The sequence below is a fragment of the Diadema antillarum genome, unplaced genomic scaffold (genome assembly GCF_040938485.1).
Source record: "Diadema antillarum isolate AM-2024a unplaced genomic scaffold, OU_Dant_1.0 scf00000167, whole genome shotgun sequence".
Classification (NCBI taxonomy): Eukaryota; Metazoa; Echinodermata; class Echinoidea; order Diadematoida; family Diadematidae; genus Diadema; species Diadema antillarum.
In genome coordinates, this window is record NW_027271056.1 from 627381 (window position 1) to 904159 (window position 276779).

The following is a 276779-nucleotide window of genomic DNA, read 5'->3' on the forward strand; positions in this document are numbered from 1 at the left end:
TGTGAAAACACGTTAATTAAAAGGGAAAGAAAGACAATAATAACCAAATGTATATTACTGAAATACTGTTTCGTAGTGATAAAACATGTACTGTATGATAATTTCTTTTCTGACTGAATAAAGTGTTGATTACTATCATTCATACTTCATATTTGCGTCATCATTATGATTTCATTATCATTCGAGTATACCAACAGGCTAATACTTTATCGAGGTACGGTTTGCAATTACCCCATTTTTAGGCAATTTACACAGATTCACGCAATTGACATCCTCAAAGGTAGAACGGAGAACCACAAATCAGGTACTGAAGTTACATTCTAGCTGCAGTCATTTGGACCAACTAAAAAGAAAATTCATTAATGAATTTTACCTGTCCTATTTTTACAATGCTGTCCATCCAAAACAAACGAACAAACAAACGTATTTTTAAACATAATTATAAAACCAAGCTAAACGGAAATGCATCAAACATCATATCTTTACGCGTCAACTTCATTTCAGCAACTGGCAGTTAAGTCATCAAAACACAAAATTAAACGCAACATAAGAAAAACAATCTCGTGCACACTGCGTGCGATGTCTCCAGTTTTGTAGGAATTTATGGCGGTAATGATTAATCAGGGCAGATTAGTCTGTATACGAGTGATCCTTACTGGTTTAGCATACTTCTATGAATCTTTTTGGTTTTTATTGTCTTCCACAAAATAGGTCCATAACAAACGAAAATACGAAGCGGTCTTCTTCTATCAGTCTTCCCCTCCCCGTTATATTTCACTCTTTTTCCTGCAAACTGACAATAGCGATATGCGAGGGGAATTTTTAGGTGAATAAAATACATAATAGGGGAGATACAACTTGCAGCAAATAATCATTATGTGATATAATTTCTGTCACTTTTGCACTGTTCATTATTAGGAGTAAGCCTACCTATGCAATACGCATTAAAGTCCATCAGAGTATTCTCATTACGTGTTTCGTAAATTTTGCAAACGATACGACGTAATATTGCTTGCACGACCGAAACACATTATTGCATTATCATCGAGGGCAAAACATAGTAGGCCTACTCATATATATACCTGCAGAAACTGTTGAATTTTGCTCTTAGAAATGGAGACATATGCATAGGAAAAGTGTGAAATATTGCTGTGATAAAACGATTTCACTTTGGTAATGGCGAAAGTGCGAAAGATTACCCAAGGGGTATACGCCGGATGTATCGCAAGATCAGAGCATGCCAGATCGTGGTTGCTACGTGATTTGAAGTACACTGTAATAATGAGTGGTGGTGAGAAAATCACTTTGACCGTAATCTAATTCTCCACTTCATCTGTTCACAAGCACATTTCTATTGTGACGTCATTATTTCCACTTCTTGCGCGTATGAGCTCTTTGGTATGTCCGTTGCCAACATTACGCCCTTTACTTTTCATTCCTTACGCGCACGCTAAAATGCGCATTCACTCGGGTAACGCTGAGCCACGTGTCTACTGTTTACACTACAGACTGTGTTCTAGCAATCTTCTTTTTTTTTTTCCTAGCAATTTCGTGCACATCAGCGCTTTATAAATACAGCTGAAATTCAGGGAGTCATGAAGTGCTTGGAAAAGATATGTCGGCGATGTGCTCCAGGTAAGTTGTGAGTTACTATAACTAAGCCAACCAACAAAGCTAGGCATTTTTGTTCTCTAAAATGTACAATATGCAAGCATTCAGGAGAAGTCCGTCGCGTGTCGTATGATATCTTGTATAGAAGGAAACAGTTAAAACGCTCCTACTCTACACGGGTGCATATAGGAACAGAAAACTTACGATGTTAATTCTAGTTCGATCTCTGTTGGTGCTGATGGTATAATGATGATGATGTTATGATGATGATGATGATGATGAGGAGGAGGAGGATGATACTGATAATGATGATAATGATGATGGTTATGGCAAGTGTTTGCTGGTCTTCAGTATTACGGATAAAACGAACGTATTAACGAACGGGCGTCAAGAACTTGAATCCAATCATATACGTGCGTCCTTAACAATATTTTACCCAAAATGTTGCTATCGATCCAGGTGTAATGTGGGTAAAAACCATGCACTCTAAACGACTTGGCAACGTTCAGTAAGTTCTACCCCCGCCAAACGAAGTTTGAAGGGGGTATATAGGAATCAGCGGACGGGCGGTCGGTCGGGCGGTCGGGCGGTCGGTCGGGCGGTCGGTCCGTTGCAAATCTTGCGTCGCGAACTACTTCCTCAGTTTTCAACCGATTCCCATAAAACTTGGCACAGATGTGTGCCTTGGGTTGTAGATGTGCAAGACGTATTTTTTGACAGTACCCAAAAGTACGTTGCCATGGTAACGGCATATTATGGGCAAAAATGGGTACAAATCTTGCGTCGCGAACTACTTCCTCAGTTTTCAACCGATTCCCATAAAACTTGGCACAGATGTGTGCCTTGGGTTGTAGATGTGCAAGACGTATTTTTTGACAGTACCCAAAAGTACGTTGCCATGGTAACGGCATATTATGGGCAAAAATGGGTACAAATCTTGCGTCGCGAACTCCTCCCACAGTTTTTGATCAATTTTTATGAAATTAGGTACAGATGTTCATCTGAATATGTTAATGTGCAAGACACATATTTCCGCAGTGGCAAAAAGTGCGTTGCCATGGTAACGGCATGTTATTGGTAAAATATAGGGCAAAATGCTTCATGGCAAAACTGCTTCATCAGTGTTCTTCCAATTCTCATGGAATTCATATTGAATGTTTGTCTTAGGATATAGGTCAGCATGACACATTTCTTGACAGTGACAAAAAGTATGTTGCCATGGTAACAGCTCACATATTATGAGCCAAAATGATGGAAAATTTTGTGTTGCAAACTACTTCCTCAGTTTTTGCCCAATTTCCATGAAACTTGGTACAGATGTGTGCCTTTGGTTGTAGATGTGCAAGACACATTTTTCGACAGTACCCGAAAGTACGTTGCCATGGTAACGGCATATTAATGGCAGAAGATCAAGGAAAGATCTTGCGGATTTAACTACTTCCTCAGTTTTTTGACCAAAGCTTATCAAATGTTGTTTTGACCAAAGCTTATGAAATGTTGTTTGGCGGGGGTATAACCAGTCGCTGTAGTGACATTTCTAGTTATTATTACTGTCATCATTAGCATTATCATCTTTATCAATAGGATGCTCAAGATGCTGAGGTGAGATGCTATATAGGCATGATAGGAACGTACCAAGTGTAATGAATATATGTAAACACAAACTGTATTGGTGTATAGGCCTTTGCGCCTTCCTTCTGTGGGGGCGAAACTTTGTGATATCTGTATAGTAAGTCTAACTACTCATCGACCACCTGTTTTTAGATCGACCACCCTCGTGCAATGGCTTTCTCGCGTATTAACTCAAAAGTACGCGTGGGACGGGGCGCAATACGCTGGAACATTCGAACATGAATACAAATCAAGAGATATTAGGGGGATACAGGTAAATAACCTCAGGAAACAAGAGGAAAAATGAATTGAAGAAAATCCTCATTATAGAAGCTAGTAATACACGTAATTATTTGCCCATTACCTGGATTTACGTGCTTTTCAATGGGAAAACGGGCGGTCGATTAAAATGATGAGCTTGCGCCGGTATACAGTAAAAAATGTCACAAAATATTTATTGTTGTGTTTGTCGCCGCTAATTCCGCGCGTACGGTACAAGTCAACAATCTGAGCCCAGGATATGAATATGCGGTATATTCTGCCTCGAGTGGAATGAAATTAAGGTGAAACTGAGGGATATTTTCCAAGATGCAAGGTATTTAATCAAAAAGTGGTCGATGAGTAGTAGGTCCAACTATATATCACGCCTGATGAGAGGAGAGTAGTCTGCTGTAGCTGCTATGATCGATGATTGTCATGATGACCAGAAGGAGGAGGAGGAGGATGGCGACAACGTCATGACTTTGTTGAAGAGACTTGACGACGAAACTGCGTGATGAAATTGCCTATGATGGTAGAAATGCACATGTTATTGGAATTTAATAGAAAATATTTGTCAAAACTATACACTGACAAAAATGGAAATTGGAACTCAATTATAAACCCACTTCACCCATCATGCTTTCCAGGGCGATTACTCCGCATGTGTTGTCCATGCATCCACCGCTGCCTCTACAGCAAGCATAATGAGTGTATCATATTGAAGTTCCTCTTCGGGACCATCTTTGGCGCGGGACTGGGCGCAGGTAAGATGACCCATCTCTATGGAAACCAGATGAGAATTTTGCATCCAGAAGTAAAACTTGAAAAAAAAATAGAGATGAAGGTTTGTTATCAAGGTGGGTCATTGTCCATGATGTCCGTATTATGCATTGGGGAAAAAAACCAGCCGGACAACAATTTAATGATTATTGCTGGAACAGACTTTGCTATAATACTATCGAACACACACACACACACACACACACACACATGCACACCCTCATACACTATCATGATAAACACATACACATACGCACGCACACACACAGACACATGCACACAAAAGCACAAAATTACGTTTGCGCATTAAAAAATTCTCTTTTTATGCAATTAAATAAAATCTACTGGCCTGTTCGTATAGGGGATGTGTGAAAAATCCAATAACCGTTGACAAACTTATGCAAAGTCATAAATACGGTTCGAGATTGGGGAATTTAATGATTATGCATTACAACTTTCTTGGATCTAATAGATTTTTCACAGCATTCATACTCAAAATAACGCTTTAACTCTGTATGTATCTGCATCACTGCGTTTACGACTCTCCACGAGTGTGTATCTTCTACACGAGTACACTGTATTCGTACTTTGTACATGTACTTGCAACATAGCCCGATGTCCACAAAGGATACATTTGTTTTTGCGAGACTCTGTTGTCAGGATGATAATGTCTCTGATGATGTTCAGTTCAGCTCAATTTATTTGCAGATTTCCATATTTCTCAAAGGAATAACAAATTCTTTGACAAAGATACAACAAATAAGAATACAAATGTATACAATCATGTCTTTTGATGGTACATTAAAAAATCAATAACGTACTGAACACAAATTACCAACTAAAATTATTCCAATTATGAAATCAGTGTTGACAATGAAGGTGGGACATATTTTCTCAGACAGAGAAAGTCAAAATCTTGATTTAACAAGAGTTCAGCGTATTAGATTAGGTCTTGTGAGAAAAGAAATTTCAGATTACTGCTGCTGCACAAAAGACGTCATGAGATCATGTGACCATGTCACCTGGTTTCTGATCTCTTACGTGAGACGCCGTGATAAACAATACTCTTGACATTGTCAGTTAAACAATTCTAATATTGTAGCATTCGACTCCTCTCAACTTTACATTGATGTGTTTCGTTGTACTAGGGTATTTCGTCCCCTTTCAACAGCACGACTTCAGACAGATGCATCATTTTGCACATTAATATATATACAAACAAGAGATTTGCGAGTACGGACACAAAATAGACATAACAGAGAGAAAAATGCAAAGAGATAACAAGAAAAGGGTATCGGAGTATAGATGGTTTGTTGATGCATTGTTTTATCAATCAATATAAGCTAAATCGACTTCAAGGCAGCAACGTTAAGTAAGGGTGTCGAACAAGAAAAATTAATTATCGAAATTCATGATATCGCAGTTTTGTTTGTTTGTTTCTTGTGCTGCGCTTTGCTGTGATAGGGAAAAATTATATTAGAACATGAATCTAGAATTATAGTTTGTTCGATTACATATGATTTCAATTGTCTGCTCAGGTCTTCACTACAGTGTGATCGACAAGCTGCCCTACCCTTGGTTCGAGAGATCATTACTCGGTGGCACCATCACAGTATTCATGGCTCTGGGTTTCGGCGTGTCGGTCCAGATACGATGCATCTTGTGCCTGGTCCTACCGCACTTTTTCGGCAAGAACGGCCGCGGGATATTCAGCTCACTGGCAATTGTCTATCTTATGGCGGGTATAATAATAGTCCTAACACTAACAGTAGTACTGACACTGATTGAGTTTTAAATCAAGGCTGTACAATAATAGGCCTAATAATGGTTACAGGCGTTATAGTTATAATGGTAATTAACATGATTAAAAGGACTGTATTATCGAATATGAATGAGATGGTGGATACCCTCATGATCTTGGTATGAAAAAAGAATGACCTATAATGATACGCTAATGATGGGAACATTTTCAACATGGCTATTACAATGCTGACAATGCTTATAGATATACGACGAATTTAGACGAAAATGGGTGATAGGTGGGAATCGATATACCGTTATCGAATTCAATAAGTTTGATGATGTGTCACATAGAACATAATATAGAAGCTATTGTTACAATGAAACTATTCGCACGTTCATTTCCCTACTACAAAATGTCTTATATTCTGCCCCTTTTCTGACGACGAAGGACATATTTCCATTGACTTAGAAATGCATCACATAGATGTTTTCGTCTTGGTTTGATATTAAATGACTATGAATTCTTGTTTAGTTATTGTATGACCTGATTGGGATCACGATGTAAAGGGGAAAATCACTTCTGTTACTCGTACCGAACATATCGATGATATTAAGGAAAAGAATAAAAAGAATCCTCAATTCACAAATAATTTTGATTTCTTACCTTGTCGGTGGACAATGATGAAATCTGTCACAGAACACACTCTCCAAGCATGAGAGAATTTTGCAAACAAAGAATGAAACATAATCTACTTTCGGATAAATTCTCTATCGTTGATAGTATGCTTATTGTTTGTCACTTTGTTTGTTTGTTTGTTTGTTTGTTTATAGGTCCAGTTGCTAACATCGTTGCCAACGCACAGGAATCGGCTCGCTCTATCGCCTGCACGGCTGCTCTAAGTTTTAATCACAGCAAAGAAATATTCGACCTGCTGCACAAACCCTTTACTAATGCATTCAAAAACCTCGAGGTAAGCCCAGCTTCCACTCCCAGACAATCATACAAAGTTGAGCATCTTGTATGCATTGTTAAATCAACCTGCGTTTTATGTTGCTTCTAGCCAGCCCATTTACTTGCAATTCTTTTTTATTTCGTAGTCAAAGGCAACAACTCAGAATGACTCGATGGACCACTTCACGGCTTACCACAGATGCCTATTTTTATTTTTTTTTTTATAATCTACGGCGATACGAAAAAGAATCATTGCTTTTCCCTTTTACTCCATCTAAAATTCCCTATATTTTTCTCGAAACGAAGATGGACACAGTAAAGGCCCAATTACCATGGTAACAATATTATGAAAACGACCTAGAGAGGGTAATTAACGTTCCTCTATTACTCCTGTATTTAGCACAAATGCTGTAAATTCAAGTAAGACTTTTCAGCCATCCTTTGTTACATTACCCCATGTCTGGAAACGCATGGCTTTGGTTCATCACTTTAAGCGTTTCAGCCCACAAAGTGCTCCGAGGCAAACTCTTTCTTCTTTTAGCTTGGAGCTGACAATAGCGCACAAGTATTGAATGTGCAATGTGGATCGTGGAGTCGGTCGAAATTGGCAAGTGCCTACTTTGCTCGCATGCGTTGTATGCATGGTACGGGTTCCGGGATGTCGGTGAAGCGACGCAGTATGATGCTCTTGACGACTCTCCTGAACACGGGTATGGTACGTGCATAGATGAGAGGGTTGAGGCAACTGTTGAACGTGGTGATGACTGAAGCCCAAGGGATGAATGGGTCGCTGGTATTGATGAACGTTGCCAAGGTGATTGGTAGGAAACAGAGGAAGAAGGTGAGCACAATGAGAGCCATCTTCTTGGTCAGTTTAACATCTTGTTTATTCAACGCAAGCAACTTCCTTTTGGTAGACGATTTTTGTGACTGCGGTGTCTTTTCCTGTGAAGATTTTTCGGTAGGGGATGAGGCTAAGACCACCGCTGTCTCGTTAAGTGACGCTGGTTTGTCTTTCAGTGCACATTTATCGTCTATACTGGACTTTCCCTCCTTTCCCTGATCAGCAACAACAGTAGCATCGGTTCTTGTTGCAGAATCGTTAGGTTCTAAAGTAGTTGTGTCAGGAACATCGGATTCGGGCTGAGCTCTTATAGAAGGTAGTCTATTATCAGGTGTGATGCTCGGGCTCTGGATATCTTTTAATTCGTTACCCTGGTAACGCATTGAATCAAGGGTCATTGTGCTTGTTGCCCTTGAAATAGGATTTGAATGGGATTGTCGATCATCTCCTGAGCTGTGGGCACCAATACTAGCAGCCCCCTTTTTCACTGATTCCATTTTCCTGTTATGTCTTGTAACGAAAATAAAGATACGGATGTAAACAGCAACAATCACGACAGTCAAAGGAGCAGCGACACCGAGACCAGCTATCAGCCCGTTGATTTCGGCGTTGCGTGGGTGCGAAGTGTCCTGTGTGCACGTCTTGTATTTCTCGGAGTAGCCAAGGCGGCCGATTCCGGCGATGCTCGGGATGTTGCTGAGAAGAAACGGATACATCCAGGAAATCGCTACCATGATGATGATGTTCCTCCTTGTGTAAAGCTTCTGGAACTTGGCGGTAGATTGCGACAGCAGAAACCAGCGGTTGTAAGCGATGAGAGCTAGCGTCATCATGCTGGAACCAAGGCATGAAAGGATGATACCACTGACCGCGGCGCAGACCCAGTGTGGAAGGGGCCACCCGTCCCTGCTCAGAAGGGACACCATGTTGAACGGAAGACACAGCGTCGTCACGAAGTCGGCGCAGGCGAGGTTGAGGACAAACCAGTACGTCGGCGATCGCAGTCGGCGGGAAAGCACGACTGCGAGAATGACTAGGGCATTTCCAGGTGCACCAATGAGGACCACGACCCCGGCTATGATGGCGAGAATGATACGCTGGGGGTAATCCTCAAAGACAAAGACGCGAGTCTCTGGAAAAGTCTCGTTAGACCCTTGATCGGTGACAAATAGCGTGGCTGGCGTGTTATCCATGGTCGTCAGAAATTGCGTACGTGCTCTGTAAAGCAAGGTATAGAAGAAGATAGTGTGTGTGTGTGTGTGTGGGAGGGAGGGGAGTCAATTAGTCAATGAAAATTTCTTTAGCGAAAACCGATTCTGCATCAATTTATCTCCAAAGGTAACCAGGACGTTTCACAAAGGAAGAGACCAATGTCCTCCTGCCCCCTCACACCCACACGTATAATTCCCATGTTCTTGTGTGTTTTGTCTCTCGATGCAAAGCGATTCGTGCCACAATAACTGAAAGGCACATGGAAATACCGAATGTCCTTCCACTACTAACTAGTCCTATGCGACGTAGACCAGTCAACTGATGTAAAAGCAAAGGATGATCTAGCCCTCGTAATCTTCATATTCTATAATCGCAGACGAACCCCTGACCTTAATTCTCCAATGTCTCGAATTCAGTAATGCACTCTCGGTTCGACACAACGTGTAAGCCATACAATCACCAAGTATCACTATATAGACAAGAGATATTTTGCTAAAATTTCGCAGTACATTGTATTCTGTGAAAATCGAGGTCATGTTAACACATATATACACTGCCGAGACCTTTCGCACCGCATATACAAAAGTAATGCAAAGAGTTAATTATTATCTGTGTGCAATAATTCAATACTCACCACCCGAGTCAGAAGATGAATGTAAGAATGACATTGGTAATTATAGCTTCATGACAGCTTTCAATTTCACATGTAACGAAATATTCCACAGTGGGGGTATTCTACAACTAAGCTTTTGCCCACTATGCAAAGAATGGCTTTTGCGCTTTATTTTGCTTTCACAGTTCGCTGCGGCATGCAAACATAGCGCTCCTCTATTCAAGGCCGCCTGTCAGAGAGCTGATTCATCTACCTAGATCTTTTCACACTCAAGCTAAATATCAATCTTTACTTCCTCTTTCATCACGTTGATATGATTTGATCTAAACACACACATGCAAATCGCCTGAATCATTTTTTTTTCTTTATACTGGCAAATATCATATTGTATAATGATGAATGCATTCATGTGTTCGTATCTATACGTTTGTGCTGGAAGTGTGTAATTTGTCTACTTTCTATAGTCAATTGTTCAGACCTTCATATAAATTTTAAACTATGCATCCTTGCAATGTCCGCACTTACTAAAAAGCTGGTGACGACATGATTGTCTTTCTTTATCTTTGGGTGGGAGCAAAATTCTTCTGGATCTATCCTACGCTTGGTTAAGATACGTTTCCTAATGTTCCCCACCAGCCAGTGATATACTTCGCGTACGGAACGAGTTCTTCCAGAATGTCGCTGAACCGTTATTATATATATACATATATATATATATATATATATATATATATATATATATATATATATATATTTCTGTTTGTCTGTTAGCTTGAAAACCAGTTAACTCGTCTTTCCCTCTGAACTAAGAGTCAGCTACAGTGGATATCATTGTTTGTGCCAATGGAATGTTGAGAAGCCGTAGTTATCCCAGGAAGTATATTACTGTTACTCGCTATACATGAAACAAAACAAACAGAAAAGTTCTATGACGTAGACAGACACTGAGATCAATTCCATGCTGCAAAGAAGGAAAAAAAAGGAATAGAAAGAGAAAGAACGGATAACTCATGTTCTGTTCCATACTGATTCAGTTTAAAACATTGTGTGTCAGGGAGAATGGCTGGCTTTGAGCTTGTGTGAAACCGAATCATGCTTTGTATGGCTGCATCAATGCGGTTTATGAAGCATATAGTGAGAGCGTCCATGGCTGTGGTAACATACTTTGGCGCACGTATAATTTTATTCGTGAATGACACATGAAGACGACACGAAAGTGTGTTTGAATACTTCTCTGGAGGTATCAGGGGACCGTTTCATGAAACTTTTTGTCAGTGATTTACACTGACAACTGTTAAAAGCTACTGAAATCCTTGCGTCTGATTGGCTGATAGCAAATTTGTCGGTGAAAACCTCCGACGAACTCGTTGATGAAACGCCCCCAGGTCCTACTTCCGATTGGGCGAATCGCTTTTCCTGTGAGCAAAATACGTCATAATGATATTGTCACTCAACTCTGCCAAAGTTTTAGTCGGGGCGGATCACTCACAGACCTAAGATTACACACCCTACGCTGTACATTGAGCAACTGCAATGTGTAGTATGTATTTTGGCTTCCAGCCGTCATACCGAGGGATATTTGTTCCTTTTTAACATAGATATATGCTCCTTGGTCCACAGGAGCCAGTACGAAAAATAGTTATTGCAATGAGTCAGTAATTTCGCTAAACTTTGCTGATGTAGTTCAATGCTATAAACTGAAAGAGAAGGTTTCAATTTGGAACATTCCCTTCCTGCCACCTTCATTTATCAATGGTCCTTACACCTTAATCGACATGTCATGTATGCATCATTTCAGGCCGTCACTTTCGACACCAAATATTGCATATGTCTTGCTTTACCTTTGACGACTCCTACATAATGATTATACCAAAACAAATAGACGAGCAACAAGAAGATTGCAACGATATTGATAATAGGAATCATAACGACGATGATGATGATGATAATGATAATGATAATAATGATGTATGATAATGATAAAATGATAACAGATTATTAAACGGCATAGTGCAATAAAAGAATATATGCTTTCACGTCTCTACGCAGCTGGAATGGCATATTTTGACTTTGCTGAAATCATGCGTGATTTCTTTTTTGGTCCATTTTCTGTCTCGCAGACAAACAATGGTGAGATAGAGCTCATCTCGAAGAGAGTAGAGCAACAATTCAACGGATTCCAGGCGGAACTCGAAAGCAACGTCCAAGGCTTGAGCGGCAAGCAAGACTCGGACGACAAAGACAAGTATTCCAAGAAGATGGAATTCAAGTGCGAAAGTAAGCCACTTGCGGAAATATCCATGACAAGAATGAGAGTGTGAGGTTCATATGGATAAGTAGTTCATTTTGCTCTCCACCCCCGCCCCCATTCCGATATAATAATACTCGCTGCTCTTCGAAGCTGGAAATGTGATATTTCATTTTGTTCTTTTTTTTCTCTGTCAGTTGCTATATGTTAGTAATCGTGTATATATACGTCAGTTTGTTTGCTTGTTTATTTGCTGTTTGTTGTATTTTACTATTTGGGGTGTCATTGTTATTCTATCTAGATTTTTTTTTTTTTTTATTGCAGAAAGCCCATCTGGCTGATATAAGGCATAAATACTCTTGTCATGAATTAAAGCACTACAGGTGCTGCGTAAACCTCAAGCGTAGAGGACGCTGATTCATTGTCGAAAATATATTTTTTTAATCGTCCTTAAGTGATATTCACCAAGGCTGTGGACAAGTGTAAGGATGTCTTCCGTAAGACCGAGCAGGACTGCTACAGAGCAATCAAGGTACCAGGGATAAAGCACGTCCTCTGTCTGCCACTAAAACTGACCATACTCTGCCACATCACACAAGGTGAGTCTAAACTTTCGTTGCTATGGTATCCTGGTGTTCTTATAAGAAAAACGATGGTGAAGAAGATGATGATAATGATGATGATGATGATGATGATGATGATGATGATGATGATGATGATTATGATTATGACAATGACGACAATGATGATTATACTGTTTGGCTGGGAAGAAGCAGGGAAATTAATATATCAATACTGACATCGTATCGTTGGAGATGAAAAAGATAATAAAATCTGTACAGTGATTAACGGTACCTAAATCATTAACGGTCTCGACTCAACTGAATAAAAGACTTGAGAGAGCATTGATTCAATCAATCGCAACTTCTCTTATTCGGCAAGATCTGCCAATAAGGCTAGTTGGCTGCTGCACTGGTAGATACTGTTATTGTGATTGGCTGCTAGTTGCACCATGGAAAATCATTATATTGAGATATGGGTAAAGATGTTGACACGAGTACGTCAATGACCAAATACTTGATCTTCGTTGTTTTTGTTTTTGTTTTTTAAAGCTGATGCAAATGTCCTCGTCTGCAACATCAAATCCATGATGTTGTTTTGTGTGTAATAAAGATTCATATGGGTGATTGACTTTCTTTGATTATGTTTTGGTTGCAGCACTTGACTTTCTCTGCGACTCGTCCCCAGTCAAAACTGACGGCTTGATGGCGACATACTACGAGACAAAGGATGCGCTGAGGTCGTTCTCGAAGAACTTCAAAGCGGACCTAAAATGGCAGGTAGAAAAAGCTTTAGCATCATGGACTTTGTAAATCTTAGAGATTCCATGTGATGCGTTTCATACGATTACAAATAAAAGGTTTTTGGTATCATCTCTTAGTTCATTTTAGGTCCATTCTACTGAATGTAGATTTCTTTTGAATTATACTTTACTTGTGAACCATTATGTTGCAATCAGTATGTGAAAGATATGTTTTCAAGAAGGGTTGTTAAAGGGATAGGGGAATAAACTAAACCCACCCATTACTATATCCATTCGCTAATATTGTTCTGAAAAATGCGTAGATCTATTGCGATGTGATGTCTTTGGGTATGGTAAACGAGAGCACCAGAAATGCATATTACACGTACGGGTGCAGTCATGTCATATCAGCTCTTAAGTACCCAAGTACAAGGGAACATTTTGTAGAGTAAACCCCGTTATGGTGGCAACGTTGTCCATCAATCTACCGAGAGACATTTTGAATTCGATGATGACTTTTATTTGCCTTGATATGTCGCTCTGATTTCATTGTTGAGTCTCAGTGACCAATGAACGGAACATTATGGCACTAATTTCTTTCTCCGCAACGCGGCTTTCCTAAAAAGTATTACAGGTGATGCGTTGGCTACAAACTGCCATAATGACGAAGCATCTTCGATGATCTCATGCTGACTGATTGTCGGTTGACCTTTTCCTCCAGGTGAAGCAGATGTTGTCGTTGGTCGAACGAGTATCCGTGCAGGAACTCCAGGCGGCAGTCAACCACGAGATCGAGCGGAAGAAGCTCTGGTTCGACCTCATCCTGGGGGTAACCAGAATGGTCTTATCTGTTACCTTCATCTTCGTCTTCAGGAGGTAACCATGACAACCACCAAATTTCTTGCCACGAGTGCAATGGAGACAGTTTCTATGCTGTTGAATAGAAAAGCAAGTGAACAGGCCTCTGCTTTTGCTATCCCCCCTTCTCTCTTTCTTCTGTTGTACACGTTTCTCTCAGTCATTTTACTGCTGATCCTCCTTTCCTTCATGCATTCATCCGTCCACTGAACTGTTCAGGCTCCGCCAAATTGTTCCATTGTAGTGTGTGCACATTTTCCCTTCATTTCACGCTATATCCATTCCTCTTTCATTCTATTACTATTATCTTTTTTCCTCAACTGTCCATTCTTTATTTCTCCTTCTTTCCAGTATTTTTCTTTAACCCTCGTTTGAGGAACTTTGTTTTTATTTCATATTTTGACATTCCAGTGTATATCGCCATTGTGTCTCTTATTCCCATTTATTCTACCACTCACTTTTCTTTCCCTATTCTACATTTATTAAGATGTTCTCTTTAATATGAGTATACAGAAGATTCTCTCTGAGTAGAAATTTAATCAGCTGAACTCACATAAGGTTATTAAAACAGCCTTTTTGTGTAAATTACATCACATCCAAACCTTGGCCTAACAGGCTGTAATCAAATTCATTTGTGAAAATAGATTTTTCATGAAGAATGTCAAGAAAATGTGTAGTGAACAATAGTTGTTAATCCCCTCATTTGTTTTTTTTTTCTTCTTTTCTTTTTCTTACGGACAGTGCGTTCGTCTACAACAATAGGTACCTACGAGAAATCAGATTCGACAATGTGTATATGACGTCATACTTCATGAAAATAGAGCGCAGACGAAAGAGACATGTGAGTTCCACCACAAGGCAAATGGTGCACTGTTCGTAACGACACTATTTCAAATAAGCCGCCATACAACTACAGTATGAACTATGATGTAACTATTACTGATACGTAAAGTGAAATCATCTCTCATGTCCTTGTCCATTAGAATGTGTTTTGAACATTAATTAGTGTCGTTATGTCACGAGCAAATGCACGCAATTAGAGTGCACAACGGGATGAAAGAGAGTTCCATGAATGTCACCACACTTCTTCTTCATTGTTGATTGTTACTCTGCTATGTGTGTGTTTATTTGTTTGTTTGTTTGTGTGTGTGTGTGTGTGTGTGTGTGTGCAGCGCGCGTGCGTATAAGTATGTATGTGTGTGTATGAAAGTTGAGTTATTTTGTCATGAATTAATTTGTATATTGTTTATATGAAAAAAAAAGAAAAATAAAAGATTGACCAAAAAAAAAAGTGTGTGCTAGAAACGATGCAGTCGTTTCCCCCGTAGCCGAAATCCTTAAAAGAATGATTGGCTACCCAAATCTGTTCTTTTTCCCGGTATCACAGGGTCGGAGAACTCTACTGCCGCTGAGGAAATCTGAAGAAATGGAGCTCGTTGAACCCTTCGACTGTTCGCTTCAGAAGAGCGAGAAAAGGAAACTTGTAAGAACTTTCTTTTTCAACTCTTTTGAAGTCAAATCTTTGAAGCAAAGTCAATTAAAAAATAATATCCAGAAACAAACCCAATTCACCTCATACAGAAACTGAACATCGTAAACGTTCTGGTGTCATATAATTATAGAACGTAATTTGATTCTTCTGTATTGCCATTAGACAAGATAATAGAATTCCCATCGATCTTGTTCGGATATTTTTTTTTCCGCTGGAGAAGTATAACAGCATGGCACCAAGAACCATAGTTTTATTCGTGAAATATAATTAAGAGGAGAAAATGTTGATATGTTACATTTTCATTATTTGAAAAATATTGAATACGTTGACCTTAAAATTAAGAAAATCTGCGGTAGACGATTTGGGTAATTATATTTGCAAATGAACAATAAAGACTTGGTATGATAGATGCTGCTTGGGACTTCTGAGTAATGTACATTTTGTTACTATCTTTGTCTTGTGCCTTCGCCCAGTCTGCTTTTTTCTTTTTCTTTTAAAGATTGGTTTTTAGATTCACATATTTTGTTCTTATAGTGACAACGATTTACACTCCTCCTGGACTAACCAATTTTCTTGTTTTCGCTGCTTTTTATTTTTCACCAAACAAGATGAAGAGTACACTTCGTCTGATGCCGCAGATTCTCGTCACCCTGTTCCTCATCACTTTCGATCACCTCTTCTACACTGCCCTCGATCTCATCCAACGACACAGTCGAGTAGATTTTAAATTTTCTGGTACGTGTTTATGGCATTTTGGGATGGGGAAAGGAAATTGGAAATTGAAAGGGACTGTCTCAAAGGTCACTTGCCTTGGACTTGAGATTTGATATCTAAATACTCTTTAGCTTTTACCAGCTTGAATGCTACCAAGACCAATTTATAGCTCAGCGACACTAGTATCTCTTTGATATAAAGCTTCTTCTCCAATGTAATAAGATTAATTGTTTACATGAATACAGTAGTAAAATACATCATATAATCTACGTATCATCATGGTGATTTTCATATCATGTATCATATCATGTCATATCATATCATAATTATAATAGCACATGACTGAATACCTGTCTCTTGTCATCTTTTTGATTTCCCGAAAAAGAGCCCTCTGCTCGAGTAATCTCATGTGTTTATTTTGGATGTACTCTTATTGGTAAATTTTCAGGGCATCACGTGATACGTTTCGCCATACACGGAGAAGGCGCCGTGGCGCAGGTGTTCCGAAAGGTCTTCCTGACTTTCAGCAGCGAACATCAGGTGGCGCGGGTCTCATCTAACAAACGTGAGTAAATCTAATACAGACGATCCTCTTTGGCATCCATGATAAATAAAGTCTGCTATGAAGGGAAAAAGTGTTGCTGCCCCTCATGAACTCTCTACACATAGTATTGTGATAACATATGCAGGAAAAGTATGCATTTAAATTCCTGTTCGACAACAGTAAAATGAAATAGAAACATATCAGACGAAGCAATTGATTTGTTGAATGACTTATCAATGCATTCATTACTCGTAATGTCAGCATCTTTCCTTGGCAAGTCAGGACAGTCGATGAATGACGTAATGTGTCTCATATTTAAGAACTTTTTACGCAGACATGAAGTATCATGATCATATGACTGTGTAGTTGTCTCTAAAATTTTCATTTCAAAACAAACACAGGCCTCGTTATGTCTTGTCTCATTCTTCCCGTTCCCATTGAGCTCAAGAACTTACCGTGTCTTTTCCTTCTTTCTCTTGTTGTTCTTTTTCTCTTTTTTTTCTGCTTCTTCTTTCAACATCGCTTCATCAAAAAAAAAAAGTAAATTGCGTAATGGTTTGATGTTTACAGCATTATTCTGACTGGAAATATGCGTAATGTGAAACAAAGAGTAGCCATATCTTTGCTGCTGAAAGTATCGCTTTATTTCTGTTATTTTACAGATTGTTTGCCACGACCAAACAAAGTAAAGACAGCCACAAACATGCTTATCATTGGTCTTTGGCTGACGGTGTGGGCGCTATTATATTTTCAAGCCTATGGCCTGAGGATACGAAGGGTCATCTGTTCCTTTTTCTATCCAAAGGTTTGTCTTTCTCTATTCATTCTGCGCATACCCTGTACTTCTAATAACTTTGGTGCGGTTTTGGTACAGTGGTTCTCAAAAGGGTGCTTATTACCTTCAACACGATGGCTACTTTTGAACTCCTGCCGTAAAAAAATAAAAAAATTCCTTCCACCAGACGTCTCTTTATACCACCATGGCCATGTGATTATTTTCTTTGGCTTTCTGCATAGGCAAAAGGTACACGTATTACACGAGAGACGTGATAGTCACGTGACCAAAACGGCTTCTATGAATTATAGATACCCTTGAAACATTAACTGAAATAACTCTGACGTTCGAACGGTCACAACTTTCTCAGTGGTCGAACCCATCGATCTGCTTACTTGTATGATTATTATGGATCTTATGAGTGGCATTCCTTTTTTCTAGTCAGAAAATTTCTTGCCAGGGACTTCTTGTCTCATAAACCGAATGAAGTTTTATATACACTGTATTCGTGTCTAGCTTTAATAGGACTGCCATATGTTGCCAATTCAGCCACCATCATTATAGCAATACAAGGGAAAATGCTTGGACTTTCTCTACACTCTTAAACTCAATTCGTAGTCTTGTTGCAGTACTCAAGTCTATTGATGCAAGTCCAATCACATAGTCTTGTTTCCATCCATCAGAGAGAAAAGAAGAGGATCCTCTTCCTCTACAACGAGCACCTGAAACGAAGGACGGGTTTTCTCAAGCAGGCTCGACGGAAGGCTCGTCGTGCAGTGAAAGAGGGAAACCTTCTGGTAAGTTGCTGCAATTAGCTTTAAAAAAAAACAGACAAGAATGGACATGTTGAAGCTTTAGTAAATGACTATTCTCTACATTGAAAGTTCAGTGGGGACGTTTCATCACGGCTATCAACCAAGACATCGATCATAAGCTTGGTGAATAATGTTTTTGCTTGACGGAGCCTATATCCGTTGGTCTCCTGCAATTCGCAGAAATCTTTCACCCTTTACTCAAGATTTCCGTGCAGAGAACTAAACAAACGGCGATTGCAATTCCTTACTGCCGTGTCTTTCATGGCAGCAGGGTTACGTTAAAGAGCAAAGGAAGAAGAATTTGTTTTTTCAAATTTAATTTCACTGCCCATCATTATTTCTCTTTATGTCATTTGTTGCTGTTCTTCTCTCTTCTTCTCGTTTTTAACCGGGACCTACGCTCAACAAGCTCGCTTTTAAGTAGGTTCCTTCATATTTCTTTAGCATTCATTCACAGATTCCAAACTTAACAGATCGACCACTATTATGTTTTACATATTTGCAATATTCTATGTATGTCATGTATTTCATTTAATTTTGTTATATTTGATGTAATTTTTCATCGAGAAATATGAAAATAAATTGAAATTGAAATTGAAATTTGTCGTTATTGTTGTTGGGGTTAAACGACATACGATGAAGCACCGCTATAGGTATAAACAAGAAAGGCTACACAATGGGCTGCTTGTAAAAATCACATCAGCGATCACAGTTGAAATGACTATTTTCAGTCATTCTGCATACACGTCCAAAGATAATGATTCCAGAACTTGGAGAACGCTCAACCAAGATGTATACATTGTTGTGTGTTGATTCATCATTAGCGAGAGTAATGCCAACCTATACTGACTCTTCTCATATCTACGTATAAGATAAATGTGCAGCGTAATGCCGTCACTAGTTTCTGATTAAATGTGGTACATTTCGAGAATTATTCCATGGCTTCACCGTCAATTGTGAATTTTATGGATGTTTTGCTCTGAACCAAGTAGGCTACTCAACTTCACTTTACCACTTCTTTCCACACTAGACCCTATCGTATACGTAGGCCTGAACTTGAGCTTTGGACCATCATGGTCAAACATCTATGTTCGTGACGCGGTCCGCCAACCTTAGTCTCTATGTCAGAATTTATGATGTATAAGAGCCTGTCATTTCCATTGCTCAGCTCTCAGCAGATACGAATTCTTGCTAAGTCAGGAGACCCCCCCCCCCGCCTCCCCCCCCCCCCCCCCACACACACACACACAGATGTCAGGTATGTTCTCTAGTCACGCTTTTTGTAAATTGGTCTGTTGTGATTGAAATAGTCCTCATTTGCATGTCAAAAGACTTGATCCCGGCGTATAAGATTTGACTGCTGACGCATCAACCGTAACATCAGTGTTTTTGGAAATAATAAGTGTCTTCATCTCGATTCAGCAGTCATCCGTGGATTTCCTGCAACACGTATAAATCTTTCGCCTTTTACTAAAGATTTCCGTGCAGGAGATCAAACGAACGGAATCATCTATTTCTTTCAGGCCTGCCATTAGGTAGGCTTACTTGAACCATGTAAAGAAAGACTCTGAAAGTTTCGAGATTCAAGTAATGCTCTTTCGAGGAGAACAAGTTACAATTCACTTGTGATTTGATGATCGCGTATCTTCTTCGCGATTAAGGTGTCGTTTACCTGTGGACGTCCTTAGACGATTAATAACCATAGGCTATCGAGACTGACACCATTTACACGTATAGTTTCTAGCTATTCTCTTGATACTCGAGATGATGATCTCGAAACCTAGACCACGCCTCGATCAAAGCGTATCATTGTCACCTGAAAAAAAAAAAAATCGTTCAAAACTGTAATATGAATTGGATTAATGGCGGAATGACTCCTCATAGGCCTACCTACCAAGAGTTGTGCTGCACTGTAGCTACTACTTTGCAAGTGAGCGAGGGCTATCCATTGTGATCGACTTATGAAACTGGAGAGGTTTTTTTTTCAGTTTAACGTCGATCTTTTGATCTTTAGCCAAGCATTCCGTGGCATGTGATGTTTAAAATGCAGACAAACATCATTACGCATTGGTACACGATACAATATCAGTGTGATTCAAATGGTCACAAATTAACTACCCTATACCGTTGCATTCAAATTTATGGATGTCTCTGCCTCTGACGCATATAGTTATAAGCCATTCATATCACCTGCTTCTGTTTTTCTTGCTGAATGTTAAACATGTTGTTGCTAGTTTGGACGATCCACGGGCACAAATTAAGGGCACAAAATTAACCTGACAAGCTTTGTGGTTTCCACTGTTCGTCTTGAAGAAGGAAACATGCATGAAATAAACCAGCTAGTGGCATAAATTAACATTTTATGAATGTCTTTCTGACAATGGTTCTTCTTGACATTATTGAAAGCTTGCCCAAGGTTTGTCTACCACAGCAACAACGAATGCATGCCAAACTGAATTCCAAGTATTGTAAAGTGTTTTTTGAGGTACAGGTTAATGAAATAGCTCGTTACTACATGCACATCAGGACGGAAAAAAAAATCCATAAATTTGAATATGATAGTAAACCCGTGTATTGTAGTCTCTTTGTAAACCGTTTTCCCTTCTAGATCGTCCTTATTTGAATGTCAAAAGACTTTGTTCTCGTCGTGTGTTTTGACTGTTTGATGCATCAACCGCAACTTTACTGTTCTTGAAAAATAATAAGTATCTTCAACTCGTTCAAACTATTATCCGCGGATTTCCTGCAACACGCATAAATCTTTCGCCTTTTACTAAAGATTTCCGTGCAGGAGATAAAAAAAACGGAATCCTCAATTTCTTACAGCCCTGGCTATGATGCCAGGGCCCACATGAACCATGTAAAGAAAGACTTTGAAAATGTCACAAGAAGATCATCGTAGTTAACATTACATGTCTCTTTCTTTCACAAAAAGTGTTATCTTCTACTCTTCTTCATTCTCATTCCGGTATTAAACTCTCTCAAGTTTCCTTGCCTATCCATCTATCTTTTTTTTTTATTGGGGGGGGGGGATTGTATTCTTAAGTTTCTGTGCTTACATTTAGTTGTTGCTAGGTCGGGCAAACTACTGGCACAGGCGAGACAAACCTCAAAGTTAATACGGACAGTTTTGGTAAGGGAAGTGTGAATAGAGAATGCCATGACTTTTCGTGCAGAGAACTAAACAACCAAACAAACGGCAGTTACAATTCCTTACTGTCCTGTCTTTCATGGCAGCAGGGTTACGTTGAAGAGGAAAGGAAGAACATAAAAAATTCTTTGTTCAGATTCCACTGCCAACTATTATTCCTCTTATGTCATTTGTTGTTGTTGTTCTTTTTGTTGTTGGGGTTGAACAACATACGATGAAGCACCGCTATAGGTATAAACGAGAAAGGCTACACAATGGGCTACTTGTAAAAATCACATCAGCGATCACAGTTGAAATGACTATTTTCAGTCACTCTGCATACACGTCAAAAGATAATGATTCCAGAACTTACAGAACGCTTAACCAAGATGTATGGTTGTATAGCTTTTTCATTAGCGAGAGTAATGCCAACCTATACTGACTCTTCTCATATCTACGTGAGATAAATGTGCAGCGTAATGCCGTCACTAGTTTTTGATTAAATGTGGTACATTTCGAGAATTATTCCATGGCTTCACCGTCAATTGTGAATTTTATGGATGTTTTGCTCTGAACCAAGTAGGCTACTCAACTTCACTTTACCACTTCTTTCGACGATAGACCATATCGTACACTTAAGCCTAAATGTGAGCTTTGGTCCATCATGTTTAAACATCTATGTTCGTGACGCGGTCCGCCAATCTTAGTTTCTATGTCATAATCATGATGTATAAGAGACTGTTACTTTCATTGCTCAGCTCTCAGCAGATACGATTCTTGCTAAAAGTCAGGAGACCCCCCCCCCCCCCCCCCCCCACACACACACACACACACACAGGTCAGGCATGATCTCTAGTCACGCCTTTTGTAAGTTGGTCTGTTGTGATTGAAATAGTCCTCATTTGCATGTCAAAAGACTTGATCCCGGCGTAAGCTTTGACTGCTGACGCATCAACCGTAACATCAGTGTTTTGGGAAATAATAAATGTCTTCATCTCGATCCAGTAGTCATCCGTGGATTTCCTGCAACACGTATAAATCTTTCGCCTTTTACTAAAGATTTCCGTGTAGGAGATCAAACGAACGGTCTGAACAATTTCTTACAGCCCTGTCATTTGGCAGGGTTACTTGAACGATGCAAAGAAAGACTTTGGAAAGATTCAAGATTCAATCAATGCTCATTCGGGGAGTGAAAGTGTAAAGGGAGAAACGTAAGTTACAATCCATTTGTGTTTTAATTCTTCATCGCAAGAAGGTGTCGTTTACCGATGGATGTTCTTGATAGGACGTGCTTCATGTATTAATAACCTACGTGCAATCAAAACTGACACCCTTTACATGTAGGCTCTAGCAATGCCTTGTACTCGAGATGATGATCTCAAAACCTAGACCACACCTTAATCAAAACGAGCTGAAAAAAAAGTTAACTGTACTATGAATTGGTTCAATGGCAGAAGAACTCCTCATAGGCCTGCCTATTCAAGGTTGTGCTACATTGTACTACCATTTTCCAAGTGATTGTCTGGAGTGCGGTTTTTTTTCCAGTTTTACGTCGATCCTTTGATCTTTTGCCAAGCATCCAGTGGAATATGATGTTTAATGGGGCAATAACGGAATGACTCCTCATAGGTCTACATACGAAGAGTTGAATATTACATTCAAATTTATGGATGTTTCTGCCTCTGACACTTATAGTTACAAGTCATTTATTTCACCTGCTTCTGTAAACATGACACGTAAGCTTGCTGGAGGCTTGTGCTACCTAGCAACAACTGAGTAAATTCCTACCTATGGAACTTAATTGGAGGGAGCAGGTGAATGAAATGCTTCGTTACTATGCGGCATATAAGAAACGAAACATTCATAAATTGTAATACATTACAGAAATGGTCTATCAGACAAGCTTTGTGGTTTCTACTGATCGTCTTGATAAATGAAACATGCCTAAAATACACCGGCTAGTAACATATTTGTAATTGGAATTGTATGCGTCGAAGACTCTCTGACAATGGTTCTTCTTGACAACCTGAAAGCTTGTCCGAGGTTCGCCCGATCCACATAGCAACAACTAACGTATGCCAACTGAATTCCAAGTATTGGAAAGTGCTTTTGTGGTACGGATTAATGAAATAGCTCGTTACTACGTCAGGACGGAAGAAACATCCCTAAATTTGAATATTGTAGTCTGTTTGTAAACCGTTTTCCCTTTTAGATCGTCCTTATTTGAATGTCAAAAGATTTTGTTCTCGTCGTATGTTTTGACTGTTTGATGCATCAACCGTAACTTCAGTGTTCTTAAAAATGATAAGTATCCTCAACTCGTTCAAGCAATCATCCGCGGATTTCCTGCAACACGCATAAATCTTTCGCCTTTTACTAAAGATTTCCGTGCAGGAGATCAAACAAACGGAATCATCAATTTCTTACAGCCCTGGCTTTGATGCCAGGGCCCACATGACCCATGTAAAGAAAGACTTTGAAAATGGAATTAGAAGATCATAGTAGATTTAACGTTACATGTCTCTTTCTTTCACTTAACAATTTAGTTATCTTCTCCTCTTCTTCATCCTCATTCCGGTATTTAATTTTCTCAAGTTTCCTTGCCTATCCATCTTTCTTTTCTTTTTTTTATGGGGGGGGGGGGTTGTATTCTTTTTAATTCCTTAAAGTTTCTGTGCTTACATTTAGTTGTTGCTAGGTCGGGCAAACTACTGGCACAGGCGAGACAAACCTCAAAGTTAATACGGACAGTCTTGGTAAGGGAAGTGTGAATAGAGAATGCCATGACTTTTCAAACCGGTCTATTGTTCTAGTCGTAGATTGATTGGGAGACACGTTAAGATAGTAACCAGCAAAACGCGTTGCTTCGTTCCCATAAGGAATTAATGTATGATATAATGTAAAGAATGACGTATATTAATGAAATTTTCAAGAATAGATTTCACTATATTGTTCATCATCACCATACATCTACGGAAGATCAATGTTGCATATAGATAGTTAATTTCCAAGTAAGTGGTGAGTAATCGCATGTATCACGAAAGTTATCGAAAGTTTTATAAATGTCACACAAGCATGCAATACGTCCACTACTTTTCCACCGACATTTCGACACAAGTAAAATGCAGCATCAGCGTACACATCTTTTCAGTTTGCATGTGGTCCATGCGTAATTACTCAATTCAATACTAACTATACTGGATTCAAATTTAGGGATGGTTCTGCCCAGGAAACCTATGTAGTAGTAAGCCATTCATTTCACCTGCTTCATTTATTTGTATTTTTATTGCTGGAACTCGTTTGCATACATTGGTTCTTCTTATGACGGGCGAACCTCGGGTACAAGTCAGGAAACCCTCTGTGAAACCCTCCTTTTTTTCTTGGTGAAGGAGACTTGCATGAAGAGTATAGTGTGCATGCCTTTGGTAAACCGGTCTTTTCTTTCGTCCTCATTTGAATGTCAAAAGATTTGTCCGTATCGTAAGTTGCGACTGTTTGACGCATAAACCACGACATCATTATTATTAGAAAAATGTAAAAGTCTTCGATCTCGATGCACATGCCATCCGTGGATTTCCTGCAACACGCAAAAATCTTTCGCCTTTTACTAAAGATTTCCGTGCAGGAGATCAAACGAACGGTCTGAAGAATTTCTCACACCCCTGCCTTTTGGCAGGGTCACATGAACCATGTAAAGAAAGGCTTTGAAAACTGTCGCTAGTAGATCATTGTACATATTACGCGAACACATCTCTATTCTTAAAGTTGTCTTCTTTCTCCTCCTCCTCCACCTAGTTCTTCTTTTTCGTCTCCCTTTTCAATCTTCTCTCATTTCACTGCCTACCATCGCGGTGAAATTGGAGATGAGAAGATATTTCAGAAAATAGAGTAAAGCAGTTACTAAAAATACTCAAATATGCATTTTTTCTCTTGCTTTCAACTCGTGCTCTTTCCTCTAAAAGGAGGAACAATAAAAGGCATAATGATTCCAAGCTACGCACATCTTTTTCTTCGTCATATCAAATAATTTATATGAATTTGTGAATATCGAAGTTTTATTCGATCTGTGTCCAGATGTGGATTCCCTAAAATACACACCTATAGATCTGTAGCCTTTTGCTAAATATTTCTGTGCAGGGGACCATGTAGCCGAACGGTCTGAATAATCTATCACAACTCTACCTTATGCAGGGTGAAATGAGCCATGTAAAGAAAGGCTGTAAAATGACGTAAAGACATTATAATACATTAATATCATAACAGACCTAAACGCGTATCTGATTTCAGCGGTTGTCGTTACCACAGATCTCTGATTAATTGATCTCTGATTAATCGTCTTTTCCTTCCTCCTTTCCTTCTCATCACCTCCAACATCCTTTTCCGTGATATATTTTCTCAAGTTTCCGTGTTGTTGTTGTCGTTGTTTGTTTGTTTGTTTGTTTGTTGTTGTTGTTGTTGTTGTTGTTGTTGTTGTTGTTGTTGGTTTTTTTTTTTTTTTTTTTTGGGGGGGGGGGGGGTCGAGAATCTTAAACCAGGAATGATGACAACTATTCAAGAGCGTGTATCCGTCGCCTGTAATGTACCGTTTGCATTAAGACCTTTCATCCACCCTTAATTATGATTGCAATTTTGCATGATGCCGTCTATGTAGCAATTCTGCATATTGATGCAAAAACATAATGGCTCATGGCTCACCGCTCTACCAAAACGTATTGCTGTGTGGTGGATCATTAGAGTACGAATTAAAGTTGGCACGACTCATCCGATAACATCGCCAGACCTATGATGCATTTTAGCGCTAATTTTCAGAATGCATTGTCTCCTCTAGTTAAGCATGTAGGACCCTATACTAACTGCTAAATTGTTGCGATGTCGGGCGAACACTAATATGCACAGGTCTGGCAAGCTTCGCGGTTTTCATGGGTGTCTTTTCTCAACGATCGAAACACGCATAAAATTTTAACACCAGTGCAAACGGTCTTTTGCTATTGTCTCCTCCTCATTTGAATATCAAAAGACGAGTTCTCGTGGTAAGTTGGGACTGATCGTTGCATCAACCGTGACATCAGGTCTCCTAGAAAATGTTAAGTTTCTTCGACTCGAGTAAACAGTTATCCGTGAGTTCCTTGCAACACGCATAAATCTTTCGTCTTTTACTAAAGATTTCCGTGCGGGGAACTAAACGAACGGTATCTATAATTTCTCAACGCCCTGTCATTTAACAGACAGGGTTACTTAGAAAATGCATATATACAGACAAGACCTCTTACTTCCCATCCCACATTTCCTTCCTCAAGTTCACTGTTTCTAAAAATGTCCTCCCGTTTTTCTTCCACACTATCGTTTGCTATCATCCTCTTTCCTTTTTCCTTTCCTGCATCTTCTATATAGGCCTACTTTTTCCTTCTCTTCATTCTCTTTCGTCTCTTCATTCGTCTCTCCATCAGCTCCTTCTTCTTTCTATCCGCCTCTTCTTTCTCCTCTCCATCTTCAATCCTTCCCTATGACACGCTCTCCTCTCAAAAGATTCTGGATGTCACACCAGGTGAACAATTAGCATTACGACAAGACAAAAATCGCACAAACTCAATTCAGAAGCTGTATTCTATTCATTGTTGTTCCCCATCGACACATTATCTAACAGAAAGAGATCGGCATCTTGGCAGAGCTACGCCACAGCTTCCCGCGGATGTGCGGCTGGTTGTATCGACTGGGCCTGGGGAAGAAGCGATGTCTAATCTGCGGGGAGTTGGAGAAGAGAGGAGCGAAGCACTGTCGGAACAGACGGTGTAAATTCATGTACTGTGCCGAGTGCTGGAAAGACGTTAAGGTCTGTACTCTCCACTCATGAAAATGTATGAACCATCCATGATTGCTTGTCTTCTAATGTAATGCAGACAACCATCCCCCCTTCCTCTCCAAGATGCAATCATGCACTATGTTTCATTTACGTCACAATATTGGGCCTACAAACCGAGAAGGGAGGAAAGAAGGGCGGGGACTTTGCCCTGATGATCAAAGCTTGGAATCTACCCATCAAAAGCGATGATTTAACATCTTAAAGGGATGGTATAGTATTGGTGGAAATGAGGATTGGGCTTTTAACTTCATGTAAGATATACCAGGAAACCCCTTAATAATACAGAGCATACCATTCTCTGAGGACTTCCAAGCTTACATGATGAAATTTGGTGTTGGAATGGCTGAGATATCCAAAAACAAAGTGATCCTAATAAAAGGTGGGTCCCACCTTTTATTAGGATTGCTCTGTTTTGGATATCTCAGCCATTTCAAAACCTATTTTCACGAAATAAACATTGAGTCCCTCTTGAAATTACATGCTCTGTCATATTTCATAAGAGGTTTCTCATTATCTCACCAGAAAATGTTAGAAACATGAAGTTAGGTCTCAACCAAAACTATACCATCCCTTTAAGGATCAATTTCTTTATTCTTTGGCTTTGAACGTTGCCAATTGCCAATAATGGTGATATAGACGCAATGAGAAAAATCGTTATGGGTATTGTTTTAACGCGTATTTGTTATAGATGCAAGTTATGGACCCTTTCATATGTCGATACCATGACAACGTAGCATTTGCACGTCAACAGTGAGATACAATTATTTGACTTCAAGAAAATGATTAAAAGATTTCGTGTTCGGAATGATACATCAGCTTCTAAATACGAATGATTATGAATTGTAGTACAATGTACAAGATTAAAGTTTATAGAAGTTATGGTCAACGCAGTGATTTTGATAAATGTAATGAGATGTAATACACTTTGTTGTCTTTCTTGTAGAGTGTCCACCCCGAGCACTGACGCGAAATAGCGGCTGACGGCGATATTTTGTTTTGTCCTCTGATTTACAGGGAAAATGCTACGCGTGTTCGTCCTTGTCTGACGTATCATCGGACGAATCGTCGTCCGAGTGGGACACCTGATCATCATGGGTTTCTGGTCAGGCGATGCTTTAGCCTTACGCTCCGAGACAGCATGACCACGGATCCGACCGCATTGCTGAAGCATCGGATGACTCACGCACGTGCCTCTTTACCTCTCATTTCCCTGAAAAGTGGAGGAGGAGGAGGAGGAGGTGAAGGAGGAGGAGGAGAAGGAGAAGAAGAAGAAGAAGAAGAAGAAGAAGAAGAAGAAGAAGAAGAAGAAGAAGAAGAAGAAGTAGAAGAAGAAGAAGAAGAAGAAGAAGAAGAAGAAGAAGAAGAAGAAGAAGAGGAAGAAGTAGAAGAAGAAGACGGAGGAGTTGAAGGAGGAAGAAGAGGAAGTAGAAAATAGAAAAAAGGAAAAACTACAAACTATCTCATCGGAGTGGGCTACGTGAACACAAACATGAGAATTCGCACGAATTACACCAAGCAGGCCACGTAAAAAGCAGGGAGGCACCAGCCATTATATGGTATAATTGCCACACACCCTAAATATCACTGACTGCTGTGAAGAGCATCCGATTAACTCTTTCGTCACCACGGGCACACTGCTGAAAAAGATGTCTCTACGCAGTGGTCCTGGGAGGGGTACATTCTATGGCATGTGTAATATGGGATGTGCAATATGAAATAAGACTAACGAGTTCGTATCCATCGTATGTGTGCAAGCAGAAACCGGTCATGTAGACGAACGCATGTGGCGCCATGATAATGTTTGTGTTCATCACAACCGCTTTTACAAGAGTGTGTACATTATTTATTTAGTGGGACCCATGAATTATTATAAGCTATTCCTGATGAACCGCAAAAGGAGTTTTATGCACAACATTCTAAAGTGTGATCACGCTGCAATTCGTAAGAGATTGGGTTACATGTGTACCTAGTAATAAATACTGTATAAGTTTGGTATCGAAAATGAGTTGATGAATCACGATATTGTATAATTTCTGATATCACTCGTTCTTCTTTGTTTCCCCTTCTACATTCCTATCTTATCCCGTTCTCTCTCGCTTTCTTTGTCCCCCTCCCTTCCCCCTCCCCCTTTCCCCCCCCCCCTCACATATTTTGTGTTGCTATTCTCTCTACTATCTTTTGTTATGAGAATACATGTAATTACAAGTAAACACACGGTACGCATACATAATTTGGACGTAACTTTTCTGCCCCCTTGGAATACTGGATGTGTATGTACACGGTATTATGAATTAAATATTCCACAAAAAAGAAAAAAAATCATACTGGAAATACGACCATGACTTTGTATTACTTACAATATATCTTTTTCTTGTTATGCTATGTTTTAATCTTCCCTATTATCTAATTCCCCCCCCCCCCCTCTCTCTCTCTCTGTCTTCCCCTCCGGTGTTTCCCCTGTATCTCTGCTCACCTCGCCAAACACTGATATCACAGTTTGCTCGTTTTCCGTCTTGTGGACTGAGGGACTGCAGCATTATCAGTAGCACACATCGGTGAAAGTTTGAGGAAAATCGGATAATCCATTCAAAAATTATGAATTTTTAAAGTATCTGTTCAGACACTGCTGGATGGGAACACTACTGCAATTTGTGATGTCAAATGCGTAGAACGATATAAAGAAAATACAAGAGACCCGCGGGTCTAGCGCTCACCTGAGTATCGCAAGTTCACCTTTCACGCAGTCACTAATCTAAATTAAAATTTGACCAGGCATTCTCAAGTAGAAGATGAAAATGTACAATAAGGGCCCAATTTTTTAAAGATTCCTTAATTTGGGGGGATTGGGGCCCCCTGGGGCCCTCTGGGTGGGGCATGGTGCCCATTTTGATAAATTGAGATCCTGACCCCCTAGGGATGCTACCTGCCAAGTTTGACAAAAATCCATCATGAGGTTTTCAGGAAGAAGATGAAAATGTACAATTCAGGCCCCCATTTGGACCCTTCCAACCACCCCCCCCCCCCTACCCAAGAGGGGCACCCCTGGATCTCCTATGAACAAACTTCAAACTACAGTCATTAATGTACTCACTCATAATATTATCTCAGCTCTATAACTTCTGATTCTAGAGAAGATTTATAAAGATTCCTTCATTTGGGGGGTTTGGGACCCCTGGGGGCCCCCTGGGTTGGGCATGGTGCCCATTTTAACAAATTGAGATCCTAACCCCCTAGGGATGCTACCTGCCAAGTTTGGTGAAAATGGGTCATGGGGTTTTCAAGAATAAGATAAAAATGTACAATTTAGGCCCCATTAGGACCCCTCCTCACCCCCTCCCCTGGGTCCCAAGGGGGGCACCCCTGATTCTGCCATGAACAAACTTGAAACTACAGTCATCAATGTACTTACTCATAGTATTAACTTAGCTCTATCACTTCTGGTTCTAGAGAAGAAGATTTTTGCGGATTCCTTAATTTTGGGGGGTTTGGGCCCCCTGGGGGCCCCCTAGGTGGGGCATGGTGCCCATTTTAACAAATTGAGTTCCTAACCCCCTAGGGATGCTACCTGCCAAGTTTGGTGAAAATGGGTCATGGGGTTCTCAAGAAGAAGATGAAAATGTACAATTTAGGCCCCATTAGAACCCTTCCCCACCCCCCTCCCCTGGGTCCCAAGGGGGGCACCCCTGATTCTGCCATGAACAAACTTGAAACTACAGTCATCAATGTACTAACTCATAGTATTAACTTAGCTCTATCACTTCTGGTTCTAGAGAAGAAGATTTTTACAGATTCCTTAATTTTGGGGGGTTTGGGCCCCCCTGGGGGCCCCCTGGGTGGGGCATGGTGCCCATTTTAACAAATTGAGTTCCTAACCCCCTAGGGATGCTACCTGCCAAGTTTGATGAAAATCGGTCTTGGGGTTTTCAAGAAGAAGATGAAAATGTAAAAAGTTTACGCACGACGCACGACGGACGACGCACGACGCACGACGCACGATGCACGACGGACGCCGGACGAAGGGCGATCGCAATAGCTCACTTGAGCCTTTGGCTCAGGTGAGCTAATAAAGAGAATTCCACAAAATATGATTTTTAGGGGGAAAAAAAACCCATACACATTCCCGCAATTTTTTGCTAATGTACGTTAAGTGTAATAATATTTCCCCAGCCTTCTGAAAGAGGCAAGTCCAAAGCTCTTTTATTGTGCAAGAAAAGTGAAAATACACTGTACATTGTATGTTGAATATTTTTTTAAAATATTTTGTGCACATCGGTGTATGCATGTGAGATCACAAGCTGTAGAAGTCTACTCATCTAGTGATGGCAGCACTGAAACGTCAAATATTCATAACTTTTCAAAACAGATCGTTTAATTTTCCTCAAACTTTCACTGATGTTTCCTACTAATGTTGCTTCATTCACTCAATTCACATGTATATCAAGGTGAACTTGTTCTTTACATCATACTTTGCCTTTTCTCTCTCCCTCTCTCTCTCTCTCTCTCTCTGATCACAACATAACAGAAGAGAATCTGATTCAAGCACTTCATTTGAATGGTTACAGAATACATGTATCCTGGAATAAATATAGTTTTATTCTCTCTCTTAAATAATATATTTCAATCTGATGTGAACATAAAATGTCTAAATAAAAATACTAGATGATAAATGTCAGGTATAGATACAATACAATATGATAGCTTTATCTTACATGGGGTGGCATTTTGTGTTAATCTTGTACATGCACACGACAGTCAAGTCAACTGATCTGTCTCTTCTTTCCACTTTCTCGAGTGTGGTAAGGTCAACCAAATTTCAGAATTTGAAAACTGTTTATTGGAGGTTGTTTTCTTATAAAATATATATCATTTAAAACACAAAAATACCTTTGCCTACACTCTGAACATGTTATCTTTGTTAGGTAGCTGTTTCTCACACACATTTAACAAAATACCGCTCGTCTATTACAGGAAAAATTACAAAGCCATGCTTGTTGATAAATCTTTATATTATATTACAGATGGAAAATCAAATTAACCTATCTAACAAGAACTAATAGTTCTTTTACTGACCACTCAATTATTGCATTAATATTTATTAGCTATAATATTCTAATTGACAACCATGATAAAATGAGATGGTCTGATAGGCACAACTTAATACATAGAATGAAATAAAGAAAACATCTTTTCAGACATGAATTACAGAAACGGAGCTAGCTTCAACCGCACAATCATTTTAGAATTCTCTATATTTACTACATTATTGTCATATCACTTCAAGTCATTTCTTTACTGACATGTGCCAATAATGCCCAGGATATTTTGTGCGCTCTTCCAACGGACTCCAGTATTAACCTTGCATACAGCCAAACAGCAGGAGAATCTGTCATCACAAATATAATTTGAAAGCAATGTTCTGGGACTTTTCGCACAAATGAACTGTTCATGGCCCAAACTTGAATGCCTGTATACAGTCATTACTGCAATGATAGGAAAAAAAGACAGAAAAGAAAAGAAAACCCCCTCGTACAGTATTGTGAACCTTTAACTGGTCATACAACAGACTTTGTATATGTAATTCATGCATTCAGAAACATTCTACAGCTCTACCGCTCTTGTAATGATCCATGTGCAGGGGCGGATCCAGGAATTCCGTAAAGAGGGGGCGCGTTTACAAAATTAAAGGGGGGGGGCACACGCACCCCTCCCCCCATTTTTTTATTTTTATATCTTTTGTTTCAACAAAAAATAAAGGGGGGCATGCGCCGGTTGTGGTCCTCCCTGGATCCGCCACTGATGTGGCTTTCTTAGTTAAGTAAAATTCTAGTGCACATTTTACTTTCTAAATAATGAAATGCATTTCTATAAAACATTTTTAACCTACTAAAACATTTGTCTTTGGACTCATAACTCACTGAGATATTGATTTTAATGGCAGTGGTAGGATCATGAAGAAGAGCTTCTAATCAGCTTTGCCCATGTTATTACTATTTGGGTCAGAACATCTCTGCAGACGTTTTGTTCACATGCACGCCATAAATAATGAGCAGGTGGGTGATTGTTATGATTTTGGTTAGAATTAGAAATCACAGCACTTATTTCATAGCATGCAAAGAGCATGCTTTACAACAAAATGCACTCAGTGGAAAGCTTTTGCAACACTAACAGATTGAGATCACTCACACAAAGGAATGAGAAAACAGGCACAGTGAATGAAAATAATCTTAAATGGTAGAGGTTCCAGCTAGCAAGGATTTGGTACATGTGCACAGTCATGCTGAACATTGATGACACTTCACACTTTTGACACTCCTCTGTCATATCATACCTGAATGATAAACGTGAGCAATTGTACATATGTACAGAGCTTTACCATCTTCAAAGCGCTATATCACAGCATTCCAGACATCTTAAATTTCCATACTCTGTATTTACAGTTCTTGAAACCTTTATCTGCTATCACTAATCAACCTGGATCATAAGAAGAACTCATTTCTGAAACCTATCCACAGACGACCTCCCATGCTTTTCTTCAACTTTGCATCAACGATGTTATGTTACCTGATCCCTCAACAGAATTCATGAATAAGATCAATCACAAACATGGCAAGGAGCATCAAGCCTTGACTGACTTAACATGACCTTTTCTTTGTAACTGGTCAGGTCATCACTAAATCTGTAGACTCCTGCTCCAAAGTGTTATGGGTTCGCAGACATTAGTTCAAGAACATTTTCAAGAACAATCCCTGTCCAACACATGCCTTTTATCAGCTGTAACCCATCCTACCTTGTATGATTGCATTATATTCAATGGTCTTCATAAATGCCGATCGGTGATTGGTCATACTGCAATCACATGACTAATGCAGCATGGATCAAAATTTTTATATTGTGAGCAGTGACATCACGTCGGGTAATAATAATTCTGGAATATGACTGGCTGCTCATGGGGCTAGAATGAAATGTGTATTTATGTAGAACATTAACAAAACAAACACTGCCTTGCCTATTGTTGTAATATAACACCTGGTTGTCCCTTGGGATCCAATTTTTTTTCCTCTTGAGACACTATTCATTTATTTGTTTTATAAAATGGGTCAAAAATGAATGACACTTTTTAATGTATCTCTATTGGTGAACACAAGTCAGCTACATGTAGTGACTGAGAGCCTGCGGCATGCATGTAACAACTGATTGAGTGTGCACTGCTGAAGTATGCATTGTGATGTCAGTGAGCTTTTTTCGATAATGTGCCAAAGGAAAACATGCTGTGCTGTTATGCTTCTTAGTTGCACCCTTTTTGCGCGGCTGTGCAGGTCAGTGAGAAAATAAAGGCCGCACACGTGACTAATTTCAGCGCTGCTGATTGGCTACCTTCTTGGCTACATATTTCATAAACTTGTTCAGCTTGCCTGAACTGCAAACTGCACAGTGGGAGCGGTTTAGTGGATAAAATTGATACAGCAGGTAGAACGATGAAACAAAATTTAATGTAGTGCCCATTATTTGCAAAGTGACATGGAAAAATATGGAGCTTCTTTACCTTCTTATGATTCACATCATGAACACATCAAAATATTCAATTCAGGTCTTAGTGTAATGAAAAACATAAGCCATTGCTGATCATCAAATCATGCACTATAGATAAAGTGAAAGAAAAATTCATTCAATAGCTTATGTTTTATTATTGCCATATAAATTTGACTCACATTTCAATGATGCAACTTCAAATTCTAATGTAAAGAAAAAGATGTGAAAACTGGGAAAGCTTGCAGAAGAAGACTCCTACCCACACAATTGGCAAACAATATTCTTGAAAGCCACATTAGTAATAAAGCTGTGATATCACCTCCCTACATTATAAATTTTGCAGGAGATAAATATGCACTTTTGGCTTGCAGTGTCTATTTTTGTTTTTAAAAGAGGCACAGCATTACCAAACTAACTATCATTGATTCAAAACCACGTGCACAAACTTAAAAAGAAGAAAATAAGCAAAAAAAAAAAAAAAAAAGACTAGGTGTCCATGTTGTGGAGAATGATGATAAGGGTAGCATCACAACACAAGGCAAGCCTTTGCCAATAGCACCGAGTGAGATACAGAATGATGTCAGATTATTTTATCTCCCTGGTGGAAAATCTTGTAAATGATAGGATTGCTGAAAAGCATCTAGGAAATGTATACAGGATGGGCAATTCAACCCTTCCCTAAAATGATTTGGGCCTTGTTGAGAGCAGCAATGTATGGATTTTACTTCTTGATGCAGTGTTTTCTAAGCATTCCATGAACCGACAAGTTGAAATCTGCCTATCAGTCATCAGCTGAGGCCTAGGAGTGCATAAACTCCACAGACTTTAAACTCGTCCGCCTCCCTGCTGTGTTTATTCTCCTATCTAGTTTGCAGCTCACAGACAATGATTACCAAGAAAGTCAAATATTTGTGGCAATTTGCTCCCTTACCTTGCACCATTGCCCAGGTCTTCCACAAAGTGTTATGTCATTAATATCTTTACTTCATCACCCAAGAGGATTAGCCATCTTACAATAATCCCTCCATTTTAAGTGGAGCTGGTGTGCAACAAGGGTAATGAAATGTACCATGTTCTGTTCACACAGAAATATCCTCCAAGGTTCTGCAGATTTTTAAATTCTTTCATGAATCAGTGAATCTGCGTGCTCTCCTACACTACAGACACATACTGACATAATTTGCTCTCTGTAAAAAAAAGAATGAATAAAAAAAAAAAGCCCCACACAATTAAGTTACGTTTAACCCATTAACAAATTAGCTGGACATATGCCGTGTCCAAACAAAAAATGATGTCTTCCAATTCTATACCCTAGAATGATTTGAGGGGTAATTGACAAGAGTACCGGTACTTTACAACCATTTAACAATATTTCATAGTCAAGGGGTCATGATTTCATCATGAATCCATAAGTCAGCAAAACTGCCTCAACCTTGAAAAAATAGTCTTGAGTTTGCACTTCACTAATAAAGAAAGCCCAAAACCTACGAGTCCTATAATCTATATTGAAATCTCTGCATTACTTGAACATGCCGGTGCAAGTAACTGTTGCACACTTTTATCTTTCTTGCAGTTTCAGAATGTCCATCAAAAAAAAAAAAAAATCATAGCAGGTGACTCTAGCAAAAATATCACTTATATGAATGTGGCTTCTGCTTAAGTTGGGTGAAAGGCATAATAGTCAATAGGCAAAGAAGGGGAGTGGATGTGATGATGCAGTAGGAAGGTAGGATCCTTCATTAATTCACAGAGGCAGTAAATGGGTGTTAAATCATCTTGTTACCCAAACAAGCAAGGAATTGCTCTCATCCTTGGATCACTTTAACTCATCATCTGCCCCCAGTATCAAATCTCAGTTGCGTTACTGCAGCAACTTAATCGAAGAGAGCACCATGATGTCTAGCCTGGATGTGGTTGGGGAAAAATACTTGCTTGAACTTTTCCAAAATGACAATGGCAATACACCAAAAACATAATGCCTGCTGAGGTCTACATAAACTGCAAAAGTGGAAATTTTCGGAGTGTTGAAATTTTCACGCATTTTGCGCAACGAGAAATTAGCATGAAAATGAAAGCATGCAAATGTTTTTCTTGCCATAGGTTCTAGCAGGTGATGGCTTGATTCTGCAGAATTAAAAACACGCGAAATTCTTCTTACCCGGCCGAGCGCGAAAAATTGGTCACACGAAAATATCCACTTTTACAGTAACAGCACATGGGGAGCTTGTTACAGCTCAGAGGAGAAACATGGATCCAAATTACGATAAACACTGCACAGCGATTTCTGATGTTCTCACAGGTGTATTTGTGCAACTTTGAGTTTAAGCATCACCATTTTTTGCAGCATATTGACAGTGACCTGTGACCTTTTGTGTTGTGGTGAGTATATTCATCATGCTATCAATTCACTAGTTGTAGCAGACCTTCGCCGGTCTTCAAGACTTTCACTAGCAAGTCTCTGATGAAGCACATATCTTGTTTGCTTTGTTTAACCTGCTTACACAATTTCCTCAAATTTTTGGATGAGTTGCATACTAACTGAAGAGAGTTAGCAACACACAAGCAAACCAAACACTACAAGAAGCACCGTTCGGGCTTTGGGTCAATTCTTTGGTGAAAATCTTGGATTGGTAGGGACTTCTGTGAAGGAGCGGAGTTCAAAGGTACCAAAGCTTGACTCCAGATCTGGGGTGTGGCGGGCAAAGATCATCCGGATGTCCGTATGGAGGTAGACCTTACCCGACTTAGTTGTCTGGAATCTGGAGATATGTGGAGAAGATGAAGGTACAACTGTATACACAACCACTCTATCATTCATGATGACATGACAACTGTTCTTCTCTAAATGACTGTAAAATCAATTATTCAGCTCTTTTGTGCATTCTAAATAATGTTGTTACGACATAACATGTTATTTTGGGTTTATTCCCCCCCCCCCCACCCTCAAAACACCTATTCATCCTATTTTTAGTGGCCTGCTACTCTAATAAAACAATGTTATCTTGAGGGTTTATTTATTTTCCAATGTCTGGTGCATTGTGTGCATCCGCTGCTACACCTTCCTACTGCTTTGCGTTTTCTAACACAATCAATCCAAAAAATTTTAACAATTAAACAATGGCTGCAGGCAAATAAGACGTAACATGTGAGGCTAAAAAGAGCCTGAGACAGACGACTCCAGTCACAAAATTATTACAACATGAATCAAGATGAGAAATCTCCAATGACTGAATGGTGGAAGGTAGCAATATTAATGCTCCGCCCCAAAACACCAACCTGAGGTGAATGAGGTAGCGCAGTTCCTTGTCGCACTCGTCGTGGACGTCGACGTCGCTGGGCATGTAGAAGATCCGCTGGCGGGCGAACGTCTGGCAGTTGGGCGGCATGTCGCTGAGGTCGTAGCGTACAACAAACATCTTGACCACGGTAGTGTTGGGGTTAAACAGAGTCTAGTGGAGATAAGAAAGAATAAAGCAGGAAAGTGGAGAGGAGTGCAGATCAGCGGAGTGTCGGAGTCTACCATGCATGTGTTACATCACACACTGGCAATGATTGACAGGGGTTTCCCATTGTCAATTGCCTCTCCCCAGCAGCCATTACATAACAATACAATGCATGTCCTGACTAAACAAATACATTGCATAAAACAACTCTAGCATGATTGAATTGTGAAGAGGCTGACAGTGAGCAGAGAGAACACTGTATTATCCATGTAAAAAGCCAACTTTCTGTATTTGTACTATAAAGAGATATATTAACTGGGAAACATTGTGTTTCAAGTCAGAAGACATTACAGAGAGTCTAAAAACATATGGGAAAAAGATGTCTTAAAGTAACATCTAATATGCTTTATCCATCCCTTGTCATTTCTGCAACAAGCTGATTACTATCAAATTGATGGTGTTCCCTCAATTTCTCTTACTTTTGACATGAATTGTATAGTTCTCTTCTACAAAAATTACTTTGATTTTAAAGAGTGCCTGCATTTTTCTATCATATCAAAGAGGTACTGCAACAAGCTGTATAGTATGTAAGATCAGAGTAAACTTGTCAAAATAAAGGGTGCATGAAGATATTTTCTCATTTTCTGAAGGAGATTTCAAGGAGAAATAGAATTTAGCAGCAATGCTAAGAGCTGTTTACTTACAACTTGAATGGTCCCAAACTTTGGCACATGGTATCCTCGTCTTCCTAGGCCTTCTAGGTTGATGTATCCCTGCAAGTATCAGCAGAAATGGGCCCAGAATTTTATAGTGACACATGGGCACAAAGATGTTTTGTCCTGACACGCACATACATAAACAACATAATTTGTACAACCACTTCTTGGCAATGGTAGAACACACAAGAAAAAATGGTACATACTCGAAATATTTAAACTCACATGGATGCATGTATTCTTTCTGATGACAGTTTCCATGGATTTACATCTAATTATACTCTGTGTGCTTTATATGGGCAATGCTGTATTCTTATGTCAAAGGTTGACATCATAAATCAAATATGATGGTCATTACTTGAATACATAGAAATCTCATTAAAAGCTTGAGGTTGACCATATGATTTCTATATATTTCCCAATTCAAAACAGGGAAAATTTTCAATAAGCTGATGTCAGAGAATGTTTCACTTAACATTGGAGTGACATTAAAGTCCATATACTAAATCTAAACAATGGGCGTGTGTATTTAAATAATCTTCAGGAATGTGGGCCAAGATGTTTCAAACATTGACTTACAAAGTAAGAGGAAGGCGCATCATCATCACACACACTATAGAAGAACGTTGTCACTGGCAGGCAGATATGTTTGGGACAGAAGGAGCCACTAGCACCAATTTCAGCCGTGAAACCATCAATTGTACCCAGAGGTTCCAGTCTTCCATTGAGGACAGACTCCTGGGGAAGCAAAGTAAAGGTGACAATATCAATAATAATGATAATGATAATAATCATGATGATGATGATGATGATAATAATAATAGTAATAGTAATAGTAATAGTAGTAGTAGTAGTAGTAGTAGTAATAATAATAATAATAAAAATAATAACAATAATAATAATAATAATAATAATAATAATAATAATAATAATAACAATAATAATGATAACAATAATAATAATAACAATTATAATAATAATAACAACCAAAACACCACTAGCTAATTTTTATATAGCACATTTCACACTTGTTAAAATTTCAATGCGCTTTACAGAGAATGTGGATGCAGAAAAAGATATCTCAGACTTAGGAAGTCACGTTGGAATATGAATTAATCCACACACAGATTTGTAAGTAGAGGTCTTTGATAAAGAGAATGATTGTAAAGTAAACTCTTATACTTTGGCAAAAGGTTTTTCTTTTTTTCTAAATAAAGGTGACCTGGAAAACATGTAGATATGAACACTGCTCCTTAATATTGCAATGAAATGTATAGTCATGATTTAACTGATTCTTGCATATGTCCATGTACCCATTCATCCATCCACTAATCAATCCACTTGTTACTCAATTCATCCAACAAAGTAAGTTGGAAGGGCTTTTGGGTCTGTGGTCTATCTGCTCACCTCAAAGTTTCCCAAGAGGCAGCTTGTAGCAGGGGCACTGGTGCTGAGCATGCGGATTGGATGCCCCAAGAGGAGAGAGCTCGGCTTCTCCAGGTTATTGCACGACGGAGAACTGCAAGCCAGCATGACAAAACAAGATGTGTTACAAATGCCACTAATTAGTAATGACTTGGTAAATAACTCCCTGAAATATCTGCATGGTAGAGGGTTGTCGCCTAGTTATAAAAAAAGTATATTTTCCAACATAGCATCGGAGCTTAGAAGCTGTGGAGCAAACCTGAGTTTTGTAAGAGAAATTCATGCAAGAACCACGTAAGAACATGTACAAGGTTATGATTGTGGTAAACTGATGATGGGAACCACCTCCCCCATCAATACTGAGCATGAAATATATATGTGAATGCACTTCACTGAAGCTGATCATGGCATCCAAGAATAGGTTTTATAAGACATGGCAAAGGACATTCAATATCCTCCTGAAAATAAAGAGAGTTCATAAAGCTGTGCTTATATCTACCTTCATTTGTAAGAAATTTAGACCATACTATCGGCACGCAATGTAGTACTTAATGCTAAGAACATTTGCAAAAGGGCAACGTATTATACAAGTCAAAATCTAAGCATGAGACCTTATATGAAGACCTTTATTTCATTGTTAATTAATTTATTCCCTTCAAATCCCCATTTCCCACAGACACGAGCTAATCTAATATTCTGTTTTCGTCTACAGCATTTCTGATTCAAAAATCTCAGTGGATACTTCCAATATATGAGTCATTCAAAGCCGCAGTTTGAAAATATGTCATCAAATATTATTCTAACATATGAGACAGAACATGCTCCATTGAGACTTCACAATAACAGACATTATGGCAAGTAATCTTCCTATGCACATGCATGATGGTATTAAACGTGTTCAAAGAGGCGACAACTCGTTACATGTTGTTACGGTTGTCTGCAAGTAACCTTATCAGACATAATGAATTCCCACAGTACCTACGTTCATTACTTCAGTTTAAACAAAAAAAGCAACAAAGCACATGTTGAAATGGAGTAGGTGCTGCTGGCATAGCTCTGCTTCAGCATAGCTAATGCTTCAATTATCTATGTAAGTGGCAAGAATACGGCCATTAGCTTCTGAAGAGCTCTGCGGGGACAGCGGCCATTAGAATGTTGCTACAGTATGACGAATCTCACATGTATCGCGTTCAATTATGCATCGACCACATAACACTCTGGCCCCAGAGTGATGAGTGTTGACAGTCTCAAAACATGGATGAATAATGAAATGATATCGCATTGGTATTCTTTCACTGTCAGTCACGCAATACAGAGCTTCCTCTCAAGGGAAACTCAGGGTCGTATTGACTGAGAATTTTTGCATCCCACCGAGATATCAAACCAGGGCCATGGTGAACACTAAGAAGATACCTCGCTTACCTTGTCAGACCGATGGGTTTAAGAAGAGATGGACAATCATTGGTGGTTTTGGCCTTCCGTAGCGGAGCCTGTCAAGAACAGGAGACAAATAAGTCATGAAGCTTTGCTTGCAACAAGTGAGCGTAATTTTCTCCAGAAGAGAGGGAGATAAAAAAGAAGAGAGGGAGATAAAAAAGAAGAAGAGTGAGATGGGTGGGGGGGGGGGGGGGGGAGTGAGCAGGAGAGTGAATGCTTCTGTGTTATAATTGCTGCTAAGTTGATCAGGAGAAACCTCACTAAACTTTGGTTTCATGTCATTTGGGACATTAATGCTTGATTGCATTTTTTTTTTCCAGTAGACCACGAGAGTAAACTGTACTTCAAATGAGATTCCCTACTACATGCAATGCATCCCTATTATGAGGCAATGAGCTATGACGCTACAAACATGCAGTGCATATCATAAATAACAGGCATGTTGCAAGTTCTTCATTTTTTCTTTCAATTCACTCTAATCATCAGCAAATCTGGTTACCATTACCTCTGCCAGAGGGCTATTTTTTACAATTTGTTTTTCCAGCAAATTTGTTTGCTAAGATATCTCATGAGCAGCAAAAGGTGGATCTTTGTGCTATAAAAGTAGCCATTATTATTATTATGATGATGACAAGGATGCCAGTTTTCAGGCAAAAGCCTGAATTCAGGCCCTGGCATTTTCAAAGTTCAGGCTTTTTCGTGTACAAAGGAGCTTCATGTAGATGTATTTCAGGCCTTCTCTTTCATTCTAACTGGCATCCCTGTGATGATGATGATTATTATTATTGTTGTTATCATTATTAATATCATTATTATTATTATTATTATTATTATTATTATTATTATTATTATTATTATTATTATTATTACTATTATTATTATTGTTATTATTAATATTATTATTATTGATATTATTATTATTATTATCATTATTATTATTGTTCTTAACTCTACCAAAATATGTTGATAACTCTTCAAGAAATATTACAGACAAACAAATAAATATCTTAGCAAACAAATTTGCTGGAAAAACAAATTGTAAAAAATAGCCCTCTGGCAGAGGTAATGGTAACCAGATTTGCTGATGATTAGAGTGAATTGAAAGAAAAAATGAAGAACTTGCAACATACCTGTTATTTATGATATGCACTGCATGTTTGTAATATTTCTTGAAGAGTTATCAACATATTTTGGTAGAGTTAAGAACAATAATAATAATGATAATAATAATAATGATATCAATAATAATAATATTAATAATAACAATAATAATAATAGTAATAATAATAATAATAATAATAATAATAATAATAATAATAATAATAATAATAATAATAATAATAATGATATTAATAATGATAACAACAATAATAATAATCATCATCATCACAGGGATGCCAGTTAGAATGAAAGAGAAGGCCTGAAATACATCTACATGAAGCTCCTTTGTACACGAAAAAGCCTGAACTTTGAAAATGCCAGGGCCTGAATTCAGGCTTTTGCCTGAAAACTGGCATCCTTGTCATCATCATAATAATAATAATGGCTACTTTTATAGCACAAAGATCCACCTTTTGCTGCTCATGAGCTCTCTGAGTGCTTCTTGTTTTTTAAGTTAAACTGCCATTCAAAAAAGAAATGAACGAATATGCTCGTTTAAAAACTGAATCACTTACTGGACTTGAGTTGATGGGTAAACCCGTCCTGGGATGGAAAATGTAGGAATTGGACCCGTCCAACGAGCGTCTCATGCTGCATTTGGAGACAGGCTCTTTAGGTATCGCTCGGCCCATCTCGGTAGTAGCCTGCAATATGAAACAGATATGTTCCATGCTAGTTATTTTCATGGTTACTATACCATACATGGTAACCATGATAGAAATATAGCAAGAGCACGAAGCCCCTCCCCTCTTGCCATGGAATGTCTTAGTCAAACATGACAAACTTACAATATGACTAAACTAGATATCAACTACATGTTTGAGTGACACAAACTATAACATCTGGGCATTTTTTTTTTCGGTATTTCTCTATCATTCAATATTGTCCTTTCAAAATTTCTACAACTGCATCTCAAAAAAACCAAGAAAATTAAGTCATAAAGTTGGATTCTTCGGTTTCATTTTCTTTCATCATGGTGTCCTTCATTACCGTTTCTGACTTAGAAAAAGGTCACTACAATATCCAAGTTGAAGACAACGAGATGGACTGTGAAGATGATTCTACAAATCACTATTAAATGCACATATGCACTGTGTAGATTTCTCATGGTTTGATCTGAGCAAATGGATATGTACATTTTGCCCAAAGGGCACTGTTGAGTTGAAAAGTGTTGTTCTTTTTTTTTTCTAACCTAAAGCAAACATGTTGTGATGAAGTTATTTTGAGATACTGCATGTATTGCCTTCTTTGAAGTAACTCTCAATTGAGCAAGTATACCATGAGGCTTTCATACTGACAAGAAGCAGTTCTGTTTTTTATCCACTGGAAAGAATTAATACATCTTCATTTTGCTATTTTTGTGTTTATTGGTAAATGAATGTTTAAGTGCTAAATATATCATATTTGCATTTAGAAAACTCAAGCAGAAAACGAATTTCACATGCCTATACAAGATGTAATGTAAAATTTTGAAGTACACTGTCACACAAAATCTTTACTCATGACTTTGCAGACCCTCAGAGTGGTCAAGCTTGGGAATCTTCCCTTCTGATACATCAGCAAGGGAATGAGAAGAACTCACCTCTTCAATCTGATGGGACTTGCTGAGCACGTTTCTGAGGAGGGACTTTCCCTTGGTGGGGGGTGGGAACTGGAAGGCGCTGTCAGAGTTTTCCTTCTCTTCCTTGAGGTGGGGCTGCACACCACTGTTGCCGAAAGGAGCCGGGATGTTGGCGGTGAAGTCATCCCAGACGCCTCCACACACACCTCGGGCTTTGGCCGTCCGCCTCGGGGAAGCCATAGGGGAAGCGGAGGGGGAGGACTTGACGGAGTTGGCCTCCTTGTTCTTGAAGACAGCAGCATTGAAGCACTGGCTCTCCCCAGCACTCTGGGACGGGAGTATTGCACTTTGGTTGGTCAGCGTTTCACAGCTGTTGCTCTTGCTTGAATCGAGGCCGTCCTGCGAGTTGCCGCTGACGTGTCGACGTCTGGCGGCGCACTCCTCGGCCGACACCCGGGCACCGCTGCTAGGGATGTAACACAGGTCCGCCGTCGGCTGGTGGCACAATTCATGATCATGATCGAGACTATGGAGGGAATTTGATGAGCCAAAAGTTTGTGAGTAAGTATCCAGACTCTTTTCTGACGGAGTGCAGCATAAAGGAGAATCCACTGTGGTTGGACATGTGGTCTTCAGCTCGCTACAGTACAGCTGAAAATTGCCAAAGGGGTCTCGTAGATGAAACCCTTTTTTCGGAAAACCCCCGCACTCAAAGGAGCAACCATCATCAATTGTTAAGTCATCTCCTTCTTGAATGACTTCATCATCCTTATCCTCATCCCATTCCGATCCAAGAGAATCGTTCCTCCCTGCTGTGAACATGATTCCCTGATCACTGTCTGTTGATCCTAGAGAGGTACTCCTGGAAGACTCTACCCGTTCCCTTTCTGGCATCTGATAAGCTGTGCACGGTGTGGCAGGTATGTGATGGAGCTTTAGCGAAGAAAACCCCTCCTCAAGCTCTACCAGTTTCTCCTGATATTTTGTGTCCTCCACCTTCCTCACATTGTCACATACTACATTATGTATCCTGTCAAGTGTATTCACTCTCTCCACATCCACGGGAGATGTAAAAGTATTAAACAGGTCTTCCACACTGTCCGTTCTCCCATCTGGACCAAACTGAGGTATAAAATCCCTGTCACTAAAGTGAGAGCTGTATTCATTCTTGTGGCTACCCGGGAAGTTTCTCATCAACTTTGGACTGTCCCGCAACTTGTTGCTGTTGCGCATTTGTGCCTTCTTCTGATGTATTGCTTCAAGACTCCATTCATGCTCAAGCGAACCCCTTCGCGTCTCACTGTCATATACAACACCATGAAGTTGTCGGCACACAGCGGATTCCTCGGCATGTTTCCAGTAATGTTTGTGCTTATCAAAGAGTTCGCTCTTTTCTCTTGCGCTGTGTGCATCATCATGTCTGCTCTGGTCATAATAACCATGCGATGTGGCATATCTTGGACCGTGTTTTCCAGAGTCCTCCTCCTTGCCACACCAACTGAGATGCTCTGTGTCCGTGACGGTTTTAGTTCTAACTTTCCCAGAGCTCCCTCGGCTGTGCAGCGGACTAAAACAGGCAGGCGCTGGGATGCAATGTTGCCTTGGCAATGATGCGACGGTGACTTGTATACTACTCGACTTGGAGATGTTGAGGAAGGGAAATGTGTGGAGCTCTGGTTGTGCTTTCGTATTGTCTGCAAATGATTCTCCATGGGCACAGACCCTGCAATTTGGGTGAAAACAAAGTGTGTACACATAAGCATTTGAGTCAGTTTTGCAGTCAAAATTATTTTTCCGTTAGATTGTCTTTCGATATCTTATAAAATGGAAATTAATGGAAATTTATCGGTACTTTACAATACAATGCATTCATAATCATATTGTGTAATAAAAGCAACACCATCAGGTAAATCATCTTTGTCACTTACAACATCTAGTCACTTTTCATGATGTACAATCTTGTCAGCTCTTCCTAATCCTACAAAACAAAAGCATCGGGCAAACAGCAAGTGTTACAAAAAAGACATTGCTGATAACATTTTTACTCTTGTATTTTTTTATAAATTCAAGTCAGTAAACTAAGCAAATCTGCTATGAAGCTTTCCCTGTTTCCCTTGAATCCATGCTTTCCACAGAAGACTACCATGTCCATCTCTACCACAATATAAGATTAGAGAACTAGAAAAGCACTTGGAGAGCGCAGACCGGCGCCAAGCAGCTCATTTCCACTATTCTATACACGCATGCTGAAAAATCACCCAATATCCCAATGATAAAGGACCCATGTTTACCTCATCAGCTTCCTGCTGCGCAGCGCCTTGAGCAAAGCATGCGCGTTAGTGCTTGCTGCAAACCTCAAATGCGCGCAGCTTGAACTCCCAAGTTCATTGATCCTATTTGCCAAAAGATAAAAGATCCTTCGAAAATTCATAAAAATTCACAGATATGTGTCATCATATACTTTTTCCTATAAATTTCCTCCAAATCCATTCAAAACTTTTTGAGTTATTTTGCAAACGGACAAACAAACAAACAAACCAATGTCGACAAAAACATAACCTCCTTGGCAGAGATAAAAACATCAAACTTCATGAGGAAGCATGATGTGACGAGAACTTTTCATGCAGTTGGCAGTGGTATAGGCACAGTGTTATCTTCCTATTTTCTACACATGATCTGAAAGGTCAAAGGTCAGCCGCGTGCATCCCATGCATATGGGCCTCTAACGATCATACAGTCTGAATTGTGTCAGCCATTCATCACCCTGATTGTCTCTGACTGGCAGATCTTTATTTATGAAGCTCATGAGCCAGAGAGAGAGAGAGTGCTGGATGTATTTACTACTGGTCATCACACAATTCAACAACAACAACAACAACAACAACAACAACAACAACAACAACAACAACAACAACAACAACAACAACAAAATTACATGCTTGTGACACAGAGATGATGTATCATATTAATGGAAGACTTTCACTCAGCACAGTATACAGTAGATGCATATGTTAATAAGTTTTTACTAACTATTGTCTTACTCGTATATACGGACTTCTAACACAGGATGGAGCAAAACCTCAACTTTACTTGTAGAAATAAGTACTGCTACTCCATGACAGTGAGTATTGCACAATATTTGATGATACCTTTTGTATGATATTTTATCTTTTTTTTAAAGCTTGCATTAGAAAAACAAACTGTCTTTCAGTTGTAAGTGAAGAGAAATTTGCACAGGGTGACAGAAGATAAACAACCCAGGTAACACAATGGATTAGTGTGGCAGAGAGTAAACAATGGATCTGTCATTCATCAATATCTCAAGGTCTTTACATCTCCAAGTAGGAAACGTATCAAATTTCTATTTCACACCGATTGGCACCCATCAAAGTGAGATCTCCTAGCTACTAGTATACCCAATGTCACACTTTTGCAGATTGGATCAAGCACAGTGTGACCTCAGTGAGGTAAGACAGAGGAAACTTCTAAAAATATTCCTCCCTGTATAATTCAGTCTGTTTCAGAATGTACAAAACACTTCCCTCACAATGGTGCACTGCCACATTCCAAGCAAATTTTCTAGAAGTAGAACTGACAGTTTACTAATATGAGATGCAGTTAGAACTTATACCCAAACCACATCAAGAGCCATTTGGTTTCATCACTGGTGTCCAATGAAACAACAAGAAGATAATGGAATCATGATTTGCACCACATTATGCTGCATTTGTTTACAAGAAATAGATGCAGTGAAAAAGCCATTTGTCACCTACAAAGAGGAATCACCATTTTGCTCCTGAATTAAAACCAGTTTTTATTATAGGGAAATTTCAGACAATAGCTGTGATTTTTCATTGCAATTCTGCTTAAAAAGCCATACTGTGATGCACATTCATGAAGGCAGGTAGGGTTGGAGACTGACTTCACAGCTAGTATTGCTGCTAAGTGTCCATTTAAAATATCAGTGGCAGCTAGATTAATGTGGTAGTCCAGAGGGGTTAAAGCAGTTTAGGGAGCTGTATCAGGACTAATCTACACTCTATACTATTTTATATGTTACTCGACAACATGGACATGCATGTATTCAGTCCAAATTCTCTTCAAATAGACTACAAGCCCAAAGAAACCGCACACGATACATTTGACATGTCACGCTGGAATATCAGGAGCATCAAACACTTTAAAACAGCGTAGCCTCAAGCAAGCATCTCAACAGCTTTTGCCAGGAGAGCCACTGGAGATAACATGACAAAAGTTCTTCGAGCATGAAACAGATACTCTCTGGATAATAATATTGGCAACAATGTGACAAGGCTTGTTGCTTCATACAGCCTTCATGTGATCTCCATGATGCCATCGCCATTCCACTCAAACCCCTTACTGTCACACAGTCGTGGGGAGAAAGACTAAGCCGAGGAATATCAGGTTATCTTGCTACAGCTTCAATAAATTTGGGAAAAAAATTAATAGTCACACTTGCACCTCTTAAACACTGGCCTACTTGCACTTTTGTTCGATAATAATAAATAAATGACAAAATTAACCCTTCAATATGCAAAAGCATTGACTCAAGCAAAGTTTCTTTTCGTCACAATCATATTGCCTTTAGCTTCTAATTTGCCCATTGAGCACGACTAATTCAGCAGACCATTCACTAGAATGTAGAGGTACATTCACAAAGGAACTTCTAGGAAACAGAGTTTTCTCGCCACTTCTCTCATTACAGAAGCAATGACATTTCACTGAATGAAGCTACGGTGGTTGCTGTACATACAAATTTATATTTCCAGCTAAACATGAGGATGCTATCACACAGAACACTTCACTTGGCAGGTCAATGCTCTCTGATACACTACAAGTACAACATGTACATAATATTTCATCTCTCCCTTGATACAGAAAGCTTGTCACAAACTTAGTCTTAAGGTCTGAATGGATGTTGAATTCATTTTCTTGTTTCAAAAGAAACTTAGTGCAGATATGGAAGCAGGCCAATGAAAGGCTTGTGATTGACATCATCACTTTATGTGATTGTGATCACTACCACTTTTATACACCTGTAAACATAATCTAATCTAGTCTAATCTAATCTAATCTGAATGTAATGTGTTTTACTGTTCTATTTGCTTGTCTATCTTGTTCTCCTCTACTCAAAAAAGTCATCAAGAAAATGGAGCAGACTGCCTCTTTTATAGTCTTGTCAGATCCCAATACCTGAAGTAAATCAAGCAATCCCACTCCCCCCCCCCCCCAAAAAAAAAGGGGGATAAAAGCACTACAGCTTGAGATCAATGACACACATGTTCACTTGTCGTGGAAATTTCCTCTTCAGAGGAGGCATGCTCTTGATACTCAGCCAAAATGTCACACGACAATTGGCTGCATGCATGCAGTGCCGATGTCTCCTATCGGCTTATGCATCCCATCATGCAATAAGGCTTGAGTTTTCCCCAGCTAGCTGCAGAGCAGAAAGCAGGACCAAGTTAGAAACAAGACTGTAGCTGACTTTTCAGCTAAATCTCTTTTTTTCCCTTGTCCCACATACTGGCTGGCATGATCTCCTTAGCAATGATTCTAAAAATGCACACAAATATTTTCAGCTGCTTTGTACCAGTTAATTATCTATCATCAGCCATTTTACGTTATTTAATAATTCAAATTTATGGATCTTTTTATCATCTAACAACTATGAGACAAAGCTTTGGCGTCCATCCTTCCATACTCGACAAATTAAAAAAAAAATGGAATGCATTAACAACCAAAAGGCTTGTAGACGGTTTACCCTACCTAGCAACAACTAATAACTGCTGCATGAATTCCTGCCTGTAAAATTAATTGGATGAAGCAGGTGCACAAAATGATATGTTAGTAGGCTCTAGAAAAATTACACATCTGTGGATTTTAATACACTACAGAATTGGTCTACCGAATTAGAGTTTACCATAACAATAAAGATCAAGCCATTTGTTTGCCTGGCAAAAACAGACAAACAAACAATTTATTCACTGATCTCAGGTAGTCTTGGTCCTATTTTGTTTTGGTTTTTTTTGTTTGTTTGTTTTTTAAAGGGCTTCCTTCAAATGTTAGAGTCTCCTTGTACAAGGATAAATCACAAAAATACAGACTTGAAGCAAAATCATAGTACACACATATGCACAGTAGTATACAGAGTTATACCACATTATTCCAAGTACCCGTGCACTGAAATGATGTCTACCACTTCAACATAATGATTCTAAAATGGCTCCACCGTAAGTGCCATTAGTCTGTAATGGTTCTTATGTGACGGCGGAATGCTATATTGAGTAACAAATAACATGCCACAGGCAAAGTGAATCTTGGGTGGTACCATCTACATTGTACATTGTACATTTGCAGGGTAAGTGACCCAGTGCACGCGATTCCCTGTCGAATGCTTGTCAGCTCTCAAAGGGGCACCTAACCACTCATCAATTAGGACCCTGATATTCACTGAAGTCTTCATAGAACTAAACATCCCTGACACTGTCATACTCTGAATGAGCAGTGTTCGGCATCACATACCTATCACATGAATGTCAATTTTTGACAATATATGGGGCTATTTTGTTGGTTTGCTTTGTACGGTTCCCGGTTGTTGTTATTGTTGTGGTATTGACAGATATGACAACCTTTTACACAGCACTGCAGTATACTGTGGGTTGAAAAGGCATATTTTTGGTGGGAAAACACCAAAGCAGCAATAAGATTTGGGAAAAACAGTCTTTTTGCACAAAACCTTCTGTACTTTTAGCAAAAACAAACCCAACCCCCTAAACATCACACACACACACACACAAACATCCAAATATTGTAAAAAGGAAAAGTTGACATCTCTGTATTAGTAACATATTTCCTTTAGCTAAAAATACCTGGGGGCAGAAAAAAGGAATAAATGTAACTGCAGGAATGTGCATCCATATTGCATGAACTTGGATTGGAGCAGAGCTCTCTCTAAGTTTGACACGCATTTTACCAAGAGTACACTTGTATACATAGAGCTAGCTTTGCCATTTCACATATCATGCTGTCAGGCACATGTATCGTACTAGTGCAAAATGTTCTATAAAGGCAGAAATGCAGCATTGTAATAATAATCAATTTATAAAGTGCAAAACCTATAGACATATATTCTTCTGTGCTGCAAAAGCTTCTGATGTACTTGATGATAATAAACAGTAGGTGTGAAATGATTTAGCATGTATTCACACTTAAAAAAAAAATATTTTGCTACTGACAAGACAGGGACATTATTCCCTTTTGAAGCAACAAGGCACTGCACCAACAGGACAAAAAACACCTCACTGTTGTTTTGCTTTCATTCCACAACATACACTGTTCTACTGTTCAAATTTATCACCTTCAAAGGTTCTACTTCTCATTGTATATCATATACTTTGTACAATGATGATATTTGAAGAGTGCTGGCATATATGACAACTGAAACTGTAACAGGGACTTTAAAAGGGAGAAGAGAAAATAGAGTTGAGTAACACTTTCCAGTATTAGCAACGCAATTAGGTGCAGATGAATGTTTTATTTAGAGCACATTTTTGGGAAATGGCGTAATTTGAGTTACATATAGAAAGCCATGAACATGAAAAAGTATCATATTTTTAAGCACACAGTGAAGTGAGACGAGGAATGTAGTGACACGAGATCTTGGTATCTTATAACATCCTGCTGAAAAACTGTCACAGCAGCCAAGGGTGCCAGGGGGGCCCGAAGAGGGATTTTGGGAGATTAAAGCTAGGGCTTAGGATCAGATCACGCCAACTTGGGATGGGAGGGATAAATTACGCATCAGTGACAGGCCGACTAAATTCCCGGCCGTGTGCTCAATCAGCGGCTGGCGATGAAGATGTGATATTCCTAATGTTCGGCTCCCCGTGTGCCCAACACATGGATATATCCACAGTTCAACACGGGGTCATCCCCAACACACAAGATATATCAAGGAGAGTCATAGTGTACATTAGTCATCACAATTTATGCAGGCACCGCTGTGAAACTGTCTTAGCCTCTCACTGTGTACCAACAATTCCATGGTGCATTAGCTACATGATGCATTCTGAATAGAATATTCAAAGTCACCAAGAAACAGCAACCCCAACCGAGTCACTCAGACTCTTGTCATAAGTACTTTATCCTCAATCCTGTTTGTGTGTACAAGCACTGGTATTTTTAAATTTTATCTAACAAGGGAAGGAAGATCAAACATGAAAATGGGCCATTATAAAATACTACATACCAGGTATTCCTGTAATAGTTGTGTCTAAAGATTAAAAAAAAAAAATCAGTTTTGTTTTCTTTGCAGAACCATTTTTTTTTTTGTCTTACTCAGATTGAAAGGAGCTTTTCTTTTGACAGACATCATTGCAATTGAGTGTGCAGGTCTTTTAATCATAATGCTCAATATCCGCTGTCCAAAAGAATTTGGTAAACAGTGAACAATTAATCACCTGAGCACATGCAACACATTCTTGTCATCAAACACTAGAGTAAAAAAACTGTATACAAAAAAAAAAAGAGAGCATGATTTAATTCATGATAAAATCGGAAGTACATGCTCGCATATCTTTACCAGTGCTCATGGTGTCACCTCCCTGGTGTCACACAAGTGAACCGTCTATGGACCATTGCTTCCAAATACCATTCTCATTATATACTGCACTACATGTACATATGGCCACCAGAATGATTGAGTTAAAGCATGAAAACCATCACAAATAACTTGCGATGAACACTCTATTTTCAGCTGCAAGTACTGGTACCTGAGATTAGCAAAAACTGTGTTACTTCTCACCATCACTAATGTAAAATAGCACTCAATGTATCTTATGATTCTGTTTTCATTGCAAGGTGAACATTAAGTAGATGGTGATTTTTCACAGTCGAGGCTTGACGAGCTGTAAGCACATCATAAAAGTTATTATTATTGCTAGGTTTGAATTCTCTGCATTGTATCTGGCATTCAAGTTAAAAGGACAATAATCAGGATCCAATTCCTTGACATAAATATCAAAGCAGTTTTCAAAGAACATTCAGGATAGCTCTCACTGGAATTTCCTCATACATCAGAGCATTACACAAAGATGCAATAATGGCTTGAAGACAACAGAATGTTCCTATCAATGGAACTCTGACAATACTGGCACATTTCAGCTTAAATGGCATCTCTTTTGTCCTTTTAATAGATACAATCCACTTTACGCTTTTGTGACTGGTGTGAAACTAGAACAGTCATAACAACTGAACTTCCTTCACTGTCAACCCCACCCCATACGGTATAAATGAGACACAGCTGAGGGCTCTGAAGTACGACTTAATAGATCAAAGTAAGATCATAATAATATAAGAATTATAAGGGCACACGGGAAGGTCACACCAAGGCCTGTATTTCTCATTCCTTTCCTTCTTCTTTTCCTCCCCCTCCTTTTCAATCTCCTCTTCTGCTGCCTCTATCACCATCCATTGGTCTCTTACTTGCCACTATTGATGCCATGAAGAGATTACTACAGCATGTATAGCTGGTCTGCCCATTGTAATAATGATAACATACTTGAGTTTAACTACCTGGAGTGAATGTATTACCACATCATCCCTGAACTCAGCCTAGCCCTGCTGGCATGCTGTGGTATGTTGCACCAGTGACTGCCCCGCCTTGCACACACACAGAAAGATACACATAGCTGAGCACAGCATGAACATTGGTGCTGTATAATGTCCCCACCGAGTGTTTGATATGGTATAGGCCTACATATTTCTGCCACATTCCGCTAACATTACAATCCCTTTCTCAGAGTGGGAGTTTGTTTATTTCCAGTCTTTCAAACATGATCTCATTAAATCCAAGGATGACATCAAATAACACGAGATACAGATGAATGAAACTGCAACCAAAACTATATTTGGTGGTGCAGTTACAAAAAGATTATCACAGCTTTTCCTTTCGATGTCCTATAGACATGCTGTGTTTTTCTATTACCCTAAAGCCCTAGAGGTTGTATCGTGGCCTCTGTTAAAAGAAAAGAAAAGAAAAGAAAAACTACAGGCGCCCTATATTATATTGATAGTCTGTTGTTTGCTTTTTCTATGTACTGACTGGCTGAGTATTATCATTCATGTTTCAAAACTGTGTTGCCTTGAAAAATGATGTTTTACAATATTGTACTTCACGCCCTTAGAACTTCTAACACAAATATGTATGTGTGGGACCAAGCATCAGAATGACATTGACAAGCGTTTGGTTCACAAAATATGTAATCATGTCCATTTCCCCTCTTGCGAGTATTTTCCACTGCCTGGCAGGCATTTCCCTAGAAGGCCAAAACGCTGTGAAACACTGCAAGATGGCAAACACCCATGGGCCATATGAACTACGGTATCAATGCGCCTAATCAGTCCATTTTTACTATCACTACCCTACAAGCATAGCTCTCCAATGCAACAGTACAAGGATTCTGTCCAAGTGTCATCAATCAAAAACGTCACACCTCTGGGAGAATATAATATCATGTGATAATATGCTACCCCTTAACCCGTTGTTAACAGGCTGATTTTGCGACAACATGCATTTCCCATAGACGCCTGTATACTCCGAACTCATCCTCAACGGGTTACAGGAAATTTGAAGCTTGTAGCCCTCTACTGTGGCTAAAATCAAAGGAGAAGGTGGATTTATAGACAGATATCAACAAGTGCACTAAATGCCACTCAAATTATTTCTGTGATAAGCACCTGAGCTATAAATGGTTATCTTGCCCTATACTTAAACAGGAATCTGCGTAAGTTGATTTAGCTGCTGATGAGGCTTAAAGGTCCAGTTTACCTTTGGGAGCAGTGATTTTAAAAATGTTCAAGATATCACACTTGATGCATATGTGTGGGTCTGTTGTATCACAAAACATCCTACCATATACAATTTTTGCAATAAAGCCTAAAATGTGAGGAGATATCAGCATTTTTCTCAATAAACCATAACTGTATACGGTTTAGTCTGGAAGCATTCTTATTATAACTATTGTTCACATTTTGTGTATTTAACAATACTTAACATTGATTACACGGATTCAAATTTTTACAGTGGTTGTTTCTATCCCTAACTCACATTTTAGAACTATTTTAAAGCACTAATGTTGGGTTTTTGTTTCATCTGCAAATGGTAAATTATGCCTTTAATTCGGCTGAAACAGACTGTCCAGCTTAGTCACTAATTAAGCAACACTTTCCAGCCAATCAAATTTTGTACTTAATGAGCTCCTAAAAATTACTGCTAGTTGAGCGCTTTCAGCCATTGCAGTTCATACTTTTCTTACCCCATATGGTGCTATATATATATTTGTACACATCAGAGGAACATTTGCATTCATGATTACCAATACCAAGCGTGGCGATAACCTCGATGCTGAAAATAGATATATGTGCTACTGTGATATAAAATGCGTGCATGAATACATTAATGTCAACATGTGGTATTTCAGGGCACTCGTAAACAGGGAGAGCAGCTATGCAGCTGACGAAGCATGGTATTACGGTTGTAGAAATCCAAAGTCTGTTGAAGCATGGAGCTACCTTGGAAGCTCCATGGTTAAAGTGGCCGAGCAGGGAAAAGCTGCACGACTGAGCCTTGGATTGATGACCTGGGAAATATGCAGGCACCATCCAATGCCTGCAGCTTAGTGAGAAAATGGGCCAAGGCAAATACTAATGGTACCAATCACCTGCCTTCCCTTGGGAATTAAATTTGTCATCCCTATACCAACTGAGGAAATCACTTTAAATGTCCTATTCTAAATCAATGGCACAAAATATATGGCACAGCCTCTAAAGCTCTTGAATAACACAGAAAAAAAAGCATTTTGCACAATCTGTTCGCTTACCTGACAAAATTTTGAATTACTTTAATAGCAGTAGTGTTAATTTGCAACCTTTTCTCCTGTGTGGACTACAGTGTATGATTGTCAGGATGAACGTTGCTGTTTTTTTTTTTTGGTTTTTTTGTTCTTGTTTGTTTGTTTGTTTGTTTTGTATGGCTATGAAATTCTCACAGACATGGACTCTAGACTCATACAACAGTGTAACTGATTCTGCTTGACATCATTTACTTGCTAAATCAGGTAAACAAAACCAATGAAAATTTTCAGAAATAGTAGCACAGTCTATGTATCTAAAGTAGCCTTGGTCTCTGGGAAGGCACCATCATTATTATCCATCCATTGTGGCAAGTGAACCATTCATATACCTGGGTCAAGATGTATATATTTGTATGTCAAGCACATTGTCCAAAGACATGTACAAGCCAGGTGGGACTTGAACCCAAGATCTTCTCCTCAAGAAGGTCAGAGTCTTATCTACTATGACACAATGCTTCTAATGCATAGAAATATGATTGTAATATATCTCAAATACCCTTGTGGGATCCACTCTGCAGTAATGCTGGCTGTCCATCTCCAAGCCTCTATATTCAGTTTTCCTAGAATCAATATGAAAGACAGTGTAGGCCTAGACACTGTGGTTCCCCTGCAATGATATCAGGCGCCACACTTCAATTTTTGCAGACATGTTCCAGTGATTCAGAGGGTACGATTACATGGTCTTCTGAGGCAATCTTGACTGTGATCTCACTCAATAGCTGGTAAATTGCCATAAACCAGATACATGTATTGGCAAGACTTCTGCTACTCATTCCTCCCCCCCCCCCCAAAAAAAAAAAACAAACACCACAATCAAACAACAACCTACCATCTGAATTCTTGATTTAATGTCTCAAAATTGAAATGAAAATGAAATTCTCCTCATTTGAAGTGAAATGTGTATGGCCCGTGCATATGGATGAGTGCATATGTAGATCTATACATTAAAACAAACTGCATGGATGTGTATATTTGGTATTTATATAACGCCTAAAGAGATCCTTGTCATTTGATTGGTTGTTTGACACTGATCATTCAGCCCATTTCACTATGACGTCATCATCCGTGCAATTGTGGCTCCATTTACAGTGCAATTTTGGATCCATACGATTTGCTCCATTGCACGCTCGCTGAGAGCCCGGCACACTACGCGTGTAAAACGCTTGCGTTTGCAGTGTGTGTATATGCGAAAGCGCGCTAGTGTAAAGCGCCCAGTAAGCACTCTCGCGATCTCAGATTCTCTCTTGTTTCTAAATCAATAAAACATCAAATGACATGGATCTATTTTAGGCATTATATAAAACAAATAATAAATGTTTTTCATTCGTGCAATGGACAGAATATTTCATCCGGTGAAAGATGAAATGTTTGATCCATTCAACTCGGCTGCGCCTCGTTGAATGGATCATTTCATCTTTCACCTCATGAAATATTCTGTCCATTGCACTCATAAACATTCTTTATTTGTATACTGTACATTCGTTCATTCAGTTTGTATTCATAGACACATAAACACATGCACATGTGCAAGACAGTCATGTGTATTTCTGTCTGTCTGACTGTTATGTTAGAAAAAAATCACTGTGATGATCGACAAATATTAAAAGGCCACATAGATGTCCACTTACAGATTTCCTAAAAACACTAAAAATACGGGAAAGTGAAGAGATGGCTGACAGATTGTTGAAGATATATCAAATGATGGAAAGAGATAAAATCTAGATGAAAAGTAACAGATGTACTGAGAGAGAAAATGTAGCAGATAAGACACATTAAAAAGGAGAGTAACAGTCAGTGAATTGGTGCATGTGTGCATTCTATTATGTGTCTATTTATAAGCAAGTACGTATACAGATATCGTTGTGTTATCATGTTCAAATTCTTTCAACTGTACATCATGCTTCCACCACTATGAAACCCTCCAGTTACACATCACCACCATCCTGACAAGCATCTGCTACAGTCAGTTGACGAGGAGCAGTATAAAGGGATGGAGGTTTCCCCCGACGCATAGCACACAGACTCTATTACAGCCGAGATGGGGTATGCCAGCCTAAGCTCAAATTGAGCTCGGCTCACTCAGATGAAATCAAGCTTGGCACATCTTGAGACCGTGGGATTGAGATTTGAGTGGATGCTTTACTTCATCTCATTGGGAAGCATCCAAGAATATTTCCCTTGAGGAGAACACACACTGTAATCTTCTCGCAGGCAGCATTTCTCTTCTCAGAGGCAGTCCAACTGTTCCCTTAACTTCCATCACTTTCTCTGACTACGGCTTGGGATCACCAAGGAACATATTGATGTATTTTCCACATCTTCAATGCAATGAATACATACATACCTTATTAGGTATGCATTTTTTACTTGGGTATCATTTCATGCTCTTTGAAAGTGCACATCCAGTCATGACTTGTAGTCTTCAAAAGAAGTGATAAAGTTGGCACTTAAACGTTTCTTTTTCTTTCTTTTTTTTCGGGGGGGGGGGGGGGTATATTCACACTAATGTGGCTAGAACTGTACTCAATATACTACATTCACAGGACCACTGCCCAGTGTTTGAATGTGAGGCTTCTATAAAAGTACATTTACTTAAGAGAAACTCATTTTACATGTAACCAAAGGAACAACTGCCATTGCTATTTTGAGCAGAATCAAACAAATACTGATAATTTCCTGAATGAATGCCAATATGTCAGTGAACCTTTGGTCATCTCAAAACATTCACCAAGGCCATGTTAACTATTATATTACTGTGGAAATAAATCATCCCACATTCGCTCCAAAAACATCACTGGATTCACAAAACAAACAAAAAACACAGGACCTTGGTTGAGATATATCTGGGTTAATGTTTCCTAAAAAATCTGCCATAACAGAAGAGGTCACAATTTACTGTTAACTCAGAGAGAAGTACTGAAGTCACTTAAGACACACAGCAAAAAAGGGATGCTGCTCTTAAGTATCGGTGCCAATATGGAATATGCAATATGTGGAATATTCACAAAATTGTAAATTCAACAATTCATGACTGAAATACACATACAAAGTCACAAACAAATTGGAAATGGATGAGACATTCAAATTTGGAAAAAGGGGATATTTTTCTCTTTTCTCCCCTTCAAAATTCAAGAGTAGAATGGGTAGTTTTGGTTTCAACAGTCCAGAATTTCTCTAAATGTAGCAAGCATTAAATGAGGAACTTGCCCCCAAATAATAATGGATAGGAAACCATGAGCAGACAAGGAAATGAGGGACAACCTGGCACGATGAATGTGGCAACAGGTTGATGACAATCAAATCGAGAGGGGCAACCAACAGTCAACACTATCACATTCCCATCCTTGAAATTAAAAAAGGTGAGACAACGGAAGTCTTTAAGTCTGATAGTTTTCTAGCTCTTGTGGTGATGCAGCCATGGTGTTGTATGTGGGTAACAGCAGTGAAAGGAAGGCAAGAAGCTCCAAGACTTTTAGTGAACACAACTGTAATTCATCAAACAAACAGAACAGCTGATAGGTCATCTTTCAGTATTTTACATCCCCATTAAAATGAAATTAATGAAAAAAATCATCCAAATCTTCTACCATATGAACATTTTGAAGGGAACAAGCGAAACATTCGGCAATAACATTAAGTTAGGCACAGTAAAGGCTTTCAATAATTGTTTTTTGTTTTTTTAAATAGGATCTTTCTGATGACTGGTAGATGGCTCTTTAAAGGTATTAGCCCACATTTGCAAACCCACGAAAATCAAAACTGCATAAAACAGGTCCAATATGACTTCAAGTACAAGTTATAACAGTAACATACCTCACCTGTTGCTCTTTGTCTATACCATTCGATAAAAGAGAGAAAATCATCGTTTTAAAATCAATTTTCAAACCGGGTCAACCCGACCCAAAATCGAATTACGAGCGCGGGCTAGCTACGTACATGTAACTTACACATGTATCGCATGCATGTAGTACGTACGTGGACCGGAGCTAGCGAGCGTTATACGCATGCATACGGTGCATTTTCATTTATTTTTATGAAAGTAATGGACGAATTGGAACGAAATTTTGCACAGGTGTTACTGCAATCATACCCAAACTCCATGCTAACTATGAGACCAATTGCTGCAGGTTTACAAATGCGGGCTAATACCTTTAAGACTGACATAACCAGTGCCAAACATTAATAAACATGTACAGTGTAGGGATCAGCTGGCATGACTACACCCTCCTCTCCCAGGCTAATTTCATGTCATTTGCGGTCAAGAGCGTTAGTAACCATGAATCATAGATACCTCACATGAACTGGAGATGGAAGGGCACACTTCCTTCTTTTTGCCATCCCTTGTGCATTTTCCTTCCAAGATAACAAATCCCATGAGGATATAATTTGTATTGTGTAGATTAACACCCCTTGCTTTGTTCTACAAAATCAGCTTAAAAACAATATCTTGGTACTTTTATTGTTACTTTGTGGGGGTGGGGGCTTAGCAGTCATTTCCTACACAGTCATGATTGCATGTTCATGCAGAATTACTTCCCTTTTCCTAAACGTCATAATGTGTCACAGTGCAGCGCTTACAGAATAGTATGACAATGCTTCAGTGCAGCGAAAGGGATTCTTTGTGACAGCCACATCATTAAATGCAGAGGGTCAAGTTAAATGTTTATTTTCTCTCTCTGCTTTTTTATTTGGGTACGAATTTTTTTAAATATAACACAGAGAGTCATGAGGTTTTGTAGTCACAATTAAAACATTTTACAGGCTTCTCATGAAAATGAAACATGCTTACTGTTCATCTTTTTGTTTAAATGAGACTCTTGGTATGGCACAATGGCAAACCTAGTACATCCCATTTTATTGCTTGGTCAGATACAGAATGTATTGGGTAATTTGACTCACTGTCATGAAATATCTTCTGGGGGAGGGATGTGGATGGAAGAAGTTGAACACAAGAGGTTTGCTCACTATGACATGAGTAAGGATGACAATCACTTGTATTATCAAAACAACTGCACCGCCCATTGAAGTGGTTCAAGTTGCACAGCTCGAGATCTGTACAATCAATGTCATTCTACACTACACATCAACACCATGACACCATACTTTCCACAGTAAGCTAAATAGTATCAATAGTACTGGGGGAGGTGGATATCAAAGAATCAAATAACAGATTCATGACATTCAGAGCAATGATGATATAGTGGGCGGAACACTACATCCTTACCCTTACATACTCTATGGGTAGTGACCACTTGGCCATAGGAGTTGCAGAAAATGGATAAGGATTTGTTGAGCAGGAGATATTACTCTTTGAACATTCATAGACCAGTTTCTGTTTGTCAAATGAAGTTGCACTACTTCAGCAGTAATAAGTGGCCAAAATGTCCTTTGAGTCATTGGCGTATCAGGACAATCACAAGCATGTAACCCAAATTCAACTTTCGCTCACTTCCTTGTGGTCAGCGGTCAGACTTCTGTCAACTCTTCACAACCTCTCACAGTCCTGAGTCACTCCACACAAATCTATTCTGACTTCTTTTTGTTGGGGTGGTCGGGCTCTAGTCATGCATTTCTTTTCTCCTTTGTTTTCTTGTCTTCTTTGTGTAAAGCACATGATAACCTTTGTCTGGTGAGCTGTTTTCAATCTTGAAAGTGCTGTGAAATGTTGTTGTTTTTCACCACGAGGGTAGTTGGCTTAAAAGAAGAATACCAGAGGTAAACAAAACCATAGCCGCTACTGACCACCAGTTTGTGGTCAGTGGTCTGCTAGCTCTGAGCACATTCTCACAATCCCTTTGCAAATACTGGGCTTTTATTGTCAATGACCTCCTATTCAAATCAAATACACTTTCTACTTTCTACACTTATGCTACTACTCATGCACAATGGAGGAATATTTATGAGGGCTATATTTGTCCATGTTTTCAGTCCTCGTCACTGTATATATGCATACAGTCTTAAAGCATGGGGTTTCAGCGGATTACTACTTTCAGTCCTTTATAATAGTTAATAAAATCAGGGAATATCTACATGTATTTATGACATTCATAGGTTTGTTTTCTTGTTCTGGTTCTCCATGGGTGTGTATGTTTGTGAGGTATTTATGGTTTTGCTGTTTTGGTCTGGTTGTAGGGGGAGAGGTCAGTGGGGGCTCTTTTAAGACTCCATTGAACTTGATCTTGATTTTTTTTATTTACAGAGACAAGCTTTTGAAAAATAAGCTTTTGTGAACAGCTTAGCAAATCTGCACAGTACCATATTCAGAGAGATGACAGCTGTTTACCACATTTCTTATGTTCACATCACAACAGGAAATCTACAAAATTGCTAATTGCCTATTTCAGCATGATGGTACCACATTCAACACCAGGCATTTACATTTAGTCTATTGTGGACAACAGAGAGTGTACAAATTTGTTATGTAGTCAGAAATTACTGTCATCATTCACTGCATGTTTAACATATGTGGGGGGGGGGGGCATGGGTGAATAGATAACAGCATGACTGAGAGAGCATATCCTGACAGGAGCTCAAGATTTTGACTTTTCGAGATTTGTGTTTAGGTCAAACTGATTGATTTGATGTGGTCATTAAATAGAAACCTCTCAGTGAACTGAAGGAGGCACCACAAGATCTAACCCCTAATGATAATCTATTCTGAGTAGCAAGTTGCTTTAAATGGCAATCATTGTAAAGACAGAGCAGATCAAAAGAATATTTGTGTGATATTGGACATGTATTGTAAAAATATACATATAGCATACACTAGTCATATGATTTTCAAAATGAGTTGATCTAAAATCAGTTAAAAGAATAAAACCTTGGTCATAATGACTGTCACTTCTATTTTCCAAATGAACACAAAAAGTAACCCCAAAATATAATCCTTTCTTTACATTTGTGAGTCAATGCTGTCATGCCTCTCAAAAGACATGAAGGACATACATGCCCTGCACAGACATGTGGCCTGAGTCATGGTTAAAAATGACCCTAGTATGACAATAAAGTGTACCTAAAAGTGTGCCTAAAAGTTTACGACAACTAGGTAAGACCAGACAAATATCACAATCATGTGACCACTGCAGCTACTCACAGTCACCTGATCAGACACAGTGTTTGTTGAGTTTTATGCAGATAATCACACAGTCATAAAACGTTTTGTCTCGTTTCCTCTAATCATTAGTGATCTGTATCATGGTTCTGCAGAGCCATTGGCACAAATAACCATATCATGGGGTCACTTCTCCTTTGCACCCACTAAAATCTTCCTGGCTATAGTGTCTTCACACGCTATAAGGCAATACCAGAATGAGAAAAGAAACAGCCATGTACTACAAACGTTTTCATCTTGACACACAAAATTAGCTTCAAATTAGCTTTAATTTCCTATTGAATTATGCTATCACTTTAGAAATGATAGATACAATTGTATGAATAAGAATGAAAATATTACCAAATTATATATCTTGGGGGAAAATACTGCACATTGTGAAATATATCAAGAATCATGAAATTTAGAAAATGTTATTGTTAATACTATTGAACAAATAATTGGAACTTTAAACGAAATCAAGCCAATTTGAAGAAAATGTATATCCTTCTTCCATTAGGCAAATCTTTCAGACTTCTGAAGTCACCAAGAAGGCAGCCCTATAATAGAAAAAGGGTCAGTGGTCACCCACCTATACACTATGTTGGCTGGTGAGGCGCCGCAGGTTTTGCTAAGCCAGGCACTGAGCTGAGAGAAATGGAGGAAAGACCTGACGGCTTGCATCAGCATGTGAAAGTGACTGTATCCATCCGAGAACCTGCAGGAGAGTCAGTTGGAACCAAAACCAAAATTAATACTTAAGATATAATGAATTAATACACAATCACAGAGACCAGCGATCACTTCTTGGGCAGAGAATGAAGTGGAGAACAAGAGCAAACAAAATCCATTCCTGAACATATTTGTGCAGAACACAATGACTAAGCAAAAGATACTCCACAATCTACTTCAAAAAAAGGTCAAAGCAAAATTTTCATCAAAGAAGCCAGGACAGTAAATTTGGCATTACAAGCCAAGTGATGATGTCATACACCAGAGATTATTAATTTAAAAAAGCTGGCTCTATTGAAAAAAAAAATGAATGGCATAACATTCCAGAAGCATATTAGAATCTGAAAAAAAGTAAGTATGTCTATGCACCTGTTCTTGTTACAGATTTGTTTTTTAAACTTTTAGCTAAAGGAGCATTTAGATTGCTCTTAGTTTTCGTGCTTTGTTGACAGAGACGATCAATTCTCACATGAAAACCTGCTCAAATTACTCTATAGTATCTTTAAATGCCTTTGATTGTTAAGATTTGTACTTAATAAGTATGAATATTCCAGGCTATCTTGGACTGATGTCTAATTCAAAATCATGAATCATGGACACATCCCTCTGGTGAATAATGCCATTCTTTGGATGATATGCAAAGTTCAGAAAGCCTGATGAGGTAGGATACAAACAAATCTGTCATTCAATGACTGAAAGGATGCTTTGAAAAGCAAACTGTCTGGAATGATTATTTTTGTCATGTATTCTTACTGCACAGGCATCTGTTACAAGTTCTCAATACACATGACAGTAATACTTGCTGCATTGACTCTTTATAGTGTCTTCAGCCCAGACCCCCTACATCAAGTAATGGATGACCACATAATTGGTGGTATCAGTTCTCCTTACCTCTTTGGTAGGACCTGGATGATCCACTGCTCCAGAACAACATACTCCTGCAGTCCCAGCACCTGTTCCTTGCCTCCTTCGGCCGACGCCCCAACCTCAATCCGGCTCTGGTTGTCATGGCAACAGTCCGGGTAGAGAAGGACCTCCACGGAGACGGGAATATCATTGCGGCACAGGAAATTGATGTAGGCGTTCACAGACTCAATTTGAGAACACTGTAATTAGAGAAAACCGGTTTGATAACATGACGGCATGATGCAAGCAAAATACCAACACGCGCACACATCCCGAGCAGGATTCATGATAGTCTTAAGACGAGCTCTATGGTCATTAAGATCACTCATATTGCCATCATCATCATTAAGGTATGGAGATGTTAAAAGATTCATTGAGCAAATGACACACACCTCGGGTGTCAATCATCTTTCCCTCAAGCACTTGCAATCATCCCAAAGCAATTATACAAAGGGCATGTCATTACTGCAACTGTTCAGCGTTTCAGTTGACATGATTAATTGCTATGTGGTTATAAGATAGATGTAGTATCTTGAATGAGGAAAGCCTGTAAAGATATCTAACTGACAATCGATTGAAAGAAGGTGATATCAACATTAGCATCACAGATTATATGTCATAGTGCTATCAAATATTTTGACCAAGTTTAAGCCAGGCTCTCAAAATTCCACTAGGTTTGATCTATCTCATCTTTTGAATTGCTCTGCAAGCAGTCAAAACAATTACTCTGTTTTGTTAACTGACTCTATTTTCCAATCAGTAACAGCTCTGTTACATATTACCTTTAACCCAGGCCAATATCTTTTTTTACCTCAATGCTTATCAAAAGTCCTATCAAAGAATATGTTACAGTTACAATATCACGCCTGCTTTGAACTCCTTGACTCAAACCATTAATATCAATTATAAGTACTCCTAAATCCTATTAATATTACTTGAATGAATTGGTCTGTACTAGTTCATGCCTATATACACAAATGTTGAAATTTCTTTACCTTTCACCTTGCTGAGACATGTACACATACCTCACAGAGCAAACAAATGCATAATTTCTTTATCACTGTACATGTATACCACTGGTATTCCTTCATCAGTATTGATTGAATGTTCTGATATTTTTACAGTTTTCTCATACTATAAATGGTAACACCTGAAACTACATTGTATTACCTTGTCACATCATTAAGATTTCATGATCTTAATTTCATTCAGATTATAATTATGGTACACTACTGCCATACATAGTCATTAACCTGAAGTAAGAAACCTAAAGTTCATGTCAAGTTGACCAGGAGAAAAAAACCCTTTAATCTTCACTCTCAACGCAGATAAAATTCTGTGCGAGACTTGATCCTCAAACTACATTTGTATGTGATGAACATGTGAGTTAAGTACGGTAGAAGTCCTATTAGGATATGCCATGACGAGTGCAGGAGGTAGACGGATGGACAAACACAGAGAATGCTTAATGCTTCAGACATCCTTCCTGCTAAAGGCATTTCAAATGTGATTAAAGCACCCTTATCTACATGCATTTGTCGTATACAGGAACACATGCGATCATTCAGGCTGGAATGAATCTTGGTTTCATTATTTCCGTTGGGAAGCGCAATAACATCTTGAGAAGCGAAAAAGATACTTCATGAGCTCCACATGAACTTTTCTCATCTTCACAAAAGCTTTCTCTGAAAAACGAACAACTTGGATGGCTGGCATCCAGACAAAATCTATGGAGAAAGGCCCAGAGTATGCGAGTTATCCACCAGAGTAGATACGGCATGAGAGGGAAGATAGAGGAAGTGAGGAAATGAAAAAAAAATGCATAGAGACTCCATGAAACGTGAGAGAGAGAGAGAGAGAGCAAACTATATAATATGTTAAATACTGTAGCCTTGAGTCTCTAGCTACATTCATTTTGAAGTGCAGTCATAGCAGAGTTGATGGGCTGGCAAAAGAACGAGCCAGCGATCAATCATTGCAGGGAAGGAACCTTTCACTCTTTTTAAGACGGAAAATCCCAGCCTGAAGGAAAGACAGGCTATGAGGGCCTTTGTAGAACAAGATGATGGGCAGGCTATGGCTCCACAGGCCATTCCTGATGAATGGGAGACACAGTCTGAGAGGATGACAAATCTCAAATAGACATTTTCAATCATCTCTGCATGCAGGTACCAGTACGTGTATCCCCCCATTTTTAAGCTCTATACTAGTACTTTAGCCAAAAGGGAGGAAAAAAAGAAGGCAGATACCCATCGCTGACACAGCAAGAGATTCACCCACACACACAGTCAGATGTACACATACTACAAACGATACAATCGTCTTTTCAAAAGGTACAGAGTGGTCCACACAGATCTTAGCATGTCACAGCGCTTGCTAAAATTTTTATGCAAAATCTTTATGAAAAATATGCAAGACATTTTTGGCACAATGCCAAGAAATGACTGCATGCCAGATGAACAATAATGTCTCTTCAAATATCTGTTTAGTTTGCCAATGGAATATCCACATGAGCTGCAAAGACCTCTTGCTTGTTTAAAGACGAACACACCAATAACTTGCACCCAGAGTATTTGGGACAAATGTGAGGAAAAAATGGAAGAAAGCACAAGGTCAGGGTGAAGTGCTTGGGATGATAGTGATAAGGGTTTAGAGAATATTGCCGTGTACTACTAGTAATCTGTGACAGACACTTGAAACTCAACCAAATCCTCTTGTCCAGGGGAATCTATCTCCATGATTGTGAATCACAACAACATTACTATCACTGCCATAGCTGACTTTTTAAATATTCTCTACAGCATATGTAGCGATACTGATCAAACATAACAGCTTGAAGTAGATTTAACTCTCTCACAACTGGTTCTTTTTTATACCATTCTCAATATATGTACTGCACAATTGCCACCAGTATTGACTGAGTTAAACAGTGAGCAACAGACACCCTTGTCTTTGTGCATTGCCTCCCAGTATAGTATCTCCTCTGCTAAAAGAGAGAGAGTAGTCTATGATGTCTATCTTTGATCCAAAAAAAAAAAAATGTGTCTCAATCCAGTGGGGACGACTGTTCTGAAGTTTCCTGGCAATCAGAGCGTAATGCGTTTCATGATTGGGAAGCTGGAGATAATTGCTGCCAGCGACCGAGTGTAATTCACTCATAATCGTGTCATATGATAACAATTTCTTCTATTTCATTCATTCGAAGCAAGTCAAAATTACCTAGTAATCAAGGCTTCCCCATCTACAGAAATAATTCATGCTTCCCTTGCTGGAGAATCATCTTGTCTGTCTCAGTGATTGCCTGCAGTATTCAATTTGCAGACAATTTCAGGCCTTTAATGTAGAATGTTGGTGAAAAGGTTTTCTACTAAAATGAGTGCTTCACGGCACTGTCGAAGACCAGATTACAGAGATGAAAGTGGTGGTTAACAAAAATATTCTCAAACTACGCACCCAGAACCAGATACTGCAAATGTAAATATTTTTTGTCTTCCTCACTCTCCCTGGTTTGCAGAGCTTAAGTTTTAGTAAGCAGTTTTTTCTTCTTTATTATTATTATTATCATTATTATTCACAATAAACTTTGGAGTATGTGCATTTATGTTTGCATGATAGCATTTTAAAATTAAAAGCATTGAATTACCCAGGGCACCTGATCTGCAACTGCCTCATTCTCATCCATGTACTCAGGTATGCGAACATGAAAAGATTATATTCTGCAACTGTACAGTCATGAGATAAATGTTGCATTAAGGGCTAACAGATGAGATTGTGATGTAATAAACTCTTCCATCTATTCAATGGGCAAGCACTTTCAAATGTTACGGATGTATATAGAGCCCACTCTGAATAGGTCTACGTGTATGGCTGTGCATGATGTGACTACCCCTTTACACGCAGCAAATATGGGAGAGAACGAAAAAAGCCCGCCGCATCAGTCAATGTTAAACATCTACCAGTACTTATCCATTAAGCATGCAAGCTTGGCATTTTTTATTTTTTTTTTTTATTCAAAGGAGTTCATAAATGATGTAATCCCCTCTCATTTCCTGATGAAATGTTTTTTACACTCCATTGATATCTTATGTAACTCGTGCAAAAGTAGAAATTTGTACAAATTTCATGCAACCAGAAGCTAGCAAGAAGCATGCGAATATTTTTGCATGCCATATGTTCTAGTAATTAATGTCCTGATTCCGCCGAATTATAAACACATGATTTTTATCCTACCCAGCTGAGCGCGAAAAATTACTCGCACAGAAATATCTACTTTTTCAGTAATGTGGTTGCAAACTACAGTGATGTTCTCTGTGACATCAAATTTTAATCTACATGTTTTTATTTCTTTCATCCAGTGTTCACATGAAGTCTTTATTCTTCTAGTTTGGAAATTGATATAGAGCACTTATCTGAAGTCCACTGAGTAAGAGTTTATAACGATCTCATGTAAGGATTAGCACAGCAAGAAAAAAAAAATCAGAAGAAAAGCATTGATCCAATACTAACTCTACATCTACATGTGACAGCTGAGTGTACAGAGGTTTAGGAATGCTACATGTAAACATACCGGTGACAGATAATGGCATGATAATATGAATCGAAGGGGAACAGAGTACCTAAAATGCTGCTGCAGTGAATTGAAGGCAGCCATACATCTCCTCCCATGAGTCCCAATTGATATTTTCACCACTGAATCTTTCACATGCCTTCTCATCCTCAATTCAATTACTGATGATGACATCATATTATCTTGGTTTGATGTGGAACATCTGTGAATGTTATTCACACCATGCATTCAAGATATATCCTCGATATGTTACACCATATTTATACATGCCCGCAACAATATTATTCATCCTTTTCAACTGGATAAATGAGTCTGAAATTTAAGAGTGGTTCATTCTACTTGTATGTTTTCTAACTAGAAAAAAAAGAATTGACAAAAGTGTCTGATGAAAGTGATGAGAATAGATAAAAAAGGATGACTCTTTTATTGTATTTTTTTTTTCAAGAGTACACACATTAAATTATGCTTTATTTATATCAAATTCTGTGAGACGGTACACAATACTTTATTGTACCATAATACAATTGTCTAAAGAAAGGAAGGAGTGTGAGAAGGACATTTCAGGCTCCAAAGTGAATGGACAGTGTCTTTTATAATGGCTGGCAACGCATTTGGTTTCCATGACAACAGTGTACGTAATGGTCTGGCACAGGCAGTGAACAAGCGGTGACTGGTCTCAAAATTCAATTTAAAATTACACACTAGACAAGTTCATTGCAGCTGTATAACTATGGAGTAAGATTTTAGATAGGGTTCATTGAAAGTGTTTTACTCTATTTTTGACTACGTATTTTGAAATTACTTTGTCTTTCACAACCAAAATTTATTCACTTTAATGATTCAGTATACAGATTTAACTTCATGGGATGTGAAGTTACTCAGTAGACCCTATCATCAAAATCTATCTCCATATCAAAGTGCAACAAGTAAGAATTCCTTAAGTTGCTTTTGGAAGATGTAACAGTATTTTTATGTGAATCTTATTAATTTGTAGGCTTTTTCTAATATCGTGTTAACTTTTATTGAGATAATAGGAGCATGTGACAATCAATTGGGTAATATGGCATGCACACATACAGTGTACCACCAGTACTTGCTTCAATATGGGTTGGATCTAACATGGCCTCATGCTGACCCAAGATAAACTTCAAAAGGAAGGGAGCTGATCATCCCGCCCATCCCAATTCAGCAGGATCGACTTATTTCGTATCTTCTTTTCTTTCCTTTTGAGGTAAATATCAGTCAAATGATGCCACCGATTAAAAGACTTGCAACATCCATCCCAGGATATTGAACATCTCTGAAGCTTTTAATTCAATGTATGATGCAGAAAATTACGGGACAACAAATGGCTTTGCAGCATATAAAAGAGCATTACAGGTCAATCTTCAGAGACATTTTATAATGGCATGGCATCGACTCGCAAGATTGCGGGACGCATTAAATGCATGACTTGCCAATCTGTACACCCAACCCGCTTATCCACGCGAGCCCTGCTGTTTGACGTGACACCGAATCTATTCCTGGACAGCTGGAGGAAACGTACTTGTAATTCTGTCAAGAGCGATAATCCCCACTATGATTCCCCAGGAGCCAAAGCCGTGTATACTCCCCCAACATATGTCAGGTAATTAGAGTCAGGATAGCAAATGAATTTGATACAATTGCTATGCATAGCTGGCTGACAGCCTACTATTAAAGTCGTGACCCTTGCCATTAACCTAATTCAGAAAGAGTAACTTGAAGCAAACTCTGTCTCTTTAAAACTACATATACTGTACATTTGCTAATGACCAGGTGGTAACGCACAATAAACGATATGCCGGGAAAATACCATGTCGCGAGTTCTCCTTTGAAAAATTGTTCTATCAGTTTAATACAGCATGGCCCTGAATACACCTGTTTTATGAAAAAACAACAACAACAACAACCTAGATTTGCATTAACTGAAACTTAGTAGTAATACAAAAATTTTCTGATCTAGAAAGTGACCAACAACTCTAGCTGTCACTGTAAATCTAATTTCTGTTAAATTATTTATTTCAGAGAATCTATGTTTGATGGAAAGTTGAATCTCATACAAAATTTATAATGTCAGAGCAAAAAAAAGTTTTGCCTTCTCAGGTGCAGACATGGAAAGTTTTGCCTTTCCTATGTCATCACCATAAAATGTGGCATTCTGTTGAAACCAGCAAAGTATGTTACATGTTGAGGATTCCTAATTTTTTTCTGTGTTGTGCATTGCACAAAAGACTAAAATACAACTTAAGTATGATTTCTGTGAAATTGGTAAAGAAACTAACTAATAATATTGTACAAGCTGTTATTTTCACGAGGGTTTAATTATTGCAAATTTTGCGAATCACCGTTGGACAGCAAATTTATAAACATGTAAAAATATCACCATCACCTAATCTTGATTGCATTTGCAAATTTGCAGCACTAAAATATCAACATGCTCATTTCTGAGGTGGGGCAAAACCATGGCCATGGTTGCTGAGTATGTCACATGTTACATGCATCCCTCTTCAATCAATAAAACCTTAAGTACAAGATCTTGGTTGCTGAGATTGCATGCTATGTGTATAAATGTGTGTGTACTACCACACCAGTAGTTTCTATGAATGTACATTACATGTACACTGTAATGGCTCTATAGTGGGAAAATACATGAACATGACGTAGACCTCATTACTTGGTAAACTCACACCACACTTAAAATATACCTCAGTGTCAAAGCGTGTAAACAACATCTCGCAAAAATGTCTGTGACCTCCTCATTAGCAAAAATATCTGTACATGAAAATACAATAAGCCCAAGTGGTCTTGGGAAATAAGTTCAAAGCATTTGACAATATTGCATTGAGATTCGTAGCAGATAACATCATATAGAAATTGACTACCTTTTTCTTGGAGGATACGTGCATAAAAGTAAGATCATAACATTTGCTGGTATTACACCTCTGGCAGCACAATAAAAAAGAGAAAACATATTATCGGTGACATTTCACACATGAACCAAACAACGTCACGGTGATGTCACAGTAACGTCATGAACGTGGCTATTTCAAGGCGCTGATTGAATAGTACAGCTGTCTGCTGAATGACAGGAATAACTTTCCTCATATTTGCCTGGAATTAATCAAACATTTTGCTTTTCCAGCATTTCATTGCATTAATGATAAACTACCCACTCAGTGGGGCACCCCCTCCCCTCCCCTCCCCCCCCCCCCCCACCCTTGGTTTACGGTTACATCTAACGTCAGCCTTGTGCGACAGGAGGCCTAGTTCTGTGAATACACATTGTGACACCGTCTGCCTTGGATGTGGAGTCATTGCAGATATAACAGGGCATCCCATTGATGTATGCAACATCATGCAGTATGCCTTCCCTTCCCCCACAAATGTGGCTCCAGTTGAATGGGGAGAGAAAATGGCTCACCTCTCAAACTCTCACCTCAAGCTACAATGCCCCTATTCAAAGTTGATGGTAAAGCAGCAGCATCAATACCACAAATATATCCTCTAAAAAGACTATGAATCCCCTCTATATTGTCAATAAAATTTCCACGTACAAGTACGTGCAACTGAAGCAGCAAAGGTACGAAGGACAGAATTAGCTGTATGTAGGGCATGAAGGTTAGGGCCATTTACCCATCTGCAGTTGCATGACCAACACGTCAGAAGGTTTTGTGTGTCCACATCGTTACAGTTATACATGTAGTTTGTTGTTCCACAGGTTTGTTATTCTGAAGGTCCTTAATTCCGAAAATAGAATAAGGTTCTTTATTCTGACGGTTTGTTAATCCCAAACTGTAAATAGGTTAATTATTCCAAAGGTTCACTAATCCAAAAATATAAAAGGTTCGTAATTCTGAAGGTTTGTTAGTATACACCTTTTGATTATTTTTGCAATATAATTAACAGACCTTATTTCATTTTCAGTATAACAAAACTAATTTCATTTTTGGATCGACTATTTGGGATTACAAACATCACCCATCGTCACATGGTTCACAGATGATGTAATACATGAGAATGTTTGAAATACTGTATCCATGCCTGTGAACGCTCAATATAGGGTAATGGTCCATCCATAAACTTTCTTCTTTTTTGGCCCATTTCTCCAAATTAACTACAAACTTCTAATGATTATGATTATCAATACCTTCCACTGGGACATTGTTCATGACATCACAATGTAGTCTAACATTGTTGTGTCAATGGCATTTTGATGACAAAACCCTCTACACTCTCCTATCTCATATCCATACCATTGTATCTCACTAATATATTCAAAGTCATGTTCCGAGTTCTCAGTTATCATTGCTACATTGTCATACTGAATTGAGATGTGTGAATGCTGCAAGCAAAGCACTTTTTACACAATGAAAACAGCAATTGATCAACACACCAACCTACGGCTGAAATTCATGTTCTTATCATTGTTCCATATGCCTATAAAAAAAATTGTGAACTCACAGAATTCTGAAGAACTCTTCTTTGGTCTCTTTAATTCTGTCACTTTTTGTTTTTTGTAATCTGATCATTATACTTTCAGTCTCCATGGGCAATGTTTTTTTTTCTTCTCATGTATCTTTTATGCACAGTGTCATCTTTTACATGGTTGCAAGGTATGAGTAGAACCCTGCAACACTTTCATTTTTATTTCACACTTCGTTTTAGGGAAGCACACGTGTCCTCTGTCTCAAGCTCCCCTAATTCAATTGTTCACACATGACAACTGCTATATGTACCTAATAAGCACAAATAATTGCAATGCACTCCAATTCAACTGACTTCTGCTGTTGTTACATGTATCATGAGTTAAGTAAATATGACCTTTAAATGTTGTGCCTAATTCACCAGTTACTTTCACAAAGTTTTTTTTTTTTTTGCCCTTTTTATTCAAGGAAGCATCTTTCAGTGGCATTATTGCATTAAGTTGACTTTTTTTTTTGTCCTACTAATGAAAAAGTCACAATTATATCAATGCTTATCACATTGTACAGGTAGATAGTTTCCATCATGTTCCATTTCTATTCAAGTTGCCCTTCCTGAAATGTTACAGAATTCCTAGCTAGTCTTTATTATCTCCCTCCTCTCCCCCACCCCCCCCCCAAAAAAAAAAGAAGTGGGATGATTTACATACATACAAAAGTTTTCATGTCAGCTTGATAACCTACAGTGTATGTCATTGTTTTAAAGCATTCAGTGTGACCTTCTGATGTTAATGCTTCCTACATAAAATGCTTAGCAGAATCATTGTTACCTCCGCCAAGGGAGGAGGTTATGTTTTCGTTACCGTTGGTTTGTTCATTAGTTCGTTAGTTCGTTAGTTCGTTAGTTCGTTAGTTCGTTTATCCGTGTGCAAAATAACTCAAAAAGTAGAGGACGGATTGGGATGAAACTTGCAGGAAAGGTTGAGAATGACACAAGTAACAAACGATTAACTTTTGGTAGTGATCCGAGAATTTTGGGGGAATTTATGAAGGATTTTTGATATTTTGGCAAGTAGGATCAATGAACTTGGAAGTTCAATCTGCGCGTATTTGAGGTTTGCATGCGCGCACTAAAGTGCGTGCTCTAGTTTCTGCTAGGGCGAGTCGCGCCGTGCAGCTGAGGGTTTGTGACGTAACAAAGGCTTCTGTATTAGGAAATCGGGCGGTACGTATCTATATGGGTGGAAATCACTGATATCTCTCTGGAAGAACAAGATCAGTGGTGAAAATGAGCTGCATGCTTGGCGGAGGTCTGCGCTCTCAGAGTGCTTTTCTAGTTTAAACATGTATTCCTTTTGTTAACACTGGTTACAAGCTTTTGGTGCACTGCAGTCTACCAAATTCAGAATTGCACATCTGTCTCGAGTTCACATAATTTGCAGAGATAAAAGAAGTGGGGTGTCCTTACCGATTCTTTCTCGGGACAGCACTGGTGCTTGGACGTGCCCCTGGCCGGCGGGCAGTGCTCACCCTCGGTGCGACCCTTGACTGACTGTTCCGGCTTCCTCCCCTCCAGGATGAGCAGGGCGAGCTCGGCACAGAGCTGGGCGGGGAGCCATTCCCAGTCTGTGCTCTCTTCATCCAGCGGTACCTCCCCCCTCCCGGCCTTGTTCATGAAATCTGCAGAAAAGAAAAAAGTGAATGAAAAAGAGGAGCAAAAATCAGAGTGATTATCTCACACCTGCAGACACCACACATAATGACAAGAATAAGCAAGAGGAAGAATTTACAGTGCATAAAGCAGCATATACAACACTGTATGCTCAAAAAACAATAATACACAGCTCAGGGAATCCCATACAACTGATGTCTCCTGTGCTGTTTTTCTTGCTCTACATCATTTGTTCAAGGTAAACCCTTAGCTTCCTCTAACTTTCTCATGAGATGGAATTCTGGGTTACATTCAACTATTTGGCTTTAAAAACACAAGAGAAGCTTGTACTTGTAGCCCCTTCAAAGAGTTCTTTTCTTTACATTTTATTGTGTAACATCGCAATAGAGTCAGCTATGCTACTGGAAGTTAGGTATAGAAATGGAAATTTGACTATACCTTTGCATGATTTAATCAACAAGGCCTTATTTAGCATTAAAGCACTAACATAATCAATAATTTTGTCAGGTGAAGTTCCCCCTCCCCTTTCCACATGAGAGGGGAAGAGAAATGAGGAAGGGAGGTTTACACCTTAGTCTTGAGGACAAGACAGGAGTCCATGAGGCAGAGTTCCAAATTATAATATTTGCTAGAATTGTGATATTCACTGGAACTTCATGTTCATCTGTGTAGAGGAAGAACTCGTACTTAATATTGTGACCTCATAGGAAATAATCCAGGAATTATAGCTGACTTGTAAAATCACTGCCTACAAATAGACAATCAGATGGTGAAGTTCTGGTTGATGAGTTTGGTGTTATGTTAAATACAAGATACAAAAACACATCAAACTGTGTAATATCAGCCCTGCCAAACAGTCATGGAATAAGGAATGATTGTAATTTAGCATCTATCCCTTCTTTATGATATCATATCCTGTGAAAGTGGTTAGGTTTGCGTGAGTAATTTTTCGTGCTCGGCTGGGTAAGATGAATTCTGCATGTGTTTAATTACGCAGAATCAAAATATTTATTCGTGGAACATATGAAATGTAAGAATATTTGCATTTTTTATTTTCATGCTGGTTTCTGGTCACACGTAATGCACAAAAACTTCCACATTGGCAATTGCAAAAATTTCCACTTTTACAGTACTCACTGTAATATACACAGTTTGTATCAATGTTTTTGGACATGTTATGCAGAGCATTTGACACGTCAGGACGAGCATCAATCTCTACAGCTGTCACATCAACTCGCTGTAAAGACGAAAATAAGCACATGGCTTGAATAGTAGACTAAGGGAGACAAAGAAGGAAATTCATCCATTTCCATTTGACCTCACACTGGAGTTCTATCATTTTATGCTTGAAATGCATCATTCCCACAGTAGGAGAGAGCTGCTTTATCTCACCTTAATTGCAAGTTAATGTCGAGAGAGATTTTACCCAGGCACTTCTATCAGGAAGCTCAGCCTCATAGCAAAGAGTCCAATGGGAAATTCTAGTGGTATTGTTGCTGATTCTTCATTAATGTTAGTCTAGCTCAGAGACACAGGTTTTTCACAGTTTATCAAGAGGTACCGGTAGCACAAATAAATCACTGACATAAATATGATAGATTGCCTGAGAGTGATCAAAGCCTTGTATGATAGCACACTGATTTTGTGCTTATGAGCAGGATGAGGTCCATCGAAGTGTTTTGTACTCCACTGAGGCTGCCTCATACTGTATCAGTAAGGGCACAAGTCTGGAGTCAAGGCTACCTGAGTTATAAAGTGACAGCCTTCGCTCATGCTCAGAGAAGATGAAGGATCTTGGCTATATACATAATACCAACGACTAAAACTTCACTTTACAGTCATCAGGCTAACAGGAAGACACCTAGATTATTCCATGATATCATGAAAGAGAGTTCAAGAATAGTTATTTCCCACTGCTTGACTTTACAGGTACCTTGATACATGTAGTACTTTGACTATTGAGGTAAACTTTGACTACTATAATATAACCAAATCCGACATCATGATGATATTTTTTTTATGACAATGTAGAGGCTTGTCAGAAGTGACTACATGTATAAGATTTAATACGGAATTGCACTTTAAAATCCACCACAAGCTGGTGTAAATAGCAGTAAGCTATATTTAGTGACCACATGACCAGGTCTACTGTCATGCACTTTCACCATTGCCCAATATCTACTTACTTGAATATATGTAAGAGTCACATAAATTCTACAAGAATTAACCTCAAACTTCCTTTTGTGTCTATCTGTAGATGACCCCCCCCCCCCCCCCCCCCGAAAAACAACAACTTTCAAGATTTTGTCAAAGATACAGTGTATCTCACCCTATGGAAAATTACACAAGCTGTATGTTTTTAATTTAAAAAAAAATCAAGCAAAATATGAATGAATTATAACAACAAGTTTAATGTCAGACTTATGACGTTTTAACTTAGTTTAAGTTGAGGGAGGAAGCTTTATAGAACATGTTATATGACTTTGTCTATAATCACTGCTTGTCAAATGGTGCATGATTTATAGGCCTGCAATAAACAGAAATCTGGAGAATGACCAGACTGTCAACAGCACTATAACTCTCTGAACACATGTCATCAAGACAAAATACCTTGTGCAATGGCTGCATTTCACTTTCACTATTTTTCTCTAACAGACATCACTTTCAGCTACTCCACAAAAAAGTTTGAACAAAAGAATAGACACCTGACAAAGAACACAGAAAAAATTCATTCACCAATATATTCCCCACTTATCTGAGGCCTACACAATGTGTGGTCAAACCTAAACTTTCCTCTGGTCTGGCTGCAAAAATCATATTCTGTGACAGGAAAAATGCCCAAAGGATGAAAATGTCAGTGATTTGACTACCTGTAGGCCTATATCACATGCTCTCAACATGCACCATATCTCTGTGATTCTGAGAGCCTGGATTTGGATCTGTCAGCATTAAACTCTGCATGGTAGAGTCACTGCTCTGGCAAAAACACAGCAGGTTGTTTGCACACTGTGGAGGAAGTGTGACTTCACTGACAAGAATGTGCAGGAAATACTGCATTGTGATGTGTGGGAGGAAGACGTCTTTAATGGCAGGACATAGCACTTCATTACCAAGCACACATGGGCTATTCACACATCTCCCTTTAAAAAAAAGAAAAAGAAAAAAAACGGTCATATCCTTATCTACCTTATTGTAAGTACCTGGATATCTTTAATGATCAAACCCTTTAGTATTTTCCTTGTGCCCTGAGTTCATGTCAAGCCTTTAACTGATGATGAAGCATGTCTACAATTAATGTCTAACTGCTGGCTCTGTACCTGCATCGAATAGATTTCCAGGCTGCAGGTAGCACCTGGCAGATATGCAAATGGAAATTTGCAACATAGGAAAATGGCACCATCGTACACTATAAAGCATAAAGCTGTGCATTACATCAAAACTCCAGCTTCATTCAGCACCATACAGTGTATTTCACTGACACACAGAGATGTTATGATGTGCCCACAATTTGTTGATCAACGCGTTCGAGCCAGCAAACTGAATGCCTGTTATGTTCATAAGTGGGAGGTCATTGTGGCAAGCTTTAATCTACGCAGGCTAAGGTCATCAATCCAACAACTGAACATAATGGACGAGGCTTCTACAGGGCTGCGTGCACCTCTCTTACATACATGCACAATGTATTATGCTGCTGCACAGCAAGATGACCCAGGGGATACTACACCTTTCCACATACATTTGCTTGTTTTCATGCCGAACAGCTCGTGGGCAGAGACTACTACGAAACCAAAGTCTACGGCTGACTGAACATCCACAGCCTGACAAATACAATTAATATTTACAGTACTTGCTTTTTTTGCTTTGAACAATGCAATCAGTTCACTTTACGAAAAAAGACAAAACATACCACATGCCATACATCTCCACACTACTGTACATTAATATTTCATGTCCTTCACACAGCAGACAAAAAAAAAATCCTTCCTAAACAAAAATAGTTACAGTAGCAATATAAATGGGAGTAGCTACGTAGGCAATCGCCATGTCAAAATGATGGTGTGTATTCATGAGCTACGGCCTACGCTCACATGACAGAGCGCATGATTTCCATTGCACTGGAAGGATTAAAGACAAAATAGTAAGATAACCGTTTTCAATGCAGCAGATTTGTGTGTTTGTTTTCCCCATTGATTCTGTGTGTAACATAGTTCATTTGAAACCTACAAGCGTACTTCACACAGCAAATGCACAGTTAGTATTCATTCTTATTGTATCTAAAGACTATCAAGAAAATTCTCTGGGTTTCATTTCGTGCTCCTGCCAATGACATATTGAATGTCTCATGGCAGTTAGTGTGAAATGAAAGAATGATTTGGAGTCAAAAGGTGAATGTACATATGTATAATGGCTCAGGGAAAGGGGGACAAAAGACCATGAGTTCCCAAGGACAGAGAGACAAACACCACAGGAGTCCTCAAGAACGGAGTCGCAAAATAAAAAGAAAACCAGTAGTCCTATAACAGCGGTAAGATTACAATGACAATGGTTTCGGGGTCTTGCTGGAGTCAATAGTTTCTTGGAGCTGCAGCTGCCAATGTCCATGAAGACAGCTGATCTCTCTGCCTCTGAATGGATGACAAGGCAATCTCAAAGGTCGAAGGCCAGACAAGAACAGTGCGTTTCAGCAAAATATTTGAGGGAGGATCTAGCATCAAGACAGTTCCAGCCAGCAGTATAATGATATGTTGCATGCACTGTGAATGCACACCAATCATGCCTTACTTTTACTATCACTGCTGGGTTACATTTGATCGTCCAGGCCAGCTACACTGTACATGTAGCTTGGACAAGCCTGGTCTCTAAAGCATAGGAGGGGAAAAAGAAAACGAAATGCAGCTTGAGGGAAAGAAGGTCGCGTGCAATCAATTAACCTTCTCCACTGAATTTGTGATTGACATCGTTACAGACAACACGTTCACCCTCTCAACCATGCACGCACTCAAATGATGCTAAGTGGGAATTATTGTGTATAGGGCCTATTATTGTACATGTAACTGGAGGAGAAGCTGTGACGAGTATTGCAGTGAATGCTCTACAGTAGATGTTGCATGACTGTGCACTTTGTGTTGATATGTTTTTCTTCTGAACATGAAGGCAGGCAGAAAACCTGTAATCATCAACTATGATCAAGGCAAGTTACATGGATATTGGTACAGTATGGTAGCAGGCATACCACAGGTACCTGCAGTACCAGTACATCAATAAAGCAATCTAAAATAATCTCTAACATTATTAACGCAATGACCTGCAGTGACAGAACTACTGTAGATGGCAAGAAATTCTTTCTTTTTTAAATAATTTTTCTTTCATTTTATATAAGTTCCAGTTGTAATCTAGACAAATAAGATTAACTCATCAGTTAAGGCCTATAATGCCCCTATAAACAACTCACTCAGGAGGATGACATTGTGTGACTGGTACATATACCTATCTAGAAAAGAAGGCCATTTATAGCTGCTAAGCCAAAGCGCTATTGACAATTTATGGTTTAGAGTCAAAACAGCCATCTCTAGGCACTTGATCATTTGGTGAGGACATCTAAAACATGCACTAGACTCAAGGCAATTTTGGTCACGTATACCTAATTAGAGAAAATCTGTTTAACATTAGCTCCACCTGGCTGATCATGCATAGTACATAATTTCATGTGAACTTGCTGATGCATGCAATTGCAGAAGGAAAAAAGAAACTGAATGCCAATATGCGGGGGAAAAAAAAAACTGAAACCAGATGTAAGAGTATGTCCGGACACATTACCATTATTAAAAGTTCCTGTTCATATACTGTAATTATCTCACATGCAATCATACCAAACATATAGGCCTCATCCTTTCAATACCATAACCTCAAAATAGCACTGACATTGTATTCAAACAGGTTGCCAATTCGATATAATATGCTAAAAGAGGAGTTAAATGCTCTCAATGTTCAGTTTTGGTTGCATGCCTATTTTAAAGCATCTGTCTTTATTTGCTTGGTAACACAAAAAGGTCAAAGTTATGTTCTTTTCTTTCATTTTGCAAGAGCATTGCCTTTCTCAGTCGACAAGGAAATGTTAATACATGTACTGGTATGTTACAGATTACATTAATGTACTGATGTTTCATTTCTCCTAAAATGTGCTAGCCCTATGCATATTCTGACCATAATAATAATATTAATGATACAAATATCATCAGCAGCAGCAGCAGCAGCAACAACAACACTTTTGAGGCCTATATAGTGCATAACATATGGTGAACATGTCCCTACGCACTCAATGAGCTGTGACCATTGTCAGATTTTTGTAGGGTGTTTTTTTTTTTTTTTTTTTAATAGGAAAATGTAAAGCATTGGCTATAAGACCACAACATTATGCAAGTCTACTTTCACTCCATTGGAGAAAGCAAGCATGTTCACTACCAGACCTGAAGTTTTCAGGCAATATAAAGCCCTAATGAGATTCATTACATGCCTACACACATGGAACAGGCCCAGGCCTACATGAGCAACATATGTTTTGGTATGCCTATGATTACAGGGAAACCCCTCCGTGATCACACTTAATGAATATCTCACATAGGCCTACAATATGGTACAATACATAAAGTATGATTTGCAAGCATTACAGTGAAGTCAAACATGCTACATGTACATTTAGGACCCATGAGTATATCATACTGATATGATAACCTATTGACTAAAATGTGCACATTACCAAGAATCACATGTATTGATTCTATTTGCATACACCACATGTCAATATACAGCTTTTAACACCAACAAGTTTCCAAACCCACTGTACCATACAGGCCCTAAGGCATTCAGGTAATGACATAGGCCTACACAATGCAGTGCAACGGGTATACAATGTATGTCGACTGTACCATACAATGCTCAAATGTGTAAACAACAGTTTGCAGGTACCCCCTACATGTATCTACAGTCTGTTCATGCGACTATTATCAGATGTCGCAAACAAATTGTATTAGTGGCAAAACGAACTATGATCACTTCATTTGGATAAAAATCCTCATGCAGTACAAAAACACAACACAATGTTATTATTTAACAACTTGATAGATCATCAATATCTTTTTTTTTTTGTTTCATTGAATGAAACTGGACAGACACTTACATTGATAGAGACTGCATGATGCCATCTTTCAAAAATGCTCTGGCATCAACTTGCAAAAATACCTTCTGATGTAGCAACGGAGTCAGTGTTTTCACATCCTCAGAGAGTTGGGGAGTTACTTCCTCTGAACATTTTGGAAGGAAAACAGTCAAATATGGCTATACCAGCCTGTTATCTTACTTCTCGCCAGGCACCAGGCTATTTTTCAAGTTGTCTGAGCCAGTGCCAAGGTTTGATCATGAATATTCATCATACTTCCCAGCACTGCCCATTTGAGGGCTTGACAACATGGGCCCTGTGCGAGAACTGCACCCTGATTGGACAAAGGTTCTCCCACTTTGCATATAACCCTGTGAACCTTACAATCAGCTGTCTTAACACATGCTGAAATGCGTGGCCGCTCTCTGTGCATGTGTGTGTACATGCTCTGTGTGTTTTCACAACACAGGCTGGCTGTTAGGTATAGGAAGGTGGTGTTTACATTCCCAACGCACCTAGCAATATAAGAATAGAAGTGCTGAATACACACTATGTGCACTGCCACATAGGCAAGGCCAAAATAATGGTAGGCATATGGCTAAGTGCACACTATCCATTTGTACTATCAATTACTTATTTCAAATCTATGCTGTGGAGAATCTCTATTCTCAAATTAAGTGGAAAACATGAAATATCATTTTATATATCTGGCATTTCATCTACTGTAATAGTTCAATTCAGCTACCATGTGTCATTTTCTATTGCTAGCCTCAGCATGGGCTGTAAGCCACGTCAAACTTCACATGTAAGTTTCCTATTGGCATATTGCAAATAAGTTTTAACATGCAAATATCTTCTTCTTATTAAAGACTAATCAATATATATATATATATATATAAGTTAGTACAAATGTATGCTCACAAAGTACAGGCTGTTAACAATAACATGAAGGGTCAATAGATATACCTCAAAATGTCCATCTCTAATAACACTGTGAGTTCTGATTTTACCCTCTTTTTTTTAACATACAAGATCGAGTCCAATCTGTTAACTCTTTGATACAGTTTTCTTTTCTTTCTTTTCATACTAATGGATATGAAAATTTTGCCATAATCAATTGCATTTCTTAACATCATGCACTTGGTGCAGTGGATGGAAGCAATTATTTTTGCAATATCATCCAAAAACCAAAAGTTAAAGGGATGGTACAGTATTGGTGGAGATGAGAATTGGGCTTTAAACTTTTTGCAAGATACCAAAAAAAACTCAAGATATAGTACAGAGCATACCATTTTAAGAGGAATTCAAAGTTAAATTTGATGAAAATCGGGTTTTGAATGACTGAAACATCCAAAAAACAAAGTAAAATAAAGCGATCGTAATAAAGTGTGGGTCCCACACTTTATTAGAATTGGTCTTTTTGGATATTTCAGCCATTTTAAAACCAATTTTCATCAAACAAACGTTGAATTCCTCATAGAATGACATGCTCTTTCATATTTCACAAGAGGTTTCTCATTATCTCACCCAAAAATGTTAGAAACCTGAAATTAGGTCTCAACCAAGACTATATGATCCCACAGAAGAGCAGCAACAGTCAGCATTATCTCGCCTGTCAGTGGCGAAGTGTGGTGTCTTCAAAGTAAACTGCCTCTCCATGCTGTGTAGTTGACTTTGATAAAGAAAGTAAAATCAGACCGACAAAGTAGTAGCCTATATAAATATGTTTCCTAAAGTCAGACATAAAATTAACAAGTTGAGGAAATTTCAAGGTTTGTAATATGTTTTGATATAGAGCAGTCACACAGGTCAGAATCATGGATAAGAATGGGTATTATATCAGTGTCTCTCTCACGTTACGAGCTGACCTGGACACAAAGTTTTAGTCACATTCTACTTCAATCTGAATGATAAAGATAGGCCTATATATATAATATGTCAGATCAAGTTATGGAAAAATAGTATTTGTGACTTGAATATTATCATATTTCAGGGGAGAGGCTTATGCTACTACATGATTAATCAAACTCATTATTTCTGTGTGGATACAGTCTAATACACATTGACATGGTCATTTCTTGCATGTTGTACAACTGTAATACTGTTACCCTGGGAATTCTTTCCTTGAAAGAAAGAGGATCTCTATGCCCTTGGCTTTATTTGACAGACAGTACTTTCCAAATCATATTTATATGACTTTGTACGGTATAAAGTGTTATTTTTGCATACAGATATTTTTCCAAATTAGGAGGTCACAGACATTTTGGGGTGATGTTGTTTTTGCAAACTGACACTGTCGCTATCGAAGATGCATTGTTACCCTAATGCACGGCAACATTCTTGTGATCCAACTATGATTCACAAAATTTGTGAAAATTAAACCCTTGAGAAAATACCAGCCTATAGAGTACACAACAATAACACAACTTGTGCCAAAGTTTCCATGAGTTAAACCTGGTCAAATCTTTTGCTCATGCTGGGTTTTGTTCTTTATAATGGTAGGATTCCACATTTCAGTAAAAACCCACTTTATTTCCAAACATTCCTCTGCACAGAGTCTCTAGCGGTATAAAAAGAATAGCCTTGTTTACATCTGATTGGATAACAGAGCCTTGGCAAAAGCTGGGATGGGCAAGCCACAGAATACCTATAATACATGAAGGTCACCTACCCATGGGCTTTCAGGCACAGGAAAAGTACACCGCACAATTATTGATCCTCCATAGTATACTCTATGAATATTCATTAGTCTCTTGTCAGCTAGGTCACATGCCTGCTCCTGTATGGTGTTTGTATAGGCTTTTGTGTTGATATGCTTATTAGGGGACAAGGTGAGAGAACAGGCCCTGCCAAAGCTGTAGATATGGAGTGTGAGGAAAGGCCAAGAGGGTCTTCGTCTTATCCAGGGTAGAGCACGGCAAGTCTATACAGCAGTATACTACCATACCAAGGAGCGTGATATTACTAGGCCCATTGCATGATGGTGCCAACTAAATTCATGCATGAATACAACCTGGAATCATTTGCACAGCTGTAAAATCAAACTCCAGGAAATGAAAGGCCAGATGATTTAAAGGCAGAAAATGTCACCTGAATTAGGTCATTTCCAGAGCAGGGCTGGAACCCCCCACCCCCCCCCCCCCCCTCCCCCTCCCATCCAATGAACTGGCATTTCTGGTGGTTGCTCTTGGTAATGAACTTCCCACAAACGGTACTGTCCTGGTACTCTGTACACTCAGTTTTTACAATCACTGGCACTACTGTCCTCTTGATGAAAACATCAGATGCTGCCTTCAGCCAAGTATCAGTATTATCTATTTGCATTCATAACAAAGTATTGAAATACCAACTAATGAATCTGATAGAGCACTTTTCAGTATACTTTTTGAACAGTCCGGAGTCTTAGGAATAGGATGGGGATCTCCAAAAAAAAAAGATGGTATAAACTGCAGCTCTTGTTAACTGCTTGTTACGTGGTAACACAAGATCATACATGTATCTTGTTAACTCGGTCGACAACTATAAACCAGAAGTTCAAAATCTACTTAACCTACAGGATATTATCAAGTACCTAAATGCAAATTGATTGATTTCGGATGGCAATTAATTATGTCCGTGCAATCTTTCCCTGTTTCATGTACCAGGTACTTAAGAGTTGCCTAATCGCCTGCTCAAGCTAGCAAAAGCATATTTGTGTCATACTTTGAACACATTCCAAAGATCTGGTTTACTCAACTAGCACTTTGGCAATTAGGCTCATCGTTGGGCATACTGTCATTCTTTTCTATCAATGAACAATGACAAGAAATATTATCAGATTAATCAGAATACCCACAGACCAAATTAATGCTAATGTTCTCAAACAGAAAGGCAAACTTTGATGCCGTCAGAAGAGAGTTTGCAATTGATACAAAGGGAAAACAGAACCTTTTTTAACGACATTAGAAAAAGAAAACACTGCTTGGGCAAAACATACTCACTTCCTACTTTCCTTTTATCATTTCCTTGAAGTATACAAGTAAGACTACTTTGCGTTTTAATCCTTCGAAAACAACGAAAGCACACTGAGTTATTTCAGCTAGTGTACAAAAAAGGGTGTGGCTTAAAATAAATCACTTGAGGAGAAGCCCACTTGGTACTGTTGCTGCTGAAGGCTTTCTCATTTGCAGAAGAACATGTTTGTTACAAATCTGAAAGATGTTTCTCCACATGCTGTTAAGGTATTCAGACGAAGATAAGTCTTCTCACAGACCACACTAACTGCAAACATTCTATATGATTGTGTCATCACGAGCATTGTTGTCTTTCAAGCACACGGTTTACACTTCCATGCAAGAAAATCGTGTATATTGTATAAACACACAGAACTGGCAGTCATTCCAAGTTCAGGCTTGGCTACACTGCATTTCCTCACAAGATTGACCACTAAAACCTCATGTGTTTATCAGAGGTCAATCTGTTTCGATCAAAAATGCAAACACATTTAATTTATTAGAAAAAATCACAAAATCCAACTGTAGAACACCTCCTGACCGTAACTGGCCAAGCGCAATTGAAGAAATTTGTTTGGAGAAATGCAATTCAAGTCTACAATCATGACTTGCAAAAAATTAATTACTTGATTAGCATGAGATTTGTTTCAAAAGATGTTTACTCCAGTTCTTCAAAAGTGTGAAAGTCATCATATGGTCATACGATTTATCAACAGACTTCACCCAATGCACCAGATCCCCTTCAGTGAACCACATCACTCTAAAGCTATTACAGATGAAAAGGTGTGTTCTGGTTCTGTGACCCCATTATAAATGTCCTCTTACAAACCTTTAATACAGGAAATTACTTTTCTACAATAAACCCACAGAAGCTCTCAAATACCACAAAGTTAACTCAGCATATGGTATGAATTAAAATTGCTAATTGATGAATATGGGACGGGAAGTTTTTGGTCAAATTATCTCTGGCTTGATGAAGTCAAGAAATGAATCACCCCTGAAATTTCACTATTTCCCTCGTCATGAGAGTTGTATCTGTGGACAAATATTAGTTCTTGGATGTACTTGTAATACCCTTTGCTATGAACACTGTATTTACAGAATATGATTCTATACAAAGAAATATACATTATGTGCTGATTTCTCACAAAAATTATTGAGGTAGCAGATTCATTTGGTTACAAGCCAATCACACTACGCTCATATCTAACATACAACATATTCAACGCGAAGATGAGATTGTGCATGTCATGAATTACACACTAACGATTTATTGATTAAGTCAAGGGATGTGCGTTCAGCTCCTGTCATTACAATATATGGTTTCTTTAAATATCAACATTTTCTTTCAGTTGCATTGAAATATAGTATGCATCTCCAAAGTAAATGTTGCACCACAGATATGCTCAGAAGAGATTAGGCCTATATCTTATGGATAAATGTAGGCCCAATTCACGCGTGCACAATATACATATGTCTAGATGTCAAAAGGGAAAAATGCATGACCTCAATCGGCATTCTTTGCATATGATGGGTGTCACCTTCTGTATGATGGTGGTTATCATCACCACTATGCTGTGTAAAATCTAGCCATAAGCTATAACTCGCATAAACAACCACAAGCTCTGCAAACATGTGAATATCTCATCTGTTGATACATTTTAAAGTAACTTAAAGGGATCATATAGTTTTGGTTGAGACCTAATTTCAGGTTTCTCACATTTTTTGGTGAGATAATGGGAAACCTCTTGTGAAATATGAAAGAGCATGTAATTCCACGAGGAAATCAACATTTGATGAAAATTGGTTTTGAAATGGCTGAGATATCCAAAACAGAGCAATTCTAATAAAGTGTGGGACCAACCTTTTATTACGATTGCTTTGTTTTACTTTGTTTTTGGATGTTTCAGTCATTCCAAACCCAATCTTCATCAAATAAACTTTGAATTCCTCCCTTAAAATGGTATGCTCTGTACTATTTCATAAGTGTTTTCTTGGTATCTCGCAAAAAGTTGAAAGCCCAATTCTCATCTCTACCAATACTGTACCATCCCTTTAAATACACTAGTACAAGTGTAGATCTACCATTACTGCTGTAATAACAAACTCCCCATCCACCTATCAGACACACAGGATATGACCTATTCATATACTTTTAAAAATATCATATAAACAAGAAGTTGGCTTATCTGTGTCAACTCTATCCCCCCTCCCCAAGGTGAGCTGATAGGAAATATTTGTTCAATGGGTGTTTCTAGTTTCATAAACATGCCTGGAAAATCATTTTACATTTGAAGGACATGCTACCAAAAGAGTAGGTCTGCTCAATGATCCAGTACTCTCTACAATGTAGTTTCAGTCCAGCGTGCTATGGATTGTATATACATGCAGGTGAGGAATGAGTCACTTAACCATAGGAGTGTACAACAAATCTCCCGTGAGTCACGGGGTGAAATTCCTTCATGTGCCTGCAAAATTGACAAGGGCAGATCTAGATGTCACAATTAGCATGTCCTGACATTTCTCATTCTTTCAATAAAATGCATTTCTGATAGACTCTTTACTAAATGAGATCACATACAATATGCACTTTGGCTTGGGAATAGGAACGTCATTATACCTTGAACATAATACAAGGCACATGAAAAGCTCAAGAAAATTGTTCAAAGCACATAGAATTCATGCACATTATGCATTTACAACCTGAATTTCACATGAAACACAAGGAGTTTACAAGGTCCTTGAAGGTGTCATGGAATGGTGTGTCCAGTGCATTACATTACATACATTCTAAGGCACTCCTGGTTGAAGGCGTGGCATGAAGACAATACCCAGACCTTCCAAGGCTTATATTAAACCAGATTAGTCCCCTGTAAACAATGAACTTGGCCAATGGCTGGGCTGTGGCTTCCAAACCCCTTTGTTGAAAACCACAACACCGTTACTGCCAGTACTTGATGACATAACTTGGTTAGAGCTTGCTCATTATCCAGAGGTCTTAGCTCCTCTGGATGTGTGCCTGATGCAGACAAAACAGGCAAATTGAAGATTATGTAATTCAAATGAATAAAAAAAAGAAAAAAAAAAGGAAAAAAAAAAAGCTGAGTTCAAGTAGGAACTGTGTTACACATACATGACATCCATGGCAAGTTGTTTGCGGCCAACACAGGCCACCTTCATGTTACACACAAATCAAACATGTACACCTACAGTGTAGGCCTACATGTATGGCACTGAAATATCAATTTACAAAAGTAGGTTCAAGTTCTTTTAACATCTATTGATTATCACAGCAAACAAAACAATAGCACTATTAGCAGCATTTAATCAAAATATGGCGTAAGATAATAAGACAAAGTTCTACAGAATTTCAAGTGCACTTTTACAGCAGTACATCACATTCGCAATGGATTTACTGAAATATCTTGGTGAAACTTACAAGTTTCATCGCTATCTATTTCATAATCACAAAAGCATAATAAAAGTGCAATGACATAGAAACACAATACTTTATACCCAACAACTTAATGTTGATGATGCTCTTTGATTACACAAACACAAGTCCGCTATGAATATCAACAATCTGTAAATTCAATAATGCAGGAAGCATACTATGCATTATGTCATATAATATCTGCTTGCCAGTGATCACAAGACCATACAAATGATCACATGACAACTCACAGAGAAAGGTGAAAGACTGGCCTTGGTATAGTTCTGATCATAAATAGCCATGGTGAACTATATTTGTAGTGGCCAACTTACAAACCACCCTCAGAGGTGGATGGAAACCTACAGAGCCTTGAGACTGACTACAGTTTTGACAGACTGCTTGTGCTGCCTAAAATATAAGAAACAATCATGCAAGGAAATTAAATATATTATGCGAGCATTCAACCAGATGTTGTCATGCAGTTGATGTTTGACACAAAATCCAGTATTATGTTACACATGGCACAAAACCTACAATTGCTGTATCCATTTTGCTCATTACCACGATATCTGCAGTCTTGTGCTGCCTGAAATAGGAACCAATGATAGCCTCTAGGCCAAATCTCATTTGAAAATATTGTAACTTAAAAAAAATTTTGACACAAGACCTATAAAAATTGCTAAGTTAAAAAAAATAACAAATTTTTCGACACCATCGAAATGGACATGTGCGACTGCCTCAGAAATTTGAAACTGCGTACAACTATGACCCCATTTACACATACAACTGACGCCAGCGTGAGGCCGGCCTCACGCCGCCTCGAACGTAAGTGGAAACACACAAGCGGACTGACGGCGGCTTGAGGCCGCCCAAGTTTCGGTCCACCTCTTGAGGTGGTTTGAGGTCGGCTTCAAGGCGGCCTCACGCCGCCTTCACATATATGTGTAAACACAAAGTGGACTGACGCCAGTTTTCGAGAGTCGATAGTCATGTGGGCTTGTGCAATAGTGCGCAGATACGTTATCATTCGTAATTTAATTACCTCGCACGCGTCAGAAATCTGAACTTTGAATGACCAACTTTTTGTACAAATAATCAAATAAGTGCTTTTGTTTTGTGATTAATTTTGCTTCACTGGAGTCCTGCCGTCCTGGACTGCGTAGATGAGTTTTCTACTTATTCAGTCGCTCTGTATCCTTTTTTTTTTTTTTTGCGTTTGTGTAACTGTACTTGTAAGGTTTATATACATATAATCTTTTTTTTTTTTTTAACCTGGTATAATCCCACCTCGTCAGACTCATGAAAAAGTCTCATCATGCAGACCGGCCAAGCCACCGTATATGTAAACGGGGGGTAGTCTAGCCGACTTCAAGGGGGCGTCCGGCGGACTTTTCTGCTATGTGTAAACACACTTTCAAAATTTTTGGGAGGCGGCTTGACGCCGGCGTGAGGCTGGCGTGAGGCTGACTCGATAAAGCCGGCCCATGTGTAAATGGGGTCTATGACTATAATGTAACAATGGCCTGGGTGGCTGGTTGCGCAATTCATATGTGGCAGCAGGGAGACATCAAAACATCCAACAGATGTAATGAGATTAACATTTTGATTTTCTGCAGTAAAGTATATCTATCACTAGTGTCACAGCAAGCTTTACATGATGTTTGAAATATCACACTGAAGTCTGCAATATTTCTGCTGATGTTTGGGTGGCTCTTGGCACAGTTGCCTAGCAACTTTCACTGAGTTTCCACGAGCACTTCCTACTACTGCATGTAGTGCAATCTTTAAGAGGAGAGATTTGATCTTGTATGAAATAATTCAAAAAACTTAAGCTACATGCATTTATCTGTAGCATGCAGTTAACTGGGATGCATGTCAGCTTCTCATATAACCACTAGGTCTATATTACATACAGTGTAAGTATTGTTCTTCATTTACAATGTACATCAAGATGAAGTTCATTAATCTTCACCTTTGAACTTTCAACTTCCCTTGGACAAATGACTAGACTGAATCCAAATTCCTTCAAATGACATGACTGCAAAATGACAAAAACAACTTTTTTGGCACAATTCAGCAATTTCTCACTTCATTTTATATACCAGGATGTAATCTGTAAAACCCTGCCTTTTTACCACATGAAGAGGGGATAGATTGTACTACAATGTACCCCCCCCCCCCCAGTTCATTTACTATTCTTGACATCCTGTTCTAGACCTACATGTACTAGAAAAAGTTCTCAAAGTCAACATCATCTCCTGAAGGATTTTATTTGTTTGAACTATCAAACGGCAGTTCTACAAAATGCTGGCCTTTATGCACAATGAAGTGGCATCTTTCTCCTTGGGCAGGGTTTACATCTTCATCTCAAAACCTTGACATTTCATCATGAGTTACTAAACAAGGCAGGCAGCAAACCTACTATACAAAAGTACCTGCATTTTTTTTATTCATTCCTTGATACAGTGAGAGTATAGAACAAGAAGGAAAAACAAAAGTGATGGTAGACTGCATGAGCATGACAAAGGAAGAAGAAAATAAAAAACCCAAACATACTGGTAATCTCACATGTTTATCTTCACAGTCAATACAAATGTAACAAATTCATAGTATACCAATGAATACCGGTAACTGCTGAGTCACCAAAATGTGGTGGTGCCATCACAGAACTGCCATATATTTGTTACGAAAGAGTGTGAGTACTGCATACGTCATATATTTAGTGAGTCTAATTTTCTCAAATAGGGACTTTGTAACAATTTCAAGAATGGTTAAATTTATGCCATGAAGAGAGTTAATATTTCTGCATGTTTTTTACAAGTGTCATATCATTGATGTGTTTAAAATGTTTGGTATTCTGGAATGCTTTTATCTTTCATTTTGCTGTTTATTTCAAATCATCACGAGAATATATCACTTTATATTGTGAGCAAGAACTTTTCAGTTTTGAAAAAAATGTAAAGCAGTGTTTCAGCTCAAAAAGAAGATACAAATCTTACGACAAGGGAAGTGATAAAGTCAGCAATTTTCACTAAATACATGTATCTGCGCCTACATTGAAGTGGAATGTCCACCGTTTCACATCAAGGCAAACATCACTAGAAGTTACCAGCAAATAGATAGGAATGAAGTGATTTAGCAATCCACTGACATGAGTAAATGAGTAATCTCGTCATACTTGTATGCAAAGCAATTCCCATAAATTACGTTGACATGATCCCCCCTAAAATGTCACCGTAGCCTATACCTGTAACATGCTTGCTTACCATGGGACAGAATACACGAACTGTTGTTTAGCCGTGCATAATATCATGAAGAGATCCTTACTAAATCTTTCATCTCTTTCAACTTTATCAATATTTTGTTTGTAGTGGGGAATTTATCCAGTTGCTTTTCAAAGAAAACATTAAGGCAAGGAAGTAATGGGTGTTGTCATGCAGTTGATGTCAGACACATAATCCAGTATTATTGATACTACTTGTGGCACAGAACCAACAAATAGTTGAATCCGTTTTGTTCGTTACCACGATATCTGCAGTCTGACATGATCCACCTTTGACAAGCGAGGGCCACCGAGAGCTCAACTACCATACAATCCCCGTAGGCCTTTATCACACCCCAGCAACTGTGCCATACTGTCATACTCCTGCTCCACTAATGCAGACAACAGAACACTGATATGCATAGGCCTACCTACAGAAAGGACATTTCACCGATTGTCACACCTGATAACACATCAGGCTCATCACAGCATGCCAAACAGCTGATCATTCCCAGAGCCTGTCACCAAGGACAAAATTGCATGTAGAACAAATGTCTGTTTCCCTCAGATAAAATGGCCAAGGTGCTACAAACCCACACATCATAGGGATAGGCAACCCAAACTGACTGTTGCACAAGTTACAAATTGTATTGTGGTAAGTTATAAGAAGGCACTCATAAAAGAGAAATTGGCCAGCTTCACAGGGCAGGCAGACAAATACTTTTAGTTGTATCCTGAAGTGCATCAAATTTCTAACAATTCATCTCCTTATCATGGCTAGAGCTTTCTTCTGTGACATACAAAAATAACAACAACAAAATATTATATTTTTACATACACATTGTACAGCGTACACAAAATGTGTGTACCAGGTACATAAAATGTACAACATTGTGCACGTCGCTCATTTCTCGGCAATCAGTCGTATCAAGTCATTTCACAAGTCATTCATACTTGAGTAAATCCAGCAGATGTGCTACATGACTTTAAAAAAAGTGTAAAATAACAAATGAACAAATGCTAGTACACTTTTTTTGAGCCAACATGAACCATATCCCTGGATATGAAGCAAATTTGTTCACTGCTGCACTTTATACACTGTAAATGTGTGTAGATTCCATGTCTATACTAAGCTTTTGGGATTCATCTACAAATTCATGCTACAAAGCAAAAGCAAGTCTTTGTGCTTCCATCCTTAAAAGTTATAAAGAGTGTATGTAAAGTAATCCCAGTAATGACATGCTTCAGAGCATTTATAAGGCACTGCCATTCCACACCAAACATTTGGTATGTCTGCTGTCTTCTCAAGCTAATTTACCAAACAAACTGTATAATCTTGTTGGCATGATTCTACTCAATATCTTACATTTAATACTCTGTAACAAATTCCCAATAACTTAAATAACCAAATCTCTTTTCATTATTGATCCCTAACGATCACATAGGGCTTAAATGACACGTCTCGACTCACAGGTTGTAAATTGTGACAATTGTTGGAAACATGTGACACTGAAACCAAAATTTATGGGCCTAAGTATAATAAAAAAATCAAGAGCAGAGTGGAGTCATCTATCCTCAAGCTGTGCATGACACAAATTTGTACTCGAATGCCATACAGTGCATATATATCAAGCAATTCTTTAACAGAACTTCTTCCAGAGTTGATTAAATTTTGACACAACCACTATTAAATCCTATGGGCTACTTTACATAATGCAAGTCGTAATCTGCATTTCTAACTGAATAAAATGTGTTTGAAGTGCATACTGTGAAAGTGGATATTTACGTGTAACTAATTTTTCGCGCTTGGCCGGGTAAGACGAGTTTTACGTGTTTATAATTCTGCGGAATCAAGACATCAACTACTGGAACATATGGCATGCAAAAATATTTGTGTGCTTTTATTTTCGCGCTAGCTTCTGGTTGCGCAAAACGCGCGAAAATTTCCATACCGCAAAAATTTCCACTTTTACAGTTAGTTAAATGTATCTAAAAACTGGATATCACAGATAATGGCATACAGCTGCGAAGGCATGATTGTCAAGGCAGGTTTTGGTGTGGGGGCCAGGACATGAAGTTGAGTAGGTTCTACAGGTTCTAATCTGATACAATGTACAGTATGCATACAGTTGTACAGCATGTATATTGTACATGTACAGTGTACAATGTAATCTACCTCCCTGATGTAATTTATGTAGTCCGCCTACACGGACAAGTAATACAATCCAATTTCGTGATATTTTGTGGATTTAGTGGAACATTGCTTTTGCTATTGTTTCGGGGAATCATTTTCTGGGTCATAGAATATTGCCAACCCCAAAACAGCATCGTAATTAGTAAAATGTCTTTGAGGCAACTACACTGTGCACATACATGTATGTAAACCAATAATGTGTGTGATATGTGCATGTTGCAATTTGTTGGTGGAGGAGGAAACAGGTCAAATTTTATTACTGGACAACTGATAGGTCCATGCAAGAGACAAATATAAAGCAAGAGAAAATGTGGGATGTAACAAACAAGATACATCAAACAAGGCTGAAACAGACTCCATATGACAATCTTTTTCTTTAATTTAGAAACATCTTTCACTCAACTATTCAGAACCTGACTAAAATGGTGAATTGATACAATCTGTTTCTAACCTTTTAGCAAGAGCGAGAATCTGTTCAAAATTTCATGACCAATAATGTGTATGTATTCAAGGAGAAGAAGTCCTGAGAAGAAGTAGACCCTCTAGTAGTATAATTACAAATGTAGGTCATTGCAATTGCCAACCATAACATAACACTGTAATATCGTAAACAGACTGTACTTTATAGTCCTCTACGTCATCCATGTCATGATGTATATGATACAGTCTCCACATCATGAAAACTTGATTTGAAATTTGAATGCTCTGTGAAATGTGAAAATGTCAGTCCTTTCTGCAGGTGCATTTATATAGATCTTAAAATTTTCCGAGGCAGAATCACGATCCTTAACACGTTTGAGGCATTTTGGGGGGAAGATAAATGCAACCATGTATTCACACGTGCTTAGAAACACCGATTTGAAATGCCATTCAAAGGGCATTTTAAAATGCGTTTGAGACCACGATCACCACGCTTTTCTGTGAGTAGATAAATGCAATGCCATTTTGAGTTTTTGACATGTCAAGGTCAACTCCCAGCTGTTTCCAGTTGTGGTTTCTACCCATTATTTGTGTGTGAATGATGAGGTATGTTTGGTGGTAAGCAGTTGACCTTTAATACTTCCGGGGTCGAATGGCGCAAAGCAGCTGCACAGTGATAACACTTGAATCGCAATTGTATGATGGTTAGATAAAATGCTGCATCCCAAAAATCATGTTTCAAACCACATTTGCAAATACCATTCCAAACACGTTTTGAAACATGATTCTCGGCCAAATCGTGATATTGGTCCCCTCTCGTTCTGCATATGCGTCTCCACTATGTGCAAAGTCTATGGAGGTTGAAAGAAGTCCCCAGCTATGACGAAATGAATAGCGGTGAATGGAGTGGGGACCTATTTCGCGATAATGCCTGATATTCTCTCTGAAGTTAGATGAATGCAGCCTACTAGTACTACTACATTGTAGATTTAGTTCTACATTGATACTTGACAGGATCCACCACTGCATCATAACACTAGCTCTAGCATCAGGCCATCAGTGACAGTATCACATCACTCTCATCACATCAGTCAGGATTTTGTGTCAAGGAGGACAATATTCAAGGCACATCCACTGTAAAAGTGTGAAAATAAGTTATGATAGCATGACATATGATAAGATACAGGCAAAACCCTCCGCCAAGATAACATCAACGTGATCAACCTTGGCTGATGCAATACTGTACACGGGAGCACCATAAACCACTAGCACTACGTTGTTCACGACTGAAGTCAATCACGGATTCACGATCGGGCGCGGTGTGTGTAGTAGAGCATGTACACAGTACATGCAGGCACAGCACAGCAGACGCCTGCCCGCCTTGCTAAGTGCACAAACGATCGGGCGATCTGCCGGGTCCGGATTGTTGTAAACAGACAGATCAATGAATGAAAACACACAATCGCAACCAAACAAGCTCTCTCGCGCCAACTTACCAACCGCCGATTTCATGATATTTCTGCCTGCGCAACCTCAACAGCACAACGTCAATTTAGATCTACCTTCACTTTAAACAAACGCTTGCTTCTGAATATTAGGTGATGATATAACGAGCGAATTCTGCCCATTTCTGACAAAGTGTCCCACTAATATTCGTCAACTGCTGTCTCCTCTCACCGACGAACAGCGAAGTTCTGTTGTGATACACACGGATGATCTGATCATGTGACTACCAGCTGGCTAGCGAAAGGTCGTTATGAATATTCATTACTCGATAGGTGGGAAGTTCGTTTTCAACGGTTGCTTGGCATGCTCGAACCAGGGAGGTACCTCCCTGCTCGAACGCTTGGTTCCTATTGACTTGTTGGTCTAAGCAGGGAGGTGAGACACCTCCCTGTTTTAACCAACTTAGACCAGGGAGGTGGAAGAAAGAGAACTTTCTTCCACCTCCCTGGTTAAAAAGTAAGTGAATGAATAAATCGATGTGTTACCTGGCATGGTTGTTTTGGTTTTTGAAAACATAAACTTCGAGATCAGGCAATTTATATGATGTGATGGTGGGAAAAGTGAGTAATAAATTTCCATGACATTGATAGTGCTGCATTACTACTATTACTATCAGTGATGTGTAATAAAATAACGTTCCTATATATTCCGAAGGTTCGTCAAATTCGAAAATGGAAAAAAAGTTTCGTTATTCCGAAGGGCCGTAGGCCGTGATTCCGAAAATAAACAAATAAAAGAGGTTCTCTATTCCGTAGGTTCTGAAATATGAAAACAAAATATTACAAGGGCTGAAATTCCGAAGGTTTGTCATATAGCGGGCCGTATTTGCATTTCCGAATCAATGAACGTTCCTTCTGAATGTAGTGTGAGCAGAAGACTCAGTCCTACCCTAAGGTAATGTTTGTTATTCCGAAGGTTCGTTAATTCTAAAATATTATTGACAACAGAGTCGGCGGAACCGCTCCCCCCTCCCCCCCCCCCCCCCCCCCCCCCCACACACACACACTTTTTTTTTTCTTTTTTATCCCGGAAGTGGCACCCGAAGTTGTACCAGAGCGATGCCGATGTAATCTTGAAGTGGGAGCGCGGGTAAGACCTTCTTTCTTTCTTTCTCTTGCTTGTCAGCGGAAGAAACCCGGAAGTGGGATCGGAATGCCAGAAAGTTGCGCTGAAGACTTTTTTTTTTTAACTTGTTAGCCGATGAAACACGGAAGTGGCTCCAGGGCCCCATTTCATAAAAAGTTGGAATGGCAATTGTCATGGTAACGAAAAGAATCCGGCTTCCTGATTGGCTGTTGCTATATGAAGTTGCCTTTCCAGGAAGAGTTGCCATCCTACATCTTTTATGAAACGGGGCTCAGAGAAGTTGCGCTGAAGCCCCCCCCCCCCCCTCCTCTCTCTCTCTCTCTCTCTCTCTCTCTCTCTGTATGTGTGTGTGTGTGTGTGTTCTGTTTTTGTTGTTTTAGCTGATGAAACCCGGACGTGGCAATCGTACTTATATGAATCTTCGGAATTACAAACCTCATTTCGTTTCACGAGTAACGAACCTTTGGAATAACAAACTTTTCTTCTCCTCTTATATTCCTCCTCCTATTCCTCCTTCTTCTTCTTTTATTTCGGATTAACGACCATTCAGGACATCGATCTTTGTTCACTTTCGGATTAAACGCGAATCTTCGAAATAACGAACCTTCGGAACACGAACTGTAACCCTCAGTAGGCCTACTACGAGTCCACACTTGTAAATTTTTGCTTAGCCCCGGACCAACGGTGGGGCTAAGGGGGGGGGGCCTTAGCCCCACCGTTGGTACGGGACTATCCTTAGCCCACTTTCTGTTTACACTCGTTTTGCCAAAGTGGGCTAGCCCCACCGATAGTACGGTACTATCTGGCCCTGCAAAATAGCAGGGGGTAGCACCGCAATTGCGGTGCCAAGCAAGTGAGTGTAAACAGAACGAAAACATAATCCTGGGCTAAGCGACGGAGACGAAGTCCGACCCTCACTGACCAATCAGAAACGAGGTAATCAAGTGCTGCCGGTGCGTGCGTGTACGTGTACAGTACACAGCGTAATTATGAATATTCATGTGGTTTGGAAAGTCCGGGGCTAAGAAATACGAGTGTAAAAAGGTCAGTTTTCTCCTTAGCCCCGGACAAGAGATAGTACGGGACTAATTGGCGAGTGTAAAAAGCTGAAAAAAATTGGTACGGGACTAACGATAGTCCTGGGTCTGAGAAAGTCCGGGGTTAAGAAACACAAGTGTAAAAAGCCCTTTAGTGTATTACAGCAGGAAAAGCAACCTCAAACACATTATCATCATTAAATACACACGCTCAAATCCACATAGGCCCTAACTGACATTATAGAAATTTCGTTGATCTATAGACCTTATCTGACATAATAATACCAGTGCAAGCGCTTTCTGAATCTGAATAAACTTCATAATGTTGATAACATTTAGATACAAATATTTATTTTGCTCTCTTCATGCAAAACTTGGTGATTATAATTATTGCTTACGTATAATCGTGTTTTCACCTGTCTTGACTATGGAGTGGCGCTAAGCAGGCGTGACCTCTATACCTTTATACCTCTCTTCTGTTTTCTTTGCTCCTTCTTTTTTCTCCTAACACCTGAGAAGTTTGAATGCAAAACAACAACAACAGATTAAAGCCAAGTTTCAATCTTAAATGTCTCAAGTTGATGAAAAGTTTAGATATATCGGTCTTTGCATATGAAACTCTTCAGTTGTTTTATTGCTGTTTCTTATAAAGTAATTTTTCTCTTTCTGGTATTATTGTCGCGTCTAGGGCGCGTGTGCACGTTTGTTTTTTGTTTTTTGTTTGTTTTTTGCCTGTTTATGCAAACATTTGCCTGTTTTACGCTTTTGCTGGATGAAAATAAACAATAATTGAATTGAATTAAGAAACGGAACCGTCATCACCCCAACTAAATTTAAATCAGATCGGGTGATGACGATTTTTGTTTTTGTCTCTGACCGATATCATTATTTCGTGGAGACGTGTGATATTAATTTTATTTATTCGTATATATTTTTCTTCTCTTAATTCAAATAATGTCTATGATATTCGCTGTCCTGTTGATTCTATTCTTACCAGTATCACCAAAGGCTGCTCGACTGTATGCAGTAGTTTATTTGTCCATCATTACTAATGTAAAAGGGTGTAATTGCGACTTTTTACCATGTGCATTCAATGTGGTATGAATCAGCAAGAAAGTCAGAGCTAGCGCCTGTGATGACCCGAGCAATACCAGGCTGGTAATTCTTTTCGTTTTCTTTTTCTTTTGTTCTTCTTTTTCTTCTTCTTCTTCTTCTTCTTTTTCTTCTTCTTCTTCTTCTTCTCTTCAGCATGTTCAAGAATCGTGTATAAAAATGGTTACACAACGCTTTAAAAAACTATAGTACATCAGAGTACTGGGAAGTTTAGGACCGAAAGGCTGGTGGAAATTTATTTTACTAGACAATCTTTGCAACAACAACAACAACAACAACAACAACAACAACAACAACAACAACAGCAACAACAAAACAACAACAACAACAACAACAACAACAACGAGCTTCCTGTGCCGTTCCTGCTGCTGCTGTTCTTAGACTAATTACAACACTTATTGTTTTTATAAATGTATCATGTAGGTCTTGTATATATGCGATTACAACTGCGTTTTATTGCAAGAAAATAACTGATACAATACTAAAGCAAAGTATATGATACAATCCGTCATTACAGGCCTACCAGAAATGACGCAACTCACAGCTGTTTAAAGTTACATCTCCATGATAATGAATGAATATAGCGATGTGCTTGATGCATATTCAAAGGCTTGAAAATGACAATATGCACATCAGATAAATTCCAAGCTAAGTCCAGACAAAACACTGATACTCAACATGACGTCTCTGATCCATCGATGAGATGTATAGAGGCGAAATAATGCTAACGATATAATCTATCTAACCACTGCATAGTGAAAAACTAATATTAGGCCAATCATAATAAATCTGCTTAGCTGTCAGCTATTCATGTATTGAAGTTTAAGAAAATGTGGATCTGGGCAAAAAAAAAAAATAAATAAATAAAAATAAAAAGTAATCCCATTGTCTTCACTTCAGCTAAATCCGGAGTTAGATCATAATATTTATCATAGATTTATGTGTCGAATTCCAGCCGAAGAGTTAATCATTCCTAAATGACTTGTCTTCTATTCTATAGGACCATAAAGGTAACCTATAATTTATATACAGACATACCGCTAAAATCGAAGCACGTATATCGAGAGTTTAAACACAAATTCACGTCGCCTTATTTAACTTGATACACCCTGAATACCCTATACAGTACGCGTTTATGTCATTCATGGTTTTTTTTGTTTGTTTTTTTTTTAGATCTTGATTTCTCATTTTTTTTTAAAATACAGGTGATAAGGTATAATCTTTTTTGTGTGTGTGTTCTTTGTTGAGCTGTATAGGGCCTACTATCTTTTAGATTGAGTAATAAACACCCCTCCTCATCTTTCTCCGATGTAGGATTAGAATGTTCAGCTATCCAGATAAATGAATGGCACTTAAACCACATAAAGGGTTGAGCTGCATATTTCATGTGGATAGAGCGAATGCATCAAAATAACTATAATGATATGCGAGTAAATGACTTTCTTTTCTTGTAAATTCCTCTTTTCCATGTAGCCTAGAGTTATAAGTTAAGATTGTATTGTTTACCTGTATATTTATCGAAACCAGAGTTGATATCATTTACTATATTATTTTGCATTCATTTTTTTTTAACTTACGTGATTCAAAGTTCCTTTAAATATTACGTACTAATGTAAGTGTTATGTTTATTAATTTGTATTACTTTATATGGAAATAAAATCATTTTGAATTGAATTGAATTGAAAAGACATCAATGAAGTTTGAAGAAAAATCTGACATTCCGTTCAATCCTTTCAGGGGCGGCCATCGCTGGATGAGAAGAATATCACTTCGAGACTTCGCTGCATGACAAAGATACGAGAATGTATGAAGAGAACCATTTTCATTTTTTGTTATCATAATGAAAACACCGTTTGAATTAATTCTTTCACAAAACAGGGGGATATTTCAATGAAAATACATGTATGTCTGCATGAAACAAGTGGAAATGCGTCTTTTCAAAGAAAATTTAAATTTGATTTTTGTGGAATTCTTCGTCTGTACATTGTTGTCCCGCAGTGACGACAAGAACTGTCTTCTCATCCAGCGATGGTGACAACGAAACTTAAAAAAGTTATAGTTTCTGAACGGATTCTTTAAACTTCACTGCTGTGTTCTACGGACATACTGTACATTTTCCACATTCACTCAATCCATCATTACTAAAGCGTAGTACACTTGAAGCAATGTCCAGGAAAATGTATCGAGTTGCAACTTCCCTAAATGGTGTAGCGCCATCTATGGGCATTTCATAGTACACGTATTGCTTGTTATGCAAAGGTCAGCTGCTTCCGATTGCATGACACGTGTGTAGAATATGGATCACAGCTTGATACAGGACAGGGGGGCGTGTCAGTTTCGGTACTGCGAGACATGATGGTTTAATCTGCAGGCGAATGTATCACATTTTGTAGGCTTAGTAATGCAATTGCAAAGGACTCCGATTTTGCAAAAGTATAACAAGTAATTGATATCATATCAGAGACGTGGACTTTTTTTCCCTCTCTCCTGGAAATATGAATAAACACAGCTCAAATTCTGAGGTGACATCACAATGGCATTCGTTCTACTAATTCCATCAAGCAGCAATATTATGCTGACTTTGCTGAGCAGGGCTATGCAGCCGTTTCTCATGATTGTTATGTATTATATGCTATATGATTTTTTTTTTCAATTAAATTTCTTGAAGGAAAATGAAATATAATCCACATTACACAGAATAGAAAAAAATACATGTAGTACATGTGTATTTACAGGGGTTCTGGAAATTAGTACACATGCATCACACAGCTATTTGAAAAAAAAGAAAAGAAGTTATTATGTATACCAGTTTATTTAGATTGCTAGAGATAAACAAGAAGTATTTGTTGCACACATGTACTCTACATATCAGATATGCAAGTAAACCTAAGTAGAATTTGTATGATGATGCAATCTCTCCCCCTTCCTTACGGAAAAGGGACAAAGGTGTTTCTGAGATGTTTTGTGCTTAAGAGAGATATTACAGTCAACATGTTTAATTTCTAACCAAACTTGAGCATGGTGAGGAATGGCACTTTAAGGAAGGCATAGGAAAGGCCGCATCAAGTTCAGACGGTGAACTTCAGTGATTATACCAGAATTTCCTGCTGCCCCACAACTGACGGATGAATCATCAGTCACATGGGTATCTGTGTCACAATCCAGCTAAATGTGGACGTCTTCTCTTTCACCCCCTCCAGTTCAAAGAGGATTCCAGCAATATTCCTCACTTCCTCACAAGTTTCTCACTGTGCATAAACCTGCCACACACATCACCTTACAAAGTAAAATAACATTGTGTGACTGACCTGATTTTGTGATTTCACATTGTCTCATTGAATTCAAAAGCCAAAACATCAACATCATGCCGGTATTGTCTCTCAACTCACCTGCCATAAACAGTATACATAATCCTGGAACCCACAACATGCCCATAATCACACATCAAATCTTTTTCAACTGGTTCATGAACACGACCTTTGCATGTACATGTACAATGTATGTGCATACTTAACTATTAACAAGCACATACAAAACACTCTCAAGCACACGCACACACACACACACACACACACACACACACTCGTGAATGCAAAAAAACAATTGTACCTATCCATTGAAACTAGAGCCAACCTTAGGTATCAAAATGCAAATTCTGTTTTGTGAAAAGGACAGGGTTGTTCAGTTTGAGCATGTAACAATTATTGTAACACAAGAGTATTCAGAGTACATTGTATTCATCCTAAGAGTTCTCTTAGCTACCACCATTTGTTTGTTTGTTTGTTCATGTGGAAGTGGAATACCTCTGTTGTATGTTGTAATTTTATGTATAGATGTACCAGTACATGTTGTTTATGTAGCAATATACATGTATGAACTTCTAGAAATGATGTATATCTGTACATGGAAACACTGTAAATCATCTTACAAGGAGGACCTAAAAATGGCAATTAGCTGTTATCATAAACCAGATTATGTAACATGTTTCTTGTTATATAAGGGTATAAAGACAAAGAAATACAATTGAGAGTCAAGACCTGAAAAATAACATTGCTACAAGAAAAAAAAAATGTTATACATAATTGATTTGACCTCTGTGTGATAAGGTCCCACTATACAGGACAGCTGGCAAATGGGTAAATACTGGTACAACTTACACTGCAGTCCTACTACATATGAGGCAGAAAAAAATATTGCGACAAATTCAGGATACAATTCCAGTGTATTTTATTTGCCACTCAGCAAGCTCATTCACATGTACAGTGTGTTCTTCATGCTACATTCTGGCAGGGCTACTTTTTCTTTGGTAGCAACAACCTTGGTCCAGCCGATGCTGAAGAACCATTCATCAAAACTCAGTGTGCTCATGGGAGCTTTCAGTAAGGCATTCAAGTACAATATCTATAGCCTCCCTTCCTGTATTCACATTCTACACAATGACATGATGGGATTAAAGCTTGTCTTTCAAGAAACACAAAAACAAAAACAAGATTACTCAGTTTATCCCTTTAAGTCTTGAAATCAAGAGGCTGCATGATAGCCAAGCAGTAGACTAAAGGAAACATAGAAAATGAGCAAAAAATATTGAACTGCTTCAAGGAGTCATTAAATGGGATGATAACTAAGTAGCACACTTCAGTTGATCAATTCCCTTTAACTTTATCTGACATCAATCAGGAAAATTAATAGTTTTGATTTTTTTTTCTTGTTTAAGGAGAGACAGAAAAGAAAAATATCACAATTACATGAACAAACATAACAAAAAAATCATGATGCATACAACAATTTGAAACCTATTATCGGACTGAGACCCGAGGTCATGTGCTATCATGACGTCAGATATTCACTTTCTCTTGAAATAATTGCAAAATCTTCTGACACAGATAAATCTGTCATCCCTTTTACCATGAGGACAGGAAGACTAAGTTTTAATCTATGAGTGCAATGCACTTTGGTGGGGCATGGTGATCTCTGACCCACATTTTTGCTGTTGTGCTGCTTTGTTACACATTCTGTGTAATATCATTGGCTACAGCAGGAATACACCATATTACACCATCAATGAGGACTTCATGTTGCAATTGTACAACATGATACATGCACCACATTTGTATCCCCTGCATGTTAGCATATACACCTGTATCCACAGGTCACTCTCTTTCAGCCAAGAGGCAAACAGTAATGACGTACACATAAAGTTACAGGATCTTTGTTATTGCTTTTGAATTCAAAAGCAAGGACTGGTTGTAATATCCCTTTATAACCTCGTAACTGTTTTCCAAGTGTCAAATTTCAGAGCATTGCACACTTTTCATATACCCATGACAATTTGTCTGAGAAGATTGGAGTGCAAAGTCTTGCTCAACATCTTTCTTTTTCTTTTTTTTTTCTTTTTCTTTTTTTAGTTTTGGGCAGCATCCTCTGAAAAAAAAAGAAACACACCTACCCAGCTCTTCATTGTGAAGAAATTGCTCACAAATATTTAGCTCTTATACGGCACAATCATAAAGAAATCATACAGCAATACAGTATATGACAAGTCACAGCAAGGTATCTAAACTATGAATCTACAAATTTTGCAAAGAGAGCCCTTATCTTTATCAACAAAATGAAATAAAACCTGTGAAATCAGGGAACAGAAAGGCAAAAAAAAAAAAGTGGTCCAATGTGGATGCAAGATCAAACCTGAAATGGTTAACGTTTAAGATTTTTTGACATCTCTTTGGCTGGACATACATAACACAATCATAAAGCTCATTTTGACATTACACATTCATGACTGCCCAAGAATTGCTGCTTTCTGGGTAGGTAAGCAGCAGTACAGCTGTGAGCTCCAATTTAAATTGTCTTTTCAGTAGATTTCTTTTCTGTGATACTGCTGCTCACTTCCTTTTTCCTAATCCAAATACCAAAGTACATGTCTGAAAGGATAGATTCTAATGGCTCTTTATTCCAATTCAGCCAGATCAGAATGTGGAATGATGATGACATGCCAACTTGAAACTGACATGTGACAATGACCATATCAATGACACATTATACATCAAAATTACTTATTTCTGGCATTGCTCAATTTGGAAACATGCATGTCACTCTCAACTTTTGAGAGTTATTATTTCAAATGGACAAATACCATGTTTCAGAAAGTCAAGGGTAAATTCTTATCTTCTATAAATAGCTAGGTGCTATATCTATGCATGTGACCTTTTGACAACAAAATGGTTTTCTGCATACATTGCATTTCATTGGAAACTAGAAATTACACAATGTTCTAATCACAACTGGTGACTGAAACATGATGCTGTCTTGGTTGGATGCAACACACAAACATGAAGGAAATTACAGTACAATCTGATATGCATATGGTGTAAACACATCAAATAAAACTGCTCAGTTATATTTACTCTCCTCTGAAACAACACCAGTTTCTCGTCTTCACAGAGGATGATGACATGATGGCAGATAACGTGGCTTACATCTCTTACCACACTAAGTTTTTCCAGTATCACACAGCTCAAATCACAGCTGATACATCAAAAGGGTAACCATGACCATCAATGTGAGCCTACAAGAATAAATTCATCTTTGAATTTTCCAACATGATTCATTCATTCAAAATCTTGCTTCAGTATACAGCACCAAGTGTCGCTTGCATCTTAAAGCGAATTGGTTCACCTTCAGTAAATAGTATTTAGAAGTTTGAAGATGCAGGAGACAACTTTTTTTCCCTCTGAATTTGCTTTAAAAAAAATGTTGCAGTATTCATGTCTGCATCAAAATTTTTTATCCATGGTCAATATTGCTATTGTTGGTATAGGAGCATACACTGAGGTAAGATCTGACATAAATATAACCACATTGAAACTTGCTCTATGCATGCAACGTCACACTCATGAGTGTACAGTCTTGAGCCTGCCCAGAAGGGCATCACATGTCTTCTTGGCATCACCAAGCAACATTGAGGAATTCTCCTTGAAGAAGATTGGGTTGTCAACTGCTGCATACCCTACTCCAAGTGACCTCTTCATGACAACGACCTGTTTGGACTGCCACACTCGAAGGACTGGCATACCAGCGATGATGGAGTTGGGGTCCTCTTCCGCAGCCGAGTTGACAGTATCATTTGCTCCAATGACGAGAACAAGATCTGTTTCAGGGAAATCATCATTGATCTCATCCATCTCCAGCACAACATCATATGGCACACCTGCTTCTGCAAGCAGCACATTCAGCTGACCTGGCATGCGCCCGGCTACTGGGTGGATACCGAAGCGAACTTTCTTGCCCATCTTCCTGAGCATGTCGACCATTTCAGCGATGGGATATTGAGCCTTGGCAACGCAGAGACCATACCCTGGGACAATGATGATGTTCTGTGAATCATCAATCATATCTACTGTGCTCTCGACATTCACCTCTGTATGTGTGCCAGTGATCTCCATGGGCTTGCCTCCAGCAGTCGTCAGAGTACCATAACCACCAAAGATGACATTGGTGAGGGAGCGATTCATGGCCTTGCACATGATGTATGAAAGAATGGCTCCAGACGACCCAATCATAGCCCCTACAATGGTCATAAGGTTGTTGTTCAGCATGAACCCTTCAGCACAGAGGGCCCAGCCACTGTAGCTGTTGAGGACAGTAATGACCACCGGCATATCAGCACCACCAATGGCAGCTGTCAAGGTGATTCCCATCACAGAGGAGAGGACACTGGTAGCTGTCAGACAGCTCATGTCAGCAGCATAACCAGGATTGGTCATGTAGTACGCCATCGCACCAACATTTGCGGCCATCAATCCCATATTGAGAGCATTGCGCCCAGGCAAGAGGAGAGGTTCAGATTTCAGTAGCCCTTGCAGTTTGCCATAAGCTATGAGAGAGCCAGTGAATGTTACACCACCAATATATGTTCCCAAGAACAGGAAGGCTTTGGTCATTGCCGCTGCAGATGGGTCTAGGGCAAAGTGGGCTGCTTCAGTCATGTAGGTAGAGACACATGTGAGCACAGCAGCCAGACCTACAAAGCTATGGAAGGCAGCAACAAGCTGTGGGAGATCAGTGATTGCCATACGCTTGGCAATGATTGAACCAATCAGCCCACCAACACCAATGGCAGCTCCCATTTGAGTGTACAATTCAGGGGTAGCCTTGACACCTACCAGGGTAGCAATCATTCCAGTTGATACACCGATCATGCCGAGGGCATTTCCAACTCTGCAGGACTCTTGTGATGACAGTCCACTCAATGCACCCACACAACACAGGGAACCAGCAAGGTAAGCAATGTCTTGCATAGAATATCCTGTCATCTCAGCTCCCAAGTACGAGCCAATGCCAATGGCACCAGGAAGAAGATACAAGTAGTTGTACTCTGGAGGGTCATCTGGGCGGCGGAACATGTCCAACATTCTCTGTGTCACCAAGAAACCACCAAAGATGTTGATGGATGATATGAATGCTGCCAAAGCTGCCAGAGCTGCTGGGGTTGACTCAGGATAGTATCCCCCACTCATGCACACCAACCCTCCTACTGCAGTAATGCCAGATATGGCATTAGTGACAGACATCAAAGGTGAATGAAGAGCTGGGGTGACTCCCCAAACCGTGTGATAGCCAACAATGCCTGCAAGGGAAAATGTTGTCAGCATTGTGTTGAAGGCAGCTCCTGGAGACAAAACACCAAAACCATACAACGATCCCAGACCAAGTGTGTACAACACTGAGCTGCGAAGGGTCTCCTGGAAAGGATTCTTTGGTGGTGCCTCAATAGCAACTGGCTTTGGAGGGGGCGCAGGTGGAGCTGGGACTTCCTTTGGTGGTGGAGGTGGCCAGAGAAGCTTTCCTTCATTTAAGATGATGGAGCCACGTGTAACTTCATCTTCCAAGTCAATGTCAAAGTAGCCCTTTTGTCCTAGAGAGAGTAAGAACTTTGAAATGTTGTTGCCATAAAGAGTGCTGGACTGCGTTGGCAAACGACTTGGCAGATCAGTGTACCCGATGTGAGTGACACCCTTGTAGGAGTACAGCTCTTGAGGCTTTGTTGTTGCAATGTTACCACCAGCTTCTGCTGCCAAGTCAACTACCACCGATCCTTCTTTCATGGACTCGATCATTTCCTTGGATATCAGCTTTGGTGCAGGTTTACCAGGGATCAGCGCAGTGGTGATGACAATGTCAACTTCCTTGCACTGCTTGGCAAAGAGATCCATCTCAGCCTTGATGAATTCCGGTGACATCTCCTTCGCATATCCTCCAGCTCCTTCTCCTGACTCTTTAAAGTCCAATTCCAAGAACTCTGCCCCTAGTGACTGCACTTGCTCCTTCACCGCTGCTCGTGTGTCAAATCCCCTCACTATTGCTCCCATATTCTTTGCTGTGCCCATAGCAGCTAGACCAGCGACACCTCCTCCAATCACAAGAGCTTTGGCAGGTGGAATTTTTCCAGCAGCAGTGATCTGACCAGTGAAGAATCTACCAAAGTTATTTGCTGCCTCTAAAACAGCTTTGTATCCAGCGATATTGGCCATTGAACTCAAGGCATCAAATACCTGGGCTCTGCTGATCCTTGGTACACAATCCATGGCCAGCACTGTTGCCTTTCTTTCTGCAAGTTTGTCAATGATCTCCTTGTTCTGAGCAGGATACAAGAAACTGATGAGATTGCTCTTTTCCTTGAGTAGACTGACTTCCTCAATGCTGGGAGCACGGACTTTCAAGACGACATCTGACTGGAAAGCATCGTCCCTCTTTACAATCTTGGCACCTGCTTCTTCATAATCTGAATTTCTGAAGTTGGCAAGGGCTCCAGCTCCATCCTCCACAACGACTTGGTAGCCTTCCTTCACGAGAAGCTTGACTGCAACAGGAGCAACTGCTACCCTGCGTTCATTAGGGAAGGTTTCTTTTGGAATGCCTACTCGAAGATTGGCATATGGGATACCTTTGGGAGGAGCCTCTGCCTCTGCTCTGCTGATGCGACTGGTCTTCAGACCTCTGAATCGAAGCTTTGAGAGGGTGAAGGTCTTGTTCAGTGCCACTCTGTCCACATGACAGGCTGCTTGCATTAAGCGAAACATGATGTCTGCATGAAGGAAGAAAAAACAAACAAACTGCAAGTTGTGAAATGCAAGATGTATGAAATTTCCATGACATTGACATAACATTAGTCCAAAAATGTCAAAGATTTTGTCGTGGACTTGTCAGTTGTATCACAAAAATCCTAACATATAAAAATTTTGCAATAAAGCCTAAAATATGAGATATCACTATTTTTCTCAATAAACCCTGACATTGAATGGTTTATTCCAGAAACAATTTTATAACTATTCTTCAGTTAGATTGAATAACTTAAGAATCATCCCACACCGAACATGCATCAGAGACAGAGTGCACAGCTATACTAAATGTGGTAGATCACCAACATTTACACTAAATATTCATATCATTGGATAGTCTTTGTGGTTCACATACATTGCATTTGAAGGCATATATCTCCAACATGTGCAATCCACAGGTTAAGGTGCCACACACAGTTTAAATTTAGATTAATATTTTGGGTTACAGGATTATATTTTCACATGTTTCAGCTTCTCTACAATGTCATTTTGATGCAAATTTGGCCATGATATCAAATAAGGAAATTATTGCAATAAACATTGCCAAGTGCATGCGGAAATATCGAATACCAGTTCGAGATTTGTTCGCTACTCATCATAAGTGATACGTTTCAATTTGTACGTACATACATCTTGTATGCCTGTCAGAGGCACTTACTCTGCTGAAATTAGCCCAAAAATGTGATGAATTGTCATTGTCAGGGTATGCTGGCCTGTGTAACCCTTTCTGTGGGCTGGGTGCAGCCCCATTGCTACGAAATTTGAAATGCAATGGAACTTCATATCAAATGTAACTTTTGCCTGAAACTTTGCATTGGTTAGTTGCATTTGATTCATGAAAGATGTGTTTGATATTTGCATACAAAATCCAACGCCCTTCCTGCAACGGACTTGCGTTTAAATGCAAAATTGGGTACAATTTAGGGGATTTGTGTTTGATTACTTTTCAAGTTTCTTGCAATTGGGCTTAGAATAGGAGCATTACTTAAAATAGATGACAGCTTTCAATCTGAGTGGCTGGCTAACTTAAGCAAATGAAGTGCATATGCCGGGCTGGACGTACTGTAACACATTCGTATCGAAAACCAGCGAGTGAGTAGCGAACTGGTAACATATTCTGTAGGCATGTCAGACAATATTTATGGCTAACATTAGCATAGCCCATGGCAATAATTGTATTGATTGTTGAATGTGGTTTGAATAGCATTGTGGGGTACGCTGAAACATGTCAGAATAACATTTGCATTTCATTTCTCGGTGTGATTGCAGCTACTGCCATGATGGTGCAGAGCTGCTCATAAAGTAAAGTGATCTGTCAGGCCTGTAATGTTCTTACTTTGTATTTTGTGTACAGCAACAGGGCTGTGTATAGTTATGCCTTAGAATGAGATGTCAAACGCACCTCGCCTCGTTTTCTTCTATCAATTCTAGGCACTAGTGCACTTTCACACCCGTTTGTCAAATGATCGCCAAACATGCACAAACTTACTCTGTTATTCAGTAACCTAAAATACTTGCATCTGAGTCTCCAAAGTCGAATAGACATTTAAGTTTTAACACTTTTAGTATCTAAAAGTGTCGGAAAATCGTTGGAAAATCTCATTCCCTTGAAATGCTGCCCTGTACACAAGCACAGTACGAATATGTTCAGTGCATGCTTAGAGTCGATCATTTGGTCTGAATGTAGCAACACAGTGGCTTTTTCTATGGTGTCGTTGAAAAGCTGAAATTTGTTTCTCTCTTTTCGTTGGCTAAGTCTTGCGTTAGCAGTAGTAATTTCAAAGCGCTTGAGGGCGTGCGCGAGTGTGTGTTGCCACTTATATCTTTCTCTTTCTTTTTTATCTTTTCTTCTTTCATTATCAGGTAGAATCCATCCTCTCCAAAATATCTTTTTCTTATGTGTTGTTTTAAGAATCCTTTTCTTCATTTCCTTTTCAACCTGTATAATTCTTTCTTTCCTTCCTAATCATATTTGCTTTCATCCAGTTTTGATTTGTCTCTCATTCTATAATTTCTGTTTTTAACCTATATTTTTCTGTTTCCTCTTCTTTTAAAACATATATCCATCTTTCCTTTACTTTCCTTTATAAGGCAAGTTTCTCTTCTTTCATTCTTTCCTTCCATTATCTTTTGGTGAATTCTCTATTTTGTAAACTTTTTATTTAATTTTTACAGGTTTTTTTTTCTCAATTCCTCTTACCCCTTTTCCTAGCCTTTTTTTAAAGGCTTTTTATATTCTTTCACCCTTTCATATAACCACATTTTTCACAATCTTCTTTCAAGCACACACACACACACCCCTCACACATATGCACATACACACACACACACACACAACACGAATAACCCCCATCCTCAATCAATTGCTAGGTCCGCAACTCGGTGCAAGCTGAAAGGCAGAAAAAATATTATTTTTTAAAGATCTATACACCATAGGTCCATAGAAGAACTTGCTCTGATTGCTGTGAGATAGCCACATTCAGATAAGTAGTGGCACTCACTGCTGTGAACGTGTTTTGTACACCAAGCTGCACTGTCTGCTCCTGTGAAATGCAATTATCGCAGAGCAAACTAGCTGAGATCGACATATTCTGACAAGTATAAAAGTGTCAAAATGGTGAAAAATTCCTTTTCTGCTGGACTTGCATCTCACTCAGATGCAAATATTCGAGGCTGTTGGATATTCAGAGCGAGTATGTGGACGTTTGGACATGGAGATCATTTGACAAACAGGTTTGACAAGTACAGGTATGGTATTACCGGACAGCATGGTAATTCTGGATGTGCACATTTCTGCATAGTGGTCTATGACATTCAATACGCGAGGGACTTTTTTATGTAGACTAGCCTCACAGAGGGTTGTATGGACTGAAATTGAAAAAAAAAAAGGGCACATTAATATAAAAATGCTAAGAAATTCACATTTCACCTTAGATTTAGAAGAAGATGTCATTTTATCACAAGATTTCATCGTGTGAACTGTACGAATGTTGAAGTGAATAGACATTTTACCTTAATCTGTTAATATTAAATAAGATACAAAATTTGAGCCTAATTTGCCCATTTTTTTTTTTGTCGTCTGTTTGGTAAAAATGTAATGTGTAACTGTTAGAGTCTACGGTGAATTGCGGGTATGAATTGCGATTCTGGTGAAAGGATAAGGTGCAAAACTTAAAGGCATCGTTTAGGCTCCTAATCCATTGCGAAAATCGTGTCCGGATAAGACGGGAGTCAAAGTCAGGTGGTCTGCCAATTTTACACCATGCTAAAAGACAACTTTTGGGAAAGAGGAACCGGTATATTTGAAGTCTATTCTCCAAAAATCATAGTGAATAATTTTCATAATTCTGCTGAATTCATAATTTTCAGGAGTTTCTGAGAATATCTGATGTTATATTTTGGATCAAAAATTTGTCTTCCATTGATTGGTTAAAAGAGCTTCACGGGATTATAGGTATTTTGAATTATTTTAGAGTGTTGGTGTGTTTGACACTCCATGAAGTACTATTTGCAAAATGACGTCACTTTTATGACGACATTTTGCAAATAGTTACTATTTGCAAAATGATGTCACAATCACCCTTCTTTACAATCAAGTGTACCCGTCCGCGTCCGGTCCCAAATTCTAGTGTTCAGGTTTGCAGCGGCCATACGAGCGCTAGGATACATGCGACGGGCAACTCTGGCGGTGCCACGGCTACTATGTTTTTCAATTTCCGATCTCTCACACTGTTGCGTATGGCAGGCGCTGCGCTGCCGCCGCAGCGCGGCTAAGCCTATAAATGTATAATGATTTTCACTTTTTATTCAAATTTTTGATCCAAAATATAAAACAAATATACTTTGCCTAGTTTCGAGTTTCTTGTTAAAACTATGGGCAGAGGTGACTCCAAACTTGTTCTAGTACTATTCACTGAGGGGCGCAGAGTGAATAGTACTCCCCTCAGTGAATAGTACTAGTTTGGAGTCACCTCTGCCCATGACTGCGCCCCTCAGTGAATAGTACTAGTTTGGAGTCACCTCTGCCCATAGTTTTAACAAGAAACTCTCAAGGCCAAGTATATTTGTATACTAACATTTTCGGCTCTGACCTTACACAGCACACACGACATCCGACCCGAGTGTGGCCACGAAAAAAAAAAAAAAGCGTCCGGTGATACGATGCACTCTCCTAACACTAATACACTAGCGCCAAATGAATGAACTGGTAGGTAAAGCTGAATTTGAGAGCGTCGTGAATTGCAATCGAGTTGAGATCTAGGGTCTCATCCTGCATCTGAACGCAACCGACACAGTCTGTAGGCTGCATGCATGCATTCGACAAGGGGAAAGAACCGGTAGTAAAAATCATGAGAGCTCTGCGTGTATGTACAATACGTGACACCGTACCGAGGGCCGGTATACTGCATGTATGCATGATGTGTATTTGTTCAGGCGGGCAGGAGCGGTATGCTCCTGACACTTCTTCTACGGTGAAATAACAGATTTCTGGACATAAGGAAAGAAAAAAGGATGCACCATATCATAATTACCTGATTGACAGTTTCGCAACCGAGCACCAAACTCACTCGGAGAGGATTTCAGCTGTCAGTCTCTTCAGAAGAAGCTGGATGTTGCCGGCTACACATGAAGTGTTTCCAAGGCCTCCCTCATAAACGTACACTCAGAGAAAATTGACGTACCTGTACGTACGTACGTACAAGTATAATGTGCGCGCGTACGCGTACGTTGGTCCTCCATCACTTGTAACTTGAGTCACAGGTACAGGTCAAGCTGCTAAACGGTACTTTAGAAAACCTATTTCGGCGGCGAAAAAAAAAAAAAAAAAAAAAAAGACCGTGGTACACGTGTGTAGCTAGTAAATATGGGTCCATATGGATGCGGAGTCAATCACGAGTAACCCAACAGCTAATGTTTATCAGTAACCTCTGTCAATACTGGTATGTCAGAAGACTTTGCATGATTGTAATCATGTTTAAGCCTGTATTTGCCGCCGTGGAGCCAAAATGTGCTTTTAGTGTAACTTCTAAATGTGGTGTTTGGGGAGATGTTATTTATAGTAGTACACGTCAGTGTTGCCAGATGGTGATTTCGGGAACCAAAAAGGGTGAAATTTGGTGATTTTTGAAGTTGTTTGGTGACAAAATTTTAGCCTGGTAACCAAATCAAAATTTGGTGATTTTTGGTGACTTTTTGGTGATTTTTAGACCGATGAAAAATAATCACACTGATTGAAAAGGAAAATGCATTTTGCCCAAAGTTTTCCCCTTATTTCCTGCAGAAACATAACATGTGCCCCTTTTTTGTCACAGCGACACACACAAACACTCATAGCCATATGTCCATACACATCGTACACATTTTGCACTTAGTGTGTGTGACTACGGCGCGCCGAAAATTGCACCGAGACTCGCGCAGTGTTTGATAAAGGTTTATTGATACAATTTTGTCTTGAAATTAAAGCCTTACCTACGCTCTTCCAAATTTGGTGATTTTTGATGGCTTTTGGTGATTTTTTGCAAGCCTTTTGGTGATTTTACTCTGTTGGGACCTGGCAACGCTGGTACACGTACTACACTACAACCATTCAGTAGGCCCTATCTGTCAGTATACCGAATTTCGAACAAGAGTTGAAGAAACAACATTTCAATTTGGCGGGATTACGAATAGTATACTAGTAGTTTCTCGTAGCACGACTAAGATATGCTTTTGGTGATCGATAGAATAAAGGAAACACACTTTATTCTGATTCACATCAGTCAACGTGTGCAGATGGAGCCTAGATGGTGTTTTCATCTCTCAAAACCACTTCAATTTTCTTCTGTCAAGCATTAAAAAAAATAGTTCATTGCACTGTAACATTGTTTGAAACGAATATTGAACAAAACCTACGAATTGTTGCAGAATATGTTATGTTTGTTGGACTTGAATTTGTCGACAGCTATCCAAACGTTGGACTGATTTGAAATTCCGGCGACAATTCATTCTTTCAATTCAATGCCTGGCAAATACGGTACTTATCATAGGGCCTACTCGTGTGTGTAGGCCCTATGATAATGCATATAGTTTTATCAAAACGGTATTTTTCTTGATCATTCGTCCTTGCCTCGTATACACGAAAATGTTCCACACAACTTAATGTACTAGTTAGTGACAGAACAGGCCAGATTTACTCTGTACTGATGAGATAACTCAAAAGCTAGAACTCAAGCAGACATACACCTGTATCCCTACTGTACGTTGATATTTTGAATAGGCCACCGTACAGCTGGTGGAGGTGAGGATTAGGCCTATAATGTGTGTGTGTGTGTGTGTGTGTGTGTGTGTGTGTGTGTGTGATACCAAGAAACCACTGGAATAGTACAGAACATGCCATTCTAAGACGAATTCAAAGTTGATTTGATGAAAATCGGTTTTGGAATGGGTGACACATCCAGAAACAAAATAAAATACAGCGATCATAAAAGATGGGTACCCCCTTTTATTAGGATTGCTCTATTTTGCGTATATCGATCTCGACCGTGAGTTCAAAACCAATTTTCATCAAATAAACATTGAACTCCTCTTTAAGAATTACATGCTCTTTCATATTTCATAAGAGGTTTCTCATTATCTCACCCCCCCCCCCCCAAAAAAAAGATTAGAAACTTGAAGTTAGGTCTCAATCATAACTATGCCATCCCTTTAAAATGACGAAATTATGGATTTTTTTTGTGCGGGTTTTGGCAAACTTTATTTAGTGTTGCTCAAGTCTTGTTTTTTCTCCTAAAAGTTTCGCTTGAATGGATGTTTGATGTCATACAGTGGGCGTAAGTGTCTAAAAGGGGGCAAGGAGGTATCGAGTCTTTCCAATACTCAGTACCTCCTAGGCCTTTCCGATCCCCTGCAAGTTCCTGGGGTGAGTTCTGCTCCATATCTTATAATTTCTGAGCACAGCTTTGTGTGTGTGTGTGTGTGTGTGAGTGTGTGCCATCCAGTTACGTAGTATTGTGAGTTTTTACAAGTCATCAGTTTAGTTGTTTTTTGTTTGTTTGTTTGTTTGACATTCGCTTGGTAATGATTATCTACTTTGATTTAGGTTTTAATAATTGTCTTTTGAAAGTCAAGTTCTGCAATATAATTCCTTTTCACGAGCCAGGACATAAACATTGCTCTTGATCTTGAAAATCATTCGGGAAAAATGTCTTCCAGATTACGGCGATTTAGAATGAAACAAAAACTGATCGGAACAATTCCAGAGAACAATTGAAATTCCATTAATATATTTCGAAAAAAAAAATGTATGACATGTTTTCGAAAATACTTAGTAAGAGCAGGGTAAATCGATACCGTATGTGTACGTGCGTAAGGCGTAAGACCACTCGCACCCGCGAACCCCTTCCAACATCGTGGGTATGGAAATGACGTGTCGGTAATGAAGAAAGGGTAAAGCGGCAATATCGATTTGCAAGAAACGCGTAGTGCATCCAAACGGCGGCGAGTACAATACGACAGCGCGTCACCCGGCACCCGGCACCCGGCGTCCTTGTACACGTGATTGACCTGTGCGCATTGAAAAAGTACGGTGGGTTTCTGCACGTGTTACGTGATACTATACTGTACAGTGAACGACTGTATGTAGCTGGCGTACGTGTGGTGGTGCTGAGCTCTTCTACTAGCTGTCAACATCCTACAAACGAAGAAATATCCATCTGAAAATGGCGGGATCTCTGGCAAAGCTTGGTCGTGTTTTCGTTGCAGCTACACGCGCAGAATCGCAGAAATGTGTTCAGTCGAGTGCACTTGCTTCCACACATCAAAGGAATTGTAAGTTTTCTACGATTACTAAATAATCACGCATCCATGATCTCCTTCGGTCATTGATCCAAAGTGGCGAAGAGTTCGTACGTGCGTGATCATTTGTGTTTCATGATGTACCAGACTGTATGAGTGTATTGCCATATTGCCAAGTTATTTATACCAAGTGTTGAGTTATCCATCGTGTAAAATCTTGTGGTCATTTGATCAAATGCCTGATTGAGCATTCGAATAATCGTCATTTGTAGGCTTACTCTGCTTTATTACATAAGACTGCACTGAAGAAGCTACGTAGATGTGAAGTAAAACGTCAATTTCCTGTGACAGTAGAATAGCTCTATCTACATTGTAACGTTAGTTTATATCTATCATCATTAATCAATTCTTTTGCAGCAACATTTGTTTGTTACTGGCTGTTTTTGGGGGCATGTGATGACTGATGTGTGTATTGGTGGTTTTGTCTGTGCTGTGTTTGTGTTGAACCATTTCTAACGTTAGAGAAGGCAGGAAAACAATTCAATGACAACAGACTACAGTTTTGCAGTTTCTATCTTTTGCTTTTAATCATACCACTACCAGAAGAGTCTACTAAAGTATAATTAGGCCTACTTAAGCTTGTGGGCACCAGTGCAGTTTCACAGCGCAGCGGGTACCAAAATTCCAGTTTTATGGCATAAATTCAATCTTTTTTAGCACAAAGCAATAGGCCCTATGTGAAAACCTTCCCCCAGGCCCCATCTCTCTCTCTCTCTCTCTCTCTCTGGGCTAGTAAATAAAAAACCTCAAAATTATGAGTTTTTATGTCAAAATTTATATGGTAGTATTGGTACACGTTCTCACTCACGACAGCATGTTGATATGCAGTTGATCGTTTAATCTGAATGTACAGCTGTGTACAATGACAGTGTATTACTGGCAATCCCATATCGTCGCTGGGACGACAAGACCTCGTGATCTACAAAATGTCAAATGTTCAGGAGAGCCAAAAAACATGGCGGCCAAAGCACTGTAGCGAATGGGATAGCCTTTCCTTTGACACGTGGTGGCTTCATTTTTGGAGTAAGACAGTTAGGATTTGGTCAGGACATCACTTAACCCATTATTTGACCATTAATAAAAAAAACCCATTTTCACCAAAATTGCACATACAAGGTCTTGTCACCCAAGCGACGATATATCGATAGATACTTGTGTCTTTTCAAAGGTACCATACAACCCGTGTTGTAGAAAGACTTGATGTGATAGAGTGTAATGAGGGTATAGAAGCCAATGCAGTGTGTGCGCTTCTATACCTTTTTGCTTGTCACTGTGTTAACATGTAATATTAATAAGCATACAGTCAACAAGCTGGCAACTTTTTTTCCCGTAATAATTCCACCAAAATCTTTGATGTTCGAGATGTCTAAACTGTATTTTATGAAAGATAATGGATAGCTACGTAGCATGCATGTGCAGAGTCTCCTGTGCATGTTCATGTGCAGAGTCTCAGCTAACCACCACCACCACCACCAGCAGTACGTTATGTGTATGGTAGGTAAAGTGAGCATTCTAGTTAAAATAACAAGAAAAGAGAAAAACAACAGAAAGCCCGCAGGGAAGTTGTTGATATTGTGTGTTGGCTGTGTCCAGAATGAAAAGAAATATTAATGAAGGGCCACTGTCAGCAACAGATTTGTATGTTTTAAAGACTGTCATTTCTGTGTGTGTAAATGTTTACATGTGTGTACAGCAACTGGATCCAAGCTATTACAGGGTTAGCCACATACCATGTTTGTAAGTATGTCAGATATAGTACCTCATCATATCCTTAGTGGTTTGCAGCACTGGTGGCTACCAAGTACCACCATGTCTCAAGATGTCACCTCCTTATGTCAGGACAAATGGCATCTACACTGTATATACAGCTATAAAAGTTTATGGCAAAGTATTAAGTGTCAAAACATGGAGGTATAGTAGAAAACAATTGCGAAGTAGTTTTGGCAGTTCACCAAGTAAAGTCACTTGTTCAGCTATGTATCATTTTTGTTTTGTTGTTGTTTTTGTTTTTGTTTGTTTGTTTGTTTGTTTGTTTTTTGGGGGGATAATAATCTAAGCATAGAAACTTTAAACTACTATGCACCTGAACAACATGGAACCAAGGAGCAAAACATGATAGTATGCAGTCATGTGTTTTGAAGCAGTATCTTTCAGTTCAGTAGAAAGGACAGTCTGGTGACTGAATTAGTAGGAAAGTTACTTAACTGGTTACAATTGTTGCCTGTACATGTACAGTACATTTACATTTTGCACATATCACTATATTTCAAACTAGCTTCCTCTTTGAGGTAAATTTGAAATCAATGCCTTGTGTAGTGGACCTGCTAGATCTCATTCATTGTAATCATTTTATTCATAGATGTATGTATTGATTGTTATTGCTAGCCTTATAGGGCTCTTTTGAAAAAAAATATACCCAGTATTACTATCGTTATTTTAAAAAGATCTGCAAAGCGTAGTCCCATCTACGGTTTTGCTGCTGCCATATTTCCGTGAAGTACAATTTGCAAAGATATTGCTGAGTTGTACATGTATTTCTGTAATTATATTTTATTGAAACAGGAATCAAAAGTTGTAAAATCCATTGGTTGCCAACATTCTTATCCAAATTGTAGTGGGTTCATCAGATTTGTTTGTGAGTAGACATTCTGGTTGTATTGTACATGTTTACTGTGATGTTTGTTTTTGATAGGAGAGCTTATTTAAATTGTTTTGTACTGGTAATCAAACATTTATCCTGCATTTTATCAGCAGTGAGTAGCATGCTGCAAGTGTAGCAGCAGGTTCCAAAATCATGCATGTTGGGATTAACCATGCTGTGAGCCCAGACATTGGTGCAGTGTAGATTCAGATCATTGTGGAGCTGATTTTCTTGTGCTTGCTTTGAAAGAGAGAGCATTTGGGAATAACCTCTGCTTCCTGTCTTGTAGTCAGCTCATATCCTTCCTCCTTTAAAGATGATAATCAAGTCCATCCCATGGTAATTATCAGGTGACCAAGCATCCATAGTTGCCACCGAGGCCAAGGGTAAAGCCTCATTTTGCAAACTTATGCAGTTGCACAGATTTATGGTGTTTGACATTGAAGTAGTATAAGACTGTCAAAGAGTTTGTAAACTGTATAGCTCCTTCCTCAAAGGAAAGATTCGATGACTATCTAGACTGCACACAACTGTGCAAAGAGAACTCATTAATTGGTCATTGTACCAATGGCTTGAAGCATTATGTCCTGCCAGTTATCAGCATGGCAAGTTTTAGGCAGCAATTTACCAATCAGGGGCTGGCAGGTTGCTAAATTACAATTGTCGATTTATCATTTGAAAGAGCCAGGAGGGATAGGTCTGTGTAGTGTTACAATGTCCTTTCTGCTCTAAGCTAATGCATTTTTTGGTAGCAATGTGGACAAACTTGACACAAAACTTGACCTTCTTTTCCTTCTTATTGGAATCATCACATAATGGCTGTTTTTGATCAACTGGTTTTCCCTTTTTGTACAGGATTGTAAAGTTGATATTCTGGGGCTATGTTTTTGTAGTAAAAGACGGAGTCATTGAAAGTCAAGAAAACAGGAAGCTATTTGAAGTCTCTCATATACTCTAGAGGTGCATGGCAATGTGGCAGTGTCTTTGAAGCTGTGGTATTTTTTTGTCTGTTTGTAATGAAGAAGCCATGAGCAAAGTATTTTTCTGTTAGAAGCTTGTATGAAACTTTCATGTAGATGAAATTGAGATCTACTTAGCAAAAATATTTTCTGGTCACATGCAACTAATGACTCGCAAATTGGAGCTAAACACCTGAGTCCAAATGCACACAAACACTCATTAGCATCAGCACCAAGGAAGCATGACTCATTTTGGTACTAATTTGAGAAGTTGTAAGGCTGACCCCAGTGATCATCAGAGGTAGACAAGTGTGAATCAAAGGAGGTAGAAGAGAAAAGAGCTGGAAGCTACACTGCCATGGTTTTTCACAATAGCTCTGGTAGCTTGCAATTAACCTTTCCAAAGAGAAGCCTGCTCTATTGTTGCCACTTCAACTTGAGTTACATTGACATGGATTATATCCTCTGAAAGCTGTTCATCTTTTGTAGAAGGAGTAGGCTTCCCAATTCATTAAGCACTGTGCCCATGGTGGTGGCTTTGAACAATGGTTTTGATTTGATTAGGTTCAAACTTCTACCAGGATTAAAATGTCCTGCAGAGAGAATGAACTATCTTTGCTCCAGACAGTGTATTGTGTGTCCATCCAATCTATCCTTTGATAATGCATGGCCAATTTGCTTCGATAAAATGATTAGGATGAGCTCAAGTGAAGGGCAGAGACATTGCCGATTTCAAGGATTAATTTCCTTCGTGATTAGGTACAATGTAAGCAGACCACAGGGGTCCTGTAGTGAAGGATCAGAGAAATAGTAAACAAGCATAAGAAAGTCATCCTGCATTGTCTTTTGTCATCAAGGAAAGGCCAGACACTTGATTCAAACCACACCTAACATTGGTATCTTTGTCAATAGAATTGCAGTTCTAAAGAAGAATCTGACAAAGAAGGGGAGAAATTAAAGTCTTCATTCAAGCATGCGATGCAAGATTTATACTACCTGTACCTTTCTTTTGTATAGGCGTAAATGGTGAATCCAAACACAAACAGCGACTTTATACATTTAACTTTTTTTTTTAGAGAAAGAGAGATAGAGGGAGAGCTATCATGGTGAATGGGTAAGAACTTTCATTTGGAAAAGAGTTGTATTTGTATGAGGGTACTTTGATTAGGGTTCCTGCTATATTATGTCACCAGTAGTTTGTAATCCAGGTCTCTTTTACAATTGTAGGTGGGCAGCTAAAATACTGATTGCTATGCTTCTACGTACGTGTAAATCAAACTTTCTCCCAACATTATATTGTTGGAATACAAGTTTGTAGAAATCATGAAGAAAAACTGTTCCAAAATCCATCTCAACCTGACTTGTATCTCTGATATGTATACGGTGTACGTGCTCGTAACCAACGTGAGTATGATATGATGTGACTTGCAGTGACTAGGATGAGGTCACCAGAAGTTCATGAACCTGTGTTCCCACACAGCAGGATGACTTCTGTACCCTAGGGAATGGAGACAGGAGCATCTGAAAAACTCATATTCATTGCCCCAACCCCCTGTCAGCCCCAACAGGTGGCTGAAGCAAAGTTTTCCTCCACACACTCTTTCCTTTCTCGTCTTTCAGAATATGTGACTTGTGAATCATGTCAGGGAAGACAAATGTTGCAGATTTGTCAATGAATGTTCACTCTAAACGTTCTTGTGAATAAGCCAGTTTGGAGATAGCTCATGTTCACATGGGTACAAATGACCTTTCATTTTTCTCAGTTGGTTAGGCACTTCACTCATTTCAAAGCAACATAATGCAGCAGCTTGCCCAACATAGCAATTTAATTATTTATGGAACTCGTATTTTCACAAAGAATGAACCTGTGTAGATGAAGTGACCAGAATGTTTCGTCAATCAACACTTTGGGAAGCATCTATTTCATTGTGCTGTTTTGAATACATTAACAAACTTTTTCTGTTAACATTGCCATATACTAGGCTTGCTGTCAGGTGGATATACTGGCAGGCACCATTTATAAGGATCCATGAATAATCATAGCATTACAGATGGTTATCTCAGTGAAATTAAAAACCAACTTGTCTCTCGGTACAAATGACCTTTTTCTGCTCATGCTCAAACTGGAACCCCGAACTGGCTTATTGAGATATGGTTACCAGGTACACTGTACTTGCGCACATGCATAGTCAATATCCCTGTGTAACTAAATATGTATTCCTTGAGAGCCTCTGAAATCAGGCACAGTAGACCATTCTTGATGATAATTACAAAAATTAGATATTCACATGACGATATACACTGCCACTGATGATTCCACAAGGGTGGTGCATAAGGGATTCTAGTGTGTAGCAGTGATGTGCTTGAACTTTGATGGGACAATGATAGGTGCATGCCCCCCTCCCCCCCCCCAAAAAAAAAAAAAAAAAAATGATGACATGCTGATGATGAGAAACTTGCAAATGAGACATATGTGTCCCCAAACTTACCACAGTTTATAAGTCTTGCTAAAAAAAGATTGTTATCTTTGGATTACATTTTGTTCACTGGGGTAAAATGTTTGAAAATAATGCTTAAAAGACAGCATAGGAAAGCATTCAGAACGCCAAAGGCATAGGACCCAGCCACTGAAGACTCTCAGCTTGTGGGCTTTAAGTGTGTGGTTTTTATTAATTTTGTAATGCACACACACACACACACACACACACACACACACACACACACTTACAAAAGCATGATTATTTTTTTTTTCAAGCAACATAACAAGCTTTGCAACCACCCTAGACTCGTACGTCCAGGGTGCTTTTCTATGATTGCAACCACAAAACACGCTGGAAATTGTTCCCTGCAAAGCCTAATTCTCTCAATTTCTGTCACAGAGGAATAAAATTTTTGTGTCCCTTCTCACTGTTCTCATTTCAAGACTCAGACAGGAAGCGTGTGGAGGTGGCCAAGCCCGTTGTGGAGCTCGATGGAGACGAGATGACCAGGGTGATCTGGGAGAAGATCAAGGAAACGGTGAGAAAGGAAGGAAGGAAGGAATGAGCAAAAGAAGTGTGCTTACTTGGACTGCAGTCTTCACCTTTCTAACATTCCATTCTCACATTGAAGACATTGCATACATACCATATCCCTATTTTTACACCTTTGGCATACACAAATAAAAGATTTTACTTCCTCTCTATTACCTTGGTGAGCTCCACCACTGGCAAAGATGCTTTGATGCATAATAATACTTTATGCGTTTTAGCACATAAGTATGTTTAATAGAAACATTTGATCTTCCGTGTTCATGTGGCTGTAATTCAGAATGAAGAGGGTAGAATCTTCACCAAATGTATGTCATTGTGTGAGTGGAAATGGTAATTCCAGTCATGTTTGCAACATAATGGCCAGTTTTCCATATTTTTGTTGGAAATTAGACCAACATGCAGATAGGATCCGTGTTGATACAATGTTATGGGCTACCAAGTATGAGGACTTAATGATCATATGGTCAAGTGCACTATTAGCACTTGGCAGGACGGGGTACTTCCTAGAGGCTCTTTTGCGTCGGGAGTGTCGGCATACCTCACATATCATGGGCTGTGTAAGCCATCAGATGGATGTAGGTCATTCACGAACACTGTCGTGGCTGATAAGGGCACCCCAGATTGATTTCTCAGGAGTGACCTATCTCCGAGATGTATCGTAGACTGATATTACTGGTACGTGTGTAAAGCTAGGTGTGATGGCATGATTGATGATACAATAAATGCCAGTACCAATTATATTTGAAGGACTTAATTAGACTTTAAGTTGTTTACACAATGATGGCTGTTGTTATGTCTGTGTACCTTCCTAAGGCTCGACATTAGCGATGGCTCGGTAGCCCAGGGCAACCAAAAATAATGTCGGGCCACCAAATTTCCAAAAGGGTCATCTTTTGTTGCCCAACCAGGCAACTATGATTCAGTGTGGATTGTTATGTTTCCTTCTATTTCAGGCCACCACATTTCTTTTGTGGGCCACCAAAATTTCACATTTAAAGATTTTAGTGGCCCACTTGATAAAAAGTTAGTGATGAGTCTTCTCCATATTTATGCACATCTCATTAAACATCATACCTGTGTGCAGGATTTACATGAATATAAATTAACTCGTTGTCTACGTACGGGAACTGGGTGCTCCCTGTTTTGAAGCAATGGGAAATCGAATAATCTCGGAAGCAACGGGTTAATGTCCCCTCATAATAAGAGACTTTGTCTAATATGAAATAGGTTCCTTTGCAGAACACAGTCATAGGCAAAGACTGAAGAGAAATCTTTGGAATTGAGTACCATATATACGGTACACAGTTTGAAGGTATTGTAATAGATTCTTGTCTGCAATAGCTTTGGAACCACGGATTCACAAGCTTGGTGCATAATATATGAAGAGACTGCTGAGTATCATTCAGTGCTCTTGGCCAGTAATAGACAACTTCATACATACCGGGTATTATTGTATCCATGTGTATGACATAGAGTGGACATAAATGCTCATTCATAGTGAGTGCAGTGACCATGATCAAAGCATGACCGTGATCAAAGGTGGGAGTACCAGGCATAGTAGAGATATATGTGCAGTGATAGCTTTGTGAAAACTGACATTCCCATTTACATTGTTTGATGATCCATGTCCTTTGCATTTGACGTCAGAAATTCTTAATAGGTCTTGTGTGCCATGCACGAGCTGTCCTCTCTCTGTACTCAAGCTGAGCACGTGACCCATGGATTGTGAACTGTGGACTCATTTTCCTCTGTGACAAATGTATAGAACTCCTGTTCCACATCTTTGCACATAAATACAACTCATATCTTCAGTGATGAGTGAAGAAAAGATCTTATGAAATTCTGTATTCGTTAATATTCCTTGCTAAACAGTGAATAGATACCCTTTTGAGCTGTATGATTGAAACATGGACCTACTACACATGGACTAGAAACGAAGGTCTTTCTTTGATCCCATCATCACCGCCGCCACCAGATTGTGTGCATCTAAATGAGTACATTCAGGTGCTTGGATAATAACAATTGTGCAATCGTGCAAAGTCACTGACAAAAGAAACATTTCCCTCGTTGCGGTCTTATTTTGCTGAGGTGCCTTTTCAGACTCAACTACCTTTGAATAAACACCGATGAAAGGGAGCAGCAAACCCGAAAACATGACAGTTTTCCTATCACAAAATTAAAAATCAATGAAGTGGACACTCGTGGACAAGCATGTAACATGGCTTAATGATAGGACATACATGTCATCTACGGTTATTGTCCATGTTTACTCTGGAACAATGTGCGAAAAATGGAGAAAATTATATTACAAATCACAAACAACCTGTCAAAATAATGATTTCTCTTGTAAAGTACGCGCATTTTGCAAATGAAATTACATGAGCGATGATTTCCCAATGTACATTACAACTGCACATGCATTTTTCTTGATTTAAGAGAATTACTATCTTCTGCGCATGTGGTTTTTAGATTTCTCAAAGCGTCGTGCTGTTTTTATCCAGGCTGGTTGTCGGCGGTGATGATAAGATCAAAGCAGGAAAGCACGCTTGAAATGCTTTTGTCACGCTTTTGACAGAAACAGGTGCATGAATTAATTGACGAGCGATGAATGTCCATGTGTAGTAGGTCCATGATTGAAAAAAAAACAAAAACAGCATCAACAACTGATTATTAATTCCATTATATAGTGCACCTAAGAATCAGCCAGATGAAGAAAATCATGGCCACAGCAGGATGTAATTAACATGAGTTTAGAGTACAGTAAATTACCAATTATATGCGATAGAATAGTCATATCAATGAAGCAGGTCAGGCCAATGACACATGGTAGCCTGATTGGGTGGTGTAGGCATGTGCCCTTTGTGACTTCAGTCCTAGACCCCGTTTACAGTGCGGGGCCGGGCTCGGCCGCGGCCGAGCCCGGCCTCAATTGCGCGGCCGAGCCTTGCAATTTTGTCCGTTTACACTGCTGGGCTCGGCCACGCTTTTAATTCAAACCTTTCAATATTTTGTCGTAGTGGCGCTCTGCTTGTAAACAAACGCAATTTGGTATTGTCTGGTTTTCAGACCCTTTGCCAACTGAATTCCGTGGCGACAAAGTCGCCGTACCGGCGAAGTCCTTTGCCAAAGGAAAAAATCCTTTGCAGAACAAAGCCACCTGAAACTATACTAGTTTTCAACGTTGAGGAGGTTAATATCCTGAACAGCGAAAGATACAGGCAGAGGGTTTGGAAGCCAGACTAATATTGGCCGCGCATTTGGCCCAGTTTGCGTTTACACTGAGAAAAGGCCGGGCTTGCCGCGGCCGAGACCATCTCCAGATCGAGGCAAAATGCGAGGCCAATTTTGGCCTCGCATTTGGCCTTTTGAGCGTTCACACTGAAATGAGGGTAGACTCTGCCGCGGCCGAGCCTTGCACTGTAAACGGGGTCTTAGTCACATTTGCCATGAGTGTTAAAGGTTCAAACATTCTAATCGTGCTGTACTTTGGAACATACCGTCAGTAATGTCTGCTATCTTGGGAACAAAGACCACCACTATTCATAGTAAAGTGGTTTTTGGACTGGACGAAATGAAAATGAACTGTGCCATGTGAATACCTGTAGACTTGTTTATCACCAGGTATCTCTACTTGATCAAATACTAGTCTCTCCATATATGTACGCCCCTTTACCCAATGAACTTTTTTTTTTTCAATCTCTTTGGAAGATAGTGGGTCAAATCAAATATACAGTAACATGTAGCTATTTACAGATGGAGACAATACTTTTGTATCAAAAGCCTTGAACTTCTTTGTATAGAGTGGTAAATTAGAAGGGAAGAGTGACTGATAGTGATGGAATAGAGGGAAGTTGCCCCCCCCCCCAACATTAAAGTCATTGCCACAGTCTGACTGCATGCTGATGCTGCCGTAGCTTGACTGACTGAATAGCAAAGGGTGTTTAGCCCATATTTGTCAGTTCTGATAAGTGTTGATAAGGTATGAGAAGATAACATTTGGCAGGGGTTTGAACAAACTGAACTCTGCTTGTAGTAGTAAAATTAAAGCTTTAACCTCTCATGTTCAATATATTAGTCTTGTGCTTTGCCTTGGATTTAATTTCTCATTCAACCTATCATTTTGTTTTGAGTGCATTTCTGTACAAAAAGATATTTTTACACATATTTTCCAAATTTGTTAGCAATGTTTTGCCATGGACCATTTTCAGTAGTTTTTTTTTTTTTTTTTTTTTTGTGCTCAGTCTACAGTAGGTGCTAACCTATAGCCTACAGCCCCCACATGTAAATGTATTATTAACAATTTATGCGCAAGCATTATTTCTAAAATTTATACCAGTAATACAGAAACAAGATTACAGTTATTATGACTTTGTACTATTAACAATTTATGTGCAAGCATTATTTCTAAAATTTATACCAGAAATTATACAGAAACAAGAAGATTACAGTATGACTTTGTCATACATGACTTTGCATGTAGATGCACCTGCTCTGCCATAATTTTTTTTTTTTGCACAATCAATGCCCACTGACGCATGAAAAAGTTCAGGAAAATTAAATAATAGTGTAATATTATGGATTGTTTGCATGACATGGCATGACATGTATCCGCCCATGTCCCAGACCAACAAAATTGAGCAAATATGTGTGGTATGCTGGAGAACACATTCATTATTAAAAGCAAATTGCCCCAACAGGAGGTTGCATTTGATTAATGAAAACCACAGACAATAGTTTGCATGTATGAAAAGAATGAAAACAAAGCAAAAAACAGCCTTGATATTGTAGTCAATGCCATATGTAGGAGACAATAATGGAAGTTCACAGTGTTCTCTGAACATGCATTGCAGTATGCGCAAAGGTTAACTGCTCTTACACCCAGCACTCAATATACATAGCCATTCAGCCGAGTCTCTTGGGTCACGTCTGGCAGGAATGGATGGGTATTTTTAGAAACGGGGATTGGGGGATCGTCTTCATGCTTAGGTGAAAGAAAGGCACAGTGAAAGGCCATGCCAGACTGGGGGAAAATTTACCCTATGTAAACTTGCACTTCGTGGCCTGTGCTCTGGGTAGCGATTGTTCAGTAAGACTGGAGATGCACCAGCAGGGCACTAGAAATGCACACTGCTGTATTCACTTTCACTGGCATAGTGTCCTGTACATGGAAAACCTCACAAGATAAATGAAAACGTCTTGTGGACAAGGAAATCTTATCAAATTAATTCTAATCCATGTAAAAAACCTTTTCCTGTCACAATTGAGACTCACAAAACACCCTAAACATGTTGAGATCAGACACAGTATTGCTCTGAAAGAATGTCTTTCATATTTGCAGAGTAAGGAACAGTTGGATATGATTTTAGATGAGACACTGCCATATTTTGATGTTTTTTTTCTTAGATTTCACCAAACATTTTAATTAGTTAAATGATACGTATCAGATATTGCAGTTGCAGTGGGCTGTCTGCCCCCCTTTTTTTTTGAACAGTGATACAGTCCTGTGCATAATTGGATGGTGTCAAGCAGAGCATTCATTGTATCTTTACCAATGAATTAAAGAATATATGATGCGCAAAGTTGCACACAATAACATATTCATAACACAAACTTGTGTACCTTTCTATCACATTAGCCTGTGGACATGCCCAAGTTTTTGTTTGTTGGTTGATTTTTTTACAATGCTTGTGTGTGTACATGCATGTGTTTTCTTGCTGTCTAACACAGGCAGACTGACATATAAGGCTGAAGAGATAACCATACAATGTATATTTCATCTTCTTCATATTTACAAACTGTACTAGTTATTCCTCAAATATTATGGCATTGAGATTACCAGGTACTTCTTACAGTCTACAAATGTACATTCTACATTCACTAGGAAGAAGCTGTTGGGGTTGGCTTGTCCTAGGTTGGGTATTTACATAATCTGAGTTTGGGACTGCACACATATTTGTGTACTGTGTCATAAGACAGAATATCCAATGCACATTTAGTAAAAATAATTAATTCTTTGTGGTGCTAAAAGCAAAGAAGTTGTATACCTATATGTTATTTTGGTGTCCAAACTAAAGAAAAAAAATAACAAGAAGAATAAATTGAATAATAATCAAACAGCAAATTAAGTGGGAATGCATATTATGTACATGTATCTGAAGTATTGATCAGGGGCCCGTTTCATAAAACTTGTCATCAGTGACAAGTTGTTGTAGATGTGACAAGCTACTGAAATCCTTGCATCTGATTGGCTGAGAGAAAATTTGTCATAGAAATGTGGCAGTTGTCACTGATGACAAGTTTTATGAAACGGGCCCCAGATGTGCACATATTTACCCCATGGTATGTATTGTCAGCATGATTTGTGAATTGTAAGATGATAAGAAACAATGAGTTTGTCTGATTTCATGATATTGTCTTTCTCAGCTGATCTTCCCCTACGTCAATGTCGAGTGCCTGTATTATGATCTTGGTCTGCCGTACCGTGACCAGACCAACGACCAGGTCACCATCGACAGCGCCCTCGCCATCAAGGAGCACAGCGTCGGAATCAAGTGTGCCACCATTACTCCCGATGAAGAGCGAGTAGTTGGTTCGTAATTATCTCACTTCGAATTCAAAGGAAGAAATTCATACATTGATATACTTTGTATTTTACACAGATTTTTTTTTCCAACTTATGAAATTGTATTAAAGTTAGCTGAGAAAATCAACCTGCCATTCTAAACTTCATGAAGCATTGCCAAAATGCATTTTACAGGGTTTGTTGTGGGAGAGAACTACTTTTCAAACCACGATGATGAACTATCTTCCTCCAAGAATCATCAACTGCATCAAGGAGATGTAATTTGTGTGAAGGCTTTTAAAGTTTTCTAGAGAGTTAAGAGCCATTATGACACAGAAAGAAGTAAAATGTAAATAACAGGAGGATGTTGAGTGCAGCTCCCTCCTTTTTTAGGATGGTCTGTACAAAATTTTTGTGTCATTTCTATGCCACCAAAGTATTTCATCAGCTTTCAGTGTCCAGTCATTACAATTTTTAACGGTTGATTGCAAAATGTGCACATTTATCACTTTTTTGTAATATGAGGATGAGGAAGCTGTGTAAACCATAAATTTGTGCTGTTTGCTAATTAGCGAATTATTTCTTTGTTGGTCTTCCCACCAGAGTTCAATCTGAAGCAGATGTGGCGCTCCCCAAATGGAACCATCAGGAACATCCTGGGTGGTACAGTGTTCCGTGAGCCCATCATTTGCGAGAAGATCCCTCGCCTGGTACCGGGATGGACCAAGCCCATCACCATCGGCCGTCATGCCTTTGGTGATCAGGTGAGTAAGAAGTCTAGATGTTGCATTGCCCCTGTCCTCTTGCAATAGGAATCGTCTTCACGGAGAGGTGTCATGAAAATGATGATTGGGCAAGTGCATGATGCATGAGAGGGACATCAAAACATAATGATTCCACTGTGCTCCTTCTTTCTGCCACACAATGTCACCGTCTACTATGGGTCATGGAACTTTCAAAAGCTAGGAGAAAAGATATGGTGGGGGCTTTTTGGCAGCCTCATCTAGTCGAGTTATAAAAATTTAAGATTTGTAAAAAATGTTTTGTATTAGTTTTGATGTCCATGCCAAAGAATCTTGTTGCAGAGGTGATTGTGTCATAGTTTATAGTGGATATGTGACAGCTAGAGGTAGGGTTAGATTTTTGAATATTGAAAAACCTTCTGAGACAGGAAGAATTATTTTAGTCTTAATTTGTCCACCTGAAAAAGACTCGGCTAAGGTTTTTTTTATTGTTCTGCAGGTGTGCAGATTCCTTGTGGAACATGATGGTTAAGGAACTAAATGTATATAATGAATAATGCATTTAAAATCTGCTATGTAAAACACAATAATGTCAGGTGGTCACCATGAACTCAGATCTAATCTGTATCAATTCTCTTCACCTACCCAGTACCGTGCTACAGATACAGTCATTAAGGAACCAGGCAAGCTCGAGCTTGTCTTCACCCCAGCCAGTGGGGGAGAACCCCAGAGGATGGAGGTCTTTGATTTTCCAGGGGGCGGCTGTGCCATGGGCATGTACAACACAGACGAGGTACGTGATGATGATGAACACAACTATGTGCTTTGGTAATTTAGTCTTACTCCCAGACTGTAATCATGTTTTGCCCTTACAAATAGATAACTAATTAATGATTGCAAATGTCCAAATTAGTCATTTTCTTGTAGATGTAGCTCATTTCCAAGATACTGAAAAGGAAAGGAATATGAGTCAAAATTCAATACTAGTCAAATGCTATCTGTACTATATTTTTATTTCTCTAGTGGGAAAGCAACTAACAAAATGGAAACTGGGCTTTTGATAAAACTAATTTGTATTTGTACTCTTTACTTACGTTGAAAACAGCTATAGAGCAGCTTAAAGTAGATAGTTTACTTTAGAGGGTAAATGTAGTGCTCTCTGACTGTCTGTGCCAATTATCAAGTATTCTTATACATTTAAGCCCCTTTTTTATTGATTGTTTCAGGTAAATGTGCGTACCACCGATTGCCATAACTGCCAACTCATTGTCAAAATGCATAACTTGTCCAGTACATTTCTGCTTTATGTAAGTGCTGCACTATTTAGCTTTGTAGTAAGTTTCCAGATGTTTTAAAGTTCTGTGATTATTGTTGAACATTTTTTTTTTAAATATTTCATTTATTCCCATCACAGTCAATCACTGGCTTTGCCCACAGCTGCTTCCAGTACGCCCTCAACAAGAAGTGGCCTCTCTACATGAGCACCAAGAACACAATCCTCAAGCGATATGATGGAAGGTTCAAGGACATCTTTGAAGAAATCTACCAGGCGTAAGTTGGAGGAGATAAAGTTGACACTATAACAGATACCAACTCCCAAATAAGCTGGTGTAGCCTTACTGGTGTATGGGATGCATTCAGTATGCATATGTCTCCATTCCCAGATACATCTCAATATGAAACCAGCTAACTTTAGTCAAGAGAAGTTTAACCCTAACTAGGCCGGGCTATTTAGGTAGTTGATAGAGCCGGGGGGTTGATAGAGGGGGGGGCCTCCCAGGCCCCCCCTCCAGATCTCGGCCGTCGACCGCGCGATCGCGACGAAAATTGGCACGCACATTGCCTATGATGTAATCTAAAATACCATGAAGTTAATTTTTAAAAAAATTATCATTTATGCTGAATTATGCTAATTTATGCATAATGATGCATGAAATCAGACTATTTGGTATAAATCGCAAAATAAAGCTCAAAACTGGCACATTTTTTGTGTAAATATTCTTTTTAGTGTCCTTAGGAAATGTTGTAAAAAAAATTGTGATATCAGAAAAAATTCTTAAGTATTTTATTGTTTTTTTTGAATTTCTTATGTATTTCTTTGTTTTTTCGACTTTATGTTTGTCATTGTTTTTTCGATGAAATTTGTCCGCGACATCGCTCCGAACAAGAAAATATGTTATTCATTGATTTTAATCAATAAAACACCAAAATCATCATGCTTTTAAGAAATTTGCCTGTAAGCACAGTTTGCATTGCAATTGTACACGAATTCACGTTTTTGAGCAATTTTTGGTCTGACATGCATGTACATATTTATGCGTAACTTCGGAATCGCGCGCCCGGGCGTTGCAAATTTGGTGTCAAAAGATGCGGGAGACTCGAAAGAAAAAAGTCACGAAACGTCGCGGCGATAGCTTTTTGCGATTGCGATACATCGCGTGGAACGTCGAGGGGGGGGCCTCGCAGGCCCCCCCTCGGCCTAGTTAGGGTTAAACTCTAAAAACATATCAAGAAAAGAAAATCATAGGTTGGCTCTGAGAACATGGCAGTTAAAAGTGTATATGACAGATTTTAAGTCTGTAACATGAAGTATCACAGATTTAACATGTGTCAATGTAGTTTTGGAGTATTCTGGGTCCCGCGTATAACACAGCAAGATATATCCCAAACTATCTTTAAATAGAATGTAATATGGATCATGTGCCTGCCTTTCCTAATTAAATGCCACTGTATGGTACTAATGACTTTTCTGCTCTCTGTAAATCTCCCCAGGAATTACAAGAAGGACTATGATGATGCTGGCATCTGGTACGAGCATCGTCTCATTGATGACATGGTGGCTCAAGCCCTCAAGTCCAGCGGAGAGTTTGTATGGGCCTGCAAGAACTACGACGGTGACGTCCAGTCTGATGTTGTGGCTCAAGGTAAATTGCTCTGAAACATATGAATCTCTTGAAACACAGACAGCTGCATCCTCCAATTTATGTGCACCCATATTCCAATTTTTCAGCTGCCCAGCCAAAGAACAATTTGAAGGAGAATGAACCAAATTACTATGCTGCCAAGTCAAATGAGCCTTACCAATAAATAAGCTTTAAGCAATTACTGTGCCATGCTTGATATTTCTGTGGTATGACGTAGTATTAACAGTGGAAAATTGTTGACTACATGTGTTTTTACATGTGTTGCATCATATTCTTAATATATCCTGTGGATACATTCTTCAGTCACTCCATTTGGATATATTTATAACATTACTCCAATCTCTCTTTTCTGAATTCCTTGCAGTCCTCTGAATCTTAAACAGAGTGCGATATGCCATCTGCATAAGTGATGTGACATTTTTACCACTGATGGACTGAATGTGTCCTTTCTCTGTTGCTAGGTTACGGATCTCTTGGTCTGATGACTAGTGTCCTTGTCTGCCCAGATGGAAAGACAATAGAAGCGGAAGCTGCTCACGGAACTGTCACAAGGCACTACAGAGAACATCAAAAGGTATCAGCTCATGCTGGCAGTAGTTGCTCACCTTCTTAGAATAAGGCCGTGGGTTCAAGCCCCCAACTGGAATGGGCAAATGAAAGACAATATGTTTTGGCTTGACCTTTGACCCAGGACATCAACCCTTAGACAAGGAGCAAACTAGAAATTTTAGTGAATCTTGATTGCAGTGGGTGACCAATGTAGTGCATTCCTGTTATAACGGAGTCCTTGGGACCGACGGTTTTCTTTTGTTATATCAAAATTTGTGTTCTCGGCGAACAGTAGAGGACATTAAGATATGTTGATGATAATTTTGGGACCCGAGTGCTTACTTAGTTGTAATGACAATTGCCTTACATCCGTTTTAGTTATAATGGGAGTGCACTGTAATAAATGACGAGCAAATAGTAGCAGTTGACAGCCCAAATTGTGAAATGTTTTAGTTTGCTTGCCCGAGTTACAAACCAAAATCTAGAGCAGAGGACCTAGTTCAAACTATATAAAGGAAAAATGTCATTACAAATGTTCCCTGATGTGGAGGTCAATTCTTTGTCCAACCTTATATTTTATTATCATTATTATTATTATTGTTTGTTGTTGGTTTTTTTCGGAAATTGCATGTTGCATAAAAGGCTTGGCCTTAAATATATCAAGAGGGGTCTTAGCTGCAATGTACTCATTGTACTGTGAGCAGAACCAGCGAGTCTTGATATGCATCAACTGCAACACTGACCTGTGTAAATGTTGTTGAATCTGTCCATGGCAGGGCAACCCCACCAGCACCAACCCCATCGCAAGTATCTTCGCCTGGACACGAGGCCTGGAGCACCGCGCCAAACTGGACGGCAACGATGACCTCAAGAAGTTCTGCACCACTCTGGAGAAGGTGTGTGTGGACACCGTGGATGCTGGCATGATGACCAAGGACTTGGCTGGATGCATCTATGGAATCAAGAAGTGAGTGTGCCACACATAGTCAACAATGTTCTCACCTCATTTTTTTGTCCCCGCCGAACGAGTTCGAGCAGGGGACTATGAAACGGGCTCCGTACGTGTGTGTGTCCGTGTGTCCGTCCGTCCGTCCGTCCGTGTGTCCGTAACTCCGTCCGTGTGTCCGTGTGTGCGTCCGTGTGTGATCAAAATCTTCAATTTGCTACTTCTCTGTCATTTATGAGCCAATTTTGATTCTGTTTGCTTTATATGATAGCACTACATGGGAGCTTTGAAATTTCTACACAGAATTTCAAGCGTGACCTTTGACCTTGACCTTTGACCTATATTGTACATTTTGCTACAAAATGCTACTCCTTCGCCATTTCTAACCCGATTTCGATTCCGTTTGCTTTATATGATGGCACTAGGTGAGGGCTTCAAAACTTCTACACAGAATTTTGACCTTTGACTTCTTTGACCTTTGACCTTGATTTTTGACCTATATTGTACATTTTGCTACAAAATGCTACTCCTTCACCATTTCTAACCCGATTTCGATTCCGTTTGCTTTATGTGATGGCACTAGGTGAGGGCTTCAAAACTTCAACACAGAATTTTGACCTTTGCCTTCTTTGACCTTTGACCTTGATTTTTGACCTATATTGTTCATTTTGCTACAAAATGCTACTCCTTCGCCATTTCTAACCCAATTTCGATTCCGTTTGCTTTATGTGATGGCACTAGGTGAGGGCTTCAAAACTTCTACACAGAATTTTGACCTTTGACCTTGATTTTTGACCTATATTGTACATTTTGCTACAAAATGCTACTCCTTCGCCATTTCTAACCCGATTTCGATTCCGTTTGCTTTATGTGATGGCACTAGGTAAGGGCTTCAAAACTTGTACACAGAATTTTGACCTTTGCCTTCTTTGACCTTTGACCTTGATTTTTGACCTGTATTGTACATTGGCTACAAAATGCTACTCCTTCGCCATTTCTAACCCGATTTCGATTCCGTTTGCTTTATGTGATGGCACTAGGTGAGGGCTTCAAAACTTTACACAGAATTTTGACCTTTGCCTTCTTTGACCTTTGACCTTGATTGTTGACCTGCATTGTACATTGGCTATAAAATGCTACTCCTTCGCCATTTCTAACCCGATTTCGATTCCGTTTGCTTTATGTGATGGCACTAGGTGAGGGCTTCAAACCTTCAACACAGAATTTTGACCTTTGACTTCTTTGACCTTTGACCTTGATTTTTTACCTATATTGCACATTTTGCTACAAAATGCTACTTCCGGCGGGGACATATATTACGCACCGCGTAATTTCTACTTTTCCTTGTTTTCTCTATGTAAATGGGAATGAAACCCAACTACAGGACCTGCATAACGATTGAGTGAATGCAGCAATATTAGTGTAACACGACAATGCAGTTTGAGGAAAATCAGGGAATCTATTGAACAGTTATGAATTGTTCAAGTTGTGGTGCAGCCATCTTTGGATGAGAAGACCACTGCAGTTTGTGATGTCGTATATGGAAAAACGATATAAAAATTATAAAGAGAATATCCTAAATGTTTCAATTTTTATGAGAATCTTTTTACTGACATATGCTAAAGATTATTCCGACTGCATTTTGAAAGAAGTAAGTCAAGTGCTCTTTCATTATGCTAGAAAAGTGAAAATGTGTTACATTTTCTGTATATTTTCTTTATCATTTTCTGTACTTGACATCACAAAGTGTTGTAATCTTCTCATCCAGCGATGGCTGTGCCAAAACTTAGAATATCAGAACTTTTCAACAGGTTGCCTGATTTTCCGTAACGTTCATCGTTGTGTTACACTAATATTGCTGCATTCACTCAATCAATATGTTTATTTGGGTTTCATTCCCCTTTAGAAAAATCAAATTGACCAATGCTGATTGGATTGATATGACTTTTGACATGTACAAGGCTTTCACAGATTGAGACCAGCTGTAAAATAAATATTAACCATGTTTGCTGCATTTTTCCGAGAAAATTCCTTTCAACTTATTGCTGCTATGTTTGTTCTTCTTCCTGCATTTTTCGCTCTTCAGTGTCAAACCGGAACATTACCTCAACACCATGGACTTCTTGAACGCTCTCTCCGACAACCTTGACAAGGCTCTGAAGTAGACCGGTTTCACGCCTTTGTCACATGGGACATCGTCCCTGCTGTGTCACCACCACTCAGAGAGTCTTTGACCAGAGTCTTTGACCTACCCATGAATGTCAGCTGTGGCAGAGTTGTTTTGCTCCCTTCCTATTTATCCGCACTGAAAAAAACAGATACCTCCCAAACCTATGAAGAAATAAGAAAGAAAAACACCCTTGAATATGGGCTAGCCACTCATATGTCATACCAAGGGTGTCCTCCTCAGCACTTTCACATTATTTATGTTTCCTTGAAAGGTAGCTCCAGTGGAGTTTTACGCTTAAGCACCTGTTCACTTGATAAAGGTTTTATGTAAAATAGAAGAAGCCATTATCAAGTGAGCTTGATGCACTGTGCTCTTGTTTTGAGAAACTCGGCAGGAATTTTAAAATGTCAATAGAATGCATCGGTGAGAGCTGCTGGCATCTCGAATCTGCTGAGAACTGCTCATGTGGGAACAAACTTCACTGCATAGTCCTACCACCTTTTTTTTTTTTCTTTTTTTTTTTTTGAAGACATGATTCCATTCTTACATGTAATGGCCATTTTATTCTTTGTTTGAAAGCATTTGTGAGTTTGTAAGTTATGCTTTTGTGATTGCAGTGCTACGTTTGAGATTGCTATACAATTGAAGCAATATATTAGTGACACCTTTACTAGCAAAGTCTGATTCAGGAAAACTTCTTTTTTTTTTTCTTTAAACTTGATGAGTATAATTTTTTTCTGCTTCTCACTGAGAAATTACATGGCATTATGTAAGCCTGTGAAAGGCTATGTCAAAGAAGGAGAGAAACATGGATATGGTCACAATGATAGCAATATATTTTATAGTATTCAGGGATTGAAATAGCCAGAATCAGGTGTATAATGAATTACTATGGATATCAGTTTACTTTTAATGAAGTGCATTTACATCATCCTTAGTAAGATAAATGCAACCAAAGAGGTAGGGTGTCTTACATTGAGTTGTTACAACTTTTAGCAACTTTTTTTCACTTCTTCATCCCTATTAGATGCTGCATGTTGTCAAGATAGTGATTGTTACAATGAATATGATCTCTAAAGTGGTAGTAATACAACAGAATTACATGGCACATTGCTTTGTGTCTGAAAAGTAATTAAGATCATGCATTGAAATTTTTAATGACTGTGTAAAGTAAATGTAATCTAACAAATATAAGGTCACAAGTATGCATGACTATGATCTGTACCTCAGTGAATAGTCAATCTCTTCAGTTTTGAAGTTTTACAAGATTGTCAGTGTTTTTTCTGCCACCTTTGAATTAATGAAAATATTCCAGTTTGAACCAAAGGGTATTGTGTTGCTGTGGTCCTGAAATCCCGTCTATAACAGGAGAGGCATTGTGCAGTGAGAATGATAATTTGCACATGAAATAGATACCACACTGGGTGTTATCTTATGATGCTTGGAGTGCACATCAATAAATACCACATGACAACCTGAAAAAAAAAAAAAGAAGTTATGTCTGTGCTCACTTTTATCAATTACAGTATTTATTGGGACTAGCCCTCCACAGTTGCCTGGCTGTAATGGTTATTGTAAAACCAGAAATATTTGAGTGCGTGAAACTTTCATGAATTTTGCGAGGAGCCAAGATTTGCAAAGTGAAATGCACGCAAGAGTTTTTGTCTACACGAAACATTGAATTCTAGTATGCCTACCATGCCGCACACTGTACAAATAAGTTGACTTGTACCACTGATTGCGTAACACTTGGACTTCGTGCGATCAAATATGATAGCAACTGCGCTTCCAAATTTACTGCTGCTGTGTTTAACAGACATCAAGACAAATACTTGTGATATTTCATTTAATAAAATCCCCCAAATAGTGAGTACTAGATAAATGTTTTTTATTTAGATCTAGAGGTAAAAGAAATACTAGTACGTGTAACTCTCTTGTAGTAATTTGCAAAAGTTTCATGCCACGAGAAAGGCCATCAGTGCCCAATTTGCGAAAGTTTCATGGCGTGAATGATTCTGGTTTTACAGTTTGGCAAGAGAGTCTCTAGTCTATGTGACTTTGTATTTACTACGCAGAATTTCAAGGGCTTTTTGACGAAAAGGATATGCATGTGAGTTTGTGTGTGTATGTCTGTGTCATCTGTATGAGTGCTTGTTTCTTGTGTATATATACATTGCAATGATTACTTATTTTTTGGGAACCTGTAACATTCAGACCCTTGAAAAACTTGTCAATTGTGCCGTGTATGTTCATATCAAATTGATGATTTAAACTAAACATTTTGGTGTAGGACATAGCAATGTGATGGGTTTGTGTGCATTTGTATGTACATGTGCGTGTGATTGTATTAGAGTTAGAGACAGACAGACAGAGACAGGAAAAAAACAAATACAGTCAAACCTGCCTTAGCGGCCACCTGTCTATAGTGGCCACTGAAAAATCCTCCCGAGAGAAAAGCCCTGTTAAAAACCCTGTGTATAACGGCCAACTGTCTAACACGGCCAGCGGCCACAAATTTTGTTTCCCGCAGTAGATTTTAACCTGTCTATAGCGGCCAAAAACCCAATGGAGCCGTAGCCAAGCCGATAATTCAGCGTGTTTTTCTGCTTTGCAGTCCTGCGGGCAACGTTCACTGATCGCCACTGCTGCATTCATCCCTCATTCAATCATAATAATGCACTAGTGTTGAGCTTTCTTCACGATAATACACATACTACTGTGCAACAATTCCATATACACCAACATGGTTAAATGCATGAAACACACGGTGTGTGCATACATACACACATACATGTACACGTAAGGATACAACGATGATACATGTACATGTAAGCAATGCACACAAAATTTGATTACCTGTCAATAGCGGCCACCTGTCTATAACGGCCACTTTTTCTGTCTCCCTTGGGTGGCCACTATAGACTGGTTTGACTGTAATTGAATGTGTATTTATGAATGCCTTCAAATGGGGACCAAGACATGAGAATTCAACAGTTTACAGTGGATCATGCTTGGTTTTAAGGACACCAAAGCCCAAATACAAAGTGGATTGAGTAAACACAGCAATTTTTGTAAAATCAGAGAGGTGAGCTCCATGATACAAATAGAACACATCAGTGAATGTTTGAGGAAAATCAGACAATCCATTCAAAAGTTATTAATTTCGAGAGTTTCAATGCCATCATGGCTGGATAAGAAGACTACTACGCTCAATGACGCTATGGAGAACGGTGTAAAGAAAATATAAGGAAAATCCCACGAAAATTAATTTTTAATGAAAAGTACACATTCCATCAACTTGTTACTAACATATTATTCCCCCTGCTTTCCGAAAGAGGTTAGTCATGTGCTCTTTCAATGTGGTAGAAGGTGAAAATGTGTTGAAATTCCTTAATATTGTTGCCTATAGTGCTGTCATGAAGCATAGTACAGCTGTAGTCTCCTTATCCAGCAATGACAGCACTAAAACTGTAAAAATTCATAACTTTTTAATTGATTGTCCAATTTTCCTCAAACTTTCACTGATGTGTTCAACTAATATTTCCGTTTTTACCCAGTCCACAGTTATATAATTGTTTTTTTTTTTTCCCTGTACCGGTAATACTTTTGTGCTAGCTGAGCAGGTACTAGAAGCAGCAAATAGGGATGTGTGTGATCTGAAGAGTACAATCATGGTTGTACATGAAGAAGAAGTTCAACATACATTACTTTGCTTTTCAAATTGCAGTGGAAGAAATCTCGGGTTACAAAGTGAACATGCAATATATCTTAAGTAACATACCAGGGGCGGATCCAGGGAGGACTGCAACCGGCGCACGCCCCCCCCTTTATTTTTTGTTGAAACAAAAGAAATAAAAAGAAAAAAATGGGGGGAGGGGTGCGTGCGCCCCCCTTTAATTTTGTAAACACGCCCCCTCTTTACAGAATTCCTGGATCCGCCCCTGCATACAGCATAATTACATTCTTTCATTCAGGTACTTCCTTCTCTATTTTGTTTCAAGAGGAACAAAAGTCAACATAATATACAAATAGTAGAAATATTATATTTAGTATTCTTGTGTTCTGTCTTTCAAACATGAGACAGCAGTGTACTTGATTCATGAGATAGTGTAAAAGTACAATTCTGATGTGGAGGTGACTGGGATGGATACTTTGTGTGATGGCTGGGCTATAATATCAATAATTACTTTTCTATTCTTTTTAACCTTTTGAGTAATATGTATATGAAGAGTTTGTTCGCAAAAACCGATAAGTCCATTTTTGAAGATTTTGAAGTACGCAGTCTCTGTCATGAAGTACAAAATAATACCTTTTAAACGATATATTGGTCACTACATATAAAGGTACATTGTTGAAGTTATGGTCAAACGAAGCAAAAACATTCTTATTATTCTCTTTATTTTTCTTGACCTTTAATCGCAAATATCTCCATTTGGCAAATATGGACTTATCGGTTTTTGCGAACAAAGTCTTCATATATATGTATATATATATATATATATATATATATATATAGAATATGTGTATATATATATATATATATATATATATATATATATATATATATATAGTATATGTATGTATACATTTTTTTGGGGGGGGGAGAGGCTTTGTCCTTTTTAGTTTTGTTTTGCTTTGTTTTGTTTTTTTAAGCAAATCCATGCTCGCTTCTTCCATCATTGTGGTGTTATCAACCTCGCAAACTATCTCGGGTTCAATAGAAAATCCATGTCAATTTTACAAATTATGTTTTACCACAAATAGAACTGGGGCGCAAAAGTCATGAATTAATGTCACAGTGTTTTATTCATAGCATTGTTTCTAAACAAGTAAGCCTTGCATGAGTCTACTTGCAGGGGGTTTGAACATAGCACCTGCACAAATTTTCATAAAGGGCAATGACCTTAGAAACTCCATATTGCTTAAACTTGAGTCTCCATGACGATGAATCGTAGTGACATCGCACTTAGGTGCTCCATGTGTGTCTGAAATGGATTAGGCCCCTATCTCCCCCCCCCCCCCCCCCCCCCCCCCCCCGGGTTTGTAAATTGAGACGATGGATCTACTACACATGAATGTTCATTGTTCGTTAATTTATTAATTAATGCACCTGTTTCCGCCACAGGAAAGCATGTTTTAAGACATGCTTTCCTGTTTTCATCTCATTATTCCACCGCCGACAGGACGCCCGGATATAAAAACAAGACGGCGTTTTGAGAAAGAAAAGATAACATTTCTCTTAAATCAAGAAAAATTCACCTGCAGTTAAAATGTTATATATAACGAGGAAATCATCGCTCAAGCAATTTCATTTGCGAAATTCACGTTGGCCTACTTTACCAGAGAAAGCAAATATTTTGGCAGGTTGATTGTGACTTGTTAAACTTACATAATTTTCCCCGTTTTTCGCCCTTTGTTTCAGAGTAAACATGGACTGTAACCGTAAATGAAGTCTAGCCATATCCACCCCAGTAATCACCAATTCTGTGACACAAAATCTGTCATGTTTTCAGGTTTGCTGTTCCCATCATTGGTGTTTATCAAAGGTATCGCCTGATACCATAGATACCATATTAGCTTCATTATTTTTTTTGTCGGAAATAATCGGAAAAGTGATAAAACTAGCTTTCCATGAGGGTAAAATTTCAAACACTTTAGCAACAGAGAACATACAGCTCAGATTTATACTTTTGCACATAATTTGGGACGGGATTAATGCTTTATCATTAGGTGAAATTTAATTACATTATTTTGATATACGTAAACTATAATCGAGCAGCACACACCCGATATTATGTTCGCGTTAAAAATGAATCTTCAGATTGCTCAGGAAGATGGCGGCTTTAAGCATCGAACATCAAAGGCACAAATGCACCTGTGGAATTCTTTTGTCCATCCATAGAAGCTAACAGCTTATTGAATAGTTTATTATAACCAGTTGGAACTCCATCTCTTGAACTTAGTTTTAGTGCAATTTTTAACTGACTTTTGTTCGTATGTCCCATTCTCTGCACACTGCTACCGTAAAAATAAAATGAATACTGAAAGGGACAGCGTAGGCCTACAGCTGCTCGCTTGGTTTGTTGTGGATGGAGAGACGCATAGGCCTACTTCAACAAAAGTGCTGTCTTTTTTATTTTATCAAAGCAATTATTTATCAACACAAGCTGCGGAAGAGCGCATTAACTTTTTCGCTCACCCACAGAGCATATCTGTTAGTGGGTACCGTTGAAAAGGAGAGATGCTCTGATGTGTAGTGTCTAGTCTTCTTCTGTAACGTCTCCCCAGTGTTCCTTTTCCTACAGCCTTCTAACGAACCATATTATGCCATCATTCCTCTGCGCCTTCTGATAAGTTTCGAGTTGAAGGCAGGTATTCACCTAGTTGTTGCTATACGATAGGATAGGCCTATGGCAAGCTTTAATGGCAACTTTTGTTTTCACGAAATTCAGGACATCTGATTGATTGATTGACAGATTGATTGATTGATTGATTGATTGATTGATTGATTGATTGATTGATTTGAATTTTTCCACTTTGTGTTCACAAGAACAAAAAACAAACATGATTGAGTTACAATTATGATTATACAATAACGATTTGTCTTTTTGACGTAGACCGGTACAAATAAATAATCCAAACACATTTTTTATAACATAAATTTGCAACAAATGATAAATAAATAGTATTCATAATAACCAAAGTAGGGAAGCTTAAATCCAAAGCACAGCTTGTATTATTTAGGATGAATCACATCATAATAAACCGTTAACTAAACACATAATAAGTTCAACAAAGTATCAGAATGAAATATTGAAAAAAAAAAAAAACCCAAACTATTGAAACTGAAGCTCCGCATGATTACATCTCTGGTCCGTCGGAGCGATCCCAATGATAGTACTGGTACGTACATGTACTTCCAGTGCCAGTAGTTGTTTTATTATGCAACTATGACATCTACCTGGCATTATCAATGTATATCATATTAATCTAGCATCCTTGCAGTCAGGAGTTGCAGTAAATATGTACATGATATGATATCATTCAAAAGTAGTCATCTAGCATGAGATTTTTGCTCGCAAACTCGGCAGAAAATGTACATCATGGTCCCGTTGCATAAAACTTTTTTAGCAACCTTAAAAAATTCAGGTTGGAATTTGCCCAGCCTGAATTTTTTAAGGTTGCTAACCTAAGAACGTAAAATCCATTGCATAAAAACTCTGGTTGGGAGCTTCCAACCGGAATTTTGTGATTTCAACCGGAAAAAAAAAAAAATCCGGTTGGAGTTTTACTTTTATGCAACGGGCCCATGGTAGTTTGCTTGTCAAGATTTTAGCAACTTGCAGGAAGGACGCCCTCATGTGCGCAGTTTCGCAATGTGGCATTGGCAGCCAATATCAATGCACAAATGGATGTCTCGAGACAGTCCTGCTGTGCCGCGTGCGGTGGTGCCAAGCCGCCGCCACAGTATCGGCGGGGCACGGCTCCCGCGTACCGGCGGCGACGTGAGCTAGCCATTTACCGGCGGGCATGGCTGGATGGCCCTCTTATGATAGCCAGCAACAACGCGCGCGACGAGCGAGGTAATCTTTAGCCCGATGAGCATGGACACCAGCACCGACAGTTCCGAGGGGTTGAAAACTCCCCAAGTTTTATCTCGGTGGTTTGTCGAAAAATCGCAAACCTGCTTAAAGCAACAGAATGATCGATTTGCATGCAAGGCATTCCTCCTGACTGCTAAGTCGATTTATCCACAGAATTTTGAGATTCAGGTGCGTTCTTCAGACAGCGTTGCTGTAATCACGTCAATCCACATGAATCATAACATGTGGGACCATTGTAATCATGGTATATTTAATACTAACGCTAATACTGGAAGTGGACATCGGCATCTTTCCCACACTACATTAGCGAATTATAATATTAATTTATTTAATGTGCTTGTAACCAAGTGTTTGCCATAACTATGACATCCATTTACTTCACTCTCTCCAGTAAAACTGGAAGTGGAACTCACTTTCTCAATTCATTAAAAGAATAGCGATTCTGTTGTATTTTGATTAGAATAAATCTCAAAGTTGCTTTTATTTGTTTAATTAAATTTATTTGGCTTGTAAAATTTGTTGTAACATTAATAATTGAATTTTGTTATTTTCATTGATCTAGACCTAGTATGTCCTGTATCATTTCACTTTGTCTTTGTATTAATTTTCTTTCGATGAGGCAAATCTCTCGTTTGAAGAAGCTACACCCCTGTAGACAATGCCAGTGTATATCTTGGCAATCAAGGACTTAAAAACCAAAGATATAAAACACCTGTTTCTTGACCCTGGCCTAATCTAACACTGCCACAGGGGGGGGGGGGGGAGGGGGGGGGGGCACCCACGAGAGGAGGAGATTGTTTTGGTTTTGGCATGGGCTATGTAGCTCCATGGTGCGTGTGTGTGTCGACAAACTTCTACAATGCTCTCCTTATTCCTGTATTTTCGTTATTTATGGGTCAAATTTTTTCGTTCGAAATTCAAAACGGATGACTATAGAATTTCTCAATAGAATATAAAATCTAAAACTTTAGAAAGAATAGAGAAAATTGAGTGCACTTTGAATGGTCTGCCACAGGCAAATATCCTTATCATGCTCTTACGTAAGGCCAAGTAAAAAAAGAAAGTAGTTTCTCGTCCGGGTTTTTTGAGCAAGGCGATGAGGGAGGTCCTTACTATTTGATATCTTACTATTTTTTCAAGGATCGTCAAAATGAAAGTAATATGTGTTTCTCGTCCGGTAATTCTGAGAAAGGTAACGAGAGAGGGCTTTACGATTTCCTATATTCAATTTATGAAATGAAACATCACTCTGGTAGCTGTGTTATGAGACCAGGTCCCAAGTGTACGTCTTGCCTGCACTCTGTGCATTTTCAAACAAATAGATATATGTGCCATACTTGAAATGAAACTTCATGCATGCAGAAATACATTTGCTTTTTCTTTCCACTACAGATGTCAAGGGAAAATGACCATCTTAATACTGGTATTTAGTGTTGTAATGGCTTTTCTGATACCAGTGTACTTGCAATTCTGATGTATTGTGCTATTAATTGAAACAGGTATAAAACATGTCTTTCAACAAATGTACGACTGAAATAAATTCCATGATATTCAAAACACTAGCTTTATTTATTGGCGTTTGTGACTTTTTGTGTCCACACAGCTGGTATGTATATCTGCAGTTCTTCACAGTACAATTGTAGCACATTCAACTGGAAACTGGCTTGTACAATTGCAGATGGATGTCAAAATGATACTGATATGGCATTCTAGCATTAAACGTTTAAAGATGTTTCTTCATGTTCTAAAAAGACATTTGATAATCACTCATTATTTGGATGATGAATGATTGTATAACAGTACACACTACAGATGATACCACTCACGGCTGTGTCCGTGAATTTACATCGTGAAGAAAAGTATCCCGCAGAAATACGAGACAAACCAGAATCCGTGGAAAAGTTATTTATTTTGTAGATACACCCATTTAATAATTCTACATTTGCTGGAAAAGCGCATTCATTTTCTCTGCAAAATAGAATGTATCGATCGCCGTGACAGACCAGGGGATGGGGACCCTGGACAGCTACAAAACACGCACACTTTGCCGATATGTGGTGCGGCACGGCCACTGCACTGGCACCAGGGAGGTGTGGACCTCCCTGCTGGCACCGTACCTTCCGACACTGCACACACATGCACATAGTCACAATGACATGAAAATGTATACAAAGTCGATACCGTACAATCCTCACAAGCATTTGTACAGTACAATTCATCCGCTTAAAATATCAGAAACGGGGAAAAATACGAACAACGCGCGAAATATGCGTGGAATAACAGCGATTGTTCGCAAAAATGTTGCCGCTATCGCGTTCACGACGTACCGAGTGCGCTGTACATCACAGTCCAGTAGGCCGGCCCGCCGCGCCGCCCATCCAACTACAGTGCAGTTCGACTGCTTTGTGGGTCATTCCTTCTTGCCGATCGGCCGAGCTCGCAGTGTGAAATGCATGCGTTATTACATACGCACTACACACAGAAGCTACAGCTGTACTACAGTCTACAGCTAAGTAGAGGAAGCAAGGCGTAAAAATTAGAAATGAGACGTCACGATTGCAGAGACTCCAACTCTCCCGTTTTCGACGGGAGATCTCCCGCCGAAAACCCATTTTTGCAAAATCTCCCGTTCTCCCGTTTGAGATTTAATTTCTCCCGCCCTGGCTCAATGTCTCCAGTTGGAAAGGATTTCTTACTTATTGCTATCATATGTTGCAAAAATAAGCCTTAGATAGCACCAGAGAGCATCTATAACCCTAGGAACTTCACGCTTCGCACACATAAACTTGGGTCTCCCGTTTGCTGGGGGTTTCAGGCGGGAGAATCTCCAGATCAGAAGGTGCTTGGGGTTGGAGTCTCTGCGATTGGTAGGTGAATTGTCGATCTTTTTTTTTTTCGGCGGCCGAAAAAATAGTAAATATCAAAAAAGTCGATGCGGCAACTGAAAATCGATGCGGGCGGGGAGCGGGCTGGGACGAGAATTATGAATTTCTTGGTATTTTCAGCGCCATTTTGAAAATAGTAAATAGTAAAAAAATCGATGCGGCGGCCAAAATCGATGCGCGCGAGGACGAGAAACTGGTTTCTTTTTTTACTTGGCCTAATATGACAGCTGTTGCGGTCATTAAACCCTGGCTTGGCCTCCAGGTTTGCCACGCCCGAGTAGAAAGTTATTTTGCAGTGGGCAAGTACTTCGACTCCCAACTCTCAAACGACAAATCGTTAGGGGGGGTATAGCACCCCATAAGCTTCGTTTGGCGATGGGGTCTCGCCTCAAACGGGGGTTTGATGGCATGCTCTTTGTAGAGGTCTAACGTTATGGATACTTTTTTGTAAATATATCTTGTGCATGGTTGTGCCTAGGCCTAGAAGAGCATTTAATTATTAGATTAACATTACCCAGTAGTAGACTACCATGGTATCGCTAAATTTGATGCCATTCCATCTGGCCATGATCTAGCCAATGTATCGAAAACCGCACCAAGGTTTGATCTCCCATGCCAAGATTTGACCAAATGTAAAAAGCATGAAGTTTCTACATGTAGCAGGCAGTTGAATTTTGGACCGTGTTATCATTGAATTATGGGCGGCTTGCATTAAAGCATCAACTAGAGCCTGTGTTCAGAATCATCCATAGGTATCCATAGGTGGGTAGGTAGGTTACAAAACCAGAGGACAATGATATCAGTTGAATATTACCTGTACAGGTAGCAGTGTGTAGTGATTATGAACTTGGCCTTGTTAGGTTTTATTACTTAATAGATCTAACACTAAAGTAAGTTAAATCACATTTTGCTACCGATTTGTGTTTTTCTTTTTGTCATATATTATAAATCTTTTTTAAACCCTTACCTTAGCAGTGTCTAGAGCAGATGTTTAGGTGAGAATATTGTCTATAATGTGCAGGAGTAGTAAATAAGGGGGAAAATGTATTCATTCTTTTTCTTCTAATGCTTTACAGTACCAAGCTTACTGCTATGAGAAATCAGCTCAAGATGTCAAGCAGGCTGCATCTATTCTGCTTGAAATGTGAGTATGTCGGGAATCTGAATCAGAGTGAATGCTTCCTTTGCATTTTCTTTTTCTTATGCTTCTGCCATATGCCATAAAAAAAATGGAAATACATTGTAATGTGAACTACATTTGGCATTCTAGCTGTCGATAGTGAGTAGTACCAGCTGTGTTTTTGAAAGAAGTTTGATTTTGTGTATTTAGTATGTAGACTGATGAAACATCAATTCTGCAGCTTTCTCAAGAAAAGAAGAAGATGAAGAAGAAGAAGGCAATTAGTTGGTTGTATGCCTAGAATGATTTTTTTTTTTAATGCAATCTGTGATCAATAAAAGGCCTTGGGGCATTTCATGAAGCATTTTATCAGATATTTTTTCTTACAAACTGTTATAAGCTACCAAAATCCTTGACCTAAAGATTGGTCTGTATCTGGTTGTCTGGGATTTTTGCGGAGACTATGTCTGGCTTCATGGAATCCCCTTAGCCGTAAATGTCAAAAAATGATTAAGAAACTCCTCTGGACAGACAGATTTTTCTGTCTACTGAAATCCTTGCATCTGATTGGCTGAGAGCAAATATGTAAAAAAAAAAAAAAAAATCTGACAAAATGCTTCATGAAATGCCTACCTGGTCTATCCATTTAAAATGTATTTCCTCTCATTTATTTTTGATATGGTTGAAATCGGTCAAAGGTTCCACAAATTCCAGCAAGAACCGCAGTTGCTGGAAGAACTACAGGCCATCTCAAAAGCTCTGCAAGGGGATTCCAAAGACACTCAAACTTCTTTCCTCAAAGGTAAGCTGTTCAATATTGTAGAGAAAATGTATGAATTTGTGAAATGTATTGATCTTGAAAGTCTAATCATTGTGCAAATAGGAAACAGTCATGCTTTACAGTGTCCAGGTTTATGTAAGAGTTGTGAAAGTGAAAATGAGAAAGGTTCAATTGAAAATCTTTGGAATGCTGTAAATGGAATTCACAATGCAGAGGTTCTGTTTAAAAAAAGAAAAAGTGATAATGAATAACCCCATTGTCCCCAGGTACTCAACATTTCTTGCACTCATGATTCCTGACATTCTTGGCACTTATATGACTCCTCAACCTTACTTTTTGATTAACATATCACTATGAATATGATAATGAAATATTCACCATTTAAGACTGGAAACATTCAAGAGGATTTGGTACAAAATTGCATTTTCAGCTGATTTATTGCTTTTTTAGGTTAGTCTTGAACTTTCCTGTAAAACATTTGATTTCTGTATGCAATGAGAAGAGAGTTCCCAAATGCCACCAAGTGGTAGCTGGATACACAAGTACAGCACAATGTAAATTAACCACTCACAGACATTACTTGTTGCCAGTTATTGGCTCAGACGTGATCCAGTTTGATTCTTCGTGCAACAGACTGTTTTTTTACTTGCCAATTGAGATGTGAATGGTAGTGTGACATTATTTTGTAGTTGGCTGAAGAAGATAAAAAATAGATAAATTATGCATTGCAGTCTATGATAAGAAATTGCTTTTTATGCATACAACATTATTGGCCTGTTTGGTTTTGAAAAATAGTAACAAGTATGTCAGCCATAACAAGGGGCTTCCAAAATAAGACAAAAATGAGTCAAGTGCCTTGCTACATGTCAGTACATAATCAACTGTTGTTAGAAATTCTGAAGCCACCCCACCCTCCCCCAGTTATGGCTAAAATATACTACAGTATAGTTAATATAATATAGGACAAGGGCGTACCGAGGGGGGGGGGGGGTGTTTTGGGTGTTCAAACACCCCCCTTTGCCAAAAGGGGGTGTTTGAGGTGTTCAAACACCTCCCTTGGGCAAAAGGGAGGTGTTTGAGCTATTCAACACCCCTCTTCAGCAATGTTTAGATGTTGACAAATGAAACAAAAGCTGTCTTTACCGCTTTTATTTCCGTTTTGAATTCCGCCTTTCCTTTCTTTTGCGTTCATTTTCTCTCTCTGTCTCTCTCTTCCTTGTTTTAATGTTTGTGTGGATGATGATACATTATGGAGTTACATAATATTATACGCACTAAAGAACTCGTGTACAGTACGTGTTAATACTACGTTACTGCACCGCGCGCGAAGCTGACGCGCAAACAGTAGACATTCCCGATCCCTGCTTTGCTTTCTGACCGAATCGCGAAGATACATTGCGCATAATGTTCACCGTTTACCGGTATTATACCGTACGCGGTACCGTAAATTGTGTATGATGCATAATATTATGTGTGTACAATGCATGCTGCGCTGCAGCCTATGCTAGGCACATTGCATGCTAAGTTAGTAGTATCAACTACCAACAGTGGCGTATCGGGGGGGCAAGGGGGGCACGTGAAAAAAAAAACGAGAAAAAAAAGAAGAAGACGAAAAAAAAAAAACCCTCGCCCGGACGGGGGGAAGGAGAATGGGGGGGGGGGGAGGGGGCAGAAAACCAAATCAAACAAGATAAAAACAAAACATGAATTCCATGTTTTGTAACGCTGAAATATAAAAATTTTCGGCTCGCTCGCTGCGCCCGCTCATCAAAATTTATCCAAAAAAAAAAATAAGAAGAACAAAACGTAATGATGACTTGGAAATATAAAAATTTCGGCTCACTCACTAGTAGTAATTTAGAGTATTTTTCCAAGTCCTTAGTTTGTTGGCATAAATCGTTATCTATGAAGCCGTCACTATATCTTGATTAGAATTGTAAGATTTGATAACCCAAAAATGACAAGAATTCCATGTTTTGTAAGGTGAAATACAAAAATTGTCGGCTCGCTCGCTGCGCTTGCTCGCCAAAATTTATCAAAATTTATCAGATTTTATATCACCCTCAAAAAAACCCTTTTAAGTGCTCGAAAAAGCATATCAAGTGGACTTTTTTAAAGTCCCTACCGGGATGGGATTGGGGTTGAACACTGTTGGTATAAATCGTTATCTATAAGACCGTCACTATATCTTGATTAGAATTGTCATTCGAAGATTTAATAACCAAAAATGACAAGAATTCCATGTTTTGTAAGCTGAAATACAAAAATTTTCGGCTCGCTCGCTGCACTCGCTCGCCAAAATTCTTCAAGATCTATTACATTTAAATCACCCTCAAAAGACTCCTTCTAAGTGCTTGAAAAAGCATATCATGTGGCCTTTTTTTAAGTCCCTACCGGGATGGGGTTGGACACTGTTGGTATAAATCGTTATCTACAAGGCCGTCACTATGATTAGAATTGTAATTCGAAGATTTAATAACCAAAAATGACAAGAATTCCATGCTATGTATAAAGCTGAAATATAAAAATTTTCGGCTCGCTTGCTGCGCTCGCTCGCCAAAATATATCGAAATTTAGGGTTGCCTATTACATTTAAATCACCCTCAAAAGACCCCTCTTAAGTGCTTCAAAAAGCATATCATGAGGACTTTTTTCAAGTCCCTACCGGGATGGGGTTGGGGTTGAACACTTTTTCAGAAATTAGGGGCGCAATTTTCGCGCTTGCCACGGGCGCCGTTTTCCCTAGATACGCCACTGACTACCAAGTACAGTCAGTATAGTAGCCTACTGGAAGCAGCAAGCTCTGGAAGCTCTGGGAGTAGCAAGTTACTTGCTACTCAATGTAATTAGTAATAGCACATGGACTTGGTAATCTTTAGTAATAGTAGATATGAATTTTTTCAATGACTGAAAGTTAAAACTGAAAGATAACTGAGTGTGAGTCTACAAATTGTGGTTGGATGACTTTATTGCGCCTAAAATTCACTAGATATCTAGGTCTAGGAACAGTGGCGTAACTACGGGGGCATGGGGGGGGGGGGGGCACGTGCCCCCCCCCCAATCCGCTGGTTAAAAAAAAAGAACAAAAAAGAACAAAAAAGAACAAAAGAACAAAAAAAGCCTACGAAAATGGTAATTCAAGGGTTAGTAAACTGCTTTTGAAATCGACATGAAAGGATGGTCAAGAAAAAAAGATATTTTTCTAAGATTTCTTTTAACCACATAATTAAAGAGGTATAACATTGTTCAAAAAGCCCGGAGACGACAAAAGATTGTGATTCAGCGTGATTCCTGGTTGGCATTTTGAATACAAGCAGGATGTGCGCAGTGTACTCAGAATATCGGAATGGCAAAAAGAGTCGCTGCAATGTTGCGCAATGTTTGATAGGTTGTACACATTTGCTATCAAAGCTTGATCATTGATTTTGCAGTGTTGCTTTACATACTAGTCTATATTAAAATGCCTTGCATTGCCAATAATAAGACTTTACCTTGGCTATATATTTCCTAACTTTTCCATCTACATGAAACACACACACTCACAAACACAAACAAATTAGGGGATACTCTATATAAAGTGCAGATTTTGGACATCCTTCTCCCGCTTGGTCACTTCGACGCCCCCTCACTGGTCATACCTCCCCCAATCATGAACATAAACCGACACCCTTGACTTCCAGTGGCGGATCCAGTGGGCGCACCGGGCGCCCCCTCCCTCCAATGCGAAAAAAAATATACATGTAGCTACAAACAACAGTTTTTGGACGGTAAAATGTCAAAATTTTCAAGCTCGCTCGCTTCGCTCGCTCGCTCGCATTTAACCGTTATATGCCATTCTCCTGATGTTACTGCCAGTAATTGCCAGCAGTTGCGCCCAGTGCGCCCCCCCCCCCCCCCGAATTTCCAAAGCGAAAAAATATAGCTACAGACGGCAGTTTTGGGACTGTAAAATGTCAAAATTTTCAAGCTCGCTCGCATTTAATCGTTATGCAATTCTCCTGATTTTGCTGTCAGTAATTGCCAGCAGTTGCGCCCGGTGCGCCCCCTCCCCTTAATTTCCAAAGCGAAAAAATATATAACTACAAACGGCAGTTTTGAGACTTAAAATTTCAAAATTTTCAAGCTCGCTCGCTTCGCTCGTTCGCATTTAATCGTTACGCCATTCTCCTGATGTTACTGCCAGCAACTGCCAGCAGTTGCACCCGGTGCAACCCCCTTAATTTCCAAAGCAAATATATATATAATACATAATATATATATATATATGGGCCGTGACGCGAGAAAAGGGCCCCTAGGGCATTAAATACCGAAAATGAGGTTTCACCTCCACATTGTAGAAGAAACTCTGACGCATTTAGATATGCAAACCTTTTTCTGAAATTCCAATCCTAAATGACCCCATTACGACATTCAAAGAAGCATGTTTTGCCCAAATCCTGTCACTTTTTGATACGTCTATGCGTGTGCGCGTAGTTATAGCCAGTTGATCTTTTTTGCGCGTATTTCTTTGTCAAACTTCCGCGCAGTTTTCTGGCGTTTGCGCGCAGCGGTGCTAAGGGCCCTTTTCTCGCGTCATGGCCCATATATATATATATATATATACATAATAGCTACAAACGGCAGTTTGGGGACTGTAAAATGTCAAAATTTTCAAGCTCGCTCGCTCCGCTCGCTCGCATTTAATTGTACAGTTATGCAATTCTGATGTTGCTTCCATGAGGTGCGCCCACCGAACTAAAACATAGTGGAATGCGTGTCCCTATTCCCAACATACACGAGACTGTGCAGCCAAATTACCGTGTTGCGTCGCCATCTTGTTCGGTCAAATTTTCCTTTGGTGGCTGCATATTTCCTGGGAGAACACGCATTCCACCATGTTTTAGTTCGGTGGGTGCGCCCCCCCCCCCCCCCCAATGTACGTCTTGACCCACGGTACGCCACTGAACACCCCCCCTTTAAAAAATCCTGGGTACGCCTATGATATAGGATATTATAGTTCTGGTGGAGATGGGGATTTAGATGTTAACTTTTTGTGAGATAATTAGAAACCACTTTATTTTAATATTAAAGAGCATTCAATTCTAACAGGAATGAAAAATTTATATGATAAAAATCGGTTTTGAATTGGCTGATATATCCAAAAACAAAACAAAATAAAATAAAGTGGCCCTAATTAAAGGTGGGACACACCTTCTATTATAACCTCTTTGTTTTATGATATCTCGGCCATTTCAAAACCAATTTTTATTAAATAAACTTTTACTTCCAGTTAGAATCATATATGCTCCTTAATCTTTCATATAAGTGGGTTCTAATTATCTCACCAAAAAGTTAAAACCTGAATCCCCATGTCAACCAAAACTATACCATCCCCTTAACATTACAAATAGCACCCACACTGAATGGGTTTAAATAGCTGAAAGGCTTTCACTCAAGGTTTGTGATGTACTCTTTGTGTGTGTAACAGATGTGTATGAACACCTACCAACTACTGCCCAGAAGGAGATCCTCGTATTGTGCATAGGTGAGTAAAAAATCTTCGGATGGGATTGGTTTTATGTACGACCAGTTCATATTCAGGAAAGCAATACCTTGACTTCATAATCATAGCTGTTTGTTGTTTGTTGGATTTTATAGCTTGAGCAAAATAGTCATGCAAGCACCTTCACAAAATACTTGCATTATTTTAACATTTATTACTTAGAATATGCCTAGCAATGAGTAGCATAATATCTATTGAAATACAGTATATCTTTTTTAGCTCCATTTATTTCTGTTCTTATATACCTACTTATCAAATAAACAGAGCAGGTATTTGTACTAAATAATGTGCACTAGAATGTAATCATTTTGTTTACATTGAATATTTATGAGATGTGATGCTTTTTGAATTACCATTTACCTTTTGATAGGAGAACTAAGAATGTATTTAGAACTATATCAGATGCATTTTATTTATCAATGAGCAATATCATAAATACATACATCTATATCCACTTATCTCATGATATGTCTTCTATATACAGAAGAAAAGTTATGAGAGAAGGAATGCAAGTAGTTTTAGTAATGTAACAAACGCAAACAGAAGAAGACTGACCAGAATGAATATAATTCATTAGTGGAATCCAGTAATAGTTTTAGTAATGTGACATTGTTCTGTATGTTTTTTGTTTTTGTTATCCTTTTCGCATTTAGACCAGTGCCAGAATATTCTTGAAAAGTCATGCCTTCAAATGCTGTTACTCAGGAGATTTAACAAGAATGGATACGAGGAAGCGGTAAGTTAGGGAAAAAAAGAACCCACCTTTTTTCAACCATTTTGTATTTTTATATATACCATTTTATTACCTTAATGGACAAATGAAAAGCTTGTTATAGAATGTTAAATATGTGACCCGCCACAACAAAAGGATCTTAAAGTCGCTGATGGCTGAGCCGAGAAAATCAAGTTTGAAGTCAGATCATCGAAATCGGTCAAAACGATCAAATTTCTGTTTTTGACATAATTTTGTAGTCTAATGTATCGTCTATCATCTGCCAAAATTTTGAAGCTAAATGATACAAAGAAAAGGCAAGAAATTAGCGTTTTTCTGGGTCATGATTTTCTGACTTTCAACGGAACAAAAACGTGCCCGAAGTTTAGGATTTTTAGCGCCGCAGTTAGACTCTGCCCCTAGCAATGAGAGAGTGATCTTATTGGTCAATGTGTGGCGTCCTGGTTACTGATTGGTTACGCGCAGACTGCTGGCGCTAAGCTTGAATGAACATCGCAGCGGTTGCTAGGACCATACCTTCTATCGTCAAGAGGTGAAAACTGTCTTGCCTCCCCTTGATCATGATAGCGTCGGAAGGAAAACTTTGAAGGCGGTTTTCTCGAAATGCTGATTTCGTAAACCACTCGACATGCGCTAATAAAATCATTGATATCTACGCAACCGAGTTTTGTTATGAGTCATGTTATATATGAAATTAAAGTGGAAGAGTAAGGGAATAATGTGATGTCTTTTTCAGAAAATAGTCCTCTCCCAACTTTCGGATCCTTTTGTTGCAGCGGGTCACATATGTTTACCCTTGTTATGAAAGGATGTCTCAATCAGGTCCTCTTTCAATACATGTGCTGTGTACCAGGATCATAGCATTTTATATTTCATGAGTTTGTTTGTTTGTTAGAATTATCAAATGAATGGATGAATTAATAAATATTTCTTTGTGACAACTCCACTGGACATGTGCAACTCAGTTCTGACTGGTTTGAGCCAAAGTCAACTGCACACACTTCAGAGACCCCAAAAACTATGGCTGCACGGTTAGTGACTCTGTAAATGAAGGGGATTCCCATTAGCCCCATTTTGCACGATCTTCATTGGCTTCTTATCAACAAGAGGATTACCTTCAAACTTGGAGTTCTTGTAATTAAAGCACTTAGTGGCAAATCTCCATCCTATATCTCAGAGCTCCTAATGAGGCATCAACTAGCTTGTAGCCTGAGATCAGCAAACCAAGTTCAAATGAAGAAATTTCTCAGCCGCACAGCTCGGGGAGACAGAGCCTTCTACATCTCTGGACCCAAGCTTTGAAATGCCCTCCCTCCATGGATTAGAAATGCAGATTTTTTTTTATCATGCTTCATGACTTACCTGAAGACTGACCTCTTCCAAGCTATGCTTTCCCTATAATAGCACCAAATCCTTGACTCGGGATAATGGAAGCTAAATATCCCAACATCATACTTTGACTGAACAGTTGAAGTTGAGACATTCTAGATCAAACACCATGAGCGCCCTTCAGAGGCAGATACAGGTGCTATACTGTACAAGAAGCCGCCATCATCATCATCATCATCATCATCAATCAATCAATCATCCAAACATAACCCAAGATCGCATTTCCTGTAGTGAGAGATTGGTGACTGTGTTTCATTGCTGTGTGGTAAATTTATTGTCACAAGAAAAGCATGCACAACAATTTGATCTGCCTCATCAGTTAAGAGATGAGGTAATGAACTGAGCCTAGCATCAATTAAAAACGTTGAGGGGAAGAATAATTAAGGAGAAAGACCCCCAGGTGAATTTAAGACCATAATTTTAGATTGAAATAAAGCATAGAAATTGGATGAATTCAAAGTCCATACTGCTTTTCACTGATTTTCCTCTGTGATGATACAGCATTATACATTAAAGGCAGTCTAGAGTTTGTTTGTATGCATGTGTTTGTGTGCATGTTGTCATGTGTTCCAACGCAGGCCAATCTATGAATAGGGCTGCGCAAGTGTTCCAACGCAGGCCAATCTGTGAATAGGGCTACACATGTTAATAAGGAGATTGAAAGCACGCACATGACTCATTTCAGTGCTATGGATTGGCTTCATTCTTGAACCCATTTTATAATGCTTTGCAATTCAGAACCTGTTACATCTCATTGTGTTCTTGATTGGTCTTTTTAGGTTTCTCTTGTTGAAACTCTCCTGAATACTGAGAAGTCAGAAGGTGTGAAACATGTCATCAACCCTTACAGGAAACTCATGGGTGAGCTTCACTCATTCTTTTTGAGCTTAACAAATTATTCTGTACTCTGCAGAAATCAAGTAATAGACAAGTTTGCCGGCCAATCCCAAATTTAATGTAAGAAAAGGTAAAAATTTACTCTGTAAAGTGTTGTGTGCTTCAATTTTAGACTGACAGGATAATGGCCCATATCCTATGCATTTATAAAAGTAAAATCAAGCAAAGGATGCTTACTTGTTAGCAAATGTTCATATTTCCCAATGTTTTGTCTGAGCAATGCCATGCATATGCTGTGATATATTTCAGGCAGTCATACTAGCCAGAGAATGACTTTTCACTTGTAAATATTCCCCAGTCTATAAGATCCTGCCAGTCATTCTCTCCGTGGACAAGCTCAGCCAACACTGCTCCACCAGGCAGTATTCCAAGTGGCTGCAGAAGACCATCGAGTTCTTCGTCACCGTGGCAGTGCAGCCCCACCAGAAGCATGTTGGTGGTGGGGAGCACCTTCCCCATGGGATGGGAGGAGGAGGGGGCGGAATGGCCGGAGGGGAGGGGACGGAGCTCCCCGAGGGATCGGTGTGGGACAACCTGCAGCACATTCTCAAATTGCTGGCCAAGAGTGTGCACTGGGAAACTGGGTTCATTGCTCCTGCAGAGAGGTGAGAACGATTCTTGGAGCCCTTAGCTGACTAATGCAATGTTTCGTTCAATTCTTGTTGAGCACTGTTAATATACGGTGATCAAGTAAAGTAAGTAGTGTACATGTGGTCAGCAGACAAAGTAGTAGTAGTGGTAGTAGTAGTAGTAGTACTGTAAAAGTGGAAATTTTTGTGGTGTTGAAATTTTCGCGCATTTCGCACAACCCGAAACTAGCGCGAAAATAAAAGCATGCGAATATTTTTGCTTGCCATATGTTCCAGTAGTTGATGTCTTGATTCCGCGGAATTAGAAACACGCGAAACTCTTCTTACCCTGTCGAGCGCGAAAAATTAGTCGCGCGAAAATAACCACTTTTACAGTAGTAGTAGCTGCTAGTGTTATATATGCTGTAAAACCAGAATTGTTCGCGTGCATTTTAATTTCACGAATTGTGTGAGAGCCAAGATTCACAAAATTAAATGCACGCAAAAGTTCTTGTTTACACTGTATGCATTGAATGCCAGTGGCAATTCATGAAAATGTCATGCTGTGAAAGTATCTTGCTTTACAGCAGCGAATTTCAGACTTGTTACGAATTTCAGCAAGCTTTGCAGACTATTTCTAGGTCACTTGATATATTATGCTATGCTTCAGTATTACAATGTTTCCTATACTGGTGCTCACTTTTTCTTTTTTATGCCTCCGCAACGAAGTGGCCGGAGGCATTATGTTTTCGGGTCGTCCGTCCGTCCGTCCGTCCGTCCGTCCGTCCGTCCGTCCGTCCGTCCGTCCGTACGTCCGTACGTCCGTCCGTCCCGTTTTGTTTTTGTCGATATCTCAAGAACCGTGTGATGGTTTTACATCAAACTTGGTATGAGGGTATATCCTTGGGGGATAATACTTTGTGTGGATTTTAGGGTCACAGGGTCAAAGGTCAAAGGTCACAGGTTATTTTGTGAAAAAAAATTGAAATTTCATGTTTTTCTCCATATCTCGCAAATGGTTCAAGGTATCTTCATGGAACTTAGTATATATGCTTGTACCGATGGGCAGTGATTATCTAGGGAAGTTGGGGGTCATGGGTCAAAGGTCGGGTCAAAGGTCAAGGTCAACTCCTCAAAATATCACTTCTTTCCTTATATTTATGCAATGAATAAAGGTTTTTTTTTTAAAACTTGATGTATACATGTATTACCCAATGTATATTCTGTGGGAAGTTTCTTGCCAAAAGGTCAAAGGTCAAAGGTCAAGTGAAAGTGCTGAATTGCACTTTTTCCTCCATATCTCAAAAGTAACTCAAGGTATCATCATGAAACTTACATATTTATGCATGTTCAACCTAACAGTGATTCTCTTTGGAACTGTGAGGTCAAAGGTCAAAGGCCAGGTTTAGATAATGCTAATTTCCCATTTGATACTGAAATTATACTTTTTCTCAATACCTTGAAAAATTACTCAATGCATAAACTTATAAAAGGGTCAGAAGTCAAGTAAAAATCATCAGTTCCCCAAATACCTGCACTCTGACATTTTAATCATTCATCCAATTGAACCTAGTTCTAGGAAAGTGAACATTCAGCACATTTGTGTCAAACCTGTCATTTTAATATTTTGCCAATTGTTTGAAACTGTCATCACACATTGTCAAGACATTGTACTATAGACCTATTAGGAGAACCATGCATTATGGCGGAGGCATATCAGTAGCCGTAGCGATATATCTAGTTCTTTTTTGACATGGCAGCCACTAATTGTAGAATGATAATGGGGAATACTACTTTAAAATAGAATTGGCACAATTGAAGAACAAAAATAACAGAAGAAGTAATGAGTGAATAACAGGGTAATCTAAAAGTGGCATTTGCACACTGCTGATTACTGCTTCTTAAAGTGCTTTATTGGAATTACATGCTAAAATTTCCTCCCCTGTGGAGTTGGAGAGCCTGTAAGCCAATGTGCATGTAAGTGACAGTGCTATTTCCTCTCAATTCATGTCACTTGTCAGTGGACTGGGCGAAAGTTGGTCTGTCATCCAGAAGCATTTGAAAAAGTCTGGCAGCAGCAGCAGTGGTAAAGATGGAGACTCGGAGGAGGCAGTTCCGCCTAAACCCGCCTTCTATGCCAGCCTTGTGCTGCTCCTGAGAGCCTCCCACCGCTATGCCGCCCTGATGAACTCTCAGCATCATGCAGGTCAGTTGGCAGGAGTTATATTCTCTCTCTTTCTCTTCTTCTTCCTCCAATCTCCCTTACCAAGCAGCACAACAATTTTGTTTTGTGAAAGGGATGGTATAGAATTGGTGGAGATGAGGATTGGGCTTTTAACTTTTTGCGAGATACCAAGAAACCACTTATGAAATGATACAGAGCATACCATTCTAAGAGGAATTCGGAGTTTATTAGATGAAAATCGGTTTTGGAATGGCTGAAATATCCAAACACAAAATAAAACAAAGTGATCCTAGTAAAAGGTGGGTCCCGCTTTTTATTAGGCTTTATTTATTTGAGATATCTCAACCAATTCAAAACCAATTTTCATCAAATGAACATTGAACCCCTCTTGGAATTACATGCTCTTTCATATTTCATAAGAAATTTCTCTTTATCTCTCCAAAAAATGTTAGAAACCTGCAGTTAGGTCTCACCCAAAACTAAGGACCTGCAGCCTGATCTTCTATGCAACTGTAGAACAGGTGTCTATAAAAACAAACAGAAAACAAACAAAGAAAAAAGCAAAACAACAAAAATAACTTGTATCATAACTCTTACTCTCTCTACTAATCTGTCACATCACTGTCATACCACTCTACACCAGTTCTACAGTGAGACCTATGCTTGTGTATCTGATTTTCTTCTCCCAGGGGCCACCAGTCACCACCACCACTCACAGGTGCTCCTAGAGGACTTGGAGCCAAAGAAGCGATCCAAGAAACACAAGCATGCCCACAAGAAGCGCAAGCTGGAGGCAGACAAAGACAGCCACATTGTGAGTTGCTCGGCAACCATATGATAGTCTGTTGGATTTGATGTCATGCACAGAAAACAGTCATTTTGGAACTTGATATAAATTTTGAAGTGCTCCTTGATGCCATAGTATGTGTGTTGACAAAAATAATTCCCTTTCATATGTTTGTCTGTGTCATTCTATCTCTTGATTCTTTCTTGGTTATTGATGATACAAACTTTTTTTTTCCCTCTAGAATAAACTCATGTGTATCCATCTGTTTTATTGTCTGTCTATCTTTATGTCTTTTTATCTTTTCAAAGTTGCTTTCTTTTTATTTATTTCTCAATAAGGCTGTATTGCTGATGTAATATCTATTTTTTCCAGTGAGTCTGTTTAATCACTATTGTATGTCAAAAACATTCTTTACTAGAATGGGAATTTATATGGACAAAAAGTGTTTTCAGTTGGTCAATAAGTTCTAAGAAGGCCTTGTATAATCAGCAGTTGGAACACATCTGAAAGGAAGTAAACTAGTATAGGTACTTGAAGCTGATGCCAGGGATGAATAACATATACTAAACTGTCGAGTAAATGCTATTCTGTTGTTATCTTCTTTGATTGGTGGGAAGGATTCCGACGAGTCTGATGATGTCTGTGATGTCATCCAGCCTTCTGAAATGACGGCCCTCTCATCTGAGATCACCGAGGCCTTCCATACTGCCATGAACTGTTGGCAACTCCTCAACTCCAATGAGCTCTTTCAGAAAGGTATGTTTTCCATGTCTTGGTATCTGATTCATGTCTTTTGCAGGAATTACCATGAGGAATCTCTTTCATCATATCTCTTTATCGTAGTTCCACAGCTGAAAAAAGGGAAAGGGGTTCAAGGAGTATTGATGTGATACAGTCTTGAGTTAAGCATCTGGCCAAATGGTAAACTTGCAAGTGTACTGTGATGTCCAGTTTTCCATTTCTGACTCCATTTCTTGGAGAATATCCTTTTTCTGCCTTCCATAGAAGGCTAGGTCGAAATCACTCTTCACAAGGTTTCTACAGGCTGACACACACCATTTTATACATCTTGGGAAATGAGAAGTATTGTTGGTGAATGTCTTGTTCGGAATAAAAGGCCTGAGGAGCTGGGGATAGCCTACTACTAATGGAGAGTCAAAACTTCTAGATGGGAGACTCCCCTACCTCTCTCTATTCTATGGCCAGTAAATACAACCTTAATGTACACACAGATTCATGTAGCAGTGTGTTTAAAATACTCGGACATGCACTTCGATGATAGACTACCTGGTATGTAATACCTTTAGAGATATTGGGAGGATGCAATACCATGAACAGAGCTTGAATTTGGCCTTAGCAAAAGAAAGAAAGAAGGAAACAAAACAAACAAACAAGCAAACAAACAAACAAACAATCAATACACTTTTCACCATCTCTTCCTGGATACTCCTAGACTTTAACTGGTTGTTGCGCCGGTGGAGAGCTGAGACGTGGTTGTGGTTCAACAGTTTCCAGGCTGATAGACTACTGTACCTGGTGAGTAAATAATACCAGAACACTGATCATGTACACTTGCAGACTGATTTTCTCTTCTAAATATGGTAAACTGCAGAAGTTATAATGTTTAGCAATTTGCTTTTATTCAATAAACTACCGGTACTGCAAATGTTTTTATTGTCCCCGCCGAACGAGTTCGAGCAGGGGACTATGAAACGGGCTCCGTACATGTGTGTGTCCGTGTGTCCGTCTGTCCGTCTGTCCGTCTGTCCGTCTGTCCGTCCGTCTGTGCGTCCGTGTGTGATCAAAATGTTCAAAATGCTACTCCTTCGCCATTTCTAACCCGATTTTGATTCTGTTTGCTTTATATGATAGCACTACATGGGAGCTTTGAAACTTCTATACAGAATTTCAGTTGTGACCTTTGACCGTGACCTTTGACCTATATTGTACATTTTGCTTCAAAATGCTACTCCTTCGCCATTTCTAACCCGATTTTGATTCCGTTTGCTTTATATGATGGCACTAGGTGAGGGCTTCAAAACTTCTACACAGAATTTTGACCTTTGACTTCTTTGACCTTTGACCTTGATTTTTGACCTATATTGTACATTGCCTACAAAATGCTACTTCTTCGCCATTTCTAACCCGATTTTGATTCCGTTTGCTTTATGTGATGGCACTAGGTGAGGGCTTCAAAACTTCTACACAGAATTTTGACCTTGGACTTCTTTGACCTCTGACCTTGATTTTTGACCTGTATTGTACATTTTACTACCAAATGCTACTCCTTCGCCATTTCTAACCCGATTTCGATTCCGTTTGCTTTATGTGATGGCACTAGGTGAGGGCTTCAAAACTTCTACACAGAATTTTGACCTTTGACTTCTTTGACCTTTGACCTTGATTTTTGACCTATATTGTACATTGCCTACAAAATGCTACTCCTTCGCCATTTCTAACCCGATTTCGATTCCGTTTGCTTTATGTGATGGCACTAGGTGAGGGCTTCAAAACTTCTACATAGAATTTTGACCTTTGACTTCTTTGACCTTTGACCTTGATCTTTTTACCTATATTGTACATTTTGCTACTAAATGCTACTTCCGGCGGGGACATATATTACGCACCGCGTAATTTCTACTTTTCCTTGTTGATGTTGTATTGCTAAATTGCACCTAACATTCTGCTGTTTGGGCAATCAATCATTACATCAGATGTTGGTGTAACAGAGAGAGATTGATTTTTCTTTAAAACTTCTTCTAGGACATGGAGCTCTTGAAATCGAAGGATTTGCACCAGTCAAAATGTCATTACTGTGTTATTCTTTGTTGACTAAAATGGAGCTCTCTACAAGTCACCAAGGATGAATTCAATGTGCAGAAATCATCTCTAAACAAGTAACAAAGTTGATATTCTGAGTGTAATCCTACTTTCCTTTCAGTAGTGATGAAATATTTATCTAATACAAAATAAATATGTAAATCAACTGCATTTGTAAAAACCTTGTCCTGTAAAGTGTTGTGTAGGTACTTCAAGGCTAACCACTTAAGTGTTTTAACTGGTCCCCAACATAACTTTGAATAGCAGCCTATTCATTCTGCACAGGTCACTAGCTGACTCTTTTTCCGTGTTTCCAGGGTGAAAATGTGCAGGCAGTTGCCATGTTGCAGACGAGATTGAAGGCAGAGCATGATGACACGCCCCTTGACAACCAGGAGCGCATTAAGACTCTGGTGCAGCTAGCAAGCATTTACCACTCCATGAGCAGACTCTCTGTGAGTTTGGGATGCCATGTGCTCTAGAAAGGAACTTGAAGTGATTCAAAACATACTGTAGCAAAATCGTAATGCACCTAGGTCAAATTGATTTTGTGTTTCTTATAGTCTTCCACATTTTATGTTCATCTTTGATTTATTTGTGGCAAGGGATTTCTGTGTTCATATACAATGCAATTATAATGTGCATTGATTGAAGATTAAATTGATGTTATTATGACAACTCCGTGTTCTCTCTGCATGTTCTGTGTTGTATGATATATGTTCTCTGTCCATAAATGAAATGTTTTTATGGGCTTATCTGCATACTTAACCCTAAAAAGACTGGGCTAAAGGGCCCCCCCTTAAGATCTCGGCCATGGATCGCGCGATCGCCGCGGAAATTTGCACAATGGTAGTGTGCAACGTAATCTACAAAAGCGTATATTCAAATTTTTCGAACTAGTCTTCTTTTATATTATTTTGATTAATTATGCTAATATATGCGAGAAATCAGTCTCTTTGATCTAAATCAGAAAATTAAGCTCCAGAAGTGCTCATTTTTGGTCTAATTATTCTTTGTGGCATTCTTAGCAAATGTACGTGAAAAAAAATTTGGTATCAAAATTAATTTCTTATTTATTTTATTGTTTCATGAATTTCTTATGTATTTCTTTGTTTTTTCAACCTTTTGTTTTTGTTGTTTTTTTTTAACAAAATTTGTGGCAGACACTTTTTGAAGCATAATACTCCTAAAACAAATTAATTTTAGCCATTGAAAGTAAAAATAAGCATATTTATATGAACCATGTGAAAAAACTCAATTTGCATTGACTTTGTACACAAAATCAAATTTTTGAGCCGTTTTCTGCCCCACGTGCATGTACAAAAAGTTATGTAACTTCAGAACCGTACCCCCGGACGTCACAAATTTGGTGTCAAAATGTGCGGGAAACTCGAAAGAAAAAAGTCATAGAGCATCGCGGCGAGGGCATTGCGTGTTGCAGATTAATCGCGCGAAATGTCGAGGGGGGGGGCCTTTTAGGCCCCCCCCCCCCCCAGTCTTTTTAGGGTTAAGGCAATGGTAGTAATAGTTCCTTATGTCTTTGAGAGAAGGGAATGCTAGTTGATTTACATGTGCAATTTGCACATGTTGAAGATACTTACAACTTTTCGTTCTCATCTTGAACTTTCAAATAGGTTTTTTTATTATCAGGGGCTCACTTCAGAAATATGTTTGTTAAACAATAAATGTATGGCCCAATAATTGCCATTTCCATGGCAATGACATGGATACTTTTAACTTAGCAGTTGGTAAATAGCTGTGGCCATAATAGCAGCAATTATTGCATCATACAATAATCAGAGACCTTGTCACAAAGTGGACTCCTAGTACCTTATGAGGAAGCAGAAATCACAACAACACCTCATTAATCCCTCTTTGCTTTCTTAGGTATTTCTTTCCTTCTTTTTCCTTGTAGGATTTAATATTTCATTTCTTTGTATTCTGCCACTCTGACTGAAGGGTGGAGAAGTTGAAAAATTCAGTTTTTCTTCGATATGAAAAAACCAAACATCTCCTAACGGTATCAACAGCAGCTGGGGATGTTGTATATGTAGGAGATGGCTCATGGGTCACAAATACATTACTATGGGAAGTGATGATCCAAACTTAATTTCTGTTCATTTTGTTCGTCAGGATGCCTGTGACTCCATCCTTGAAGCCATTAGCATCCTTAGAGAAAACTACGTCGAGGGGAACCCAAACCGAGGCATCGTGAGCGAGGGCTCCTTTGCTGCAGGAGGCAGGTCAGGCAGGGTGCTCCACATCATACCTGCCACACCCACTACACTTCTGCCGTATTGCATCCAGCTGGTGCTCTTGGCTTTCAAGGTTCGTTCTCTCATTCATCATTGCTCTCCACTGTAGAGTCTTCTGTTTGTTTGGTTTTTTTGTTCTTTTTATCAGCCTCGTGGAAGGGATATGCAAATGATGCAAAGGCTTTTGTTTTTATTGTTTTTTCTGTGTTGATTCATTTCAGAAGGGCATGAATTAGATTTATGCTAATATTCATTCTGTTGACCAAACAGATTGTCAGTCTTAAATTTCAGTATCTTTAAAGAGAATTGGAAATACTTTATTTCAGTTGAACAGCTATCGTGTACTTGAAATCATGGCATGTAAAAGAAAAAAGCAACCTTATAAAAGATGTCAGTGATCAAGCAGAATGATTGCATGAGATCAATGACTTGTTCAAATGTATTTCATATAGTTTGTTGAAGCAACTGCTGGGAAATAAAGTTCTTATGCTGCTCTGGCTCACTGTTGCAATATTTCAAATTTCAGAAGCGTGTCCTGCATCGCGCCGACTCCAATGACACAGGCCTTGGTCACCTGATCGTTCTGATGCAGTACTACTGGCCGCGAGATGAGCTCCTCTTTAATGAGGCCATCCGAAGGATCCGCAAGAGGGGCCACTTCTCCTACCACTCTTTTCTCAGTTACATCATCAGTATCCTTTTATTAAATCTCTGTCACTAAAGAAGGAAATACGGGAGCTATGATACTTGCAAAATAATATGGTGTGGTAGCTGAATGGGTAAACTTATGTCTTCTTGTCCTTAACAAGGTCATATTTAGGTATTACATGACTAGAGTATCATTTTACAGTAATGAGGGGAACACACGAGCTGTTTGTTTCTTTGAACTAATCTTAAGCAAAACCTGGAAAAAATAATTATGGGGCATAATGTTCTTCACTAATCCCTGGTCAATTGATGGATGATGGAGCTTTAAGTCTTTTTTTTTTTTTTCAAAACTGCATAGCCAAACTTTCTAAGTACAGTGTACATGGCAGGTATCTTTACCAGTGTAATGGAATATGCAAATGGTCACCATGCCCCCAGCTCTCAAAATTGCCCACCGCCCTCCAAGCTTGAAATGTTCTGAGGCAAGAGTCGAAGGTGAATTTGCGATACTCAGGTGAGCGCGAGACACTCCTGGTCTCTTGGTAATTTTTTTTTTGTTTGCTGCCCTTAAAGGAGGTTATTTTATGGATCGTAACACCTCTAAACTTCCTTGCTTCGAGAAGTATTTTTAGGGTGTGCTGTGAAAGTCAGTTTCTTACATCAGCTTAATTCAGACATTGACATCCTTGAAGAGTTTGCCTACCTCAAGACAGAAGATGGAGGGAAAGTTAACCTGGATCTCCTACCATCTTCATCAAGTGTTCAGAGGTATTGACAACTTTAAGAGATGTCAAGTATATAATTCAACCCATACTGATGATGGCACTGGAATTTTTGCGTGAAGATATAATGTACTTTGCATCACAGCGCACAAAGCCTGGTGTTTCTTTACATGGCATACTGTGCAATGCACAATCAAGGAGTGTTTGCTCTTCTGCTGTTTTTGTTTGTCTCATAGAAAAGCAGATACCCAGCAACTTTGTACTGCTTCAGTAAGGTTATGAGATACTGTTGCTCAAAAACTGGACTGGTAAAAATCACTGTCGGGCCAGTAACTTTTCAGGAATTGCCAAATTTACTTGTCTGACATGACCACTAAAAAAAAGTTAACATTGTTGGGGTCAGTCAAAAAAACAGAACAGTACCAGTAGATTTTAGGTCCAGACCAGTAAAAAATGAAAAAGAACTGGATATTTACTGGTCTGACAGGGACAGGTCGGACCAGTAGGAAAAATGGGTTAGTGTGCAGTCCTGTGAAAGGCCAAGATATTTTTGTTTGTTGTAATCCTCCAGCTAGACTGGTGCTGGAGGCATTGACTGGTGCTGGAGGCATTATTTCTGTCCTTGAGGTCATAAGTGTAATAATGGTCAAATCTGTCTGGGGCATTGTGTGGGTTCCCATGCAGTGATATTGATCATCTCTTCTTCCTTCCATGGTGATATGAATCCAGGCAGCGGACGGTGACTCGTGGGGTAACCAGGGGAGGCAAGGAGGACTTCCGGGCTGCCATGGAGCGACAGGTGATGCGATGCAACGACAATGTGGAGGGCGTCATCCTCAAGTTCTTGTCGGAAGAGCGAGATTCCATCAAGCTTACTTTGGCAGACAGCTAGGCGCCGTCGTTGCATCATGTGACACAGTGTTTATAATATGACACAGCGCCATCACTGTTGGACTGCAACATGGAGGACAAAGATGGGGCTGTTATTCTTGCCGTCCTGTCTTCATGACATTACCTCTGCTGAAACTTAATGGGATCAATGTTTACACAATTTGAGACATTTTATTGACACCTCCATCCATACGTGCACACAGCCCTATTCTGATTTCTGAAGGATAATGCAGTGTTATTCCCCCCCCCCCCCTCGTGCATCTTATACTGTAAAACATGATATATTCGCGGCATGAATTTTTCTCGAATTGCAACCGACGGCCTTTTTTGTGGCATGAAATTTTCGTGAACTGCCTCTGGCATTCAATGCATATAGTGTAGACAAGAACTTTCGCGTGCATTTTAGATTTGCGAATCTTGGCGCTCACAAAATTCGCAAAATTAAAATGCACGCAAACATTGCTTGTTTTACAGTACATGCTAATTCACTAACAGCTCATTCAATGGAGATGCAACTCACAGTGCTCACTCTGGCGTCCACCAACTATCGTCAACTGTTGCGCCACCACCCATCTGCCAACAATCCTTTCTAGTACAAAAAATGAATTGGGTTCTAGCATGTTTTTTGTTTGTTTGTTTTTCTCCCCAGCTGGTTCCATTCTGTTCCTCCTCAATCTCAATATTTATGGATTCTTAATAGTCTGTTTGACAAAATATCATGTGTAAGAGTTTTGAATCTGTGTTATCACTGGTTTTGCAAATCATTGTCACACATCTTTGGTGAGAAAAAAAAAATAGAACCATAAAGAATATGCAGCACCTGTAATTTTAAATCTTGAGAACTCTACTTTTTTGTGAATTTTTTTAATTGCTTTTCTTTTTATGAGTCTTCAGAATGATGTTATCATGTTACCATGCAACATATATATGTATGTCATATTCAGGTTTTTTTTGTGTTTTTTTTTTTCATTTTCACAAATTGTGTGAGTCAACTGATTTACAAATAAACAATATGCAAACACATTGCTCCCCCTGACAAAAATGTGCTGTACGCCATCTCACAGGCTGAGATTTGTATACAACACTTGTACTAACTAACTCTGTGAATAGGGATAACAACTTAGTTGTCCATTCCCATTGCTGCAGATTTCGATGCGTATTCAACCACTTTGAGAAATTGTTGATTCTTGAAATATGTGATGAATACAATAATTAATCAGCTCTTACTTTTGTCACATTGAATCATTTTTGAGACATATAAGATTTCCATATTTTTAATTGATGTACTAGTAATTTAATTGATATTGAGATATATTAAGAGGTTCATAGGTCCTTTTCAGTTCTATTATTTTCAGTTCAGAACATAATGGCTGGTGATATAGTGAATTAAACAAATAGCTGATTTTTGTCGATCCCACCGGAGGTGAGGGGAGACTAAGGGATCGCCTGCGGCGTCTGTCCGTCCGTCTGTCGTCCGTCCGTAACGCTACAAAAACACTCTACTGAGGACTTCAATTTCACTCAAACTTGGAGGGAAGAGTGGTTATGCAAAGTTACACATTTTACCAAACATAAAGGCCATCTCAAGGTCAAAAGTCACAGGTAGGGGTCAGTGAACTTTGAGGCTCAATGTTAAGTTTTTATGGCGCATTTCGATTATGGCTCATAACTTTTGATGTATATGTCCGTTTGTGACCAAACTTTGATGGTAGATGTCCCTTAAGGAGCTGAAGGTCAACACAAGGTCAAAGGTCACAGACAGATGTCAACGAACTTTTAGGGCCCAATGTTAAGTTTTTACGGCACGTTTCGATTATGGCTCATAACTTTTGATCCCTATGTCCGTTTGTGACCAGACTTGGATGGTAAATTCCTTGGGGAATTGAAGGTCACCACAAGGTCAAAGGTCATAGGCGGGGTCAATGAACTTCCGGGAGTTAGAAAAACAATTTCTTCTACACGAATGAGTGAGACACATTTTGGCACTTGCCTTGTTGATAAACAGAACAAGTGTTCTGATTGGACATGAACTAGACTCTGCAAAGGATGTAAAAAGTGTTCAAGAAGGATGCAAGTATAAATTTAAGCTTTTGTTGCATACTACCCCATACTGCTTAGTGACAAATGTTGACAGATTGATTTATAAAGCCAATTGTAGTAGAGCTGTAGTGTTGTCTTTCATACAGCATTCAGAGATAAATAAGGTGTACCTTGAATGCCACATATCACTAGCTATAAAGGCTGATGAAACTATTACCCATACTTACACTGATGTACAAGCAAATGTAATGGTGCTGTTATTGAGTTGGGATTTACTTTTGGAAGTTCAAATAAGAACAGATAGGAACAAACCTGTCAAAGAAGAGTATAGTGTTGCATTTATAACCTAAATCAAGTGAAGTGTTGTTTAGTGTTTCCTTTGTGCAACTTGTGAGTTGTATTTCCAAATAAGTTAGTAGAGATTTTTTTTTTCACCATTAACTTAGAGTGTTGAGAAAACTGAAAGGATACGAGAGGGAGGTGTAATATCCAGCATGAGAGAATTGTCAATTCAAGTCTTCACTAGCAGAAAGTGAGTAGTCTGTGAAAGGTATTGTTGCATGTTTATAAAAAAAAAAGAAGCTAAGCAGAGGTGACTTGTTTGTTATGTAATAGCACCATAAGCATCATTTTTGACAGACCTCAGCGCATTATTAAGAGGCCACTATTGTTATTATTATTATTACTTGTTATCTTCTTTTTTTTTCATAGAAGAGGCCTTTGTACCAATATGCCAGTACATTTCCATGTTTGTGAAAGAAAACCATGCGGGGAGATAATAATGATGTACATATTTTGTTATGAAATGCTGATGCAATAAATGAGAAACTTTGCATACAAGTGTGAATAGCCATTATGAACTGAGTTGTTCATCAGAAGTGACAGTCCATTTGGTCATTGTATGTGTGAAATGAAAGTTCAGTACTTTGTATGTATTAGAATGTATGTGATAATTGTAAGCTATTCCACTTTTTCTGTACTTTAAATTGGGGATTGGGAGAAGGGGAGGGGGTGGTAAGAAGTACATGTAGGATGGTCAGTTTTCAAGATTTTTTGGAAATGCCAAAGATAATTTTCTCCCCTATCAGTTTCTGGTCCTCAGAAATGGCAATAGTGCACCATCATTTTTAGAGATTTGCTTTTGGCACAAGCCTGTGTAAAATATAGCATTACTGTATTGTGTGTATTTACATTGTATATGAGTGCATTTACATTTTGAGTAGTAATACATGATGCACCATGCCATACCCCAGGGTACCATCATATCCTGGGTTACAGTGTTGTGTAATGTCATCTTGTTTTCATAAGATGTACAATTTCTGCACAGCTATCATGGCAACCAAATTTTAGCAATTGGCAATAATGATCCCTATGCCAGTTCAGCCATGTTATTCCTTTTTTTTTAAACTGTGTAAATCAAATATAAGTGATAATACTTTTTTATAATTTTTTTTTTGAAGCGTGTCATTACAATTTTGAACCGAAATTCAGAATGAGACCATTCCAGACCAAGACCTTGTCCCATTATTACAATACTTTTGTTACGTCTTCTGTGGACGGGTAATGCATAGTGTGGTGCTGGTGTCTGTGTGTGACACTAAGGTCATCTGTGTAGTGTGTGACGAGTGTTCATGTTATAATACTTTTGCAAGAAAGTTTTTTTTTTTCCACAAAGCACTAACAATTACTGTCACCCATTTCTTGGTAACCATGCATATGGTGCTAAAAAAAATCTACAAAATGGCATATTTCTCTTGAAAGAAGAAAATTAATAGGGACCATTTTTCAAACACTGTAATGGGTAGACACTAATTTAGTTGCATCAAGGAGGTTTTAGAGAATGGAGTCACAACTGTCTCATTTCCTTTGTGAGATATTCGATGCTGCCAGTCAAAAATATTTGAAGCATGTACCAAACTGGATCTGCCACACAGATAGGAAGACAATTGACTCGTGTCTCACTGCATAATCACCAGCCACTTTCAATGGAAGATATGTCTTAGTGATGCAGGGATGCCAAGTTAAACAAAAATTTATGAGTGAGATTTTCATGACTCGGCATCTCGGCGAGCGAATGTGCGCGCAAGCGAGGGTGTGGGAGGGGTCCCGGCCGTCCCGGCCCCCCTCCCCCCTGTGGCGCCTCCCACGGTAGGGAGCTTTTTCAATTTTTAGCTCTTAATGGTGCGATCAGGTGCATACTTAAGTGACTATTTTTTACTTATTTTGAAAGACAAAAGGAAAATATACCTTCAATTTTAGCTATGCTCCTTATTATGGGCCCAAATTGCAGACTTTGCCCAATGCGTGAGAAAAATGGGTGCCATGCGTGAGATCGTGAGACGACCCCTAAATGCTTGAGTCTCACTCAGAATGCGTGAGACTTGGTAGCTCTGGTGATGGTAATTACTTTTCGCCATCCCTACTTATAAAAGATAGGTGATATATGGTGGTAAAAGACACGGGGATGTGCGAATAGAAATTGGGCAGAAAATGGTCAAATAAAAATGAAAATAACTCAACTGGGCGTGTCTGGGCACTAATCTTGTATATCTATCAATAAAGAATTTTGCTTGAAGATTATTCCATATCAATTTTATTTGGGGGAGTTAAATGGAAAAGTGATAAAATTGGCTTTCCAGTATGATACAGTTTTCAACACTTTCACGTGATACAGCTCTGATTTACACTTTTGCACAAATTTCTGGACTGGATTAACTTTTGCCTTACATGCATTATCATGAAGTGAAATGTCATTTCGTTTAATAAATAAACACGCAAAATATAGTCGACATTATGTTTACATTAGAAATGGATCTTCAGATTGCTCAACAATTAGACGGCGGCATCGAACATATGTTGATCATCAAAGGCACAAATACGCATCTGTGGAATTCTTTTGTACATCAATAGAAAACTGACAACTGTTTGAATAATTACAGCCAGTTGGAACTGCAGCTATCAAACCTCCTTGGTTGCATAGAGTTTGCCGTGGGAAGAAACCTTTCTTATTCTTGTGTCGTATGTATGTACTGGAATATGTGTATATGTCAGTCCTTTCAGTGCCTATCTTTCAGAGAGACCAAAACAGAGACAGAGAATGGGGGGGGGGGGGTACTGTCTCATGAAGTAACCCAGTTTTTACCATGTGAAAGAGGAAGAAATAGTTGGCGCTTTGAATATATTCTTCACCTTTGTAGACAAAGAAGAGAGAGAGAGGGAGGGATCAGGGAGAGAGAGAGAGGGGGAGAGAGAGAAATCTATTCTAGTCTTCAGTATTATTTTTGTTAACTATGCCAAAGAGCACTTCCATATTTGAGCAATTGGCTCTGCATTTGTTGGCCGAGACCCATAGAAATACTGTGTTAAAACAAAATTAGGCTTCGGTGTGGAAGATATGCATTTACAAGTACGCTTTCCATTTCACTACACATAATATGTACGATGCAAGTGCATCATTCTCCTTTGTAATTAATGAAAATTGTCCAACCGAACCATTGTGATCTTTGCATTTCTACATTTTCGGAAGAAACCAGGAATTACAGATTTCGGGCGGTACAAAAATTCACAACTTTAAGATATCAATAGGTCTAGAGATATTAATGACAGAGCTTAGGGCGCTTTCTCAAGGAGTAACCATCGACAGTTGAATGGCGAACACGTGCATAATGTTTACAACCGAAAACAAGACGGAGGAGTTTCCTTTGCACGCGCGTGCAGTAGTATGGCCCATGGCCTAGTACTGCATAGGGGACGGGAGGCAGCGTATTGTGTACGTGCACGCACGCGCGTACAGTGTCCTAGCAACACAACGCGAACTCGTACGTATGCGGTGAACAGCTGTCTCGTGTGTTTTTGGAAAAGTATCATCAGACGCTCAAGAAACATGGCCACCACTCGGATTTCGACACAGTTACCACCGAATATAGATGTAACTAAGGCCCCACTCGCATATGGAGACAGAGCTCTTCCCAAATTGGTAAGTATAAGCGGGCAAACAAAGAACATTTTAATGGACACCTGGTAGTTGCAGCCAACGCAAACACATATCTCTATGTATGGGACTGCATTGTCCGGCCCATCCCGCCACTTGTAATTCATAACCTAAGTTGCTTAACCTGTGAGTGTGAAGTCAGTATTTTCCCAACACTTTGCACGAAATGTAGAATATCCCGCTACAGATTTCCTGCCGGAAGTTTCCTTAAAGACAACTACTGAAATATACTATCGATAATATGACGATATCGTAAACCACCAACATATATGTCATTCTTGTTCTACTTTACGTTTATCTAGCTATCTAGCCTAACAAAATAATTCCTTGCAGGATCAGGAGTGCACGTGCACTGGCCACTGCTGCTGCTGCTACTGAGTCAAGTAGGGCCTACTGTACTAGAAAAAAATATCTAGTCTAGCCTAAGAACAGTTGGATCTAATTCTAACACAAAATGTTTGTAGGCCTACATTTGCTACGACTCACTGCACCTAGTAGAACCTACTAACTATTCTACGAAGCTGGCCGCCTTATTGAGTAACTGTCGACCACAGTAGACACCTCATAAAATACTCGTAATCGTGTTAGCTGCTTATTCTGTGCTTCCTTGATGGTCGATGCAACTCAATTCAATTTGTGCCATCATTGTCAGTGCCAAAATATAGCCTCTAAATAGAATTTCACAAAATCTTATTTTTTGAAAAAGGTGCAATTTCCTCGACTTGTTACTAAACACGTACAAAGTGTATTAAGGGTAAAAGTATTCCCCCTGCCTTCTTAAAGAGGCAAGTGAAGTGTTCTTTTTTTTTAATACTTATGCGAGAAAAGTAAAAATGTGTTGAATTTTCTTTTAATCTTTTGTTCTACACATGTGAAATCACAAGCTGTAGTACTAGTAGTCTTCTCATCCAGCGATTGCACAGATACTTTACAAATTTATAACTTTTGAATGGATTGTCCAATTTTTCGCAAACTTTCACTGATGTGTTCTGGATCTACTGTTATTGCTGCATTCACTCAATCCACATGTAGAAATTATGTGGACTTGTCTTTGAAGTCTTGCTGATATCTTGAAGTCTGGAAATCAAAATTGTGGTTATACCAAAATGACAGTTTTGTATTTACAATGTTGTAATTACAAAATTACAAACTTTAATTGTACCAAAATTTCAGTTGTACGCTAATTTTTAGTTTCAGATTGTGTAGGCAGCATAAGCAGCAATCTCTTGCAAAGAGCAAGTTTTGAGTGATGACATGGAAGTTGATATAGACACCTTCTGACAACCAATTTGATTCGAATTCATGTGAGTAATTGTAAATAAGCTATCAAGTATATTCTGTGATTTTGGTGCTGTTTGGTTCAATAGAATTTGACATTTCTGTGTGGATACGAAAGTACGTGTACATTAGCCCTGATGTTACTGCATGTGGGTAACTATTTTTACGTAGTATCCTGGTATATCCCTAACACTAAAACAGTAACACAATGTTAGTAAGAGGTAAACTGATGTAGATGAGAACTTGAAGTAGAGCTGTCTGAATAAACTTTAGATATGATTTGTACAATCAAAAAGTAAAAACTGTGTAAGTTCACCTTTTTTTTTGTATACACCGTATGATTTATTTCATATCCATGCAAGTCAGACAGTAACCTTTGTCATTTCATATGGAATTTACCCTTCAGAAATGATGTGAGACTGTGAAGTAAATATGTTAATATAAAGCAAATCTGAGTAAAAGATAATGCACTTCAATTCACTGAATTCTTGTTTTGGTGCCAGGACTAGTACCTCATCAGCCATATAGCAAATACTGTCACGTCACCTCTCACGTGCATATACATATGTTGTATTCATGTTACTTATTGTTTTTGCCTTTTTGGTTTTGTTAATGCTTCAGAATCGTGAGCTAAAGGACCCAGAACTCATTACACGGCAGAGGGCTCTCCGAACTCTGTGTGATTATCTCCATGATCCTGAACACATTGCAGAAGCTCTTCATGTTGGTGAGGACTTAGGAGAATGAACTTTGTTTTTGTATTTAGATGTTGGCATTTGTATCATTGGCCAATTTCATGTTAAATTGATAATTATGACAAACAGAGAGGCTTTCAGAGAACCATGGCTATACAAATGATTGGCTCTTTTCTTCAAGGTTACATCATGTGTTTAGATAGCAGCAAATTCTGAATATTACTGTTATGTATAAGATATGCTGTTTATGGCATTGTTTCAGGAAATACAATTGTAGCTAAGGAATAGTGTGGTAAGTAGTACATGAATAGAAAATTTGAAATTTGTGTCACTGCTTGCTTTCAGTGTTGTAGGAAATCATGGCACATTTGTAGCTTTTTTTATGTAAAGTACCAGTAATTACCAGAAAGTAAACAAGGATTGAGAAATAGTAATGTGCCTATCTTTAGCCTTTACTTTTCATGATAATGATTTTTGAACATGTATGGTAAAAAAAAAAAGGAATTATAGAATGAAAAGAAGACATGTAAACCTGAGATCGTAATGTATTTCCAACTACATTTTTTTTTTTGCTATATGATACGATCAAGTGAGTACAAAAAAATATTGTTCACAGACTTAAGGGTCAATTCTTCAATATATACAAAACTTTTACTTTGTTTTATCAATGCTAGAAACATTCTAATTTCTTTTGTAACTTTTTGATGTCAAAATGATAACAACAAAGCAAATTTCTTTACTCTAATACTAACATTTGTGTAGGACAGAGAAAATGTGTGATGTGTATACGTTTCTTCTCTTATGAAATATGTAGGAGTGGCAGAAAGTTTAAAGGATTTGCTAACAGATGCTGATGGGACGGTCCGTCACAAAACAACAGAAGCCCTGTACATCATTGCAGGTAGGAAACTTATGATAATGAAATGTTTTCACAACTCTCAGGTGATTTGTTCGAGGGGACCTCACTTCACACAACTTGCAGATAAGTAGCATTTTATTTTAGGCTGATGACATCTGTATGACAATTGATTGCAAAAAAAAAGAAAAAAGAAAAAAACTGCTCTGAAAATTTTATGCAAAGTAGTATCATGACAATCTTGTGGAGAGAATCTAAACAAACTCATTGCTTCATTCACACATAAAATAGGTGTTTGTAAAACTTGGATGAAAGATTAAGCATAATGATGATTCACAGATGATTTTTATGAAATGTGCAGTACGAGAAGTGAAAATTAATTTAAAGTAGCAAATTTTACCGCTTATGCTTTGACTGAAGAATCACACTATAAAATGTCAGCAAATTAGTTCATGGATGTTGTCGTACTAGTAATCTAGATTTTTAGGAGAGAAACATTTTGTGAAGAGTAAAAGTATAAATTCCAGGATTGAATTGTTCAACTTTCACACCGTTTCCTCAATTAGTCATGTAGTGTTGAAAGTAGTTTCCTGTATAAATATGAATATATAAAACATAGGATTATTTCAACATTATGCTTTTTGACCAAATTCAACACAATCAGGATCAAAGGTTAATGTCAATAACTGACATTTCTCTGGTGTTGCAAAGGTCTCACTTTGATTCAGAATTTCCCTGCAATGATGTAAATGCTTATAATTTCAACAGGTAAAGCAGAGCTTGGACAAAATGTGTTAAAGACAAAAGCTGAAGACTGTCTATCTTCCTTTTTGATAGCAAGATGAGTTATGATTTCAAAAGTTGGTACACTACATTACATGTAGCAGAACAGTATTACACAGCAGTAGACCAATTGGATATTGACTTTTGTGGGCTATTTGCCTTTCCAATATATTGCATACTTCTAACCCCATACAACCAATATTGCAGGTCACAACATTGGTCGAGATGCATTCATCGAGTTCAGCATCATCTTCCCCCTCTCAAAGCTCTTTGATGATGAGCTGGATATTGTGCGGCGGAACACCCACATGGCCATGGAGATGCTGACTGAATTCTACCCCGGTGCAGAGGGTGTGGTGGAGACTCACCTCATACCCATTCTGGTGGATAAACTCAAGATCGAAGTTGATGAGATCAAGGTATGTGTGCTTGCACAAATGTGCATTGCCCTTTTGCTGTGCTGGTAGTAATGAAATGAAAAGTAGCATTAGAAATTAGAAGACAAGTCTGACTTTCTGTTTGACTTAGATAGGCCAAACATTGAGATGTGTGTCTGCTTATCATTCTAGTTTGCTATCGTTTTGTTGAAGGATATTTTGTATAGAGTATTTGTGTGTGTTGTTTGTTTTCATGTTTGTCTGTTTGTTTGTTTGTTTGTTTTTGTGGGGGGTTTTTTTGCCCTTGGTTTGAAGATTATAGAAGGAATATTGTATGCTTCATTCATCTATTCCATTTTCTTGGAAAATCAGCTCTGTTGGTTGGCGACTGGTATGTAATATATCTTTGCAACGTATAAAAAGTAAATGGTCTGAGATTTCTGATGATCTCAAATACTATGTGTCCTTCACTATTTTAATGGCATTAGATGCTCGCAACACCTGCACAAGCTCATGGCTCTGAAATCCCCATGAAACAAATGTTTAAATGTTGTACTGTTTGCTGTGTACACAGGAGTACATCCTGGACACTCTCCATTTCTGCATGAGACTTGACCAAGTCCAGGCCCTAATAGCTGGTGCAATGGAGGTCTTCACAGAACTTCTGGTCCACAAGTCACCTGTCATCAGGGCCAAAGCAGCAAGGGACATTATGGACCTCAGGTAAGCATGTTTTCCATTTTGTAGTACAGTTGAACCTCTCTTATCCGGCCTTCCTTTATCCGGATCTCTCTATTATACGGACGCAATCTCGCCGTGATTTTTTTTTTATTTTTTAATAATTATGGAAGGAAAGGGGGATTCCCAACTCAATTTAACAATGGCAACCTACAGTCGACTTTGCCGAGCCGTGATGATCGAATTTTGAAGCGTCGTTTCGTCGACTCGTGCTGTTTATTTTCAAGATCTATTTGATACATTTCTTAATAATTATTTAGGTAAATCATCCCAAGAATTTATAAAAGAAAATGATTTCATTCTTGCAAACACGAACCTCTATTTTGGGGTCTGTTACTGAGTGTAACAATGAAAAGGTTGCAGTGTACACATTACTACATGTGGTACTACAATGGGCTACATCAGTACATGTGTATGTATATGTACATGTATAAAGCATTGAGTCTCCCGTATCCGGCCAAATCCCTTATTCCGATGAGCCGCGGTCCCGACTTGTCCGGATACGAGAGGTTCAACTGTATTAATGAATGGTTGGTCTCTGCTCATTTTACCGTACAGTAAATAGAATATACAGGTGTAGCTGTGAAAGTATAAAATTGTTTTTATATCACCAGTGCGTGTCTTCTATATGCATTTGCTCATGAGTAACACTCATTATTTTTGTGTGTGTGTGTGTGTGTGTGTGTGTGGTTAAGTGTGCATCGTTTTGTGTACTCTAGCTAGCCTCATAAGTCTTCTCAGTTTTTCATTATTAAATTTCTTGATATCATGGAAAATGGGAACGTAAACAGGTGTACAGTGTATATCTGCAAGCATGTTTCAAGTTCAGCTCTCATATATGACTTAAATTTGATAAAGATTAAAGTAAGAGACTGGGTAGGGATACATATCTGTTGACAGCCAATGGACATGTCTTGTTTGGGGAAAACAAAACAAAACAAAAACGAGACATTCACTTAGTACACTGTCCAAGAAACATTGACATAACAAGTGTGCATTGTTTTCTGCCTTGTTTCTTCTTGCAGTGTTCCCCTCGATGGCAAGCGCAAGGCTTGTGAGTGTGAAAGCCTGCCAGCTCTGGTCACTCTCCTGTCAGATGAGGATCCAGATGTCAGATGCAAGTCTGCTGGTGCCATCATGACGTAAGTCTGCTTCCAAAGTTGAGTGCACCTTGCATGTAGGTGAGAAATGACAAGATAAATGTTGAGTACTCCATCATCTACAAAGTTAGAGATACAGTTCATTTCAGTTCAGCCTATGCTCATTTTCACACCAAATGCATGTAAGCAGTGAAAATAATACAGCTTACTTTATTGTATTAAAAGCATGCAGTGCATTTGAAAAGTCAGAGTCCAGCAGTACCTTTTAGATAGTAATAGTTTATACAAAAACACAAATTGGCAGCAGTCCCCAAAAGCCTACAAGAGCACAAGAATGAATATAAGAACATACTGAATTATCAATTTGAATACTCTGGATTAATGTGTCCCTGCTTCCCCTTCATATCTCTTGTGTGTATAGCATCACCATCACCACCCAGGGCAAATACACAGCACTAAAGGCAGGAGCCATCCCCGAGCTGGTCAAGTTGGTTGATGATGAAAACAGCGAGGTCCGCCTCAATGCCATCAAGGCCATCACAACTCTGTCAGAGGCACCGGAGGGGCGTAATGAACTTCTGGAGAATGTTGAAAAAGTAAATCATTTTCCAGAATGTCTTTAAAATACAGAATTACAATTTCAATACAGAATTATAGTTATAAAAGAATGGTGATTAGAATTTAAGCTATATAGTTGATATATAGTGCCGCATTCATGGACAAAGCCAACATTTTCAATATGAAGTGATGATTCATGGAAGACTTGATGAAAATTCATTATTTTGTTTTCTAAATATGCAAGGGTAAGATGTGTTATGAAGCATTTCAAGTTTTGTATTGAAATAAAAGCTGGTGGTGAAATTATATTCTTTATACATATATATTTTGGAGGTCAACTTTCCTTTTTATGCTTATGTCATATTTGAAATATAATCCAAGTTAGCTTTTAGGCACAACAGGAAGATCTCATTTCAGCTACAGTCACAGTTTTCACAAAATGAAATTGACATCTCTATTTGAGATCTCTATTTCTCATAACAGAGATTAATGAGATGCCTTTCTTTGTTTTGTTTTGTTTTGTTTTTATACAGATATGTCTTGATTTTTTTTTATGCCTCTGCCCCAAAGTATTGCTGAAGGCCTTATGTTTTTAAGCATACAAAAATGTAATGGTGGCACAGATAACACTGAACTTGGACAAAATGCATTTCAACTCTGAATTGAATTCATGACAAATATATATGTATATATATATATGCATGATATGTGCACCTATCTTAATTCACTTGTGTGTATGGCACTTTGATCAGTGAATTTGGTAGGAATTATTTCAGTGTGATACTGTGTACATCAAATCATGTCTGCCTTTTTCACATGTCTCACTTTCAGATCAAGAAGAGGACAGAAGATGAATCAGAGGCCGTTGTAAAAGCAGCAGAAATTGCCGTCAGAGTCATCACATGGAAACCATAAAAAGCTGGTGGCCGCATTTGGTGATTCAAGACTGTCATGAAAGGAATACACTTTACATCTACCATAAAAACATTGTCCTTCTTTTTCAACCCTGGCCTGAAACCAATAAGCCCTGAATGGACCAGGCAGTTATTGTTGTCAATAAAAAGTACGAGCACCATGCACTTACTGTATTCCTCAGCAATTCAGGATGGTATACTTCCCACTTCTGTAACATTCGGTGTTATGTTGCAGCTACCGTACATTCAAACACAGCTGGCATCATTGCTGAAATACCTTTGATATTCATGGACTAGATTGGTATTAAAGTCAGATTAATGGATTACTAGATATGAAGAATGAGGATAATTCTATGTGAACCACAGAGCTCCATTCTTCACATGTTCTATGTTCAGAATAACTTAAGTACACGTAATGTTGACATGCTTGTTTTGTGTATGTGTGTGTGTGTGTGTGTGTGTGTGTGTGTGTGTGTGTGTGTGTGTGTGTGCATGTGCAACGGGTAACTTTGTCAGGAAAGTCCAACATGTCAAGCCATGAACAATAAGGGAGTTCATGGTTGTGATTTGCACACATGCAAAACAAAGGTCAAATGAGAATGTCTGTGTATTTGCCACTGACTTTAAAACGAAAAGAATCCTCGGGCAACCATGATAATCTGAATTATGTCAGTACAATGTATGTGTTTCACAATTAATTAAAATGTACAGGTGTACACCATTCATCTACACTGTTTAGCAAAATCTCTCCATGCCTTTTATTAACATTGATCTAATACAAGATGCCATGCTTCAACAAGGAATTCTTGATCACAACACATGTCCATGTTATTTGAAATTCTGTGGTGTAGGGGTGGAATGAGACATGTGCTAACCATGAACTCCCTTATAAACATTCAAATCATTTCAAGAAAATTAGTTTAATTTTGTATTTAAAATCTGCTGTATGGAGTACATGTACTAGTAAGCTTATTTTTACGTTTGGCTGATTTGCCTGCCCCTGTGTCTTTTACACATTACATGTACCTGTACTATTAATTTCACCAACACAAAAAGCAAATTCAACTTGTCTTTAAAATAGCTTGGCGAATCTGCCTTGTAAAAGCCCACATGGAAGCCACCTTAAGTTAGCAGTGACATTGGTAGCATTAGGAACATGCGATTGTCTGTGTGAGGTACGTAATTCAGCATAGGCTAGTCTGAAACATGCAAGATATAGGTGGATGTGGTTCGGATAATCCCGAGATGGGATTAATATACCCTGGCTAATGATGTACATCATGTGTCATTTTGGTGTCAGTGTGAAAACTGAAACATATGTCACTGCATGATTGACAATGCATGTTTCACAAGTGTTCTGTGCATAAATTTATGTGGTTCATAAAGTGTAGGCCTACTAGTCTATGATAACCTTTTGGTATGAAAACAACAAACTACAAAAACACTGGCCACTTCCCAAATTTACTGATGACAGCATGAACACTTGCTCTTATTATATTCGCTCTCAGTCAACTACTATATGACCAGGATCTGCATTACAATCTTGTGATGAGAGATGTTGTAATTCTCTCTGAAGTACGTACCGTCGTAGCCTCAAAAAACAATAACAACATGTGTCACTCCCACACACACATACACTCAAATTATCATTTAGCTGCACATGCACTGTGTTCTGCTTCAAATTACTGAATCAGAAAGATCGTTATATATCTATTTCTTGATTGCATGATCCAGTTATATCTCGTCCTTGTATTTTTAAAAGACACCAAAACACTTTGTTGAAGAGGTGGTTGTGTTATCTTTAGCTTTTGTTTTCAGCAATTGCTCCTCTTGTATAACATTTCAACTGAGGTTATACACAATTTTTCAAGTCATTTTTCTTTCACATCCTCCACATGATGTACATATGTATATAAATCTTGTAATATGAAGTATATATTTGTGAATATATGCCATTATGGTTATAAATATACTAGAACTAAAGAATACAAACATTATTGTATCAACAGATGTTTATGAAACTTTGAATTATAATTGAGATGTCCTCTAAAAGCGTAAGTTCAAGCAAGAGATTTTGTACAAATATTAAATGCACATCAGAGTGCAATTAATTATGTAAGTGATGCTGGTACAGTTACATAAAACAATTTGAGAATAAAACTTGGTGGACAGATGTATTTTTGTCTGTAATTTTGTTTCAGTTGTGTTTTGTGTTGTCTTGTTGGGTCAGAATAGTGATTGAGCAATGTGCTCTTCAGTTAATCATGTACACTTCTGTTGCTTAAAATCAGATATTAGTCAATGGTATAGACAATGCACTCTTGTTGTAACAAACATGGTTATAACAAAATTCAGGTTAAAACGAAGCAAAAATTTAGGCCCCAACATTATCAGCTCTGAATCTTTAATTGTCCCCGCCGAACGAGTTCGAGCAGGGGACTATGAAACGGGCTCCGTACGTGTGTGTGTCCGTGTGTCTGTCTGTCCGTCCGTCCGTCTGTCTGTGCGTCCGTGTGTGATCAAAATGTTCAATTTGCTACTTCTCTGTCATTTATGAGCCAATTTTAATTCTGTTTGCTTTATATGATAGCACTACATGGGAGCTTTGAAACTTCTACACAGAATTTCAGTTGTGACCTTTGACCTTGACCTTTGACCTATATTGTACATTTTGCTTCAAAATGCTACTCCTTCGCCATTTCTAACCCGATTTCGATTCCGTTTGCTTTATGTGATGGCACTAGGTGAGGGCTTCAAAACTTCTACACAGAATTTTGACCTTTGACTTCTTTGACCTTTGACCTTGATTTTTGACCTATATTGTACATTGGCTACAAAATGCTACTCCTTCGCCATTTCTAACCCGATTTCGATTCCGTTTGCTTTATGTGATGGCACTAGGTGAGGGCTTCAAAACTTCTACACAGAATTTTGACCTTTGACTTCTTTGACCTTTGACCTTGATTTTTGACCTATATTGTACATTGGCTACAAAATGCTACTCCTTCGCCATTTCTAACCCGATTTCGATTCCGTTTGCTTTATGTGATGGCACTAGGTGAGGGCTTCAAAACTTCTACACAGAATTTTGACCTTTGACCTTTGACCTTGATTTTTGACCTATATTGTACATTGGCTACAAAATGCTACTCCTTCGCCATTTCTAACCCGATTTCAATTCCGTTTGCTTTTTGTGATGGCACTAGGTGAGGGCTTCAAAACTTCTACACAGAATTTTGACCTTTGACTTCTTTGACCTTTGACCTTGATTTTTTACCGATATTGTACATTTTGCTACTAAATGCTACTTCCGGCGGGGACATATTTTACGCACCGCGTAATTTCTACTTTTCCTTGTTGTTTATTTGTTCGGTTGATTAGAACAAAATTTCAAGATAATAAAAGAAAACTGCCAGTCTCGACTTTGTTAGGATGGGAGTCAACTGTAGTAGGAAGGTAGAAAGGTAAAAAGATAATCTGTAAAATTAACAGCCACATATTTTGTATCTTTCTCAGCATTGTCTACTAAGCACGTGTTGTGCAGTTAATACAGAAGAATGGAATGAAACAAAAGTTGATCATTTTCTACAAACAACATACCCGGTACCAGTAACCAAAAGTGACATAGTATTGAGCAATTCATTGTAATAATACAAAATTTACAGAAGACCTAAGGTTTCCAATGTACACAAAGTTATATGCTGTGTAATGATATGAAGTAATTGATGCAAACATTTGAATGTTGAAATTTAAAACTCTGTAAACATAATATGTACAAGAACAAGAGAATCATCAAAACATGTTTTTAAAAAAAGAAGAAGTGCAGGTTACTTGTAATTTTGATGTCATCAAAAGAACTACTCCTACGCAATAGATGTTTGTGTGTCTGTTATGTGTTTGTGTGTGTGTGCGTGTTAGATTCGTGTGACCCTGCTGTTCACATGATATCTACAATTACTAATGTTTTTTTTTTTTTTTTTTTACTTCAGACCCAGATATATGCCATTACTCACACATACAACGTATCTAAACCCTCACAAAGAGGGTGAGATAAAATCTCCCCTTAACGCACCCCAATACTGATAACAAAGAAGTCGGAAAGCTTATAGGGCCTACCCAAGTTTGATGCAACATTTTGCATTTTTATACCAACATTAAAATACTCAGTAAACAATAGGAATTAGAGGAAATTAGCTACTAGTATACTCGCAACTCCATGTAGAGGGCGCTAATGCCAGTAGTAATACACACGAGCCAGACTGCCAGCTACATAGTGCTCGTGTACTAAATACGTGTATAGCTAGCCTATCGTATCGTATGGTTCGTATGGGCCTAGCGCCTTGTGAGTGTGTACCATTGCATTGGTTGCACTGTAATGTTGTGCTATGCTGTGACTATCTCCAATGTGTAAACATGTGCGGAGGCAGATAATCCAACTTTCTAACATTTGTTATTGGAAACATGGGATTTTTGCAACGGGAGAATGTAGTATGTGGAGGGTTATTGTTCATATGAACATGTAATCTGTATTCTCGTACGCTCGGGATAATATTAACGAAGAATATTCACTGCGGTACATTTCTGTTTGCGGTCAAAGACAGCGGGGCGGCAGGTGTGTGTATATTTTATGCTTGTGAGTGTGAACGTGTGGAACGTACGAACGCGAGGCCGTGGAACTCCGTGACGTTATTTCCATATCGGGAATTTCATAATGGCGGATACAACCACCGAAAATGCTAAACAACGTGAGCGGGAACGGCACAGTTCAGAATCCAGTAGTAAGTAATCACTTCTATATATATCAGTGTGTGTAAAATGGTTGTATTTGTTGCTACTTTTGACTTCAAAGAGACCTTGTAAGACATCGAGTATGTCTCCTGAATACAAGTCAGTAGTGTTACATACCGTACGAAGGTATGGTAGTGTTGCTGTCAATGCTGTGTACCCGGGCGCGGGCCCGGTAGCTAGCAATACAGAGTAGACGTCCTACCCCATCTGTAGCTGTGGGTAAAGCTGTGCCTGTCTGTGCTGTGCGCTGACATGGATCGGACCGGGCGTTCACCGTTTTGATGCGGTCGGGCGATACACATAGGCGGCTCATACTCATAGCATAGCCTGAAGTGTCCAGCAAAGCAATCAGGGTTGTTACAATACATACAATTGAACAGGTTACATGGTACACTCATATTAAAGGACAAGTTCACCTTCATAAACATAAGGATTGAGAGAATGAAGCAATATTAGTAGAACATATCATTGAAAGTTTGAGGAAAATCAGACAATCCGTTCAAAAGTTATGAATTTTTGAAGTTTTTGTGCAGTACCCGCTGGATGAGAAGACTACTGCAGTGTATGAATAGATGTCACATGCGTACAACAATATAAGGAAAATATAAAGAGAATTTCACAAAATTCCATCTTTTGAAAAAAGTACACATTCCCCTGACTCCTTACCGACAAATGTTATGGGTAATATTATTCCCCCTGCCTTTAGAAAGAGGCAAGTCAAGTGCTCTTTTATTATGCGAAAAAAGTGAAAATATGTTGAATTTTCTTTTACATTTTCTTTATACTGTTGTACGCATATGACTCACAAGCTGTAGTAGTCTCCTCATCCAGCGGTTCCAACACAAAAATTAAAAAAATTCATAACTTTTGCATCGATTGTCCAATTTTCCTCAAACTTTCACTGATGTGTTCTACTAATATTGTTGCATTTTCTCAATCCTTATGTTTATGAAGGTGAACTTGTCCTTTAACTGACGACAAGAGAGATAAATCTGATTAACTGGATTTCAGGGGCAGAAGGCATTTATGACCCTGCCTAGTTAAAGCGCCACGATACATTTTATAGTTAGCAGGTTAGTGACCTGCACCTCATCATACTCATAGTTAATGACACGTTTATGCATTTTCAAATCATATTGCGTCACTGAAATTCTATGAAATCCCACTCGCATACAGGAAAAATGCTGAAAATTCCAATGGAACGACTAGTTCAGTCATTGAACCCGGAAATTTGCAGCTATCGACGGGAATGATGCGGAATATTTGTGCGCTAGAGAAGGGGCCCGCACCTCAGCACCCCAAGCTCCCATAAACAAAGCTACGTAAAAGATGTGAGCGGATAACCTTGATGATGGACATAACATGTATACGGTAGATTTTCAAGAAAAACTTCGGTTTTCACCTCAGTTTGCTTGGTTGTGGTAACCCTGCAAAGTTTCAAGCGTACTGAACACAGTCCTGGGCGTACATTTTTGTTCAATCTGCTTGTAGTCCGGTAGCAATTTTACGCAGGGTGATGATAAGGCCCCTGACGAGGTGCGGGCACCTCGCTGTACTACAGACAGTCTGTGGTTATGAAAGATTTAGACCTACATATGTACACTGTAGGCCTATGACGTAACAGTATTCTAGAATCTTACAATGTATTACATGTTTAAGCTTCTCATTGCCATCATTACATTTCAATTAGAGCAGTCAAAAATGAATTTATAGCCATGAATATTGCTGGATGCATTAAAAAAACAGTGTATAAAGAATCTATTATTACCAAGACTCTCTCGTTGATCGCTAATAGCGTCATCAGCATGCACGCAATAGCCTGATACTCTCTGCTGAAGTTAGTGAGCCACCACCACCACCGAAGAGTGCATATTCTCTGAATAGCGCTTGTATTGTGTACATACAAGTGTATACTACTAGCTACAAGTATTGTATAGGGTACAGGGTACACAAGGTAGCGCTGTCATCCAGCTGCTGCTGACTGCTGCCCTGGTGCGGCTGGCTGGCTGCTGATGTCGATCTGGGTCATGGAATAGGAATGCACCAAACCCGAGGCTTTTGGTTTAGAAATAAGATCTTCGAGAGAAAACCTGCATCTGTTTGTCATGAGACCCAAAAAAAAAGAAAAGAAAAGAAAAAAAGCAAGGAGAAAAGGTATACATGTAAGAATGAACTGGAAAATATAGTTGGTCTAGAATGTAAGGAAAAATAGGTTATTTTCATCGTATTCATGGTGCATACGAAAAATGTACATTGCATTGCGTGTACAATTGTAGATGCGTGGCTAGCTAATTCATATACAGTTGGCACATACAGTTTACAAGTAGACTCCCTACTATTAGTAAGTTATCCCTCATGCAATTCTATGTCACCTGGGCCTGCAGCCTTGATGAAATAAAATGGCACTCAGGAAATGTAATTTAGTACTGGTACAATTTGTACATGTATTTGTCATTCTATAATCCAGTATGTTGCATGATAGAGCATGCACTACATTGTATTCATCCCAGCTCAATGAAATGTTTCTGCTCCAGCAGCGGTCAACAAGGAAGAACTCGCTGTGGTACATGTATAATTTTGTATTTAATAAAACTCATCAAATCATTGTCATGTTGTTGTGTGGTAGCTACAACTATACAGTAATTTTGAAAACAAATTTCTCAGTGATGTAATATACAGGTACAGCAGGGCTGTGTACAGTAAGAGCAAGCTTCTATACATTGTACAATGTAGGCATAATTATATGTGTAGTGCAACTACATGTACAATGTAATAGACAGACATTATTCATCAATGGACTGGGTTGGTAGTTTTCCATTGTACCCTGAAAATTTGTTCCTACAATGTAACAACCATATTCCTACTGAAATGTGTCCGACATACATGTACTCTAAAACCAGAAATGTTTGTGTGCATTTTTTTGTGTGTGAATTTCGCGAGAGCCAAGATTCGTGAAATTAAAGTGCATGCGAAAGTTTTTGTCTACACTATTGCATTGGATATCAGTGGTGATTCGCGTTAATTTCATTCCGCGATAAAGGTCATTGACTCCAATTTGTGGAAATTTCATGCTGCAAATATTTTGTGTTTTACAGTACAGTGTGTACAGTATACAGGGTACAAAAGTGTACATTTTGTATGTACAATATAGCAACAATTGACAGGATAAGTCCAAGTGAAAGGATGTCCATTGATTTTCATGCATTTGTATATTATGTACATTAGCCTACTGTATTATGCCCAGGTTTTTATTTTTTGGGAATTTTGCAAGTCGGATGCTGTTCGCGAAAGTAAAGACACAAACATATTGACTCTGATCCCTATATTAATGTGACGTACACACGTGTATACATTTCTGTGTTCAGTTCAGTACTCCACTATCTCAAATTTAACCACTCGAGAAATTGTTGGGAAGTCCCGATTTGCGAAAAATTAGACTCTCTAAATTTATGGCCTACAAATTGTATACAGTATCTATTTAAGTCTAAGCAGTGTTATTTGTATTTAGCAGTAAAAAAAAAAACCCAGACGTTCTGTGTGTGTACATGTATTTGCATTGTTAAATACATTATTGACCCCTTTTGTGAAATGCAATTGTACAAATGTAATGTACGAAGTGCATGTGAATTTCTCAAAGTAATCCTTGATTACTTATGGCTTGGTAGATGGCAGTTTGTTTAATTGAGAAGAAACAAATGAACTAGAGAATACAGACAAAATATGAACAAAGAGATTCTGTGATTTACAGCAATTGAAATAAAGTTTCACCTAGCTTTAATGAGCTTTTGCCAAAATCCTTTGGCAAAAGGAAATTGTACCTAAAAACTCCCTTCAATATATAATGGTACTAAATTTACAACAGCAGCTGTGCAAAATATCTTTGGTTTGGTTGTTCATGCTCATATGAAAATATGGAATGCATTTCATCGCAAAATTTAGAACACATTTTGGCACCACATTTTCTGTTTTCTTTTTTTACAAGGATTGCAAACTAATGATATGTTTCCTTGTGAGGCAACGGAAATGCCGCATGAATTTCAGAAGTTTTGATTGCTCAGTATTTTTCTTTCTTATTTTTTGCCTCTGCCTCTTGGCAGTCGTCTTTAGTATTGTGAATACATTTGTAATTGTACCATATTAGTAGGTCCAAATGAATAACAGCTCTTTCATTTTGGATGATCTCCAATGTGATGTATACACAGATGTATGGGCAGGCGATGACAAACAATTCATGGCACAATGGTAACGCACATGTACAACTGTCTGTGCATTCAAATGATGTACAATTGCATGCTTCTCAAAAGAAATCCCCAATAATAATCAAATCACAGAACATTGCCTTAAATTTGTCTAGACGTAGTGACAAAACTGTATGTCACTCAGTGTAGCAACAACCACAGAATGCACTTGAACTGTTTTTGTACTTAAAACAAAAATGAAAACAAAAACAATGATAGGATATGAATATATTGCCACAAGGCATTGATATCGAAGGATTCATGAATTTGAATTATTTCTCTTTATTCCAATTGTATACTACATGTACAGTGTATTTCATCATGCTGGTGTCATAGAGTCCGATAAAGTTTGTATTGGGTGTGTGCAAATTAACCTGTTGTATTGTATCACAGACATACAAGGCTGTAGTGTACACTTACATAATGTACACGTAAGTTACGTTTTAAGAATCTCAAAGTCAACATGTAGACTACATGTACCTTGTAGAACATGTAACATCAGAACTTGTCCTTTTTATTTTCATGTTTGAACCTCTTTTTTTGGTTATTTTTTAATCTGTACTGGTAAGAAGAAAACCTACAGTATGTCATGGTCATTTTCTTTGTCATTTTATCAATTTATGTCTCTCTAACTTCGGGAAGAATGTTTGATACGGTATGTCTTATTATGAGTGACAGAGGGAAGGTAATATCAAAGGAAAGCATCAAATGAAAAGGTAGCGCAGACACATATTTTAGCTGTCACACAGTTGCTGTGATGAATGTACACATCTCAGTATTCATGCATGCAGCAGCTCTCACTGAGAGGTCGCTGTATTAGCCGTGGATGACTAGTGTGGAGTGTGTCCAGGGATGCCAGATTTGTTGCCACAAAATTTCATCTTGTTTTTCTGAAGTCTGTGGTTCCTGAGTAAGAGCTCAGGTGGAGCTAAGCTGGTCACCGCAGATGTGACAGGTTTTTGGTCTCGTGTTTGACTCTCTGTGCATGCACGGTGCTTTACAGGGTTTACATGCAAGGTAGAAAAGGTCAAACAGCACTACACACCCATAACACAAGGGCAATCCGATAAATCTCAATACTCCTTGTCCTAAGTCTCTCAACATCAATGAAATGTTCTCTGCCAAAGTGCCAAGGCCGTGTGGGATCAGCCATGTACTTATCTTGAACTCTCACTCCTTTTTGCCAAACTTGTTGCAATTAATGAGTCAATATTTGTTGTAGTGACAGGTTGTAAATTGTGACACTGTATGCTGCATTTTCATTTACATACAACATGTACATGTACAATTGTAACAGGACTTGTGTTGATCAATATGCTTCTCAATAGTTCACGTTTCCTCCAGAATGAAAAAGAAGACAACATTGTTTGTATTACTTACAATGTGTACCTGATAATTTTACATTGTACCGTATTTCTACGATCCTGATTTTGCTCGTTACCATTGGTGCAATGTACACTGTACATGTAGGTATGAGATACAAAATATGGTGTAAATATACTGGTCTGGTTGGATTTGTATGCAAAGGAACTGCACCTACTACAGGTGTGGAGAATGTGCTTCATGGGATATACACTTGTACACATGTTGTACAAGGGTACCCCTTAACAATTAAAATTTTAGCCTACATTTGTACAGTGTAGATTATCAATGGTTCATTCAGTTTAATAGCATTGTGGTGGTTCAATTCTGTGCAAATTGTTGCACTCTGCTGAATGAACTATAAAATTTTGGTCATATTGATGATGATGTACAACTATTGTACATTATGCATGAGCGCACAAGTTTTGAAAGTTATGTTTAAAAAGCATCTGCATCATCAGCTGTACAGTACATGTACACTGTGAACAAATACAGTATCTCATACATGTACAAATTGTACTAGGGAACTGTTTCTGTAATTGTTTATTCTAACATCATTGTCCTTCGTCTTTGGGAAATGTTTAGGATGGTGCCTGCCCCTCAGAGTTTTTAAAAATGTTCATATTGATAATGCAATGTATGATCATAAATGGTACCCATGATACTCGTGCAGTATTTTCATAGCTTATTTTTTGCACAATATTGGAGAAATATGTGGGACCTTGTATACACAGTAGCTCAGAGTTTGAGACTGGAAACAATGCTTTGAATATGTAAAACACATCGTACACATTCATAATATGAAATATTTGAAATGTTTCTGTATTTCACAGCAAAAAATGCATCAATCAAATTACCGTCAAGAACAAGACCTCTGGATGTAAGTATAAACCTTATTCTTAACAGTCTTAAATTGTATATATCATGAGCATTTACATATGTGTGCATACATGCACTGTGTGCACACATGTGGTAAATTTTCTTTTAAATTATGTATCCCCGTAAGACCAGGCGTCCACTAGGGCGCGGACAAGACGCGGACAAGCCCCGGAATGCAAATTTGGTATTCCGCACTCCTTCGGGAACCTGTCCGCACGTTCCTGAACGTTTCCGCTCACTGTCCTAATCATGTCCGGGCGTTTCCGCACCTTCGGGAGAGAGAAAAATTTCCGCGTCCAAATTTTGATCGAGACCAAAATTTGGACGCGGAAATGAACTTCCTGACACCTTCGGCGACTTGTCCTGACGATGTCCTGAGGATGTCCCGCTTGTCCGGAACCCTTCCGCTCCTTCCGCATACGCTCCGGAAAGAATCCCGCGGTGTGGGGAAGCTTCCCGAATGAAAGCGGAAGACACCAGGAATGTTTTAGGACAGCGCGGAGCCGATGCGGATCTATATATGCAAGTGTCCGGAACCGACGCGGAAATTTTGTGATCCAGACACGAAAATGTCGACACTTTCCGCGAGCGTTATGCTAATGAAACGCAAAATGAGTAAGAAGGGAGGCGAGGCCCCCATGCAAATATCCCCATCAAAGGCACACCTTTCGTCTAGTGATGAAGAACAGGTAAATCTAAGGAATTTCCGGTCCCAGAAGGCAAAGAAGAAGATAGTAGAGACTGTGCCAAAAGCAACCAGAAAGAAGTGAAATCAGAACCCTAACTTCCTAGTAAGTTTGTTTTGATTTGATCTTTTCAGAAATTATTTTTCATCTGAGTGACTTTCCTGGTTCCTATTACTTACTATAGTACATTTTCCTTTATGTTGTTTTCGTACTTTATTTGCAAACAAACTAGGTTGTCCTATGTGACAGCCCAGCTGAAAAATCACAAAAGTAGGTGGAAGTACACTCAGAAAAAAAAAGCATAACATTTTTGGCTAAATGTTAATGTATTATATAAACATGAACAAGTTGTTATTCATACGTAAATGCTTTCTAATGATACAACATATTAGAACAAAAGACAAATTCATCACACTAAAAAGCATGAATTCAATTGCAAAGATATACCTGTGGTCTCATTACAATGTAATATCTTTGAAGCCCAAAATAACAATGAAAGCTAAAGATGATGGAGGAAAATGAAGAATTCAAAATTCAAGTGAAATGAGAGAAAAAGCAATTAATCATGAACTCGAAAAAGTGTTAAATTTCTGTCTTTCTTTTGTTTTGGTTTTTGCTGAGTGTATATATTTAAGTACACATTAAGCATCACAAATCGTTTCAGAAATATTCTTTACCTGAATGATTTTCGTAGTTGTTATTACCTTATATTTTCTTCTCTTTTTGTTTTAATTACAAATAAACTCGATTGTCCAATTTGACAGCCCAGCTGAACCCCCCCCCAAAAAAAAACCAAACAAGTAAATTAAAGTAGGTTAAAAATATTTCACCACTTTTACACTTCATTGACAATAGGCTAGTAAGCTCTAAGCATGAAAAAAAAAAATTCTCGGACTTGAAAATGTTAAAAAGTGATCAAAATAAGAGAGGGTTAGAGATGCACAAGGGTAAAAATCAGAAAAAGAAAAACAAATTTAATGATTAGGATCATTTTGGCATGCTCTACAGAAGTATCAGACAAAAATTTATATACTTCACGATGGATAAAGCACAGGTCTAAAAAAAAAGGAATAAAGAATATATATACATATATATAATCATATATATATATATATATATATATATATATATATATATATGTATATATATATATTCGATAAGTAACAAAACTGCAACAAAGTTCATGCTGTATTCACCAACGGTTTATTTCTTGTGAAGAAATAAATCGTTGGTGAATACAGCATGAACTTTGTTGCAGTTTTGTTACTTATCTTTTTATCTTGCCCACACGTGGACTACCTTATCAACATGATTATAATAATATATATATATATATATATATATATATATATATATATATATATGTATATACATTTACATTTTTATGTATACTATAAAATATATTTATAATATATATGGTACAAAAAGTTTGCGAATATCATCCATGTGACTGTAGGCAGAGAAAAAATTGTTCTCCCAGATGAGACAAATAATAAAAAAAAATGAGTCGTCAGTCGACATGCAGACAATCCTATTCTTTGACTTTTGGTGGTCACATTTATCAAATAATATTGACCAATCATATTAACAAAATATCAGCCGCTACTGAGGAAGCACAACAAGGAGCATCAATGACGGCTAGCAGTCAAATGAGGAAAAGTCAAAGTCAAAGTCAGCGCCAAATTTATACCTTTCCATTTTCCTGGTATTGTTCGCAGTTTGTCCGCATGCCTAACTTGTGTTGTCCGGAAGGCATCCTGATTGTCCGCGTTCATTCCTAGTGTAATCCTAGATGTTTCCGCGCTGCCCGGCTACGATTAGCATATTCCGAGGTATTTCGCGCTCTTCCGGAGTGATTCCTAGGAATGTCCGCAGTCAGTCCGCGGACAGTCCGCGGACAGTCCGCGGACAGTCCTAGGAATGTCCTCAGACAAGCCGATTCACAAAGTTATTCCGCGTCTGTCGCGGACAGGATGCCGAAATAACAAAATTTGCTTCCGCAACCCTTCCGGGGCTTGTCCGCGCCCAAGTGGACGTCCGCCCTAAGTGTAAAGAAATATAATGTGGATGACATAGCCTTTGATTTTGTGGCCCTGATAGACTCAGTGCTTCTATTCTTTCTCATTTAAAGAATTAGGTCTTTGGGAATAACTTGGTTATAGTTGTGTTATTGTTTTGAGCATGTGGGTTTAAAGCACTTGTGTGATTAACTCTAGCGAGTAAGGATTCTATTTGATTTGGAAAATAAATACATGAGAAAAAAAAATGCCACAAACCTCATATTGATGATCTGAAATGGCTCAGTTTGATGAAGAAATATGACAAGTTACCTACTAAAGAAAATAACCCCACAAATAGAATGAACATGAGTTTTTTTTTCTTTTCTTTCACATGATATAACTCAGGAGCTCCTGACATTGCATGTTATATTCTTGTCAAAATATCATCTAAATGTGCAGTTTTGCTTAAAAGTGGTGTGAATTCCAAAACATGCTTACTTAAAAGGGGATGAGCCCTGAGACGGTATTAAAGCCAGGCAAGAATCACTATTATTCCCAGCCCAAATTATGTGAAAAATCCTTCGTTTGAATCTTTTGCTATTAAGTGACAGCTAATGCCCAGTCAGCCATGTACCGGTACACACCAAGGAGGTACTGGGCAAGTACCTCCTTGTACACACCAATCAATGCAACTGCAAATGTTCTGAGTCATGAAACGTGGTATGTGGTATTATGTGTGTACATTGTAATGCATGTGTATGTGTTCATCACTGCTGTGCATCATAGGAGTACCGACCAGCGTGTCTGAATGCAGTGCATTTTTGCAGCATTCTGGCCTCTTGAAGCGTGAGGTCAGGCTGGCTGCACATTGGTAACCCTAAAGGGGTGGGGAGAGTGGGCTTTAGGGGTGGAGCTTTGTCAGGACTGCATCTAGTTTTTCCAATTTATGTAACTCTCCTGGCAGCTTAGAATGCCTTGTTTGAACAAATACAATGATGTTCTACTAATATGCCTCTGGGTCACATATAAATTATATTGATGAACAAAGTGAACAGTGAGATTAGAATTCCAATGTTGACTTTTTTGCCTTTAAAAAAAGCATAAAACAAGATACACTGTATATTTACAACAATGTAGGCTGTTGAAGTGACAAGACTTGAAGTAGAAGACAGTATTAAAATCATGTTGTGAGATGAAAACATTGAGTTATCGAATGTGATATTGATATTGACTGTGCCATTTAAACTTCCAGAATCTTTACTATGATGACAAGTTATTATGCTACTCTGCATGTTAGGGACACTTTCACATATCCCATCACTTGTATAACATCTCTTACAGTGTAGTTGTTTTGATAACATCGTCATTTATCTGTTTGTCTTCTTTTTCATTTTTTTAAACATTTTTTGAGTATCATTAAAATATGTTCTGCATGATGACTCAAAATGGTTTGCCAGAATGTTGTTGGCTTCTCTCTCCATTGTGTGTGGCACAATGGTGAATAGATAAACCCTCTGAAATTACTCCCTATTTCCTCATCTATTTGGACACGTTACATGTTTGTCACCTTATTGATTACAGCAAAGTATGACTGGACAGGAGTATGAGCTGACGAGAGGTGGGACTGTAGCAAGACAGAAAAAGATTGGACATCGGAGAGTGGATACATATGGCGAGACAACATATAAAAAGGTATGTCTTGGCTATCAGACAGAGCCTACAGTATGACTTAAAAAGAGAAGGGAAAATGCAAATAATGCACTTTGACCTTAAAAATGTAGTATCGAAGACAAGAGTTGCATATTGATATTCACTGTCATCAGTCTCGGCATATCCTCAAAAGGTCGCATTTCTCTCCTCGTGTTGATCTTCAGCTGACAGTGGGCATGGAAGTATCATAACAAATGTCAACGTAACTGGTTTTCTGAAAGGATTTTTTAAAAATTAGAATACACACAATTTCAGTGTTTTGCTAAAGGATACCATTAACACACAGAATAAATGCAGTGCTTTAATAGAGAACAATTTCAAATGTCTGTGGCACTGTAAAAGTGTATAACAAATACACCATTGTAAATTGGCTGAGACTCCAACTCTCCCGTTTTCGACGGGAGATCTCCCGCCGAAAGCCCATATTTGCAAATCTCCCGTTCTCCCGCTTGAGAGTCGATTTCTCCCACCCTGGTTCTGTGTCTCTCGGTGGAAAGGATTTCTTACTTATTGCCATCGTATGTTGAAAAAATAAGCCTTAGATAGCACCAGAGAACATCTAGAACCATAGGAACTTTGCGCTTCGCACACATCAAGCTGGAGTCTCCCGTTTGCTAGGGGTTTCGGGCAGGAGAATCTCCAGATCAGAAGGTGCTTTGGGTTGGTGTCTCTGAATTGGTATCAGACATAGTACTTGAAATGATTGCAAGCTAAACACTATCGGAAAGCATCTACCATGTAGTCAGTATCAAAATGGGAAAGTGTATGGGTATTTGGTGTCATGACACTCCTACTTAAGTTATCCACCCCATTTTTGTGACCTGTATTTTAGCCTGAAAAGGTTTTGCCTTTACTCTGAGATTTATTTTTGATCAGGGAGGGACATTCTTTGGCCAGCATTTAAAAAACAAAAAACAATTCAATTACTTTGTACAAGAAAATATACAGCCACATTTTCCACTTCGCTTCATTATCAGTCATATGTATCAGTGTAGGATGACATGATACAAATGCAAGAAAAAACTCCTCTATCAGTCTGGGCATCTCGATGGTCTCAATCCAGCAGAGGGGTTGCCTGCGTAGAGGTCATCTGTGATGCAGAGCACTGCCGGGACATCAGACACTTTCCATATCCATAGAAAAGTGATTTAATCTGTACCATCAGCCTCGGAACGTCAGGGGGAAAACAGAGATGGCATCAGTGCTCTTTTTTTATTTTGTGCCTTGAAGATAATAATGCATGATGTACACAGTGCAATATTCAAACAAGGTTACAGGCATACTGTGATTGCACAGATTTGCACTGGTACCATGCTCTTGCTTTGTTTGCATACATTCTCTTGAAACAAATTGGAAATAGATGCATGCAAGCCCTACTATCACCCATGTTGAGGGTATCCTACACTACATTTTTGATGGTTGATTGACTTTGTTACACTTTGAAGCAGCCAGACTATTTGCTTAGGGGAAAAAAGAAAGCAGAACATGAAAGTTCATGCTGTACTGTTAGATGAGAGTCCAAGTGCTGTTCATACAACAGTGACCTTGTTGATTAAATCGCCAAGTGACAATGGTGTTCTCTTTCGCCAGACCTCATCGTCCACCCTTATGGCCGCCATCCAGCTTGGCATTGGTCACTCTGTCGGGGGACTGTCGGCCAAGAAGGACCAAAGGGAGCGCGATGTCCTCCTGCAGGACTTTACTGTCGTGGAAAGTGTCTTTTTCCCAAGGTAAGAATTAGCATCTGTAACAGACCAGATATGTTACGATACTTCTCTTTATACAAGTCGTAGACTAAATGTATACTGGTGTAAATGTATGTATGACCAAATTTTTAGTGAAATCTTGAAAGTCTCTATGTCCCAACACTGTGATTCACCATTTATGCTGTACTTGTGATGAGCATGCAAAAACGAAAGCGATGGTTGTGATTGTATTAGTGCAGTGCAGCATGTGTGTTACCCCGTACTTTGTGCTTGAATTTGGTAGTGAAATGTAGGTATAGAAATTAATTTGTGACAGTAATCAGATTTTTTCATGCTGGCTCACCTGTGAGTTCATCAGGTAACAAATGGAGAAAGTCAGGGTGAAATGGGTATCAGGGTGTGATTGATTGTTTTGGAGAAAGTTCAAATGATTTTATATGCCCCCCCCTCCCCTCAAGCACCAGAGCAAAAGCTCCCCCCCAAGCACCAGAGCAAAAGCTGTTTTGTTTGTTATGAAATTCCCTTTTGCAAGTCTAGGTAGTGTGGCTTTCACGTATCACAGTTGTAGCTCTCCAGAGAGAATTATTAACCCCAGGGTAATGCCTGTTCCCTGAATACAGAAAACTAAATCAACAGATCAGCAAGTCATTCAAAATTACTGTTCTTCTCCTTTACTGTAATATCTCTTTTTAATAACTTGTTTTTTCTTTGCAGAAAAAGTACAACACACTCACTTTTTGTTTTCTTAAGAATTTTGTCAAGGGGTATCAATGCACCACCAGATTGAAAGATGTTTACAATGGTACAGTTCTTTTTTATTTTATCTAAATTTAGAACTAAGAAATATTTCATATGAGGAAAACTAAAAAAAGTGTAATTTTCATCAGCTTAGCACTTTGGAATACCATTCAAATTATGCTCTTCAGGAGGTCATTGTACTTGATATACTGAAGTTCAAATGGTCATCACTTCTGAAATACTTGAAGTGACTTGTCTTTTTGCAAAAATGTCTGAAAGTCTTTTCTTGAAACTTTTGGGTGTGTGTGTGTGTAAAGAGGTTAACATCTCCGTAAAAGAGAATAGCATGAAAAATCTTGTAATGTAATTTTGCATGAACACTAGTTTTAACAGTTTGGCATTTCCTGTGTAGAATATTAGTTTTTAGCTACCATGAACCTGTCTTTGTGAAGACCACTCAGTAAAGTTCTTTTTTCTTTTTTTAAGCATTAGGAACATGAACTATTGTAAATTAGAAAATACACGTCAGCTGAGCTAGGGGAGGTGGTAAAAACAGAATATTTGTCTGTGAACCCAAGTCACTGCATGAATTCAGTCTTTATAAAAAAATGGATGGCATGATTGAGGCACGCAGGGTAATACAAAAAAAAAAAAAAAAGAGAAGAAATTCTCCCATTTGTTTGTATGAGCATTTGCACAAGGGCCCCATATTTTTCATTACTGCCAAGATTCCACTTGCCCATCTACCGGCGGGTGAGTAGGTTTTGTCGTGCCCCAGCAAGCCGGTCATTTTCAGAGCTTGCCTGTGAGCCGAGTTCCATGGGATACGACCCTGTTGCTGCAGAATTAGTAACACCTGATGGGTCACGCCATGTCTTGTGATCATGACACTGGAAAGGGTTACATGGGATGTGGTCATGTGACTCCATGGTTGAAGAGCCGGCCCGAAACGAAGCCTAGTCAGTTGGTTCTTGTAGAATTGCCGACGTGCAACGGAACAAAGTTTTGTTTGGCGTAGATTTTCTTTTAAACGCAATTTGTATGCTGGAGATGCATTGATCAAGCATACACATTGTACAAATTGTAATGTGGTGAAATGACTCTGTGATTGGTACCATCAAACATGCAGAATGATGAACAAGTGTGACATAGACCTAAGCTCATGGAAAGTGTTAATTGGGTGTATTAGCTTCACGCAGGCCTTTGCATCGCCTGGAATAAGGAAGAGACTATCAAGGAAAACTGTACAGGGTCAATGAAAGAGTACTGCAGAGTACAGTGTGATCAGTGTGGATGAAAACTGGTACCAGTATGTCTGATTGTGTGCATGTATTTGTGCTTGTATCAGACATTGTGTATGATAAATTGTACATGTAAGTATTTGCCAATAATACAAAGCTGTACTCATAATTTTGTCTGCGGCATCAAACCATGATAAATACACAAAAGAGTGTTGTATTTCTGTGTATTACAATTTACATGCATATGAATCCAGTCAGTGGATATACAACAAGATATCAGGCTTTTACTTAAAAAAGAAAGAAAGAAGAATGAAGAAACAAAAACAGTTGTACAGTAACTCTTTGGCAGAAAGACTGCAGTTATTAAATTTGTTTTTGTTTTTGGTAAGGCATATGTCATACAAATACAGTGTGAATATTAAGTATTCACTCAGAGAAATATGTACATAGAATGATACCATGAGTATACTACATGTACATGTATGTTTCACTTTGATATGAGAGTTGAAGAAGAAAAACTCTACTATACTGCAGCTGTAGAGATATATATGTACATGTTTCCATTTATCTTTAGAATCAAAGAACAAATCACTGACAGTGTGCACACGATTTACTGTTCAAAATGACATCTTTACACAAGGAGTAAATTCTTACTGAGCAGTTCATCTAATTCATCTCTCATACAACTTTGGAATGTGTTACTGTTGATGTACCCGGTATGCAATTTAGATTTCCCTCTTGCATTCCAGCCAAGGAAGTGACTGTAGTACAATGCAAGATTTGTACTATATTTTGTGTGATGCCTTTGCAGCAGTAGTTAAAATTTACAGCATTGCAAATAGCAGTGGGAAATAACACTGTGAATTGATCTAGCCATACGTTACATGTAATCACTAAGATATTTGTGTGATATTCAGTGAACCTTGCCCAGTTTTGTTATTTTTATTTTGTCTCGCCAAAAGGCCAGTATACAATATACAATGGCACTGCAATGCAAACTACAGTAGTGCAATAGGACATACGCCAGTACAATGTACAGAGTATGATGAGTAAACCAGAGTTTAACATAAATCTGGATGATTTTGAAGCAAGTGGTTTAATAGCAATATGTAACCCCCTACATGTGTTATAATTAATGGGATTTACGAGTGTATGTACACCCTCATTTCTGAGTGAGATAGAAGCTGGACCTGACTTGTCATGATTTTAAAAATAAGGAATCACACAATTCATTAGAAAGTTTTAATTTGTAGAGTATCAGAGTTCTTGTCGTTGGTCAGATGATTTAATGTAGATCATGTGGTTTACCACTTGTTCTAGACTGCTGACACTTTCTTTCTTGCAGTATAAAGCACATTCAAAGGTTGGGCAAGTTGAGATGTAAATTGCTTCTGAATGCTGCAGAATTTGAAATCATAATCTGTTTCAGCATGAAGGTGTGTTTGGTGAACGCTGGATATTGATATTACAGGTCGTGTTTGTAAAATTGGTTGGGAAGAAATTTATCAAATGATGCCAAAGTTGTTTTATGTCAAGATTATTCATTTTACCAACACTATAGTTTGACAGTGAAATTTCTAATATAACTGACTTTTATATTTAAGAGTTGTGATTTCCTATATCTAATACTCATACTTGTGTATGTTTTACTTGGGACAACATTGTCTTCCTTTAAAAAAAAAAAATCCTTTTAATGTCATAGCACGTGCTTCCTCCTCCAAATAGTTTTGGTTCCTTTTTACCTGCAGTTGCCATGGCAACCCATGGGGTAAACAGCAATGAACCTGGTTTGAGTAACACCAAAGATAAAAGTTGGTAACAGCTGCATGTATCAGGTTCGCTTTTGATGCTGTAAAAAAAACCCAGATATTGTTATTCATATCATGTTGATATATATAATATAATATTCACTTTCCCCTTGCACTGAATCTAATGTACACATGTACAGCAACGTATCATCTGCAGATGTATGACTGATCAAATTCAACACATTTTCATTAATATGCGAAGACTCGTATCATTTTATCTCCGCATACATGTACCTTGAGGTGTAGTGTTAGGTAAAAAAGAATGGAAAAAAAGTTAGATGCTTGTTTAATGACAGCAAGCAATGAGAGGGACATTGTAGTACTGTATAAATTGTATGTGGTACAGTGTACATTTTCCTTGCTTTGATTAGATTGGACACTCCTATTGTAGACTACTGTACATCATGATATATTCGTGGCACGAAATTTTCGCGAATTGGAGGCGACGGCCTTTTTCGTGGCATGAAATTTTCGCTAATTGCCACTTGCGTTCAATACATGTAGCATAAACAAGAAATTTCGCGAATCTTGACGCTCGTGAAATTCGCAAACATTCCTCGTTTTACAGTATACAATATATAATGCCTACTTCTCTCATGTTTGCATGGAACTACTATTTTCATTAATGTTAATGTGTTATTTGAAGCAATTTTGGTCAGATCTTAGTATTTAGTATGATATTATATTTTCATAGAATAATGCATTGCTTTAGTTTCTCTGTCAAAGGGGTTTGAATATACATGTGGGAAATTGCATTCACTAAATTACTGTATTTTTATGGGTTAAGTCTTACATAAGCATAAGCACACCTGTATGTTTGTGTTTTCTGTTTAAGATCAAAGAAATACATTGTAAAGGGCATTACTAACATTTCATTTCAGTAAGCTATAATGTCAAGTGATAAAGGAAGGGTAAAATATGGACTTCATCAAATACACAAACAGTACCTCAGGACATGTCAAGTATACATGTGCTTGTAAATTCACAATATACATTGTACATAATAGGGTGTTACTCTTCACTGGAAGAAGAAAGGATGGGATGGGAGTGTCTGCTATTGCAAAGTTACGTGGATACAAATTTTGTATATATGGGCAAGTAAATATGAAAATTGATTGTGATTGGGTAACTCACCTACTCTAAATGAGCAAACGACCTCCAGAATCAGATACATTCTTTTTTATTGATTTTTTATGGAGAAAATAGGAATTTACACAGTTCTTGCTTTTTTATGGAGAAAATAGGAATTTACACAGTTCTTGCTTGTGAACCTCCTATGAATAAAGTAAGTGCAGTAAAAATTTAAATACTGAAATGCAGACTGTGCATACAGATATTAGATGCCACGATTGCCAGTTTGAATAAAATCCAGACACAGCTATGCATAATTTTGATAAAGACTGTTTGCTAATCACTATAAAGCTCCAACTGTAATCCCAGTTGCATTGCACAAAAATGTGAATTGACCAAAACAAAATAAGCATGCCAGTCTGTGACTCACTCATTGCAGTGTATTGGGCCAGCTTATCTGGCGCAAAACAGGGGTGTGTCTGGCTTTGCACACGGATCTGTGGGTCCATGACAGAGTGCCATGTACCATATGTACAATGTAGGCCAGTGTAAATATGGCATAGATTTCGAATGAGATTTGCAGGTACATTGTATGGTGTTCTTGTGCAATACATGTACATGAGAAAGTCTTCTAGCCCTTGTGTGTGTGTTTGATTTACTTTGTATATGTACTGTCTGTGCATACATGTAAGCCTATCAGCTGAATGTGATTTATTATTTTTTATTAATCTATATTTGAAGAGTTTGTTCGCAAAAACCGATAAGTCCATTTTTGAAGATTTTGAAGGACGGTCTTTGTCATAAAGTACAAAATAATACCTTGTAAATGATATATTGGTCACTACATATAAAGGTACATTTTTTAAGTTATGGTCAAAAGAAGCAAAAATTTTCTTATTATTCTCTTTATTTTTCTTGACCTTTAATCGCAAATATCACCATTTGGCAAATATGGACTTATCGGTTTTTGCAAACAAACTCTTCATTTCATCATTAGAATTTGATTCAGATATATTGATTTATGTTAATACAACGTATGTGAAATATTTATGTTTCTATTTTATATACATTATGCTTTCCCCCTTAATATTTGATCCAAGAAACAACAAAAAAAGGAAATAATTCACATCAAGAAGAGAATGACGGGCAAGACTTTTAACATTTTGTCGAAAAGAGAAATAAAAACTTGACAAGCTTGTCCCATGGAGCTACTACAAAACCATCCTTGTCCTAATTATATGACATGTGAATGCAGCATTGAGCTTTTATTTTAAAAAGAAAGCTACAATGTACCCCCAACGAGACCGATCACAAATTACAAGTCCATGTACATGTGAATGAGTTTCCCCCTGATGTTGCAGATTCAAGTACAGTGTCAAACATTTGATACCACTAGTGTTTTTGTGTGCATAACTGGAAAATAGTTGAAGAATGAAGTACAGATTAAATAAATATCAGTTATACTGATTTCATGACAGAAATGTGGATACGTGTACTATTGCACTTTGCCTGTAGAGAAATTGGCTGGACAGAGTTTGAATAATGAGGGTTACACTTCCATTGATTCCATTATCTGGAATGGCTTGTTTATACCACGACCGGTAATCGTGCTGATCAATGGTCCAGAACTGACTCCTGTGGTCCAAATATAGTATTTCAGTCATGCCCAGTTGCTGACCGCTTTGTTGCTAACACCGTGAAGGGTCAAGATGTCCTGTTGGGTTCATCAAGTGTTAACAAGCAGTGTTGTAGTGTACAACTTTTAGCTATGAATCTTTTAGAGTTTATTGCTGTACAGTGCTGTACAAGCTATAAGATAATTATATGCATTTAATGAAAGTGTAAATTTCTATTTAAAAGCTCTTGTAGTAATGACAACACTCACATTCATGTACCATACATACAGTGTTTGTATGTGTACATGTGTGTCTAATTATCAGCATCTGTACAACATATGTGTGTATAAAGAAACAGTATATAGAGAGAGACATTAATAGAATGAATGAAGAGCTCAAGTTTTGATCTGGATGATTTCATCAGAGAACAAGCTTCAGCTTTAATCCTGGGCAGTCTTTTGCATCTAGAGTCCATTTCTTGGAGTAAGTTCACATTATCAGTGGAATCATTAAATCTGTACAATGAATGTAATTACATGTATATCTACAAAATAATCATGTTATTACCATATCATTGAAAAAGAAATGTTTCATATTTGAAGCATGCACATACCAAATGTACTGTATACGCCAAATATTTAGTGAGGTTCTTATTTTTGCGAATTTTACCAATAGGATGCTATTTGCAAATTTAAAAATGCACGAAAATATTAATTCTGAGCCGAACATGAATGTGACGTGCATGCATACACTTCTCTATTCAGTACTGTACTCCACAATTGCAAATTTTACCACTCGCGAAATTGTCAAGAAGTCCCGAATCGCGAAAAATTTGCGACCTGTACTGAATGCCGAGTGCATAGTTTTTGCATGCCATTTGCAGAATGAACATTGGCTTTGGACAGTTTGTGATAGAATTTTATGCCTGGATAGGCTGCAATTGTTGTTTAGCCGTGGGAAATTACTCTGATAGGTGTAGGTATATCACTTATTGTAGCTGTGAATGCAAGTGGTTGTTTGAATTACTCTGTACTGTGAACACTGTATTGGTCTAGTATTTATCAGGCAGACCTGTATTCAGGCTTCATTAAACTTTGATGTTTTTGTAAGGAATGTAGGACTACAGGCATCCTTGCAGGTACACGTATGCTCAATAACTTGCATGCTGTTTGTGAAATGGTGATGAGTGTAATATGGTATCACTGTTGCAGCAGTACAGACTTTATCTTGCAATACTGATACTGCTGTTTCTAGCTGATGTACCGTTGATGTCTTGATGCATGTTAAAGGCACTCAATCGTGGCGAGTGGTTTGTGCGGCACGGAGACGGACGCAACACGCTGCCTCCCCCATTCTGTATCAAATGTAGTGATCCCCGAACGAGAATAGCGCTGGCTCAGTGGGTCAGCGAACAAAACGCTAGGCTACAAGAGAGCTCCCTGTGCTAATCTCCTAACCCAAAATGGCTGTCCCAGCGAGCCGCGAGAGCTTCCGAATGGACGCACACTCTCAGTGCACATGCGCATGAAGAGAGGCCAAAAGAGCCACGCGTCTTCTGGCCTCTCTCCTCCAATCACCGGAGCTCGCGGTGACAATATTTGTGTATGATGCGTACACATACACGCACACACACACACACACACACACACACACACACGCGTCTTCTGGCTTCTCTCCTCCAATCACCGCAGCTCGCGGTGACAATGTTTGTGTATGATGCGTACACACACACGCACACACACACACTTTTCTCAGTGGTAGCATTGTCCCACACGTTTATGGATATAGCACCGAGTCTGGCATTGCGCAATTGCATGCACAAACTTCGGTCGTTGGGAGTTTACGTACCATTAGGGATGGCGAATGGCTGTCTTTAATGGCATGTTGGTGTTTTTATTTCCAAATCATTTGTGTTTGGCCAAGAAATTTGAACCATAAATTTTGGAGTATGAGCTACATGTTGTAGCTACATGTACACAGGGTGTTTCAGACTAATGATTGGCTTAATTGGTTGATAGGCATTAGATTTGTATGAATTTGTTTTTTATTTGAGTATAAACAATGCCAGAAATGATGCAAATTGATGACATTTTATATTGAAAAGACTTGGGGTAGGTCATAGTGCCTTTGCCAGATATGCAATATCTTTACAATCAATATTAAAGGCAACACAACTTCAGGTAATATACATTCAACTATAAATGCAGTTTATAGTGAGCGAGCGTTAGATGGAAACATTAAAAATCATACAGTCATTAATTCGCATCATTTAAAAAAACAGCGCTATATACATGTACCTTTTTAAAATTTCCAGCACATGTTGTGAATTTTATGCTATTCTCTTTTGTTCGCTTTCTCGCCCTCTGTGAATAGTGAAGGGAGCAACATCACACCGGCCCACTCCTACCCAGAATTCCGATTCAAGACATACGCTCCAATTGCATTTAGGTACTTCAGGCAGCTCTTCGGCATTCAACCAGATGATTTCTTGGTAAGTGTCATCACTCAGTGGGTTTTCTCCCCTTCCCCTCGCTATCTCTCACCTTCAGTGTCCTAAGCCAAAGTATAGTAAGAATTGATCATGAAATGGAACGCATTCTCATCCCACTAGCTACCTTTTCATTTAACATAATTACACTCACAGCTCTGTCTATTGTCTTTAAAGTATGTTTTACCTCCACCAAATGCCTCGCATGTAACTGCCTTGTGAATCAAACCACCAACTATTGAAGTAAACCTCTCCCATAAATCCTGTGGAATATTGAGGAAATAAGTATTTCTACATGGCAAGAGCGGTATATTTAAAGCATAATAGCAGAGACAGTGTGGATTTTAAAGATTATCTTTGGCCTGGAAATAAAGTATGAGAATGAAAAGACTACAATCAAATGAGCCTGCAACTGTTTCCTCAAATTTCTCAATGATATTCATGAAATTGATATAATTGGAATTTGGAAGCAGATGTCACAAATATTTATGTGGACACTACTTGTGTATTCATGGAATGATGGCGATGTAATTGCATGTGTTATGTGTGCAAAGATTGAACACATACTCATGTAAATTTCAAAATCATCCGTACATTCAAAGTACATGGCCTGTACATTTAATTTGTTGTAGTTCCTGGATTAAGTTTTTCCAATTTTGTGTGTACATTACATTCAGCATTAAATGAGAATATTATGGCGCTGTTGGTTTCATTATGAGTCATAGATGTTTTTGTTGACATGTTTTAGACATAGTATGTTAATGATTCTTTTTGAATGGTTTTGTTCAAGCGGGTGGTATCATAGGGGCACCCATGGTGTACAAACTGTAAATATTACAGGAAATACTGGTGCGCAAAGACACGTTTATTATGGTTCCAAACTTTCCAGGTATTCTTGGAAATCCTCCACAGATTTACGATGACATTTACAGCTCTGCATGTATCTACTAGTGTGCCAGTGATGACATGAGGTTATTGATGGGACTTAATCGTAAATAATCATAATTCTTAAATTTCAAAAGCCTTTGTCGATTACACGATACCTACAATGTAGTTCCCTTACTGCTGAGATCTGCCCCCCTAGGAAAGGTTTTATGAGCACATTTCCACCCACTGCTAGAGTAAAAATGACATTCGCATGAAAAGAAGTATAGAAAAAACAAAAAAAACAAAGACCTTTGCCGGGCTCAACCACTGAATCAAGTAATAAAACCCTACCGTGAGTATGTGTGTGAGTGTGTGTGTGTGTGTGTGTGTCTGTCTGTCTGTCTGTGTGGACATTGCAACTTACAGCTACCTAGAGCCTTTTTTCCATTTTCACGAATGTTGTGATGTGTGCCCTTTGTACATGATTAATGCGAAAACCGAAATGTGATTTTGATCCACGCATAAAACTTGAACAGACTAGAACTGGTGACATTTCGAAGTGAACTGTGGATAGCATGGCCCCCCTTCATTTCATCAATCATGGAAGTTTAGAGAATGTCACAATAAAGTCAAAAGTCATCACTCACGGGGTGACTAATTATCTGGTATGCATCATTCTGAGCACCTGAGAGGCAATAAAAAAAAGGCAGGTGAAACAAATTAACATTAATTTTTTCTGGTCTCTCTTCTACCTGGTGTGACACTGTCTGCTAGAAGCCAGTAGTGAGAGTCTCAGCTATAAGTCTTATTGATTAAGATGGTGAATTGTTTTTCATAACACCTTTGTAAAGGTCAGTGAACATTAGTTGATTTACAGTCATTATATGAAACATGATTATTGCGGGAGAGACCAGACTGTAATTGATTTTGGAAGGAGGACGAGAAGAAAAAAAGGGCTGAGGGAAAGCAAAACAATATAATTCATGGTATTTTTAACTGATTCTAAGAAATGGGGAGTACATTGTATATCAGTGAGGTCTGTGTCATTATAATCCAGAAAACATTTACAGATTGCTGATAATCCATTAATGACCATTAATATTATCACTAACACAATTGTTACTAACGTACACAATTTACCTGTACAGTGTCGATACATCAAACAGAAATACTCCCGTGCTGTAACTATCTGATTATTTTTCAGTCCAGTGTTGGAATGTCCCACTGTGTAAAATTTCACCATGTCATAGATATTCAGAAGAGTGTTAGTGAGGTCAGAGAATTAGACCTTCAAATTATCAAAGCTGTTGAACATTCTTGTCTTGTAAATTTTAGCTTGCTGAAAACACCAAAGGCGGATACTATTCCTTTTGTGTATATACTACATTCCTTTGTGTATTTGTATGTCTCTCACAAAGAAGATGGATGAATTAGAAGAGGAATGTTTGAATACTCTGTCTTCACAAAGGTACACCACAGGGATAAGCAGTGCATAGGATTTAGATGTATCTAGACCTAAATGTACTTTTTTTTAGCTTTTTGAGTACCGTACTGAAAGAAATTAATTTACAGATTGAAGTGTGTGAACGTTTACTGATATGTTTACATTGTATCTGAAGATGCAGTTTATATGGTATACTACACATAGTGCTGAGTCAGACAAAATGCAAGTGCCATTATATTTCTCTGTTTCCCCATCAGAAGAATTGACCTATTAGCACAATTTCAGTCCTACATTTGTAGCAGAATTCATTCCTTTGTGTAGACTTTGCAGCAAAATTGGGGGGAGGGGGAGGGGGAAGAGGAAGAGGGAAGAGGGGCAAATAATGAATTGAAAAATTGCTTGAATCTCTCACAAATAAATGTAGACCAGTTGTGGTATGCCATGTTTGGTGTTGTGAGTAAAGAGCTCAAATGCTTCTCAGTGTACAAAATATCAACATTATGGTCTGAAAGTTTGTTTGAACTGTATGTGGTAGACAAAGCTAGTGATTGGAGTAAGCTGTATGTATGAATGGAACAAAAACACAAGAATCATCTGTACACCATGTATCCAGCAAAATCATGATTGCAGACAAGACTCTGCTGTAAGATTTTTGTTATGCAAAAGATAAATTTTGTAAGGCATCCTAATTTCCAAAGATGCCATTTGGTATTCTGTCTTCTTTCTTCCACACTACATACAAGAGAAACTTTAAATGCTGGTACATGTGTGTTTGTGTGTTTGTGTGTGCACAGTATGTTTATGCAAGTATGAAGTATATGAGGTTTCTGGAAACAAATAGTCTCTAAATGGCAGTTGCGTGAAAGCAAAGATGGGTGTAACCCATGCCATCTGCTATTGATCTTCTACATGGTGTAATCTGCAGCATTATTAATGCATTTTTATGGGGGGGGGGGGGGGGGAGGGGGAGCATTCATCAGCAGCCTGGTGAGACGACATGCACGCAGCTCAAACTACAGATGTACACTTACTGTAGGGAGCAATGTCAGGTTATTTGTTATCCAGTAGAATACAATGTGTACTGTAAAACGAGGAATTTTCGGGTGCATTCTAATTTCGCGAATTTCGCGAGCGCCAAAATTCACGAAATTAAAATGCACGCAAAAGTTTTGGTCTACACTACATGCATTGAACGCCAGTGGCAATTCGCGAAAATTTCATGCCATGAAAAGGGCTGTCGGCTCCAATTCGCGAAAATTTCATGCCGCGAATTTATCATGTTTTAACTTTTACAGTATTCTTTCTTTTTTTCTGATACTTCCTGCACTCTTTTTCTAACGCAGACATGCAGAAATATGACATTATATTCTCTAGATCAGTTAGAACGTGTGTATAGAGTTTTCCTGAAAATCATAATTAAATTGTGCATCGTACATATTTTGACTGCCATAACCAATATGCAGCACTCTTGGCATGTAACATTAGGCAATCAGCATGCTTAGAGGGCCTAGTATTGTACAAATGCAAGTCAAATTGATGTGAATCTTCATGCTATTGTAGCACTTACCCATTTGAAAAACCCAGAAATGTCCATCATTACTGTCAGACACCTGCATCATTGTTTATTAAGTGAGTATATATTATGACATTTCAGCATGCTTTCAATGAAACGCAATATTAATGCGCATTGGGTTGAAGACAAAAACCGTAGCTGTCTTTAATAGCCACAGTCAAAGACACATCCACACACAGACAAAGCAACAGACACACACCATACTGTTTTTGATACACACAATGCGTATTCCGCACATTTTTCCTGCTCCTTGAGACTAGGGCAGTGCCGCCACATGAATGATGCCTGAGGATCCGTGGTGGAGATGAGAAGGAGTGTAGGGGTCAGATGTTCACAGAGAGCTCTGTGTGCTAAGCATGTTGCAAATCTTGTCGGTATTCGTCCCCGTGTTTGAATTCTCTTTGTCTCATAGGCATGCCGGTTTACGAACCTCGAAAGATTGATAGAGCATGTGGAGGTTTCATTCATGATGAATGTTGTGTTTGTAGAGAGAGGGCTTTCCAATTCACTTGTATCTGCAAAGACATGACAGGCCAGGGACTGGGCTTCATCAGGCATGTTTATGGTCTGCTTCTCTTCATTGAGGGAGATTTTGCGCCATATTGCCATATATGATAATGCCAACAATTCAGGGCCCTGTAGAGGCTGAAACCCAAACATTGGTTGTAAGCACTTTGATGTATTCCCACATCCTCAGTATGGAAAAAAAAAATATCAGACTTTCTGAGCAGTCACTGCACTCCTGCTGCCAAATCGGGCAAATAATTGTTAATCTTTTGTTTTATTTGTTTAATTTCTCTGATGGGTTTCTAAAAGGTATGGATGTACATGTACATGTTCATATAAGGGCTTTTTACACTTGTGTTTCTTAACCCCGGACTTCTCTGACCCAGGACTATCGTTAGTCCCGTACCAATTTTTTCAGCCTTTTACACTCGCCAATTAGTCCCGTACTATCTCTTGTCCGGGCTAAGGAGAAAACTGACCTTTTTACACTCGTACAGTTCAGCCCCGGACTTTCCAAACCCCATGAATATTCATAATTACGCTGTGTACTGTACATGTACACGCACGCACCAGCAGCACTTGATTACCTCGTTTCTGATTAATCAGTGAGGGTCGGACTTCGTCTCCGTCGCTTAGCCCAGGATTATTTTTTCGTTCTGTTACACTCACTTGCTTGGCACCGCAATTGCGGTGCTAGCAAGTGCTTGGCACCGCAATTGCGGTGCTAACCCCTGCTATTGTGCAGGGCCAGATAGTACCGTACTATCGGTGGGGCTAGCCCACTTTGGCAAAAACGAGTGTAAACAGAAAGTGGGCTAAGGATAGTCCCGTACCAACGGTGGAGCTAAGGCCCCCCCCCCCCCCCCCCCCCCCTAGCCCCACCGTTGGTCCGGGGCTAAGCAAAAATTTACAAGTGTAAAAAGCCCTCAAATGATGCTGAAAATCATATCACACCTTGATATCCCTGGGTACAGGGTAGGCTTATATTTTGTCCATGTCTGTTGGTTTGTTGGTATTCAGTATATTAGGTATCATCATATAAATTGAAATACAAATTGATTTAAAAGAACACTTTTCATGTACTATGTAATTTATCAATAAATATTTTATACAAATACACAAAACAAAACAACAGAAAGGGCATATCATACAAAATGTACATAGCCTCATTTCAGCTGTGTCCTATATGGATACTGCTGGTCTTCAATAGGGGTCCATTGTGAATTTTCATTGTGTGAAGAGAAGCAATGGAGCATGAAGGTGAGAAACGATATCTACCGGTACAATGTATGTACGGACTGTGTCTGTTGCGTCAAAGGTAATGGACCACAAAATCAATTGTTGTTGCAAACTGAGTATAATGGTACAGTTGTACAAGTGATAAATAGATGCACATAGACGGACACTGCCTGTGTAAAAGTGTCTCCTCAATTTTGAGCTGTGCTGCAGGCAACACTGTGTGTCTGTGTGATATGTTGTCTGCGTGATGTGTACTAAGTATTTGTGTTCATAATGACCCCCCTGAGTGTCATTAATGTGCAGGCACGTGTTGTTGTGCACATCATAACATACTGCAGCATATATCTTTTAGGTGTGTGACTCGATATACAGAGTGTACATGTAAAATTCTGCTGGGCCTCAGGTGGGGCAAACGTGAGTGGAGAATTATATCATATCTGTGCCACAAGCTGTAAAGACTCGGTAGCATGGGGATACCATGCATTGGGTATGCTGGCCCAAATTGGATCTATTTGGGAATCCCGGTACAAAATAATTGTCTTCATAGCTTCGTCACTGATCTGTATGATACGTGCAATGTAGGTACGTGCACACACAGCTGAAGAATCTTGACTTGGAGTCGAATGATATTGATGACCGTGTGCTTTCAATGCACATACAGTATTCGCTGATGGGCAATTCCAGAGACTCCAACTCTCCCGTTTTCGACGGGAGATCTCCCGCCGAAAACCCATTTTTGCAGAATCTCCCGGTCTCCCAATTAATATTTAATTTCTCCCGCCCTGGCTCTGTGTCTCCCGTTGGAAAGGATTTCTTACTTATTGCTATTGTATGCTGAACAAATAAGCCTTAGATAGCACCAGAGAGCATCTAGAACCCTAGGAAGTTCGCGCTTCGCACACATCAATTTGGAGTCTCCCGTTTGCTAGGGGTCTCAGGCGGGAGAATCTCCAGATCAGAAGGTGCTTTAGGTTGGAGTCTCTGCAATTCTATTCTAGCAGGTCTGCACTATTCATGGTTTTCGAATGTACCCAGGTGGGCAGCGAATGGAGATTCATTCAATGTGGCCAACCTTCTTTCCCTACGCTACTGGATCTTTTATGTCTACACCTCCTGCAACATAGGGATTAAATATGTGGTAATTACCTTGTATTCTAGGAAGCCCCCTACATAAGCTTATCCAGCAGACCAGTACATTAATGATATTAACATTTCATACATACCTCCATAACAAACATCGATCCTCATAATAATTGGGGGGGGGGGGGGAATAGAGCCAGAGGCTTGCTTGACATTGCAACAATTAATCGGTGTAAACTGGATTTCACGTATTGAAGTGAATTCCACAGGGACAAAATGATTATTACCAAGTCTAGGTTGATAATACAGCTCCGGGGGTTCATAGATTTATAAAATATAGTAGTTGAATAGTCTATTCAACAGTTTGAGGAGTCTATACATTTATTGTATGTCACATAACGTGATGCGATATGACCATCCTATATTCTAATTACTGTATTCTGTGCAGAGAGGAAATATCAGCTCAGAATTGATGTCTGTGCATCAGGAAGTAGATAGAAAGGTCACATGTATAGTATTTAATTTCCCTTTCTTTCCATAAAATGCTCAGGGTATTATGTACACTCTTTGCTATTTGATTTCCGCTTTACCAATTTGCCACACAGTGCATTGAAGGTTTTTATATGATAATGGGAACAGGAGTTATCACAGACCAAGCTGTAGTGAGCTCAGCTGTGTTGCTGATATCGCTCCCTTCACAATGTTATGTACATTTGTAAATGAGGCTAAGACAGTGAAAACACGAGAGACAGAAGGCAGGTGCTCCTGGGGGTCAATGAAAGATGACGGCTGGTGTGACTGTGGTGATATCAGTTAAAAAATACTAGAGTTCTTGCAGGGTGTGTTCATATCATCAAGAAGTAGTAGCAGTAGTAGTAGTAGTAGTACAAATTGTAGTAGTAGTAGTAGTAGTAGTAGTAGTAGTAGTAGTAGTAGTAGTAGTAGTAGTAGTAGTAGTAGTAGTACAAATTGTAGTAGTACCAAGTAGTAGTAGTAGTAATGGTAGTAGTACACATGTACAGTTCTAGTAGTCGTAGGATACACATAGGGATGCTGAAAATCGTATCACACCTTTTATACTCATATCCTTGGGTACATGGTAGGCTTATATTGTGTCAATGTCTGTTGATTTTGTTGGTATTCAGTGTAATAGATATCATCATATGAATTGATTTAAAAGAACACTTTTCACGTACTATGTAATTTATCAATACATATTTTAACAAATGCACAAAACAAAACAACAGAATGGGCATATATTATACAAAATGTACATAGCCTCATTTCAGCTGTGTCCTAGATATGGATACTGCTGATCTTTAGGGTGGTAAACTACTGATAGTAGTAGCAAGGAGTTTCAAACATTTTGAAGCTCCTTGGTAGTAGTAAATTGAATATATGGAGGAATAGGGAACCACTCAAAACATGTAGTTGGCTTCCTTCAATCCTATTAGAGCCCTGATACACAAGCCTGTTTAATGCCAGGAGAAAAGTGTGATCTAACTTTTTGAGTTAGTACAGATGATAGTATGCACAATTTTTTAATGTGCTGGCAAGGTGTTCATGTCGTCTGGCACAATTAATTATACAAAGTCAGTGGACCACAGTTGTTGTCGGGTTTTTTTTTCTTGAAAGAGCAGATGTTATTAGGGAAGATGCTGTAGGAATGAGGTGATGATCTATCTTCCTTGATTTTGTTTTTGTTCTCATACACTTAATCTGCTGCTTTATATCTTCTGCAAAAGTTTACTTTCAACCTTCCTTTCTCTTACCCTGTACAAACCATTTTACAATGTGGGTATTTGTGGATATCTTTTTGTCTGTATTGATTTGTTTTAATGTCTTAATTTTTTTTTATCTTCTTTTTTTTTGGGGGGGGGGGGAATGAATTTCCTCAATGGATGAGGTCATTTTAAAGTCTGGAGTTTCAAAGAACAGAGCCATGGTAATGATAGGTAGTAATAGTAGGTAGGTAGTAGGATGTGATAGGAAAGTGACAGTTTGACATTATTACATTGAACAGTAAATTATAATGATGCCACATGTTTGTGATACATGTTACAGAAGGAGATAAGGAAGTTTTGAAATGAAGTGTGCAACATGTCTTTTATTAATTGTCTCTCATCATTGTAAGTGCTATATACCATGATTACCAGAAGAATTTTGAAAATTGATAGCATAATTTACAGTATGAACAAGATGTCTGTGTGGTCAGAGTACATCTTTCTGCTGATTGTCAAAAAGACACCAGGTACATTGTACACTCATGCAATTTTGAGTGGAGCTGACATACATGTACCACTAGGTATACAGCATCCATATCATAGCCAAACACAAGACTACTACCAAGAGAAATTTGTAATGTTATTAAAGAATCACTGATACCTTGAGGTTGTGAGGAACAAATTTGTTGATATCTCCCATGTCTGCAATGCTACAGCTGTAGACAGCACTAATACTGAAAAAAAAAAAGATTGGCCATATGCCCTGTAAATTCAATCTATTCTATAGGGATCACTAAATATTTGTGAACATTTGTCAGTGTCTAAATATTTATGCATCCGATCAATTGCCATTATGTATGTCTTCACTTCACTAAATTACTTGCTGGAGGGGTAAACTATATTCAATATGTGTTTAATGGATTTTTCTGCTCCAGAGTGTGATATTCAAGGGGAAACAGAATGTTGCAAGCATAAATATTTGAAGTGTACCTGCCGAGATGATGTGCAAATAGGCAATAATCTGAAGGATAACTGAGGTGTTGCCTGGCAAGCAATGGTGCTATCCGTGGCCACGGCAGGATAATATTGACGACAAGCTGCATACATTGTGTACCTGCACACACATTATGCATTTGTGAGATGCAACTTGCGACATGAGATTCCCGCCGAGTAAACTGCTGCATAGCCAGCAATGTGGACGTAAACGTATGTGCTACATACAACTCTTAGTCTTGTTTCATGTGAAATAGCTACAGCAAGGCCCCTTTTCTTCAGCTTTTACAGCATTATGCACCATTTGTCCATCATGTCATTCAGTTAGCATTTCCATAAAGAAGCTTAGGTTCAGGTACTTGCGTACACTGCATAGCAAAGTCACCACTTGGCATGTAGATTGGCGGTTTGCAAATGTTGCAGAAACTGGTGGAACTGATGTAAACGATATTTGATTTATGTAAGATGCCCAAGGGGGCAGTGATTAGATTAAAAAAGTGGTAGACTGCCAAATAGCAGCCAGAGATAAGAAGACAAATTTAATTTGGGGAAATTTCAGGTAGAGTAATCATCTTGGGAATGCGAGGAAGGGAAAAGAAAAAATAATTATTTTCTATGACGAAGCCGCTCGACACGCAGATTGAAAAGCACTCTGCTTCTAAAAATGAAACCTCTTTGTTACTGAATTAATTCTTATGAGTCGTAACAAACCTTTCTTCTTCATTTCTTTTTATTTTGTTCTTGCTGGAGGACCCTGTGAAAAATATTACCATGGAAACAAATATTCACTGTTAATACTGTATGTGATGCTTTGCTGAATTCGTGCTGGTAAATTGCCAAAAGTTTTCTCAGGAAAGATTATTTCATGTGGCCTGTTTCCTGTGACATCAGGAAGAATAAACATACAGTTTGGTTTGATTTCCTGAATACATATAATCATTGTGCATGGATGATAACATTATAAACTACAGCAGCAGTGATTTCTCACCTGCACCATCTGCATGGTAAATCCTTTACTGTTAAATACCATTATATTTGGACCCCATTGGTCAAGTTTGCAAGCTTAGAATTGGTTGTATCCTTTATTTGTGGTCCCTTTCAGTACTAAAAGTTTTCCCCCAGACTTCTTGCACTCGCTACTTGATGTTTCTAGGCTTATCATTTAGTAGAGAACTGCACAATGAATACCTCAAACATCCAAGTGTTCTTTTTTAAATTAGTTAAATTAGTTACTATTGAGATTGATCCCTTCTCCCCCCCCCCCCAACCACGAGAGAATATTCTGAGATGTTTCTACTGTCTGTTATGAGCAGTTTATAGGAGTCATGATTCTTCAAAATGTCAAAGTATTTCAGACAATATTGGATTTTATGTTCATCTGCCAACTACTTTCCTTTCGCCATGCAGGTATCACTGGTAGACCGAATGTTAACCGAGCTCTCAAACCCCGGTGCGAGCGGCAGTGTATTCTATCTGACACAGGATGACGAGTTCATCATCAAGACGACACAGCACAAAGAGGCCGACTTCTTACAGAAACTACTGCCAGGTTATTACATGGTGAGTGCAGGGAGAAAGCCCTCATTAAAGTAGACTGCCTCAAGGGGACAATTTTTCTTTTCTTTTTTTTTTCATTGAGACTATTCTGCAACCCCTTGTATGGTTTATCTCAAGTCTATTATGATTTTGACATCAATTTTTGTTTTACCTCCCCCAGAAACTACTGATATTGATTTCAATGATTTTCTTTTGTTTCCCTTTTTCCCAAGCTTTATATCTTAAGATTGTTTCTGTTCGAGTTGTTTCTGTTGTTAAGGGCAGTTATGCCACTCTCGTTACAAACACTAATAAAGTGAGTAATACCAATGCAATGTTGGTAGTAACTCAAACCCCAGGTGAAGTCTTCAAGAAAATATTAAGCATCTGCATATTCCATGTATTTCCAAGATGAGAGCAGCATACCAAGCTCTCGTGGTTCCAGTCAAGAAATTATTGCTAGGCGCAATTTCTGGTGCTATATTCAGCTTCGTTCATTGATTAATAAATAGCAGAGGTAGTGAAAAGACAAAACAAAAAACAAAACCCAGAGGCTTACATCACACATGCACACAATAAATACTAGTTCATATTTGAATACATGGATCAGTGAAAGTTTGAGGAAAATCAGACAATCCATTTAAAAGTTATGAATTTTTCTAAAGTAAGTTTCAATGCTGTCATCGCTGGATGAGAAGACAACAGTTTGTGACATCACTGCAGGACAACAATATAATACTGTATTAAATGAGAAACATTCACGAAATGGAGCCGACAGCCTTTTTCATGGTGTGAAACTGTCGTGAATTGGTCATAAAACACCAAAGTCACACATGTACTAGTTTCTGGTTGCTGTTCGTGTGGTTGGTTAGTGAAGTCAGACGTCATAGTGGTTTTCCTGTGCGTGTAACTGAGAGAAATTTAAAAAAAAAAACCTGTGCATTTTATTCCCACAAATGAGAAGAGCTGTGTCTGCTAAATAAATCAGAACTCCATAAAACCATGTGATATGTGCATGCAGGCTCTGCTGGGTCGGGACTTCAATCTGAACTTTGTGATATGTTGCATGCCAGCACGATATGGCCCAGACTTCATTATGTATGGATGAAAGCGCAAAAGGAAGGAACGTTTAGCCCACAGACAAAAGTTGTGGTATGATGTAAACCAATGTAGACGACAGTCACTGACAGATTGCATCGCATGCATGTATACCACTGTAACTAATGCACAATCTGCAAGGCTGTGCTTATTCAACATTTTTATCAATCACATGGATGCATATAAATGAGAACCATGGGAAAGATTTTATAGGCACATGTTTCTTACATGTATGCAGCTGCAAGTGCATATACAGTCAAACCTGCCTTAGCGGCCACCTCTATATAGTGGCCACCTGTCTATAGCGGCCACTGAAAAATCCCCCCGAGAGAAAAGCCCTGTTAAAGACCCTGTGTATAGCGGCCACCTGTCTAATGCAGCCAGCGGCCACAAATTTTGTTTCCCGCGGTAGCTTTTAACCTCTCTATAGCGGCCAAAGAGCTGATAATTCAGCGCGTTTTTCTGCTTTTAGTAGCCGTGCCAGTCATTCATGGGCAGCGTTCAATCATCGCCATCGCTGCATTCATCACGCATTTAGTATCAAGCTTCCTTCACGACTGTACACATGCTACTGTGCAATAATAATTATTTCAAGAACACCGGCATTGTTCAATGCATGAAACCCACATGTGTACACGTACACACATACATGTATATGCACATGTACGTACCCGGTATTTATAGATATCAGCGATGATAGGACCTACATTTACATTTGTAGGCAAAATACGCAAAGTTGGATAACCTGTCTATAGCGGCCACCTGTCTATAACGGCCACGTTTTCCGTTTCCCTTGGGTGACCACTATAGACAGGTTTGACTGTATATAATGAGAGTTTATCGGTGAAAATGACATTTCTTCCTATTTTTAGATTTTCAAGCTGAATTGGAATCTGATGACTGCTAGATATAATGCATTCATTAAATACATAAAGGAAGCATTCAAGTGCACATATATAACCTTGATACATTGTACATTATAAAAGTAACAATTATGTGTATTTTTATGTCTGTGTACAAACAAGTGCTGTGGACTTTGAACCGTGCTAAATAGCACAGTGCATCATTATTGAGTTCAGATGTTTTAATGTTGTTTTTGATGCTTTTATTGCATTCCAGTCAACTTAGACATTTCAAACAGCAATCTTAATTGTCAAGAGAGTCATAATCTGCTAGTGTATATGTGATTTTTTAATGTACAGTGAAGAGTCACATTAACTGATTCTCCATGATTGCTATAAATCTGCAAGACAATACTTGGATCATGTACAATATACCTGTGGCCTCAGAAATATAATATCATATTTTCCCCTGCTGCTCTGAGTTGCCTTCCAAAAGGAAGGGGAGTTGCGCATTTATTGTGTTTTGGTTTTGTCTGGAAGGATGATGATTATGATGCGTATTTTAAGGGGAAAGTTTGATGCATGAGATGTCATTGAAGACATTAATCATTGGTCAGGATTCAAGCGGTGAAGGTATGGGAGTTGGTTCGGTATGTTTGCCCAGCTTGAGGAGCACAGCAAGTTCATGTGTGCTGCTAATGCATCCCCACCTCAGTTTTGATTTATCATTTGAGATTGATGCAGGCAGGATGTACATTAGCTACCCTGGACCACACACAAGAAATCAGACTCAGAGGACACTATCTGTTCCCTGAAAATCTGAAAATCAGTCGAGAACTGGGAGTAATTTTGCAGTCATTTCTTCAAATATTTGATTATCACTTAATTAGTTAATTCATTCATTGTTTGTTTGTTTACATATTTATTTACTTACAGTGATGGTATACATATTTATTTATCTATTTGTTTATTAATTAATTAATTAGTTTATTTATTTATTATTGTATTCATTTATTTATATATTTGTATAATTGTTTGTTTATTAAAACATATTTATTCACGATAGCTTGATCAGCATTTAAGCTGTTTTTCATCAAGGTCCTGAGATAGAACACAGGTATATTAAAAAGTAAAGTAACACCCAATCATAACATAAATTATCAGCAGTGCAAATCCAGATCAGCTTGAATTATGTGGAAGTATGTCATGAACTCATTCATTTCATTTATTGTTTCCATTTCCAGCAGAATGATAAATGAATTCCTACAAGTAAATTTGTACATGTCATAATGCCAATTTCTCCTGTAAGTAATGTCTAATCGACAGGAGGAGAACAATTGTACACATGGCTTCATGGCTCTATCTGATAGTCATGAGGCTTGTATGAATAGATGTAATGAGACAAGTGTCTGGGCTCATTCCTTCCATTTGTAGGACTGTGCTTTCGTCTGTAGCTTCTTTGAAAGACTGAATCCTTTGCTGTTGTGTACCTTTATAACCACAAGTGTCTGATGTGGAATGGATGTCGCTTTTACTTGTTCTTTTCTTTTCTGTGCCATTTCACAATATGCAGAACCTCGTCCAGAATCCGAGGACGCTACTACCCAAATTTTACGGTCTGTACACGTACCAGAGTGGAGGCAAAAACATCCGGTTTGTCGTCATGAACAACCTCCTTCCGACGACACTCAAGATGCATGAAAAGTTTGACCTGAAGGTGAGTACATTACGGCTCTAGGAGGTGCGACTCATTGCTCTCCTTCATTAAATGTCAAAACCATGTATCACTGCTGCATGTGGAGCTAAGCAGTGCAGTCCTGAAGTTGGTATTCTCCATATTCCCATTTTCCAATTCTTCCATGTACAATTGTGAATAGGGCATAACCTTGATCAGTTTGTTGAGGGATGTGAGAGCCAATCCTTTTTGTGTTGCCATGGGAACATTGTAAGTCCATGCTAACAGCCGGAATGTGATGATGCAGTATAGGCTGTGCACATATACAAAGGTGTGGTTTTGAAAGTCATGTGAGATGCCTCAAAATAGATCATGAAATGAAAGAGAAGAAGAAACATGTTACATTCTAAAAGAGTATTGATGAGGTGAATGAAATTTGGTGGCATGTTTAGCGTGAATTGGAAACAGTCCAGAACTGATGTCATGATCGTATGACTCAAATAGCAATGGCAAAAGGCCTTTGTGATGCCTGGCAACTTGACTCTTAGCTATCATGGAGACAGTCGTATTGTTTACGTCGATGTTGGGCAATTTGTCCATTAGTTGCAATGAAAACATCTCGACAGAAGAATTTCATGACTTTGAATATACTGGGTTAGTGGTTCAGAATCCTTGCATCTTCAGTGAGACACTGAAAACTGTTCTATGTGAGTTTGTTGCCCCTTTTCTTGTTGTTATTGCTGTTTTATAAGCTCTTCCTATTTAATCTGCTGGCAGCATTGAATTAGGAGCCAGAAATTAATCTGTTCTGCTGATCCTGCAGCTCTTCAAGCATTCACGAAAGTTCCTTCAATATCTGCTGATATATGCAGGGTTCAAAATTGGCGATGGTCTGCTTGTCCCAAATCATGTCGGACTAGCTAAAAATCGTCAAATTCTAAGTTACTAGTCCGTGTGGCTGGCCAAAATATTGCTTTAGTGTCGTACAGAGTATTTGGATATGCATATTTTAAAGCATCTTTCATATGAGTCAAGATGAAAAACTAGTTCTGTTATGACTGTACACTAAAGGGGAGAAAGAATGAAATGTTATGTCTATTGTGTGAGTTGTCATATCAAGCAGCAGTAAAAATCTACTTTTGTAGAGAGACCCCGCCCCCACAGCTGAGTTGTAACCTCTGGGTGGCATATTTTGACCATGAATCAAACATTCCGACACAACTTCATGTTGACTGTTTGTTTCAAGTTTGCATGAGTAAATAGCAGTTCAATGCCACATGATCCTCTGCAAATATATATTTTTTCTGTGTCACAACTGTGTTCTAATTGTCGTGCGAGGGGAAAATGTGGGGACTCTGTAATGTAGCGTATAACACAATCAATGTGAGAAGACAAACTGTACGGTGTGAAGCCATGAGAGAGAGAGAGAAGAAAAAAAAAAAAAGGTCAGTATGCCAGAGGGTGTGTGAGGTGTAATGCTACCTCCATGCTATTGGAGTAAGGAATAATTCTATCCTGAGAGTGCAGCATCACTGCTCAATTAACTGTGAAGTTTGTAGAGATCTCAGTTCTGGCAGATTTTTAATAAAGAAAATGTCAAAGCCAGGGCCTGCTGGACCAAGGTGCATGCAAGCGAAAAGTAGACATGTGAGGCATGTACAGGCTGTAGTTGAAAAAAATGGGGGGGGGGGGGAGAAGGGAGGTAGAGGGCACGGTGGTAGGGACGGACAAGGCAAAATAAACAGATGGAATGAGATGATTAGTTGCTCATTTAATTTTCAAAATTAGATTTGGTCCGTTCTGTTTACTCTGCTACTTGTACGTGATACAAGGGAGTGCCTTTTATTGTTGACTGGCTTGTGGTAGGAACTAATTTGCGTTCATACCGGTACCAAGTATATTCCTTTCGCATGTATGTGGAGTTTAATTTCAGCGTAGTCATGCCCATGGTATTCATGTAATTTCTTCAGTGCTCAATTACGATGAGTGGCAGGCTGATGGCTTTAACAATGAACTCCTGATAACTTTATAAACTCTTTCATTGACAGTATCTATTTGGTAGTTAGATGACTAAGAGTGACAAAAGTAATTCAAAATGTGTTCTGAAATCTTTACATGCTCATATGCCAGGTTTATGCATTTATGGAAAGAGTTTTATAGTTACGCCCTTTTATCATCCAGTAAAGATATTTCTCTTTGCTGTTGTTGTAATGATTCTCATGTGACACACTACATAGGAATTACGACACTTATTTGTATACTGTGAGCGTAGATATTATATGCCAAACTTAATAAGCTACATTTTTCCATCATAGGCATACGTGTTCATGACAAGCTAGTAGAAATTTAATGCTATCACTTGCGCATGCTTAGCCTCATGTCTGGTGAGGTAAATGAAAGAAGACATGTTAGATAATTTGCCAAAGCTGTAAATATTGCAATCTACTTTTTCTTCAACTTTACAATAATTTGTCGTATGTAGATACAGAGATCATAATTTGATTACTTGAGAGTAGAAGTCAGAATGCCTTGTTTCACCCTTATTACTACATTCAAATGCGAGTGTCACTGGGTCTGGTAACCCTGGGGATGGGTTTCAGTAGAGCAGGCCCGGTGTTTATTTGAACATATCTTATTGCCATCCGTTTGTCATAGGGGTCGACGTACAAGAGGAAAGCATCGCGCAATGAGAAGCAGAAGAAATCACCAACGTTGAAAGATCTGGATTTCATGGAAGAACATCCAGATGGGCTACATCTAGACGCACTCACGTACAACGCTTTGCTCAAGACAATACAAAGGGATTGCAGGGTAAGTGCATTCTGGGAATATTTCACTCCGAGTAGTCGAAGATTGTCTTCTGTGGAAATGGTCTCGCATTTCTCAGTGTACAGCAATCTCATTGTGCTTATATTTATCTGTCATGCTGAGATACCTTCATGTACACATTCGCTCTCTTTCTCTTCACACAGGGAATGATCTGTCTGTTTGTTTCGATGATACTCCATCCCCCTGCCCACCTCATTGCTATAATATTCATCTGTACATCTAATAGTACCTTGATCTCTTGGATTTCATGCGCATAAAAGCGTATGTTTTCTTTGATGCCCATGAAAGAAATTTTAACAAGAGTCATTCATTATCTGTCTGTAGACATACATGTATGTTTAATATATCAATGATGCTTTATAAAAATAGGGTCAATGCCCAATCGATTGATATTATTGCTGACCATTTGAGCCAAAAGAGCAGTATAAATTATACGTTGCTAATCTGCAGCTTTCGCTTTTAGATCATTTCTCTTGGACTGTGGCAACAGCATTTCTCCTTAGTTGTGATATGTTTGTATTGCTGTGTGTTGATTACCTTAAATGTTTGATGTAATTCAAATACAGTTCATGATGAGGACTTGTAGTATTTTGTACATGTTACTATAGAAAACCATATAAAAACTGTAAATAACCCATAATCCGTTTCTTTATATCTGGTTTGACAATAAATGCAGGTATAGCTCATTTAAGCACAATTAATTCAGAATGGGGTGTAGCTAGCCATCAATTATTGCTAGACCAAATGCTTCAACAATGTTATGCAAGTAACAAAAGTTTTCAGGCACTAGATTAAAAAAGACAGAACATTGAAATGTATTCAGGAGTTTTGTTTTGTGTACTCTACCAAAATTTCATGTGCTAAAGCTTGCCCTTACTTACCTTTCTGTTTTTCTTCTGTGTCGTTACATCTCAAAGGTACTGGAAAGTTTCAAGATCATGGATTACAGCTTGCTTCTTGGTATTCACAATGTCGATCAACAAGCACGAGATTTCGTAAGTAGAGACTCATATGAAGAGATGTACCTGGCTGCAAAATGTATGAAAATAGAAACATGTATGGGATGTAGTGGCTATGTTGCTCACACCCTCCCAACCTATACTCATCTGGAAAAGAATCAAACTGCAAAATGCAGTAAAAATCACAAGCCAGTATCATACCTAAAAAATACACTCCCAGGTTTTAATGCTTCATTAAAGTGTCTCCCACCCTCACATGTTGTTTACAGTGTAGGCAATGTTTTTTAACCTTACATAACAAGCAGAGTTTTGCAACTTACTAGCTTGAATAAAAGTGCATTGTGTTTAGATCAGGATGGGGAAAATTCATGATTTTATTTTAAATAGCGTCTTGCATTCATAAAGGTATACGTACATATGGGCATAATACAGCACTATGACTGCTGAGAGCTGGAAGATGTTTGCTTTTTCTTTGTATATTTATGACATTTCCTAAGTCCATCTATTCTTGTTTCTTCATTCATGCGTGCCTGTTGGCATGGTAACAGGCAAAGGAGGCGAGAGCGAACCCCAGCACCCCAACAGGCTTGGAGGACCTACCTCCGGACTACTCCTTTGACCCATCCAGTGCACCGGAGACCCCTCGCACACCCACTGAGGGAGATGACTTTAATTCGTCAGGTTTGTCTCCATCTCTGTCTCTTCTCTTGTCTGTTTGTCTGTCTGTCTGTCTTTCCATCTGTCCGTCTGTCCGTCTGTCCGTCTGTCTTCAGCACACACTCACACTCATTCAAGTCAGGTGTCTTGCTCTCACCCTCTCTCTCACACAGGCATACTCTTACTGACATGCTCATGAACACTGACCTTTTTTGTAGATGTGTATTACGATTTCATTTGATAATTCATGAAACATGTTTGTGTTTACATTTCATATTCCTTTTTATTTAATGATAGCTTTCCTTGTGATAATTTTTTTTTTTTTAAAGAAATGACTGATGTGAGATTTTATTCAGACAAAGTGTAAGACAAAGAAAATTAATGAATGATTAAATTGAATGTCCAGTTCTAAAGTCCAAGAAGCAGAAATTAAAAGAAGTGAGTGTTATTTGTGCTACATCTTGTCATGTCTACCGTGTAAATTTGCAGGTCTGCCCCCGAGGTTAGAACGGTCACGGTCGTACAACAAGCAGAGGGTGGCAGCATTCTCAACAACACGTGAAGCCATCCAGGGTCAATCAGAAACATATGTCATGGGCGGGGATGACGAACAGTGAGTATGATTGCGGGAAATACTTCTCATTCTGCTAGTAATGGCTGCGGACGTGATAACTTCAAAGTTACAATCTCATGGTGTGACTGAAGATCAGTATATTTCACCATATACTTGATTCTTCCTCGTGAATATGTAGATATGTGTTCCAACTTGTTTTTAGGGATTCATACACTCATTTTGTTGTCCCCGCCGAACGAGTTCGAGCAGGGGATTATGAAACGGGCTCCGTACGTGTGTGTGTCCGTGTGTCCGTGTGTCTGTGTGTCCGTGTGTCCGTGTGTCCGTGTGTCCGTGTGTCCGTCTGTCCGTCCGTGCGTCCGTGTGTGATCAAAATGTTAAAAATGCTACTCCTTCGCCATTTCTAACCCCATTTTGATTCTGTTTGCTTTATATGATAGCACTACATGGGAGCTTTGAAACTTGTATACAGAATTTCAGTTGTGACCTTTGACCTTGACCTTTGACCTATATTGTACATTTTGCTTCAAAATGCTACTCCTTCGCCATTTCTAACCCGATTTTGATTCCGTTTGCTTTCTATGATGGCACTAGGTGAGGGCTTCAAAACTTCTACACAGAATTTTGACCTTTGACTTCTTTGACCTTTGACCTTGATTTTTGACCTATATTGTACATTGCCTACAAAATGCTACTCCTTCGCCATTTCTAACCCGATTTCGATTCCGTTTGCTTTATGTGATGGCACAAGGTGAGGGCTTCAAAACTTCTACACAGAATTTTGACCTTTGACTTCTTTGACCTTTGACCTTGATTTTTGACCTATATTGTACATTTTGCTACAAAATGCTACTCCTTCGCCATTTGTAACCCGATTTCAATTCCGTTTGCTTTAAGTGATGGCACTATGTGAGGGCTTCAAAACTTCTACACAGAATTTTGACCTTTGACTTCTTTGACCTCTGACCTTGATTTTTGACCTGTATTGTACATTTTGCTACCAAATGCTACTCCTTCGCCATTTGTAACCCGATTTCGATTCCGTTTGCTTTATGTGATGGCACTAGGTGAGGGCTTCAAAACTTCTACACAGAATTTTGACCTTTGACTTCTTTGACCTTTGACCTTGATTTTTTACCTATATTGTACATTGGCTACAAAATGCTACTCCTTCGCCATTTCTAACCCGATTTCAATTCCGTTTGCTTTATGTGATGGCACTAGGTGAGGGCTTCAAAACTTCTACATAGAATTTTGACCTTTGACTTCTTTGACCTTTGACCTTGATCTTTTTACCTATATTGTACATTTTGCTACTAAATGCTACTTCCGGCGGGGACATATATTACGCACCGCGTAATTTCTACTTTTCCTTGTTTATTTTGATATTACATTTTACTGAAGTTTTACATCCCTTAGTATATGAAGTTGAACGTACAAATGAGAAATTATGACCTTTACCATCTGGCTGTATGAATTTAGGCTGTTGTAGTACAGTATTGGTCCTAAAAAAATGCCCTGTTAGTTGTCAGTGGTTCGATGGCAGTGTATGTATTCCTTGTATCATGACACACACAGTTAGAGGGAAATTGATGTGATATGGCACTCTTTGTGGTGGACTAATGCTTGGTGCACAAACAGGATGACTGGACCACCTGATCGTCCAGTAGTGCAGACCTCTGTTGCAAAGCCCTCTCCTTGAACTTTGGAGAGCACACGCACACACACACACACACACACACGCACGAGTATTAAGGAAGTATGTAGGGCAGATTTAGGCCAGTACCAAGTCTGTCCTGGTGGTATGCCAGTCTCACTTTTTGTTTGCACAGTATTACAGCATCCTTCCTCTCTCTGGTTTGGGATTTCAGTACTTCACAAGATGTCAGACATCCCCTTCTAGGAAATACAGTCAAAACTGCCCTAGTGGCCACCTGCTGTATGCGGCCACTGAGAAATCGCCCTGATTAGAAAAGCCATGTTCAGACCCTCTGTGTAGTGATCATCTGTCTAACGCAGCCAGCGGCCACCATTTTTGTCTCCCACGGTAGATTTTAACCTGTCTATAGCAGCCACAGACCCATATGGAGCCGCAACCAAGCAGATAATTCATAATGTTTTTCTGCTTTTGCTGCTCTGGCAGTCATTTATGGCTAACGCTAAGTGATTGCCACTGCTGCATTCACCCGCCATTCAATCATAGTAATGCACTAGCGAATTGCTTGCTTGCTCTGCTCATGCTACTGTATGAAACACTGCTTCTGCATGAAAAATGTGCATACATACACATAGGCCTACATGTACATGTAAGTACTTGTAGATGGATACAACAATAATACATGTACATGTAGGCAATGCACACAAAATATCAGATAACCTGTATATAGCGGCCACCTGCCTATACTGGCCACTCTTTCCATCTCCCTTGGGTGGCCGCTATAGACAAGTTTGACTGTAGTTTGTCTTCTGTGTATGACCTTCAAAACTTTTCAGGTCGTGACCTGGCAAATTGTTGTATGGCAACTGTGCTCAAGTGAACCCACTTGCGTGCTTGCCTGCTGCACGTAAAATGATAGGCAGGATACTAATTTTGCACGTGTCTCAGCCATAAGAATTGATGGAATGAGCACCACACGGATGCACGTACAATAACTTTTGTGACAAAGGGTGAAGTTTGAGGATCACACTGACAAATGTAATAGTAATCCCAGGTTGGGTCATCTCTTTGCATCAAGTACTTGACCATACCGCACCATTTATACGAAGATTCTGTGAAATGTTACACTGACAAGAATATATCAGTCATGTTGAGTTTTTTGCGATCACTATGTGTTTTTTTTTCCCCTCTCTCTCTCTCTCTCTCTCATAACAGGAGTGGTGGTATTCCAGCTAAAAGTTCCAAAGGGGACAGATTACTTCTCTTCATTGGTATCATAGACATCTTGCAATGCTACAAGTAAGTCTCTTGTCACACAGAAGAAGAGAAATCTGTACATCAGAAAATGAATGTGATCTGAAAAAAAAAAATGGTGTTGTAAGGTGAAAAAGAACCAAAGCAAAATGAAAACAAAGAATATGGTCTGGCATCGATGAATTTGATCTGTCTTCTTTTTTCACGTTTTAGAAATACCAAGAGCCCTGAAATATATAGCCCATAATTTTTTATTTTCCCCACGTTTATCTTGTTTATAGGGTCCTTGACACATTTGGTGTGATTGTATTGTTGCTGTCCAACAGATTGAATATCTGAAAGTTATCTGTAGGGATAAAAAGAACTAAGCAAAGCAACAAGAAAAAGAGATATCGTACAGGGCCATGAATAGGATTTTTGCCACTCTTTTCTTTTTACTTTGAAAACATGCCAAATATGCAACCCTAGAATAAAGGTTATAGCCCTTCATTTTCATTTCTTTTATCTTGTTTGTAAATTCTGCGGCATTTGTGGTATAAATACATTGTTTCTGCCCAACAAACTTTTGTAGTCAAGGATTTAAAAGCATGTGTTAAGACCTGTAATGCTCTTGAGTTGTTACTATGATCTTTATTATGATTGTGCCATACAAGGGTATATTATGATTCCCTGTAGGGTTAATAATAAAATTCTCTGCTGATACACAATTTGGGGTAAGTATTGTGTATCAGAGAAAGGAAAGAATATATTTTTAGTGACCTCCTTTTTATGCTCTCATGATAGGATGAGAGATACACAGGTTTCAACGCAACATCCTGACCTTGTGTTTCTGTATTGTTTGAACACAACATCCTGACCTTGTATTTCTATATTGTTTGAACACAGCATCCTGACCTTGTATTTCTGTATGGTATAAACACAACATCCATACTTTCGATCTCTTTATTGTTTTGATGGGACATCCTGATCTTGTATTTCTCTATTGTTTGTTAATAGACTGAAGAAAAAGCTAGAGCACACATGGAAATCGGTGGTACATGATGGCGACACAGTCTCGGTGCACAGACCAGGCTTCTACGCGCAACGCTTTCAGGACTTCATGGCGAAACAAGTCTTCAAGAAGATCCCATGTAAGATAAGCCCCTTGTAGTTGGCAGCGAACCAGCAGATCCACTGCTGCTACCCACATGACATGTGCACACAGCCATAATCACTATCAATGGCACACTGAGAACACCCATTTGGAAAGATCAAAACCATTTACTTTTTGTCTGTGAGGTGGTAGCTGTCATTTGCAGATAACTCTGTAGAGTTTCCTGAAATCTAACCCTTGATGAGCTCTTTTGTTCTGCAATATTTGTTTTACCGAAGAGACCGTACCTCAAGTAGTCAATGATGTAGATTGAGCTTTTATTTTTACAATATTGAGCTCACATTTATAAGGTCTCAACTGGGTAAGATTGTTGAGTGTTTCCTTACCTTTTTTTTTTAAAGTCTACGGATGGGGCGGATATATCTGGAAAAAAAATGAACTATCATCGGCATGAGAGCTACATCACTATTTACTAGTGGTGGTTTTTCATGTAGATTTTCAAACTCGGAAGTGTGTTATGGTGTGTTTCATTTTTCTATGGAGTGGCATGAACTTCAGCAGAAATGGACTTATTGGAATTTAAAGTTATGACACATCAAGAAAATGTTCAAATTAGTGACAAGGCAGCATGATATGTGGTACCACAGTCAATCCAAATGTAAGCAGACAAAGACTCGATGCCTCATCTTTAGGTGCTTGCAAGTTAACTAAGGAGCACAAAAAAAGCCCCTTAACAAACAAACAATGAAAAGCTAATAGCCTCTTACATTTCTTCTTTCCACATTGGTTCAGAAGCTTGATCTTGATTTGACCCCGTCTGGTTCAATTCTATCTAAATCTGCAGGGTTCACCAAAGCACAGCTACTACATTTATAGAATAGCTCCAATTAAAAAAAAAGCTGCAGTTGCATCAGTCTCGTTGCTGGCAGTATTAACAGGAAGAATTGTATCTGTGCTACTAACAATCAAAGCGGCTCAATATCAGCTACCATTCAGACTCTGCCATCAGCCTCTATTGAGGAATACAAACAAGATACTAACAATTTTAGGGGAAACCCCAGATGCATGTAAATGAAAGTGTAATAAATGGCTTTTTGATTGAGGTTAACAGTTTCGGTTCATAGTTCTCGCATCTCTTTATAATTGTAGTCCATGTGGCTATCATGCACAGAAAGGAAGCCAATTAAAGTGAGTGTGTGTTTGTGGTTTGTAGCATTACATCGTCTTCAAAACGCTTTGTAAAAACTTGTTTTCCAAATGAGGTATCAGATCAGGTTTACAGTGAATGAATTTTGCTTCAAAGTGATTAGGATGTATGAAAAGGGGAAATGAGCATTGGGGAGGTTATGAATTGCAATTATCAATTGCAAGTCCCATTACAAGGGTTGACTGCATGAATCCTTGCCTGTTAGATTTCTTATCAGTAATAATGAAGTTTTTACCTACAGATCATCTCATGAAATCCATTAACAGGTTTGTGTCACAAATCAAACTTAGAAATATTTGTGAACATTTTTATTTCCGTCTGGATATGCCCCTGTAGTAGATTCTAACCAAAGTTCTTGTAGACATCCATACACAGTCTCAGGGAATACTTTACAATTGACTCTAGAGAGCATTGCAGCAGATGATTTTATCACTTAATTTTGGACAACAGGGTTCATGTGAGTGTGGAGAAATACATCACAAGAAACCATCCTCCTTTTTCATATCTTCTTCATCTCGTTAAAGGGACTGTACAGTTCTGGTCGAGGTGAGGATTTAGCTTTTAACGTTTTGCGAGATATTCAGAAACCATTCTATGAGATGTCAAAGAGCATGCAATTCTAAAGGTTATCAAAAGTTTATTTGATGAAAATCAGTTTTGAAATGGCTGAGATATCCAAAAACAAGGTGGAACAAAGAGATCCTAATAAAGTTGTGGCCTGTCGCCTTTTATTATTATCACTTTTTTGGATATCTCAGCCATTTCAACACCAATTTTCATCAAATAAACGTTGAATCCTACTTAAAGTTACATGCTCTTTCATATTTCATAAGAGGTTTCTCTTTATCTCACTTAGAAATGTTCAAAACATGAATCCCTTACCTCAACCAGTACTGTACAGTCCCTTTAAAGTTTTTTGGATGAACACCTTAAATTCAATTGATAGTCATGATGATGGCAAGATGATATTCTGTTATGAATGCAAACTGTCACTGAATGTTTTGAAGACGATGTGAAACTGCCAACCACTGCTCTGCAATATGTTTGGTTATTTGAACAGTTACACCGGGTCCACTCACAACTTCAGTGGGAAGATTGCTTCCGCAAGCCATTAATGCTTCCTGTTGGATCATTATTATTGCTTACAAAAGGCAGCTTGTGTGGCAGTTTCAGTGGGGAAAAAAAGGAGGAGGTTTGAAATCATGTTTAAAAGTAAATGTGCATCTTTAACCAGTACTGTCTTGGGAAAATAGCAGCATGTAGGAAAAACCAAATACTACTTGAACATCAGTGATGTCCTTCATTTCATAGTAGCAAAGTAGTGAAATGTCAGTGTTGAAAGTGAAAGTGCTTTTACCCCTTGGTATGCAATCACAAGAGCCTGTGTTGTTTGTTGTACAGCACTCGAAGCTTTCACAAAGTACACCATTGTTTTGGCGTTCTCATGTGCTACCTTTACGCATGATTGCTGTGTGCAACCTAAAGCATCGTCTCATCTTGTAACTTACTAACATTAGAGTTTGTAGAAAAAAAAAAAGAGTTTTAAAGGGTTAGACTACACAGGCTTCTCACAGTAGTATGTCATAGATGCTTGGTGGAAGAATAAAAGGATGATATTCTGAGGATACTAGTTGATATCTGTGTCACCCATAATAAGGCCATGTCTTTTCACCTTGTGATGAATATTGTTCTGAGAATGCCTTTATGAAGATATGTAAACAACCCCTTCACAGAGGTAGAAAATTATTTGAAGGTGACTTTCAGTAATGCCTGATCCGATGCTTCGTTTTCCAGCCGGCTACCCTGCCCTGAGTATGTCCTCACGCCCTTGTGCTTCTTCTAACGATATGCCTAATTGTACACTGCAGATTAGACATCTGTGACGTCACTTACATGGTTCCACTTGATTCAAAGTGCTGATGATTACTTTGTCTGCAGCCCAAATTGAATGTGACGATCCTGCAATGTCGAATGGTAACGGACACCTCTCAGTCAGTTCGTAGTTAGCACTTCCTCCCTTGCAAATGCGTACGCTTTGAAAGGTGACTTGGTTATCTTTATTTCATGGAAGCGTCCTCTCTTCCTCGACATTTAGAGCATGCTTGACTACGGGGGGAAAAGTGGAAAATCATTCATTTTAGCTCTCTGTAGCAATGCACCATACTTCATCTAAAAGGTGTAGGGAGATACATTGGTAGTATATACCGTCATTTGAGAGGTGCAAGAATGTTAATTCTATACAAGGTTAATAGAGTTAATGTTCTTTTTAAAATAACTGACCTGTTGAACTGTCTTGTAATCTCCATTTAGATGCAAATGCTTGCCATATAAAAATACATCTGGTCATGACTTCAGAAGCTTTCTCTATTGTCAGAATTAGATAAAATTAATCAAATTTGGTAGCAGGCATGCAGTAATCTTTGTCACTTCATATCACCATCAATTCATGGATGTGCTTTAATATTAATCTTTGATATTTATCAACGAACCCTTCGTGAATATTTTATGGTGTATGTTTGCAGAACTCCATTGCCACATGTACATTAAAAAGCAGTGTGGTCATAGGCGAAAGAGAGCTAGGTCTCTGGCTAACATTAATTTCCTCTGATGATCCTGTGTTCCACAGGTCTGCTTCTTGCTATGGTTCACAATTCCCAATTTTCATCAGTATTAGTCACATTTTGTATTCCAGTCAAACAATGAGTTGATAAAACTTTTTACACTGTAGCTGTATTACCCCAAACTCTTCTCGTCATATCAGTTTACTGCTTTCCCAAAGAAGGACCTGTGATGTTGTTAAATTACATAAGACTACTTGATGCACGTAAATAATTTCATATGATGTGCAATCATCATCAGCCCCCTTCCGTATCACATCATTTTTTGCTACTTCTTAACAACATCTTTCATTACATATATGAGAGTATTTTCGCAGGAGCAACAAGCACCATTAAACAAATTCAGTTTGTTAGGGAAAGATTCTGCAAAAGTGAACTGCAACAGGACCCAATTAAAAGAATGTCATGTCCATATGATCGTTTGAATGTTAGTAAATCATCAAAAGTGGTATTCAATAGGCAGCTCAAGAAATGTGCTCGGGTTGCCAGACTGGTAGTTTGTATTCGTACAGCAGTAGTACCCCGTCACTACTTGACACAGAATATCACCAATTTATTTTCATGTCGTCGTGAAGGACGATTTCTTATAAGTACTGTGTAGTGGGAATACATTGTCACACATCCATATTTAAAAGACAAAGAAAGGTGACACATCATAACTTTGTCATATTGTGGTCTTTCACTGGACAAAACAAATGAGGAATTTCCCCAATGACATCATAGTCATGTGGTCAAAGGTGTCTGTATAAAATTCCTTGTCAGATGCCAGGATGTGGGACTTACTGACAATCAGAACTTTCAATATTTTTATATATAAATTCATATTCTTAACAGTTGTCTGATTTGTTTGAACTTTGACTAATCTACTTTGACATTGTTTTCAAAGTCAAATTAACTCTTTCTTAGGGTTCTCCCCTGACAAAATTCTTTTGCCTTCAAGTTGCCCGTTTTAACAAGAATTCAGACTCTGAGCTGCGTCAGCAGTTGGGAGTGGTATTTGCCCGAGTCCACTGAAGTTATGGTGTTTAACTGTCATGGATTCACATGTATTCTCTGCTTTGTAATTTTTGTGTGCCTTGATAATGGGGCATTGAAACACTCAGTAAAGAATTAGAGAGCCATCAGAGGATGTTTTGAATACTAAAATTTGAGGTCTGTCCGTATTAGGTCAAATACAGGAGGATTGTAGGCAAATCGTGGACAAATGGTTAAAGCTTATAAAGCAGAGTACTATAGCTGTGTCATAATGAGATAGAAATTATATCTATTTCACAATACCGCATATGTAATCTCCAAAGCTTTTTACAAACCCATCAATTTCATGTTATTAGATGCTGCATGTTGCATGTTTGTAGATTGCTGGTGAAAAGGGAATCATTGGAAAAAACTTAAGTCGGCTTTGCTGATTTTATTGCATGGAGCCATACTGCCGAAGAAGATAATCAGGGAGAAAATTTTGTACAGGCTATTTCAACATCTGCTTGCTTCAATATTGTCAAAAAGACATTCTATGCAGACATAGTTACATCTCTTCATTTCATGAACTACATCAAAGTAGCATACAGGTCTTTGAGAAGCATGCTGTATATTGTGCAAATATGGCTGTACTAAAGACTGTGTAGAAGGGAGGAAATTCTGCTTGTACTTTTACAATGTCAGCTAGCCATAGAGTGCAGAGAAATTTAAGTAAAAAATCGGCAAAATGGTGGTTTGTGCATTGATTCTTCCTGATGATTATTTGACGCAAATCAGTGATGAATATACAATATGAAAATTTCCTACCAAAATGGTGTTGATTATCATAGGAATCGAAACTAACCGCTATGCAAATATGAGCACTGCCTTCTGTATGTCCACAGGTGTTCTGTTGTAAACGCGGTGCGCTAAGTCTTTATTCAAGGCAGCGAAGGGAATATCCAAAGGGTTATGATGTCCACAGCTGTCACGCGGTGCACTTAGTCTTTATCTAGAACAATGTACCGTTATCATATCTAAAGTTCCTAATAAAAGGGATTATCTACTGTTTTTATACCACCCTCTCAACAAATACATCTGTTTTAAACAAAAATCACTCTGTTCAGTTACAACATTATTAATTATAATGTATTGTAGTGTACCGGTACATTGTTTTTGCATAATCTTTCATTGTTGGATGGAAATAAAGTGACATTGGCGTGGTATTAGCGTTTTCACCGTAGCGTTTTCACCGGAAAATGATAAATAATTGAAAAATATGCTAAAATTCACGAGAAATTGCTTTTTTGTTGTTGTTGTTTTTAGATAAAGAGATATACACTGTATTATAAGCTTTGGATATTCCCTTCGCCGTCTTGAATATTAGACTAAGCGCTGTGGACATCATAACCCTTGGATATTCCCTTCGCTGTCTTGAATAAAGACTAAGCGCACCGCGTTTACAACAGAACACCTGTGAACATACAGAAGACAGGGCTCTTCTTTGTATAGCGGTTGGTCTCGATTCAGAAGTACAGGGATATAACAACGAGACTAAATTGGTTTAAAATTCATTTATTATGACTAAGCTACTCATTTGGAAGTGCTATCATAGCTTGATAAGCATATCTATGCCCGACAAACAAAATGACAACAAAAAGGTATTGCCACCTCAGATGGTACCAATATCTGGCCTGGCCCATGGACTAGATTGACAGAAGGCATTACGACCATGAAGAATCTACATGTAAATGACTTTGTGTACATTGTGTGACCTGGGGAAGGAGTTAGTTTGCCAATGTCATCAAGAGACTCCAAAAATGTAAAATTGCATGGTGAACTGTAAGTAGTGATGAAACTCTTTGTCGAAGAGACCACCCACCTTTCTTTAGTGTGATGTTAAGGCTGGTGGTTAGATGACATAAACTCTTCAATGTCATCTTGCCTTATTGTCTCATCCTAAACACTGTGAAAAAACAAACAAACAAACAGACCAACAGACCAACAAAACAGGTGATTGGTTTCAACCTCTTACGGTTCATTCTTGGTGACTAGCAATAAACATGACACCATATCAACCGGGCATGTCGTGTCAGTGCAATAAATGAATGAATTGACCAGTATCATATATTTCTAATAGCAAATTGTGTTATGATCAAAGGCATTGGCATTAATGTAGGCATTCTGTTTCTATGTCCTGGGCCCCGTTTTATCAAGAGATAAAATCTATTTTAAATTTCCTTACCACACAGGCTGCCATAGACTTACAGTTGAAATCAACTATATAATTAATTTTAACTCTTCATAAAACGGGGCCCTGGAAAATTCATGTACGGTTATTGCCAGTAATTTTCTGTGTATTTATTGTACTAAGGTACGTATCAGCCAAACCACAAAATATTCAAAATTTTCCTTTGTTACATTAGAAAAACGCTGTTACAGTGTAAAATCTTAGGATGGGCGATGCCGGGGGCCATAAATTGGTTTCACATACAAGAATGATAGAAATTGCACCATTGTGGTGCTTGGTAGCAAGATATTGGTTTATTTCACCAAGAAAATCACGCTAAAATCTTTTGAATTTCAATTCATATCTTGTTGGCATCGCTTTGAATGATGCTTTGCATGATTGATGGTCTGGAACACTTCATAATTGGACGCAGAAGATAACACAAAGCTTGAAATGGGAATGTTGGACAGCTTAACCAAACAAGCAGTACCTCTCAAGTTTGCATTTTGCCTGTGTTTAACAGAATCTGTGTGTGTGTGTGTGTGTGTGTGTTTGATTGCTTGACCTCTTTCGGAAGCTGTTCTAGCATTGTGACACTTTGCAGAGGACTTGGGCCTTCAAAGCATTATCAGAGACAGCATAATTGCCCACCCCCCCCCCCCCCCCCAAAAAAAAAAAAAGTGATAGAGACCATTTAATTTCCTGTAAACTGAAATGAAGGTACAAGTGTATGGTGTAGTTTTAAATATGTGAAATTTTGTGCAGAGGATAAAGTGTCACCCGTTGCACTTTCTCCGTTGACCTTTCTGACTGCAGTGAAACACTCCCCCTCCAAGAAGAGGGGCCAGGCAGGCATGTACGGCCAGAGCTCTAGGCAGACTGACGGCAGCGGGTCCAACAGGCCCCGGTCACAGACGGAGCCCGTCCTTTCGGAAGCCAAGAAGACACTCCCAACAGAGGAAACAGGTATTGCTGCCAGCTGGTAGGATGATAGTGATGGGTGGCTAGTGATACGTGTCTGTTGTGAAAGTGCTAGACTCGTCTTAGGAGGGAATGATCGCTATGCATGCTTATATGGTCAGGATGGCAACTACACTTGTAGCTAACTTTTTTTAATTGATGTTCCTGAAGACAGACCCTTGACCAATCTGAAGTGTTGAGTGGAAAATGCTTTGCAAAGTCGACTAATGAACCAGCCTAAGGGAGAATAGCCCAGGAGTCTTCGTTAAGACTCCCACATCACGTAACCACTGATAATACAATGTATATCGTTGTTGGGGTGACAAGACCTTGTATCTCAAATTTTGATGAAAATGACTTTTTTGGATTAATGGTCAGATAATCAGTTAAGTGATATCCTGTCTTACCCCCAAAATGAAGCCACCACGGCATGTGAAAGGAAAGGCTATACCATTTCATGTAGTGATTTGGCTGCCATGTTTTTTTGCTCTCCTGAACATTTGACATTTTATAGATTTACAAGAGGTCGTGTTGCCCCAGCGACGATACGTAAATCATTTTCCATGAAGACTAAGTGGCACAAAATTTAGGGAAAACACGTTACTAGTTGATTTTTTGTTAAATCTTTGTGATAAACTTTGACATGATCATTAAGTAAGTTTAGAGGAAGGTCAGTATAGAAAGATAAATATCATGGAGTATGATGACATGACCAGTATATAAGCTGAGAAAAGTGGTATTATGTGCATTCTCTTTTGTCACTTTTTGTTGAAATTTGTTTGTTTTTATTCCTGCCAGGAGCTCGACCCAAAGAACCCAGACCAGACCTAGTCCCGAGCACCCCACCCCTCAGTGGGGAGGCATCAGGTTACACGCCCGCTGTGGAAGTCACAGAGGCACAGGACAGCGAGAAAAGCTCGCCTGCCAAGACCGCATTCCGACTGAAGCAGCAATCGACAACAGTAACGACCACCACCGCCACGACAACCGTGACGGCCACCAGCGAGGACCAGGCCTCCCTCTCGGACGTCAACATCAACACCGACGATGCCGGCAGTCTGGCCATGAAGGAGCTCGAGAGAAAACTCTCCGCTGCTCAAGTAGAACAAACGGTTGACTTTACGCAAAGGTGAGGGGGAGAGCGCGTGAAAGTACAGAGGGGGTTCGGAGAGCGGGGGATGACACAAATTGATCTCTCCTTGTGTTGAGATGAGTGTCAGCCATTTCATATTGGCCTAGGAACAAGGGGGAATGATACTCTGTCATCTGGCTCAATTTCTTTTTTCTCAATCATGAAAATCACAACATACCTCTAGCTTTTAGTAGATGCTTCTAGCTTCTTTAAGTACAGTCAATATTGATGTCATAGCGTGGAATGCATACTCTAACTGCAAGTGACAATGGAGGTAATACTGTTCAGAAATAAATGGAGGAAAAATCTCGAACTGGTTATCACTGTGTTATAATGTATGAGATATGTTGACCTCAGATTTGAAACAACATTTGAGAGGAACTTTTGCCATTGTGTTCTTGGATCTATAGGACACTTATTATGGGGACACAGGGTAGTTTGAGTATGTCAAAATACTGACATCAACAAAACGAAGTAAAGAAATAGGTCTCGCTTCTTTCAAATGTCTGCTATTGGTCAAAAAAAAAAAAAATCTCTTCTATCCATGATGCAATGTGCAAATAATCTAATGCACAAGATTGGCGAATGTTATTTCAAATTCAACATTGGTCCCCACTTGTTCTCACGTCTGATTATTTTCTACGTATTATGTTTCTGAGAAGCTGCCCTTAATGATGAGAGTGTGTCAGTGTCATTGTTGGGTACTTGATCGAGACGCCTTCAAGGTACCTTGACTTACAAGCCACCCTTAACTGATTTTGTTCCTAATGGCTTGTGAGATTGTCAGACAGACTGAGTAGATACTCACATGTACAGTACAATCCTCCTATCTAAACATGATAAATGTGGCAGTTTTCTTTTCTTGACAAGATATACTGTAGTGCAGATGTTTAGATTTATTTTGTTCTTGCTTTTGTTGTTGTTTCTGGCTGGCCCTGAAGTCTCTATGATGTTGTGTCATTACCTTTGTTTATCTGTCTATTAATCCATATTTCTATGTCCATCTTTTCTTTGATTCTGTGACTAATTGCCAGCGACTTGTAAGATATCACATAGAAAATCTATACAGGTATGCTAAGCCATGCAATGATGGGCTGGTTGAAATTGGAATCATGACGCTGAAGGTCAAAGGTCAAAGGGACAATGTCACAACCTTTCAGTCTGCCTTTCAGTCAGTGATTAGGAAAAGCATTCAGTGAAAATTCTGTCAAACTTGATTCAATCAAATCAAGTACCAGGACAAGCCATGACAGGGTACTTATGCTATTAGTCCTTCTCTATGCAGGTTTATTCTGACTCTCCCGATCAAACAGTGTATCTTATCACTGAAATACTGGATAAGATTCAGTCAAAGTCAGTTGGTACCGTTAACCCTGACAATGCCTTGATTAAGTACATTAGATACCAGATAATACTTTGGTTACAGACTTCCGTTTTAGCAAGAGGTGTGGAGTGGCTCTCTGCTGCTTTGTACACAAAATCAGTGAAGGGAGATATGATGAGGTGTTCTATTATTCCTTGGCCATCAAAATCTGATTCACGTAAGATAACAAATCTTCATCATCGTCATCTGAAAATCAATTGAAAAAGTGCATTTTGTTGAGAAATGTCAAATATATTTGTTGTATTTTCCCATCATGCATATAGTTCATAACATCATCGAATTCTTCCACTTTACAAGAAATCATTCTTAAAATGTCATAATGCACACTGCTTTGCATTTCCATTTTAACTCTGTTGTTGCATTGAACTAATTCTGCTTTCATTTACTCATGGTAACACCATAATCAAATTTTGCTGTCATGATTCATGAAACAGCTTTTATATTACCATTAGGGCATGCAATATCTCGAAAGAATCTTTGTATAACTTTGCAGGCTGAAGTCTTTTTAACTGGTCAATATTTTTACTGCAAATTCTTAATTCATCAAAGTTTAGTGAGTGCCCGATACATCCCAGGTGATATCCCTGAATAGCTCATTGAATAGTTCTTACAGTCTGACCTATACACGGAAATGCATCTAGTCTTCATGCTTTTAAAAGCTGATCTTAAACAGACTCAAGATGGACTCTGCATTTTCTTCAGTTTGTTCTTCTTGTGAGTCGCTAATCCCTGTTTGATATATGCCATTTCATTTGTTCACTTTGTCACAGTATATCCAAGCTGTTTTACCTCAATCTAACTCATACTGTTCATTGATACTGATGCTAGATGATGTTAGATGTGTGATGCAAGTATTCTAAACTCTTCTATTTCAGTGCTTTATTTTAATGTACACTCTCCATGCCCTTTAACCCTTGCACAGTAGTTAGCAATGGCTTTTGTTCTCTTATTGAAGGCTCTATGTGGTAATGAACTAATTAAGGAGGGGGAAATGTATTTAGTGGGATTGCTACCACTTCTTAACATTCCAAGAGTCTGGTCATAAAATAAAGAAACCAATGATTGTAGATGCTTGATTATTATTGAGTAGGAAAAGCAAAGTCCTTTAATTTTTGTTTTTTACTACTGAAATCATATAAAGTGAAGGGTATGGTTTATTAGGATGGATTACAACATGTTTGACTCTGGTACTCATGAAACCAGAGCCAGAGTATCATGAAATCAGTCATGTTAATATGAAAACAATAAGAAAACAAAAACAGATAATTGTCTTTTTTGTGCCGAAAGTGCTGATGCTTGTATGTATGTGTGTAGTAGAATAGAGCATCACTTTATTTTGACATCTAATACCCAACATCTCCTTTCTCCCCATCTCTCTCTCTCTCTCTCACACACACACACACTCTCTCTCTCCCCTCTCTTCCCTCAACACCCAACTCTCCCTCTATTATTTTTCTCTATATCTCTCTCACATGGCCCTATTTTGAAATCTTTTTCCACCAAACATTCCATACAATCGGTCTTACCAAACCTCTGCCCTCCATTTCCTATCTAATGATAAATTCTTTTTATTTATTCTCTTAATTTTTTAATCACATTTTGATTTGTTCCATTCAAACTATGGAAATTTATGTGCATTTGCTTCCTGTTATATTTTTTGTTATTTATCCATATCCTGTCGAGCACCTTCCATCTGCACTGCACCTATTATTTTGCACGCTTTGTCGATTCCTCCCCCTTCCCTCCTCCTTGCTACGTTCAAAATAACAGACCCACACTAACAACCATGTTGCCATTTACCCCAAACCCCACCCCGACGACGTCCCCCACTATGACCTCCCCGTCTGTTTCCCCTCCCCACTCTTACAGCGGAAGCAGCACCCTAGATACTAACAGCGAGTCCTCCCCGCGGAAAAGCGCCTCGGATCCTGCAAGGGACTCGCCCTACCACCTGTCCGAGTACCAGGGCATCATCGATAGCGAAAGTGCCGAGGATCTGACACCAGGGGAAAAGGGAGGACTGGATGCCCTTGGAGAGTGTATTGGTATAAATGGTGATTCCCATGGCAACGATGATGCCAGGACTCCTCAGAGCTGTGACATAGACAAAGGGGATGAGCCGGAGATTGATGGGAATGTAGGAAGTGTCTGGCTATGAGTGGCCTAGTGTCTACCTGGCGGTAATTTTTCTGGTGGGGCCAGATAAGGCCAGGAGGGGGCACCAATCGTAGGGGCGGGCTAGCCTTCACTCCAGTGCTAAGGAAATGCAAGCACTTTCTGCATATTGTCGCTGAATCGTTCTGTAAAGTCTTCATATAAGTGTGTTTGTCAGGGTGCCGCCAAGCTTCGAGCGCACAAATGGTCATATGCGTGATCGCGTTTGCTTCCTGTGCCGTGGACGTTTGCAAGTCGTCATAGTCATGAATCAAGTCATCTTATGGACCAGGGGCGACAAATTGAGACTCCTTTCCGTACTGGACCCCTGCCATTGCATCGGACCATCCTTGCAGGTGGAGTAGATGTGTAGCCTTCGTCTCGACAGCTGAAGAAGTTTTCTCATTTAGTGCAGGATGTAGCATTTCTCTGCCACTACCAGATGCTTGATATTACCAATCCCAACCCATATAGTGGCATGAGGTCATCTAACAAGCATGGTATGTGTAGAGTGTATTAAGTGAACCTCCCTGACCCTGTATCCCAAACCCAGTGTAGTCCCGAGTTGTCACACCCTTGTGCTATTGCCAAAGAAGGAAACACCCTAGTCCTTCCCCAGGTATATGATATCATGTTACCCATCCTAAAACCCACACACTGTGTATGAGGAAGGGCTTTCTCAGAGTCCAAGTTTTGAATATATTGATTACCAGTGACCCCTTTCTGAAAAAACTGCTACGTAATGTGTCATGAATTGTGAAAAGTAAAAATTTCCATAACATTCTGTTGTCCGTCCGTGTTGCATCTGCATCTCCAATGTGAATCATCTTTTGGTTTCATGCTCATACTTAAGACAGCTGTCATTTAGAAGCAGTGACTGAAAAGGGAAAAAAACCCCCAAAACATCAGTGGTATCACTGTTTGCAATGTATGCAATGCATGGCATGCCTGCTTTGCATGCAATAACCATTCACATGGACTTGAGACATTTTTGTAATGTTTTCATTGTGTCCTTTAGAGCGATATTCATGGCAAGCAACCCTTACCAGGAATTCATTAGATGGTATCACAATGACTTGTGCTTCTGTCATTGATTCACTCATCAAAACGCAAGGTCGAGTGTCATTAACTAATTGTGCTATCCAAGAGTCACTTTTTGTCCCCGCCGAACGAGTTCGAGCAGGGGACTATGAAACGGGCTCCGTACGTGTGTGTGTCTGTGTGTCCGTGTGTCCGTGTGTCCGTGTGTCCGTCTGTCCGTCTGTCCGTGCGTCCGTGTGTGATCAAAATGTTCAAAATGCTACTCCTTCGCCATTTCTAACCCGATTTTGATTCTGTTTGCTTTATATGATAGCACTACATGGGAGCTTTGAAACTTCTATACAGAATTTCAGTTGTGACCTTTGACCTTGACCTTTGACCTATATTGTACATTTTGCTTCAAAGTGCTACTCCTTCGCCATTTCTACCCCGATTTTGATTCCGTTTGCTTTATATGATGGCACTAGGTGAGGGCTTCAAAACTTCTACACAGAATTTTGACCTTTGACTTCTTTGACCTTTGACCTTGATTTTTGACCTATATTGTACATTGCCTACAAAATGCTACTCCTTTGCCATTTCTAACCCGATTTCGATTCCGTTTGCTTTATGTGATGGCACTAGGTGAGGGCTTCAAAACTTCTACACAGAATTTTGACCTTTGACTTCTTTGACCTTTGACCTTGATTTTTTACCTATATTTTACATTTTGCTACAAAATGCTACTCCTTCGCCATTTGTTACCCGATTTAAATTCCGTTTGCTTTAAGTGATGGCACTAAGTGAGGGCTTCAAAATTTCTACACAGAATTTTGACCTTTGACTTCTTTGACCTTTGACCTTGATTTTTGACCTGTATTGTACATTTTGCTACCAAATGCTACTCCTTCGCCATTTCTAACCCGATTTCGATTCCGTTTGCTTTATGTGATGGCACTAGGTGAGGGCTTCAAAACTTCTACACAGAATTTTGACCTTTGACTTCTTTGACCTTTGACCTTGATTTTTTTTACCTATATGGTACATTGGCTACAAAATGCTACTCCTTCGCCATTTCTAACCCGATTTCGATTTCGTTTGCTTTATGTGATGGCACTAGGTGAGGGCTTCAAAACTTCTACATAGAATTTTGACCCTTGACTTCTTTCACCTTTGACCTTGATCTTTTTACCTATATGGTACATTTTGCTACTAAATGCTACTTCCGGCGGGGACATATTTTACGCACCGCGTAATTTCTACTTTTCCTTGTTTGATGATGTGTCTCCTATGTTTGGATCAAGTGGCAACATGACATGTTAACCCAGATTTTTAGTGACAGCTTTATTCTGGAATTCTGCATGCTCAAAGTCAGTCAAACGGTAAAAATGCTTATGCCGACAGAACAATCATGAGTGATGTTTTTTAGCAAAGATGTGCTTGTAGCAAACACTGGTATCACATCATAAAGCTGCTATGCGATTTCATGGCTATGAGGCAGTACAGTGTAACATTCAAAGTTGTTGGTAAAGAAGCATGGGGTTACATACTGACGTATCTGAAAGGGAAATTGGCTGTTGAAAATCTCAAATTAGCAATTCCGTTCACAGTTTCATATTTTTGTTGCCAGGCCATGAGATTATCTCAATTAAAATTCAATAAGAAAAATTTGCTCTCAAAAAGGAGACAAAGATGAACAGATTGTTTGTATTTGTGAGAAAGTCCATGTTTCTCCATTTGATCCAGTTTTGACAGTTGCCATCTTCATGTGTGAGAGCTTTACACAGATACTTTGCCCATAGATGCTATTGTCACTTTTTGGTCACACAATAAACACCTTGTACTAAGTATACTTGTCCTATCAACATATGAAACTAGTACAAAACAATTTTCAGAGAACTTATTTATGAAAACTGTATGCATGAAGTAAAATTTTCAAGCAATATTGAATAATCAAGAGAGACAAAATTTTGTCAAGGGATGGTATAGTTGTGGTTGGGATGAGGCTTCAGGTTCCAACTTTGGTGTGAGATAATGAGAAACATCTAAAGAAATGTGAAAGAGCATACAATTCAAAGAGGAATTCAAAGTTTATCTGATAAAATCAGTTTAGAAAGGAATGAGATATAAAAAAAGAAATATTTACCTTTTGATTAGTGCTAAGGACAAACATTTCATCAATGGTGAAGTCTTTTTTGTTTTAGTAGCAGTTGATATCTTTATCTACATTACTCAGCATGTCCTAGGTGCTGTAATAATCAGCGGAAATTTTATTTTTTACCTCAGAATGTTGCATGTAGAAATCTCTTGTTTTCACCACAGTGAACTAATGGTATCATTCATAGCTCATAGATGCCAACTCTGCAATGCTAATCCATGCTAACCCCCGCCGCTTCTTACAATCTGTCCGCAGCTTGTGCCTAACCTACATTTATATTAAAAGATCAAGTGTAGGCCGTACACACATTTTGGACACAAGAAACACAAAAATGGAACAGCTGGAAATGAGCTGTGCCGCAACATTGTAGTATATTATCAGACATGTCTGCAAACTATGAAGATAACAAGCAAGGGATAGGGAACCCCAGAGGTGATAAGAATTAAGAATTCTGTTCTGGTTAGCTCTGTCCTTTGTTGTGCACCTAAAGAGAAAGTTTTGGGGCAGGACAAGATTTTGTTGAAGCAACATGACATGATTGCTAACTACATATCGTCAAGGCATTTGTTTTTTCTCAGTGTTTTTTCCAAGACATCTTGAATGTGGACGAGTGAGGTAGTTTGAAATTCACTGCACTAGAGGAGAAAGCACACTCCAAGCTTGACTGAAAGAAGTCTGTCTGATAGACCACGTAAGAACAGAGAGTGATTAGTTTGATCCCTGTCTCATGTAACCATGACCCTTTCATTCCTGTTTCGGTGGTGTAACCCGACCTGGCCATTGAAAATTAAATTCAGTAATGATAAACACTTTGCTTCTCATAAGGAAGACAGACAGATTAAAAAAACAAAAAACAAAAACAAAAACAAACACCCAATAACAACTGTGAGTGCGCACAAAGTCAATGAGTGAAATATGATTGCAGAGGTTTGCAATGAGGTTGATGGGATATGGCTATCAAAGAACTTTTTGCTGTTTTTATTCCAATTTTTCTTTGAATAGCAAGATATTTGCATCAAGAGTATCTTATAGTCTTATTGTTACCAAGGTAGATATGATGACATTTACTATTTTGTTTTCTTTTCAGATAAGAAAAAATAACAGTTTGTATACTGAACCATCCGTGATTATGTCATTACTTTTGTGTATCATTTTGTACATATATACTGTGATTATTTAATGTTTTTTGTTGTAAAGCATTTCAGTGGTTGGTTATGCTGTATGAATCATTTTTTTTCCTCACCTGAGTTCAAATGGAGTGTATATCACAAGTACATTGTATGTTCATGAAGTATGTGTATGTGCAGGCACATTATATACAGATCTACAGGTGTGCAGAATGTTTCTTGTTATTTTATACTCCTAGCTTATTATGTCTCCACCATAGAAGAGGTGACAGAGGAATGATTTAATGCTTAGTCGGGCAGCTTATGTTATGTATGATAGCTTGTATATTGATAGCGAGACTTGCATTCAGCATTTCCTTATATAAAGATATTATTTTCACCTGGCCAAAGCCTGGCTGCACATAGGGTCCAAAGTACTGTAGCTGAGGGTTAAGGTAGGCACCTAGTCATTCGTGTCAGCCTGATTTAGCATTATCATGCGCTGTATCATTGTTTGTGTATTTTGTGCCAAGACGGCTGCAAGACTGAACGTTCATGTGTGAAATTTGAGCAATAATTAAATGCCATGTCAAACATGTTGCATAGCCATTATGGACATCACATCAAATTATTTGTCACCTTTTTACTTTATTCATGTTATTGGTTGTTGTTTTTTTCGTTTCTTTCATACCTTTTTTTTTTATTGTTAGAATGCTTGCCAGTATTACAATGCTGCTCTTCTAGGTGTACAAGTAGCAGGTTAAGAGAACAAAAGTGGAACCAATGTCCAAATGTGGAGCCTGCTATCAGGAAAGGCTTACCTACTTTATGTGAGAAAATGGACAGGAGACAGTATGAATTTTCTGGTCAAATGCACCATAAGGGAAATACAGCACTGTTTTCGAGTGCGTGGGACTACGCGATAAATCTGCCATTGTCGTGTTCATAAATGTGCCATGTGCTCAGAATGTGGAACGTCGTGATGGGAGCCGTGGCTGAAATAACTTGTACCTTCCGGTCTTAATTTATGTGGAATATTCATAGGGGTTCCTGACAGTGATTTAGGCAATCCAAAAAGTATGTGAAATCTTAATTCATTTATTCATTTGTTTGGTTTATTCGTTCAGGCAGAAATACATCCAAGATACTACAGGGTTGTAAAATACAAGATATCATCCCTGTATCTTCTTGTCTATTCTTTCAGAAATGTTGGGAGTGGTGTAATGTGCCGTAGTGAAATTGCAGCCACTTAAATTGGTTATCACATGACATTCTGATGTTACTAACCACCAGTGCAACACGGTACTCATTTTCAGTTTACCATTTTTCTTTAAATTCATATTCAATATGTACTTGTTTATACCAATCATCTTATAGATACTAATTTTATATTCAGAAGTTGCAAACAGATCATCTCTCTGTTGATAACTTGTTAACACAAAGCTACATAAACACGTTTCTTCAAAATAATCTGTGTTCATTGCACCTTTCATACCTTGTGGTTAATCTACGACACTTTGATAGCAAGTTTTAAAGAGCTGTTGTTGAAAGCTTTAAATTGGATATTGAAAGTGAGTCAATGTTGCCAAGAAAAATTATCAGACTGTGCCACAGTGCTTACCCTCAGGAGAAGTGAACAAAGTGTGTTTTGGAACAAATATGTCACAATGCGGATGTTTTCTTTATGTCTGTATTACGCCTCCTGGACTGGGAGTATTGTGCAATTCATATCTGGACTCTCATTGGCAGTTGTTACATGCATCCAAATTTAGTTTGAAATGAAGGAAACATAGCAAATTTGATGATGGACTTTGTTGGATGAATGGAGTTGGTTAGTAATGCAAATCTACATGCTCATGATATTCATTGATAGAATCATGTCAAAAGTATGTCACATATTAGCTGGAATACTTTTGTGTGAAAATGGTCTTTTTCTCACTCACCTTGTAGGAAGAGAGAAGTATGAGGCTCATAGAAAACATCAGGTTTTGATGATTTTTAGATGTTTAATTTTTTTTTTCCCAAGTAGAAGATATATTTTCTGCAATCAAATGGGACAGAACAATCAACCGAGCCCCCATCAGTAGGACAATATAAAATGTTGTGGTTCGTATGACTGGCACAGCAACAGTCAAACCTGCCTTTAGCAATCATCTTTCCTATAGTGGCCACCTGCCTTATACAGTCACTAAAGAAATTGCCCTCCCCCAAGAGAAAAGCCATGTTAAAGACTTTGTTTACAGCGGCCACTTTTTTTTTTTAAAGTCTCCTATGGGTGGCCACTGTAGACGGGTTTGACTGTAGTTGGTTTGTTGGAAGAAATGTTTCCTTTCGAGGGTGTGTACATTGCCACCCCCTTCCTTCTCTTGAAACCAGATCCCCCCCCCCCCCCTGCATCTTATTTGACTGTTAAAGGGTGGGAAAACCAAGGGCCCTCAAAGAATTATGCAGTGAATAACTTTAATAGCTTTGGAAGCATATTACTTAAAGTGGCTAGATATTGATGAATACAATGTAATGACCAAACAGTAATAGTTATGATATTTTGGATGATGATGATGATATGATGAAGACGGTTATGATGTCATCTGTTGTGGTGATGGTGATATTAATATGATGGTCGTGCCACATTGATTGTGACAGATTTGCAGATTTGTTTGGGTTGTCAAACCACCAAAGAATATGATATTGATAACAATGTGGTGGAGCTTATGTTGATGATGATGATAATAATGATGATGATGGCAATGATGATGATGATGATAGCGATGATGATGATGATGATGATAATAGTGACGATGATGATGATGATGATATGATATGATATGATATGATATGATGATGTTTATTATGGTAATGATAATGTCATGCTCACCTAGCGTCTGTTACAAAATATGAATAGGTCAGGATATCAACCTTCAGTGGAAGAAAATGAATTAAAACATCAGAATGGTGGTCTAGTGTATAACTGATGCAGTGTATATGCTTTTGATGAACATAAAAAAAGAATCCAAGCATTTCTATTCAGAATTGATTCAAGGATGATATTGTTGGAATTTATGCGTTATAAAAGAAGAAATATCCTGTTGGTTTGCCTGCCGCCAGCTCATGAATACAGCATCAGAAGTGAATTTATACTGCACAGTATCTACAAAGTTGGAATCCTCTTGCTACTCAGCTGTAGATGGTGTATACGAGCCATCTAAAGACGTAAGTCGTGTGTGTATGCATGTCAAGTGAAGTCTATCACAAAAAAGTGGTCATTGCACTGAAGAATTGTGACACACATATATGTCAGTTTGAATACAAAAATGATTGACATGAATAGCCAGGACAGAAATGTTCCATATTCTTCTTTTTCTTCTTCTTCTTCTTCTTCTTCTTCTTCTTCTTCTTCTTCTTCTTCTTCTTCTTCTTCTTCTTCTTCTTCTTCTTCTCCTCCTCCTCCTCCTCCTCCTCCTCCTCCTCCTCCTCCTCTTCTTCCTCCTCCTCCTTGTCCTTCGTGCAAAGTGGGTGATATTTGGCCAATTCCAAGTATCACCTCCTCCCGATAAGTAGGCCTGCAATGCGAAGCTGAGTCAATTCTCCTCCTGGATGAGTCAAAGCCTTATCACAGTGTGGTATGAATATACACATGGATGTAAATAATGTACAAATTAAGATGAAAAGGTGGAAACGTGATTTCATATGGTTTATTTTCTGCAAACAATGGTGCACTGTTGTCAACTTGTTAGCTTTGTATGTAAAATGTATAAATTTATAAAAATGATCAGTGATGTGGTGTGTAAGTGTGACACAAAGCAAAACCCATTCATGTAAATGAAATATGGTATCTTAATATATATATATAAATATATATATTATTTACTTGTTCCAATATGGTTTATGTGGTGATTTAATACTTTTTTTGAAAGACTACAGGCAGTACAGTAAATCTTTTACCTCGAATGCATTAGGGTGATATTACTAATTTTGTTTACATTTTTGCCAAATGCTATGTTAGCAGTTGTGGAAATGATTTAAAAAAAGAGAGCTGTTATTAAAGGTAGTTAATATTCAAATGAGAATAGATGACTTGTCGAACATGCTGGATGTGAAAAAGAATGTAAAAACTAGGTTCATATTGTATGCTGTCTATGACATTTTAGTTGAAGACCACTTAATCAGGTGTTAAAAAAATGATTCAAAATTGGTTTGAAAGATTCATATTATTATCTTCACAAAGAGCAACTCAGATATGGAAGGATTTATTTAAAGTTGTTGATGTTTATTGTTGTACATAATTTCACAGTGAAACTGTAAAGACTTCTATGTTGATTAGACTGCCTGGCATCACATTGGTGTAATGATTATTTTAAGAATGTATTATGAATTGTATAATCATCCTTTTTTCCTCCTTTGTGGCATTCTTTACACCCTTCAAACCCACTTAGGCACCGCGTCACCCTTTCTTACCTGCAGGGAAGATGTGAGCAGCCACACTCGTACAGAAATTTCCAAAGATTATTAGCATCATGGGGGATGCGGGGGTGCTAGTGGCATGAAAATTCTGCCTCTGCAAGTTACTTTGATGAATATGATATGTCTAAAAAGGATTCCAAAGACGTGGTCATCTTCTGCACAGAGTTGGAAGGGGAGAGCTTTTGAGATAATGTATTGAAGATGTGATAAGTACGTGTATGTGTACTGTGTACATAATTCAGCATTTTTATTTTTCTGAGTGTGGGTTGGGGGGGGGGGGGGGGGGGGGTACTGGTCACTCCTGAAAATGGAGTGTCACTTCTACCTTGTATGTTAACATAGGAGAAGGCAGGTACTGGTATCAATTCCACAAGTTAAAGGCAGAGGCCAGCATATGTCTTCTTGGTGGTCAATACGTGCACAATTTACTTTACTCAATTTGCCAATGCGCAAATGGTAATATTGGCCGCACGCAGCCCGACAGTGGTCACACAACAAATCACTTTTCAAACTGGTATTTGTTTCTGAAAGCAGTCAGTATTCTTATTTTGTATTTATGTATACACGTTCTACTATATTTTCAGAAATTTCTGTTTGTTTTCAGCAGTCCTTTTTTTTGGGGGGGGGGGGGATGGATTTGATATGGCAGGGGAGTGGCATTTGTAAGGAACGGAGATACATTGTACATGTAATCCATGAGCATTCTGTCTCATCGTTGTGGCCTGCACTGCAGGAAATGTTAGCTACATTATGACAAGAATTCATTTTTTAAGGTGTACCAGTATCAAAAGTTATTCCCAGATACGAGTTCTAATGTTAACAAAATTTGTGAATTCAATTAAAATCATGACACGATAAATTTATGTTCATTATACATGTATTAAATGTACACATAGAGCACTTTCTTTTTTTTTTTTTTTTTTTGGACAAGTCTGTTCAGCTCTCCCTTTTTTACACTACCTTTAATAACAGCCACAAACAGCAAATGAATGGTATGTGTTCATGCTACCCTTGTAGTGTACATTGAACCAGGCTCAAGTGATAATGAGACAAAGTGTGACCCTACAGTCAAAGCAAAAACCCCATTTTGTGATGTCAGCAGAAGCAAATGGTGATATCCTGTGGCTGTTACACAATTATCGCATGTGAAGCCGTGTAATAAAATGAATTTGGTTACCACATACATGTATTACAATGTACACTTGCATCTGCAGTGGCTTCTCTTGCCCGTGTTGTTCTTTACGAGTGTAATGTGTGAAAAGATAGGTTAAAGAGATGTTTAGTTTTGGGTGAGACGGGGATTCAGATTTTAGCTTTTTGCAAGATAATTACAAACCGCTTATTTGAAATACTGAAGAGCATAAAATTCTAGGAAGAATTAAAAGTTTATTTGGTGAAAATTGGTTTTGAAATAGCCGAGATGTCCAAAAACAATGTAAAGCAAAGTGGTCCAAATCACAGGTTAGACCCACCTTTTATTTCGACCACTCTGATTTTGAATATCTCGGCCATTTCAAAACCAATATTCATCAAATGAACTATTCATTCCTCCTAGAATTGTGCATGTATGCTTTTAATACTGTATTTCAAATATGTGTTAGTGGTTTCTGATTATCTTGCAAAAACTTAATATCTGAATCCCCATCTCAACCAAACTATACCATCCCTTTAAGCTCAAACCCTAATTACCATTCTAGTAATGCATAAGAACACTGAATCTCTTCTGTTATATCCACAATAATATTATATTCTTCCATGCAAGGCTATTCTTTCACTCTTGTCTCTCCGATTCTTCAAGCTCTCCCCTTGCTTTGCCCCTTTTATATAATATCAACTTTGTTCTTGATATATTTTCCAGTCACATCTTCTGGGGAAACATACATAATGTGCAAGAAAATGATCCAAACTTACAGGATTAATCCATGAAATCTGGGTGAACAGAAATTGTCATCTTGCCCCCACTGAATTGGAAAATGAATTTTGATCAGACAAAGATTGGATGGAAGTGGATATATTTATTGAATTTGTGGAAAAAATTTGTAAGAGAAACTTTCACTTTCATATTTTAAAAAGCTGCGAACTAAGGGATCAGATTTAATTTAGCAAATTTTAGGTTTTCAACAATTCTACAACCAAGTAAACAATAGTACGGTCAACTCGCGTTACAACGACGTCCTCGGGACTGGCAGCTTACTCTCTTTAGGTGTATATTGTGATTTATAAAATATGAAAAAATAAACCATTAAAAAATACAGAGCTGATAATGTTGGGGCCTGAATTTTTACTTTGTTGTGGCCAGAATTTTGTTATACAGTGTAACTGTGTTTGTTAGAACGGGAGTGCACTGTATGACTTGAATAAAGCTCAAAGGACATTTTTATTCTGCCTTGAGTGAAAAAACAACAACCCAGCAAATAATGATAGAAATTAAATAAAGAGATAATCAAACCAAAGAGATATGTTTTCTTAGACTTGATGAGTGAAAGAGAAACTGAGAGAGAGAGAAAAAAAAATATGTGTACCACAAACTGCCATACTTATCAATAGTGAGAACAGGAAAAAGTTAATGGGGTAACCGCTGCTCCTTTTTCCTTCACACAAGGAATTTATTTACGAGACACTTGATTAGAAAACAGATACAAAACATTCAGCATAGCATTGCACATTTCAAATTGTCTATAATGTCAAATCAATAATGAAAAGTGAAAGTTTAGCCTTGTTGGTTGAGTACTATACAATATGACAGAGAAATGAACAATTTAACATCAAGGTCATTGCTCTTCTCCAAAGAGTCTATCTGTATTAGTGGAGATGGTGTGTGTAGACCGAATAGTTATCATGTACATTAATCAATCAAAAAAAAAATACATGGCAAGATCAATTCATACTATCAAAATGTAACATTTTCAGGCAGAAAAAAAACTGAAAAGAAAAACAGATTCAGTAGGGTTGATGTAATGTAAGAGTTCATAGTACTAATATGGTACACAAAGCATTTCAGTCAATTTTTCAGTACCGACATATATATTCTTCAACAGCTGTCGATCAATTCCTATACTTAATTAAAGTTGCCAAGTATAGATTTACATAGCCAAGGATGTCCTAACCATAGGCGTACCCAGGATTTTTTAGAGAGGGGTGTTCAGTGGCGTACCGTGGGTCAAGACATTGGGGGGGGGGGGCGCACCTCATGGCCGGAAGCAACATCAGAATTGCATAATTGTACAATTAAATGCGAGCGAGCGGAGCGAGCGAGCTTGAAAATTTTGATATTTTACAGTCCCCAAACTGCCGTTTGTAGCTATGTATAATAATATATGTATATATATATATATATATATATATATTTGCTTTGGAAATTAAGGGGGTTGCACCGGGTGCAACTGCTGGCAGTTGCTGGCAGTAACATCAGGAGAATGGCATAACGATTAAATGCGAGCGAGCGAAGCGAGCGAGCTTGAAAATTTTGACATTTTAAGTCCCCAAACTGCCGTTGGCAGCTATATTTTTTTGCTTTAGAAATTAAGGGGAGGGGGCGCACTGGGCGCAATTGCTGGTAATTACTGACAGCAACATCAGGAGAAATGCATATGCGAGCGAGCGAAGCGAGCGAGCTTGAAAATTTTGACATTTTACAGTCCCAAAACTGCCGTTTGTAGCTATATTTTTTCGCCTTAGAAATTAAGAGGAGGGGAAGCACCGGGCGCAACTGCTGGCAATTGCTGACAGCAACATCAGGAGAATTGCATAACGATTAAATGCGAGCGAACGAAGCGAGCGAGCTTGAAAATTTTGACATTTTACAGTCCTCAAACTGCCGTTTGTAGCTATATTTTTTCGCTTTAGAAATTAATGGGAGGGGCGCACCGGGCGCAACTGCTGGCAATTACTGACAGCAACATCAGGAGAATTGCATAACGATTAAATGCGACCGAGCGAAGCAAGCGAGCTTGAAAATTTTGATATCTTACAGTCCCAAAACTGCCGTTTGTAGCTATGTATAATAATATATGTATATATATATATATATATATATATATATATATATATATATTTGCTTTGGACATTAAGGGGGTTGCACCGGGTGCAACTGCTGGCAGTTGCTGGCAGTAACATCAGGAGAATGGCATAACGATTAAATGCGAGCGAGCGAAGCGAGCGAGCTTGAAAATTTTGACATTTTAAGTCCCCAAACTGCCGTTGGCAGCTATATTTTTTTGCTTTAGAAATTAAGGGGAGGGGGCGCACTGGGCGCAACTGCTGGTAATTACTGACAGCAACATCAGGAGAATTGCATATGCGAGCGAGCGAAGCGAGCGAGCTTGAAAATTTTGACATTTTACAGTCCCAAAACTGCCGTTTGTAGCTATATTTTTTCGCCTTAGAAATTAAGAGGAGGGGAAGCACCGGGCGCAACTGCTGGCAATTGCTGACAGCAACATCAGGAGAATTGCATAACGATTAAATGCGAGCGAACGAAGCGAGCGAGCTTGAAAATTTTGACATTTTACAGTCCCAAAACTGCCGTTTGTAGCTATATTTTTTCGCCTTAGAAATTAAGAGGAGGGGCGCACCGGGCGCAACTGCTGGCAATTACTGACAGCAACATCAGGAGAATTGCATAACGATTAAATGCGACCGAGCGAAGCAAGCGAGCTTGAAAATTTTGATATTTTACAGTCCCAAAACTGCCGTTTGTAGCTATGTATAATAATATATGTATATATATATATATATATATATATATATATATATTTGCTTTGGACATTAAGGGGGTTGCACCGGGTGCAACTGCTGGCAGTTGCTGGCAGTAACATCAGGAGAATGGCATAACGATTAAATGCGAGCGAGCGAAGCGAGCGAGCCTGAAAATTTTGACATTTTAAGTCCCCAAACTGCCGTTGGCAGCTATATTTTTTTGCTTTAGAAATTAAGGGGAGGGGGCGCACTGGGCGCAACTGCTGGTAATTACTGACAGCAACATCAGGAGAATTGCATATGCGAGCGAGCGAAGCGAGCGAGCTTGAAAATTTTGACATTTTACAGTCCCAAAACTGCCGTTTGTAGCTATATTTTTTCGCCTTAGAAATTAAGGGGAGGGGGCGCACCGGGCGCAATTGCTGGCAATTTGACAGCAACATCAGGAGAATTGCATAACGATAAAATGCGAGCGAGCAAAGCGAGCGAGCTTGAAAATTTTGACATTTTACATTCCCCAAACTGCCGTTTGTAGCTATATTTTTTCGCTTTGGAAATTAAGGGGAGGGGGCGCACCGGGCGCAACTGCTGGCAATTACTGACAGCAACATCAGGAGAATTGCATAACGATTAATTGCGAGCGAGCGAAGCGAGCGAGCTTGAAAATTTTGACATTTTTACAGTCCCCAAACTGCCGTTTGTAGCTATATTTTTTCGCTTTGGAAATTCGGGGGGGGGGGGGCGGGGGCGCACCGGGCGCAACTGCTGGCAATTACTGGCAGTAACATCAGGAGAATGGAATATAACGGTTAAATGCGAGCGAGGGAAGAGAGCGAGCTTTAAAATTTTGACATTTTACCGTCCAAAAACTGTCGTTTGTGGCTACATGTATATATATTTTTTTTCGCATTGGAGGGAGGGGGCGCCCGGTGCGCCCCCTGGATCCGCCACTGGTCGTCAAGGGTGTCGGTTTATGTTCATGATTGGGGGAGGTATGACCAGCGAGCTTGAAAATTTTGACATTTTACAGTCCCCAAACTGCCGTTTGTAGCTATGTATAATAATATATGTATATCTATATATATATATATATATATATATATATATATATATTTGCTTTGGAAATTAAGGGGGTTGCACCGGGTGCAACTGCTGGCAGTTGCTGGCAGTAACATCAGGAGAATGGCATAACGATTAAATGCGAGCGAGCGAAGCGAGCGAGCTTGAAAATTTTGACATTTTAAGTCCCCAAACTGCCGTTGGAAGCTATATTTTTTCGCTTTAGAAATTAAGGGGAGGGGGCGCACCGGGTGCAACTGCTGGCAGTTGCTGGCAGTAACATCAGGAGAATGGCATAACGATTAAATGCGAGCGAAAGTCCACTTGATATGCTTTTTCGAGCACTTAAAAGGTTTTTTTTTTGAGGGTGATATAAAATCTGATAAATTTAAGAGGGGTCTTTTGAGGGTGATTTAAATGTATAAATAGGCAACCCTAAATTTTGATATATTTTGGCGAGCGAGCGCAGCAAGCGAGCCGAAAATTTTTATATTTCAGCTTTATACATAACATGGAATTCTTGTCATTTTTGGTTATTAAATCTTCAAATTACAATTCTAATCATAGTGACGGCCTTATAGATAACGATTTGTTCCAACAGTGTCCAACCCCATCCCGGTAGGGACTTAAAAAAAGTCCACATGATGTGCTTTTTCAAGTACTTATAGAAGGGGTCTTTTTGAGGGTGTTTTAAATGTAATAGATATTGAAGAATTTTGGCGAGCGAGTGCAGCGAGCGAGCCGAAAATTTTTGTATTTCAGCTTACAAAACATGGAATTCTTGTCATTTTTGGTTATTAAATCTTCGAATGACAATTCTAATCAAGATATAGTGACGGTCTTATAGATAACGATTTATACCAACAGTGTTCAACCCCAATCCCATCCCGGTATATAGGGACTTTAAAAAAGTCCACTTGATGTGCTTTTTCGAGCACTTAAAAGGTTTTTTTTTTTTAGGGTGATATAAAATCTGATAAATTTTGATAAATTTTGGCGAGCGAGCCGACAATTTTTGTATTTCACCTTACAAAACATGGAATTCTTGTCATTTTTTGGTTATTAAATCTTACAATTCTAATCAAGATGGGATAGTGACGGCTTCATAGATAACGATTTATGCCAACAAACTAAGGACTTGGAAAAATACTCTAAATTACTACGAGTGAGTGACCCGAAATTTTTATATTTCCACGTCATCATTACGTTTTGTTCTTCTTTTTTTTTTGGATAAATTTTGGCGAGCGGGCGCAGCGAGCGAGCCGAAAATTTGTATATTTCAGCGTTACAAAACATGGAATTCATGTTTTGTTTTTATCTTGTTTGATTTGGTTTTCTGTTTGCGCGTCAGCTTCGCGCGCGGTGCAGTAACGTAGTATTAACACGTACTGTACACGAGTTCTTTGGTGCGTATGATATTATGTAACTCCATAATGTATCATCATCCACACAAACATTAAAACAAGGAAGAGAGAGAGAAAAAAATGAACGCAAAAGAAAGGAAATGCGGAATTCAAAACGGAAATAAAAGCGGTCACGAAGACAGCTTTTGTTTCATTTGTCAACATCTAAGCATTGCTGAAGAGGGGTGTTGAATAGCTCAAACACCTCCCTCTTGCCCAAGGGGGGTGTTTGAACACCTTAAACACCCCCCTTTTGGCAAAGGGGGGTGTTTGAACACCCAAAACACCCCCCCCCCCCCCCCCCCTCGGTACGCCCTTGGTCCTAACACACTGCATGCCCCAAAACACCTTAAATAGTGCATTTCAGTGTCAATGGGAGGATCATTCAGTTTTTAGCTAGTCTGTCAGTAAATGCATGTCTTCATCGAATCAGTTAATCATCTTTTGTTCGCTGTCAAGTATGTATTAAAGAATGTTGCTTGATGTCGGCTTTTTATGAAATATACACACTGAGCAAAACGGGAAGCAAACCTAATGGCCAGTAAAGCAAGATCTACTGTATTGATTTTCAACAGAAACAGAAACTAGTATCTCATTGTATCTATCCAGCATCAAGATGGAAGCAATATGATGTGTTTTAATTGAACAGATATCCGTAGTAATGTGTAATCAAACTTACAATCAGCAAAATTCTTCACCTGCTCAGATCAACTTCATTTTGATTACTCGCACCCTTACAACCTTTGAGCCACCAAAGAGTTAAATTGAACACTCATTGCATTGCAACCCAAATGATAAATGTATTCCATCTTTACAGCATAACTCAATATCAAAAGGGTCCCTCACATTCAGTGTATTATAACTGAGATAGGAACCTCCAACTGGGAAACTAATGTACATGTATGAATAAGCTCTTGCTTTGTGTGTTTGTTTTTTTTTTAACAGACACAGTACACTGAACTTGCAGGCCATAGCTTAAACTAGTACTACGTTGTAAGTCCATTCATTATTATGGGGTAACAATGGATTCAAAATTTTGACATTTATCAGTAATTTCCCTCAAGATGAGAGGGAAATGCCTTCAGATGTGAAGCTGAAATAAATTTCAGAGAATGCTCCCTCATTGAGCATCCAGTCATGAATTTGCACAAGTATTTGTCCTTTATTTTGGTATACAGGGGAAACTCGGTATAACGAACACTGCTATAACGAGATATCGGTTATAACGAGGAAATTTTTTCGGTCCCAAATTTCCTTCCACACAAGTCTATGTAAAATGCTACTCTTATAGCGAGATCGGCTATAACGAAATAACTGCTATAACGAGATAAATTTTGTGACTTCCAAACAAAGAAAAACATAGTAAATCAAACCTGCTATAGCGAGGTAAAGCAAAATGCCTTCGGTAAAGCTTTACTTCGCCTGTGCTATCATCTTCCGAGATTGTAAAGCTTGATGCGCCAAAAACTGTCCTGTACACACATAATCATTTTCTTCAGTGCTCTCCAGCTAGCTCTGCATGTCGTACGTGTGAAGTGTGTGTGTGCACGCACACTGATACATGCAGAAAATGTGGTGGGGCGGCCATATGTATACATGACATCATCATGACGTTTTATAGTAGGTGTGAGGCAATCTGATGCTGTGATTGGCCTTCTCCTTAGGGAATTCCCCGTCTTCACACACACGCAGTCATAATGTACATACAGAATGTGTCACATACACACACAGCATTGTGCAGACCATATTCAAGCTTTCCACACAACACACACCCATACGATAACCACATACCAATCCACAGACGATCTTGATACAATCGCAAGCTATATAAATTTACAAATTCAAACATCTACAATTAATAAGAAACACATCCTTGATATTGGATTTCCTTGGCGAAAAACATCTTCTTACCAATAAAGGTGAGTAATTCCCTCACACACAATATCAAATTATCAGTATTGATTGAAATATAATGGGTAGTCCCACATGTGCAAATTAATGTCTTTATTTTATGCCTTCTTTTATGCCTACTGATATAACGAGATATCGGCTATAACGAGGAAAATGACTCGGTCCCGACCATCTCGTTATATCGAGTTTCCACTGTATCATACTGCATCGTATGATACAAGCTAGTGATGAGTAAAATAAGGCTGGCGTTGTGATGGTGTTTCACATTGAGTACTGTCTGTCTCATGCTGCCCAAAGATGCATCTACATGGCATGTGAAGCACTACACATAAGCAATTGTGCTTTGCTATGATGTGTGATGTAAGTGTTTGTGTGGAGCATCCCACCTTTACTGCTGATGTGATCTAATTCAATATAAATTGCAATTCTTTTGACTACCAGTAAAAACTACCTTATACAGAGAGGAACTCCTTATCTTGCAAAATACTTTCTTGGTTAATACAGTAGACATCGCACAAATCAACATCATATAAGTCAAAGAATCCCACGGGTCAATGCAATGAATAAGTCTACAATTAAATTGTTCTTGTCTTTTCTTTCATTATTTTGTTGACCTCAGCATAAGCGGACATTCATGTAAGCTGAAAGATTTTCTCCTTGGTTTACTTGGTAACGATCTTTGGCTCTTCTATTGCTCAAATTCTAAAAGATTCCATGTTTTTGTATGATGTACTAGTACTGCGAGCAATAAAAAAAAAATAAAAAATAGACCCGAATTTAGTCACTCAAATGTAATTACACAGCTCCCAAAAAGGTGACCACATTACACCCTACCACTGGAGACATGATCCACCAGCACGGGAAACATGACCCCCTCCAATTCGTGCACCACGCCATTTGTCACCGTGGTGTCAAAGCTGCGGAGCATCTGCCCCTGGGATGCAACCCCGCCCTGCCCCACTTCGATGTAGATGGTGGAGCCCTCCAGGGAGTGGAGCTTCAGATTGTCGTACATGGCTGCCCGGTAGACGGACGAGGCCACGACGTGGAAGGTGAGCACGCGCTTCAGGATCGTCGTGTTCTGAAGGAGCTTGCTCTGGTCTGGGGTCAGCTTGTTAAAGGCCGCATCATTTGGCGCAAACAAGGTCAGGGGTTTAAAGACTGGGGTGGACAGTGCAGCGGTCAGATTAGCTTTCTGTTAGAGTAATCAACAAGAACAAAAATGTCATTTTTTGACAAAAAAAAACCACCTTCAAAATACATGATTATTCCATGGTATGGCACAAGTCATTTTCTTTTTGTTTTTATTTCTCATTTTCTTTGTAAATTGATTGACAACATTGAATTGACTAAATACATTCAATGTATCAATGAATGAGTTCATTGCCAGCTCATTGAAATAAACGGAAGTTAACGAGGCATTTCAAGGCATGAAAAGATATGCTCCACTGGCACTATCTTTCACTGAATGACACAAAAGGAAAAGGGAAATATTACATCCCCAGCCCCCTGGGGCTTGATGCTCACCCAAGCTTCAAGGTAAGCCCTCTTTTGATACAACTCTTCTCTGGTGCCCCTCAATTAACACTGGCATTTTAGTGTGTACACCATAAAACTTAACATGTTGCCTTCTGCTCAACCAACACATATTTTGGTTTTGCTCACATTTGCTCTGCATGAGGAATAAGTGTGTGCCACTGTACACTCACTCTTTGGACTAAAAACCATTGGGAACTCCATGACTTTAACAGGGTGAATTCTTACATGCGAACAGATCAAAGAACATTTAATTAGAATTGGATAAAAGTCACAAATTTATACAATCTTTGTCTAAGTGATATCAGCCATTTTTTAAATCTAATGAAGGGATGATGTCATGACCTGCCCTCACTTACCTCAAGTGCTGCGTAAAGCTTGCTGTACTTGGGCTCCTCCTGCACGTATCTTGCCATATCAGCACCAGTGGGCACAGGGTACATGACCTTGTCGATCACGTGCACGATTCCGTTGCTTGCCATCAAGTCTGGGGTGGTGACCTTTGCGCCGCTTGCTGTCACAACCTAGAATGTCAAAAACGGCGTGGAATAAAGAGCACATTATAGCACTGAGCATGTTTTGTGCAAGATAAACTTAATGTAAGGTGTGCAAGAGGAGAGAAATAAGCAAGGTGACCAGCAGGTACAAACTGTATCAGCCACCTAAATCCTCAAGCAGTCTCCCTTGATATTACATCCCAGTGGAAGTCTGGTCCACCTTCATACAAAAGATGTCCATTCTATAAACCAGTCTCTTGTGCATAGACTGACAATATGTAATTAGTATTGTAGGAAATTGGCTGGTTACTTCAACACATCTCAAGTTACAAAAACCAAACAAACAGATAGGATTTTCCAAATGAATACATTATCAGGAAAATACCATTATCTCAACCTTACCAGTTGAGACATATATTACTGTATGATCATAATGAACATATTAATATGAATTTAAAAAATAAATTGATACGAGTATGATATGTATAATACATTCATATATCTTTCAAGATATATATCTTTAGGGATACACACACACACACACACACACACATATATATATATATATATATATATATATATATATATACGCATAGTGCACACACTCAAAGCTGTTGCAGTGACTACCTAGTGACCTGCCTTTGAATGTGACCAGCAACCAAAAATATGGTTTCCACTGGAAAACTGAGAACCATGCACAATGACTGCCAACAACTATATGCTGTGGCAAAGAGCAGTTGGTCAGCTTTCTACAGCTTAGGACATGGCATCAAAAAGATGCTGTAGCTAAGGCAATCAGTGATCGTGTAAAGCGGGGAGGGAGGTTAGATAGATAATGCAAATGATGTTATATATCAACAGTAATACAAAACATATACATATGTGTGTTTATGTATTAAATATTAATAGAACATAGTCTCATATGAATACAACTGGTAAAAGGTTGACTGTACATTTGTATTAATATGAAGGCAATATATACAGTACCGGTACGAGTACTGTGTTCAAAAGAAACTCTATTCTTATCTGCACGATGACTTCAACCATTTCACACTGAGGAGATATTGTTTTACAAAGATACAGTTACAATGTGCCTTTTTACTAAAAAAAATAAATAAATAAATAAAAAAATTAAAGATTAAAAGGAAAAAACAAAAGATAATGCGCAGCAGCCTACCGTTGTCTGAGAGCCTTGGCTTTCGACATGATATTTATCAATGTGAATCGGCTGGTAGGAGGTACTTTGACTCAGTGGAGGGGATGGGAAAAGCGAGTATAATGCTGTGTCCTTGTTCAAGATTGCTATGTCTGAACTCATGTGGGCGCCGACAGCCACGTGATACTGTATTATGGCCTCCCTCGTCCAGCGATCGGCCAGGGCTGCTTTCAAAGCTGCCGAGCTCCTATCGAAGGCAGTGTCGGAAAAGGCAAACACCGTCACGCGTCCCGTGCTGTTTACCAGGGTCTGCGACAACCAGGACGTTTGAAGAGCCAACTTGACAAACTTCGTCGCCGAATTTTGCTCTGCCACGTCGAGGACATTTTTGGCAGCCCCAGGTCCAGATTGCTTGGAAAGCTGAGTGACGGGTCGAGCTGGTTGGATCAGCTCAGCTGTTATTCGTTCCTTTGGGACAGGTATCGCCGGTTTGATGAGAAGAGAGTCTGGCTCGCGGAATGCACGCGGAAGTGTGTCAGCAGCCCTAACAAAAATCACTTGACATCCGACAAGAATGACGAGCCATTCTACCAACAACGCGGCGCTCTTTCTCGAGACCATGACTGATGATTCGGGCTTCATTCAATGAGATCAAACCTACAGACACCTGGATATTTTCACCCCCGGCGAGAAGTAGTTGGTTGATATGATGTGATCATTCAGGTGTGTCCCAGAAGTTCTCTCTCACACCTCCCCTGCTATGCTGAAACCATCAATAGCTTCGCCAGGAAAGTACTTGTGAATAATAATTTCCCGCTGTTGCGCTATCTAGTATTACACTAGCATGCACTGCATACGTGCATACATGGCCAGCTCCGCGGTTTATAAGTTTACATAGCGTGGTCATGTGTCCTGTCACATGACACAAACTCCGCTGCGACGTGGGCGTGGCGTATCTCGTCGTTTATCGTGATTGTGTACAACTGCATAGTGCCAGCAGGAAGGTGGAAGATATTTCTCTTCTACCTCCCTGGCAAAGAAAGAGCTGAAGTTATAGCTCTTTGATAGGGCCTACCAGTGAGTGTTCAGAGTCCATTTATGAAAAATTCAAGTTTATGCCCTTCCACCAAGGGGATATGTAATGAATACGTATGATATAGTGATATGATATGATGCGATATAATATGATATAATATGATATGATATAATATAATATAATATAATATAATATAATATAATATAATATAATATAATATAATATATTGTAGTACAATATGATATAAAATATGATATATGACATAATATAAAATGATATAATATGATGATGATGATGAAGTCTTGTATAGCGCCGGTATCCGCCAAGTCAGGCGCTCATGGCGCCTGATATAATATAATATAACACAATATAATATAATATAATATAATATAATATAATATAATAATATATGATCATATACACTGTAATGCAATACAATATCATCATAATACTTCAGGGGCCGCGGAACCAGGATGTGGGGGGGGGGGAGGGGAGGCTTTGTGTTCAGTGACAATAGAAATATTAACGAAGTACAAAGTGAAAGTTTGAGGAAAATCGAACTACATGTATCCTTTCAATCCTATTGTTTCTATCAATTGCATTTGCCGCCTTCTCTTGACAGAAGTCCTATAATTATATAAGGTACTGAGTAATGTAAAATAAAAAAAGCACTATGAAAAATGATTTTCGTACACCTCAAAACAGCGGAGAACAACACGTGCCTTGATTTATCTCAGTCATGAATTGGTAGGGGGGGGGGAGATGTTGAGATAGAATCAAAATAAAGTATAGATTGGTCCTGAAAAATAGATACTGAAAATGATATTATTGTGTTGTTGTTTGTTTTTTGTTTTTTGTTTTTTTTTATATATCAATGTGTGACACCAGGGGTCCGTTGCATAAAAGTTACAATTATGGTAACTTTGCCATCCTTTGGTAACTTCCATGGAATTCTTAATTTTGATTGGCTGTTGAGTAGTGTTGCCATGGTAGTTACCATTGGATGGCAAAAGTTACCATAACTGTAACTTTTATGCAACGGGCCCCAGGTTATTGTTCTAGAGAGCATGGCGCATGGATCTACGCATTTTTACCGTGGGAAAGACAGCAAGCTTTACATCAAAGAGTATACTCTAGTAGACACTGCCTTTGCTTCTATACTCTTTGCTTTACACTATACATCGAAGAGATGGGCAGGGCGTCACAAAAATGATACAGATGAAGTCCGATGTTATAATACTTACGTTTGAGACAAAATCGCTTTCGTTTAACCCTTTTCTGTGCCAGGGACTTTTGACAGTGTGTACAACACTATGGGCACTCAAAGCACATAAAGGGTGAGATGATGGTTCTGACAGCACCTTGCGACAAATTATTTTGTAACATGTCACACCTTGGACAGTGACAGTGACATGACTCGCGCACTCTGTGACCTATGAACCTCAAGAGGGGTTTCATAGTTGCTGCTGTTGTTTCTGGTATAACATGATTGTTATCGTAAGAGGATTTCCTGGTCCATTTGACGATTTTGAGACTTGAAACCAATCAATTGTCATTCTTAAGAAGCAGGTTTTATCTTCTTTTGACTCTTATCAGCCAACGTTTATAGTAACGTGTAGAATGTAAGCCTGGGCATGCATTCTAGCACGCCTAATTTAACGTCAACATTTTAAAGTAGGCCTATATCTTCTATAGCATCCATGGTATCTAAAGCCTCTGAAAACAACATATATATATGAAAGCCTGATTTATAAATACTACAACTTTTCTATCATGTATGACATTATTCTCAAACTAGGCGTTGGAACTAAAGTGGCACTTTGCATATAATCATGCGTATTGTATTTTGTCTGATGATGATGATGATTATTATTATTATGATGATGATAATGACAATGGTGATGATGACGATGTTGGTTATGATGATGATGATGATGATGAGTGTGTATATGTGCTTGTGCTGTGCGTGTGCTACCCATACTTTGTTGTGATACAGCTCTGTGGTGTAGTGAGTGGATGAAGTTTGGAATTTGTAAACATGAGATACCAGGTTTGAATTCTGTCCAGTCGGCACGTACAACCTTGGAAGAGATGTTCTTTTGAAGAAGACGGGCTTTTAAATGTAACATTATTTCCGTAGGTAGGATATTGGGGACCATGTTTGATTCCAGAGTACAGTTTGTAACGGTTTAGTCACCATTTAATGTTGGATGGGGTTGAGGGGTAATAGTACTCGATAGGTTTCAAGGGTTTGATGCAATGTCAAATGAGCTAGAATTTGGTAATACCGTTGGGAGTAGTGATGATGACATGGTCTCACCCGCTCTGGTTGAACAGTTAATCCATCGCGAGGTTCAGCTCCTTGCCAGACTCTATACACGTTGAATCGCATCTCTTGCACCGGTATGTCCATCACTTCCGGCGGCTTGAAAGCCGTCGGTACCCGTCGGTTGTCGATCATCTGCGACTCATGAATTACCTCCAGGGCCATGTGATAGCGCAAATACCACTCGGTCACCTACAGCGGTAAACAAAAAAGGTGGAACATTGAAACGTCAGTCTTCGACATGTTCTACTTGAGTGAAATACCACCCAGTGGTCAAGTTGGCATTGTCGTCAGGCTGATTGTGGAGGATAAACTGAAAGAAACAGTATGGTTGAAGTTTCATTTGAATATATTGAGGTTTTAGTGAGACAGCAATATTGTTTAATTCATCGGCAAACTAAATGAGATGACGATACCATCAACTCACATCTCTTCCATTGCTTCGTACTTAGAATCTATATATCTATATAATTATCTATATTTCTCTCTACATTTATATTTTGTACATGTGTGTATGTGTGTGTGTGTGTGTGTGTGTGTGTTGGAAGAAACTTGAACAATTTCCCTTTCCCTTGTAAATCAGCAGTCATTTATTACGACCACTTGACAAAGGAATCTCGGTGCATTCCTCTCGAATTGACATCTTAAAAAAGAGAGAAATTGAGAGATTTTGTGTGTTTTTCAGTGAGAGTCTTGTGAGGCATTGTCATTATTTTCCCTGGACCTCACTTATTATGAAATCGACCAATATCACTGTTTCATAAAAACATGCAAATCTAATATTCCATAACTTTCCCTTTTGATATTCGATTTTGTCGAACTTCGAGCATGGAGTGTACATGATTGATCATTAAGATTAGTTCACCATGTTGGGAAATGGATCAAGGCAGATTTGAAATGTTCATTTTGGCTACTAGTGTGTCTTTAGCAAATCTTTATATAATATTGACTGGCCTCGAGGGAGATACCAGAAAATATTGCCCAAACTGAAAGAATATTGCCCTTATTGCCCTCGTCTTCGACTCGGGCAATATTCTCTTATTTTGACCCTTTTCGTCACTTGATGGGTAACATTGTGCAGTTCAGTTCTAAAGTATGCTGTTGTCAATCGACGTACACTGTATAATACAAATGGACATCAAAATCCAGTCCATTTTAGTTATACAAGCAAAGGATTTGTTCTTCCGTCATCCTTACAAAAAGAAAAGAAAAGTAGTGAAAATTGCATTATGCGTAATGATGATCCTTAGTCTGTAGAGGGAAAACTAAATAAGAGACATAAAAAGGTAGGATGTATACTCTAAGGGTCTAAAGTCTGTTGAAAGTAACTCAATAAACAACCTGAGGTATAGGAATGTATCATTAAGATATAGGCAAAATTATTCATATTCTGCGGATTGGCCAGTTTTCATATACACTGTGACCCTATTACTAATAAAGAAACTATACGTGTATAGTATTAGTAGTCTGGAAGAACATAATATATTAAAAGAAAGAAATCAGACCTGTAGTTTCATCCTATTGGTTTTAAATGCATTATGAAGTTATCATACCTGCGCACTTGAGTTCATGGCATCGACAATGTCCCTCGGCAGACCCTTGAATGCTTCATTGGTGGGCAAGAACACGGTGTAGCCGGGCTGGGAGCTCAGCTCATGGACGATCCACGGGCAGCGGTTGGCGTAGGAGAGGAAGGTCGTCCCACCTGCTTGCTTGATGACGTCGAGGATGCTTCCGTCACCGGCTTCGACCTCGTTGACAGGGTCCACCTCTCTCACCTCGAGGAAACCAGCGCATGATAACAGCCATGCGAGCACGAGTTGAATATTCATGTTTGTTTGTTTTTAATCCATGCAAAAGACGGTAAAATTATTTAAGAATATTGGGATATTGTCAATACGCCATTAGACAACCTATGTAAAATGAACGTGGATGTTCGCCGGTGCTGCACAGCTGAAAGCATGCAGTGATCAAAACAGTTCCTGCTACTAACTAACCCCGGAGGTGTCAGAGCAACGAGCTGGCCCGTGAATGGTGAAGCATGCAGAGCAAAGATCAGAGAGGATAAATATGCAGTCTATCGATTACACTGGAACTCACTGATAATTAGCACAATGGGGACGGACTTTGCTTTGTCGATTGTTAAAATTATGTGGAAACAATGCTTAGAGTCTCATATGCGGCAATCGAATAGAGTGCGACGGAATTGCTCATATGTTTGTTTGTTTGTTTGTTTGTTTTTTGGAAACTGTTGGTACATTTCGTTGTGCATCATGATCTTATTTTCCACATTGCTTCAATCTTATACCGTAGTTTGTTTGTTTTTTTGCTCATGTGCTGCTAGATAATATCTTAGTTACAGTATACGACCTTTACCTAACAGAAAATCCATAGATCGAAATGCTTGGGAACAAGAATACTGAAGTAATTATGATTCGGGGAAAGTTCATGCGGCCACCGAGTACCGGCTACTGCTATCAGTAGGTCTCACAATTCTGTAAATAAAGTGGACCCAGCCTAATCACTTTGTTATACTCGAGATATGAACCAAAATACGTAAAAAATTCTACAAATTGAGCCACACAAGCCCACTAATAATCATGATGTGGTTGACGAGGGAGAATTCCTTCTTCCAAGAGACACCTCCTTCAGAGGCTAGACGTGATATGTTCGAGATTTAGAGGGATTACGGTTGTTTCTTCGAAGATCCAGAAAACTTGTTCAACCGAAATTTAGTGAGGTACCTCTACGGGGAGCGTGACGAGATTCCCCCCCCCCCCCCCCATCCCCTTGCAAAATCCAAGACCGAAGTGAAACAAGGTTGTTTACTCATAGAAAACATGGATGACGTTGAATATTTTGTGTGTTTTATAAAGTTTTTACAAGTTTTCCTTTTTTTGTGTAACCGTGTCTTACATGGAGTAGTATTTGCAGGTGCGGGACCAATAAGCCAGTTCGTAATTCGTTCATTTGCACATTGGTACTATATACATGACCTTTACAAATTGCATTGCCTTTTCTCGATTGGTTGTAAGGCACTTCACTTGTTTTAAAAATGACATAATGCATAGGCTTGCCCGACGTAACAATTTATGGAATTCATGTTCAAACAAAGAACAAATTTGTGTGTAGATGACCAGGTGACCTGAATAGTCCTTCAACTTGGGGAAGTATCTATTTCTTAGTTTTCACTGCATGCTTTAACAAACCTTTTCTGTTAATCTTGCCAAATTACCAGGTCTGCTGTCAGGTGGATGTGCTGGCAAGCACCATTTGTAAGGATCGCATTAATAATCATTGCATCACAGATGCACATCTCAGTGATTTTAAAAATCGCCATGCCCTTTTGGTACAAATCACCTTTTTTCCCTCCTCATGCGCAAAGTGGAACTATGAACTGGCTTTTAGAGGAGGACTTCTAGCGACATAGTCGTCATCTCGTCAAGACGCAATAGCGCCACTTACGATATACAACGTACTCAATGTACTCACAGTTGTTGACGAACAGTCAGGCGTGCTCTATGGTGTGAGCTAACACACTGTTGCATATCAAAACTATAATACGCGTGATAGCATAGATTGTTATTGTTTTCCCACTTTCATTTAAGGACTGTAACCCCTTCCCTTTAAAGAACCTCACTACTAATTTATTGTAACTTTAGAATGATTTGATTTTGACAATACAGTACTTACATAGGTACCTATTTTTTTTCTTGAATGTTAATTGTTTTGCACAATACACAGATAGTGCTGTATAGAGCGCGCACAGATACTGACGATGCAACGATGGACGACGGCAGGGAACAAGATACGATATCAGTAATCGTAACTTTATTGTAGATAAATTATCCGAGTTACTCCCAGCACTACTGTGCGTCTATATGCAACAATCTCTTAGTTTCGATTTGCGCTTTAGTTGTGCGAACAGTAATGGGAAAAAAAAGTTTCCCTGTAATGCCTCATTAGTTTTCAACATCATTAAATACATGTAATGCACAGCAGTGTTTATTTTAAGATTTGGGTTCACGGGAACTAGGTCTTTCACACTCGTAGCCTTCGTCAAACACTGCAATATATTGCATATAGGGCCTACTGTCATCTATATTACGGCACTCAGTTGTGATTTACAACCTGTCATTAATGTAAAAGGTCTATCTGGTGTGTGTGTGTGTGTGTGTGTGTGTGTCTGCCCAGAGTCCAGAAGTCGTCGTCCGGAGGACAAAAGGCTTGAATCGGGGTCCTGACGGAGCGCTTTCCCAACTTATAGTGCGATTCACCACGTATACAAGTTGACTCTATATCATGGAGGTATATGTATAACTAGGCGAGACTCCCAGTAGCTATACCTTCTTGCTTTATTCAAATAAAAACAAAAGTATAATTAAAAACACAAAATGAATCGAATCCTGCCTAAGTATGTATGCCAATGATTTCTTCTTTTTTTTGTCATGGTTACTACTTAAACACTGATCAATTGGTTATTCAGTGCATGCTTATTTACGTCGCCTTAGGGCAATTTGTTAATAAGTTGCTTAACTCGACGGAAGAATTGCATGAATTTGAATAATTACGCAGTACCCGCTGGTCCTAGTGGATAAGTCGCCTGTCCTGACTCCGGAGATCAGGAGATCGTAGGTTCGAATCCTGCCTTAGTATGGCATGCCCATGATTTCTTTTGTCATGGCTACTACTGAAAACACTGATCCATTCAGTGCATGCTTATTTACGTTGATGCATGGCAATTTGTGCAGTTGCAAAAACTACGGCCGATTCTAATTCATTTCCTACCATCACGTTTGTATGAAATTCATCTTTTTATCCAAGCCATCCTGAACGTGTTATGAAATCGATTTCGATAAAAGAGCCGAATCGGACAAAGTGACGAAAGTTTAATCAAGATTGGACAAAAAATAAGAAGTTGTAGAATAACAGATTTTCATGGATTTTTTTTAATGACATTGTGATTTTCTTAGAATCCACATAAATTAATGTTATGATCTCGTAAGTCTCTCACAATCTACACAGA

At 38.8% G+C, this 276779-nt stretch overlaps 8 protein-coding genes and 7 non-coding genes across 17 annotated transcripts; 12 read left to right on the forward strand and 3 right to left on the reverse strand.

Annotated features, from left to right (window-relative positions):
• The first annotated feature begins 10773 nt into the window (after positions 1-10773).
• Positions 10774-28330, forward strand: LOC139722589 (E3 ubiquitin-protein ligase DCST1-like). The gene is made up of 13 exons (XM_071633892.1): positions 10774-10782; positions 11748-11904; positions 12331-12474; positions 13094-13215; positions 13900-14054; positions 14778-14877; positions 15424-15519; positions 16137-16263; positions 16691-16807; positions 17449-17591; positions 18245-18358; positions 27151-27336; positions 28310-28330. The coding sequence occupies exons 1-13, from the start codon at positions 10774-10776 to the stop codon at positions 28328-28330; spliced, it is 1491 nt and encodes a 496-aa protein (XP_071489993.1).
• On the forward strand, positions 18531-18643 carry LOC139722627 (U5 spliceosomal RNA). Its single transcript, XR_011710290.1, has one exon. It is a non-coding gene; the product is annotated as a U5 spliceosomal RNA (small nuclear RNA).
• Positions 19804-19918, forward strand: LOC139722624 (U5 spliceosomal RNA). The gene has a single exon (XR_011710288.1). It is a non-coding gene; the product is annotated as a U5 spliceosomal RNA (small nuclear RNA).
• Positions 21107-21223, forward strand: LOC139722631 (U5 spliceosomal RNA). The gene has a single exon (XR_011710294.1). It is a non-coding gene; the product is annotated as a U5 spliceosomal RNA (small nuclear RNA).
• LOC139722628 (U5 spliceosomal RNA) lies at positions 22517-22631 on the forward strand. The gene has a single exon (XR_011710291.1). It is a non-coding gene; the product is annotated as a U5 spliceosomal RNA (small nuclear RNA).
• On the forward strand, positions 23840-23956 carry LOC139722629 (U5 spliceosomal RNA). Its single transcript, XR_011710292.1, has one exon. It is a non-coding gene; the product is annotated as a U5 spliceosomal RNA (small nuclear RNA).
• LOC139722630 (U5 spliceosomal RNA) lies at positions 25071-25185 on the forward strand. Its single transcript, XR_011710293.1, has one exon. It is a non-coding gene; the product is annotated as a U5 spliceosomal RNA (small nuclear RNA).
• On the forward strand, positions 26620-26734 carry LOC139722625 (U5 spliceosomal RNA). The gene has a single exon (XR_011710289.1). It is a non-coding gene; the product is annotated as a U5 spliceosomal RNA (small nuclear RNA).
• A 9028-nt stretch (positions 28331-37358) lies between the features above and the next one.
• On the reverse strand, positions 37359-83617 carry LOC139722518 (atos homolog protein A-like). The gene is made up of 12 exons (XM_071633806.1): positions 83159-83617; positions 75778-75989; positions 65286-65500; positions 64255-64380; positions 44661-46362; positions 43594-43722; positions 41903-41970; positions 40463-40574; positions 39635-39793; positions 39044-39112; positions 38173-38345; positions 37359-37655 (listed from the first exon to the last, which is right to left on the reverse strand). Exons 1-12 carry the CDS (start codon positions 83181-83183, stop codon positions 37499-37501), a joined length of 3147 nt encoding a protein of 1048 aa, XP_071489907.1. The 5' UTR covers positions 83184-83617; the 3' UTR covers positions 37359-37498.
• Positions 83618-107915: 24298 nt separating this feature from the next.
• LOC139722565 (NAD(P) transhydrogenase, mitochondrial-like) lies at positions 107916-115950 on the reverse strand. The gene is made up of 2 exons (XM_071633853.1): positions 115831-115950; positions 107916-111264 (listed from the first exon to the last, which is right to left on the reverse strand). The coding sequence occupies exon 2, from the start codon at positions 111257-111259 to the stop codon at positions 108071-108073; it is 3189 nt and encodes a 1062-aa protein (XP_071489954.1). The 5' UTR covers positions 111260-111264; positions 115831-115950; the 3' UTR covers positions 107916-108070.
• Positions 115951-118893: 2943 nt separating this feature from the next.
• On the forward strand, positions 118894-141146 carry LOC139722566 (isocitrate dehydrogenase [NADP], mitochondrial-like). Its single transcript, XM_071633854.1, has 10 exons — positions 118894-119104; positions 125655-125749; positions 132187-132352; positions 132929-133089; positions 133718-133861; positions 134483-134619; positions 135841-135992; positions 136454-136566; positions 137318-137508; positions 139574-141146. The coding sequence occupies exons 1-10, from the start codon at positions 118996-118998 to the stop codon at positions 139650-139652; spliced, it is 1347 nt and encodes a 448-aa protein (XP_071489955.1). The 5' UTR covers positions 118894-118995; the 3' UTR covers positions 139653-141146.
• A 6115-nt stretch (positions 141147-147261) lies between these two features.
• LOC139722519 (integrator complex subunit 10-like) lies at positions 147262-171486 on the forward strand. The gene is made up of 16 exons (XM_071633807.1): positions 147262-147429; positions 151223-151290; positions 151965-152068; positions 157515-157571; positions 158243-158325; positions 160491-160572; positions 160907-161213; positions 163199-163383; positions 164052-164176; positions 164767-164905; positions 165603-165685; positions 167287-167424; positions 169103-169297; positions 169751-169916; positions 170547-170640; positions 171324-171486. The coding sequence occupies exons 1-16, from the start codon at positions 147262-147264 to the stop codon at positions 171484-171486; spliced, it is 2157 nt and encodes a 718-aa protein (XP_071489908.1).
• A 5873-nt stretch (positions 171487-177359) lies between these two features.
• LOC139722520 (radial spoke head 14 homolog) lies at positions 177360-184816 on the forward strand. Its single transcript, XM_071633808.1, has 8 exons — positions 177360-177501; positions 179416-179521; positions 180304-180390; positions 181336-181547; positions 182080-182228; positions 183269-183385; positions 183765-183939; positions 184733-184816. The coding sequence occupies exons 1-8, from the start codon at positions 177409-177411 to the stop codon at positions 184814-184816; spliced, it is 1023 nt and encodes a 340-aa protein (XP_071489909.1). The 5' UTR covers positions 177360-177408.
• A 4392-nt stretch (positions 184817-189208) lies between these two features.
• LOC139722567 (phosphatidylinositol 4-phosphate 5-kinase type-1 alpha-like) lies at positions 189209-248432 on the forward strand. Of its 3 annotated transcripts, XM_071633856.1 has the most exons (17): positions 189209-189593; positions 196037-196083; positions 200350-200460; positions 202069-202208; positions 211032-211149; positions 221981-222133; positions 225623-225766; positions 228380-228535; positions 229471-229548; positions 230061-230193; positions 230659-230782; positions 233616-233699; positions 234651-234784; positions 237893-237928; positions 242573-242722; positions 243515-243845; positions 247102-248432. In XM_071633856.1, exons 1-17 carry the CDS (start codon positions 189527-189529, stop codon positions 247388-247390), a joined length of 2295 nt encoding a protein of 764 aa, XP_071489957.1. In that variant the 5' UTR covers positions 189209-189526; the 3' UTR covers positions 247391-248432. The 3 variants fall into 3 exon arrangements, with proteins under 3 accessions (XP_071489957.1, XP_071489959.1, XP_071489958.1); XM_071633858.1 differs by lacking the exon at positions 237893-237928 and having other exon boundaries at positions 247003-248432; XM_071633857.1 differs by lacking the exon at positions 237893-237928.
• Positions 248433-265403: 16971 nt separating this feature from the next.
• Positions 265404-269077, reverse strand: LOC139722521 (uncharacterized). The gene is made up of 3 exons (XM_071633809.1): positions 268413-269077; positions 267098-267262; positions 265404-266397 (listed from the first exon to the last, which is right to left on the reverse strand). The coding sequence occupies exons 1-3, from the start codon at positions 269031-269033 to the stop codon at positions 266026-266028; spliced, it is 1158 nt and encodes a 385-aa protein (XP_071489910.1). The 5' UTR covers positions 269034-269077; the 3' UTR covers positions 265404-266025.
• Positions 269078-276779: the final 7702 nt, after the last annotated feature.

Bases quoted from the DNA above. Each gene is read 5' to 3' on its own strand.
- LOC139722589 (XM_071633892.1), top strand. The intron at 13,216-13,899 runs GTAGAAAAAGCT...CTTTTCCTCCAG, and splicing joins AAGCGGACCTAAAATGGCAG to GTGAAGCAGATGTTGTCGTT. The intron at 27,337-28,309 runs GTCTGTACTCTC...TCTTTCTTGTAG, and splicing joins AGTGCTGGAAAGACGTTAAG to AGTGTCCACCCCGAGCACTG.
- LOC139722518 (XM_071633806.1), bottom strand. From the start codon at position 83,183: ATGGCATCATGCAGTCTCTATCAAT. The intron at 64,381-65,285 runs GTAAGGAGAACT...ACTCTCCTGCAG, and splicing joins ATCCAGGTCCTACCAAAGAG to GTTCTCGGATGGATACAGTC. The intron at 46,363-64,254 runs GTGGGTGACCAC...CCCAAATTGCAG, and splicing joins CCAGCCAACATAGTGTATAG to GGTCTGTGCCCATGGAGAAT.
- LOC139722565 (XM_071633853.1), bottom strand. From the start codon at position 111,259: ATGTTTCGCTTAATGCAAGCAGCCTGTCATGTGGACAGAGTGGCACTG.
- LOC139722566 (XM_071633854.1), top strand. From the start codon at position 118,996: ATGGCGGGATCTCTGGCAAAGCTTGGTCGTGTTTTCGTTGCAGCTACA. The intron at 136,567-137,317 runs GTATCAGCTCAT...TGTCCATGGCAG, and splicing joins ACTACAGAGAACATCAAAAG to GGCAACCCCACCAGCACCAA. The intron at 137,509-139,573 runs GTGAGTGTGCCA...TTCGCTCTTCAG, and splicing joins TGCATCTATGGAATCAAGAA to TGTCAAACCGGAACATTACC.
- LOC139722519 (XM_071633807.1), top strand. From the start codon at position 147,262: ATGGACACCAGCACCGACAGTTCCGAGGGGTTGAAAACTCCCCAAGTT. The intron at 160,573-160,906 runs GTGAGCTTCACT...AATATTCCCCAG, and splicing joins CCCTTACAGGAAACTCATGG to TCTATAAGATCCTGCCAGTC. The intron at 163,384-164,051 runs GTCAGTTGGCAG...TTCTTCTCCCAG, and splicing joins GAACTCTCAGCATCATGCAG to GGGCCACCAGTCACCACCAC.
- LOC139722520 (XM_071633808.1), top strand. From the start codon at position 177,409: ATGGCCACCACTCGGATTTCGACACAGTTACCACCGAATATAGATGTA. The intron at 180,391-181,335 runs GTAGGAAACTTA...CCAATATTGCAG, and splicing joins AGCCCTGTACATCATTGCAG to GTCACAACATTGGTCGAGAT. The intron at 181,548-182,079 runs GTATGTGTGCTT...CTGTGTACACAG, and splicing joins TCGAAGTTGATGAGATCAAG to GAGTACATCCTGGACACTCT.
- LOC139722567 (XM_071633858.1), top strand. From the start codon at position 189,527: ATGGCGGATACAACCACCGAAAATGCTAAACAACGTGAGCGGGAACGG. The intron at 202,209-211,031 runs GTAAGAATTAGC...CTCTGTGAATAG, and splicing joins GAAAGTGTCTTTTTCCCAAG to TGAAGGGAGCAACATCACAC. The intron at 225,767-228,379 runs GTGAGTACATTA...CGTTTGTCATAG, and splicing joins ATGAAAAGTTTGACCTGAAG to GGGTCGACGTACAAGAGGAA.
- LOC139722521 (XM_071633809.1), bottom strand. From the start codon at position 269,033: ATGAAGCCCGAATCATCAGTCATGGTCTCGAGAAAGAGCGCCGCGTTG. The intron at 267,263-268,412 runs GTAGGCTGCTGC...TTGACATTCTAG, and splicing joins GCCAAGGCTCTCAGACAACG to GTTGTGACAGCAAGCGGCGC. The intron at 266,398-267,097 runs GTAAGTGAGGGC...TTACTCTAACAG, and splicing joins AGCTTTACGCAGCACTTGAG to AAAGCTAATCTGACCGCTGC.